At 43.0% G+C, this 288,358-nt stretch overlaps 2 protein-coding genes and 3 pseudogenes across 3 annotated transcripts; 1 reads left to right on the forward strand and 4 right to left on the reverse strand.

The window, feature by feature from the left end:
- Window positions 1–21,683: 21,683 nt before the first annotated feature.
- Window positions 21,684–24,920, reverse strand: LOC147460564 (uncharacterized). The gene is made up of 8 exons (XM_086503340.1): window positions 24,889–24,920; window positions 23,538–24,037; window positions 23,182–23,449; window positions 22,899–23,106; window positions 22,682–22,813; window positions 22,368–22,588; window positions 22,016–22,276; window positions 21,684–21,942 (listed from the first exon to the last, which is right to left on the reverse strand). The coding sequence occupies exons 1-8, from the start codon at window positions 24,918–24,920 to the stop codon at window positions 21,684–21,686; spliced, it is 1,881 nt and encodes a 626-aa protein (XP_086359466.1).
- A 7,010-nt stretch (window positions 24,921–31,930) lies between these two features.
- LOC147460565 (uncharacterized) lies at window positions 31,931–110,393 on the forward strand. 2 transcript variants are annotated; one of them, XM_086508026.1, is made up of 13 exons: window positions 31,931–32,197; window positions 32,838–33,810; window positions 33,924–34,169; window positions 54,578–54,888; window positions 56,009–56,083; window positions 56,195–56,266; window positions 76,098–76,196; window positions 76,272–76,343; window positions 92,342–92,456; window positions 92,521–92,589; window positions 108,441–108,723; window positions 109,307–109,451; window positions 109,525–110,393. In XM_086508026.1, the coding sequence occupies exons 1-13, from the start codon at window positions 32,069–32,071 to the stop codon at window positions 110,038–110,040; spliced, it is 3,105 nt and encodes a 1,034-aa protein (XP_086364152.1). In that variant the 5' UTR covers window positions 31,931–32,068; the 3' UTR covers window positions 110,041–110,393. The 2 variants fall into 2 exon arrangements, with proteins under 2 accessions (XP_086364152.1, XP_086364155.1); XM_086508029.1 differs by having other exon boundaries at window positions 31,932–32,197; window positions 92,533–92,589.
- Window positions 110,394–225,057: 114,664 nt separating this feature from the next.
- LOC147460566 (uncharacterized) lies at window positions 225,058–226,793 on the reverse strand (annotated as a pseudogene).
- Window positions 226,794–234,237: 7,444 nt separating this feature from the next.
- Window positions 234,238–235,661, reverse strand: LOC147460567 (uncharacterized; annotated as a pseudogene).
- Window positions 235,662–273,706: 38,045 nt separating this feature from the next.
- On the reverse strand, window positions 273,707–275,031 carry LOC147460568 (uncharacterized; annotated as a pseudogene).
- Window positions 275,032–288,358: the final 13,327 nt, after the last annotated feature.

The following is a 288,358-nucleotide window of genomic DNA, read 5'->3' on the forward strand; positions in this document are numbered from 1 at the left end:
ATCAGGTTCCGAGCGAGTAGCTCTACCTAATGTTTCCATGAAACGGCTAAACATACTAGTACTAGGCTGTGGAGCTTCGGGAGGTGCATAGCCTTCTCTCTCAGTGTTTTGGGTAGGGTATGCTTCCATGATTTCTGAGTCGGAGGAGGAATCACTAGCGGCTATTTTAGGGTCTTGGGTGGTGCTACCTTGTGTCCCCGCTGAGGGTCTAGAGCTTATCGTGGATGGGTAATGGGTGTCCGTATGAACAGAGGCACCTTCAATATGCTCGTGTTCTAGCACCCGCCCAGAGCGTAAGTGCATGTGCTTCTGATACCCTAAGGTGTCAAAAAGCTGCTCTAGGAGGCCTTGTGACTAGTTTTTAGCGTGTTTTTTGTTTGTTTTTTTGCTAGATTTTGTAGAGTGTGTCGTGGAATGGGCCGTGTGATAGCTCAAAATGAGCGTATCGGTCAGAGGGTCGTGCCGTGCTTTACAGCCCTCCGTTTGGTCACTCTATGCCCTCGGAATCCCTAAAACTGTCAATTTCCAGTAGGGAACTAGGCCCAAACTAGAAAGTCTAAGGGTGCAAGTGGGAAGAGAAAGGAGGAGAGTGGAGGACTTGTCCCACATGCTCTCATTCTCTCTTGAGGGAGTAGGGTATATATATAAGAGTGAGTCTAGTATGTATCATAAGACTGAGGACTGAAGCCTGGGCTTGGGCTTGGGCTAGGGCTTGGGAAAATGATCCCAATCTCGATCTACCTTTTATACAAACCAACCAAACCAACCCGTCCGTTTTAAGAGTCACGTTTTTTATTTTCGAAAAATTTCGCCGCCCCGCTCACTCGCGTTTTTAATTTCCAATTTTTTTTTTATTATTTATTTATTTTAATATTTTTTTTCAGGGTTTTTTTTTTCCAAAAAAAAACCTTTTTTTTTTAATGAAGAAAATACAGAAATTGAAAACGCAGAAATGCAAAAAATTGCAGAAATTGATAATACGCAGACAATAGCAGAAATTGAAACTTGACAGCAAATGCAGAAAACGCAAAAAACAGAAATCTCCACGCACTCCTTCCCTGCCTTTCCTATGATAGAAATTGCACCACAAGGAAGCGTAAAGTGCTAACCGAGCTTAGTGTAGGGCATATCCCCGGCAACGGCGCCAAAAATGTGCGCTCCTTGCCGCACTGTCGAAGCAAGGGACTTGCCAATACACCGTATGCGAGCCACAAACGGCTCCAAGCACACAACAAGCCTAAACTAGCAAGCTCAAGAGAACAAAGGGTGTGTCACTCACCGCTCTACGCTCGCCTTCGTGGTGGATTCCTCGCCGCGATGAAGAAGAAGCTGCAGTCGTGCCGCGCTCAACCGCTTCACCGCCGTCGTGCCTTCGTAATGCTCGATCGCACACACACTCTCCCTCTCTCTCTCTTACACACACACACACACACAAGGAGGTGAAGAAGAAGAAGATGGAGATGGAGCAAGAGCACTCTTCTATTGCACAAATGAGAGAATGAGTAAAAATTAGGTTTAGTTGGCTTTTATAGGAGCTCACCCCATTCACACTTGGGCGCCCATGCTTAGCCAACTAATCCCTTGAATGTCCAAGTTAAAGTGCGCCTCTCATCGACGATAACTCTACCTTTCCCTATTGGACCGACAAGCCCGGTACCTGACTCTACCAAATACATAATACGCGTCCATCGTAGGTGATGGGTGTCCGTGAGCCGTGAGGGTTAACAGGCATTCAAGTTTTCAAGATGGAAAATATTGTAAGGGTTGACACAGCTTTGAAGGGACAACAAGCCTCCATTACTCCCTTGATTGGGAAGTTGAGGCTTCACGTCCAAAGCTATGTCAACAAAGAAGAATTTTTCATCTCTCCTCTCCAACATGAGGATGCTATCCTAGGGGCGCCATGGTTTGATCGCATGGTTGCCAACATGAAGTTGCTTGAAAGGAGAATCTACTTCACCTACAAGGGAAAGAACATGTATATAGATGCTAGTGAGTGTGGTCGTAATATACCACTTGTAAATCCTCCTGCTTTTGATAAATCAATGAAGAGCTCAGTTTCTGCGTACATGATTTTTGTCAAAGAGTCCCTAAAAGATCCTAATGTTTCATCAAATGTAAATGGTAGGAATCAAGAAGAGTTAAACTTGTCTAATTTTCTAAAAGGATTCCAAGATGTGTTCATCGATGATATCCCTATGGACTTACCTCCAAAACGAGGGGATGATGACCATCGCATTGAGCTCCTTCCAGGGAGCTAACCACCTAACAAGCCTCCTTATCGAGTTTCTCAAGCTCAACAAGAGGAGATCATGAGGCAAGTACAAGAATTGGTTGACAAATGGATGGTGAGGCCTAGCTCCTTTCCCATTTGTTCTCCAATCCTTTTAGTGCAAAAGAAAGATGGTACATACCGTATGTGTGTCAACTATCGAGCACTAAACCATATCACTATCAAAAATAGATTTTATGTGCCTCAGGTAGAAGATCTGTTTGATAAGCTACAAGGCTCTACCTACTTCATTAGGATTGACCTTAAAGGTGGCTATCACCAAATAAGGATAGTGGATGAAGATATCCTAAAGACTGCGTTTCGCACAACGTTTGGTCTTTATGAATATCTAGTCATGCATTTTGGCTTGACTAATGCATTGATCATGTTCAATTGTCTAATGGAGAAAATCTTTAGACCCTACCACAAATTCACTGGGTTTTTCTTTGATGATATCATCATCTATTCCAAGTCTTTGGAGGAACATAAGCAACATCTCCATTGAGGGAGAACAAGCTTTTTCTCAACCAAAAAAAGAGAAATTTTCCTTCAAGAGATTCAATACCTAGGTCATATTATCTCTCAAGATGGCATCCGTATGGATCCATCAAAGTTACAGGTAATAAAAGCATGGCATAATCCAAGGAATCTACATGAGCTAAGAAGCTTTATTTGGTATGTGTGTATACTATAGACGCTTCATAGCAAAATTTTCTCAAATAGCAGGACCATTACATGACTTAACAAAGAAGAACGTTAAGTATTTATGGACTGCTAATGAGCAAAATTCTTTTGACAAGCTCAAAGAGAAGCTTACCTCCCAACCAGTCCTCATGCTTCCGGATCTCTCAAAGCCATTTGAGGTCCAATGTGATGCTTGTGGTGATTGCCTTGGAGCAGTCTTGCTTTAAGAAGGGCATGCCATAGCATATGAGAGCCGAAGACTCAATACGGATGAACGAGTCTTGGGCATTTATGAGAAAGAGCTTTAAGCTGTTCCACATGCCCTAGACACATGGAAGCACTACTTATTGGGGACTCCATTCATTCTACGAACAGACCACCAAAGTCTCAAGTACTTCATAATGCATAGGCAATAGAGACAATGTAATTTATGGGAGGCTCCCGATATAGCTTATGGTGTTGCAGCATGAATGCCTCATAAAACTCTCGCTTCAATTTTTTACACTGTACCTTTGGAATTCCTCTTTGGGGCTCTTCAAACACGGTGAGCCACATGCCTTAGGGCACAAAATTGAGCACACAAATCTTCTTAAAACGATGTTAATCCACTATGATAATGAGATTGTGGTTATTTTTGTGATCAAGTTTTATCTTTGCAAAGTGTATTTTTAATCTAAAGATATAAAAGCATCACTTTTTGCATAATGTTCGTGTTTATTTTCAATACACTTATCGTCGCATGTGGGGATCATATGCGAATAATTGAGCAAGAAGTACAGTAAAACGGGCCTTTTACACAACAAAAATTGACCAGTCTCAAATGGAATTTTAGCTCTTCCCAAGAGAACCTTAGGGGCAATGCAAGGTGAGCGGTAGCTTCCCGTGAGCACTACGACCATTGATTGTGAAGAATAGAGCGTTTTGCCGCTTAGAACACGTGTTTGACAAAAAAAAAACATTTGTTGAGCACAAAAGGGACTACTGACAAGGTCAAAAGTGGCAAAAAAGGGGCATGTGTGCCACTACGTGACCGAGAGACTTTTTGGCCATTATGCTCTTTGGCCGAGGATTGTGCCGGCCTGGGGCTTTGGTTGTACACAATTGTGTTGGATGATAGAGTATTCCATCATTGATGTCTCTTGGCATCGATTCCCCCTTCTCTTCTCTGTTTGTGTGCATGTGATTCGAGGTGTGCGTCGGTATGTGCGCCCCCCCCCCCCCCCCCCCCCCCCCCCCCCCCCCGAAGTTTGTCGTGCAAAGAGAGATAGAGAGAGGCTGTCCTGGGGGATTCACTCTGTATACAAAACGGGACGCCACCTGCGAGCGCACAACTTTGATAAAACCTTGTGAAATTGTCAACAAAGGTACAGTTTGTGTCAAAAATGCTAACGGAAATGAATGGAAGCTTTAAGATGTTAGGCATGTTCCTTCTCTTTGTAAAAATTTGATCTCTACAAGACAATTGGACAATGAAGGTCACAGCATTGCATTCGGAAGCAAACGGTGGAAGATCTCAAAGGGATCTTTGGTGGTTGCCAAGGGAGAAAAGGTCAGTACACTTTACATGTGTACTGTTAGCACGCAATCTTCAACTTGTGCAATAGCCACGGAAGTCGAGCGTGCGGTGTGGCACTATCGGCTTGGGCATATGAGTGCCAAAGGAATGCAAATCCTTCAAACAAAGAAGCTTCTACCAGGTTTGAAATAAAGTGGACTTAGAGTTCTATGAAGATTTTGTTTATGGTAAACAAAAGAGGGTAAAATTTCAAAACTCAAGAAATGAAAGAAAAAATAAAAAACTTGAGTTGGTTCATTCTGATGTTTGGGGTCCTGCAAGTACAGCATCACTTGGTGGGTCATTGTACTATGTAACATTCATAGACGATGAGACTAGGAAAACATGGGTTTATATAATGAAGAATAAATCCGATGTGTTTTCCATATTTCAAAGGTGGAAAGCCTTTGTGGAGAATGAAACAGGTACTAAAGTTAAATGCCTCAGATCCGCAGCCAAGCTTTTGAAAGCTTTTGTGCTAGCAATGTTATTCGGAGGAGAAAGACAACCCCAAGGACACCTCAACAAAATAAAGAATAAATCCGATGTGTTTTCCATATTTCAAAGGTGGAAAGCCTTTGTGGAGAATGAAATAGGTACTAAGGTTAAATGCCTCAGATCCACAGCCAAGCTTTTGAAAGCTTTTGTGCTAGCAATGTTATTCGGAGGCAAAAGACAACCCCAAGGACACCTCAACAAAATGCGATTTTGGAAAGGATGAATAGGACAATCATGGAGCGAGCACGAAGCATGCGGCTACATGCAGGCTTATCGCTTGAGCTTTGAGCGGAAGCAGTAAGTACGTCTGTGTATTTAATCAACAGGTCACCCTCAACGACATTGGATGGGGAGTTTTAGAGGAGGCATGGACAGGTTAACCGGTGAATTATTCATTTCTCGAAGTGTTTGGGTGTGAGGCTTTCATGCACATAGATAGAAACCTAAGGTCAAAGCTAGATGCAAAGTCCAAAAAGTGTTTCTTCATTGGCTATGGAGAAGGTGACTTTGGGTATCATCTATGGAATCTTGAAGATGGTAAAATATTTAGAAGTAGGGATGTTATTTTCAAAGAACAAAATATGTACAAAGATTACTTGAAAAGAAAACAAACAAAGGAAACAGGTGATGAGTACATGGAGCTTGAGGACGGTGAAGACTCGAGGAGTGCAAACGGTGACAACGTGCAAGAACGTCAACCAAATGAGGAGCCTCAACCCATTCCCCGAAGATCCACAAGAGTAAGTGGACCTCCAGAAAGATTTGTTCCTTCCTTCAACCATCTCTTGATCTCAGATTCTGGAGAGCCATAATCATATGAAGAAGCTATGCATCACAAATCCAAAGAAGAATGGATGAAGAGCATGCAAGTGGAGATGGACTCATTACATCGCAACCAAACATGGGAGTTGGTTGAGTTGCTTAAAGGTAAGCGGGCACTTCAAAACAAATGGGTGTATAAGCTAAAGGAAGAAGAAGGTGGGAAGAAAAGGTACAAGTCAAGGCTTGTGGTAAAAGGGTTTTCTCAAAAGAAAGGTATCGACTTCAATGAAATATTTTCTCCTGCTGTAAAAATGAACTCAATTAGGCTTGTCTTAAGCCTTGTGGCTTCTAATGATCTAAATCTTGAGCAAATGAATGTAAACATGGAATTCCCTCACGATGACTTAGAGGAGGAAATTTACATGCTTCAACCAAAGGGGTATGAAGTAAAAGGTAAGGAGAAAATGGTTTACAAATTAAAGAAGAGCTTGTATGGTTTAAAGCAAGCATCAAGACAATGGTACTTGATGCTCGATCGATGGATGTTGGATCATGGATTCAGAAGATGCAACTCATATCATTGCGTCTACACGAAGAATTTGGGAGATGGGAACTTCATCATCCTAATGTTGTATGTTGATGACATGATGATTGCAAGTGCTAACATGCAGGACATAAAAGACCTAAAAGAAGAACTGTCTAAATCTTTTTCGCTGAAAGATTTAGGTGCTGCAAAGAGAATACTTGGTATGAAGATATTAAGGGAAAGAACGAAGAAGACAATAAAGCTATCTCAAGAGGATTACATCAAGAAGGTACTAGAAAGGTTTGCAATGCAAAATGAAAAAAACGGTTTCTACACCTGTGGCTGGTCACTTTAAACTAACCAAGGATATGTGTCCAAAGACACAAGAGGAGATAGCCTATATGTCTAAAGTTCCATATGCCGCAACGGTAGGTTCTCTTATGTATGCTATGGTTTGGACAAGGCTAGACATTGCACATGCAATGGGAGTTGTAAGTAGGTTCATGGACAACCCAGGTAAAGAGCACTGGCAATCTATGAAGTGGATACTTAGGTATCTAAAAGGGACAACAACAAATGATTTGTATTTTGGAGGCACTGATATTTTCTTGCAAGGGTATGCTGATGCAGATATGGCAAGTGACAAAGATACTCGAAGGAGCACTACTGGCTATGTCTTCACAATTGGAAGCACAACAGTAAGCTGGGCTACAAAGTTGCAGAAAGTGGTCCCACTTTCTACCACGGAAGCAGAGTATGTAGCAATGACAGAGGCAAGCAAAGAAATTATGTGGCCTCACAGATTCTTAGAAGAGCTTGGATTCAAACAAGACAATTGTGTCTTGTACAGTGATAGCCAAAGCGCTATCCATCTTGTGAAGAATTCAGCCTTTCATTCAAGGACAAAGCACATTGAGGTGAGATATCACTTCATACGCACTCTTTTGGAAGAGGGACCGCTAAAGCTAGGAAAGGTGCATACAAGTGAAAATCATACAGACATGTTTACAAAGGTGGTCAACAAGGAGAAGTTGAGCTTTTGCTCATCTTCAATCAGGATGGAAAGCAGTCACAGGTTTGGTGTGGAGATCAGTCTCCAAGTGGGAGATTGTTAAGTATGGAGCCTGATTTACCCCTTTGTAATTTTATGTATAAAAAATGCACATTTGTAAAGCCCCCGTTATGAGGAGAAGCCATCGTGCATGAATAAAAATCACTCGCCAGAAACCAAAATCACTCGTCAAAAACCCAAATTTTCACGGCCATGCTTCGTCAAAATATTCCTTTTTGCCGGAATATTATGGTCAGATGGTGATCGAAAGTGGTCAAAAAATGATCGGTCATTTGTCGGTGGTCGAAAGTCAATGGCCGGTGGCTGATTTCAAAGAAGGACTTGTCTTCTCAAGGGCGGCCACACATGGGCGGATTGGAGGGTCCGATTTGGACTTATCTACACAAGGGCGGCTACACATGGCTGCCTCTCATGAGAGAGGGCATCCCATTTGGCCTATAAAAGGAGGCCTCTTCTGCACACAAAAACGGATTGTGAAGCATTATGGTGCATTGTGAAGTTGATGTGAGGTGGTGAGAGTGAAGCAAGGCGGAAGCTCCAATTCCCTTTGTAATCTACTTCTTGTTTTGAAGTACTAAAGCCATTGAGTGGCTACTTTCTCGTGTGTACTCTCTCTCTCTCTCTCTCTCTCTCTCTCTCTCTCTACTCTATAATCTCTTGTGTGTGAAAATTATCTCTCTCCATTAAGTAATCTACTCACTTTCTACTTAGCTATGTCATATTTTCTAACACTTCTTACATATACTAAATACAAAAGCATCATTGAACGACTCTCAGTTTCTCTCTCTCTCTCTCTCTCTCTCTCTCTCTCTCTCTCTCTCTCTCTCTCTCTCTCAGTGCAGCCGTTTTTTAACCTAGTAGACAGCAGTCCACTCTTTTGATCATAACTTCTTCATCCGAACTCCGATTTGGGTGATCTATAGCCTCAATCGAAGAGCACAAAGTCCTCTACGCATTGATGTAAAGACAGAAATTTTCAGAGTTATGGAAGGCATTTCTGTAGCAGCATTTCCGAAGTGAACAGGTTCAACAAAATTGATTCTCATCTCCTATTTTACATACAATGTCTTCCGGCACTCGCAAGGGTTCTTCTTCTTCAACAAGGTCCACAACCATTGTGGAAAATGATCCAAAATCTCCTAAGTGTGGAGATAGCAACACAACCACCCAACCAACGACATCGGAAACCATGATCATGGCGTACTTGGTATCATTGCAAGAGACCGTAAACAAACAAGGCGAAGACTTACGAGCACTTGCAATGGAGAATGGCACACTAAGGGTACTTGTGGTTGAGAATGAGAATCTCAAGAGGACACTTGAGATGCAAACAACACGTTTGATGCAACTTGAAGAGGAAGTCAAAGAATGTAAACGCTCTCTTGTGGACTTGAATGCTTTGAAGGAGCGGATGAGCAAAGTGGAGCATGACCATGTATTGAAAGAGGAGAAATTTGACACTATGAGCCGGGATGTATGCGACATGAAAAATGTATGCACAAACAAGTCTTGGGCTGATGTATGTGGTAGCAATGTGGTTTCTAATTCCTCACTCATGCAAGCTATGGTTCAAACAAAGAATGTTGAGAATGTAGATGTGGAGGAGTTGAAGGAACGGGAGCGACGTTCCAAGAACATTGTTATTCATGGAATTCCCGAAGAGAAGTTAGAGACACCTCCTTCTCTTGCCATTGTTATTGAAGATTTCTTCAAAACCCACTTTGGCATGTCCGGAGTTATGGTCTATGGAGCACATAGAGTGGGGAAGCAAGGAGCTCCTCGCTCGTGAGAACGGCCAATTGTATGCACCATGCCGGATGAGACCAAGCGAAAGATTATCCTTGATAATAGTTGGATCTATTTGAGGAATACAAAATGTTTTGTATGTGAAGATCGCACTATTAAGCAACAAAATATGCGTCGCAAGGCATATGAGAAAAAGAATAATAAAAACAAGGAAATCTCTCATGAAGAAAATGTGCCCAAAGAGGAGGCAAGTCTCTCAAGCAAATAGGGATGCGTGACCTATGAGACCGAGTTACAATTGAAAATATGCTTTTGGAATTGTAATGGATACCCATGGAATGCGGGGGTTGGCATTGATGAACTAACAAGCAAAGCCGATGTTGTACTTCTTGTTGAAACTTGGGAGCATGATACACAAAGAATTAACGGCTTGGAGGATTACAATGTACATTCATTGATGTGGTCAAAGAATCTCAAGCAACGAAGAGGACAAGGAGGGTTAGCATGTATGGTTAAGAAAGGATTGGAAGATTTTGTATCAATTGTGAAAGATGACAAGTACAAACGTTATGTATGGCTGAAAATTATGACACCAAAAAGAGCACCCATTTTTGTAGCCGGTTGCTACATTCCTCATCATGATTCTCCCTTTTATGCTTGCATGGATAGAGATCAACCATTTTCTGATTTGGAAGAGGACATTGCTTATTTCAAAGGTGAAGGTGATGTTATTGTATTTGGGGATATGAATGCTCGCACAAAAACATTGCAACATGATACTCAACAATTTGATATGCCATACATTTCAAGGGAGTTGGAGGAAGTTCACTTGTATGATCGTACTTCAATGGATGAGAAAGAGCCGGATCACTATGGAAAGTTACTTTTACACATGTGTAATAGCACGGGTATGCTCATTGCCAATGGTGTATCTTTGTGGAGTGGAACCAATGGATTTACATGTAGAAGACATAATGGGGATAGTGTGATTGACTATATGCTACTCTCTGAAGCCATCATGTATCGCATAAAGAGTTTTATGTTTGGTCAATGGACCCCGGAATCCGACCATCGCACCTTATGTATTGACCTTTCATGTGGAGAAGCAACTAAGCATGATAATCTCAGCCAAAGGAAAGAGAATTTATCACTATGTATGGATTTCAAACGGGCACCAATGTACATTGAAATGGTTGAGCAAAAATTATGGATGACAAAGCTTCAATGTGATGCACCATTGGAAACTAAATGGGAAGCTTTCAAGAAAGCTATTTGTTCTTGTGCGGAAGAATGCTTTGCCATAAAGCATCTCCATGGTATCAACAAAGATAGATCACGCAAAAGGTGGTTTGATAAAGAATGTCAAGATGCTCGAAAGTCCTTGATAAAGCTTGATGCAACTATGGACAAAGACAACTATCAAAGTCATTTGCATACATACAAGGCATTGATTCAAAAGAAGAGAAGAAGATGGGAAGTAAAGCAACAAGAATTTCAAGTCCAAGAAAAGGCACATGCATGTGGAAGATTTTGGAGAAACTTGAGAGGCAAGCGGGTTGAGAATTTTGGTAACTTGAGTCTAGTGGATATGTACACACATTGTAAGCAATTATATGAGAAAGAAAATACTGAAAAAATGCCATTTTATGGTTCACTCCCATGTATGCCGTCTTTTTTTACTATTGAGGATGTATGCGGTGGGCTTGAAAAGTTGGCCACTCGCAAAGCGGGAGATCTTCAAGGTATCAAGCCGGAGATGATCAAATGGACGGGAGATTTTACCCATGAGTGGATGTGTGATATGTTCAACCTTGCACTTCAACATGGTATGCCTTATGATTGGAGTACTAATTGGGTTAAGCCTTTGCATAAAGGAGGGGATGTAAAGAATGTAAGCAACTACCGGACTATAATGATTGGGTCTCTTATGGAAAAGTTATTTGGGTGCATAATGGAGATGAAATTGAGTGATTGGGCTGAAGAGAATGACAAGCGTGCAAAGGGACAAGCGGGTTTTCGTCGATGCCATAGCACCATTGATCATCTTGTCACTCTTCGTGTTCTCATGGAGGAAAGTCGGTTGAAAGGCAAGCGATTGTATTGTTGTTTTGTGGACTTTAAGAAAGCCTTTGATATGATTCCACGTAACAATTTGTGGAGAAGGATGGAAGAACTCCAAGTGCCAAGTGAGTTTATGCTTGCGGTTTCTCGAATCTATGAGAAGGTGATTTGTCGATTGCGCATGGGAAGAGAAATTTCAGAAATTTTTGTAAGCACTATTGGGGTTAAACAAGGATGTCCATTGTCACCAACTCTCTTTGGTCTATGCATCGATCAATTGGAACAAATGGTACTTGACTTTATGCAAGAAGAAGGCATTGAAGAGGTCTCTATTTGCAATGCGGTAATCATGCTTTTGTTGTATGCGGATGATGTAGTGCTTCTAGCACACACTTTAGAAGATGCACAAAAGCTTATGGTTGTCCTTGAGAACTTTTGCTTGCATAGTGAGCTGATTGTAAATGAATCCAAAACAAAGGTTATGCTTGTGAAAACCAACCATAAGGAGAAGCCATGCATTGTGTACAACAACGAGACACTTGAAGTTGTTGAGAGCTTTAAGTACCTTGGCCTTGAGGTTCCATCCAATCACAAGTGGCATGAATGTGCTATGCGTCGTTTGGAAGCGGGAAAGAGAGCATATTATGCATTTGAGAACATGTGTAATGCGGGAAACATCAAGTGTTGGGTTCTCAAGAAGTATCTTTTTGATGCATCGGTGACACCGGTTCTTCTTTATGGAGTTGAAGTGTGGGGTGGGAGCATCTCAAAGTCTACTTGGAAAGCGTTTGAGAATGTCCAAAAGCGTTTTCTTACAAACTTTCTCCAAGTTAAGACACAAACACCATATATGCTCCTACTTCTTGAGTCGGGATCTCTTCCAATTGAGGTTATGGGCATGGAAAGGGTTGTGGAGTACATGATAAAGATGCGTCAAAACCCCTCACATTGACTTCCTACAATTGCATGGGAAGCAAGCAAAAAAGTTCAAAAGACGCATAAAAGCAAGATCTTGAGCATGGGATGGATGCAAGACATAAAGAAGTGGTTTGGGATATGGGATGCATTACACTTGCTACATGATGCTTCAATTGACGCTCAAGTGAATGAAGCTTTTCTACAACGCCAATGTATTACGGCTTGGGAGAAATCCGGTGGGTCACGCTTCATACATTACACCACCTATATTGCCCCCAACTACAAAACCATGTTCTTCGCTGAGAGAGGAAACCGTACTCACACTTACATGCTTGAGCCTATTCCCTTGTCTGCGATACGCACTATCGCAGCAATTCGGCTTAGCTCCCATTTCCTTCGATGCGAGATAGGGCGTTGGGGCAATGGAGAAGAGTCAAATCGATTGTGCACATTATGCTCACTGCAAGTTCGAGAGTCTGAGTACCACACACTACTAGAGTGCTCAGCTTTTGATCACATCCGAACTTGCTTCTCTCACATTTTCAGCCATAACTTAGACCTACACAATTTCCTCTCCCAGCCAAAGTGTGGGCTCTCCATTGCGACTCTCATCACTACAATTTTGGAGCATCGAGAGTCACTCATCAGCCGTACACATACTACATCACATGTAACTTTGGTCCCATAGGTCATATTTGACCTCCGAGGACGATAATAAAATCTATCTATCTATCTCTCTCTCTCTCTCTCTCTCTCTCTCTCTCTCTCTCTCTCTCTCTCTCTCACACACACACACACACACACACACACACACACACATGTCACTTTCATATGTGGCTTATTGTTTTGAGAATGGATACTTGCTGATATTTAACCTACATGGATGTTAGGTATAAGTTAAAAAGGTTTTAAGTATGACATGATAATAACTGATAGATTTGTTGACACATGTAATATGTATCAAAGCTTACAAATCTGTTGTCTTGTTTATATGGATGCAGGTGAGGACTCTATCTTTACTTAGGATCTTTTTGGCTAAGTTGTTGTCCATCACTATCAAACCTGGCCTCTTTCACTTCAGAATAAGTTGTTCTTGACTATCTTATGCACAAAACACTAGAATAAAACCTCATTCCCACTATGATGTACAAAAATGAATCATACTGAGTTGTTTTTGTGCTAATCATTATCTTTTCTTTAAAGCCAGCAGTCTTTTGAACTGTTATGTTCTTTTGTGTTTAAGTATAATTCTAAAAACAGCAACACACACATCCTAAACACAAGATTCTCCAAGAAAACTGGGAAACTGGGACGCTGGCTTTGGAGATTTTTGTCTATAGGCTTTGATGGACCCACCGTCTATAATTCCTTATTAGGTTGATAGGTGTTAGGTGGTGTTTCCTTGTCTATAGATGGGATTCTTGCTCACAGCTATTGTATCTTTGACTCTGCTAGTTTTAGGTTATAAGTTAATCCAAAATTACTTACCCTTGTGTAGTTATTTCAACTCTTATGGTTTTAGGAACATTTTACCTATAAATAAACTACTCTTGGATGGACAGTTCGTTTGAGGACTATCCATAAAAACTAGTTAAACCATGGAAAACTTCTACGACTAACTATGAACGACATCCATACTATCTTCTACTGGCTAACAAACCCTTAAAATTCCAACTGGAGTATAATCATCTTTGTTAACATTGTCACTTCTAGATCCGATGAGACTCATGGATTTTCTGATATGATACAGCTTTTTGGCTTCAGACTTGACTATTCTATTCTCATCAACTTGATGAGGCAGTAGTCCCATACTCAATGGGCCTATTGCCAACTCATTAAGTATGGTGCTTGGGTTAGGGTAGACACCCACACACCCACACACACCCACACACACACATGTCACTTTTATCTATGGCTTACTATTCTGAGAATGGATACTTGCTGATATTTAGCAGTACATGGATGGTAGGTATAAGTTTAAGTAGGACATGGATAACAACTGATAGCTTTTTTGACACTTGTAATACGTATTCAAGGCTAACGTCTTGTCTATATGGATGCAGGTGAGGACTCTATCTTTACTTAGGATCTTTTTGGCTAAGATGTTGTCCATCACTGTCGAACCTGGCCTCTTTCACTTCAGAATAAGTTATTCTTGACTATCTTATGTACAAAACACTAGAAGGATACCTCATTCTCACTATGATGTGCAAAAATGAATCAAAGACTTAGTTGTTTTTGTGCTAATCATTGTCCTTTCTCTAAACCCAACAGTCTTTTGAATTGTTATGTTCTTTTGTGTATAAGTATAATTCTAAAACCAGCAACACATACACTTGGTCACTTCATCTACCTCTGATTGATACATCTAGATACACACACATTTACACTTGAACTACTGATGTAGATGATGACTTTATTGGCTGGTGAGGGTGACTACCTTAGGTCGCTACTTTGCACTTTCCTCAATAGGTAATTCTTGCTTATGATATGCATAATGGAGCTAATATAGTGTCTTCTGGGTGTTCACCATGATTCTAAACCTGTAATCTCCTCAATGAATGTAAGAATAGATAATTACCATAAGTTTTTACCTTGTATTGACCTCTATGGGGAAATATGTCTCTTGCTTTGACTTATTGGAGCCGATGTGATATTGTATTACTACTACTAGTCTTTTCCTAGCACTTCACCCTTTGGGGCCCATCTCTTGGTTGACAACTACCTTGTGGGATTGACCCTTCTCTCGGTGAGTTTTCACATTTAATACTTAGGAGCGTGGCCACTTTAATTTGGCCCAAACTTTTTACTCTTTGACTTGCAGGTACGTGACCTAGTTCTTTGAATCTACTATTGGATGTAGTGTGCTCCCCCCTTTGTCCTAGGTTACACCGCGTGGTTTTGTCCTCTTTTCCTCGATGAGTATGGATTTTACACCTTTCTCAGTGTACCCGATTGCCTTCATTTCCCTTTAATTAGCGAATGGGCTCAACCTCCTAGAGGTGCTTTTCTTCGATCATGCTCCATTGGCTATGGCTTGGTTTATTGATGATGCTACAAAGATTTTTCCTTCTCTTTTTGAAGGTAGGGTAGTGTTTAACTTCCCTTTTCCCTATTGTCTTATTGTGCTACTGCCTACTGTAGGCTTTGCATGATGCCTTCAATATGTCCTATCACTCTTGCTTACACTGAGCCGGTCCCCATTTATTGTCTTGTGCTTTCCAGCCTAATTTTTGCAGGACTATACGTACTTGGGTATTACAGGGTCTTACATTGGTAGTTCCACACCCATGATACCTCAATCATCTTTGACTTTTTCTTTGGGAGTGGAGGCCAGCTTTCATCAACTCTTGCTACTATTTAGGTGAGGTTACCTTACCCTCACTTAGACTTGGTTTTGGTATTTTTCCCTTTTGTCTGCCAAGAAAGAAAGGACGGTTGAAGTTCTACTACATGATGATAATGGAGGGCTTCACTCAATGATACTATCATGGATTGTAGGGAAGGGTCTTTCTTGCAGGTTTTTGTTTAAACTTTTAATTATAGTCTAAGTTCGATCATGGATACTTATTGCTCATTAATTTCTCCACTTTTTTTATCTGTTCCAAGAACTTTTTGTATAAGTTTGGGAAGCATTTAACTACAATTTGATGCTAAATCTAAGTTCCCTTTATGATGTCTTTATGACATACTAGCTGTAAAACTGGAGGTGGACTACCTACCTCAAATTTTTCCCTAAAACCTGCAGTTGACCAGCTTATTGATTGGGGCTCGAGGATTTCTTCTGGCTTTGAAATTTGGTTTTTAGCACTTTGGAAGGGATATATGGTTGGTTGGGTACTTTAACTGGCTGGTTTGATTGACCTAAGTGAATTTCTTTTCTTGATACTCCTGATAATGATGAAATGAGATAAGGGTGGATTCAAGATCATTACCTTGGAATAGAGGGTTACTTCTTAATTGTTTATTTGGATTGAGCTAGAAAGGGCTCTGCCATATTGTCTAAACACATTACTTCTATTGCTTTCTAGTTTTTAGCTTTGGGGATATACAGGTCATATATTTATACATCCAAATGGAAAATATTAAAATATGGGTAATGTACAATGAAATACTTGGTAAAATTCTTATGTGGAGACTTGGAGTATGCTAGGGCTTGGGTCTTGCCTTAGAACACTGATAACAAACTAAGGTTTTTTGAACCCTTTTGGGTGTTGGACTGTAGGCTGAATGGGCTTTTATTCTACGCACATTGCTTATTGCTTATTAGTTGGATCAAACCTTGTTTTTTCTTTGATTGGTTATAATAGTGGGTTACGCTTGTTTTGAATTATCTTAAGATTTGGACTCTAGTAGTTGTTGGGTTATGATATCTTATGATAAGATCTCTTTTAGGTCTGGTTATGATAGGCGACTTTCACTTATTATAGCTCGCTTATCTAATGGTTTGCTACAGTCTGCTTTGATCAAGAATAACTTCCGGGCTTTTTTTTTATACAAACCTGATGGTTCTTCTTACAAGGATATCATTTGGTTAATGATCTATCTCTGATAGTTTTGACATGTCTCAGTTTGGCTTACTTTAAAAGATCCTAATCTAAATGCAATTTTGGTGTTGCTTTTACATCCCCAATTTGATAGGGTTTCGATATCATTTGGATTTTGATACTTCTCTATTTGTATTTTCTTGCTGGATATCTGACAACAGATTGTTGTGCTTGCTAGCTATTGGTTGAATATGCATTGTCTTACTTTGAACCTTTTCTGGTCCTTACAATGTGATGTTTGTTTTTTTATCCTTCTTGAGGACTCCATACCTCCTTTTGGCTCTGGGCTGATGCTTCAGTTCATTCTATGAGTAGTGATGGGAATTTCTTTTAAGATACTTTGAGTAGTTCTAGTGGGTGGGTTGGTTCTTTCCATACTGTTTCAAACTGTATTTTCTTGGACATATGCTTGAAACATACATCAGGCATGCTACTACTAATCTTGGAATGTGTCTGGCCTTGGTATGATTTGCTCAGTTGGTAATTATCTCCTTTCTGATTACTAGGCCAAATGTATCTTAAGCTTCTAAAGATAGGGTTCTAGAATTTTGATACTACAACTTTTTGCCATATATTAAAATTTGGCTTCTTGATAACCTATATTGAGCTAGGTAGGCTCTACATGATGTGCTTTGGGATCTGGCTTTGATTGATGCTTCAATACTAACTCCTGTGTTGATGAAACATTTGGTTAATGTGGGTTTTCTAGTTGATTTTGTATTTGGCATTGAATTTTATTATGGTTAGCTAGATCTGTAGAATTTTTCTTTTTGTACTAGGGACATCAGGTTTGACAAGCTCATTTTAGGGACATTGATTTCTACTATGGTTAGCTGGATCTACGACACTTTTTTTTTTTTTGGATTAGGGATATCAGGTTCGACAAGCTTGTATGTCCTGGCAATTATTTTGGAATACTTTAGAACTAATGCTACCCTACACTTTGCTACAGGGCTGGCATGCTCTGCTTTGTGTGATTTAGGATCTAGCTTTGAATAATGCTTCAATACTAACCCCTATTTTGTCGAAACATTTGGGTAATATGGGATTTCTAGTACTGACCATTGAATTCTACTATGTTTAGTTGGTTTTGCAAAAAATTTCTTCCACTTGGACTAGGGACATCAAGTTTTGACAAACTTGTATTAGGGACATTGATTTCTACTATGATTAGCTGGATCTGCAATACTTTTACTTTTTCCCTTTGGATTAGGAATATCAAGTTCGACAAGCTTGTATGTCCTTGCAATTATTTTGGAATACTCCAGACCTAATGTTACCCTACACTTTGGAATTTTGTATTCAAGTTGTGGATAGCTTAAAGATGATTACAAAGGTTTGAACTTCCCTAATAAAGAAAAAGGGTACTGTAAAGCAATGTTTCCAAAATCATGTGTGTACTACTTTCATATACGGTTTTGGCTTGGACACTACAACTTTGAAAGAAGTGGGAATTACTTAAGTTTTGCTCATACTTTTAAATACTATTTAGGACAATAGCTAGTCTAATAATTTTGAAGTTTGACATGGATAACAACTGATAGGTTTTGAAGCCTACCATACATAGCCAAGTTTAATAGAACTGTTGACTTGTCTATATGAATGCAGATGATAATTCTATCTTGACTTAAATAGGTTTAGTGTGCTGCAGTCCCGACTCTGAAGATCACTGATGATTCAACCGGGATGACCACAATAGCTCTACTACTTTTGTATAAAATCATTAGAATGATGCCTCATTCTTAGTATGTTGTACATAAATGAAACAAAGACTGAGTCATTTCTGTACAAATCTTTGTCCAATTATCTAAAGCAGTTGTCTTTTGAACGTTATGTCCTTTTGTGTATATGTATCTAGTTAATACAATAACACACATACACACACAATTGATGTATTGAATAAAGCTAGCACATATTTGGGACCTATACAATTGACAAGATGATCATGCATGAAGAAACAACCATAGGGGACACAAAACCCACACAAACAACCCTCAAATATGTACACATTATTACTTGATGAGGAATCGCAACATGAGAGAAAGATGACTACCAAATAATGGGGTAATGGTTAGAAGATGGCCACTTTTTTCCACATAGAAAAGAAAACAGAAAAATAATCAAGCTCATTAACAGTGGACTCTAGGTGTACGCGTAGTTCTAAAAGAATGCTACTAGGCTCCGACAAATTGGAAATTTGTGTAATGGAAATGGTATTTGAGAAAGTGTTTAATGGTTATTTGATATATTCTAGTGATTATTTCAATGCGAATTGATTTGTTTAATTATGATCACATGGTATTGATGTTGTGCTAGTAGGTCAATGAGTGGCTAAGTGCATGATATGTTGGCAAGGACTTCAAGTCTAGATGGTATATACTGGCAATATGTCTATTGTAAATAGAGCCATAGGTCGACTACTAATTGTGCCCAAAGCGGAGATTTGCTAAGGTATGCACAATTGTTTTTCTATTGTGCATATATCCACATTTCTTATAGGGACACCACATTTACATCTATAGCATTTGAGACTTGAGGAGTATGAGTGATTGGAGGGGAATTTTGACAAGATGCCTATGATAGGCATGCAGATATACTACCACACGATTGCTCTTGCTCCGAGCTCCTTTTGCCCTAATCATACATAATAGATGAAGTAGTCACAACTTGCACGTAAAAGACATGCAACGATGACACAAAGGCATCCATATGAACCTTCCCATTAGAGATTTAAATAAATAGCTCATTCTAGACAATCAAAAGCTTCACTTTTGGTCAACTTTCATCATACACTAAGCACATAATAGGAAGTAACATTATAGGAAAAAGTACACTCTTCCTTACCCCAATTGTTAAAAAATTGGTAGATGACAAACCTTATAATGTAGTATTGAAGTTACTTTTGCAAAGGCTAGCTTATCAAAGAGTTTAATTTAGTTAGTTTTTTTTTTTTAATAGCAACACTCCCACTCCCACTCACGTGATACAAAGCACGTCCATGAGCACTATCAGGGTCACCTTGTAGGCTAGCCAAGGATAATGGTTGGAGAAGTATATCCTCTTTAGCTAAACTTCTTATCAGAAGCTAAGATGAGCTTTTGTATGGGCACCATGTGACCTTTTGTTGCTAAACTTCTTATCAGAAGTGTTGGCATTCTAAAACAACAAAAGGTCACATGGTGCCCATACAGGGACCCTTTCGCAAACTTGAACAAGAAAAATTCAGCAGGAATTTGCAAGCGTGTCTTGTTTCACATCTAAGGTATGTTTTCACATCCAATGAAAATGTACATTACAATGGATGAAGTTCAAAGCCATATGTGCAACTATTACAAGAGAATGTTTACTCACCAAATGGATTGACACCCAAAAGGGGAATGGGTGAGCGTGTGCTTTACAACCACTTGCCTAGTAAAAAATAGATAAGTGTGAATGTCGTTTACTTCTAGGAAATCCATGATGCCCATCGGCTAGAATGACAACTTTTGGCTGCCCCTACTTAAGGACAACGAAATTGCGTAGAGATTTGTAAGAGCTATGGTGAGAGATTTTGAGCTCAGAATGGTGCAACAGGTGTGTGTAAGAGAGAGGTTTCGAGTAAACTAGGCACTGTCAATTCTGATGCAGCATGCAATTTTTTTGCCGAGATTGCGTATATCCCAAGGCCGAAAGTAACCTTCAAGTGCCGATGGCCGTGGGTGGGTTTTGAACCCTGAATCCCACCAATCGAATAATTCCACATCACATTCTCTAAACCATGTACCCATCGTGCCTTGTTCATCTAGTAGTGGACGGTTTGTTCTACTTCTCAACACTGGGCCTTTTACCCAGTTCCAATCCTACGTGAGCTATGGTGAGAGATTTTGAGCTCGGAATGGTGCAAAAGGTGTGCTATCCCGAGACAAAAAGTAACCTTCAAGTATTACGGCCATACATGAGCCGACGACCGTGGGTGGGTTTTTGAACCCTAAATCCCACCAATCGAATAATTCCACATGTGATTCTCTAAACCATGTACCCAACGTGCCTTCTACATCTAGCAGGGGATGGTGTGTTCTACTTCTCAGCACTGCCCCAATATATTTTGGAGCTTTTACCTACCCATTTCCAAACGAGTCTTACCATACCCCGAGTGACATTTTCCGAGCGAACATAGATCCGAGCAAACAAATTAAGAAAGTGAATCATAATACATGAAAATGAACTCAACAAGTTTTCTTTGTAAAATGAAAAAAAAAATCAAAGTAACCATGGTCCATTGGACACCTCACATGAGGATTTCAAAATATTCACTTTCAAAATCATACAAGGAATGACATGTCCATTTGTCAATACTTAAACTCTAGATCATAAGCACTCGATAATAATTCTAGACTCTATGAAGAGTCGCATCCGTCATTAATGAAAACATTACGTTTATGACGTGTTTCACAGATATGAAAGTCATATCGCAATTGCTTCGCCATCCTTTGAGCCGCTGCCTCTACATAGATCGGCAATACACTTCCACAAACAAGCAAAAGTGAATGTAGTCAATATGCATGCACTCAAAATTCAATCTATGGATCTCATTAATAACATTAAACGTAATTCTTTTGCAAGATACATAAATGCCAAAAAGTGAAACATAACATAAAGACCCAAAACACATAGCAAACAAAATAGGGAAGTGAATCATAATACAAGAAAATGAACTCAACAAGCTACATTTTCACAAACACTATCTTATTTGTTAATAACTAAACCCTACATCACAAACACTTGTCAATAATTCTCTAAATTCTTGAAGGAGTCGCATTCGTCTCATCAATTCACAATGTTATGTATTATCCATAATACAAATTATGTTGTCAAATCATTAATACAAGAGCCTTTCATAAAAAAAATTGGACAAAGCTTCCTTTGTAAAATGAAGAAAATTTAAAACTAACCATGGTCCAATGGACACCTCACATGAGGATTTCAAAATATTCACTTTCAAAATCATAGAAGGAATGATATGTCCATTTGTCAATACTTAAACTCTATATCATAAGCACTCGCTAATAATTAGCAGGTGGTGGTTGTCTCGCCTCTGTTGCTGCATCCCTAAGCATGGTTTCTCCAAGCTCTTTCTCTCTCTCAAGGATGTGACCCTGCACCATATCTAACCACCATGGACATGTATCTTTCTCCCATGTTGTCAAAGTGGGCATGCTAGGGGGGTACATATATGTGTCCTTTGACGCAGTCTGTGCCCACTGTCTCACCACAAATGGGAGAGTTGGCAAGATCCCTTTTGAAACCAAAAGTGACAAAAACCTAACAAGAAACAAAAACATTGAACACATGACTCGATAGTGACATACAAAGCAAGATCAAAATTGTTACAAACCTGTAAGCCAATCGTTGAGCTGCCATTCGAAAAGTATCAACTTTCTTGAGTGCTTGTTTCTCTACATCTTTGCTTTTGGCCTCCAAAGAAACCTCCAAAGGATAGAGAAAAGGCCTAGCTTCAAACTTAATTTCATCAAAGTAGAACCCCAATGTGCATTCATGTGGCAATGGTGCCCCTCCTGGCACATTTGAATTGTCCAAAACAAGTTGTGTTGCTCTCTCATAGACACGAGCAAGGTAGCCCTCTCTACGCAGCCAACTACAAATTTAAAAAAAGCAAAACACCACAACAAATATTATTTCTTAGACAAAGCAAGCCAAACATTAAATAACTAGTAAATCATACTCACTGTCGAAACAAATTATCTCCCTTCTTCAAACCAAAAGCAGTCCTTGTGATCCTATCAGACTCAAGTAATGAAACCCATTGGATTCTATTCTGCATAGGGGCATCATGGAGTGCAATCAAGTTTAGCTTCTCCAAAGTTGCCCAGCTGTCATGTCCCCATTTGAGTGACATAATCTTTGCCAACCAGTCTGTCCCAAGATTGGGATCCAAAATATTAAAGAGCTACCACACAATACAAAGAGCATGAAGTTTTACTTCACATCCATAACAACAATCAACACAATGACTATTGCTTGATTATTTGGTGAAGTGTACCTTTCCAATGCATTCTTGATATTTATGTATTATCTCACGATGAATGCTCTTCTCCTCCTTCTTCACATCCTCTACAGGCATTCCTTGCTTGAGTTGAGTCAATCTAGACTCTTTCTCTTTAGTTATTTGAATCTGAAAAAAAAAAAACCAATTTGTCTAAGAGTTATTCAAATGACTTAAAAGTAATTTGCAAGCAAAAAAAAAAAAAAAAACTCACATCATAAACTAGCATGCCAAGGTAGCGTCGTGTGAGTGGATACCAAGGTTCTGCACCTTTAGCATACTTTCTTCGCACATATGCAATTAGTTTCTGATCTTTGTCGGGGAGAGTTTTTAGGTAGCTTTCATGTTCAGCTGCACATATGTGATTGGTGTTCACAATCTCATCCCGTATGTGAGTGGCCACCAAAGCATGCATGTTCATACTGCAAAAACCCATATTGATTTGTTTCCATAATAAAGTATTCAACAACAAGATATATGCTTTAGTAGATACTCACACATTCATTCGTTGCAAGCTACTTAGCAATGCAATATCAGAAACCTTGGTGGGATCTATGATAGTACAAAGGACCCTACAATGTCTCTCCTTTGAGGTGGAAAACTTCTCTTTGATAGCTTCAGTCCATGCAAGCGTGCGATGGTTGCCCTCCCAAACATAAAACATGTGGTCTGACAGATCTGCAAACCTTGGTTGACTTTTGAGCTCCAACTCATACTCCTCATTGATTTCTATCCAAAGAGGATCCCACTTTTCCTTGATGTCATCTTCAAAACAAGAAACCCAAATTAGTGAATTCAAAAAGAATTTTTAAAATAGAAATTCACTTAACAAATTTAAAAAGCTTCAGCTTACCTGTAGCAATGGTTTTCTCTCTCTTAAATGTCCAAAGTGAAACAATGAAAGCTCCCTTTTCTTGCATATATCCGTCCCTTGCAAAAGCCGTTTTTAATCCACCTAAATCATCTCTTAAACCTCCGACTCTAGCATATGGAATCAACCTACACAATGGTATAGGAGGACAGTCGAAGCAGCTGAACATACGTGTGGTCTGAAGTACATCGGCACCTCTATGCATAAAAATATTTTGCTCCTCATCAATCTCTGCAGCTGCAGTTACCTCATCTCGCATTTCCCAAGGGATAATTTGAAGTTCGTTTTCTTCAGGAGCCAATGTGTCATCAATTTCGTGCATAGACCCTTGGTCAACATCCACAGAGTGAATCTCTTCCTCTTCAATGCCATGACGCTCTGACATTTCTGTTACTAACACTGATGACACCTGTTCACTACTTTCAAGTGGTTGTGTAGACTTTTCATTACGTAGACTTTTCTTTAATCTTCCACGAGATGGACTACAAATAAAATACACAATCAACATCTGAAAAAATTTGTACATTGCCTCTAAACATGAACTTTAACATGCATGTCTATAAGCTCTAAACATGAACGTTAACAATGAAAACATTGCCTTTAAACATGAACGTTAACATGCATGTCTATAAGTAATGTTTCAAACATAATTTAATCTTTACATAGTCAAAAAATAAAGATTGAAGACAAAAAATAAATACTATCTCCAACCAAAAATTGCTTGTAAAGATGCACGATAACATGTAACATATATGACTAGAACCTGTTTTGTGCATAAAAACAAATTCTAGAAACATTGGTTTAAACATGCACGTTGACATGCAGGTCTTTAAGTTGACGTTCAATAAAATACACAATCAATCTTTGAAAATATTTGGATAGCACCTCCTTTGAATGTGGAACAAAATTTCAAAAAATATAATAATCCAATGGACACCTCACATGAGGGTTTCTTAATTTTGAATATAAAAAACAAAAATAATCTCTTTTGAAACATTAATCACTTTTCTCTAAACATGCATGTTAACATGCAGGTTTTTAGACACTAATTGATATTTTAATTAATCTGAAATTTAGCAAGCTTGGATGATTTGAAAGCTTTTTTTCATATGTAAACATCGTCTCTAGGCATTCACGTTAACATGCAGGTCTTTAGACACTAAATAAAATTTAGCAAGCTACAAACATTCTCGTCAACGGGTAGTTCTAGAAGCAACTTGCTTTTGTAAAAATATATACATTATTTTTTATACAATTTGCTTTTAGGCATGCACATCGACGGGCACCTCTACATGTATAATAATGACATCAAAAAAATGGTGAGAAAATGTACCTAACAGGAGGGCGTCCGTTACGTCTCGCCATTGCTCCTCTTCGATTTTTTGGTGATGTTGGCATGTAGATGCAAGCTTTGCGTCGATACTCGGATGACAGATGCTCAGACTTCGTAGGTGCTTTCTCTCCTGCATGTGCAACTCAGACTCATAACCATATTTTGAAAGCCTTAAGAGACCGCACACTCACGGTGAGGCAGAAATAATCTCTCTCTCTCTCTCTCTCTCTCTCTCTCTCTCTCTCTCTCTAAACTGCAGACAAAAATAATCTTTAAAATCTTCAAAGGATTAGACAACCAAAGCCAGCACAAGGGATCGCACTTGACAAAACAAGTGCAAATTCACGCATTTGAATGCACATACAGCCTTGGATTAGGATGAACTCTTTGATGCGACAGAGAGGCAAGATGAACTCTTCTTAGCAAGATGGACTCTCACTGCTCCTTCAATCGTGATGCTCCCATACTTATGTACATTCCGATACTCAGCAACCTCATTGCCTTTTCAATGAAAATTTACGCCTCTTCCTTGCCTTCATCTTCCTTTGACAAATTGAAAAGCTTTCTGATCTTGCTGTTTGAGTCCCTCGTCCTCGGTTTGTTGATGTCTCCTTGGTTCAAAACATATACACTCACAGACTTTCATTCCTACTTTTGTCAAATCCACTTTGTGTGTCCAACACACAAAGTGGAGAGCACCTGTACCAAACATAATGCAAGTGCCACATAGCATATTTCTCATATTATAAATCTTGGCTTTTCATTCTCTACAAATTCAACCTAGCAGAGCAACCCGATATGAGCAAATATCTCAAGGACGACAACCCTGCCAGAGCAGTAGCCAAAATTTGCTGGCAATTCCAGAGGCTCAGCTCCTCTAATGGCTCAGAGCAACCCGATATGAACAAATCTGTCAAGGGCGAAAACCCTGGCAGAGCAGTAGCCCAGAGGCTCAGCTCCTCTAAGGAGACTGGGAATGGACCTGAATAATCAAGTGCTAGTCTGTTGCAAAGAGACAGCTTGTGTAAGTCAGGAAGCGCATGCAAGCCGGGAATTCTCACCTGCACCCAATCATCATCCCAATCAAGAACAACATCATGAGCTCCCACCAAAGTACCACAACCTAGCAGCTAGATTAGTTCGTTTTGTGATGTCAATAACGTCATGTGAGTAATCCTATTCACGTCAACGCTCCAACCATTGCAGCTCCCTTATTTTCCTCCTTATCTCTCTCTCTCTCTCTCTCTCTCTCTCTCTCTCTCTCTCTCTCTCTCTCTCTCTCTCTCTCTCTCTCTCTCTCTCTCTCTCTCTCTCTCTCTCTCTCTCTCTCTCTCTCTCTCTCTCTCTCTCTCTCTCTCTCTCTCTCTCTCTCTCTCTCACACACACACACACACACACACACACAGTACATACAAAGGCTCGCTTTCCACTTGAAGCCGCTGACGCGATTTGCTGAGTCCTGACGCTGACGCGATTTGCCGAGAACTGCGCTGCCGAGACCTACCGACTTGAGCCTGCGTACTCTGCTCCCAAAGACCTGAGTACTCTGCTCCCTTAACGTGCGCTCACTGCTCTGCTTCTCTTTAGTTTTTTGAAAAGAACCTGAGTACCACAGTGTTTATCAAAAACTATTGTAGGAACCTGAGTACCACAGTGTTTACCAAAAACTTTTGTTGGAGAAAAGGAGAGCTTTGAAAATCTACCAAGTTTTAGAGAATTTTAGCCGGTTTTCTGTGAACAGTGCTGAGTAATCTGCTCCCAAAGACCGCTCACTGCTCATTAAAAGCTTTGGTTTTTTGAGAATTGATCCGATTGGGACCTGCACCACTTTGCGTCCAAAGACCTGCTCCCAAAGACTGCACGTTAACGTGCGCTTTGCTTAGAGAGTTGTTGTGACACCCGCTCGCAAAGTGTGTGCGCTCTGCTGCAGATTTGAGACCTGCTTCCAGAACTGCATGTTAATGTGCGCTCACATCAAACTCTCCCAGGAAAGCCAGAGATCTTGAATGGGGTAAGACATTTGTTAGAATAAACCAGAAGAGTGGATTAGTGATTTTGAGTTGGTGGAGTAGTTATTTGTCTTGAACGACATTTGTTGGTGCATTCATGATTTTAATTTTTAATAATTTTCAATCATTAAATGTTCACGCTGTTGATTTTTAAAAAGTTTATATTAAATCTAATTGTATATATATATTTTAAAATATTTTGAAAAGAAAATCGTCACTAATGTGTCTTGAATTGTGGGCAGGATATGGAATAATCATTTGCAACGTGCGATTCTGCATTTATGGCAGAAGGATATGGAATAATTATTTGCATGAGAATCATGAAACGAGAATCATGAAACGCTTTTGTTGCAAAAAAATTTAAAGTTTATATTAAATCATTTTTATTTATTTTTGTAAACATTAAAAAACATATTTAGATTTGTTAAAAAGGGAATCGTCATATTTGAAAGCTATTGTGTCATTCTAGTGGATTGCAGCTACAATGGGTCGTCAGATTACTATCTACGGTCCAGTTCGTGGTCAGAAACTTTTGTTACTTCTTGAAAACAGATTCCATGAATTACCTTTACAGTCAGTGAGAGAAGGTTTTGGCTTGTTTACCAGTTCGTTTACTCTGCACCCATTAACATTGAATGGGGAATGTGTAAAAATGGAATCCTCGAGGTCAGGTTCTGGTGAAGAGGTCTTTTTACTGGATCATGAAGTGTGCCAGTTTTTTAAAGTTCGAATAACAAACACTCATGAACATCAAGGGTTCCCGGGAAGTGAAGCTTCTCCAATAGTTCTGGATATTGGTTCAAGTGATGTCACAAAGAATCAGACCAGTGTCATGGATATAATTCGATCAATGCCCAATAAAAACAATCTTCATTCTGCTTTGAAGAAGACTAATGAAATTGTTCAATGTAAGGAGATTCCTGCTCAATACGATGGATATGTTGCATTTGAATTGCCACCAACAAGCAACGACAATACAATGGTTGGCATGGAGCAGCGTCATGATTGTCATTTGTGGACAGAATATGTCACTTGTAGCAGTGATTGCTTTCCTGGTGCCATTCGCTTCAGTAGGTGTTCAGGTCATCTCCGTTGTGTCAATGATGCATGTCCTTTCTATTTGCGAGCAAGAGTTCATAATGAATCACAATGGCGTGGTCGTCTCTCTAAAGTTATTTCCATTGCAATATTGACACCTGAGCTGGGGACAGTGGTTTGTGTCCATTGCAATCAAATGCCTTTTTGTGTTGCAACATGTCCTGCTGTTATTTATTAATGTTTGCCAACAGATAAGCAAAGAGTTACTCGATGTGATATTCATATGGGAGAGCATAAGCACCCTTGTGTTCAGGGAAAGAATAGGTCTGCTGAGCAAATGATAGATTCGCTTCTGCAAACTAAAGCAAACCAAGATCCTTTCACAACTGCCAAGCAATTAGAACGTGTTGCTACCCAAGACATGATAATAGATAAGCTAGTGATGGAAACTGCTGGCAAAAATGACACTATTGAAGATGGAGAGTTTTCAGAATTTCTTGATACCATTACTCCTCTATCTAACAAGTGAAGAATAGAGAGGAGCTTAGAGATTGCCAAGAGGTCAAAGCATTTCAGTGCAAAAGGTTTGGAAGCTGTCCTAGACCTCAAGAGTAGGTGTAGGTATCATTTCATTCATAGTGTACTTTTTCCTGGACAGCTTGGAGGTTCAGAGCAGCCACATGTGTTCAAAATGTCGATCATAGGTCCAGGGAGTGGAGTTGACTTGGTGAATAAGATGCGTCCAAGAGGAACTTTAGAGAAAATGTGGGTTCACTTTGATCATGTGCACCGTGTTCAAGGGTAGCCAACAATGTCTGCTCATGTCTACGACCCATTTGTGCGTGAATTAATGACAATTGCCACCTATCAATTCATTGTTGAAAATAAATTTTCTCAAATAGAGTTTTGGAAAATGTTAAATAAAGTGGTGCAAGATCAAGGGTATGAAAAGCCAGAATTCAGAGGGTTTATGGCAGATGAAGCAAATGCAAATTGGGTTGCTGTTCGGACTGTTTACTTTGGTGGAGCAAAAACAAAAATACCTTCCAAAGAACGATCATGTGGCTTTCATTGGGAGCAGTCCATGATTCGACATGCAGTGAAATGTATCCGTCCATCTTCACAAGAGGATCACAAAATCTTGTGCCGAAAATGGCGGAGTGCACCATCTGAGAATCAAGCAGACATTTGTAAAGAAGATCTACGCCAATTTTGGAAGGCAGGGCATGTTGTCGATGGAGAGATGGCTTGTTTAGAGACTTGGATGGCTTGGTGGGATGTAAGAGTACAACATTGGGGAGGGAGATTTGTAACACAGGATGAGTCTGGAATTTTTGTGCCCACAACAAACTTGTTTGAGGTTAAGCATGCAAGCATGTGTGCATCTATTGGTTACAAAGAGAAAATTAGCTTGTATGAGGCAGTTGGTGCAGACATGGCAATGGCAGTGCTACAAAGCGTCAAATACAATGCTTATCTAAAAGGTGTTAGGTCTGCTACTGGTCCTGGGATCGATGATTTCGCAAAGCGATTTTTGGGCCGATCACCAACAACGTCAGCTTCCAAATCCCTCATTGACTTGACACACTCTTCAATGTATGAGATGGGTTTTCAAAGCCCTGAAATGAATAGAGCTCCCTTACGAGAGAAGAGTGTTAAGAAGAAGCGACCAACATTTGTTGATGTAGATGAGCTGCTTGATGAAGACAGTCATAGACCAAAATTTGTGACAGTTACAGAGGCTGTTGTAGGGCCAGATGTACATCCAGAGACTAGCTATGGAGTTGGCAAAGATTGGCACGAGGTTAATGTTCCAAAGACACTTTGGGCTATAAGAAGAACTGAGACTGGTCGAAAGATGACTTGCTTTGGGATGGTTGATAATTAGAGTGTTAGATGTGCACGATACATCAATGAAGGGAATGACGATGTCACACGTGGAACTACTGCTCCATGCTTTTGGGGACGCAGAAAGTATCCTGCCTCTGGTTCAAATCCAGGTGGTTTAGTGGAAGGTTTTGTGTGATTTTGCAACTCCAATAGCATGCATACATGGTGGATACATGAAATGATTGTAGGGGCTCCAGGGCCAGCACCAGGTGTTTGGCATGTAGCACAGGGAACACAATTGTTGCTAGTTGAGGTGGAGCACTTGCAAGCAAATGGATTTGTCCTTCAATCGACAACAAAAGCTACCAATTTAGGTAGTGGTTTGCGATCAAGAAATAGTGTTCCCAGTGCCTTCCGTCCTAGGTATAGGGATGGGAAGATTGTTAAGTGGAGATCAAAGCTGACAAAAGATTTTCATACAAGGATTACTTCGGGGAGCACACTTGAAGCAAAATTGGTGAAAGAAGTGATTATTGTGTGCAATGAAACACATGTTTTCTATGTCAGTACAGAGGGGTCCAAGGCAAAGGGGATAACATACTCAGTGACAATCTCTGATTTTCCACGATGCACATGCGAGGACTTCCAAAAGAGAGAATAAAAAAAACAGACCTACGTGCCGTGCAAACACATGCACTATGTGTTTCTTCATATTCTTGGGTTAGACTCACATGCCCATGAGTTCATGCACTAGGCTACTTTATCCAAGGTAGAAATTTTTCAGGCTTTGGGGGGAACTAGGGCAGCTGTGCGTCCTTAGGATACTTACACAACATGATGTTCAAATTATATACTGCACACCGTTGCAGTAGTTTTTTGTGGGCATTTACGTTAACTATCAATCACCATCCTAGGAGTTTTTAGGTTGCAATTTTGAAATTTTTGGGAAATGTCGAATGTAAGGCTTCGAACACATAAACTTTCCATGCATTTAATATATTGTTGTCGTTTTTTGTTGGCATTTGGATTTACTACCAGCTTCTATCCTGGGAGCTGATAATTTTTGCATCTTTTGGCTTTGCCTTGTAAGGAATTGCGTGAGTTCAGTTCCTTAGTATGCTCTCGACTATATTTTGTTAAAAATTATAGGTCGTCAATAGCAATGTGTTTAAATGTCTACACAGTTTTTGCATTCAATACCAACAATCGTGGTAAGGGAGTTCATGGTTTTGAATATATTGGCTTTACCTTGTACGACAACACAGTTCTAAATCATATGGGTTTACCTCGTAAGAGGCACGGTAAACTATTAATTTATTTCCTTGGAAACTATTGGTCATCAATAAATATGTGTCTAAATGTTTTCAATGTCTTTGCTCGATTTAGTGCTCACTCAGATTTGCTCGTTGCAGTAGTTTTTTGTGGGCGTTTACATTAACTATCAACCACCATCTTAGGAGTTTTTAGGTTGCAATTTTGAATTTTTGGGATACGTCGAAAATATAAGGCTTCGAACACATAAACTTTCCATGTATTTAGTATATTGTGGTCGTTTTTTGTTGGCATTCGGATTTACTATCAGCTTCTATCCTAGGAGTTGACAATTTTTGCATCTTTTGGCTTTACCTTGTAAGGAATTGCGTGAGTTCAGTTACTTAGTATGCTCTCGACTATATTTTCTTAAAAATTATAGGTCATCAATAGCACTGTGTTTGAATGTCTACACTGTCTTTGCATTCACTACCAACAACTGTGGTAAGAGAGTTCATGGTTTTGAATATATTGGCTTTACCTTATACGACAACATAGTTCTAAATCATATGGGTTTACTTCATCATAGGCACGATAAACTACCAATTTATTTCCTTGAAAACTATTGGTCATCAACAAATATGTGTCTAAATATTTTCAATGTCTTTGCTTGATTTAGTGCTCACTCGGATTTGCTCGCTATATGAATCCTTTGGGTTTTCCTTGGAAACTATTGGTCATCAACAAATATGTGTCTAAATGTTTTCAATGTCTTTGTATTTGTTTGCTCGGTTTAATGCTCGCTCGGAGATTGGGATTCTTGGTTCCAAACCTTGGGAGGGGAGCGCATTTTTTAGGGAGCCAATGCCCTTTTGCACTTATAGCATGTCTATTCTCCGAATTATATGTGCAAACAATGAAAATAATTTACTTCGCACTAACGAAAGACAAGTAGTAAATCGGAATTTAGACAGGGAGAGTTGCTTCACTTCGATCGTCGTCCTCGCGCGTGCGATGCGGTTGCCGCTCTAGCAGCTGCTCACATCTCCTCCATGGCTGCCCCGGATCTCTTTGATGCCTACTTCAGGCGTGCAGACGTTGATCGCGATGGTCGCATTAGCGGACAGGAGGCTGTCTCTTTCTTCCAGGGAGCTAACCTCCACCGCGAGGTTTTGGCCAAGGTATCTACTATCTCAACTTACCAGGATCTGTTTCTGATCATAATGAATGGGTATCCTTAAGCCATTGGTTGAGAAAAATGGAGCTTGCTGATGCAAGCTTTGCACTCGAGTTATGCGCTCAAAAATGTTGCATGGGCTACATACAGTCCATGGCTGCATGCAATGTGATGGGAATGCGTGATACTCCCCCTCAATCACTGCGATCCTTGACATAACAACAACAATAAATTCCCAATTGGTCACACGATTGCCCATGCTTAAGAAACCTCACATTCCCATTATTTAGTAGCCGCAAGCTTTTGTGATAATGTGGATATTTGTAGCAGAGCATTACAGATTGTGTTAGCTGATCAGAGGTATGGTTTATGTGCTCTCTTTAGTTTTGCCTCATCCATGTCCATTTTAATTTCTTGATTGAATGGAGCCTATGTTGTATCACATCTGAGGATGACTACCATAATTCCATCACTTGCACTTCGCATTGTAGGTAAATTTTTGGACCTCTCTTTTGGCTTTCTAACTGCACAATATTGAGAAAGAAGTAGAAGAGAATGCAAATCTTCTTGCAAAATAAATGTCTTGCTGCTTGGGGTATTTGGAGTTCTCTTGCTTAGAGCTGAAGTTCTCTTCTACTTGGCAGGTTTGGCAATATGCAGACAAAGGGCAAACTGGTTTCCTTTCTAGACTGGAGTTTTATAATGCACTGAAGCTTGTGACAGTGGCGCAGAGTGGAAGGGAGCTCACCCCTGCTCTTGTAAGCAAAGCATTGAGTGAACCGGCTGCATCACAAATTCCTGCTCCACAGATCCAAATGTCATCAATTCCTACGGCAATGAATCCGCAGTTAGTTGGATCTGCAAGACCTGTCCAATCCTCAGTTGTTCCAGGACCAGTTGCTCCAGGACAGCAACAGTATACAGCTGGTCCTTTACCCCAAGGATTTCGACCCACCATGTCCACACAGCTACAGAGAACTTCAACACTGTCGACACCTGCTGCATCAGCAAACATTTCTTCAGATTGGCCAAGTAACAAGTCATCCTCTTGGCCGGGTCCCGGTGCTGTTAGCAACCCCCCTGGTATCCAGCTGTCACAGACAAAGGCAACTCTTCCCACACAAGATTTGTTCCAGGGTACTGCACCTGTAGTGAACGCTGTCACACCTCCTAAGACAACAGTGGAGCCAGATCTTTTTGGAGGGGATGTTTTTACAGCAGTGCCAACTAATCCACAGATTACTACAATTCATGGGCAGTCAAAGGGGTCTGCACAAACTCCACAGCTGAGTTTGACAGTGCCTAATCAGCCACCTCAGCCAAGGGGACCTCAAGTTTCTGGTCAACCGGATATAGCCTCGCTCGAAATTGTTCCTACTTCTTCAACACCAACTTCAGTAGCACCAAGGCAGCTCCAAGCAGTAGCAAGTTCAGCAGGTCGAGCAGAACGGGGATTCGCAGCTCCTTTGCCTGCAGGATCAAAGCCTTGGCCGAAGATGACCGATGCTGTTGTGCGTCGTTATACAAAAATATTTTTTGATGTGGACACAGATAAGGATGGTAAAATAAGTGGGGCTCAAGCCCGTGACCTTTTCCTAAGTTGGCGGCTTCCTCGAGGTATGGTAGTTAGCTTTTTTTTTGTTAGAAGAAACTTGAAAAGCTATTTGCTCAAGTTGTGTACAGTGCAAGGATTGTTACTTCAAGGGTCCCCTTGTACTTGCTATTTCCAGAGGTTTTGAAGCAGGTTTGGGATTTGTCCGATCAAGACCATGACAGTATGCTGTCTCTGAATGAATTTTGTGTCGCACTTTATTTGATGGAACGGCATAGGGAAGGCTGTGCTCTGCCTACAACCATTTCTCCTGCTTTTTATTTCGATGAAAGTGGACTTCAAGCTCTTCGATTGTCAGAAGCTCATGTTGCAGTTCCTCAGAACTCTGCAGGTCACAATGTGCCTGCTTGGCAGCACCATCCAGGTACCAGGCTATCATTTTTTTTTTTCATTTATGTAAAGAGTTATGGGCCTCTCTGAAGGGTGAAAGGGGGATTGCAAGGATATATTTTGGAATAGAAGCATAGGTATAGAAGCTGGGCTATTTAGGGAGATTCGAAGTATGCTTTTTCAGAAATGGAATGAAGTGAGCCTCCTATGTGCTGTCTTCTACAGGAAAATTAATTTTAGTGGTTGCACTTGCATGCTCATGGGTTCAGATGGTGCACTCACATTGACTGTACCTCCTTTGGCAATGGTCCATCGAGCAAGGAGGATAAAATGTAAACAGTTGATACAAAAAACTGAAAGCAAAGCGAAGCTGGATTTCCTCCATGGTCTATTGAATCTCTAAGTAATCTTGATGGATGTTTGAGGAAAGTTCTTTTCGAAGGAAAACAACTTGTTTTAGTACCATAAAAGAAAAAATATCGACAATAATGAGAGATAGATAGATAGATAGATTATCGTCCACGGAGGTCATATATGACCTATGGGACCAAAAACACAACATTACAACGATTCATTCTCAGTGTGGGTTGATACATATCAGTTAAGGACTGAGGGTCCATCAAGAGGGTAGGGTAGGAAAAAGGAGGAAGGAGAAAACAAACAAAAACCTAAGGGTCGGTTGGGGGGAGAGTTGGTTTGGGATTTCGGAATTCCTGGATGATCGCTTTGCCACCTTGATAGACTGCCCATTTGCCTTGCTTACGCGCTTCATGCACCTTCTTAAGCTCGCTCGCTTTACTCTTGAGTTGATTCATAGTCAACTCTTCTGCAATCCAAAGCTTGGTTTCTTTGAGAAGGCGGGATTGACATAGAAACTTCACCCGCTCCTCTTTGGTCTTGAAGGTAAGGACACAATGCTCGGGACGCACATGACGATGTGTATCATTGATCCAAGCAACATCCTCTGACTTGATGTTGACTGGCTCAATAATGTTGTTAAGTTTGATGATTGCCTCTTCAAGGGTGTCCTCAACAGTGCACCACTGCAAAGGGAGCCCACCGATGCGAACCTTGAGGGCATTATCTTCTTGAGATTTTTGTTCGGAGATTTCCTTTGTTACACACGTCTTTACTTGGGCGATGGTTGTTGAGTGAACTTGGCTAACCTTTGCCTCAACCTCCTTTACTTTGTCGGTGGTGCGGTCAGCCATAGACTTGAATTGTTCTTCTAATTTGCTCAAGCGAGATTTGAGTTCAAAGTTTTCCTCCAAGACTCTATCGAGAGAGAGAGAGAGAGAGAGAGAGAGAGAGAGAGAGAGAGAGAGAGAGAGAGAGAGAGATCCTTTTACCTCTATTAGAGGCCCCAGTCGGCCTATGAGACGAATCAAAATGTACATGCGTGTGTCCTCCATCTACAGGGAAAGGACAGAAGTACAAAGTAACAAAATGTGGTCTTGTGGTAATGGGAGGGGGTGATCCATGGGAGGTTGGGATACAAGTTACATGGTATAGTGGGGGGAGGGTGGGAGCTATATCTCTGGGGCACATGGGTGCACATCTATATGCTCAAAGAAGTACAATCCAAGGTGGAAAGGTACGAAGTGTATGGCATGATTAAGGTACGTACGGAATGTATTTCTGTACTGAACCACCTTTTAGGTACACAATAGGTACGTACCATTTGTAAAAAAACCCATATTATATTGAAATTAAGTTCACAAACCTTTCAAAATTTAGATTCATAAACAAATTAACATTACAATGCACACACATGAAGAATGCGAGAGGAGAACAAATGCTCAGAGAGGGCGGGGAGTCGCAGAGAATACGCGCAACATAGGAAGAAAGAGTTGAAGGAGCATACGGGAGAATGGAGCTTACCTTTCTACTCGGGAAAGTCTCAGGTAGAAGCCTCTATGTGACTGTCTGTGAAGGTCTCTGCACAAATCTGCTCTCTAGAAATCGTAATTGGTGCGTTCCAAAGTTTTAAGCCTTGGCGTAAACATTCTATACAGCCTAAACTACACAAAAGGGCTCGCCACAACTGTCCGCCAAAATCCATACGCTCAACGTTAATTTCCCCCAAACTTTTTAAAGCTGGCTGTACAATATCGCACTGTACGGTTGTACATACTGAATGGTTCCGTACGTACATATGGATGCAACCTTGGTACAACCGGATGTAACCTTGGTACAATCATGGAGTGCATCAAGCTGACTGGCTCCATTTTATATCAAATGGGGGTGTAAGATCTGGTACATGGGTGGGTGTGGTGAAAGGGTTGCGCGTATGATCGTGGTTGGGTTAGAGCAAATCTCTGAGCTCCATCGCATGCAGATCCAGGAGATCCAGACGCGCCACCACCAGTAAGCCCAGATGCTCTGAGGTAATAATTGACTCAACCCCACGTCGGAACATAGCAAACACTGTCACTAAAAGCTCCATAGCTAAAGCTGAGAACTCCCCCAAAGATAGGAAGTTGAGAATAAGTACCACTAGAAAGAAATGTGGGACAACCTGGAGAAAAAATGCTTCCTCTGTAACTGAATAACAAAGCCTGAAACTCATTGAACTCGAGACTCAAAGAGAATCACACCATCGGTAAACTCAGACTGCTAAGAATGGGAAGACCTGAAAGTCGTCACCTGAGTATCATGTTTGCCAAAGAAGCCGTCGGGGTCCAACAAGACCTAGCTACTCAATGAAACTTCCTGAGATTAAACCAAATGTCGGCCACCTCTCTGTGTCTGCCAAGATCAACCCTGTAAGTACAATCAAGTACAATATGCCAAATTGCATGCAGACTTGGAAGAGCACATATACTCCTACTATTGTAACTTGTGTCCTTAAAATTTTCATCAAAATTGTCCTTTGTTCTTGTGCTGAAGAGAACATAATGTATCCACAACTGAATTGTGCAATCAATATCCAATACACAACATGACACCAATACTCAAGGAAAGAGTAAAGGAACCAGCTTGGGAAACTGCAACATGCCCACGAAGATCGGAAAGGGATGCCCCAAGGTTGGAGCTCTCCAAAGGGATGTATGGAAGAAGCATCCAAATGTTGCTGACTGCGGGAGTAGGAACTAGATGTCCCCACTAATTGCGGACAATAAGTGCAAACTTGTCATCCGAATGATCTTGACAAATCTGCTGTCGAACATCAAAGCTACTGCCCATAGAAGGTTGCAAACTTGTCCCAAAATTGGTGTTGACAAGCTCACAAGAGATCGTTAAGTGTCCCACAAATGGTAATGAGAAGCTCACAACAGGGCAAAGGAATGACCGGGAAGAAGAGAACATGGAGATAGGAGAAGTCCACACTCCAACAAAACCTCCTCAAACTGTTGTCATTGTTGGCTAAGGGTCTTGCACCACATGCTCCACCTCTAAACCTCATTCAAGGGAGTCGGATGATCAAACAAGAAGTGGTTCTAGCCTGTCAAAACCAACTGCATCTGCATACCGGATGAACAAGAGTCAACTGAAGCCGAAACTGTAGCTTCCATCCTTAGATGGGCAATGAAAATTCAAAGAGCATCCTCTGCTTCAAGAAGCAAAGAGATCTCCCCTTTTTCATCCACGATCCACAATTTGGTACAAAGTACAACTGAATCATCAACCTGCTACCCATCGGATAAGTACCTTTGTTGACAATTCCTAGAAGGACATGCAGTTGCAAAGCCACAACAAATCTGCCAATCCATCTCCTCGAAGTAAACACAGCCATAGAAACCTCCTCGAGAAGTGTTGAAGAAGATCCTATTGCTGTCCAAACACTTCTCTCTAAAGACGAAGCTGGAAATGAATAGTTCCCCCTTTGGATCCAACAACCGCATGCTTGCTCCCCTTGCAGGAAGGCATGGCAACATGACTCCATTTGGGAAAACCAAAGCAATCCAACAGAGTCGTGGACGACGATCCAAGGCCTCCACATACCCAAATCTGCCCCAAACTTGGAGAAAACCAATAAAAAAACAGGAAGCTTCTTCTCTCTCAATCATGTCCAAAACCACACTGAAGCAGCCAAATCCGAGCATCCAAGGTGATCGTATCACCATAGGGCTCTATACCATGTCAAAGGTGGCAACAAAAGATGCAATGAAGACAAGAACTGGCTCGTGATCTGGTGGACACCTCAACTCCGATCTAGAACACCTGCAATGCCACACATGGACAAGGCACACCTGTGGAGAAGAGAGATCACTGAGGTAGAAAGAGACATGACATCTGAGAGAGAGAGAGAGAGAGAGAGAGAGAGAGAGAGAGAGAGAGAGAGAGAGAGAGAGAGAGAGAGAGAGAGAGAGAGAGAGAGAGAGAGAGAGAGAGAGAGAGAGAGAGAGAGAGAGAGAGCATAAGATTGCCACTCCCTTTGGCAATCTCATGCCCTCGGGTGCCCGCACTTTTTGGGAGCCTGCTCTGGGCCTTCATGGACAGAGTTGCAATGTATGCATCTCAGTGGGACCACGTTACTTGGCCTCAGTTCAGCAGCATGGCACCCTTGTCGCTGGCGGAGCAATTTATGTTTCTATCCGGATTCGGGAACTATCATTGGTTTTATGTCAGTCTATGCACCCACTACTCCTCGGGAGAGGGCTACATTTTGGTCCTCTTTGGCTGCTGTTCTACCTGCTGTAGACTCGACTCTTGGGTTGTTGGAGGTGACTTCAACAACGTTGAGAGCGACTCTGATTGGCGAGCCATCACACCTCCGGTTCTATCATCCATCTCTCCCGATGAGCAGCCAACTTGGTATCGATTTCTTCTAGCTATTCAAGGTGTTGACGCCTGGCACATACCCTCTTTTGGTCACCACCCTGCTACACTTCATTACTCTTGGGGGTTTCAGAGACAACAGGGGAGATTATTAGAGCGACTTGATCGTTTTTACATTGGCCCTTGGGCAGCTGCTCTAGGCGGATTCACTACTATATGGAGAGGGACCAGCCTCTCAGATCATTTACCCATCTCATTGTTTATCTCCTTCACTAGATCCTCTGCACAGAGACGAGGCTGCCGCATCCCTGACAGTGTTCTCACCACCCCAGTATTGCAGCAGCAGATTCGTCACTTATGGTCCACGGATGCTTCTTATTGTGGACCCCCTGGAGAGTTTCTTGCTCATTGCATTACTCAGTCTAGTATTTACTGCCGTGATCAGACCGCAATTATTCATCGTCAGTTGAGAGTACGGGAGTCTGATCTTCACATCCCTCTTGGTTCCACTCAGCGCTTGCTTGAGGAGTGGCCTCAGGATGCATACCTCGCTGCTAGACAGACAGAGCTCACAGAGGAGATTTGTCGCGTACAGGATGCTAGGTCTGAGTTCACTCATCATGCTTCAGTATCTTATTGGATAGCTAAAGCTGATCGAATGAATAAAGACTTCGTCGTTGCGGATAAAGAGCGCCCTCCTGGCACCACCCTTAGGACTTTGTGCGATGCTCAGGGGACACTACATATGCATCCTGATGTTATACTTGATATGTCTGCAGATTATTTTGAGACATTGTTCACTGCTGATGTATACACTACTGAGGTTTTACTTGCCCATGAGCAGATCTGGCATCACACGCGACACCGTTGTACAGACACTATGGAAGAGATCTTGTTGGCACCCTTCACACTTGCAGAGCTCCATGCTGCTATAGAGAGTCTTGATCCATCCTCCTGTCCAGGAGAGGATGGCCTCACTAGAGCTTTCTTTTTGACATATTGGGATGTATTGCATATACCACTGCTTCGCGGCTGTCAGGACATCTTTGCATCAGGATATATGCATCCGGATCTTTGTTCAGGTCTCATATCTCTTATTCCGAAGGGGGGTGACACCACTCAACTCCGACAGTGGAGACCTATTACCCTACTCCCTTCGTTCTATAAGATATTAACGTTAATGATCAGCCATCGCTTGCGGCCGTTCTTACCAGATATTATTCATACTTCTCAGACAGGCTTTGTCATGGATCGATGCATCCTGGATAATATCTTCACTTTTTATGAGGTAGTAGAGTGGGCCAGATCATCTTCTGAGCCTCTCGCTTTTTTCATCCTTGACTTCGAGAAAGCATACGATCGTGTTGAGTGGGACTTTCTTGAAGGAACTTTAGCCAGGATGGGTTTCCCTTCGAGATGGATCTCAGGCATTTCTGCTCTCTTCAGGACTGCCAGCAGTGCTATTACTATTGGTGGCCGTGTCAGTCGCAGTTTTGAGCTTTCTCGATCTGTCCGTCAGGGATGTCCTCTAGTAGCATATCTGTATCTGTTTGTAGGAGAGACTATGTCTGACTTTCTTTGTGCTCAGAGTCATGCATTTTGTGGCTTGACCATGCCAGTACCTACAACTCCAGACCTTATCGATCAGGAGTTTACTGATGACACTATGCTCATGTTACGCTATTTGCTAGCTGCTCTTGATGCCATGCGGGAGGCCCTAGAGGTTTTTTGTAGTGCCAATGGCGCACGCATTAACTGGTATAAATCCTATGGGTCACTGGTTGGCAGTGATGACATACCTACTTGGGGGGTAGCTGATGGTTTCACATGGCTTCGACCGGGTCAGACATATAGATATCTGGGCTTCCAGGTTGGATTCGATGTTACCTCACAACAACAGTTTGCACCCGTACTACAGTCTATTCGCAGGAAGCTATGCCATTGGTCTTCACGTCATCTGTCGTTGGCTGGCCGTGCATTGGTCGCCAACCAGGTCATTTTGGCTTCAGTATGGTATACGGCTTCTTGTTGGATGTTACATTCTGGTGTGATAGCTCCGCTCCGCCGCTTAGTGCGGAACTTTTTATGGAGTGGCACAGATGGGACTATTGATATCCGTGCTCGAGTTCCCTGGTCCACGATTATTCGTCCTAGGTCAGAGGGAGGTTGGCATTATTGATCCAGAGTTACAGAGCTGCGCCCTTCTTACCAAACTTATTGTTCGGGGTCTTTTTCCCGGACAAGAACCTTGGAAGATGCTTCTTCAGGCCGCTCTTTGCGCAGTGACTCCACGACTCGGCACTAGAGATGGTCATACTTGGCAGACAGGGTATCGTTTTCTCTTTACTGATGCCCCCTTGTCCACCGCCTCCCTCTCACCCTTCATCCGATCGCTCCTTCAGATTTGGGTTTCCATGCGACGGGCTATCATACGCTCACCTCCCTCATGTCGTGAGGAGATTGAGCGCCAGCCTCTCATTTGGAATGCTGCAGTTCTTGATTCTTCGGTTGATCCACCCGTCAGCTTGGAGAGAGGACTCACATTGATTGGGCTGCCTGGGACACTGGCCTTGCTGCCTCTATGCGGTTGTTTCATGAGACACGTATGCTGGATGCTGATTTTGTGGCAGAACATTATGACATTGGTCGCGGGGTGACAGACAGACTGCTTGAGATTGATTCCGCCGTTCCTTCACAGTGGGATGCAGTCATGAGAGGCACGGTTCAGATGCCCCCCCATTGTGGCTAGGAAGGCCTCTTTGCTCAGAGCACTCTCTTATTAGCTCGTTTAGACACCATGCTATTCTCAGTTGAGACTGACCAGTCTCAGGGGATTCATGCTAGATTGACATATGATGCCACCTCTCCGCACCTTGCCCTTCCCGGAGCTCGATGGGAGGCCATTAGGGTAGTTGGCTCCCGCGGGAAGCGTCGTTGTGTTGACCCCCGTTTCGCTTCCGCTGATGCTGCACTTTGGAGGCTTTGGGTGTGGGAGGGTCGTGCCCTATCGCAGCTTTATTGGGACCCAGACGAGTGGCATTGGCCTCACTCTGACCCCACGGGCGCACCTGTATCCTTCTTTGAGTACACTGTCAAGATTGGACGGTTAGCATTGATGAGACAGCAGCCAGAGCAGCCCACTCGTATGCGTTTCTGGTTACATTCAGGCCTCTCCCATGCCTGTCTGCAGCAGTTTTGGTCCGCCATCTGGGATTTACATGCAGCTCATTGTATTTCTTTTTTCATGTGGATGATTGCACATGCGGGACTTCCAGTCGGGACTTGGCTAGCTACTATGGGTCATGATCTGTTATGTACTCGCTGTCCTTTGCGACTACTTGAGTCACCTGCACACTGTCTTTGGTCATGCTCAGCTTCCCATGTAGTGTGGCTTGCAGTTTGCTTTCTACTTAGCAGAGCAGGTGTTCAGCATGGATTTCTTACTTGGGGATCTGTCTCATGGTGATGCCGATGCCCGGCCCCAATCTTTTCTACGAGGGCTTAGACACAGATCCAGCCTTTATGCTCACCTCGGCTGGCTATCGGCGAGGGACTTTGGCTATGCTACCACAGATTGCTTGGCAGGGGGATTCTCAGACACGTGATGAAGTTTTTTCAATCATCACTAGTATTACACTATGGAATGTTTGGAGAGCTTGTTGTCTCCACGTTCTAAGTGCGGCTCCACAGCTCCTTCAGGATACCCTCACTGCCATTTGGTCGGACATCATTCACACCCTGATTTGGCAGTGGGATTCTTCCTCAGGTACATCTCAAGCAGCCGAGGCTCGCCGATTTGCCTTCCTTCGGCGTTGGGCACGATCCCCACTCTTCTTCACACTTACAGGTGGCCAGATTACGTGGCATTATGCCCCTCCTTGGTGGTTTCTCCTCCACTCGTCACACCGACCACCATGAGATTGTTCTAGTCGAGTTGTCACTATAGTGGCTCTCCTCCTTACATTCAGCTTGTACACCCCACGTGATAGGTTATTTTGGCATCCGCTGGGGATTATATTGTACTCAGTAATATACAGCCCTGACTTTTTCCCAAAAAAGAGAGAGAGAGAGAGAGAGAGAGAGAGAGAGAGGGAGAGAGGGAGGTATGGGAATGTCACGTGACACATCCCAACCCTATGTGTCCGTGGACAAGCTACACCACAATAGAGTTCCATCAGTCAAGTCAGTTTAGATTAGCAGTGATCTGGCACTTTTGTGAGTCTATTCGTAGACCGTGCATGCCCAGTCACTTAGCATATCCTCCGGTTGCACACTGCATGATCATCAGAATTCCCATCAGAATCCATTAGTATCAGTTAGGGGAATTTTCCAGTGCATTTAGCGTATTTTCCTATTTATTGGTATTTTCACTTATTATTTTTAAGTGACTTTCCAACAAAAGCAGGTAGGGCAATTTTGCTAAGTTAAATATATAAGCAAACCAAAGTTCACACTTTCTGGTAGAAGAGGCAGCAGGAGCTTCCCGCTCAACAGGCAACTTCTCAGCAATACCCCCCCCATGACCCCCTAGCGCCATACTTCCCCATCCCTTGGCGTTTCCAAGCATCAGCATCGCCATCGACACAAACCTCCCTTGGCGTTTCTCCCCCACAGCAGACCATCGCTGAGAACCTCTTTCTTGGCGGTTTCCTCACAACAAAACAGCCCAGCATTAGCGTTTTACTAACGCTATACCACCAACATACCTCAGCGTTTTTGGGACAGATTCGCAGCAAGACCTTCAGCTTCTCCAGCGTTTTCAGCCCCATCTACTAACGCTAGGGAATCTGCAGTTCAGCCATTGGAAAACGCAGGTTTTCAGCAGTAAAACAGTAGCCGATCAACCCCCATTCAGTTGCGGAGTACCCCCAAGTTTAGCCAAGAAAACGCAGCCAAAACAGTCATTTTCAGCCACCGAAACAGTCCTCAAATTCAGCGATTAGAAGCCTACAGATTTCAGCCATCAAGTCGTCGTCGTCATCGGTATAGTCCCATTGCATCAGTCCATTGCATACGTATTGTTCACCTTTGTGCAATCAAAGAATAGACCACTCTCGCTGACGAGAGTGGGGCCTTCGGAGGAGGGTTTTACAACCTCTCGGTGTCTATTCTCTCTCCTTCTCTCAGTCTCATTCACTTGCACGCACAATATCCACTCACTTTGTTCGTGACCACAGCACTCTACAAGACGAAAAGCTCTCTCTTTCCCTAGGAACTAAAAGGAACCTTGAGCAATAAAGATCACTAATCGTGAGAAAATACAACATTCATTCCGCTGCACCCCTCCTTTTCAAAGTGAGGTACTGGTACCGAACTGTATGGCGTCGAGGGAGATCGCCAACAGCATCCGGAATCCTGGAAGGGACTCTTCGCCGGCCCACTCTGATGTGTGGGTCGTGCGGTACTTGAACTTCATAAAGGTATGCAACGCTTGCTTCTTTGGGCCGCGTTGAAAGCGACACAATCTTTTGTGGCTCCTTCCTTGCTTCAACTTCGTCTAGAGTCCTGCTTCTTTCGTCTTCAAGAATCTCCATGGCTGAAAATTCCTGAAACCATCTCCAACACAAAAACATGAACATACCCATTCCATGTAAAGTGAAGGAAAAAAATCTTGTCTTCTCCAAAGACTGTGTATGCAATGTAGATGAACATAGAGACAGAGTGACAACCCGTTCATCAAACACATGCAGACAATGAGGTCGAATCTTTTCTATTTGATCGAAATCAATCAACTGTGGCAAATCACAATGGAAATGCCCATACTTGGTGCTCATACTTTCACGTGCTCTTTCGGAAACTGTGTCATGCCAAAACAGAGACATGGAATGCGACTTCCTTACATACAAACTTTTTAGCTTTTCACGAAAAATCCGCATACATTCGTGCTCATCCATGATAGAAACGTGCTCAACATACAATATGTCATGCCTAGTGAAAGGGATCACATAACGATGCTAACTAAAATACAGGAAACCTTCACGAATGAAACACTCGAACAATGCGTGCGTATCAATCATGTGAACACATAATACTTCCTGTGATGGTTCCTTGGACCAAGGCTCGAGAGCCAAGATCGGTTCGTCCTGAATGATCGAATCGTCCTGTGGGGGTTCTTTGGACCTCGACTCGAAAGCCAAGATCGGATCTTCGTGATTGATCGAATCTACAACGAGGTTAGCTTCGCTAGGAAAAGCATCCACTAACACATCATCCTTGTGAACAATCACATCATCTTCATGCAATTCATCATGTTTGTCTTTTTCATCCAAATCATCATATCAATCATTATCATTCAAATCATCATGCTTATCATTGTGCTTCAAATCATCATGCAAGTCATTGTCAATCAAATCATCATCATGCTTCACACAATCATGCAAATCCTGTGTGTCATGCAGTGGAGAAGAAGAGACTGAGAGAGTCTCCGTCTCCTCAATCTCTTGCATTTGCGTCGGCACGGGATACAAGAGTCGCAAGAACTCTTGCATGTGTCGATCGCGCCGTTCTTGGCTTGCCTTTCCTTCGGCTTCTCTTTCTACTTTTTCTTCTGCGTGTCTGCGTTTCATTTCTGCCATTCTTTCCTTAAACATCTGCTGTAACTCCTCCATAGGAGTTAGTGCAATCTTTGTGGTAGATGGGGAAGGGTCGGAAAAACCTCCTGGTGGGGAAAATTCTTCTTCGCCTCTCTCATGCTCATCACCTCCAAGCGAAGTATCTATTCCGCTTCGAGTGATGATCATTCTGAAGTTGTGGGTTCTTGGGGTCTTGGGTTCTTAAGTCCACGAGGAACTTGGGTTCTTGCGGGTCTTGGGTTCTTAAGTTCACGAGGAACTTGGGTTCTTGAGGTTTTCTTTCGCTTGCAAATCGTGTTGGAGAAAGATCTTCTCTTCACCCGAGTTCTACCCTTTTCTGCGGGCGTACCCCTTGGCGGCCTTGCGCTCACACCAAGGTTGCTTTTTCCCACCTCACGTCGATTGGCTGGCCGCTAAGTGCACGGTCCGCTCTCAATGAGTGAAAAGAGACACAAGGGGAGGCTGGACAAGCCCTTCTTTCTTGGGATTCCTGTCACTCTTCAACAAAACACGATTAGGAATCGCCACGCCCAAGTAAACTTGGGTTCGTGCGATCGCAACAAGCAAAAAAAATTCTTGTGGTTCTTGTGGTTCTTTCCTTGAGTAATGCAGAACACTTCCAAAGCTCTGATACCAATGTTAGGTGCAGCGGAAGGAATGTTGTATTTTCTCACGATTAGTGATCTTTATTGCTCAAGGTTCCTTTTAGTTCCTAGGGAAAGAGAGAGCTTTTCGTCTTGTAGAGTGCTGTGGTCACGAACAAAGTGAGTGGATATTGTGCGTGCAAGTGAATGAGACTGAGAGAAGGAGAGAGAAGAGATACGACACCGAGAGGTTGTAAAACCCTCCTCCGAAGGCCCCACTCCCGTCGGCGAGAGTGGTCTATTCTTTGATTGCACAAAGGTGAACAATACGTATGCAATGGACTGATGCAATGGGACTATGCCGATGACGACGACGACTTGATGGCTGAAATCTGTAGGCTTCTAATCGCTGAATTCGAGGACTGTTTCGGTGGCCGAAAATGACTGTTTTGGCTGCGTTTTCTTGGCTAAACTTGGGGGTACTTCTACAACTGAATGGGGGTTGATCGGCTACTATTCTACTGCTGAAAACCTGCGTTTTCCAATGGCTGAACTGCAGATTCCCTAGCGTTAGTAGATGGGGCTGAAAACGCTGGAGAAGCTGAAGGTCTTGCTGCGAATCTGTCCCAAAAACGCTGAGGTATGCTGGTGGTATAGCGTTAGTAAAACGCTAATGCTGGGCTGTTTTGTTGTGAGGAAACCGCTAGGAAAGAGGAAAGAGGTTCTCGGCGATGGTCTGTTGTGGGGGAGAAATGCCAAGGGAGGTTTGTGTCGATGGCGATGCTGATGCTTGGAAACGCCAAGGGATGGGGAAGTATGGCGCTAGGGGGTCATGGGGGGGGTATTGCTGAGAAGTTGCCTGTTGAGCGGGAAGCTCCTGCTGCCTCTTCTGCCAGAAAGTGTGAACTTTGGTTTGCTTATATATTAACTTAGCAAAATTACCCTACCTACTTTTGTTGGAAAGTCACTTAAAAATAATAAGTGAAAATACCAATAAATAGAAAAATACGCTAAATGCACTGGAAAATTCCCCTAACTGATGCCAATGGATTCTGATGGGAATTCTGATGATCATGCTGTGTGCAACCGGAGGATATGCATCTATGCTAAGTGACTGGGCATGCACGGTCTACGAATAGACTCACAAAAGTGCCAGATCACTGCTAATCTAAACTGACTTGATTGACTGAACGTTGCTATGGTGTAGCTTGTCCACGGACACATAGGGTTGGGATGTGTCACGTGACAGGGAAAGGCTTTCTATGCTGATAACAATCTGCCTACTCATACAAGTGACCAAGGGTGTGGTTTGACATAGAACTGGGATGCCAACTGGATAGACCCGAGGTACACACAATTGCGACTGCTATTGACACTGCCAATTGCTCTTGCACACGAGACCACTGAAAGGGCCTCAACATGGGCTGGAAACCCCAACACAGATCCACCTCCTGGCATCAAGGATGAACTGGAGAGAGAAATGAAATGAAATGTTATATTAACGTCTTCAAAAAGGCCAGAATGACCTATGAGACCAAACTGATACAAAAGTGGTGAATCTGTTACAAAGTTTGGGTACCTTAGTACTAAAGTACTAAGTGTGAAAAGTGTGAAAATAAATGTGAAAAACTAAATACAAAGTATTTAATAAACTTCTTAGGAGCATTCTGGGTGTCTGATTGAGAGAGAGAGAGAGAGAGAGAGAGAGAGAGAGAGAGAGAGAGAGAGAGAGAGAGAGAGAGAGAGACAAAATGAAATGAAATGTTATATTAACGTCTTCAAAAGGCCAGAGTGACTTATGAGACCAAAAAGTTACAATGTGGTGGATCTGATACGAAGTCAGAGTAACAAGATGACAAAATGACAAAATAAAATAAAATACTATGGAATCCTAAACTGCTAGGTGTGAACTAAGCAGCTAAACAGCTAGCTGGGATAGCTAGATCACAGGAGATCCAGCATCGGTCATCGGCGGATCTCATTAATCTCCTCCATGGTCAGTAGTCTCACAGGGCGTCGTGCATGTCGAGCCAAAGTGATCCGAATCCTCTGATGCAGCCTCCGTCGATGCTGTGTAGTCCTCCGCAGTCGTGGGCGTCTGGATCTCCCTAGCTCAGTCGCTCGGTCGATCAGTGTGCCTCTGGTGTGAGGCAACGAGCTCTGCTGTGGTAGTAACTCCTCCGGGTGTCCAGTGGTAGCTCTAAAGAAGTCTGTGATCTGTCTCTGAGACTGGCTAGCCCTCCTCTCATCAGGCTCTCGCTGTGTCTGCGCAGCTCGAGCAAAAACAAACCCAGGCATCTCCGATCCTCGTACCGCATGACTCTAGAGAACGGTCCAAAGCCCTCTCTGAACAAGAAATGGAAGCGGCCTCGTATCTCATAGTAGACGGGGCAGTGGCATGTGTAGTGCAACTCTGTCTCAGGTTCGATGTCACACAGGAGGCATGTCCTGGCCTTTGCTAGTACTCTGCTGTATCTCCCAGTCTCGATCCGCAGCTGGTGTGAGGATGTGCGTATCTGGCCAATAGCACATCGTATCCCATGAGACAAGTGGGTGTCCCTGTATCTGGGCCTCGTCACAAAACCATCCTCCGTAAGCTGGAGGAGATGCTCTCTATAGAAAGCCATCTTCGTGCCCAGCTTCTGCGCTGGCTGTATCCATGTCCTCTTGGTGTCTAGTTGAGTCAAGTCCTGGCGAATGAGCTTGGTGATATCTTGGACTGTGTAAGAGTCAGAGAGGGCGCATCCAGTGAGTACTGGAGGGGAGGCAATCTGTCTATGCTGAACCCATGTGCCTGAATCCATGATGTCATCTCCCCATACTAGCATGCTGTATCTCTCTGCATGGCTAACTGTCGAGAGGACTCAAGTGCAAGGCGTGCATATCTGTCTCTAGGAAGTTCCCACATGCGGTGTATGAAGGAGACAGATTTGGTGAGCGCCTCAACCACTAGTGGGGGGGGCAGCTAGCTCTGCTCGTAACATAGCACGTGGTACTGAAGCCTTGGCTCTAATGAGCCTCGAGATCATAGAGACCAGAGACTTCTCCATGTCCCCCCATCCATCACTACGGTCTGTCCTCCCGTGATGATCTAGTGAAGGTCCCCAAATCTCAACTCCATAAAGCAATGCAGAAGCCACCAAAGTGTCAAAGAGCCAGAGCTTCGTCCGAGGCTCCTGAAACTAAACCTGTGAACACATCCTTTCCAATCTACCTAATGCTGCATGGGCTCTGGTCAATCTAGTCTCTGCTGCCGTCCTCAATGAAAATGCTGGCCCACTAAATACCACTCCTGTAAGCATCTGTATACTCCACCTTCTGCTGGCTGTATGTGAATGCTGGCGCTGACCTCCTGATCCACTGTGGGGTGGTATTAAATACCATGACCTTGGTTTTACCAAGGTTGACGGACAAAACACTTTCCTGGGCAAACCTATGCAAAGCATCCAAGTGACGTTGCATCCCCTCCGGAGAGTCGGAGATCAACACAATATCATCAGCATATAACAATAGTGGAATCCATGTCCCTGCCATCTGTGCACCTCTATCACCGTCTCTCTCAATATAATCAGAAACCTCATCCACATACATACCAAATAGAGTAGGAGAGAGCGGGCAGCCCTGCTTCACCCCAATAGTGGAGTAAACCGGTGTGGATAGACCCTCTGGGGTGCGTACATGCCCTACTACTGACCTGTATAATGCCATGACCCCCCAAATGAGCTCTGTGGGTATTCCCATCTGCTGTAATCTGGGCATCAATCTAGCTCTAGGCACTGTGTCAAATGCTTTGCGGAAATCCACAAAGCTACAATAGATCCTTCTCCCACGCGATTTGCCCTCCTCAATGATGGCTCTGAGTGTCAAGATATGGTCAAGAGTAGAAAAACCCCTCATGAAACCTACCTGCCCGGTTGCGCGCACCCCCTCCTTCTCTGCCCATCTACTCAGTTGCTGCTCAAGAATAGATTCGTACAACCGTGCCAATGTGTGTCCAATCATGATAGCGCGATGATTCCCAGGCTCCATAGGGTCTCCCGCCTTGAAGATAGGTACAATAGTAGACAGGCTCCAAGTATCAGGCAAGCCCTCACACATGGCACGGTTCAACATAACTGCTAGAAGCTCTGCTAGTAAATCTCTGGCATGCGTGAAATGCTTAGCCACTAAGCCATCATGATCATATGCTGTCCCAGTCCCCATCCTGTCAATGGCCTTCCTCACCATCGCAGCGATGAAAAAAGCACATGTGTGTGGGCATGGATCGGGGGGGTCGGGAAGGGGGGCTGCTCAGGAACAATGTACAGAGATGATGCATACTGGCCCAGGTCTCTGTAGAAGTGATGGCAGGGGGGGGGGGGGGGGGGGGGGAGTGCTCATGAAAGAGCCGCCATGCCTCACGTGAGTCCTGACTCAAGAATAGCTGGTATAGATCCTGTTCCAGGCGAGCCAAAAATGCCCTCTTCTTCCGCCGCACCAGGCGTCGGAAGTCAATCTGTGACTGTCTGTGAGTGATGTCCCCCAAAAGCACCTCCCTCTGAAGTCTAGCTCTAGTGTCCCGACATTCCTCATCATACCAGCTGTTTTGGGGCATGCTCCCCGAACGGCGTCTGCTCAGGTTGGGTGTGTGGGTATGCCTCTGCTACTGCCTCATGTAGTGTCTGTGTCAGTATAGTAGTAAGCTCCTCTAGAGGTCGTCTTGGCTCCTCTGTGCACAAGCGTATGTAGATCCCATCTATGTATACAGAGTCCGTTTCCCGCGTGAAGGTGTAGCGAGTAGGGGCTGCTGCCCGTAGCTTGTGTGCTACACTAAACTGAAAAGAGATGGTCGACGACACAAGAGCATGGTCCACTGCCACACCAACAGGTCTGGGGCCAACCGTGAGATCCTGGATACTGGAGATGAGGCTCGGTTGTGCCATGACATAATCCACTGTGCTGGCTCTATGTCTGTGTGGAAAGCATGTAAAACCCCCCGCAGCGGGAAATCTATGTAGTCCATTCAAGATGGCCAATCCATGTGCAGTCCCCATGTCTATCAAGTGTCGTCCATACTCAGTGTGTTCTCCATCCTGTGATAGTCTGGATAGGCCCGTCTTTGCAACATCCAACTCTCTCAGCATCTCCTCTGAAGTATCATAAAAAACTGTCTGATGATGGGCAGTCCTAGCATTGAAATCCCCTAGAATGATGATGTCACCATCTCTAGAGAACTCCCATATGTCATCATCCAAAATAGAGAAAGGGGACTGCCCTCTGGGTGTTGCATAAACTGACGTACTCGGGGAAAGTAGCAAATAGCAATGTAAAGATATCTGCCCGTCTCTGCTCTCAATCTCACCCACATGTACCTAGCTTGCTCATCCTTGCGGGCTATATGTATCAATGGCTGCAACTCCTCCTTGAATAACACTGCCACTCCTCCTGAGCCCCGCCCTCTGTGCTCTGATCGTGTCTCCTGTCACAGGTTGTCTCCCATCTATATCCACTAATGTGAGGCATAGATTGCCCTGGGGCCTGATGTGTCTCAGAGTAGAAGACGATGTCTCTTCCCGTAAAACTATCCTCAAAAGCACCCACATCAAGGCGCATAGATCCATTACAATTCCAGGTGGCAACTTTGAGTGTGGTCCCATAGGTCTCGCACCGTCATGTGGAGCGCCGCTCTACAATCACCACCCGGCCATCTCTGTAGAAGGCTATCTTTCCCTTCTCCCTTGCTGCTTGAATCTCTGGCATTACCTCCCTCATATGTGTAAGCTGTGTGAGAGTGAGGTCATCTCCAAGGAATATGCCCGTTTTCTTTAGTGTAGGGCGCTTCTTCAAGAAATCCTTCTTTGCCTCATGGATGGGGAACGGATGATTAAAGCTCTCCCTTTTGAAGTCTCCCCATTGCCTTGTGTCTTCTTCCCTACCCTCCATGCCTTTGTATGAGTAGCCTCACTACCCATCATGCGGAGAAGTTCTTTGACTTCCCCTTCCACATCATCTCGGTCTTTTAGACCGGTTACTCTTATATGCAAGGCTCTAGTTTTCCTTCGCTGCTCTTCTTCTAGAGTCATGTTCTAGAGAGAGAGAGAGAGAGAGAGAGAGAGAGAGAGAGAGAGAGACGCCTCAAGGCTACCGGTATGGCTGCCCTCTAGTGACGGTGGAAATCTGTTAGGTGCAGCGGAATGAATGTTTGCGCTTTGCTCAAGATGAGTGCTCCAAACTGTGCTCAAGGTTCCTTTTGTTCTTATGGAAGGTAGAGCCTTTCGTTCTTAATGAGAGAATGCTATGATCACAACAAAGTGAATGGACACTGTGCGTGCGAGTGTATGAGACTGAGAGAGAGAGAGAGAAGAGAGATACGACACCAGAGACGTTGTAAAACCCTCCTCCGAAGGCCCCACTCGCCGGTGCGGTCTACTTATTGATTGCACAAAGTGGTACAATGCCGATGCGATGGACTGATGCAACCTGGGACACTGTGCGTGCGAGTGTATGAGACTGAGAGAGAGAGAGAGAGAAGAGAGATACGACACCAGAGACGTTGTAAAACCCTCCTCCGAAGGCCCCACTCGCCGGTGCGGTCTACTTATTGATTGCACAAAGTGGTACAATGCCGATGCAATGGACTGATGCAACCTGGGACTATGCCGACGACGACGACGACGACGACGACTTTAGGGCTGAAATTTGTGATCTTCTATCTGCTGAATTTCTGCTAATCTTTGGGCTGTTTCGGGTGGCTGAAAATGACTGTTTTGGCTGCGTTTTCGAGGCTGAAAATTGGGGTTCTTCTGCATCCAACCAGGGCCGAATCTGTTGTCATGTTGAGTGCTGAAAAACGCTGAACATCTGCGGCAATTATGGCTGAAAACCAAAACGCTGGGGGCTGATGGTAGCGTTAGTAAAAACGCTAGCAAGCTGGGATCATGGCGATGATGGGGAGGCTGAAAACGCTTGGGAATCTGGTACTGCTGAAGGTATGCAAAAACGCTATGCAATCTGCTGATGATGGCGATGATGCAAACTGGAAAACACTGGGTATCTGTGGCGAGGATGGAGACCCAAAAACGCCAAGGGTGCTGATGGGGGTTCCTGTTGAGAAGTTTCCTGTTGAGCAGGAAGCTCTTGCTGCTCTTCTACCAGAAAGTGCTAACTTGGGTTTGCTTATATATTAACTTAGCAAAATTGCCCTACGTACTTTGTTGGGAAGTCACTTAAAAATAATAAGTGAAAAATACCAAAAATAGGGAAAATAAGCTAAATGCACTAGAAAATTCCCCTAACTGATTCTAATGGATTCTGATGGGAATACTGATGATCATGCTGTGTGCAACGAGAGGATATGAATCTACACTAAGTGACTGGGCATGCACGGTCTACGAATAGACTCACAAAAGTGCCAGATCACTTCTAATCTAGACTTGACTGGACTGGTTTTTTCAGTCGTATAGCGGACATGCAGACTTCACATTGTGAAGTTTTCGTCCGAGTTACGACCAATTGATATTGTGCTAAATATTTCTATCTTTTGTGGTGCGTATACCCTATCAACTACCTCATTTTGTGCTAATTTTTTCGATTTAATGCTTCTTTTAGTGCTATGCTTCATTATGGCTGAGTCTGCCCTTGATCTCCGGAGTCATGACAGAAACTCAGTACGTTGAACTTTGTGTTGATGTATGCTCATGTGTGTGTGCGTGTGGCGTGTTTGGGAGCATATGTTAGTACCTAGTTCTACACCCACTATTGGGCACTGACGACATTAGTGGGGATGTCGTGGTATTTAGTCAATACTATGCATGATGGAGCTGATGGTTATATTGTCTTGTGGGTGACTACCATGGGTCTATACCTTGCACTTTCCTCTAAGGGTGAATTTGGGCTTATCCTGGATTCATCTAGGTATATCTTTTCTCAGTGCACGTCATATTTGCTCCTCTCGTTGTGTCCGTTGCTCTGGGATTTCTGCATTACTAGAGGTTTTCTCCGTCGCATAGCAGCTTGTATGTGGCTCTGTTTCCCCTCTCTGGTCTTCCACAAAAGGTTTTGGGCTTTACAGCGATTTGCAATCTTCTTTTATGTTGTGGCAGCAACGTAACGGCTACAAGATCCCCTTTCAATTTTTCAAGCTTTCCCTTAGGCAATCTTTACGTTTTGCTTGGGAAGTTGGTGATATCACCTCGGAGATGCATCGGCTTTCCTATGAATGCTTTTAGTCCTCTTTCACAGATGAACACTTCTGTGTTCGTGCTTTTGTATACGATCCTTTCTGTGGGTTTTCCTTGCCTGGAGGTTGTAGGTGGGTGTGCACTGCCACTGTGTGATGTATGTATTTGCTGCTTGTACATCCGTGAAATGATGATGGTTGTGTGTGTGTGTGTGTGTGTGTGTGTGTTGCTATGGGAATTGGGGGCGGGCAGTTGGTGTGCCATGGGGAGGGGGGATTTTTTAGGAACGTCTTCTGGTTGCTGAAATGGCCTATGAGACCAAACTTTTGAACACCATTTGAACTTTGAATTCTCTCCTTGGACTGTTACGGATGGCTAAATGTTCTCTCAATGTTATGTGTACAGGTGTGCTTCAATCTGCAAGTCCAGGTTCGCAACCCCGACCTCTTGGCATACCAGTGGGAAGCGTATCCCAAGCCATGGGCACCAACTTGCCACCTCGACCAGTCCCTCAAGGTGGACAAACTATGGTACGGACTCTTAGGGCAGCACCTGGACAAGAGGGTTCACTTCCTGTGCAGCCAGCACCTGCACAGCCTCCACAGCAGAAGTCAAAAGCCCCGGCATTAGAAATGGATTTAGTAAATCAGCTACCTGCAGACGACCAATTGACTCTTCAAACCAAACATCAGGAAGCAGTGGACGCTGAGAAAAAGGTTTGTAATTGGAGAAGTTTAGAGTTTAAAACGATTTTTTATTCTTACATAGTCTCTTCTGAAGAATGGTTGGCTCTTTTTTTCTACTCCGTTAGCCTGCAAATTTATGTAGGCAATCCATGGCCTGGTCTGAGCCCAAGATGTCCTAGCAAATGTGGCTGAAATGACTAAAATAAATATCTCTAGCTTGAAAATAGCGGTTGGACGTGTTAACCCACGGGGACCCACAGAGCTTAATCTTTGCTTATGAACCATTCCTGATAATGGATTTCTGCTTGCAAGTTGCTCCTACTGGAATGTTTCTGGATTATATATTGTTTGTTCCTCACTGACTATACACTGTAGTGAGTGCCTTCTTTGGCAAAATAGTGACTGATAGAAACACAGAAATATGGAAGGCCTGTTAGATAGCAATGCTCCACTGGTTAGAACTCTCCCAGCTAGACAGCTTTTGGTCTCAACAAAAGATATTAGTGAGAAGGATTCAGAAGCTTAGAAATTGAGTGTTCCTTGAGGGGAGTGCAAGTTTGTGTATAGGAGATGGAGATACTTGGAGGTTGATGGATATTTCGAGGGTTAAGAGGAACATAGGATTCATGATGCATACAAACTGATGGTGATGTAAAAGCTCTGTATTTCTTATGGCATTTATGCTTCTGACCTAAACATGGGCATGCATAAGAAGTGCATAAGCTCATGAATTAGTCAAGGTCAATTCGGAGATCAATACAAGTTTCTGCAATTAGAAATACATATACAGTTCTCTTGTTCTCATCTCAAGTACTATCTAGGTAGGGGTTGCTCCTACTCATGACATGTAAGAATGTCCAGTATTTTGCTGTGGGAAGAGCAAGTGTAATCTGTTCTGCTTGTTTAATTGGTGTATCTTTTTTTCAAGACTCAAAAATCAGAAGCTTTGCTCAGGTTTTCCAAATTTTCACTAGAGATGACAACGAAATCTTACATAGACTGTTTAAGATATGCTGTTGCTTGTTGCAAAAGTGTGATAGAGATATGTTGCCAATGATTACAACTTTTGGCAAGAAACTTGCAACTTTCTTACAAATTGGAGCGATTCAGCTTAAAAATAGGCAAAAAGTGTACATGATGTTCTTGTCAGGTTATTGAACTGGAGAGGCAGATTTTGGATTCAAAAGAGAGGATGGATTTCTACCGTTTGAAGATGCAAGAAATTGTATGTTTTCTTGCTTCACACTGAATGTTGAATGTGTTTTCCTTCTGTACAAAACTGCTCATGAATGCTTTGTGCTTAATGGCTTGTTCTTTGCTGTCTCTTACACTCTAGGTGCTCTTCAAGACGAGGTGTGACAACCGCCTTGCAGAAATCACTGAGAGAATAGGATCTGATAAACGTGAGGTTGGGGACCTAATACTTCATTTCTATACTACTTGAATTCTTTCCCCCCCACAAGGTCTACTGTAGCTGGTCATGCACTGATAATGGGTTCAAAGAGTTTAACTATAGTTTTAAGAGTGTCATTCAAGCATGCACCTTACTAGCTTCACAAATGAATTTTTAAAGTTATCATCTCAAGTGAATTAATGTGATCTTATCTATTTATTTTGTCATTTTTAGGTATTTTACACTTATTTGATATGATGAATGGTGTTAGGCATCTTAGTTGAGGGGTATATAAGAAACCTCATCCTTCATTGTAATAATCATGTAAGGTGCAGCGGAATGAATGTTGTATTTTCTCAAGATTAGTGATCTTTATTTGCTCAAGGTTCCTTTTAGTTCTTAGGGAAGGAGAGAGCCTTCCGTCTGGTAGAGTGCTGTGATCATGAACAAAGTGAGTGGATGTTGTGCGTGCAAGTGAATGAGACTGAGAGAAGGAGAGAGAAGAGATACGACACCGAGAGGTTGTAAAACCCTCCTCTGAAGGCCCCACTCTCGTCGGCGAGAGTGGTCTACTTTAATTGCACAAAGTGTACAATGCGTATGCAATGGACTGATGCAATGGGACTGTGCCGATGACGACGACGGCGACTTAGGCTGAATTCTGTGATCTTCTTGGTGGCTGGAAAATGATTGTTTCTCGCTGGCTTTATGGCTGAAATTGACTGTCCTTGTCGGGGCTGAGATGATGATGAAAAACGCTGGTCTTCCTGCTCTTTATGCTGCATTTTTGGAGAGCGACTCTTGGCTGAAAATCGCTGTGGCAGCAGATGACTTCTTGCTGAAAATGGCAGCTTTCCAAGCGTTAGTAAATCCTTACCCTGCAGTGGTAACTCTGCTTCAATTTGCTGATGAAATCGCTGAACTTGCTGAGGTCTTCCTGGCGTTAGTAATGGCTGAAAAACGCTGAAGTGGTCAGGACAAAAACGCTAGCTTTCAAACTTTGGTGGCGATGTCTGCATGGGAGGGAAAACGCTAGGGCATGCCAGAAGAGGGGGCGATCCCAAGATGATGATGATGTGGGGGAATGGGCCTCACCAAGTTGCTTGGAGAGGGTCTTGCTGAGAGAGGGAGGGAACACCTGTTGCTTGGTAGCCTGCTGTGCTCCTTGGCTCATCTGCTAATTTGTGTTAACTTGGGTTTGCTTATATATTAACTTACCCAATTTGCCCTACTGAGTACCCAACAAAAGTCACTTAATAAATAAGTGAAAAATGTTAAATATAGGGAAAAATAAGCTAAAGTCACTTGAAAAATCCCCAAACTGTCTTTGATGGAATCTGATGGAAATGCTTATGCTTATGCAACCAGAGGATATGCATCTACTCTAAGTGACTGGGCATGCACGGTCTACGAATAGACTCACAAAAGTGCCAGATCACTTCTAATCTAACTTGATTGGACTTGACGGAAACCCTGTTATGGTGTAGCTTGTCCACGGACACATAGGGTTGGGATGTGTCACGTGACATCCCCTCCTTTTTAAAGTGAGGTACTGGTACCGAGCTGCATGGCTTGCTTGTAGTCTGCCAAAAACTCTGGATAATCCTTGAAGAACTCTTCGTCTACGCACACCGCTTCATGGGTTCCTCGATCTTTGAATTTCAAAAAATACTGTCGTACTTGTTTCTTCGAACAATGGCAAAACTGATGCAACAAGACTTGCTCCAGCTCTATGACTTCAGCTTCATCGATGATCTCCGGTTCTTCTTCCGTCGAAACGTCCTTTGGAGGTGTTCCTTGAAACACTTTCAACCAAGAAACATGGAAAACGTTGTGCATTGACCATGAGTTAGCCAACTTCAATTTTATTGAAACTTCTTTAATCTTTTTGATGACTGGAAATGGACCATACATACGAAAAGATAACTTAGGACATTTCTTTCTAACTTGCTTAAGATGCTGTTTCATGATTCGTAGATACACCCAATCTCCTTCATTGGTCGAGACCTCTTGACGATGCTTGTTAGCCTGTCGAGAATAAGATTCCTGAGCCTTGCTTAGCCGAAGCTTCACACTCTCAGAAATCGCATCCAATGACTGACTTTCAGCATTGGCATCAGGCATTTGATTGACCGATCGAGTCAACAGTGACTGGAATCGGCGGCCAAAAGCTGCCTCATATGGAGTTCGACCAATAGCAGAAGAGAAGGAATCATTGAGAATAGCCTGAACCAATGGGAGATGGAGCTTCCATTGAGACTGCTGATCATGAACATAAGATTTTAATACATCAAAAGCCAACTGATTATAAATTTCCGTTTGACCATCTGACTGTGGATGAAAAGCGGATAAAAAATTCAATTTTATGCCAAAATTTTGAAAAAGTGCACGCCAAAAGTTGGCGATAACTTAACATCCCTATCTGAAACAATGGACTTTGGCAAACCACAGAGGGGGTACCAATGCTTTATGAACAATCGTGCAACATCTTGTGCAGTAACTGTGGCCTTACAAGGAATCAACATGCAAAATTTGCTGAAACGATCAACAATCGTTAAACATTGAGTGTTCCTTGAATGCTGACTTGGTGGTAAGTTAGTCACAAAATCCATAGAGATATCTTGAAAAGGTCCCTCGGGAATAGGGAGCGAAAGCAAGAGGCCTTGCTGCTTACCCCCAGGAGCTTTTACTTTTTGACATATAGTGCAATGTATGACATAACTAAACACATCTTTATGCATTTTAGGCCAATAGAAAAATCGTTCAATCTTTTCCAATGTGGTGTTCATACCCCTGTGCCCACCCGTGAGAGAATCATGTGCATCATGCAATATGGCTGGCCTGAGAGAGGGCAACACATGTAGACGTTGACGAAAAAATAACAATCCATTACGAATGAGATAGTTGCTGGGCCCTTGGGAAGCAAGAGCCTGCAACCAATACTTACCAAACTCCGAATCTGCATAGTGATTCTTCATGCTGTCAAAAGACTCACCCTGTATAGAAAATGTGGTTCTTGACTCAAGAGCCAAAATCTGTCCTTTGCGACTCAACGCATCTGCAACAAGGTTAGCTTTTCCAGGCACATACTCAATCAAACCGCCAAATTGCTCAAAAAATTGTGACCACCGCGCTTGGCGATTGCTCCAATGTGCACTAGGCATAGACTGTAGCCACTTGAGGGCTTGATGATCTGTGTGCACTGTGAACTCTCTACCATACAAAAAATGCTTCCAATGCTTAAGAGAGTGAATGATAGACAAAAGTTCTTTATCATAAACTGAATAATTCTTTTCCGCACTATTGAGCTTCCGGCTAAGGAAAGCTACTGGGCGACCATGCTGCTGGAGCACAGTGCCTATGGCGACATTGCTCGCATTCGTCCATAGTACATACCTCAAAGGGATCATCCCAAGAGGCAAGGATAAGACACGGTGCTTCCGTCACCGCAACCTTGAGAGCTGCGAAAGCCTCAATGGCTGCCTCGGACAAGTCTACGCGCTGACGGTGAGTCTTGACCCCTTTCAAAACGTCAGTCATAGGTGCAGCAATGAGTGCAAAATTCTCTATGTGCGAACTATATGCTTGACATAAACCAAGAAAAGAACGCACATCATATGCAGTTTTGGGCAAATCCCAATTACGAACCTGTTTCACCTTCGCGGGGTCTAGCTTGACGCCTTCTGCAGAAATGATATAACCCAGATAAGTGACTTCAGTAAGAAAAAATTCAGACTTCTTTGCTGCAATGTACAACTGACACTCATCCAAACGAGTTAGTACCCTTTCAACATCGAATTCATGTTGCTCCCACGATGCAGAAAAAATGAGAATATCATCTAAAAAGATAAACACACATACGCCTACCATATTGCCGAAACGACCTACCATGAGACGATTGAACGAACCCACGGCTCCTGTCAATCCAAAAGGCATAACAATATACTCCCATTGCCCTCGCTTGGTGCGAAAGGCGGTCTTGAAAATGTCGCCTTTGAATACCCGTACATGATGGTATCCACTTTTGAGATCGACCTTGCTGAAAACCTTTGCCCCATTGAGCCTATCCAAGATATACTCAATGCGAGGCATCGGAAACTTGTTCTTGACGGTCATCTTGTTTAATGCTCTGTAATCAACACACAAACGAGACGAACCATCCTTCTTGCGAACGAACAAAATAGGGGTAGCAAAAGGACTTACACTAGGATGTATGAATCCTCTAGCCACCAACTCTGTGAGTTGTCGCTCTAACTCTTCCTCCTGTGACTTGTTCAAACGGTAGGGAGCCTTACTGACAGGCTGTCCCTCCATAAGCTCGATGCGATGGTCCTCCGGCCGCTCCGGTGGGAGACGAGGGGAAAGATCATCCTGTAAAAAGAGATGTTTAAATTTCGTAAACAACTCCGAATACTTACCGGGAGCCTGAATGCTCTGGGAAACTGGGGCAGCATAAATGAATGCCGCTTGTGCTCCTCGTCGTAATTCACGCTTTACCTGTACATGCGAGATTAGAGGCAAAGAATGCAAGCCCTCCTCAGCACGAATGATGAGGGGGGAATCAGATTTGGCATGTAGAATGAGAGTGTTAGCTTCAAAATCAATGAGAGCGTTGAGTTCACGAAACCATTTAATGCCTAAAATCATATCACATCCTGAGAGAGGAGACACAAGAAATTTCCGACGAAAAGAAGCTTGTTGAACGGTAAACATCACATCAAGGCACTCCTTCGTGATGAGTGAGTCCATACCAGGAGCGAAGCCAGAAACCTCGAGAGGAGATTTCTGACTAACCTCTAGGCGGGCTCTCTCAACAAGAGGGGAACTAATCACATCATGCATACTGCCTGGATCAAACAATATGATAAAACGCTGTCCTTTTACATGACCATAACACCTCAAGAGAGATTCATCAATGTTTGTGTCAGAGTCATGAGAAGATGCAGGTTGTGTTGTGACGGAGTTTGTGGTAGTTGTGGGTGCCTTTGGTTCTTTAGGTGGGACTGTCTTAGGACAGTTCTTCTTAATGCGACCCTTAACGTGACATTGAAAACATCTGCCTTCTTTAGCATAAATCACTTGTTCTTCAGTCGTGATGTATCCTCCTATAATTCCTTGTGAAGCTTTTTCATCAGGGGTTAGCTTAGGTTTTGCAAGTGTCTTAGCTTTACCCTTAGATTCATTGTTAGAGTTCTTTTTCGAGGAATTAGAGGAAGAAGGGCTAGAAGAATTACCATTCTTACCATTCTTTCCGTTCTTACCATTTTGTGTGTTCTGAGAATTCTGCGGGGTTCCTTGAGAAGTTTTGTTTTCCTTAGGCTTTCCTTTGTTGTGCTTCATCTCGTGGGCGAGAGCAATTGCTATCGCTTTGTTGAAATCGATTGGATCGAGTACCTTGACATCATACTTGATATACTCGTCCAATCCGTAAAGAAATGCCTCCTTGCGCTTCGCATCCGATTTGCGTAATTGAGTGCCGAGCTGCAAAACCCGATTAGAGAAAGACATAACCGGCATACCGTTTTGCTTGAGAGCTCGCCAATCGTTCTTCAGTCGTGCAAGGTACTGAGGTGGCATAAACCGCGCCTTGAGCTTGTCTTGGAAATCAGCCCAACTAAAAGAGAGGGGCGTGAAATCGTCGGCTGCCTCTAGGTGCGCGGCTAGCTGTGCCTCTTGCCATGCCTGGTACCAATTTATGGCATCATCGGCAAGGTACATAGCTGCCGTCAAAACTTTGCTATTGCCTGTTTTCTTAGTTGTCGCAAAATAAGCATTAAATTGATGCAACCAAGAATGAATAACAGTAGCATCCATCTTACCGTCATACTTACTGAAAGTCAACTTCTCTGTGACTGGATTGTGTGAATCCGCATTGTGGCTTGCTCCACTTGACGAACTCCCATGATCTTTGGGTGGTTGGTCTTCGAGGCTAGGACTTGGGAAATAAATTCTTGATTACGAATCTCCCTTGAGCTTCTCGCTCGGCGTCCCTTTTTGCTTTGCGTTCTTTCCGTTCAGCGTGCTCGCGTTCGAGAGCAAGTCGTTGTTCTTCTTGTTTTGCGGCAAGAGCAATGCGCTCACGTTCCTGAGCAAGTCGATTTTCTTCTTGTTTTGCAGCAAGTGTGGCGTTTCTTTCATCGCGGTCGAGTTCCTTGGCTTCTTGTGCACGGTCCTTTGCTGCTTGTTCTTCTGCTTTGCTTGCGAGTTTTGCCAATGCAACTCGATTCGTTTCTTGTTGTTGTGCCATCATGTCCAACATCGACTTGACCATCAACTCCATAGGAGTGAGGACAACTCGTGGCGTAGATGGCGAAGGGGGAGGGTTGGAAAAATCTCCTGGTGGGGAGAATCCTTCGTCGCCTCTCTCATGCTCATCACCTGAATGCGAAGTATCCATGCCGCGTCGGGTGACGACCATGCACTAGGATCTTTGGTTCTTAAGTTCACGAGGAACTTGGTTCTTGAGGTTCTTGAGGTTCTTGAGGATCTTGAGGTTCTTGAGGGTTTCTTTTGCTTGCAAATCGCGTTGGAGAAGGATCTTCTCTTCACCTGAGTTCTACCCTTTTCTGCGGGCGCACCCCTTGGCGGCCTTGCGTTCACACCAAGGTTGCTTTTTCCCACCTCACGTCGATTGGCCAGCCGCTAAGTGCCCGGTCCGCTCTCAATGAGTGAAAAGAGACACAAGGGGAGGCTGGACAAGCCCTTCTTTCTTGGGATTCCTGTCACTCTTCAACAAAACACGATTAGGAATCGCCACGCCCAGGTAAACTTGGGTTCGTGCGATCGCAACAAACAAAAAAATTTCTTGTGGTTCTTTTCTTGAGTAATGTAGAACACTTCCAAAGCTCTGATACCAATGTAAGGTGCAGCGGAATGAATGTTGTATTTTCTCAAGATTAGTGATCTTTATTTGCTCAAGGTTCCTTTTAGTTCTTAGGGAAGGAGAGAGCCTTCTGTCTGGTAGAGCGCTGTGATCATGAACAAAGTGAGTGGATGTTGTGCGTGCGAGTGAATGAGACTGAGAGAAGGAGAGAGAAGAGATACGACACCGAGAGGTTGTAAAACCCTCCTCCGAAGGCCCCACTCTTGTCGGCGAGAGTGGTCTACTTTGATTGCACAAAGTGTACAATGCGTATGCAATGGACTGATGCAATGGGACTGTGTCGATGACGACGACGGCGACTTAGGCTGAATTCTGCGATCTTCTTGGTGGCTGAAAATGACTGTTTCTCGCTGGTTTTATGGCTGAAATTGACTGTCCTTGTCGGGGCTGAGATGATGATGAAAAACGCTGGTCTTCCTGCTCTTTATGCTGCGTTTTTGGAGAGAGACTCTTGGCTGAAAAACACTGTGGCAGCAGATGAATTCTTGCTGAAAATGGCAGCTTTCCAAGCGTTAGTAAATCCTTACCCTGCAGTGGTAATTCTGCTGCAATTTGCTGATGAAATCACTGAACTTGCTGAGGTCTTCCTGGCGTTAGTAATGGCTGAAAAACGCTGAAGTGGTCAGGACAAAAACGCTAGCTTTCAAACTTTGCTGGCGATGTCTGCATGGGAGGGAAAACGCTAGGGCATGCCAGAAGAGGGGGCGATCCCAAGATGATGATGATGTGGGGGAATGGGCCTCACCAAGTTGCTTGGAGAGGGTCTTGCTGAGAGAGGAAGGGAACACTTGTTGCTTGGTAGCCTGCTGTGCTCCTTGGCTCATTTGCTAATTTGTGTTAACTTGGGTTTGCTTATATATTAACTTACCCAATATGCCCTAATGAGTACCCAACAAAATTCACTTAATAAATAAGTGAAAAATGTTAAATATAGGGAAAAATAGGCTAAAGTCACTTGAAAAATCTCCAAACTGTCTCTGATGGAATCTGATGGAAATGCTTATGCTTATGCAACCAGAGGATATGCATCTACTCTAAGTGACTGGGCATGCACGGTCTACGAATAGACTCACAAAAGTGCCAGATCACTTCTAATCTAACTTGATTGGACTTGACGGAAACCCTGTTATGGTGTAGCTTGTCCACGGATACATAGAGTTGGGATGTGTCACGTGACAAATCATCTACTTCATTGCCTAGTTTGCTGGTTCGATGAATCTCTCAAAGAAGGCGGTATACATTGATGACAAGACCATCGCATAGGGACTCGCAGCCTATGAGACACATGAGGAGATCCACATTGCGGTTTGGAACTGCAATGGGGATCTATGGACACATCCAGAGAGGCTTGAGGAGGTGATGAGAGGATGGGACCTCATTCTCTTGACAGGGACACATGAGAGCCCAGAGCGGAGTCTACCTAGGATTCATGGCTTTCAGTGGGAGTCCTCACATCTAGGGAATACTTGCTAGCACTCTACACGAGGATCAGGAGGGGTGGCCATACTCTTCAGATAGGGACTCTAGAGTAGGATACAGATTGCTGCACGCAACCCACAGGCCCGTTACCTTTGTATTCGCTTTGAGCTATCACGGGATAGGATCATCGACATTGCCCTCTGCTACTTCCTACCCTCAGGCGGTAGGGCAAATTGACAATTTGCATGTATATGTAACCCCCTCCCTTGTACTTTTGGCATGTTGTGCTCAGTGCAGGTACGAGCGTTTGGGCACACACACACAGGCTACACCCTCTCTCTAGGGTTTTCTGTCACCATCTGTGTGTGTGTACGCGTTGCGATCCCTCTTCCTCTAGCTAGTGCTCCCTCGTGCACATGCCCTCTTCGCTGTATCACTGCGGGTAGATTGTTCCCGCGCCCGTACGGTGGGCGGTTCGTGCTAGGAGCTCGAGTACGAGGAGATCTATCGTGATAGATCCGAAACTGTTGGCTGCCCGGTCCCGAGAGGAGGTTTGCTCGCAGTTGTAGACAAGTTTATCACCCGATTCACCCTTGTCCATTGCACCTTTGACATGGTATCAGAGCCACGGCATGCTCTTGAATCGGATCGGTGATTTGTGCGAGTTTTTGGTGCTGAATTTTTGCGAGGCAAAAAGACGGTTTGCTAGTTTTTCTGCGTTTTTCACTCATTTGGGATTGATTTCGGCTGTAGTGGACAGATTTGTAGATTTTCTCTCTTCTACCTCAACCTAGCCTCGTCATGTGCCTAGATTCTCTATCATGGGGATGCGATCGGCGGTGGTGGTGAACCACCCGTCAATGAGGAGTGAGGAGATTGGTTCCAGTCCTACTCCAGCGTAGGTGATCAACCAATCAAGATACCTACCCTCCCTACCTTTCCCTCAGATCGGCAATTGAATGGAGAGAACTATGTCATTTGGAAAGCAACCAAACTTTCAAAAGCCAAAGGACCCCGCGGGAGCGAAGCTATGTGAGCCTGTTAATACTCGAATTCGGTCTTTCATTATCCTCATCAGTACACCATCAGTCACATCAGTCACATCCGATTGATGAAAGACGCGAAGTTGATTTGAGATCTGCTTTCTTCACTTTATGATCGAGTTTCTCCAATGAAGTGGATAACCTTCGAGGTGCAGTTGAAGACCCTAGATGTGAAGAACTCTTCCATGCGGCATCACATCAACAAGATGTAGGAGCTTCAACAAGAGATACTTCATATGTGGAAGCTTACTAGTTCAAAGGACATGGCCATCCAGCTTTTGGCCCAATTGCCTCCTTGGTATACCAACTTCTATTCTTCATTGATTACAAGTGGCCGGTTGAATAGTATTTCTTGGGACGAGATTGTTCCAATGGTATTGGACCAGAAGGAGTGGTTCAATACAGGGAGAAGTCAGGCTCCGAAGCCTTGACCGGTTCTTCCAACAACAACAAGATGTAGAAGGGTAAGAAGAAAAGCAACAACACCAAAGACAAGAAAAGTGATTCTGAAAGGGAAGCCTTGTAGGTAGAGAGGCATTGCAACAGTTGTGGTGAGAAGGGCCATTATTGGAGGAAGTGCCCAAAGCGAGTTGGAGATGCTTCGACTTCTTCGGTAGCAGTGGTGCTGTCACCAACCTTTGTTCATTTGGAGATTTTACCACTCTCTAGGGACATTAGAGCTTGCGTCGACTCTTGCGGTTTGAGATTATCATGACTGGATTCTAGATAGTGGTGCCTCTCGACACATGACACCTTCGAAGGATCTTTTGTTCAATATGCGACGACACTGTGGTACCATCTTTATTAGCGAGAGATTTGAAACTTCTATTCACAACGAGGGATCTATGGAGTTGATTCTCCACGGCAGAGGGGGTATGCATACCTCCAAGGTACTTTATGCTCTGAATCTGGGATTTCATCTTATGTCTGTGCACGAAGTGTGCAAGTTTTTTACTGAGGATACGGTATCTTGAGAGAATGCTATGATCACAAACAAAGTGAATGGACACTGTGCGTGCAAGTGAATGAGACTGAGAGATAAGAGAGAGAAGAGAGATATGACACCAGAGACGTTGTAAAACCCTCCTCCGAAGGCCCCACTCTTGTCGGCGAGAGTGGTCTACTTATGATTGCACAAAGTGGTACAATGACGATGCAATGGACTGATGCAATCTGGGACGGGACTATGTTGGTGACGACGATGGTGATGACAAAGTCGACCTAATGGCTGAAATCTGCAATCTTTGTACGGCTGTCCAAAAACGCTATGGGCTGAAATCTGCAAATGTTCTATCTGCTGAATTATGACTCTATGTCGGTGACGATGTCGACGACGACGATGCGACGACGACCCGCTGAAAACGCAGATGCTGAAATCTGCGTTTTCCGGGCTGAAACTGTAAACTTCGCGGAAACTGACCGTGCAGAGAGGAACTGCTGCGGGAAGGTGAGATCTGCGAGGTTCGAGACTTGATCTGCGATGTCTGACTGCTGAAAACTGAAAACGCTGATCCTAGGGCTGATTCTGTCGCGATAGATCTGCAAAACGTTGAGGTTGCTAGCAGATGCAAAAACGCTAGGGCTGAAAATGAGGTTTCTGTTGCCGGGATTCTGCAGATGCAACAATGCTAGGCTGATCTGCTGTAATCTTGTCGCCATGGCTCTGCAAATGCAAAACGCTGGCTGATCTGTGTTGTCTTGTCCAAAAACGCTAGCCACGTTGTTGTGGAGCAAAAACGCTAGAAGTTGTTGGGGTCCTGCTGAAAAGGTGCATGTTGAGCGGTGCTCCTGTTGCCTCTTCTGCCAAATAGTGCTAGCTCTAGTTTGCTTATATACAAACTTAGCAAAATTGCCCTACCTACTTTTGTTGGAAAGTCACTTAAAAATAATAAGTGAAAAATACCAAAAATAGGCTAAAGGCACTGGAAAATTCCCCTAACTGATTCTAATGGATTCTGATGGGAATTCTGACGATTATGCTGTGTGCAACCAGAGGATATGCATCTACACTAAGTGACTGGGGATGCACGGTCTACGAATAGACTCACAAAAGTGCCAGATCACTGCTAAATCTAGACTTGACCAAACTGACTGAACCCTGATCATGCTGTAGCTTGTCCACGGACACATAGGGTTGGATGTGTCACGTGTCAAATCCCATCACCAACTACTTGTGAGAATTCACCACCGTTGCTACACTATCACAAGCTTTAAGAGATGCACTTTTAGACCACACAATATTATGAGAAGCTTGCTCTTAATTGGTTTGAAATTTGCACCCTTTTGAAATGCCTTTGAAATCACCTAGGTCCCCTCTGCCCTATGACTACTATTGGCGGACAACGTTCCAAAACGCTAGCGTAGTATAATTGGCAAGCAATTCCCAAACTGGCGTTTTAAAACGCAATCAAAATAAGGACTTTGCTTGCAGTGTGTGTTTCAAAACGCCCTTGGAGGTTAGCATATCAAAACGTAGGCAACTGCGGGCAGGCAGTTAGAGAGTACAACTCCATCTTTAGATTCATCATTGAATACTTAGCTTTAGCACTCCAGATTACACGTCATCGGCTGTGATACCAATGTTAGGCTTAGCCTATGGGGGATGATGGCGAGGTGCCATGGCGAGAGAGAAGGCAGCAGAACGAGCGAGAGAGATTCGACACAATATAAAAAGAAAAACACGCTATGCTTGTTGATTTTTTGTGTGAAACCTTACATATAAAAGAGATTAGCCATGTAAACTTCTAAAAATAAATGAAGTTTTCCTGCATGCCATAAGGGCATGTTCCCACGGGATTAGACCACAGGGCTTGAACCCAACAATGGAGCATCAAGAAATAGCCTCCAGTTGCCTTATCTTCCACAGAGGCAAGGTACAAGATTATTTGCGGTGCTACATGTGAGTCAGTGTGGGTACGGAGGCTAATTTTGGAGATGGGATTTCCATAGCAGACGACCATCATGTACTCTGACAATTAGAGTTGTATAGCCATTGCGAGGTATCCGATTTTCTGTGCCCGGACCAAGCATATAGAGATACAATACCATTTTGTTCGTGAGAAGACTAAGGATGGCTCTATCCGACTAGAGCACATCCGGACATGAGATAACCTTGCTAACATCTTCACAAAATCTCTATTACGACATTATCCTCTCATGCTAGCTTCCTTGGACTTGTTTCCCGTCCAGGAGTTAAGAGGGGGTGTTAGAGTTCAGATGCCTGTCTGGTGGTGGCTACAGTATCTCTTAAGAGCAGATCAGGGAGTGAGGGTTGTTTTGTGGCTGTGCCCGACGATACTTGAGGTGGACGTACCTTTTCTTGGCGATGCACTCCACGGCCTTGCTCACCCGATAGGCTAACATGAGGCAGGACCTCCGTTTCTAGGGTTTCTCGGGGTCAGAGTCTCAAGTGTTCTGCAGTTCTGCTACTAAATATGTGTGTCAGGTCACTTTTAGTGAGTTTATATATTTATTAGCATTTTTAGGGCCATTTATCAGGATCGTGGGGTTTTGCAGTAGGTAGGGCAAATTGGCAATTTGCATGTATATGCAACCCCCTCTCTTGTACTTTTGGCATGTTGTGATCAGTGTTCAGTACCAACGTTTGGGCACACTCTTGCTCTAGCCTTTCCTCTTGATAGCGTTTTTGCTGCGTGCGGCTACACCCTCTAGCGTTTTCTCTCACCATCTGTGTGTGTGTGTGCAACATTTTTACCTTGCGATCCCTCTTCCTCTAGCTAGCCCTCGCTTCCCTCGCTGTGCACACGCCCTCTTTGGCGTGTCACTGCTTGCAGATTGTTCCGGTGCCCGTACGGTGGGCAGTTTGCGCTAGGAGCTCGAGTACGAGGAGATCTCCAAGATCCGTTGGCTGTCCGGTCCCGAGAGGAGGTTTGCTCGCGGTTGCAGACAAGTTCATCACCTGATTCACCCCTTTCTACTGCACCTTTGACATGACTACGGTTTGTTTTTAAGCTCAAGTATTATAAGTTTTCAGTTCTGTTCGTGTGTTTGCTGTGGATTTACGGTCTTGACAGTGCCAAGCCGGTTGCGTGGGTAGTGGGGGTATATTGATGGAAGTGATAATATTTGCGGCCTCTCTGGACACAAGAACATGGTCCACGTTGCCGCCTCCCTCATGCAATGGGGATATACATGCAGGTCTTCCAGCCATTGTGCCATCTTATTATGGATATGGAGACGGTGCCTTGATCCTAGTCAAACTAGATGATTATATGCTATGGGGGTCGTGGTGTCTGGCCATAATGTTGCCTCCCTCTAAGATTGACGGTGGTATACATGCCGGTCCTCCAGAATTGGCCATCTCATTATAGATATCAAGACGGTGCTATGACCCTAGTCGAAGTAGATGCGACCATATGCTATGGGGTTTGTGGTGTCCATGGAGGTTCTCTCCTTTGTTGCCTCGTTGAAGGGTGTAACATCTTAGACTGCTCAAGCCTCATAGTCACATGTTCTGCATTGCTTGCTCTGTGTTCGCCCATTGACGACTCCCATCAAGAAGACTTCCCCTAGGCGGGAGAACTTCATGATCCCTTCAGCTAGGCATGTGTATGGTGAAAGTGTAAATCCCTCCTCCTATCCTCCTCTTCCTTTGGTGCCTCCCTCTAGGTTTTCTCCTCCTATCGTAAATTTTTGATCTTGATGGGGAGAAGCAGCATGTAGCAATGCACATAACTTCATGGGTGAGTGTATTCTTATTCGAGTGTGTCAACCATCGGGTTTCAAGGCCTATTGTCACAAAATTATGACGTGGCACGCCCAACAGACAAGACAAAAACTATCAAGTTGTCCCAACTTATGGGTACCTACCAACAGGGCCCTAGGGACACGAGAGATTTAAAAGAAGCTGGAGGGCTGGTTGTCTCGAAGACCCGGAAATCGTGCTGGCTGTGCTGATGTGGCAGACCGTGTGGAAGTCCGCAAATTACGCTAATGTGCTGACGTGGCACCTGTATGGATTTCCGCAGAACGCACTGGCAGCTTTTGCGCTAGTGCTTTTGGGAGCCAGGTGCTTTTGAGTTGAAGGCTTCTCATGTTACTGCTGTTCCATGGCCAAGGGCCTTTAAATAAGACCCTGGGTCTCTCTTTGGCTCATATGTGCTGACGAGCCCGTGAGCAGAGAGGAACCGTGGGCAAATGTACTTTGCTCAAGCATTAATACAAAAAGAAATACTGAAAGGGGCGGCAGTCTTTGGGGCCAATCTCTTTGGGCACGGAACTACGCCAGGCCGTGTCGACTCAATTGAAGTGTGAATTAAGTGTGAAGTGTTTTAAAGTGATTCTCTCTCGTGTGTCGTGCCAGATTCTCGACTTGGGGTGCCCAAGTCTCCATCAGAATCCTTCAGGGGAATTTTCCAGTGCATTTAGCCTATTTTACCTATTTTTGACATTTTTCACTTATTATTTTAAGTGACTTTTGTTGAGAATTGAGTAGGGCAAATTGGGTAAGATAATATATAAGCAAACCAAGGTTAGCACTAATTGGCAGATGAGCAAGGAGAACAACAGGCTTTGGCGACAGGTTCCCTCTCTCTCAACAAGACTCCCAAGCCCTTGGCGTTTTTCCCAAGCAGCCCTAGCGTTTTCACTTCCAAGCACTAACGCCAGGAGGTCCTGATCCCTAGCGTTTTCAACAGCAAATCGTCATCGACAGGAGATCCCTTGCCTTGGCGTTTTCAGCCCTATTGCAATCACTTGCTCACACCTGTGAAGGTTGACCTCCTGGCCATCCAAGTACAAGGCTGAGTCGTCAGCAAACTTAACGTCCAGTAGCTCATCTCCCCGAATGGGGAGTGCTAAGCCCCGTAAACCAACCTGCTGCGACACCAAAAACCTGCTCATCGCCTCAGCATAGAACAGAAAGAGGAAGGGGGCAAGAGCGCAGCCTTGGCTGACCGAACGTGTGAGCATGAAACGATCACCTCTACCTCCTAACAAAAGTACTTGACTGTATACCCGTTCTGTACAAAGCTGACACTCCTCTGATCCAAGCATCTGAGAATCCCATCCTGCGTAGAGTGCCCTCTAGAAAGTCCCAGTCAACTGTCGTAGGCCTTCTCAAAATCGAGAAGAAGAATCACTAGATCCTCACCACGGAGCCGCGCTAGGACAGAAGCCTCCCAAAAAGTAAAGATGTTGTCAAGGATACTGCGCTCCTTGACAAAACCTGTCCGAGTCCCATTTATAAGGCTCTCTAGAAGTGGCTGGATCCTCAAACTCAGAGCCTTGGCAATAATTTTGTAGGCTGAGTTGAGGATGGTGATGGGGCGCCACTGTCGAATCTCATCCAAGGAGCCATCCTCCTTGGGAATGAGGTAGATCGGACCCTCACTCATGCTGTCAGGCATCTCTCCTGTGTTCAAGATGTACTGGAAAGCACTACAGAGATCTGGGCCAAGCAAGTCCCAGTACTCCAAGAAAAAACTAGGAGTCGAGCCATCCTCACGTGGACAGCTACCACTGGGGAGTGCACTAAGAGCCGTGTGCAACTCCTCAAGCTGAAGTGGCAGCTCAAGCCTCTGACGCATCTCCTTAGTCACAAGGCAAGGCATCTGTGCCCACCCTTGCTCCCTGCATGCATCCTGACGCTCTGACTGAGGCTCTGCAGACAGTAACTCACGGTAAAAGTCAGTAGCAACTACACGCATGTCCTCTGGCTCAGAAGCGACTGACCCATCGGGCCTCCTCAACTGACTGACCTTGGCATGCGTATGCCGAGGTTCCACTACCTCGAAGAAAGCACCAGTCACTCTTGTCACCCACCTGCGTCCACTGAGATGCCTGTCGATGGAAAGCAAACTCATGGTGCCGCTCCTCTGTGCTAACAAGCTCTTGGCGAGCTTGTTGTAACTGCTCCTCCAACCATGGACTGTCTGGATACTGCTCCTGCATCCTCTGCAAGGAAGCAACGCCCCGTTTGAGACGCTGCTGCTCTCCTCTCGCTGCAGCCAGGCGAGCCAAAGACTCCTGGAGAAAGAAACGACTAAGCTGAGCTAGTCCTGAGGCCACTCTGTCAGCAAGAGAATCTTGCATGTCCAAGCTCTTTGTCCAAAGAGCCTCCACTCGCTCTCTGACTGTAGAGTCCAGCAAGACCCTCTCAGGGATGCGAAGCATCGTGCTTCCCCTCCTCTGCCTATCTGCCACTGTGAGGATCACTGGTGCATGGTTCGAGAAGCAAGTCCCTGCCAGAATGCAAACTGTCCCACCCAAGTCACAGAAATGGTCACTAGTGTAGAAGCGATCTATCCGCGATAGATTCACTCCTCCCACTCTGCGGTCCGAGCGAGAGAATGCCAGGCTATCTGGGGGCCTTACGAAGCTAGAGCGCTCCCACACATCCGAAACCCTAAGAGTCATACAAAACCTCTCCCAAGCTGCCAGCTCAACTCCATGCACAGTAGCATGGCTACCAGAGGGGTCCTCCAACATGTTGAAGTCACCCCCTATGCACTCCTGGTCTGCCTGCGGCAGAGACTCAACAATCTGTGACCAAAACTCTTCTCGTGCATTCGCCACATTGGGCGCATATATGTTCAGGAAGCCCACAAGGCAACCTTGAACCATAGTGATCCACTGAGCCCTGCGTGGCACAATAATCCCTCTGCCCACAATGGCCTGCTGCAAGGAATCCGCAATAGTCATGCATACCCCACCCTGGATGCCTCCAGGTCCAAAAGCAGCTGACCAAAAAGTATCATATCGTCCACGCAAGAGCTGACCACATCCTCTAATGCGGCTCTCACACAGGTGATGCTCTTGTAGCATAAGGAGATCAATCTCTCCTCCCACAAGGCAGCGCTGAAGCTCCTGACGCAGACGGCCCCTCTAACGCTGAAACTGGGGCCCACCTAATCCCTGCACGTTCCATGAGACGATCCTCATGGGGAGTGAGAGAGAACAGATGCTGCCGTAGCAGCTAAACGTGCCATCTTCGAGGCTGGCTTGGATGGGGAGTAATCCGCATCCGAGCGTCCTCTAGATAGGCGTGACTACAAAGAGTGCCTGGCCCAAGCCCAAGTAGACCGAGCCGTGCGTAAAGCTACCTCCTCTGTCTAGGAATCCTCATGAATGTGTACATAGCATGGCGGGCACTGTGTATCAGCAAAGAAGTGAACCACAATGTGTCTACATCCTGCTGCATCTGGAGGTGTCACAGTAAACTTGGCCAATGGCCAAAGAGTCTGAAGCATGTCTGTAACTCCTAGGTCCCCCATGTGATGAGAGAACTCTAGGGCCTGTGTCTGAAGACACTCCAAAACTGAGTCGAGAGTCCACTCAGTCTGGTCCCTGCCGCAAAGGGGAAACAAGAAGCTAACCACTGAGTCCAAGGCCTCTATTCCCCTAGCTGCAAGAAACAGAACATGAACCCTGAAGCAGGCTGCCTCAAGGTTTGGTGAGGAGTCGCCGAGAAAGCGCGTAAAGTCGTAGGCAAAGAAGTTCCATTGGCGCCTAATGTCGAAGCTCGTCAGACCACGAGGGACTGTTGCAAAGGGAGATGTCTGTACCTGAAGAGGGGGGCGCAAGAAAGGCTGTCCCTCCCTCGCCAAGCGACTCGTGGCAAAGGCGCTGCTAAGAGATCTCCTAGCAGTCGAGGATGGCCCTGCCCCCTGGGTCGACTGTGGGACTGGAGCGGGGGGGGGCGAGGGAGCAGGGGGAGGCGAAGAGGGGCGAGGGGGATCGGCAAGGGTAGGGGGGCAAGGAGGACAGGCGGAGGGAGTAGGAGGTGGGGGGGAGGCTTGGGGGGGGGGGGGGGGGGGGGGGGGGGGGAGGATGGGCTGTCGAGGGTGAAGCTGAGTTGGAGGCTGGGGCAGGGACCTCGTCCTGCTGAAGAGGACCGAATTGGTTCCCCGTGGGAACCCACTATTGCTGGCAGGCGCCTGAGGACAACTTTGAGTGCCAGGCTGTCGTTGTGGCCCTTGCAATCGTCGACCACGAACTTGCTGCCAATCCTCCTCCGTTGGAACCCAGGCTTGGAGGGTGGCTCTGCCTGTGTTCTGTGTGTCTCTGCCTGCTGCAGCTGGCCAGCCCTTGAAGGCTGGGGCTGGGCCTGAGGTGTAGGTTGGGGCCTCCTCTGTGGATAGGCCTTCGCAAGATGGCCCGTTTGTCGACAAATGAAGCACTGATTCAGGAGGCCCGAATACTCCACGCTCTGTCTAAACCAACCCCCACTCACCCGAGGAAGAAGGATGACCTTCGGGAGAGTGTGGGTGTCCCTAACCAGAACGCGAACTGAGGGAATGCTGGCCGCCTTGGCAGCTACCGAGGTTGCCGTGCGAGGTGTCTCCAAGACAGTCCCAATCACTGAGCCTATCCTGGACAAAAGTGGTAGGTACTCCCTCCGCAAACCAGGAAAGCAGACGGAGATGGGAAGGTCTGCCTCCTCTACCAAAACATCTGAAGCAGGGTCAAAACCATGTCTCCACTGTCGAAAGTGGGCTCGAGCTGCTCGGATGGTCAAAGGGCTCATGGCGATGACCTTGGCCGCCATCTCGGAGGTCTCAAACTCAATCTGATAGTAGCCTCGTCCGAGGAACTGAACGTCCAAGATCTTGCCCACCTCTGCAAGAAGACAGGCCTGAAGAAGGTCACGCAGCTCTCCTCTGCTAGGTCTGGTGCCGAGAATCTTATAGATGACGGAGGTCGCCTGGAGGCGCTCCACCTCTGCTGCGAGGCTCGCTTGCTCTGTCGGTGAAAGAGCAAGTTGGATGGTGGGCTTTGTAGGGTCGGGCGAGGGGACTTTTGAGGAGTCCCTCTGGGGCTGAGCATGAGCCTCCATTTGTGTTTGCTGCCGTGAAGAAGGGCGAAATGGCGATGTCGAGATGTGGCCCTCAATTGGACTAGCACGCCGAAGACACCGAAAATTTTGACGACTTCAGCTGAGCAAGACCCGGGGGGAGGGGGTAGGGGTAGCGAGGCGGAGGAATTGGGGGTGCGAGGCTAGGGCGACTGGGGCTGAGGCTGAGGCTGATTCGGGCGGGCTGGCTGGGGCTGCGCGCTGGTCCGAGTACAGGCAGCGGGCAGGCAGCTGGGCAGCGCGTGCTGGGGGGGAGGGGGGGGAGAGCGATGGCGCGAGAGAGGGGGTGCTGAGCGAGCGCCGGGGGGGGGGGGGAAGAATCTTCTGCAAACAAATTGGAGTGTGAATTAAGTGTGAAGTGTTTTACAGTGATTCTCTCTCGTGTGTCGTGCCAGATTCTTGACTTGGGGTGCCTAAGTCCGTTACACCTATGCATTTTAGTGGCCTTTAGCGCCAAGAACTCTCAAGAATTAATCTATAACATAATATTCAAGAAAGATTGGTTGCTCTGTATGGGCATTCCGCTACATATTATCTACATATTTTCTGTTTGTGGGTTTATAATGATGACTAATGATGCATTGCTTAAGGTCGTCGTCCTCTTTCGCTACAACTTTTTGGCTCCTTTGGGTGACTTTTGTTAAAAAGTGTTTTTTTTTTTCATTGCTCACCTTTCTGTAATTTTAGGTGGAGACTTTTACAAAGCGATACAATGAGAAATTTAAGCAGGCAGGGGACTCTCAATCTCGTCTGTTAGCTGACGAGGCAGCTTTTCGTGATGTCCAGGTTCTCCCTATTTCCACTCGCTATTATGTAAACTTTATGCTAATACAGCACTAAAAAGCATTTTTCTGATGTTAGGAGCGAAGATTGGAACTCTACAATTCTATATTGAGACTTGATCAAGGTGGAGATAGCAATGCCTTGCTGCAGGTAAGCGCTGACTTATATCTGCCGCTTCTGCTTCATATGTGAAGTTCTTTAGGTTGCTTCATTCCATGTGTGCATAGTAGAATCCCGTTTCAGTCTGTAGCGTATCTTAGGGATGAAGAATTTGCTCTTTTATCTGGTGTCTGTTTATTTTAAAGTTTAGGAATCAAGCCTTTGCACTGTTTTATCCTTGATGTGAATGGCTTTAAAGTTGACTTTTTGAACAAAGTCCCGTTCAAGCAAGCTTCTTCATCTCCTTTTTCTAGTAGTTTTCAGTGGCTGTTGTTTAGGTGATTTCTTTAAACAAACAAGATAAATAGTACATTAGTCGTGCTTCATTTTCTTCTTGTGTTTGTGGGTGCACTCGTGTGTTTGGTGCGAGTGTTCTAGCCCCTCTCAAGTCCGTAAGTTCAGACTTTTCTGACCTTGTGAAGGCATATCAACATGCATAGATTCCTTCTGATATTTGAATTGTAGAGGGTAGAAAATAAGTGTTTTTGTCCTGGTTTGATCAGGGTGGGCACTGTACATCTAGTCAAATTCATAGTGCTCTATTAAGTTTTTCTTTTCAAAACAGTAAATTGTGGAAAGCGAGTGTGTTTCTTCCTGCTCTTCTGTGCTCAAACCTGTCAGCAGCAAAGGTTGGTTGCATGCTGGTGTGCCTTGAAGTAACAGCAAACATATGATTATGTGAATGAATTGCAGAGAGAGTATCATGCGAGCAAGAGCTTACTTTTCGAAGCTCATCTGGCATCAACAAGTGTTCAATCTGCATGAAACTTATTGTTTCGTGCTTCAAGAATGCAATGAAAGGACACTGAAACATTCTCTTGCAGTGCCATTCCTTGTTTAGGGTGAGCAAGATCTGTTACTTCTTGCTAAGGTTATTCAGCGGGCTTACCATATTTTTTGATTATATAGCTAAAATTGCAGTATCGTATATATTCATGACGAGTCAGTGATCAGCTCTATAATCCAGTTCGAAATTAAACTGGAATACTTGTTAGCTTGATGGTTTCTTCAAACAGGGAAAAGACGAAGACTCAAAAAAGGAATCGTTTTAGGAGCACAACATAGATCCTTCTATTAGCTAAAAAACCTTCAATGGGCTGCATCAACCCCTGCATGAGAGCATATCTACAAAGAGTGGACTCTCGCATGATAGAAACATCAGATGGAATTTCTACATCACAAAACGGGAGAGGGGAAAAACCAAATAGGTGGCCTGTAATGCAGGTTAAGATGACGCTCCATGGTTCTCCACCGTGAAGAGGGGTCATGGCTGCCAAAGGTGGATGAAGGCCTGGTGCCACCTCAGCCTGATCTGAGCTGCTCTGAAAAGCTCTCAAAATGCGCAGTGAAAAGCCAGTCCTCCCAACCTCCTTTCAAGCAATTATGTGCATCTTTGTTAAAATCCAATGTGTCTCAAGAAGCTAGGGGCTACTCACGGGAACTCTAGCTTGTATCTTGGACAACAGAAGCTCCTTCCAAGGCTCATCAGGGACCTGCGCATAAAATGACTAAATTGGGTGGTGATGTACCACATTGTTGCCAAAAGCACTTGGTTGGCACCACTATCCTTCCGACCAAAAAGTCAAGCTGAGCTCATGTGAACAAGCTTGCTCTGAATTCTCTAAAGGAGAAGTGCAATTTGCTGCTCAAGGTCAAGTCAAGATGTACCTGAAACCCCAAACGTCACTCAAGCATCCAAGAGGCCGCGGGGGGGGGGGGGGGGGGGGGGGGGGGGGGGGGGCGTCAAAAACCATCTTGTGTGGACAATTCAAGGGGTGGTGAGTTACAATCCAACTTGCTCCATTCAATTAGCGCACCCAAAGTTAGGCCTCTTGAATCTCGGGCCCCTTGCAGCCTTTGGTCCCTGCAAATGCAATCTTGTGTCATATGCAAACCTAGCATCGAAGAGCTCGTCGTCTTGATAGGCATAGGCATGTGCCCGCCCCTTGGGTTATTTCGTGAGCTGTGAGATAGCTACATAGTGCCTCGGCCAAAAACACGAATAGAAACGGTACAAAAGGGGACAGCCCTGTCAGAGAGCTCTAGACAATGCAAATTGCTGCCCATGCCAACTCATCTAGGATGGAAGACTTAGGAAAAGCCATCCTTAACATAGTCCCTTTAAAAAGGTCCAACCTATAGGATTGTAAGCTCTTTTAGAGTCAAGAAGTAGCACCAGCGAAGTGCTCATTCCTCATATGAGCTAGCGCAATCGCCTCTGAAAAAATAACTTGGACACTTTGCGAAGAGGAAGCTCTACGGAGGAGCATTACAATAGTAAGACCAAAATTGAAAAGGCTAAACAATAATTTAATTAACTATTTTCCATAGGGTCTAGACCCAATGAAACAAGGCCAGAGGAGAGAAAAACTAGAAAACAAAAACTTTCACATTCCAAGGGAGTACAGAGACCAAGAAACATTGTATACGATCATGTAAAGGCAAAAGTTAGACGGAAACAGGGATTGGGGTGCAAAAGAAGATGTTGTCAAGGATACTACGTTCCTCAACAAATCCAACCTGTGTAGCTGTATTTGATTCCCAAGGGGTGGGTGAACCCTTAAATGCAGAGCCTTTGGAAGAATAGAGCTACTTGCTTGACAAGTCACCCTCTAGAAGCTCAGGTCCAACTTAGGGGAGCCCAAGAGAGAGAGAGAGAGGGCTGAATCTGTCACTTTGTGAGTGGATTTTTAGGTGCAAAGCTTTAATGGAAAGCTTGCCTTCTCCCTTGTCTCATAGAGTGCGATGATTCCGCTCTCATGCATCTGTCTCCCCCTTACACATGGTAATGCCCCACTAGTTGGGCTCCTCAGATGACTGTACAGTCTTGTGGGTTTTATGCGCGTTTGCCAAGGCAAGAGCCTTCTGAACAGGAACCGGATTAGCTAATTGATAATCCTCCACAGGTATGCACAGTTCCATCGTGATAGATTGCAAAACAGGAGAGTTTTCTCACATGAAAACTCGTCTAAATCAAAGGGGAAGTGTCCCATCGCGTGCGGGAGCTCCTGAGACACTTAGAGACGTGTTTGCACTGCTCAAAACAATCCAAAACAGAGAATTACAAATTGCTGCGTTTATTTCCAAGTTTATAGGAGTTTGGGCACGTGTGAGTGACCAAAACAGGAAATCACAGCACGTTGAAATCTACTTGCAGCTCACTGGAAAGCTTATAAAATGCAAGGGAATGCGTCCTAGACTTGTATTTTTGAACTACAGATATTTTCGCACCTTTATGTTACCAAAATTGGGTCAAAAACCTGTAATTTCTGCCCTTGACAGGATTGAACAGCTTGGTGGGAGTTTGGCCTGAGTGTTCGGATTGTCTGTTACCAATTGAGTAAAGAAATATCGGAAGGGGCGCCAGTCTTTGGGGCCTACAAGGTGATGGTCTTCTTGTGCGCTGTGACATTCTAGTTTTCGGACGCATCTGTGTTCTCTCTTCTTCACAATCCTCTTTGTGAAATTAACAGGTGGTTGATTGAGTACCACCCTCTACTATGTACATGCCAGTTACAATGGTTCGCCGCTCCTCTTGGACTACGTGTTGCTCTTCTTCAAATCTGGATCGTCCTTTAAGTGGGGATCTTCATGTCTTCGTTGCTCCCAAGGACTTCTAATGCGAGCCTAACTCAGATTTGTACGTGCAATTCACACAAACACTACATGAGGTTTTCAATACGCCAAATAGCCACGGGACTACTAGAGATTGAGTTACCATTGGAATATTCTCAATACGTATCACACACTGCTGACGTGTCAAGCCATTGAAGAACGGAGCCGACTGCAGATCCCGGCCGAGGGGCCTTAACCCTAACAAGAAGTAGTAGAAGAAGTAGAAGGAACAGAAGAAGTTTTACCAACTTACAAAGTCTTGCCGAGTGGCCTATTTTTAAAGAAGAGTTCCCACCAGCATATGGGACCCCGTCCGATGGGACCCAAGTGACCTAGAGAGATTAAATAAAGCAGGAGTAAAGACTGATGATGTGGTAGAGCTGTATGGAACCCCGCATTTTTTGTTGGCTGTGCTGATGTGGCACTTGTACGAATTTCCGCGTTTTGCGATGATAGGTGCTTACGTGGCAGTGTACGGAATTCCTTATATTGTGCTAACAGCTTTTGGGCAAGATGCTTTTGAGTTTGAAGCTTTTCATGTAATTGCTTTCATAGGCCAAGGGCCTTTAAATATGTTAAGAGGGTTCAGTCTCTGGCACGCTCTTGGGTGAAGGTGCAGAGCACGAGTATTGGCATTGTACTGAGTTCAAGCAATATAAGAAGTACCGAAAGGGGCGCCAACGTTTGGGGCCAGTGCTCTCTCGAGGTGGAACTTGGCCACTCCCCATCTCGTGTCATGCATCTCTTCCAGTTGAGTTGTTATTTGAAGTGCTTAAAGTTGTTCAGTCTATTCTTTTCCATTGGCACGTGGTGCCTGTCCCCATGACAGTGGTATCAGAGCTTTAGGCGTGTGCTTTTCTGAAAGCATACCGGTCCTATCAAAGAGCAGACAGAGCAAGATGGTGCTTCCAAAGCTTAATGGAAATTTTATCAAAGAATCTTTGTGTCCCGACCCTTGACTTATTTGCCACTCCCACCCTTACTCCATTGCGCATTGGGCGCGCTCCCGTCTTCATCGCTCTGTCTTACAGGGCATAAGCCATAAGGAATTCAAGATGACTTGCAGGATAATGATAAATTTTTTTTTGGGCCACTATTTTTTTTTCTCAGAAGTAGTGCCATGCAGTGGTGGATGTCTATAGCTACCAAGCCGCACACTCCAAGGACTTGGTAAGCTTTCAAGAAAATTTTTGCCCGAAGTTACATGCCTTCTGTCATCTTCCTTCGGAGTGCAATTTCTAGCAGAGTGGGGTATTCTGAAATGCTTGCCAAGACAACCCTAACAGATTACAACTTGCAGTCTTGGGACATCTTTCAACAGGTGTCTCTTCGCGAGCTGATAACTTTGGAGGTCCAATGTGATTGCTATATCTTGGGACTACCATCACCGCCACAGGAACACTGTCTATCGAGACGTGTTTCGACTATTCAAGAGCTTATGGACTATGTTGTGGTCGGCTACAACCTTATGGAAGAAACTTAACCCTGATTTTGGTGCAGGTTTCAGGATGGAAATTCAGTCGTCTTTTCGAGCTTGGCTGATGTCAAGGAGGCTTTTTCACTTTGATTTAGTAGTTTTCTGAGTTTTGTTTGAGAAATTGTTTGGTGATCCTGTTTGGAATTTGTTTGAAATGGATAATATCTGTTTTAAACCTGTCTTGGTGCCAATTTGAAGTGTTTGACTCTGGTTTTAATACTGGTTTCATCGATTGGTGATTTTACTCCGGGGTGGAGTAGTGAGAAATGCTATTTTGGTATTGTTAGAACCTCGGAACGACGTAGATGGGATGTTTGGGGAGCTTTTCGTTGTATGCTAGAAAACCTCCGAATGACGCAGACGGGATGTCTGGGGAGCGTTTGGTTGTACCAGTCCTTTGAACTCATGGCCTGGACCTTTTTAGGTTATTTGCGGGGACAGTGACGAAGTAGTCGTTAAGTAGCTTCATACCACAGATCGTCTGTCTCTGGGGAGTACTCAGCGGCGTTGCTCATCGTGTCTTGTAACATGCATATGTGAGCATTTGTGTTGCATTGTGATGTGCGAACCACTGAAAATATTCCTTATAGGATGAGATTTTTCTGGGAAGCCAATGACCCAGGATATCAAGAACTTTAATTTGGAATGAGACTCCTTATTGGATGAGATTTTTCTGGAAAGCCAACGATCCAAGATATCCAGAGCTCCAATCTGGAATGAGAAAACTGATTGTCCCTCGGAATGTTCCTCGGAAAGACCCTCGGAAATTTTTGAGCTAACTTGAGTTGTTTTGCAGATATGTTGTAATCATGAACGATTACTTTCTTTCAAGAAGGGGGAATGTCACAAACTGCTGATGTGTCAAGCCACTAAAGAACGGAGCCAACTTGCAGATCCTGGCCGAGAAACCTAAACCCTAAGAAGGGGCAGAAGAAGTTTTACCAACTTACAAAGTCTTGCCGAGGGCCTATTTTTAAAGAAGAGTTCCCACCAACATATGGGGCCCAAGTGGCCTAGAGAGATTAAATAAAGCAGGACCAGCACACACTCTCTTGCGTAAAGACTGATGACGTGGCAGAGTTGTATGGAATTTTGCATTTTTCGTTGGCTGTGCAGACGTGGCCCTTGTACCGATTTCCACGTTTGGCACTGATAGGTGCTGATGTGGCAGTGTACGGAATTCCTTATTTTGCGTTGGTAGCTTTTGGGCAAGATGCTTTTGAACCGGACGCACTTGTGTTCTCTCTTCTTCTGAATCCTCTATGTAAAGTTAATGGGTAATTAAATTAGTACTGCCCTCTATGGTGTATTGGCCGGTTACATTCCGTGGCAAGTGTTTTCAAGTTTGCCCACTCTGCCCAAAGATGGACTTCAGAGAGGGATATCATGAAACTCTGGTCAAATTTTTTCTTAAAAGCTTGCCAAGTCCTTGGAGTGTGCGGCTTGGTAGCTATAGAACTCCACCACTATATAACATTATCTCTGAGAAAAGTGGTGGCTCGAGATCTTTGATTCTTCAGTGTAGTTCCTCGGGGCATAGATAATGTCAAACTGCTGTAGGAACTGTAAAACTTTATTCTATCTTTCTCTCTTGAGAAGGTGAATTTATTTTTTTGTACAATTTGGAAGCGCCATCTTGTTCTATCTGCTCTTGAATGGACCGGTATGCTTTTAGAAAAGCACGCACTTGAAGCTTAGATACCACTGTAACAAGAGGGCACTACGTGTCACAAGACGGGCACCACGTGCCAATAGAAAAGAACAGACTGAACAGACTTTTAGCAATTCAATAACAACTGAACTGAGAGAGAGAGAGACGACACGCGACACGGAGTGGCGGAATTCCACCATAGAGAGTATTAGCCCCAAACCTTGGCGCCCCTTTCGGTATTTCTTTATATTGCATCAACACAGTACAAGCTGGTACTCCAGACTTTGCACCTTCTCCAGGAAGCATACCAGAGAATGAGCCCTTAGCACATATTTAAAGGCCCTTGGCCTATGAAAAGCCTTCAAAACTCAAAAGCTTCTGGTCCAAAAGCAATGCCAAAAAGCTGCCAGCGTAATTTAGGAAAATCTGTAAAGCTTGCCACGTCATCAACCAACGTAATTTACGAAAATCTGCCACGTCATCAGCAGTTACACAATTTTCTTATGTGTGTGTGTGTGTGGGGGGGGTCCTGCTTTATTTCCTTTATGTCACTTGGGGCCCCATCGGACGGGGTCCCCATAAGTTGGTAGGACTTCTTCTTCTGTTACTCGTTCTTCTTAGGGTTTAGGCCCCTCGGCCGACATCTGTCAGTTGGCTCCATTCTTTAGGCTTTGACACGTCAGCAGTTTGTGACATCTCTTCTTGAAAGAGAGTAATTGTCTACGATTACAACATATCTACAAAACAAGTCAAGTTAGCTCAAAAATTTTCGAGAGTCATTCCGAGGGACATTCAGTTTGCTCTTTTTGTTAAGGAGTTAGCTTCTCCTTTTGTCCAGATCGGAACTCTTGATATTCCGGCGTAGTAAAATTAGCCATCACACCCATACCGTACTGATCTTCTACGGGTGTCTTGATGCACTAAAATTACATACCCAAGCAATCTCATCCAATTAGGAATATAAAGTAGTTGGCACATCACAATGCAACACAAATGCTTACATATGCATGTTACAAGGCATAGAAACATAAAGCCGCCGATGAACACTCCCCCCGCAAATAACCATCTAGGTCCGGGCTATGAGCTGTTCAATGACTCCCTCATCACTCCTCCCGCAAATAACCTAAAAAGGTCCGGGCCATGAGATATAGAGGCCTTTTACAGCCAAACGCCCCCCAGACCGCAGCCTGCGTCGTTTGGAGGTGCTGAGAGTAACCACTACTCAGACTTGTTAATACTCCCCCCCGTAAATAACCATGCAGGTCCGGGCCATGAGTAACAACACTTTTCAATCATTCAATACTTCCCCCGCAAATAACCACAAGGGTTCGGGCCATGAGTAACAAGCATTCTCAAACATCATTTCTCACCCTCCACCCGGGAGTAAAATCACCAATCATTGAAACCAGTATTAAAACCAGTCAAATCGGCACCAAGACAGGTTCAAAACAGATACCATCCATTTCAAACAAAGTTTCAAACAATACTTTCTCAAACAAAGTTCAAAAGTATCTAACTATAAAAGAACTAGAGAGTTCATTCAGGGTTTTGTTCGGACAACCGAACTTTGAGGACGACTGGCTTGCCCTTCTGCATCACGGTGATGGTTCGGTTCCGAACCTGGAGAGTCGCATCATTCTTGTCATGCCAAGGCATGCCTAATAGAACGTCACAATTGCCCAACTTCATGATGTGGAAATCAACTTTTCCATGATAATCTTGAATAGTCACTGGAAGAGCACCAATGAGCGGTACCACTTTCTGAGTTTTCCCCGTGGCTAGCTCAGCTTCAATTTCTCCACCCTTTGCATCATAATCAAAGTGCATTTGCTTGAAGAATCCTGGATGGATGAAGTTCTCTGTAGCTCCGGGGTCAAAGAAAATAAGGGCTTTGAAGCCATTGACTTTGCCATATGCTCGACACAATTCATTTGTACTTTCAAGGCGTATGCCATAGATGTCAGATACTAATCCAATAGCCGGTTTAGCTCGTTTGGTTGGAGATGATTCTGGGTTTCTGTCGACCGTCGACGCAAGAGTCAGTTCCGCGGGTCTGTCAGTGTGTTGGGGACAACCAAAATAGTTATGTCCTGTTTGAAAGCATCCAAAACATCGGCCTTCTTGTAGTAAGGTGTCTCGTTGTTGAGGTGTCAAACGAGGCCTTTGTGGTTGACTTTCACGAGAATTCGTTCTTTGTTGGCGAGAGTTGTGGTCAGTGGCCCGAGATTCTTCTGTGGTAAACTCTAGCTTTCCCTTCATCAGCTTGTAGCCGATGCGGCATGGTCCATAAGTTCTTGCATGGTGGAGATTTGCTTGGATAGACAATATTCCTGCAATGGTGATGGTAGTCCAATGGTGTATGGCTCGCATTGGGCCTCCAAGGGAACAAATCTAAAGGACACCGGAAGGTGCATGTCTAGAAACCTTTGGTTATATTTGTCCATGGTTTCGGTGGCAAGCATTTTCAAGTTGCCCCACTCTGCCAAAATCCGGACTTCAAACATAGAAGTCATGTAACTACGTGAAAAAACTGTCTTGAAAGCTTGCCAGGTCCTTGGAGCATGCGGTTGTGTTGTGATTGAACTCCACCATTGCATAGCATTATCTTTAAGAAATCCTGCTGCTTGAGAAATCTTGGATTCTTCTGTATAGTTCCCTAAAGCATAGATGATGTTGAATTGCTATAGGAACTGCAATGCTTTCTTGCGATCTTTCACCCCGGAAAAAGTGAAAAATTTGATTGTCGTGCCGCCATCTTTGAAATCTTTGGGTTGGTTAGGCGCATATCCCGGGTATGGATAATAAGGGTATCCATATGGGCTCCAACCATTGTAGCCTGGTGGCGGTGGTGGTGGTGGAGTTGGGGGCAATGGCGGTTGTACTGGATCAGGGTCAGATGGCTGTACCATATTTCTGAAAACTCCCCCGATCGGAACAGACGGCTGAGAAGGTTGCCGGTTGGAAGCTCTCGTACTTTCTGATGTCGGAGGAGGAGGTATCACCTGGGGCATCAGAGGGGGTAACATGTAGTTCAAAACTTGTTGAAAACTTTGCAACATCGGAAGATTCTGCTGAGGATGCCGCGAAAGAATGTCGTGAAGTTCATTGAGCAGAAACTGCAAATATTCTGCTGAATCCATGAATTCCAAGTCTTGGGTTCTTTATGGCTTATGCCCTGTAAGACACAACAATGAAGACGGGAGCCCGATGCGCGATGAAGTAAGGGTGGGAGTGTCTAATAAGTCCGGGGTTGGAGGCCAAAGATACCTCAAATAAAATTCCAATAGCTCTGTCTCCTCTTTGGTAGGACTGGTATGCTTTCAAAAAAGCACACGCCTGATACTCTGATACCACTGTCACAAGACGGGCACCACGTGCCAATAGAAAAGAACAGACTGAACAGACTTTTAGCACTTCAATAACAACTGAACTGAGAGAGAGAGAGAGAGAGAGAGAGAGAGAGAGAGAGAGAGAGAGAGAGAGAGAGAGAGAGAGAGAGAGAGAGAGAGAGAGAGAGAGAGAGAGAGAGAGAGAGAGAGAGAGAGAGAGAGAGAGAGAGAGAGAGAGAGAGAGAGAGAGAGAGAGAGAGAGAGAGAGAGACGACACGTGACACGGAGTGGCGGAATTCCACCCCAGAGAGTATTGGCCCCAAACCTTGGCGCCCCTTTCGGTATTTCTTTATATTGCATCAACACAGTACAAGCCGATACTCCAGACTCTGCACCTTCTCCAGGAAGTATACCAAAGAATGAGCCCTTAGCACATATTTAAAGGCCATTGGCCTATGGAAAGCAGTTACAATGAAAAGCCTTCAAAACTCAAAAGCTTCTGGTTCAAAAGCAATGCCAAAAAGTTGCCAACGTAATTTACAGAAATCCGCATAGCCTGCCACGTCATCAACAAGCGTAAGTTACGAAAATCTGCCACATCATCAACAGCTACGCAATTTTCTTACTTGTGTGTGTGGGGGTCCTGCTTTATTTCCTTTCTGTCACTTGGGGCCCCATGGGACGGGACCCCCATAAGTTGGTAGGACTTCTTCTTCTGTTACTTGTTCTTCTTAGGGTTTAGGCCCCTCGGCCGGCATCTGTCAGTTGGCTCCATTCTTTAGGCTTTGACACGTCAGCAGTTTGTGACACCACGTGCCAACTAGAAAGAACAAACTTTTAGCACTTCAAAACAACTGAACAAAAGAGAGAGAATCCACGCAAGAGACACGGACTGGCGGAGTTAGGGTTTTAGGCCCCCTCGGCTGGGAGCTAGAAGTTGGTCAAGGTTAGGATCTTTTAATCCTAACTCCCTTATCTTTAGTTATGGTTTTAGGTCCCTCAGCCATCTTCTGCAAGTTGGGTTCTTTCTTCTGCTTATGGGTTTTAGGCCCCTCAGTTGTCTTCAATACGACGGCTAGAGTTAGGATTCTAGAGTCCTAACCCCTCTTGATCTTCGGCTAGTGCCACGTCACCAATTTTGTGACATCTAGACTTCACAATATTTTTTTGTGGAAACATTTTCTTGGACCCGTGTCGATGTGCAAAGCATTCTTGAGCACATATACACATGGTATCTCCTCTTTGTAGTTTCGCCAGCAAACGTTGGAGCAGCAAACGTTGGAGCACCCATCAGTTAGAAGTAGCCTCAAGCACAGTAAGTAGGTATCGAGAAGAGTTCGGTGGTAACTCACTCTCTAGAAGTGTCCGTGTCTATTTTGACATGCATAGGGTTTTGACTTGATTTTGAGGCCAATAAGTTGAATGGATGTAATACTTCTAGGCATTAAACGGTTTACGAAGTACCATCCCAAAGTTGATTAGCAGAATAACAATATTTTTCTTTGGAGGCATTTTCCTCGACCCGTGGTGAACACACACACACACACACACACACACACATGTTATCTCCTCTTTGTGGTTTCGCCAAATGTTGGAGCACCCATCAGTCGAGCAGTCTCAAGCACAATCGGTACGTATTGTCATGGGGACGGGCACCACGTGCCAATGGAAAAGAACAGATTGAACATCTTTAAGCACTTCAAATAACAACTGAACTGAAAGAGATGCACGACACGAGACGGGGAGTGGCGGAGTTCCACCCCGAGAGAGCACTGGCCCCAAACCTTGGCTCCCCTTTCTGTATCTCTTTCTATTGCTTGAACTCAATACAATGCCGGTACTCCGGCTTTGCACCTTCACCCAGAAGCATGCCAAAGACCGAGCCCTCTCCACATATTTAAAGGCCCTTGGCCTATGAAAAGCAATTACATGAAAAACTTCAAACTCAAAAGCATCTAGAATGTCATTGGGCACGCAAAGACTGACTTCCTGTAGGCCCCCAAAGAGTGCCCCTTTCGGTATTTCCATATTCATTTGAAAGGAAACGACCCAAACACTTAGATCAAACACTCACCAAGCTGTCCAAACCTGTCAAGTGCAGAAATTGCAGGTTTTCCACCGAATTTTGGCAGTCTTAACTACGCCAAAATCTTTGTAGGTCAAAAGTACAAGTCTAGGACGGATTCCCCTTGCATTTTAGAAGCTTTTCGGTGAGCTGTAAGTAGGTTTGAGCGTGCTGCAATTTTCTGTTTTGGTCACGGACAGGTGCCCAAATTCCTGTATAACCACCCGAAGGCTTCCCTGGTGTTGTCTTGCAATTCAGGTACGAAACCCTAAACCTGCAAATAAACGCTGCAAGCTGTAATTCTCCATTTTCGATCATTTTGAGTGGAGCAAACATGTCTATGCATGTCTTAAGAGCTCCCGCACGTTAATGGGACTTTTACTCTTTGATTTGGACGAGTTTTCACGTGAGAAAACTCTCTTGTTTCACAATCTATTGCAATGGAATTGTGCGTTCCTTTGGGGGATTAGCAATTAGCTAATCGGGTTCCTGTTCAGAAGGCTCTTGCCTTGTCAAACGCGCATAAAACCCACAAGATTGTACAAACATTTGAGGAGCCCAACTAGTGGGGCATTACCATATGTGTAAGAGGGAGAGAGATGCACGAGAGCAGAATCATCGCGCTACATGAGACTAAGGGAAGAAGGCAAGCTTTCCGTCAAAGCTTCAAACCTGAAAATCCACTCACAAAACTGAAAATGCAGCCTCCACTCTCATATTTGGGCGCCCTGAGCTGGGAGAGACGTTCTCGAGTGTGTGTTGACGGGTAGGTGGCTCTCCTTCAGCCATGTGTCCACTATGCCCCTTATGGTTCATTTTCCTAACCCCTCCCAACTTAATAAAGTTGTCAGTGACATACAAGTTATCGAGTCGCCTAAATTCCATTTATGTGCATAGAAGCTTCTATACTTATTAGAATTCAGTGCTAACTTACTCGACCGATCCTGGATTGACCGACCTAGATTCTTGATGTGAGAAAGCCGTTTGGTTGTAGCCGTTTCAACCTGGCCATGCAATGTCCACTTGCACCTTTTCAAGGGTTTCGGGAAAAAGAAGGAAAATTAAAATAAATATAAATATATAGTACATATTTAAAGAAGGCAACACCTCCTGTGACACAGAATGTTACAAGCTTTTACACTTCAAGCGATAAATCAATAGCAACACACGAAAAGAAACTTCAAAATATCTGTTTTAAGAGAGAGAGAGAGAGAGAGAGAGAGAGAGAGAGAGAGAGAGAGAGAGAGAGAGAGAGAGAGAGAGAGAGAGAGACGACACGATAGAGTTTCGCGCCCAGAAGCACTGGCCCGAAAGATTGGCGCCCCTTTCGGTATTTCTTTATTATTGATCATTGCAAAGTACAACTCTCGAGGGACCTCTGCTCTCAGACTTTGGGTCCAGGTGCTCTGCAGAGTGAGGCCACAGGGGCACTTTTATTCTTACAAGGGATACCCAAAAGCGGAGCCCCAAAAGCACTAAACCGAAAAGCAGCTGATCCCAAAAGTTCACGCTGGAGACTCTCAAAAGCAACTAGCGTAATTTGCGGAAATTCGTACAGCTTGCCACGTGGGACCTGCAACGCAAATCGCGAAGCGCATTTTACGAAAGTCTCTTTCAAGGTTCAAGCTTCTATCTTTTAGGGTTTCGGGCCCCATGGCCGGTGCTTCATAAGCTCTTCAAGTTAGTCCGTTTAGTTTCTCTTGTCCCCTTGGCCATTTCTCTGCCAGTTGGTCATGCCACATCATCACTTTGTGACATTTTTCCCTCTTGAAAGAATTGTGATCGCCTCGATTACGCCTGTAAAAACAGCCAAATGACATAAACTTTCTTCAATAGACACTGACTCTATGTACTCATGCACTAGACTCCACCAATCCAACACTTCTACAAAGACATCGGTCACTGATCAATCACATTTGTGTCAAGGGTCTGAAATAAAAATCCTGATCATTGTAACCATTTAGCAATCACATCCAGATGTGTCTTTGATCTTTTCACGGATGTCTTGAATCACCGTTACAGGCTTGGACACTCCAAGCGAGAAATCAATAGCAACACACGAAAAGACTTCAAAATCACCGATCTTTAAGAGAGAGAGAGAGAGAGAGAGAGAGAGAGAGCACGACGAAGTTCCTCGCCCAGAAGCACTGGCCCCAAAGATTGGGGCCCCTTTTGTTATTTCATTTATCATTGATCACTGCAAAGTACAACCTCTGCTCTCAGACTCTGTGTCCAAATGCTTTGCAGAGTGAGGCCCCAGGGGCTCTTTTATTCTTACAAGGAATGCCCAAAAACAGAGTCCCAAAAGCAAGCAGGTTCAAAAGCACAGAGCCGAAAAGTAGCTGATCCCAAAAGCTCACGTTGGAGACTCCCAAAAGTAGCGAGTGTAATTTACGAAAATCCGAACAGCCTGCCACTTGGCACTTGCAACGCAAATTGCGAAAACTCCGTACGACCCTGCCACGTCAGCATCCGTACGATTTGCCATGTCAGCATGTCAACGCATTTTACGGGAATCTCTTTCACGGTTCAAGCTTTTGTCTCTTAGGGTTTCGGGCCCCACGACCGGTGCTTCATAAGTTCTTCAAGTTAGTCCATTTAGTTTCTTTTGTCGTTCTTTGCGAGTTGGTCATGCCACGTCATCACTTTGTGACACGGAAACTATGGAAGACTACAACCGAAAGTTTCTAGACATCTATCTTCAGGTGTCTCTCGTCAAACTGATAACCTTGGTGGACTAGTGTGATTACTATACCATTGGATTGCCATCACAACTACAAGAATAATGTTTATCCAGGCAAGTTTGTGCTATGGAAGAGTTTGTGGAACATGTTGAGGCCGGCTACAACCTTATGAAAGGAACCAAACCATAACTTTCGTGTAGAATGGAAAGCCAGTCCTTCTTCGAGTTTGACTAAACCGAGACACATGATTTTAAGTTTGCTTTGTCTTTAGACACTATTAAACCTTGTTTGAGAATACTGTTTGGAATTTGTTCGAAATGGAGTTTATATGTTTTAAACTTGTCTTGGTGTTGATTGAGATTCCTTGATTTTGGTTTTGATACTGGTCTCAATTGTATTTTGGCCTGTGAATAACTCATGACTTGGACATTGGTATGGGAGGAGTATTCAACGGAAAACTGTGACTGAAAGATCTGTGAATAACTCATGGCTTGGGTCTTCATGCTGCTAAACGACATAGGTTACGGTTTGGGGAGCGTTTAGGTGTACATTGAACCTCCGAACGACGTAGGTTGTGGTATGGGGGGTGTTTGATTGTATATGGCCTTTGAATCTCATGGCCCGGACTTCGGTTTTTGGGAGGAGTATTAATGGGGAAGTGTGGCCTTTGAATTTCTCATGGCTTGGGACCTCGGTTTACTCTTAGGGGGAGTATTCATATGTCTTGTGATTGCATCTGTAATCATCTGTGTTGCATTGTGATGTGCCAACTATATATTCCAAATAGGGGTGAGATTGCTTGGGTATGTAATCTTAGTGCATTGAGACACCCCTCTATTTTGGAATGTCTTTGTCTATGACCTACTATGGTTTCTTAAAGACATGTACGGTTTTCTTAACGGAATAGCTTGAGCATGTATTGAACTCCTTATGCAGTATTACTCACTTCTCAAGGACTTTAATTCTATGCGGCTACATATGAGGTGACATTGGTTATTGTGCGATTTTGTTTTTTGCAACTTTTTCTGTAAATACACATACTAGTAAGCCTTTGAGGTGAAGCCTATAGTGAAGTTGTGCCAGAACTGTAAGGTTTGATACTCCAAGTTTTTCCACCAAAATGGCAATTGATTTCTGGCGTGTTGTTGGTTGTGTTTTGTATATTCAGTCTCATGCTGAAAAGTTACAGACGGATTTGGATGCATTGAGAAAGTCTTTAAATTCGAAGTGTAAACAGTTAGGCGTACGAATTAAAGTTACAACACTTGCAGAGCTACCCTACGGTAACCTTCTGTATTTGATGTTCATGTACGTGGTGTACGCAAAGGGTTTTAATTATCGTAATAGGATGGAAACCAGGGGCACAAGAGAATGCAGCAGCATGGGATGATGATTGGGACAAGTTTGAAGATGAAGGTAAGCCTGATTACTTTGCTTCCAATTGATATAAACATTACATGTCTTGTATTGTGCTTTGTCATGTCTTCCTCCTCTTAAGGGATTTGATTGCTGGCCCTTTCATCTACTTGAAAGAAGATGACCTTCTCATAAGGCAAGTCTTGTCAATTGAAAAATGAGGATGCCTTGATAGTGCCAACAATATGGCAGCTCTGCGTTCAATTTTGTCGTTAATGGAATATAAAAGTGGGCTCATGAATCAGTAGGGGTGCATATTAGAGAGCAGTTGATGGTGAGGGTTGAGCCAGTAGAAGAGAGGCAAGCTGTTGGATTGAGGGGGTAGAGAAAGCAAAGAAACACCTCATCCACTTATAATTCTTCAATGACACGTTATATCACGTCATACTGGAATAGGTGCTTCGTTTTTTGATGCATGGGCAAGAGGGTAAAGGTGGGGTCTCATAGGAATTTTTGGCACTTAAAGTAGACGTTATTGCTTAATAACCAAACTAAGAGGGGTGAAAACCTTTTTTTGGGATAGCTTCTCCTCTAGGTGGTGCTCTTTCTGTCACTTGTTGTTGTTGTCTTGTAACCGGGGAGTCATCTGACAAAGAGGCAATTCTCTACAACACTGAACTTGAATGGAAAACAACAAACTTGAACCTAAAATATAATGTAGACAAGAGAGACAGAGTGGTGGAGCTCCACTATCCAAAGCACTAGCCCCTAGCTGAGGGGCCTCAGGGGTACTTTTTCATTTTATTGATCAAGAGTCGAAGTTACAACTGTTGGAAAGCACACACTCTCCCTTTGAGTCATCTGCAGAGTTGCAAGTCAGAGACTAATGGTACGCTGTTCACTTTTGTAGGCATTAGTCCCCAAAAGCCCAAAAGCAACTTCAAAATCAAGGCTTATTTTTTGACAAGTACTAAAAGCACCAAAAATCATCCTTTTAACTTTTAACTAACGCACAAAAGCGACTAAGATTCATATGCTTTCATAAAACTGACAACAGACAATCCTTTCGACGCCAAATCAGCCATGCCAGCTCATTGCGTACGCTGCCACGTCAGCATGTCTTTTCCCTGATTTGCGTTGAGAAACCTGCCGCCATTTGCGGGATGCTGCCGTTAGTTTTGGATCTTTAAGTTCGGTTCTGGCTTGGCCCCTCCCTTTTTGGTTTGGTGCAAGCATGCTACGTCATCACTTTGTGATGTGAAAAAAGACTAATTACCCTAAATTACTCGTGAAAAACAAACATAAAACCAATTGTTTGTAAACACCGACCCCATGCAAACATGCAAATGTGTCAGAATAGGCAGCGGAAAATGCAATGAAGATAGGAACTGGCGTCCGATCTAGAGGACACCTCGACTCCATTCTAGCTCGACTATGATAAGATCCTCTGACACTAGAGAACACCTGCAATGCCACATACATGAACAAGGCAATTGTGTAAAAGAGAAATCATTGAGGTAGAAAGAGACAAGACACCTGAGAGAGAGAGAGAGAGAGAGAGAGAGAGAGAGAGAGAGAGAGAGAGGAAGAAGAAGAAGAAGAAGAAGAGTATTTTAACGTCGTGGGAAACTATCCCAAGAGACCTTAAAGATCTATCCGACGAGGAGAGTTGAACTCAAGACCTGTTATTCAAGAGAGAAAGAGAGAGAATCTGGGAAAGGCTCTCCATGCTGATAACAAATTGCTCATACAAGTGACCAAGGGTGGTTTGGCATAGATCTGACATGCCCCAATGGATAGACATGAGGTGCACACAACTGTGATTGCTATTGCCACCTGCTCCTGCACACGAGACCATGCACTCGGTCTCCACATGGGCTTACCCTAGCCTCATATGAAAGCAAGGCTCTGGTAGGATCTCCTCCTAGCAAGAGAATTGATATAGAGGGAGAGAGACATGTCTCATGGCATGGGTGCCGTCTAGAGAGCATGGAACATCTCCTCCATTGCGTGCACCTCGGATGTGGTGCTTTGCATCTGGATGATCACATCGTCTCTATGTAGATGCCTTGAGAGGAAAAATGCAAGGAGGAATAGCTTGCTGCCCATGACAATTGCCGATGTGTTGCTCATCTGCTGGTGACGAAAAATGCATGGGCTATAGAAAACACAGGGGAAAGGCTACTAAAAAACGCAAGCAATTGCTCCTCCCCTTGCCCATTAGCCAGCTGCCACCCTAGGGCTGCTCAATAGGGGTGCCCTATAGACCAAAGCCTGGGCATACACTACCTCCCAATGGTACCCCTACCTTGCATATGTAGCCTTGGAGCTGTTGGTCAGCCAGCTGTCCACCAACCCCCACAATCTCATAAATGAGGAAAATAGGGAAAAGCAGACATTAGAAGCCATGTGGGCTATAGGGAAAAAACGAGCAAAATACTCCCAGCATGTAGGAACCTAATGGCCATGGAACCAAGCCAAAACCCTGAGCTAAACATGGCTAGACACATCCCGACATGAGAAAACAACCTCACTTTGGTTGGGCACAACCACAAAAGGACCCTCACTCCCTAACACCTGTCCCTGGCACAAACATGGCTAGACACATCCCGATATGAGAAAGTAATCTCTCTCTGGCCGTGCACAACTACAAAAGGACCCTCACTCCCTAACACCTATCCCTGGGAGAAATTGGGACTGATTGGACGAATCCAGAGAGATTCCATAACTCTTAACACCCCCTCTTAGGTCCTGGAAAGGAAGATGGACCAGGAAGCTGAAGTGGGCAATCTGCAAGTATAAAGAGAGGGTTTCGTAGACAAGTGTAATGAGACAGCACCCTGTGCCAATGGAAAAGAACAGAGTGAATAGACTTTAGAGGCTTCAAATAACAACTGAACTGAAAGAGATGCACTACAGGCGAGACGGGGAGTGGCGGAGTTCCACCCCAAGAGAGCACTGGCCTAAAACCTTGGCGCCGCTTTCTGTATTTCTTTATATTGCTTCATCAAAGTACAACTCCCATGGCTCTGCTCTGCATCTCCCGTGGATAGACTGCCAGAGTGAGAGCCCATGGGTCTTATTTAAAGGCCCTTGGCCTCTAAAAGCAATACATGAAAAACATACAATTTTAAAAGTGTGTGGTCTCCGAAAGCTTGTGCAGAGGGCTGTCCGTACAACCTGCCATGTCATCACTTGCTAGCGCAATTCGCGGAAGTCCGTGCAGCCTGCCAAATCATCAATGTAAAACGTGGATGTTCGTACAACTGCCACGTCATCAATTTTTACGCTAGAAAGATAGTGTGTGTGTGTTTGTTTTTTGATCCTGCTTTATTGAAGTGTCTTGTGGCACTAGGGCCCCATCGAACGGGATCCCATAAGTTGGTAAGACTTCTTCTTTTGTTGCTGCTCAGTGCTTCTTAGGGTTTAGGCCCCTCGGTTGGGATCTTCAAGATGGCTTGGGTCTTCAGTGGCTTGACACGTCAGCAATTTGTAACAACAAGGATATTTGCTACAAAACTCCGAGGTCGAACAATACACGGCTGTAGTACCATTCAACTACTACCCCTGAAGACGCTGAAGGAGTAAAATGTGGTCCACTGAAGGTAAATCCAGCTTTATCAAGAATCTCCTCAACTCAACCGACTCACAAGTAGCACAACCAACACCTGCAGAAGGTACTACTGTTGACCGCTCCAAGGGAATGCATCAAAGCTGAGGGTAAAGGCATATGGTTCTAAACATTCGGCTTTGCATGTAATTGCTTTTGAATGGCCATGGGGCTTAAAATACAGACTGTGAGTCTCTTCTTTGGCATTCTAGTGGGAGCAGGAGTAGAGCAAGAGTCACAACGCTTGTATTGTGTTGAAGCATTATAAAGAAATACCGAGAGGGGCGCCATGGTTTGGGGCCATTGCATTGTAGGGTTGGAACTACGCCACTTTGCGTCTCGTGTGGGCTCTCTCTCTTTCAGTTCAGTTGTATTGAAGTGTTTAAAAGTTTGTTCAGTTTGTTCTTTTCCGTTTGCACGTGGTGCCCTCGCGTTACAGTGAATCCCAAGCTGGCTCCATATCCCTCTCTGAAGAGAGAACACCCGAACCATGGATAACTGCCACAACTCTCCAACATTCTCTATCTGTGCAATTGGATCACCCAAGGTAGGTGACTCCGAAAGAAAATATACCTGTGGAACCTAGAACCAAATTTGGGAGAATCGAGAAGAACATCTTTCCACTTTGAAGAATGCCATGGCTAAGTGTAACTCGTTCCTTTTCCAAGAACGACCACTATCCACTTGTAAGAAACAAGATGCGAGTCTAAGGATAAGGGAAGTAGGTGTGTCCTGAATGGTACAGTCTCCAGGGATCAATTTGGAAACAAAGCACACAGGAACTACTACTCGGATACACTGAGAAGAGCAGATATCCCACCACAAATCCGAACGACGAAGCAACCATTAAAGTGGCTCAAGGAGATCATCCGCCAAGATACTAACTGCATTGTGAGCTGAAACATACTATCCAAAGCCACAAGAAACGGACAAGGAAACCAAGGATTTGAAGAGACCATACATGGTACTCCGTTGAATGAAACACCAATAGTCAACGGAAGAAGATAACATGGAAGCCTCCTCTGAAAGAGAAGTATCCTTAAAAGTACACTCCGAGGTAACAACTAGCTCAACCCCACGTTGGAACTGAGCAAACAATGTCATTGAAAGCTCTAGAGCTAAGACCGAGAGCTCCCCTCAGATAGGGATGCCCCTTCTCGCTGAATCCTAGGAAAAGAGAATAATTACCACCACAAAGAAATGTGAGACAACTTGTAGTAAAACTGCATCCTCTGTAATTGAATAGAAAACCTGAATCTCATAGAACTCGAGACCCAAAGAGGATCGCACATTTGGTAAACTTTGTAAAACTGTGACCTCTGTAATTGATTAGAAAACCTGAATCTCATAGAACTCGAGACCTAAAGAGGATCACACCATTAGTAAACTTGAATTGTTGAGAAGCGAAAGAGAGGAAAGGTCGTCACCTGAGGATATGTTTGCGAAAGAACCGTCGGGTTGGACCTAGCTACTCAAGCAAACTCCCATATCAAACCAATTGTGTTACTCCTCTGCATCTGCCAAGGTCAAACCTGTAGGTACAATCAAATGCAATATGCCAAACTCCATACAGACTCGAAAGAGCACATGTACTCGAATTGTGGTAACTTGCTTCCTTAGAATCTTCACTTGTGTTGAAGAAAATAAACCAACCAATGAACTGTGCAATCAATACCCAGCGTCTGCGAATGTCAAATCTAGTCAAACCTCTAGGGACTGCTGCAAAAGGAGAAGTCTGCACCATAAAAGGCGTTCTGAAGTGGGGCTGTCCCTCTCGAGCCACACAGCTCGTAGCAAAAGCACTACCAAAAAATCGCCTCGCTGCAGACTCGTGTCCAGTCCTCTGCATCTGAGGAGGAGTGGTGGAGGGGTCGGGAGATGAGGCTGTGGGCCCCACCAGGGAGAAAGAGGGGACGGGAGGCGGAGGTGCAGGTGGAGGTGGGGGAGTGGAAGGAGGCGGGGGAGGCGGAGCGGTAGCGTCTGAGGAAGGAGGAGGTGGAGGTGGAGGAACTGAAGTGGACGGGGCCTCCTTAGGCGGGTCCTGCTGAAGGGGGTCAAAACGGTTCCATGTCGGAACCCAATGGTGCTGAGCTGTAGAAGGTCGGCCACCAGGGGGAGTAGTGGGGCGAGCCCTCCCCTATCGGCGGCGGCCAAGCACCTGCTGCCAACCGTCAGCTGTCTCATCGCTGGTCTTTGTCAAGGTACCAGCCTGTGTGTCCTGTGTGTCTAGCTGTTGGGCATGCTCAGCCTTGGGAGGCTGCGCCTGCGTTGTGGGTCGAGGTCTCTTGCGAGGACAGGCCTTTGCCAAATGGCCCATCTGTTTGCAAATGAAACACTGATTCGGGAGGCCCGAATACTCCACACTCTGGCGGAACCAATCCCCACTCACCCTAGGTAGTAGGATGACCTTTGGGAGAGTGTGGGTGTTCCGAACTAGAACAAGTACTGTGGGGATGCCGGCCGCCTGGGCAGCTACAGAGGCTGCCGTGCAAGGTGTCTCCAGGACACTCCCAATCTGTGAGCCTATCCTGGACAAGAGTGGCAGGTACTCCCTCCTCAAACCAGGAAAGCAAACGGAGATGGGAAGGTCTGCCTCCTCTACGAGAACATCTGTAGCTAGATCGAAACCATGCCTCCACTGTCGAAAGTGGGCTCGAACTGCTCTGATGGCCAAGGGACTCATCGCGATGACCTTGGACGCCATCTCTGAGGTCTCGAACTCTATCTGATAGTAGCCGCATCTGAGGAACTGAACATCCCGAGAATCTTGCAGATGACGGAAGTTGCTTGCAAGCGTTCCACCTCTGCTGCGAGGCTCGCTTGTCTATCGGCGAAAAAGCAAGTCGGATGGTGGGCTCTGTGGGGTCGGGTGAGGGGGCTTTCTGAGAGTCCCTCTGAGGTGGAGCATGAGCCTCCATCAGTGTCTGTTGCCGTGGAGAAAGGGCGAAATGACGATGACCCTCTGCTAGCCGAGCACGTTGTAAGTGCTGACAAATTCAGCCGAGCAAGACCCGGGGGGGGGGGGGGGGGGGGGGGGGGGGGTTTTGGGCGGGGCGGAAAGAGCGGGAGTGCGAGGCTGGGGCGGGCGGGGGCTGAGGCGCGGCGGGAGGGCGGCTGAGACGTGGCGGGCTGGGGCGGATATGCTGAGGGCTGGCTGCACGCTGGTGCTGATTGCAGGCAGCGGGCAGGCAGGGCAGGGCAGGGCAGCGCGAGGGAGGTTGGCTGTGCGCTGGTGCTGAATGCAGGCGGCGGGCGGGCAGGGCAGGGCAGGGCAGTGCGAGGGAGGTTGGCTGTGCGCTGGTGCTGAATGCAGGCGGCGGGCGGGCAGGGCAGGGCAGGGCAGCATGAGGGAGGTTGGGGGGGGGGTTAGAGCGATGGCGAGAGAGGGGGGGTGCAGAGCGTGCGTAGGGGAGATGGGTGAGGGCAGCAACGAGCGTTCGATATGGTCCGGAAACAGCAAGTGCTTCCACACCTTTGTCAGAAATCTGAATTTTGCGTTGAGTTGCTAACACGGTTTCTTCCTCAATGAGAAAAGAGCTGAGAGCATCAAATTTTTTCCTTGGTTATTTGTATCCGAAGTGTCCTAGACACCGTTTCGTACGCCTCAGGCAACTTCGTGAGTACCAAAGCAGCTAATTGAGTATTGGTCAGTGCACTTTTCATAGCTGATAGTTGATGATGAGTAACTTTAGCCTTCATAAGAAATGATTGCATGGAACTTCCGGGTGGAAACTTGATGGCAAATAACTGTCCAAGAAGGGTGACTGCTCGCATCGTAGAATCCTGATCAAACATTCCAACGAGCTTGAACCACGTATTGTTGGCAGTCTTCAAAGTCTTAATGGCTGGAGAAATTTCCTTTCTAAGAGGTTCCGTAATGGCCGACATTGCCTTCGCATTACTCACATCCCAATCAACACGATTTTTGATACTCGTCATCTTGAAGGCGGGTGTTCTTGTTGTTGGGATCCCTCGTATGACGGTAATCAAGTTTCAATGGGCGTAGTTATTGTGGGGAAGGTGAAGAAGAAGCCTACTTGGTAACTCTTGTGATGGCGATGGAGAATAAGGGTAGAGTGAAGCAGGAGCAGCCCACGAAAGTGGTTTATCAGGAGATAGCGTGGAGAGAGGAGAATTCGTACGATTTGGGAAAAATGCCCAGTGTTGATTTTGGGGCTATCTCTTTATTTTATGAGTAAGTGACCTAAAGGTCCAAGGGCCATTCACATTTGGGCCCTTGGACTCGAGGCTTAAAATGCCTTTATAAACATTATTCCCTAACAACCTCCCACCTAAAGGCAATGTGCCTTGGGAGATAAAAGAATCAGCTAACTATGGTACATCAGCTGACTATACACTTACTCATTTAACCCCCATTATCTGGCGGCAATATGCAAACCTCTCTGTTGGGAGACTCTTGGTCAGAAGATCTGCAGGATTGTCATCTGTATGCACCTTGACAAGGGTGATAGCCTTGTCCTCAAGCACACTCCTGATAAAGTGATACTTCACCTCTATGTGCTTTGCCTTGGCATGAAAAACAGGATTCCTTACGCATGAGCCATAAAGCTTCTTTGCTTGCCTCAGTGGCAGCCACATATTCAGCCTCAGTGGTAGACAAAGCAACACATTTTTGCAGTCTAGAAATCCAAGAAATTGCACCTTTGTGAAAGTAAACACATATCCAGAGGTAGACTTTCTGCAATCTGGATGTCCAGCAAAGTCTGCACCTGTAAAGCCATGCACAGATGTCTCACTCTTCCCAAAACAAATGCCTAAGTCTTTAGTGCCTTTCAAGTATCTCAAGATACATTTCACTGCTTCCCAATGCTTTTTGCCAGGGTTACTCATGTACGTGCTCACCACTCCCACCGCAAATGCAATGTCGGGACATGTGGCAACCAAAGCGTACATTAAACTGCCAACGGCTGATGCATAAGGAATCTTGGCCATTTCAGCCTGCATATCATCTGTCTTTGGGCAATCCTGTGCAGTAAGTTTTACATATGGAGGCAATGGAGTACCAATTGCTTTCCCCCCTTCCATATGAAAACGATGCAACACCTTATCAATGTAATCTCGCTGAGATAGATATAGATGCCTGTTGGGTCTATCTTGAGAGATACGCATGCCCAAAATATGATTAGCATTACCAAGATCCTTCATGTCAAAGCGTTTCCGTAAGCTTTGCTGTAATGCATTCAACTCAGTGACATTTTTGCCCGCAATAAGCATGTCATCAACATACAAAATCAGCAGTAGAAGACTTCCATCACTTCCATCACTGGCCTTTTCGGTATACAAACAGTGATCAAAATTACATCTTCTGTATTCTCTGAGACCTCATGAATGTATCAAACTTGTGATACCATGCACGTGGAGACTGTTTCAAACCATACAGGCTCTTCAAGAGTCTACAAACTTTTTTTTCTTGCCCCTTTGACACAAAACCTTTTGGCTGCATCATATAGATAATCTCAAGCAAATCACCATGCAAAAACGTTGTTTTACATCCATTTGCTTTAATTCCATATCTTGAGAAGCAACCACACCCAAAACAAGTCGTAATGTGGCAAGCTTCACGACAGGAGAGAAAATCTCATCAAAGTCAACACCATGCTTTTGCTTGTACCCTTTAGCAACCAAACGTGCCTTGTACTTAGAAGAAGCATCATATGTGACCTTTGTTTTGTAAACCCATTTACATGGCAAAGCCTTATGCCCTGTAGGCAAATCAACCAAATCCCATGTACGGTTCTTCTCCAAAGAGTGTATTTCCGAAACCATTGCTTTGAACCATTTCTTACTGTCATCATGTTGCAAAGCCTCTTTATAACAAGACGGCTCACCACTATCAGTAAGCATGACATAGTCCAAAGACGGTTCATATCTATGGGGGGGCCTTGTCACCCAAGTAGACCTACGAACCCAATGATCCATAACAGGTGGGTTTTCAGCCTGTAAGTCATCAAAAACAGCAGGCTGTTCAGCTGGTTGCATCACATCAACGGGCTGCCTATGACCAGCAACCTGTTCCCCAACTTGTGGGGCATCAATGGCAATTTCTTGGGGCTGATTTTCAGCACCTATTGGTTGATTTTCAGCACCATTTTCAGCATGCATTTGCTGCGGAACATTGGGCCTTCTTGGCTGTCCATAAGTCACATCTTCACGAAAAACAACCCGCCGCACTTCCTCGACCCGTATGGGTTGTTTATGCATGCAATTTTCATTGAAGATGACATCATTGCTGCGTATGATTTTCCGCAATGTGGGATCCCATAATCTAAACCCCATTTCACCATCCTCACCAGATCCTAGGAAAATACATTTGCTAGACTTGTGTTCAAGTTTGGTGCGCAGTTCACTCCGGATGTGAACATAGGCCTCACAACCAAACACTCGCAAATGTGCATACGAGGGTGGCTTGTCGGACCACACCTCCTCAGGCACCTTTCCACCCAAAGTCTTACTCGGTGAGCGATTAATCAAGTGAATAGCTGTTTGCATAGTTTCTGCCCAAAAACCATGAGGTAATGCAGCATGTGATAGCATACTCCGAACTTTCTCGTGGATAGTCCGGTTTAACCTCTCTGCAACTCCATTCTGGGAGGGATTAAAAGGAGTAGTGAGCTCTCTTTTAATGCCTTTAGCAACACAAAAGTCAATAAATGCTTTTGATACATACTCTCCACCATTATCTGAGCGCAAAGACTTAAGCTTCTTGCGAGTATGATTCTCAACAAACGCAAGAAACTTCTTAAAAGTATCCAAAACATCACTTTTAGCACGTATTGGATACACCCACATCTTACGTGTAGCATCATCGATAAGCGAGACAAAATACTTCTTCCTCCCTAAGGACAACTGGGGCATTTCACATACATCGGAATGGATTAAGTCTAACCTGTCAGACTTCAAAGAAAGAGATCTCTTGTGCGGTGTTTGAGTGTGCTTACCATAAATACAGTGTTCACAATGAGAAAAGTCAGCATACCTCAAACACGACAAATAACCGCAACGAGACAGAGTTTCCATTCCTCTTTTACTCGTGTCCCAACCGGCCATGCCACAAAGAAACACTTGGCTGCTCGGTTACGGCGACAACATGGTCACGCACAATGGATACGTACAAAGGATATAAGGTGTCCACTTTGCAGCCCTTGGCTACAATCCGTGACCCGCCACATGACGCACTTTATGCAAAACAAAGGTCATACCATGTGCAAAAGAGAACTGCACATTGCCAATTCTAGCTATATCACATGCATAATTATCCCCCAAATAGACAGTGCCTTGCACCTCACCTGTGTACTGGGAAAACCAATCCCTGTGAGGTGTCACATGAAAAGAGGCACCTGATCAAGGATCCAAGTATGCATGTCCTCACTAGAACCCATAGTCAGGGTATGTGCATCAAAAGAAGAGGCATTGAGTACATCATTGCTACTGTCACTGTCACAGCTACTTGCAACATTTATTTCCTCAATCAAAACATTGGTCTTCTTTGCATTTCCCTTGTCCTTTGCATCTGTTTTAGCACCTTTGTTTTTCTCTTTCTTCCACTCGAAACATTCGCGTTTATAATGCCCTTTCTTACCGCAATGGCGGCACTCAACATCTTTCCTGCAAGATTTGCTGCGTGCCTTGTCCTTATGGTCAAACTTCTCCCTCTGTTGGGACTTGCCCCTCAAGTGCAATGCATCAGAAGAACCCCCAGTAGTGTTCTTCCTGTTCATCTCTTCCATGAGGAGAGAACTCTCTACATCCGCATATGTAAGTGTTGCACTCGAGCTAGTGAGAGCTGTCCGGAAAATATCCCGACTCTCGGGCAATGTGCATAGCAGAAAAGTGGCTTTGAACTCGTCGGCAATCTCAAATTTCAGACTTGATAGTTGGCTGAAAATTGAGTTGAACTCATTGAGGTGCACCAACATTTGCGTGCCCTGCTTCATACGGAGATCCATAAGCTTCTTGAGCCAGTAAACCTTACTAGCAGCACTCTGTTGTGCATACAAATCGTCCTATCTCTTCCACATGCCCCATGCTGACTTTTCGTTCTCAACATTGAACAATAAGCTGTCAGACACTGAAAGCATAATCGTGGAACGAGCTAAGTCGTCCACTTCCTCCCATTCCTCATCCGACATGTCAATAGGTTTCTGTCCCTGCACTTTAATCGGTTTTGCCTGTTTCTTTTGCAGCATCACGTTATAACATTGCTTCTTCCATATCGCAAAGTTATGGGCCCCTTCAAGCTTCTGAATGTGCAAAAGATTGCCACTTTCACTGCTTGAAGCCATCCCAAGTGAGTGCAAATGCTAAAACCCTGATTTGGCGACTTAAACACGCCCAAATGTGCACAAATAGGCCAAAAACAGCCTGCTGTACCAGAAAAACAGCAACCGATTTTCACTCAAAATCAATCCAAAACGGCTTACATTCACTGCCAAACCCTTACCAAAAGGTTTCCACAAGGTGTAATACATCTATTGCTTGCTGAAATTCATTGTTTCATGGAAAAATTCAGACCTGTAAACACCTGTTTTGCTGAATTTTCAGACCGGTACTAGTGGAAATGCTTGTAAGAATGACCTGTGAGACTGGCCTTGCTGAAATTGTGTCGAATTGACGTCGAAATTGGTCAATTTCAGCGAAAATCGACTGCTGTTTGCCAGTTTTTGAAACCCTAAATTCGCGAAAATGGTCACCATGGGTCTGTTCTACACGATGAGGAGACTCCTTCGCGACAAGTTTGAGGCAAATTGGCAGAAATTCTTGCGCGTAGCAAGCAAAATCAAAATTCTGATCTGTGCCGGCAAGATGGCTCTTCTGGGAAACCCTAGGCTCTGACGACGTTAGTGGGGATGTCGTGGTATTTAGTCAATACTATGCATAATGGAGCTGATGGTTATATTGTCTTGTGGGTGACTACCATGGGTCTATACCTTGCACTTTCCTTTAAGGGTGAATCTGGGCTTATCCTGCATTCATCTAGGTATATATTTGATACCACGTGTGGGGAAGTTGAAGAAGAAGCCTACTTGGTACCTCTTGTGATAGCGATGGAGAAGAAGGGTAGAATGAAGCAGGAGCAGCCCACGAAAGTGGTTTAGCAGGAGAATTTGTATGATTTGGGAAAAACGCCCAAGTGTTGAGTTTGGGGCTATCTCTTTATTATATGAGTAAGTGACCTAAAGGTCCAAGGGCCATTCACATTTGGGCCCTTGAAGTCAAGGCTTAAAAATGCCTTTATAAACATTATTCCCTAACAATTATGGCCCTTCAATTTGTTGCTGGCGCTTGAGTGGGGGGGGGGGGGGGGGGGGGGGGGGGGTGCCATGCTGTAGGTGGCAGGTGCAAGATCTGGAAAAGTCGTCTCTCTTCTTGCACTTTAGAAGGGCCACAAAATTCCACCAAGCCGCTCTGGAGGAAGGGTTTACCAAGGCGTATTCAAAAACACCCCGTCAACAAGTGCTTCAAATTGCCCTAGGCCGGAGCCGATCCGTAGTTCACGGCGCCTTAGTCGTCGTTGAGGTGCACTCACTCAAAGCTAGGAGCCACACTGTCGTCGTTTCAAAATGCTTGGGGAGGTCTCACTTGACAAAGGGCGTTTTGAAATGCTGGCTTGCCAGAGGGGGGAAAGGGCACCATTGCACGGGCGTTTCAAAATGCTGCCTTTTGGGAGGGGTCGTCACAGTCGCCACCAAGGAGCACAACGGCAAGCATATCAAAACGCTAGCGGGATCCATTACATGTGTTGCAGGGCTTTGTTGACGGTTTTTCAAAATGCAAGGCCAAAAAGGGAAAAAAATGTTAGAACTTTCTGCGTTTCAAAACGCTGCCGCTGCCAAGGCACCCAAAAAAAAGTTGCGTTTTAGTGAAGCAACTCAACGATGACCACCTCCTCCACGAGCTAGAGCTCCTTCTTCAGCGCATACTCTTCTCAATGCTTGCTTGTCTCCACCAAGGCTCTGATACCATGTCAAAGTCGACAATGCGGAAGCGTAGAGGCGAAGAAGAGAGAGAGAGAGAGAGAGAGAGAGAGAGAGAGAGAGAGAGAGAGAGAGTCTTGAACCAACAAACCTTGGCACTGAATAACTGATGATTATACAATGGGGGTAATGGGTTACATACCTCCAAGTACATTGCCCTACCTAGACTTTGACAAAAGTAAACTAAATACCTCAAAGCCAAAATAAATAATGGGATCACATCGGGCAGTTCACTTGAGATGCCACAAATTGCGCTGGCTGTTGATGTGGCACTGTTCTACGGATTTCTGCTTTTTACGCTGGCTGATTTTAGCAGTTTTGAGCGCTAGCTTTTTGGAGCAGTTTTTTTTAGGTTCAAGTGCTTTTAGACTTATGCTTTTGGGGCTCTGCTTTTGGCATCCCTTGTACTTAGGCATCTGGATGCAGAGCTGGCAGATCTTGACCCCACGGGAGTTGTACTTTTGCAAGTCGATAATAAAGAAATACCGAAAGGGGGTGCCAATCTTAACGTGTCTTGGCTGGGAACTCCGCCGCGCCGTGTCATCTTCTCCCTCTTTTATTCGAGTGTATGAAGGTTAATGTGTGAAGTTTGCTGTGAACTCAGTGTTTCCGTCCGATCCCTCGCCAGAAATGATTACACTCACATTAACAGATATTTATCCAATTATGATATGTACTTTCTCGAAAAGTTCTACCACATTGCAACTTTTCTGGTTGTAAAAACACGAGTCTCAATCTTTTCAAATACTTGTCTTTTTATAACTAAAAGAGAAAGTTACAAAGAGATTATGCAAATCTTTGAAATCATGTCTGTAGAGGCACATATTCTACTCGTGCCTTCGCTTTCTTGGCTTTTCTGACTTCTACTTCTTTGTCACCCCCCTTGGTAGGACACTGTTCAGAAATATGTCCTTGTTCCCCCCAAGTGAAACACTTCCCTTGCTTGAACCATTCTTCTTAATTCCTTTCTACTCCATTGAGAAAGGCTAGTCTTCTTCTGTGTTCAATTCTTACTCATTTGGTACACACCCCATACATGGGCCCAAAAAAAACACTTAGTCCAAGTCCAAATCTAGGTGACCCCAAAAAAAAATTTAGAAGTCTGTCATTGGCATAATTCTTGACTTAAAGGAGTCTTGGCCTTCTTGACCTTCGCTTGCTTCTTTTGTGGTCAAATAGTTAATTGCGTTTTTGACTAAAGATGGTTGGGCGGTGGTAAATCAATAGGATCTCTAATTGCCGACTGCTTTTCCTTCTTTTGAGAAATTGGTGGTGCCATCACCTCTTTCCAGTGTGGAAAAATCAATTCAATGCTTTCTCGTGCTATAAACTTGACGAAACTGGGATCCTTCAAATAAACTAGCGATCCAAAAGCATATCAACCACCGTTTTTTTGTCTTGCCGTGTCTCTGAAGGTAGATTTGGCTGTGTCTGGAACTGATGTTCGTTAGCATCCTCTTCCACTTCTTACTTTCTTGGACTTCGTCAAAGCCTTCTGTTTTCCCAAACTTTTCGTCCACATACTGATAATCCTCTTCTTTTTGAAGATGAGATGTTGCTTTCATAGTTGATTGCTTTAGTTATGGAGCAAATTATTCTTAAGCCCTAGGGGTATTTGCTTATTTTATCGCGATCAAAGAGTCGAAGTTACAACTATCGGAAAGTACACACTCTCCTTCCGAGTCATCCATGGAGTTGCAAGTTAGAGACTAATGGTACTCAGCCGCACTTTTAGAGGCAGTGGCCCCCAAAAGCCCAAAAGCAACCTAAAAATCACAAGTTATTTTTTGACAAGTGCTAAAAGCACCAAAATCCTCTGATAACTTCAACTGCTGCACGAAAGCGATTAAAATTCATTTGCTTTCATAGAACTGATGTCAAAAAAGGATCTTAGTGCCAAATCAGCCATGTCAGCCGGCCTTCATAAAGCCAATGGATAACATCATGAAGTTTAAGCCCAAAGCAAGCCTTGTCATGATAGCTGCAAGTCCCAATGGACCAAATTCCCCATCAACATGAATACTCAGTGGAGGATCACTCTGAAATAATTTTAACCAAGAAACATGGAACACATTATGCACGGTCTAAGAATGAGGGCAAACATAATTTTCAAGAAAACATTATTTACCATACATATGGAAAGATAACTTAGGACATTTCTTACCAACTTGCTTGAGACACTACTTTGTGCGAGTAGGTCGATCATTTTCTATTCTTTTTCAAACAGGAAGTTTACATTCTTTCAGTGTGACTTTCTCTGTACTCGAAAGGTTTTTGCTAAGATTTTGTTGCTAATTGAATGACAGGATTTACATATGTCCAAGAATTTATGGAAGATGGGACTCCAGGAAGCAATGGAGCCAAACCAAAAACGTTGACTGATTGGGATGAGAATGGACATTATGAAGACGGGTTTGAGATTGCTGATGAAAGATTATCTAATGGAAATGGGGCTCTTGAAGAGGCCAATTACGACTCAGCTGCAAATGGGCACAGTGATCTCAATGTGGACAGTTCTTCATCTAGTCCAATTCAGCCCATGCAAACCAGCATCATTGATGCAGTAGATGCCACAAAGGATACACAAAGGTACACGAGTATGTATTCATCCATGAGTGCACATTGTAGGCTTGTTTTTTGGAAGTTAAAACCTTTTTTTGGTTTGCTGCTTATTTGTGAACACTGATTCAATACAGTAGGGTTGTTTTATTCTATGTGAGCAAACCTCTTTTCTTCCTTTTCAGAGAAGAAGAAACTTTTAGGTTCAAATTAAACCAGATCTAGGATGCCTTTCATGGGTCTGCTGGGTCAAATTTATCTTGGTGGTCTTCATGTTGCTACTTTCTTTGTTGCTTAGAATGAGAGCTTTAATTTTTTTTGGTGGAGTTGCAAAAAGCAAGACTAGGCATACAGGGAGACCATTGAAACACCTAGAAAGGATGAGCTTCTGAGCTCACATAGACATGCCTCCTTGTTCCCTATCTAGGCTGACAAACTCATGATGTGATTTGAAATGCAGAGGTGCTGACCTTCTGCCTGGTTTTCTGTGTGTGACACTGTATTCAAGGTCTGGAGTACAAAATAGCTACTACTAGTCGGGGATATTAGGATACTATTTAGGTCCTTGTGGCAAGTGTGCTGATGGTTTACTAACTGGCTTCTTTCTGGGCAGTCATGGCTTTGACCCATCTTCTTGGCCATCTGACACTGATCCTATCGCTGATGAGGGAGGAGATTGGGCGTCAGCTTTCAGCCATAAAAGTGATGATACAGATTCGACAATTTCCTGGGGAAGAAATGATGCTTCCAGTAACAAGGTTGGTCTGTACTGAATTTAACTTGTTTTTTCTGCCAAAAGAAAGAAACGAACTATTCCACTGTTCTGTGCAGACTTTGGAGGAGCCTAGCTTCATAACAGGAAAATCTGGGACTACCAGCTCGCTTGGTTATAGTGACCCATTTGATATGCTTTCCAGCCCAGTGCATATGAGAGATGCTCAAGATGAAATGCCATCGTTTGGACCTATTCGAACAAAGGAGAATTCTTCCGTGTTTTTTGATAACTCTGTCCCAAGCACTCCTTTATATAACACCACCTCTTTTGGACAGAGTTCGACTGGAGGTTTTTTCGATGAGTCGGTTCCAAGCACGCCTTTTCATAATGTCTCAAAAATCCAGGGGCCCAGCCCAGAGCTTTTCCGATTTGATTCATTCACCAGTAATGCCACCAATGATATTGGTCATACATCTGACAGTTTTGCACGGTTCGATTCTTTCAACAGCAATGCAGGTGGTCCACCTAATCGCTTCACCTCCTTCGATGACTCCGACCCATTTTCAGGCACTGGTCCTTTCGCAGGTCAGGCTTCTAGGCGTAGCTCTGATGCATCCAGTGCTTTTAGGTAGAGTGTCTTTTCAATGGGGCTTTCCTTGCCTTTCTGCTTGTCATGTTGCTGTGATATGCAAGGTGGAGACTATCCTTCTGGTAGTTATTAACAATCTTCAGAGTGAGGTCGTGGGCAGACTAGACCAGGATCATACAGTAATTCCCACTTGTAATATTGAGTTTTTGCTCTCGAATGGGCTGTAGTATTGAGTTTTGGCTCTTGAAACACATTCTTTTGTTGTATGCATATGCTGTGCACTATCTTGTATTTAAGGGACAAAATATCCGATATTCTCGGATGGAGAATAATATGGTCTTGCACCATTGATTCTTCAAAAAATAATCAAAACGTATAGAGTTTGTTGCTTTGGTATTGAAAATTCTCCTCTCTTCTCTCCCACCTACAGGCATGCCCTTGTGAGTGCCCCACCTTGTTTCATTATCCGCTATCTAGCTCATGAACTGAGTGGTGTGAAAAGGCCAAAGGAGTGGCTGTAACTATTACTATTGGAATTCTAACTTTTCCTCATGCTTCTAACCCTCCATAACCTTGAAAAAGATTCGAAGCAACTTTGTACTAGATAGGCCACTGTACAATAGGAGTAAAAAAAATAACTTATTCAGCGTAATGGCGCAAGCATCCTTGCGATGAACTGATCCAGAACCACATCTGCAGTGGTGTCTTGGCAAGGCACACCCTTCACAGACTCTCGCGGTAGGAGGTTGTGGTGAGGGGGCGGATTATAGCGGAAACTTGGCTATGAAGACAGCAAGCAGGAAAGGCAAGGGAAATCCATTTTGTAATTCCTAGATGGACATCGAAGCCTACAATAGATGTCCGAACTGTGGTGGTCAATTCAAAGGATGTACTTTGGTTCTTCGTTGAACACCTCTGCATCGTGGACTCCTTGGGACATTGCTTCATGGAATTTTTATTTTGAGGTAGTAGTGTGGTTGGTTCTGACAGTGGGAGTCATTGGATATGAGTCTGTCATCAAAAAAAGCATCGTGCTTGGGTCTGTGCTTGTAGCTTTGGTCCTTGTCTTTTGCAATGGATGTCAGCTGAAAACTAGCATAAAGTAGATTGTATGTGTTTTCCTAGAAGCGACAAGCTTTATGGACTATGGGGCCAACAATGTGAGTGGCTGGACACTATAAGTCTTTATGTATCTAACTTTGGCTTAACACAATGAATGTTTTCAATGGTCTCTCTCTTGTACATAGCTTCCTCTTCTTCCTTGTTGCTCCTGCTCTGCACTTAAAGTCCTCCATCCCTTGGCTTTCAAGGCTAGGCATGATGTTTTTCTTGTTTGAATTTGGGAGCACAAAGTACACTCCTAGTCACCAACATATGTTGCCACATATAGTTTGCACGAAGTAGTTCATTGGGGAGGAGTTTTAGGGCGTGCCAGCTACAAGAAGAGATCATGTGGATTCTCTAGGATATTGTTAACCCTCATGCACATTCCTATCACCTACGACGGACATTGTATTATTTATTTGGTAGAGTCAAGTACCGGACTTGTCGGTCCAATAGAAAAAGGGTAAGAGTGATCGTCGATGAAAAGCGCACTCTAATTGGAACATTTAAGGGATTAGTTGGTTAAGCATGGGCGTCCAAATGTGAATGGAGCGAGCTCATATAAAAGTCAACTAAACCTAAAAATCATTCATTCTCTCATTTGTGCAATTGAAAAGTGCTTTTGCTCCATTTCCATCTTCTTCTTCATCTCCTTGTGTGTGTGTAAGAGAGAGAGAGAGAGAGAGAGAGAGAGAGAGAGAGAGAGAGAGAGAGAGAGAGAGAGAGAGCATTGCGACGGCACGACGGCGGTGAGGCGGTTGAGCTCGGCATAACGGCGACTCTTTTTTCTTAGCGACAAGGAATCCTCCACGACAGGAAGCGTAGAGCGGGTGACACGCCAACGCCATTTTTGAATTTACTAGTTTAGGTTTGTTGTGTCTTTGGAGCCATTTGTGGCTCACACAGTGTATCGGCAAGTTCTTTGCATTGACATGTGCGACAGACGCACATATTTTTGGCGTCGTTGCCAGGGAATGCAATACACTAAGCTTGATCGGTACTCTGTGTTTTTTTTGTGGTGCAATTTCAATTGTAGGAAGGGTAGGAAGGAGGGTGTGTGTTGAAAAGAAGGATTTTATGTTGCTATTATGTATTTTTTTTTTGTTAATCAAGTTTTGAAAGGTTACTGTGTTTTCTTTGTGTAAGGTGTTAGTATTAAAGTTGTTAGTTTTGTGTAATGTAATGTACAGTAAGTAAGAAGTAGATCTGTGAGAAATAATGAAGTACGTTAGTGTGTAACAGTAGGTGTATTAGTTGTAAGTACGTAGGTAGAGTGTGTGTGCTCTCGCGCAGGCCGCGACGACTTTATCCTTAAAAAAAGAAAATAAAAAATAAAAAAATTTAATGGTAGGACCGGGATCGAGAATATCTCCCAGATCCAAACCCAAGCTCACGTTCAGGCTCAGGCTTAATTCGCCCTTTAAAATTACGTATTTTAACTTTACACGTAGCTAAACATCGATTTTTTTGAGGACCAACGAAGCTTCAGGTGTCGGAACGTGGTGTTGTAAAACACATCGCGACCCTCTGAGTGATACGCTCGTTTCGAGCTATCACACACTTTAATAAAAAAATCGATCATTAAAAAACATTAAAAACATTAAAGAATATATAAAATAAATAAATTTAAGAAAAAAACGAGTGAAAATGTCCGCCTAAAAAAATAAGCGGTTAACCTTCGAGATTATTCGTCGACGTTTGTAAGGTGCCAAAAACACATGCATCTTCACTCTGGTCATGTGCTAGAGACGGAGCAACTAGAGAGAATTTCGACTTACGCGAGTTTTCATTATCCACCTACTTTAGGTTCGGGGCCTTCGGCGGGGACCCAAGGTAGTACAAACTAAGACCTGAACATAGCGGCTAGCGACCCTTCCTCTGACTACGACGTCATGGAGGGTTCTCCAATGCTTAATTTCGATAGCTCAAGGCAAAACATGCATGTCATGGACCTACGGTCCGGGCCGAGCGTGCTTAGCCGCTTGAAGAAAACCTTTAGTAGAGCCATTCGCTTCGAACATGGAGTTAATGATGTAAATGAGGGGGGTAGAAAAGTAAATTCTCCATACATGACCAACGTAAAGTTTATGTCCTTAGAGAATGTGCACGTGAATACTTCATTCACTACACCTCCTGAATCTTCAGAGCTATTCCCCTTCGAGGTTATATTACCCGATGGTAGAAGCTTTGCCGAAGTGCAAGAGGTTGAGCGGTATATCTTTGTAGCGAGGGAAAAGGAAATTGAGAGCTTACGCAAGGCGGAGCAACGAAGAGAGTTAAAATTAAAAGCTCCTATGTCAATATCTTTGCTAGGAGAGCAATGGAGTGCTCATGACTTAGCAACCGCTAAGGGCCAACCCTTAGAAAGCAACATTGCATCTAGTTCAAAGGACACCCCTAGAACCTCAATCCTAGATGGAGCGTTCTTAAATGATAAATGAGAGTACGAACTACAAACGGAAACTCTAACCGACTTATACACATGTCACACTTATCACGTGGGTTGGTTAGATGTCCTAAAATCCACAATAGATGCTAGTAGTGTGGAGGATCAACAACAAAGAATTTGTGAGGTCATCCATAGGGTCATTGAGTTAGAGAGACAGAACAAGGGGATCAACATGCCTCAACGGGTCTCCTGAGAATCTTGGATGCAGGGAAGGCTAAACAACCGACCTTATCGCAAATGGAGGCTCCCTCGATAAGTCCGATGGATTCCCCATATGTTGTTTTGCCAGGGGTCTCGGTGCAATATGAGCCCACAAGTGATAGATTTACCTTTCCAAGTCTAGCTCATCTTTCCCTTGATGACACCACGGCTACCATGCCTACCCCAATGATGGGCATGCCTAGAAACACGCCATGGACCTCATTTGTTAGTAAAGCACCACTACATGGTAGCTCAATGCCTGCAACAGTACCTACAAGTGTGTACCAATCGTATATACCCATGGGTCCTCATACTCATGTAGTCCCTACCCCTCCCATTGTTTCAACTACCTATGCTCCACAACCACAACACCCAAGTTCTTATTTCAATGGGACTATATCGGCTAGCATTAGCATGTCACATGCGACGTTTGCTATGCTACATGGCACAACACCGTACCAAATGTGGAACCCAAGGGCTTCCTATGCGCCAACCCCGATGCCAATACCTACTCCACATGTAGTCTCTGTAGCACCTCCACCCACGGTTTCTACTCACTTAGGTGAATTGGCAACATTTGCTCAAGCTATTGGTCGATCTATTGCTGAGAATATGCGTAACACGCCTGATAGAGAGCCTAAAAGTAAAGCAGTACAAATAGCCAAGCTCACAAAAAAATTTAGTGGAGACGGGATATGAGAAAGCATATCGAAGTGTTTGAAAAAATATGCGATTCTCTAGGAGAACACAATGACCTGCATAAGAGTAATGCTTTAAGCCTAACCTTAAGTGGAAAGGCAGGGGATTGATATAGAACCCTAAGGGTGGAAGAAAAAACGATTTACCCTACTCTTAGGAGACCGTTCTTGAAATAATACATACAAGAAGGAGTGCTTTGGGGAGTAGCCTCTCAACTCCAGAAAGCCCAACGAGAGGAAGGAGAGTTGGTGAGAGATTTTATTAGTCGCTTGAAGCATTTGAATTCTTGTTGTAATCCAAATGAGCGCTTCAATAATAATCAATTGCTTGATAGATTCATTAGGGAATGACGACATGAGGATATCTACAATGGCCTAGTCATTAGAGGTATCACCACTTGGGAAGCAGTCACCACCAATGCGATCCAATTGGAGGATAATTTAATGATTCAAGGAGAAAGAGTGTCTGTTGAGCCTAAATCTTTTAGCTCGCAAGCATCAGGACATCAGCCAATGACCCTCAAGCCTATTGCTAAGGAGCCAAAGATGTCTGAGATGACTTTAGCAGCTCTCACCAAGGCTATTCAAAGAGTCTTAGAGACAATCGTTCTCCGCAAAACAATCATATGTATCCAAGAAGGGAGCAACAATGGTGCTCAGTATGCTATGGACCGCATAGTACCAGTGAATGCCTTACTTTTAGAGTAAAATTCAATGGAAATTGCAATGCTTGTGGAAGGTATGGTCATCAAGCTAAGGATTGCATAGTATTTAAGCACGTGATGGCTAATAGACCAACCTTAGCATGGACAGACACACCTTGAGTGCTTGCATTGATGCCGGCTCCCCCTCTTGAACAAACAACAGAACACATGGTCCCTAGGGCCCAAAATGTTGTTCAAACAACACCCTTACCACCTCCAGTGCTAGGACCGCAACCACCACATGCGAAAACCACTTCTGTGAATCAAGTGGGTTGTGAGTCATCTATTGCTTGTTAGGAAGGCTGTGAGGAAGATATAGATCCTAATATTGCCTATGGGCTGGATGTGCTTGAAGAAAGTCCACAATACTACATGGAGGACTATTGGAGACAAGTCAAACCTGTATATCAAGTAGCTGATCTTGCGGCAAGAGGCCAAAATATCAATTACACTGCTAAGAGACCACCTCTTCAATGCTATGAGTGTGGAGGTCCACATCGTGTAGCCGAGTGTCCTATTAGGCCACAAAAGAATGCCACACTAATGCAAACCAATCAAGCGAGCACGTGTACAATTACGATACTCATGTGTAATCGATGTGGCATAGATCATTTGATTGCCCAAGTGTCCAAATAATCCAAATGCACCAAAGATCACGTCATTAAAATTGATTGAAGTTACCGAGGAGCCATCACAAAGTACACACTAGTAAACGTACTCACACGATCGATGCTCCAAAAACAAAATTATATTCTTGAGGAAGGAGATGGCATCAATTGCCCAATCTCAGAAAAAAAAGAAAACACGAAGAAAGAGATTGCAAAAAGTAGCAAAGTCAGACCCCCATTCAAAGACCAACATAGGGACTGGTGACAACCCTATATATATGAACGACGTTGAAGAGGATTTTGGATTTAGGTGAAACCATAGAGATCAAAATGACCACTAAGATGGAAACCAACAAGAAAGATCTTTGTGAGCCACAATGGCCAAGATCCAAGAAGAAGATAGGAACTTATCCAAACCCTACAGAGGAGATCGAGCGAGTCAAGCAATTAAGGAGTTTGGTAGAAGATACCCAAAGGGAGCTAAAACCAACACCTAGGGAGATCTAGATTATAGACACCGTGTTCCCTACGCAACAACAATCTCACTAAGTCCATAGACCCTTAGCCATACCTAGTGTCATCCAAGAAGAAAGTGACTTAAAGTCATGGAAAAGTGGACGTACTCACTTCTTGATGGAAAGAATGTTTACACAGGGACTGCTTGATCCTATCGAAGAAATGGAGATTCCATCTTCCCCACGTCAAGGGACTCAAGGCCAAAAGGTGCCGTTAAACATTGCCAAATTGATGGATTTCATGTCTTCAAAAGTTAGAACCACCATCATGTCCAAACTATATAAAGACCCCGAGCTAGTCTCAGCTCTTCGAGCCTTCCTCAATGGAGAACTAAAGTTTGGGCTACCACAATTTGCACAGATGGATGGAGCTGGGGAGATGTCAATAGAGGAGGAACACTTAGATACACAACCCAATCTAAATGAGAACCTTGTTATAGAAATACTTGTTAACAAGTTGGGACGATACTTTGAGGGTGATGAATCCAATGCGACCATACCAATCACTACTAAGGGATTAACTGTGAAGGGAATCCTTGATGGTGGCGTTGGGGTTAGCATTGTGACTAAAAATTACTGGGAAACTATGGGAAGACCTCACCTTGCAACCACAATCATAGTAGTGAAGATGGCCAATGGGTTTATTGTTAAACCTATTGGGATGCTAGAAGATCTCAAGATCAAGGTCTTTGGACATAAAATAAAGATTACCTTCATTGTTATGGATTTCTCCAAACACACTATTGCATCGGAGATGATCTTAGGACGTCCTTTCATAAGGGAAGCAAAAATGGTGCACGACTGGTCTAAAAACCATGTCTACTTGCAGTGGATCTTGTGACTGGTCGAGCGCATCCTTTAGGAAACAGGTTTATAATTGATCATAGATATGACACACCAGTTCACTCGGCCCCATTGCAGTATTGTTACACGTGTAAAGAGGACACTGATGTTGGGGAAGATTCTCCTTATATGGATGTACTACATGGGATGACAGAGTCGGACAATGTGGATTGGGTCCACCTAGCAGCAACTATAGACACTTGGGGAAATAGGGGGACGACTTGGGTAACACCTGAGGGGGATGAAATGCCACCATTTGTACCCTTAAATATGCTAGAAGCAATGCATATAGCTTTTGATGACGTACAAGATGAAGGTTTGACTGGCATTGGAACTAGTAGCGCCTCACAAGACTATAACCCACACGATTTGGGGTCAGAATCATCAATTGAAATTGACTATGAGGACGAAGAATCTGAGTTAGATTTTAGTGCAAATGTGGGGACAAACCATTCAGGGCCCAGTGGTACCCCGGACGGCAATCTATCCAAGGGAGCAGAAGACACAAGAAGCGATTCATCTAGTGACTGTTCACTAGAGATCTGTTGTAATCGAAAATTAGACAAGAAGAGTAAGAGATATAAGAGGCGACGATATGAGCAAATGTGCGTGCTAGAATAAATGAAAAGCTATCTACCACAGAATGGCTTAATTATATAGGGGCATGTGATGCTCATCGAAAGTTGGTAGATAACTGGGGTGAATACTTTCAAAGCATTTTGTGGTGTAGTCCACAACCCATTGACATCGCACAACTAGAGGCTACAGAGAAGCCAAAGTTGAGCCGTACTATAAGGAGACGATAAAATTGGGAGTTAGCTCAACAAAAAAAGGACTCGGAAGTGAACTAACAATCCACAGAACAATAGGACCCCACAGACTTACATCCTGCACATGAACATTTCAAATCCTATACCACAGAGGAACGCAAGATTGTGTATACAAAGGCTCAAAGAAACCTATCGATGGGAGCAATGGAGTCTATGACGGTCCAACGATAGTTAAGGAAATAGAGTTAGCAGACCCAAGAGAAGATTCCAAACCTGTTTTCATTGCCCAATATCTGACAGAGACTGAGGAGTGTGTACTTAAAGAACTTCTCAAGGAATTCAGGGATATATTTGCCTGGACATATCATGATATGAAAGGTGTTCCACCTTCTGTGGTGCAACACACAATACCCATGAATAGCATGGCTAAACCAGTTCAACAACGACCCTACCCAATGAATCCTAAATATGCAAAAATCGTTCAAGAAGAGATTGAAAAGCTTGTGGAATGCGGATTCATATACCCTATTGAGCACTCAGAATGGGTGTCTCCAATAGTGATTGTGCCAAAAAGGATGGGAAACTCAGAGTGTGCGTGGATCTCAAGAAGGTCAATGCTGCCACTAGGAGGGACCATTACCCCTTGCCATACTCAGAACACGTGCTTGAAAGAGTTGCATGGAAGGAAGCTTATAGCTTTTTAGATGGGTACTCTGGCCACAATCAAATCACAATTGCGCTGAAGGACCAAGCCAAAACAGCCTTTATAACCGAATTTGGAGTGGTCGCATTTTGTGTTATGGCTTTTGGCTTAACCAATGCCCCTGCTACCTTTCAAAGATTAATAAACACTACTTTTAGAGAATATTTGAGGGAGTTTTGTGAAGCTTTCTTAGATGACCTTTGTGTTTATTCCTCTTGGAAAGAACACCTATCATGCTTACGAATAGCGTTTGAGAAGTGTAGATTGTATCACATCTCCTTAAATCCTTTCAAATACCAATTTTGGGTTAAACATGGAGTCATTTTAGGACATATAGTGTCCAAAAATGGGATTTCCACAGATGAGAGCAAAATTAAAGCCATTGCTGAATTGCCACCACCTACAAACTATAAAGGAGTTCAAAGGTTCATGGGCCATGTTGGTTATTACCGACGGTTTATTTTAAACTTTGCCGAGATAGCTCGTCCTTTGTACAAGCTTCTTATTGAGCTCCAATGGACTGCGGAGTGTGACCATGCTTATGAGTCATTGAAAAAGACCTTGACTAGCGATCTTATTCTATGAGTATCCATTTGGAATGTGATATTTCATGTGCATATTGATGCATCAAACTTTGCTATTGGGTGTGTTCTAGCTCAACCAGGAGAACATAAACTAGACTACCCCATTAGCTTTGCAAGTCGTCAATTGAATGATGCCGAGAGAAACTACATCACTACAGAACGAGAAGATTTAGGTATGATTTACGCAGTGAATAAATTTCGCTACTACCTTCTGGCCAACAAGTTTGTGTTCTATGTTGATCATCAAGCCTTGTTGTATCTAGTAAATAAATCTTGTTCCACGGGAAGAATTACACGATGGTTGTTAATACTCCTTGATTTTGATTTTACCGTTGTGGTGAGACCTGGTAAAACACATGTCATGGCGGATCATTTGTCTCGCATACCCAATGGTGAAGCCCCTATTGGAGTCAATGATGAGTTCCCCCATACTTCTCTATTCCTAGTCGAAACCATACCTAAATGGAGTGAGAAGATTGTGAACTTTCTAGTTAATGGTTTTCCACCCAAAGAGCTTCATAAGGACGTAGCTCAAAAACTGTTAAAAGAATGTGAACCTTACTCTCTCATTGCAGGAACTCTCTACAGGCTAGGGAAGGATGACATTCTTAGACGTTGTGCCCGTGAGGATGAGTATTTATACATACTGCAAGAAGTCCACATAGGTATAGCCGGAGGACATTTCTCAGGGGAACTAACAGCTAGAAAGGTGTTGCAATCAGGCTATTGGTGACCTACCTTATTCAAGGATGCATCACTTTTTGCAAAAGGATGTGATGAATGCCAACATTACAAGATCACACAACGAAAGGATAGGATGCCCTTACATCCTGTTAAGGTGACTCAACCATTTGAAAAATGGGGTTTGGACTTTGTAGGCCCAATTAGTCTGGCAGCTCGTAGGACTCAATCTCGATATATTATCGTTGCCACTAACTATGTGACAAAGTGGGCGGAAGCCAGGGTGACATGTAAGGCCGATGCAAAATCAACTGCCAAGTTTCTCTTTGAGAATATTATTACAAGATTTGGTTGTCCCTTTGAGATTGTTAGTGACAATGGTACTCATTTTACCAATGGAGTAATAAAAGAACTCACTACCAACTTTATGATAGCTCACCATAAGTACACACCTTAATATCCACAAGCAAATGGCCAAGCTGAGAGCATCAACAAGACCTTAATCTCTATCTTAACCAAAATGGTGGAAGCTCATCGCACAGATTGGGATTTAAAGCTTACATCAGCTCTATGGGCTTATCGTACCGCGTACAAAGTTGCAATTAACTGTACACCATTTAAGATGGTGTATGGCCAAGAAGCGGTTATGCCATGAGAGTTTGTCGTTCCTAGTCTTCGAGGAGCTTCTCAAGAAGGTTGGGATAGTAACCCCTTAGTTGAGCGATTATATATCCTTGAAAGGCTAGATGAAGAGAGACAATTAGCTGTGCAAAATGCACTTGTGGAGAAAGATAGGAAGAAGAAATGGTTTGACCGTCATCTAAGGAACAAAGATATCAATGTTGGTGATAAAGTCCTTATGTATGGAGTACGTAACGAAAAGAAAAAGTTGAAATATGCAAGAAAAGGACCATATAGAGTATGTGAGATCACCCCACAAGGAACCATTTGTGTGGAGACTCTTGATGGAGTTGAAACCACTGGATTCCTCAAGAAAATTTAAAAGATACTATAATCCTTTAAGCCAAGAGGAGCTACATGCCATCCATACCAAAAAGGCAGCCAAGGCACAAATAGAATTGAAGAAGATACAAGCTCAAGCTGAGGCTAATGAGCGACAACAATGCATAAGACGAAAACGAGAGGCTAACCTTGGAGTCACACATGAATTCCACGTTGAAATCGACGAGGATTGGTTGGACTCTGACACACCTCTACGATACCCTATTGAGCTAAAAAGCACCTATAAAAAAGCGATATATAACACCTTATTGGATATGGGTGCTAAATATAATCTGCTATCATATGGGATGTGGTGTCAGTTAGGGAAGCCACCTCTATTTGAGAGTATTATCCAAGTCAAGGGTGTCAACAAGAAAAAAACTTCGGTTTTTGGAATCTGGCACACTTTTGTCAGTTATGACAATGGGGTTGTAGCTCAAGACTTTTTGGTCATGCCTGTTGGAACTATGGAGGGTAATATAAACCTAGGACGCACGTGGATCATAGCCACCAAATGCACTATTGATTGGGGGACAGGGGGTGTCACAACACAGAAACCAACTCTTAGCCTTGTCACTCAAGCCATAGTCCCTTAGATATTGCCTCTTCAGAAAATAAAACCCAAAACATTGCATGTCCAAGAGGTTGAACCATATGTCCCCATAGCCCAACTCTCTAGAGCTTCAACTGATGTAGCTAAAATAAAGCTTGAGACACACAAGACCCATCCCAATATAACAAAGAAAACATACAAGTGGGTCCCTAAAGCTTCTTTAGCGACCATAGTCAGTACTAAAAGACAGGAGCCTGGTAAGAGACGTCCCATTCGCCTCAAAAAATGTAAAGAAACGTTGCGTTGGATTTATAAAAATGTTACCATATACATGTGGTAGTGATGTGTGTGAACACACTAGGACCGCCGGGGCATTTTTTCCCTCTTTAGGAGGTTTTTCCCCCCGTGCATTGTATATACGCCCATCACTCTAGGGCTATCTATCTTTCCATTGCACACTAAGTAACACACTCTCTATTGTGTGCCTTGAGCTTCCTTCGTCTTCTCCAAGCTGTGTGTGTTTCTCTGCAACCCTAATTCCAACAATTGGTATCAAAGTAGGTCACGTCCTCCCGGGCTTAGTCGCCAGCTGCTCCAACACACGCCTGCTCACTTTCTCCGATTTCAATGAGCTTTGGCAAGCGTTCGCAGGTCGAAATTTTTTTTAGGAGATCACGAAGAGCTCGGTCTGCTCAGAATTTTGATTTGGGCTCATTTCGGCCTCCGTTTCCACTACAGGCAGTACTGCACAGGCTATTTTGTCATTTTGTGTAGAATTTTTGTCAGTGCCGTTTTCTGCATAACAGGTGCCTTATAGTCTTCTACGGTTTGTGCTATATAGCACAAGTTGTTGCCGCTCTGTTTCTCCTATTTTTGGGCAGTTTTCACATCAGGTGCATCATTTACCATGGCTGACAATAACAACACAGATGTGTTCAAGATGTTTGCTGCTGAGGACAGGTTGGATGGGGACAACTACCCTATGTGGGCGTATATGATGCAACATGTTCTTGTGTCAAAGGGTGTCTGGAACATTGTGCAGGGCATTGATGTACGTTCTGGTTCTGAGGATGTAGGCGATGTTGAGGATGTTGCAGGTCTTGCTGCAAGGATTGCAGCTGTTAGAGTTGTTTTGCCTACGACAGAACAAGCTCGTTGAGATGTTAAGGATGCGCAGGCTCATGCATTGATTGCGTTGTCTGTGAAGCACACCATTGTTCCTCACATCCGTTCAGCAAAATCTGCAAAACAGGCTTGGGATATTTTAGCAGGTCTTTATGCAAGCCGCAATGAGGCTAAAATTGCTTTGCTGCGTAAAGAGCTGGAGTCGAAGATTATGCATGAGGAAGATGATATGGACACTTTCCTTGCTAGTGTCAAGGATATCAATGAGCAGCTTATTTCTGCAGGTGAAGTTATTTCAGACAGTTCCCTTGTGCAGACTGTTCTTGATGCCTTACCAGATTCCTACCAGACTTTTGCTAGTACTTGGAGACTGATGACCCAAGGAAATCCAGAAGCTGTCAAGTTTGATGCATTATGCACATTGCTGTTGCAAGAGTCACTTTCTAGAAAAAACAGGACTAGGCAGCGTGCAGTTGAACAGGCTTTTATTGCTTCTCAAAGAAAGGGTCGTAACAGTAATGCAGCCACTTCTTATGGTTCTGCTGCGAGTGGCAAAAATTATGTTCCTAATGCTTCTGTTGGCAGTACTTCGTCTGGAAATTCTGGTGATAAGGGCAAAAAGAAGATGCGTTGCCATTATTGTAAAGCCAATGATCACTTGATCAAGTTGTGTCCTAAGTTGAAGGCCAAAGAGGCTAAGAAGAAAGAGGGTGGTTCCACTCCAAATGCTGGTTCCACTACAAATGCAGCCATTGTTGAGTCTTCTGTGAAAGGAGACTGTGTTGCTGATGTTGATGCAGAATGGGCTTTTAGCGCAGAGTGCACTTACAATCCTGTTGTCCATGATGCATGCTTGTCAGTTGTTGCAGATTCACATGTGTGGTATTTGGACAGTGGTGCTACAAAGCACATTACCTCACATCGTGAATTGTTTACTTGTCTCAAGTCTGTCCCTCATGGGAATTCTGTCAGTTGTGCCAACAACGCCTCTTATCCAGTTCAGGGAGTTGGAAAGATTGTGCTTACTACTGCTAATGGCAGTTCTTTCACACTTGTTGATGCACTTTATGTACCTGGGATCAAGAAGAATCTCTTGTTTGTATCCGCACTTGCTAGACTTGGACTTGTAGTCAAATTTGTGGATGACAGATATACAGTTCATGATCTCAGTTTTGGTGATGAAATTGTTGCATCTGGGCTTTTGTGCCGTGGGCTATATAAGCTCACTTTGTATGACAAGTGTGGACAAAATTTTGCAAATGTTGTTGCAGATTCAAGGGCTATTTCAGAGGCAAAACTTTGGCATGCACGTTTTGGTCATCTGAATTTTCCCAGTTTGTTGCGTTTGCAGAAATCTGACATGGTTGCTTCTTTGCCACCTCTTGAAGCACCTGTCAAACATGTTTGTGAAGGCTGTATTTTGGGTAAGATGCAGCGTTCTAAGTTTCCAAAGGATGGTTCAGTTCGGGCCACAAGCAGGTTGCAGCTTGTGCATAGTGATGTTTGTGGGCCCATGCAAACTCCGTCCTTGGGCAATTACCTGTACTTCGTGACTTTCATTGATGATTACTCCAGGCATGCATGGGTATTTCCGCTTAAAGCAAAGTCCGAAGTTTTTATGTGCTTCAAACAATTTCTGGCTATGACTGAAAATGTCTCGAAATGTACTATGGACACCCTCCGTTCCGATCGAGGGGGGGAGTATATGTCTCATGAATTTAATGCATTTTTGGCTAGTTGTGGGATAAAACACCAATGTACAGTGCCTTATACACCTCAACAAAATGGTGTTGCTAAGAGGAAAAACAGGTCACTGACGAAAATGGCACGATGTATGGTCAAAAGTCAAGCTTTACCGCATTCTTTTTGGCTTGAGGCCATCATGTGTGCCACTTATGTACTTAACAGGTGTCCTACGAAAGCGTTGCAGTCTATTACTCCATATGAAGCGTGGCATGATAGAAAGCCTTCTATTGAGCACATGCGTGTTTTTGGTTGTTTGGCATATGCTTTGGTGCCACAAGTGCAGCGCAAAAAATTGGATGATAAGGCTGTGAAATGTATTTTTGTTGGTTATAGTGCTGAAAGCAAAGGTTACAGGTTGTATCATCCGCAAACAAAACGTATTCTGGTTTCTCGGGATGTAGTGTTTGTGGAAGATTCTGTTCAGCCCTTACTGTCATGTACTAGAGACAGTAATGTAAGCTCACAAGACATTTATGACACTTTGTTGCCTCTTTTCAGTGGTGGAAATACGAATGTAAGTTCTAATGAGGCAAATGTACAGCCTATGGGGGTTTCTGAAAATGTTTTAGATCAGCCTATTACTAATGCAGATGTACATGATGTACTTGATGAGGAAAGGGCTGAAAATGAGCAGGCTAGAGGTATGCCAAAATGGCTGGTGCACACTTTGCGTGACAGTAAATTGGATGCACCTTTGTCTAGTCGTACTCGTTCAGGCTCTCGCCATGCATCTTATGCATCAGATTGTTATGCTTTGGCTGTGTTTAGCTTACATGATGTTGAGGAGCCTCTGACTTTTGATGAAGCACAGAATTCAGAAAATTGGATGGCTGCCATGCAATCAGAATATGATGCACTTATAGAGAATGACACGTGGACTTTATGTGATATACCTCCTGGCAAAAAGGCCATTGGTACGAAGTGGGTTTACAAGTTGAAACGCAAGCCGGATGGTGAGATTGATCGCCATAAGGCTCGACTTGTTGCAAAGGTGCATAGAAAAAAGGCATAGATTATGAAGAAACTTTTGCTCCCACTTGTCGTATGACTACTGTGCGTTTTCTATGTGCATTGGCAGCTCATTTTGGTTGGGATGTACATCAATCAGACATTGTTACTTCTTTCTTGAATGGTGACATATTTGAAGAAGTTTATGTAACGCAGCCTTGAGGTTTTGTCATAAAAGGACAAGAGGACAAATTGTGCAAATGTAACAAGGCTTTGTATGGGTTGAAGCAATCTCCTCGTGCTTGGTATGAAAAAGCTGACACTCATTTGGTCAAACAAGGCTTTCGTAACAGTCCAACAGAAAGCACATTGTATGTAAAGCGTGAGGGTGATGTATTTCTCATCGTGGTTCTTTATGTCGATGATTTGCTGATCACTGGACTAAATGAGAGACATATTGCTGAATTTAAGGCTGATTTGAATGCTACTTTCAAGATGAAAGATTTGGGGCTGTTGCATCATTACTTGGGTATACAGTTTATGCAGTGTGATGGTGGTATTGCCTTGTGTCAGAAAAGTTACATCGAGACATTGCTATGTAAGTTTGGACTTGAGGATTGCAAACCTATTGCCACTCCCATGGAAACAGGTTTGAAGTTGAGTCTACATGATGCTGGCAATCCTGCTGATGTCACTCTTTACCAAACTGTTGTTGGCTGCCTCATTTATGTATGCAACACAAGGCCGGATATTCAGTTTGCAGTCTCACAGGTCAGCAGATTTATGCATAGCCCAGGGTCTAAGCATTGGCAGGCTGTCAAGAGGATTTTTCGCTACCTTAGTGGCACTTTACATCTTGGCTTGTTTTATCCCAAGGGGGGATCATTGCCGCCAGACTTACATGCTTTTTCGGACTCAGATTGGGCTGGTTGTTTTGACACGAGAGTGTCCACAAGTGGTTTTTGTTTCATGCTTGGCAGTTCATGTATATCATGGTTGAGCAAGAAGCAACCTCCTGTGGCCACTTCGAGTTGTGAGGCTAAATACAGGGCAGTCTTCACAGCTACGGTTGAGTGTGTATGGCTCATATGCCTTATGGCTGATTTGGGTGTTGGACAGGACACTGCCAACACTATCTACACTGACAGTCAAAGCGCATTGGCAGTTGTGAGGAACCCAGTTTTTCATGCTCGCACAAAGCACATTGAGGTGCATTACCACTATGTCAGGGAGAGGCTCTCAGCAGGAGAGATCAGCTTGGCTTATGTGCCAACATAGGACAACCTTGCAGATCTTTTCACAAAGGCATTGTCTCGTGAGAAGCTTGAAGCTTTCCACAAAGCTTTGGGCTTACTCCCCTTTGTGGACTGATCCTGTCCTCAGGGCATGGCACTTCCCTTTACTCATGTGCCAGCTCTCGTTCACCGCATCACTCCAGGGGGGATTTGTTACCATATACATGTGGTGGTGATGTGTGTGAACACACTAGGACCGTCGGGGCATTTTTTCCCTCTTTAGGAGGTTTTTCCCCCCGTGCATTGTATATACGCCTATCACTCTAGGGCTATCTATCTTTCCATTGCACACTAAGTAACACACTCTCTATTGTGTGTCTTGAGCTTCCTTCGTCTTCTCCAAGCTGTGTGTGTTTGTCTGCAACCCTAATTCCAACAAAAAAACTATTGGAAGCCCAATGCTACTATAAAGGAAATGATCAAATCTGGGTGCCAAAATGTAAATTGTGCTCTTACTTGTGACCGGACCCATGTGAGCTGAATCCTGTGGCTCCAAAACAAATTAAAGATCGCGGAAAGGAAAAAATCACGGAATGCTACACACCTGCTCTAGAGTTAGTTTGGGTACCAAAGAAAGGACGATTTTTTCCACCTAGCTCAGGAACAAGGAAATCAAATGAAGCTTTTTGCTCTTCATGGAGTTCCTATACGAAAATAGAAGCTTCGACACAACCTCCACCTACCATTGTACATATCCATACAAGCAAGAAAGAGTTTGCACCTCCCGTTGTAAGTTCACCACCTACAACAATGTTGCAAATAAAATCATGGGAGAGTATCTTACCACCCTTGCAACTAGATAAAATGCATAGGGCGGTCGAAAAATATTGGCTAAAGCCTTCACCATAACAACTTGGAACAATTGGTTTCAAAAGGTGACGACATCATTCCAAAAGGTATGATCTACCCAAAGAAGGGGAGAGTGTTTGATGACATCCATCATTCACTTGCTTCCCTCTCAACCTTCCTCCCTGACCTCTTAATCTCTAATCTTAGGGAATGTATATATAAAGCCTTATACTCACTAAAACAAGATAAAAAAGTAAAAGAGCAAGAGCCATAACACAAAATCATAAAAACACATTATGCACAAGAACACGACCCTTGTAATATTTGCACTCTAACCATAATCTATTTGCGTGTACAGATATGGCTAGTACGTTAGAGTCATCCACTCCTGCCTTGGGTGAGAGGTACCCTGGTTACTTTTCACAAATATTCCACATGATCTTTCCGGTGCTTGCATGTGAATGGGATTTGGCAGTTATGCTAGCATGTGAGAGGAATTTTGAGGAGTTAGAATGGCTGATACGGCTCTTGACCACGACTGTGACCCATACTTAGTAGAGAGCGTTTCTCCCATTGCACAAGCCTACCCTTTTGACCAAGATGACTATAGGCGTCTAGTGACCTTCTTAGTAAACATGGGTACCTATGATGAAGAAGAAGATTTACATGAGTACACGGATGACACATATGGTCTCATGGATGATGACCTTGTTTATCTCGACGACGAGGATAGGGGTTTAGCCTTAAGGTTTTCCCCCAATCTCTACAATATCCTATTCCCTTGACTCTCTAGGGAGAGTGCAAATAATTAGGTTAGGGTTCTTTATGTTTTTTTGTTGTGTTCAATAAGTGTTGGTACCTTTTCCCACTGATGTGCCTCCTAGAGGTATTCTTTGTGTTTCCTAGTGTGTACAGGAGCGTGTTGCTATTGTTAGGATTTGGACCTGCATGGAATCTTTTTCTCGACTTACTCTTCAAATCAAGTGCAATTATCAACGCAAACAGGTGTTTCTTGTCCATTAGCATTGCCCCTTATCTTTTTTACATCCATGTTTGTCTGCTTTGATTGTGATTGATAGCATAATATTCAGTGCCTTTGTTTAGTATCAAACATTAAATTCAATGTAATTTTTGTCATAATCACTTATGTAGGTTTAAAAATCAAGCAGTCCGATTAAGCTAGTTTGACCAAGCTAGGCGTTAGAGATCTTCTCTTAATACCATGGAGAATGCCTTCCTAATAATCAATGGTTACTTAAGTTCTTAATCCGATTTAGGCAGCATTGTGTGAAATGTACTAGGGCTTTTTAGTGGGCTTAGTCCCTATTGACCTTTAGCTTAAGTATTATAAAGAGAGTTTACTAGTGTGATGAGCATGGGGAGGGTAACAGTGTTATATGACCCCCCAAAGTTACAAAATTAAAATGCTGAAAACGAATAAACTAAAAAATAAAAAAACAAAAAAAGTCAAAGTGCCACAATGTAAAATCTTAAGCTGGAAGAGAAATCTTAGCTTGATTTGGTACTTCACTCACATTTATTGCTTATGGTACTAGAGCCCTAGAGGTTCCCAGTGTGGGCGCTTTTCCTTGAAAAGCAAAAAACCCAAGGCATACAAAATAAGCACACACATCAAAATTGAATCACTGTGAAAAGACTTTGGGGGGTCAAAGAAAAAATAATCAGTCAGGCGATGATTTTATGAGAAATTCCTTTTATTGTAGCTTAACTACAAGGTCTTTTAGGTATAGCCTTTAGTCAGTCCTCGAACATGAAATACTTGGCTCTCGCGATTAAACAACTTAATTGACCAGAGAAAATTGAGAAGCTTACCATGGTATTAATAGTCGATCTTTAGTGCCTTTCGACCGTTAAATTAACAATCTCGAACTTGTTCATTTTTTTATCTTTACAGCTGTTTATACGCTTGATTATATTGCAATTTAATGTTTATTGCTGACAAATGGTTTAAAATTCTGTTACTAAAAAAATTGTCTGCCTACAACTGCATATGCTTTTTAATTTCTTATGAGAATACAATTATTGTGTCAATGTTGTTTGATTTTGTAGTGACTGAAGGAGGCTTAGGACATTCATCTCAAAAGCTCTTCCACCTCGACGAACGAGCTTCAACTCAATAGCTTCCGAGGACGGAATCTACATTAGGAAGGGGGACATGTTAACCCTCATGCACATTCCTATCACCTACGGGGACATTGTATTATTTATTTGGTAGAGTCAGGTACCGGGCTTGTCGGTCCAATAGGAAAAGGGTAAGAGTGATCGTCGATGAGAGACGCACTCTAACTGGAACATTCAAGAGATTAGTTGGCTAAGCATGGGCGCCCAAGTGTGAATGGAGCGAGTTCATATAAAAGTCAACTAAACCTAAAAATCACTCATTCTCTCATTTGTGCAATTGAAGAGTGCTCTTGCTCCATTTCCATCTTCTTCTTCTTCATCTCCTTGTGTGTGTGTGTGTATGCCTGAGAGAGAGAGAGAGAGAGAGAGAGAGAGAGAGAGAGAGAGAGAGAGAGAGAGAGTGCGATCGAGCATTGCGGCAGCACGACGACGGTGAGGCGGTTGAGTGCGGCGTAGCGGCATCTCTCTCTTCTTCGCAGCGAGGAATCCTACCAAAGAAAAAAGTACATGTAAGATTTTGAATGTATAAAGGTTGTTATCATATCATCTTCATACAATCATGGCAAGATCCAGGTCCTTGTGGTCCCTTCTTTGTTTCAAGAAAGTTCAATTTACTCTTATCTCTCTTCCATGTGCATGCGTGCATGATCTAACAATCCGATTCTGAGTCATGTGTGAAGAACCACCTCTCCATTCACGATTATTGTACATGTAGCTATGCCTCTAGCTTGACAGGCTATGTATTTGTTAACCTTGTAAATCGACTATGCAATCCAACACAATATACTCTACTAAACAAGATGCAATCTCGTTTCCCATTCTGCAAGAATGCAATGACCATGCAAAATGTAAACCATCAGTTTCCCTTTAAATAATTAACATTAATTTTAAAATTCAACTTTGAAAATTTTATATTCTAAGATGATAGTTTGTTAATCTCTTTACTTCATATGCATTGTGGGCTCTATTGTCCTACGTAATAATTAATTGTGAAAATGACTTCCTCATACAAAGAATTTCCATATTTTATGCGTAAAGGATAAAAATTGTTTAGTCTTCTTGAAAGGGACCTCATAAAAATGAGATTGTTTTAGCTAGCACAATAGCTACTCAAAGGCATGCTTAGTATGGGGATTTAATTTCAACACAAAGGCCTTTGCTAAGGTACCATATTTTGCAGTAGGAACAAAATATCATATATGGGTATTTGAGACGCAAGGAGAATGAACTTGAAAAAGGGTCAATGATATTATATTAGAAATCTTATACAGTCATGAACTCTTAAAGATAAATAATAATTGTGAAGGAGTTTTGATGGAAAGGTGAAGAAGAAGTCTAATTCAAAGATATATATATAGAGAGAGACACACACACACATTTTTTATTTTATTTTGTGAAAGCATCTTGATTAATTACAAGTGGGAAACCTCAAAGCGAGGAAAACCCACAAAATAAAGCCGATACATAAAGAGGAACACCAATGTGTTCAAGAATGAAACGGGATCAGAAACAAAGATAAGAAAGCTGATGGAGTTCAGGAGATAAGTCCCCAGCATCCAGAGCAAATTGCAAGGATTGTTGAAGTGAGAACTTGAAGAAGAGTAAAGGATCTATATCAACTCGATCTAACAAGCAGGTATTTCGTTGATGCCAAATGCTATAATAGACCCAATATCTGACCCATGTGAAAAAAGGAGTAAATGGTCGTGTCGCAAGTGTCAGAATCCCAAAAAGCCAGACTATCTTGCCAAACTTCGCGAAGGGAAAGCGGAGATGCATGAGTGTGGACACTCGAGTGATAAAGGCTCGAGTAACGCGACACTTCTAGAGTAAATGATTTACAGATTTCTCAAAGGCTAAGCAACAAACACACCTCGAAGAAGTGATGTGATGAGCTTGCAGAAAGGAGCCCTCCGGTAAAACACCTAACAAGCAACGCTAGAGAAACAAACGCTCCTTAAGAGGAAAGTGACTCTTCCAGATAGCATTCAGAGCTCTCCACCACCATGAAACAGAACGATGTAATGACCATAGGGCGTTGCAGTGATCCGCAAGCTAAGGATCAGGCAAAAGAACCTTGTAGATCTGACGAGCTGAAATGTCCGCTAAAGATAAGTTCTGTAGATGCCAATCCAAGAAATGATCTTCAGCAGGTAAAGGTGAAATAGGTAAGAAGTCTGAAAGCATGACTTGTACCTGTCTCCAGAATTGCTGATAGTGCATGCCCAGTCCAAAACGACGTGTAGCAAGATCAAAACCAAGTACACTGTGATCTGAATCCACTATATAATTAACCACACGCAGTCCACGATGAGAAAGAAAGTAAGCTTGTCTTGGGAAATTATCCACCATAGTTAGTGTGAAAGCCTTACTCCAATGAATACTCTCCATTCTCAAAGAATTACCTCCTAGCCCCATGCGACCAGTCAAAGACAAATGCACCATGACCTTTTTCCAATCAGATATCAAAGCAGATGTAAAAGGACAACCAAGAATATGTCCGTCTAATTTTCCAAACATAACAGAGATGGCTGCCAATGTCCAAAGACCGAAGTAACCACATGCTTACATAAGGCAGCAACCATCACTGTCCATGGTTGACCTTTCTCGACAAGTGTAGGTAAAAGCAAAGCTTTGCAAGCAAGAGCATGTCTACGCAAATCCAAAATATTAAGGCCCCCTATTTGGACAACAAATTTTCCACATAGGCATCAGGCGCAATCCGTTTGTGAGCCTTAGTGCGCCATAGATGCAAAAGGATAGATGACTGAAGAGAGGTAAGTCAATGATGAGGCCAAGGCAACAAAGGCAAATAAAACTGAACACAAGGAATCAAGATAGACTGTGCTATACGGAGTCGTACATGTAAAGGCCAAGTAGACAATTTCCAGTAATGTAGCTTGATATTAATACGATGCATAACCTAACCAATATGTTGAGAGCTATTGACATGCCAACCAATAGGATATCCCAAATGTCTAGTGACCTCATGCGAAGAAACAATTTTACCTGGCCAGAGAAGCTGATGACAATCCTGAGCATGGAGAGGTAAAAGCTTGGAATTGTAGAAGCTTACTTTGAGACCCGCAGCTAGACCATACAAGTCTAAGGCTTGCATCATTTCACACACATCATTGTGATTATTCCTTGGGCTAAACAAGGAGTCATCAGCATATGCCTGCCCAATGAAATCCTGGACAGAAGGTAATTGCAATCCATGAAGACGACCAATGGAAATCAAGTAATCCATGTGTAAAAGCAAAGGGTGAGTGACAATGGAAAATAATAAGCCGTTGAGCGGGCAACCCTGGCGTACAGAACATTCGAGAGACCAGGAATCAGTTATTTCACTTGCAAGGATTCCTAAGAAGGACGTGCTATGAGCATATAAAAAATATACAATAAGTGCTATCTTAGGACCAAATCCAAGGCAGCTCATAACATCCGCAATGTAATCCCAAAGGATAGTGTCAAAGGCCTTATCAATGTCCACTTGCATCAGAAGCACATCGTGCTCAATATATTTAGCAAATTCCATGCCCACCAAGACATTGGCCAAATTATCCATAATTTGGCGACGAGGAATGAACCCATATTGTGCCTGATGTAGACCTGTGAAAAGGTAATCCTTGATTCTGTGGACTATCACCTTGGCCAAAACCTTATAAATGACATGCATGAGAGTGATAGGCCGCCAATCAGAAAAATGCTCACAGAGTTTTCGCTTAGGTAGCAACACTAGAAGACCTTCTTTCCAAGATGCTGGCAAATTCTGCATATCCCATGTTGCATTCATCATGAAAAGTAAAGATTCCTTAAGAGAATCCCAAAATGAAACGAAACATTCACTTGTGATTCCATCCCAGCTAGGAGATCTCCCTCGACCAAGAGCAAGCAAGGCTGAATGCAACTCTTCCTCAAAGAATAATGCTTCAAGTTTATGAGCATCCTCTGGTGAAAGAATTGGATGCACGTGAGATAAGAGCAATTGCCGTGCCTGATGAACCTCAGTAGATGCAGAAGGAGGAGCAGCAAAGATGTCACTGTAATGAGAAACCATGGCATCAGCTAGCTCTTGTTTCGTAGATGTCCAAGTGCCAGAAGGGAGCATAACCCGCTTTATACCTTGAGATTGTTGAGCATGATGCAAATGTTGAAAAAACTGTTTAGAAGCACAACCTTTATCCATGAATGCCCGTTTACGAGCACGAGTTTGACATTTTTCAATTTTGCGTTGATCATTTTGATGTAAACGCACACACGCCTGACAAAGCGCATCATCTTTCGAGGCAGATAAGGGTCTTCTGTCTGCCAACTCTTGTAAATTTTGACAAACCAACTTTGCATTATAAACAGCCTCACATAGCTAGTGCATATAACGTTTGCCATAATCTTGAATAATATATTGGATACACATGACAAAACGATACCAAGCAATATCTGGATCATGATACATTTGATCACATATCAAGGGAATAACCTCAAGGACCATATCACGAAAGCAATCATGAGCGTGTGCGCACGCGCACACACACACACACACACACAAAAGAAGGGAAAAGGGAAGATTGATTGTTTGTATCATTTTTTTTAAAATAAAAGAAATTTCTCCATAAAATATCTTGCTTGGTGTGTATCGATTGTATTAAAAATGGTGTTTTGGAGTGATTTTTCCAAAATAGAATTCTTTATAGAGTGTCTCGACATATCATGGTTATCATAACCATCATAAAAGAATGCTAAATATGTGTCTATACATACTGCTAGTATATATGGTTACTATTTTTTGAGATGGAAGAGAGCGAGTTCTCGCGTGGCCATCACAAATTTGTTGTTGGAAGACACATTTGAAAATGCATAAGCTCTTAGGTAAAGATCTACGACACCTCAATGATCCTCGTGCATCACTCCTATTCCCCCTCACGACTAAATAACATTGGATATTGAAGGAAGGGTGAGCGATGGGATCGACGCGATGGAAGTGAGATACAAAAATAAAAAAAAACACGCTCAACCATTAGAGTTTATTTTTTAGGTTCTAGTTTACTTTTCAACATTTTTGTTTAGCTTATATATTTCTATTTTTCCCCTTTGGATAACTAAACGCTTGCGTGCACGTGGATAGAGCGTGACCATCTCACCGCAACTTGGGCTCAAGTCCCACTTGCATCCTTGGGGTTGAGTTTTTGACCGCAGTCTGTCGTCCTCTAGATTCCCCCCCTTCAACCTCCCCCCTAGATCCCACTGCTTGGGGCATTTAAGACCCAATGTTACTTAGTCTTGTGGCTATTCCCCAACCTCATCAATGATTTGATGAATTTGTGCTTTCCCGAACGACGATAGGCTTTTGACACCACATACATAGGTCACTTCATCCATTCTCGAGGTTGGAGTGTTTCACGGGCCAATATACGTGGACAAATTATAGTTTTTTCTCACAACACGAAAATGTTGAAGTGAAAGTCCTTCCTTGCTTTCACAAAACAAAAGAATGCAGCTTGCCCAATAGCTACACACAAAACGCAAGGGTAAAGAGAAGCGAGAGAGCTTGAGCAAGCTCATCAGACCGATGCACAGCTAAAGCCCAACTCAAGTGTAGGAGGGGAGCTAGTATTTTTTTCAGAAACCACCACCACCACTCCATCCATAGCACCTGAAGTACACTCACTATACAATGTCGCACTCTATAGCCATGCCCGAGTATGTATCCACCACAAAAAACATTTTCCGTTGGAAGAAGGTAGATGGGATGTCATGAAGCAAGTGCATGTGCATCCTTATACATTCAAGGATGCAATCTATGCTACCGAAGTGTTCAAGATATTGGGGCACGGTCCCATGTCACTCCCAAAAGCCATGGTGGAAGCGACAACCATCAATGTCTAGCATAGGGGAATGATCTCTCGCCATTATAAGTCCCCAGCCCCCGCAGGCACGGATCTCAAAAACTAGAATTTGGAATGCCGTCCATAGAGAGCAGTAGATGCAAACCTGCCAATCACATGTTATCAAGCATCCTATCAAAGAATATCAAAAAGCATGTCAGAACAGTATACGATTTCAAGATCTCATTCTACATATAATCATTGCTTTGTTTTAGATATTGAAGACTCTTCACTACCATGAGTTCTTGCACAAGGACCTCCATCCCCACACTATCATAATACATTTTGGCATCAAAAAGGGTCGACACATGCATCACTGACTAGGGGATTGCCACCATTTTTTCCAACAAGCGAGACGTTTCCCCATTTGGTCAATTTGTCGATGGAGGTAAGAGAACATCAACAAAATAATTTCCATGGGTACCAAACTATAAGAAATTCTTGCTGACAACCAAGTGATGGGTACCAAACTATAAGAAATTCTTGCTGACAATCAAGTGATGATTGAGGAAAGTCAATTGGAAGGTGAGGCAATCAACTAAAAGGAGTGTTTTGTCGTACCATCTTCCAACACAGCGGAAAAGATTCCAATTCAACACTCCCCTTGATCAATGCCATTTGGAACACACAAGATTGGCTAGAGTGTTGGGATTCCATCGACAAGAGAGATGCATGTCCACCAACAAGATACTTTGCCCCACAATGGTATGTGCACTACATACCATTCCATCGACAAGAGAGATGCATGTCCAACAACAAGATACTTTGCCCGACAATGGTATGTGCACTACATATTGGGCAAAAAGGATTGATTGGGAGGACAAGCCCATTATTGCAAGTATTTTCAAAGGTTGTATAGTGGACAAGGTTCATGAAACCACTATCTCCCCAAAAGGGACCAATTATATTCCTTCCCAACTAATACGACTTAATCATGGTAGGGAATAGTAAAGGGGTTGACTTGGCAAGCTAACATAATATATTGATATACCTATGAGCTTACGTACGTGGGTATAAGAATTTGAGAAGCTAGAAATACCTCACTTAGTTGAAAAAAAACTGACAAGATACATTGTCAAACATAGGGCATTTTTAGATGAAGAGAAAGGTGCAGCTCAAGACTTTTTTTTGTGGTGTGTATCCAAGCTCCTCTTCTTTTGACACTAATGAATTTTTCTTATCCAAATTATTTGCTGATTTCACGCAGCAAATAGGATGAGGAGAATCCATTTGTATATCCAAATACATGAGCATGTATTTACATCAATTACTTTATCCAAAGCACCATTTCTAGATTTAAATTTGTGTAATGTAGAAATTAATGTGTGTGTGTGTGTGTGTGTGTGTGTGTGTGTGTGTGTGAGAGAGAGAGAGAGAGAGAGAGAGAGAGAGAGAGAGTTTTGTAACAAAGATTATGAGAGACTTACATTCAAATATCAACCGGCATGGCTAATATTTGGAAGGGATAAGCACCTCCCCATGTGGGCCCACTGGTCTGTTGGAAAAAAAAATGGTGTTGCAGCACGACCAAGTTTCATACATGTTTACAAGGGTGTAAGACATAGGAGACTAAGACGTAGGATCCTCCTCCCTACCGCCCTTTATATAGGTCTAGCTCCTAGCTCTTGCCCTAAGCGGATCCCTAGTCCACACTGGTCCAGTCCAGGCCCTTGGCCTAGGTCCCTGACCCCTTAGGTTGGGCCTTGCCCCGTAGGACCCTTGTCCTGACATTACTCCCCCCTTAAGGAAGAGTTTTAGTCCTCGAAAACTAGAGTGAAAAGCAAAAGTTGTAAAGCAATGGACTTGACTGTAGACTAGTCAAATCATCTTAAAATCGTACCATAAGAATCATATCAAGATTTGTAATGTGCATATGCTATTTAGCATATCCTAAATGTATGCTCTTAGCACCTCTGAATGGTGTTGCCACCTATATTTTATGCTCGTAGCAAGTTTATGCTCTTAGCATGTCTATTGTCCTTTCTTAAGTTGCAGAATATAAACCATTGTTTATAACATGCTCATAACTTAAGTTTCACAAATGATTGATGATTTACTCCTTCCATTCGAAAGAGAGGTTTCATCCTTGAAACAACTGGAGATGTAGTCTCATGCTGCCTTAGACAAAAGAGTGTTAAACGCTAGGGCCCATAACACCTAGTGTGCATGCAATAACAAACCTTTATCCTAGCCTGTAGAATACAAGAATGCATGAATCATCATGGATAGCATTCATTTACTTAGATTAGATCATAACAGAAAACACATGTTTCAGTCTAAAGTGTGTAACTTTTTTCAGTTTCTTTGAAAGTGACTTGCTGACGTAACTCATCGGCCAAGTTTAAGTCCTTGACTTGTTCTCAAATTTCATCAATAAACAACCATAACCAATGTTCAAAGTTGAGAACCTGACTTATACATGAAGAGACTAAACCTAGTCGCAAACATGCTTTAACGGATAGTCAGTAAACTCCAAATAGAGCAATAAATGCCTATTAATTGGAGATGCTTGGTGCTAATGTACACATTTTGCATATTCTTTAGCCCAAGATTACACTTTGTAATCTGCCTATCCCCTTGTGTAGCTGACAGTACTGAGGTGTGTTTCCTTACGGTTTACAGACAGTCATTCCACATGACTGGTAAATGGGAATCACAATATCGTGTAACATTGTTGAGGAGTGAACAATGTCCAGAATAATCATCGTGGTTAACTTGAAAAATCCACAAACACTCAAACCGAGCCATGACCTCTACTGGTGATTAGTAGACCCAAAAGTAATCTCCTAGAGATACTGCACATAGAGTGCAAAATGCTTCATAAGCAATAACTTGAGGAATATGCATGCCGTTCCAAATCAGCCTTTGCTAAACACTAGGGCCCATAACACCTAGTGTGCATGCATTTAGCAAAAAAACAGATCCGAACCTGTATATCCGTGGTAATTTTTGCCAATACTTATGGCAAATGTGCCTAGCATACATTAAGAGCAATGTAAATAGTTCTGAAAAGAAACTAAATACTTTCAGTTGAAATCTTTTGCAAGCTTTGCTGAAACGTCTGAACCATAATAGGAGGTGAAACAAAAGTCACTTCTAGGTGCAAACAATGAAACTTTTTCATTAACAACTCATAGCCTTGCTATATGCTAAAACAACCATCTGTCATGTTGTTTAGTTGCACTTGTATCGTAACAAGTCATGCTAAGTATCCGACAATTTTTGGCCACCGAAATTGCTCCTGATACATCGTGCAAAAAATGTTCTAGAAAACAGATTTGACCAGCACATAGGGACCCTGTCGTGACACATACTTGAAATAGTGGGCGCCAGTGTCAGTTCCAGAGACTCATATTTGCCACATGTGGAATATGTCTCAACTAAGGATGTCTGAGAAAAGAACATCTTCCAAGTACAAGATGTACTTGTGTGTGGAGGTAACTGCAAACACTCTATGACGGGAGTGAGAGGAACCCTCATTAGCCTTGCTCCACACTGGCTAAACCGAACTCCTTGAGTTCCTAGACCATGTTGCACCCCATGTGACAACACGTGCCAAAAAAACCCTACAACCCCATGTGACAACACGTGCCAAAAAAACCCTACAAGTGGGTCTACAACTGCATCATGCAGGAACTTATGTTGGACATTACAGCCCAAACTGCTTGGTTCTTAGATGACCGTGTCATTTCTCGTAAGAACAAAAATGGATGAAAACATAGTTCATGCATTCTACATACAAAACCAAAACAATTGCGTATCTGTAGGTTAAACATTGTGTTCACTTATCCGAAGTAAAAAGCACCTACCCAATTTGTCCTGCCTGCAAAGGCCTAGGAACACGAAGTGAAATGCAATTAATAGTGCACAAATAACCTTGGGATGTCATTTTGCAATCCAAACTCTGTGGTTAAACTTTGTAGGAAAATTTCTCTACTAGCAGCCGGCCCATAGCCTAGTTCCCTGATCCCCCTTGGGTTGGCCGTGGCAGTACATTCCATTGAAAGTCAAAACTTTTTCATTACCCCATGGTAGTCTGTGGACTTCTTTCCTTATAAATACAAGGGTGAAGGGTCCAACCATTGACCATCAACCCTACTAAGTGATTCAGTAATCACGAGCTGGGTCTTACCCCAACACTTTACTCCTATAGGCACTCTTAGTGCTAATAGGAGCTCTACTAAAATTGGAGTTGTATAACTAGAGCTTTTTCGCACCCAAAAATCCTTAATATGAGGTTTTTGTGAGTAGTCGTGCAGTCTAAAATACTGGCTTCATCCATACACCTTGGTAGAGAAGATAAGCCCTTTCGAGTTTAAGGCGTTTAAAAACTGCTACTTGACTATCATACTTAAAGTGTGGCGTGCAAAAATAATGTCCCAAAAAATCACTAATGGCAAGACTCGTGCTTGTCCATTTGCAAAGAGATGGTAAGTGATGGCTCGTAGCCAGTCTTCTAACCGTATTATGTTAGAAAGAGTTTAAAAAAGTCGTGTCTAGTGGGAAGAGATAGAGTGCTGGGCTGAGCCATGTCTGTGTTTTATCCTATACACATACAACTACACATCCTTGCAGATAGAGGTTTAGCTTATCCTATAAGCGTACAACTGTGTACTTGTACCTGTCCCTTGTAGAGATAGGTACCCAAAGTCATATCATGTCCCATGGACCGTGTATGGAACCGTGACTATATTAGGGAACTTTGCATGGGAATAACACAAAAAATGTTTGAAGATATTAGCGACTAACCTTGGCCTTGACAGAGATGTTAGTGTTATGGCGGAAGCAAAATAAGAATGATATGGGTTTATACCAATCTCGTTGGCATGCCATGCACGCAGAGATGTAAACCCTGTGCGACATCGATTTGCTCGATCAATTGATAACTACAGTGCCTTGCACTATCGAGCAAGGATACATCTCAATTTGCCGTTGTCTTAAGTAAATTGTTAAAGCACGCTGCTGTTCGCCATAGGCAAGCATTGCCAGTCTAAAAGAAACTGTAAAAATGTGTATGTTAGTTGCCTAGCTGTGGCAAGTGTATGGGGTTTGGCAAAACTGTTTGAAATGTGGCTCATAGCCATATCTGGTATGAAAAAGATGTCGTTACATGCACCATATACCGGGTCTTGTGATGCAAAAACGTGTTATTTAACATATTTTAAACCTGTGGAAGCCATGTTCCAAAAATATCATAAAGAAGCCATGCTTCACGTTAATGGTCATGTGCTCATATAGTGATGATGCTCTTGTATGCTCCCTTTGACACACATGTGTCCAAGTGGAGAGGAATCGAACGTGGCACAAATTGCTCAAAGAAGCAAGCATGATGTAGTATATCATGAAGGAATATGCGCTAATAAGCAAGGTAGTGTATCATATACAACCAACCAAAAGGGTTATCCGAAAGAGGAGATAACCACTAAAGAGCACGCAAGATATTTATTGACTACTTAGCGGTAAAATCCATCAAAAAGGCCTAAGAATCTAGTACCTAGGGACAATGTTTTTGTTGATGCTGCCCCATACCATTGAAACATAACTTTTGCAATTTGGCTTTCTGAAAGTCTACTGGGGAAAGTCTCCTCTTTGCCACCTTGGTGGAGACTGTTTTGACTACTGCCACATGTGTAGATATGGTAGCCTCTGGGATGCACACGGTGACCTGCTCTGTAAGGTGATCCACTTGGGTAGCCAGTAATTGGACGCGAACCGCCAATTTGCGAAACCGTTCTTTAAATATTTGAAATTCACGTCGTGTAACGTAGTCTTTGTTATCGAGGAGATTGCTAGTATCCTCCAAAATTTCAAGTACACTTTGAGGAGGAGGAGTAGATGCCGGAGAGGGAAGTTCAAAGTCAAAAAGATGATTGTCGACAAGTTCCATATCCAACAAATCAATCGAGGTATCCATGACCATGTTGCTTGGTACTGTGAAGCACCACAAATTAGCCTTGCTAAGTGCGTGTCTTGACAAATAGTAACTAGTTGTGCCAAACTCGTGGCTTAACAAATAGGAATTTGAAGAGGCCAGAAACCGCCACGGCCGCAATCAATTAACTGTGCTAATTGATTCGGTACGTTGGAGGCAAAAAAGGTTGAAAATCTTGTTACCCAGCCACAAGCGAAACAGTTGGAAGGAAAACTTATCTGCCAATGTCGATTTCTTTAATGCAACAGTTGTACGGACATTGTATCCAATCGGCAAAATGTTGAAATGTTCGAATCTATGCAGCGGATTGGTGGTTGCTGAAGATTGCTAAAGAAGGCCCGGCACGATTGTTGCAGAAGCCCGGCCCTTTGCCGATGGGTGGTTGAGTACGCCCTCATAGTGAAAAAATTGCGGCCTCCGTAGGTCCTTACTCTAAAAAATTGAATTGAACATGTCCTAAGGCCTTGGGCGGCCAAGTATGGAAAGGCAAACACCTCCAAGCTTTGGTGAAGGCGGGCAGAGGCGTTGCTTGCTAGAGAAAGAGAGAGGGCGCACGGTCTGAAGCTCCCTGGCTGTTGCGGACATGACAAAATTTGTCCTCCGTCCCCTTGCGCACCCCTTGAGCCCGAGCGCGAGCAATTCTACGGAATTCTCCCCGCTTCTCCCTCCTCGTTAGGGTCGGGTCCCGCGAGCCCAAACGTCCTCCTCTCTCCCTGCTAAGCGGCCATGCCCGCCTGTGAGACTTTTTTGGCCTCCCTTGCTTTGCATGAACATGCCAAAAGAAGATGAGGACCACACCTTGCCCTGAAAAAGGCTGAGGCTCTGATACCAATCTAAGACCTAGGAGACTAAGATGTAGGATCCTCCTCCCTACCGCCCTTTATATAGGCCTAGCTCCTAGCTCTTGCCCTAAGAGGATCCCCAGTCTACACTGGTCCAGTCCAGGCCTTTGGCCTAGGTCCTTGACCCCCTAGGTTGGGCCTTGCCCTGTAGGACCCTTGTCCTCACAAAGGGTTACATCAGGCATCGTCATTGTTTTCAAAAATCAACACCATGTCATCCACTTCCTCCATGTCCAAGCATTTTGCAGATACTTCCCACTCTTACTTGTCATCAATGTTGGTTTTAGCATGGTAGCTCCATGCCTATGAATTGCTTGTAGGTGCATCTATTAGCCTTATGTTGCAAAACACATATACTAGGTCATCTACTTGCTTTGGATGTGGTCTATTTCTTCTCTTTAAATGCACAAAATGTAAGTCAAATCAATTACTTTCACGGCTTCCACTTGAGGTAGCAATTGATAACACTCTGATGACTATGTATTGTTTATCAGAACATTTACCTTCTTGATTGCATCAGTAAGCCATGGATCCTGAAACATACCAAGTCTATTAGCATAATTGAAGTGTTCATGAAATGGGGATTTTCCTCTTCTGAAATGGGTGGATGGATTTTCCAATATATTATACTATAGAAGTTTTAGTAAGTCTAAGCAAGGAAACTACTGAAAACGAGGCATTCGGTATGGTGTTCAATGCCACAAAGTTCATACATTATTTGCTGGAAAAGATATTTCACTTCTATGTAGATCATCAAACTTTACTTTATCAGATTAATAAGGTTGTCATTCAAGGAAGCTTAATCAGATGGACGGGGTTTCTTTTGGAGTTTGAGTTTAAAATCTTTCATAAGTCCGTCAAGACTCATTGTGGTGCAGACTTCCTGTCCATAAGTATTGAAGGTACTGCATCGACATCCTTAAGAGATGAACTAGTGAACACCAAATTGTTTTAAACGATGGCAATGGAGGAGCCAAACGCAGAGTGGAAGACGGCCTGTTGTCACATGTTCTTCCTTGGTTTGTGGTGTTTTTTACATTAGGAAGAGGATGGGGTCTATGAGGGCCTCTTTATATTCCATGAGATTATGTAGATGATTAAAATTTTGACAAATAGATGCATGCAATGTGTGCAAGAATGGTGGATGTGTAAGAGAGGTGTAAGAGTGGTCAAAGGATGCACTTCTCCCCCCAAAAAAGGGGTGGACAACTTTATGATTTTTGGTCTTCCATAACTCCTATATATGATATCCGATTTGAGCAGAGATTATTGATCTTAAATCTAACACCAAGCTCTTTCCATAGATATGTTACATGATATGGTTTTTCTCGTTAGATTTTAAATTTCATTTTGGGTAGAAAATTTAAATTTAAATAAACTAGCTGTTTTACCTGTTTGAATTCAAAAGTTATCCTTTGATGCTTGCTTAATACTAGAGGTTTGACTCCCTTAAACTTCCAAATAAAGAGGCCCTCCTAGACTCCATTCTCTTCTTAATGTCCCTCTCTCCCAATTCTCATCATTGAGGTGGCTTTCTTGGGCAACAATGCCATGTTGCTTAGCCATACTGCCAAATGATCTTTCTGTTGGTCCAATTTTTTGTTCCGTTTCACGTCCGATACCCATGATCATCTCTTGGATCTTTGGTCCACCTCCCTTGGAGTCATCATAACAAAGTTATTGTTTTAACAATCCCTAAAGAGGTGTACGTGAAGCTTTGCAAGACCCTTCTCTCTGATCTTGAAAATATACACGATTGTCAACTGCGCTGGTTTAGCGTGAGATATCCATATCAAATCCATAACATTATTGTCCTCCCAACAGTAGACTCCAAGTCGTGAATTATCAGCAAGTATGCGTTTCATAGGTTTAACATCTACTTGGTCATACCCTTCTAACTCCAACACTAGTGGTCCCTCATATGGTCATGTTTGGGATCAATGTGTCGACTTCCAAACCCATCGGCCCATAATGTCGAGATTCCCAATTTTGAGATATTGCACTTGATTTTGGTCCATATAGAAGGTATCTTGTTTATTGGCTCTAATCTCCTCCTTGAATTCAACTATGTGGTCATTGACTTTCACCACATACTCTTCATTAGGATCAAATAAATCTGAGCCCCATGCTTGTTGGTCTTGTAGAAGGTCTATATGTATTTGAACTTGAGAGAGGTTCCCATCCCCAATTGAGTAGAAAAGGATGACATTTCAAAGTATCAAGCACTTCTTCCACTATGATCTCTAACGGTCCCCCTTGGTTTACGCTCTCCTCAATAGATACTCTACTCTCAATTTCTTGGTTATAATTGTTATTTGCTATGACCTGGCCTAATCTAAGTTACATAAAGACCTAAAATACTCAAGGAAATTGAATACTTGGCCTTTAGAACCAATACCAACCTGTTTTTGTTGTTGCATCTTCAAGATTGCTATTGCTTAAGCTTGATCTTGATCACTCCTACACAATCAAAGGCATATCACTCAATATATTAATCTGCAATCATATACAAGGACTCTTGGCCTTTCACCTTCAATCCTACCAAAGTAGCCAAAGGACCAATTTGCAATTCTCAGTTCCAAAAAACTCAATTTCAAGTAGCAAACAATGTCCAAATGACTTCAAACTTTCTATCTGTATGAGGTGTCTATTAACCTTGGTAGCCAAAAAATGTAAAAAACAAGCTCTCTAGCTAGTAGGAGATAATAATTAAGCTTATTATCTATTGAGTCAGAAAGGCATTATTTTTATCTTTTATTGATCCCCACTTGTTAAGTATGTGTTCAATAAACTCTGAATGAGGTTTCACAAATTTTGAGCAGATTTAACTCCATGTTTCAGCAGTTTCAGTGTCTGGCACTTTCAGATGCAATTCAAATAGTCAGGCTAGTATAAAGTGGTCCAAATTACTTGAAACTTTTCTCAAGTACTCTACTACTGCTCTAGATCCAATCCCCTTTGAAAGAATTTTCCAAAAACGAATTTTTACGGCGAAAGATAATAAGCGGGCTTATTATCCCTTGGGTTAGAATGAAGGAATTTTTCAAATTTTTTGACTTGCACTAGCTGTTCACACTATTAACAAATCACAAATAAGTTTCATAAAGTTTGGTTCAATTTTCACGTTTCAAGGAAAAATTTTGTATATGCAGTCTGATTTCAAAAAATTCTAGGCCTATCTGACAACTTACAAGTCCAAATGATATCAAACTTGATTTAGAGTCTCATTATACTATGTTGAAACTTGTGGAGTTGTAAAATTTTACATTTTCAAGCCACGCCCTCAATTGGTCTCGAATCCTCTCTCTCTCTCTCTCTCTCTCTCTCTCTCTCTCTCGCAATTTCAACACGTGTATGTGATGTATGATTTGAATCTAAGTTAATGCTTACTTTGAAATTTATCATGCTCAAACATGCTCAATGTTACATAGTTGATTAATTTTTTTAATTAATCTACAACTTTTGATGCACTTTGATCCCAATAATCTAATAGGTGATGCTCAATAGAAACGAATCCAAATACTAAAGGACATTCCTTTACAAAACTGATGTGATGTTGTAAAATAAAGAAGCACATGGTGGTTTTAGAAAAAAATCCCATTTTATATTGCTTCAAGTACACACCACTCCTGAAGATAGCATAGTGGGACAAACCGGTCGTTAGGCTAGTCAAGTACACATCGCTCCTGAAGATAACAAAGTGGGACAAACCAGTTGTTAGGCTGGTCACTAGTTTTTTCTTATACCATTTGGAAAGATGAGCTTTTGCATGAGTAAACCTTGGATCTGACTGCAATTTTTGAGAAATATTAGAGAGGTAGCACAAATTGGTGATTGTATGACATTTAGAGATGCTTAATTAATGTAAGCTTTCCTCCTCATGGGCAAGCTGTTGTACCCTGCTCCCAAGGGTCTAAGAAGTTACTTGCGATAGGGGTTCACCTTTTCAAAGACCCTCTTTTCAAAAGCCTGGCCTTGCAATCTATGAGAGCTTTGCAAATATGTGGATTCAGCAAGCCCTAGGGCTTGGGATATCTTCACTAAGAATATTCAAAAAGAAATTAAAATTATTGGGCCTATAAGGAAGAAATACTGTGAGGAGTGCCCGAAGTAGCTTGTTGATGAAGTAGAGTTCTTAACCTCCAAGAAATAGGAAGGGTCGGCCTCTGAAGCTGAGATAAAAAGTGGCAAGAAGCTATAACTGACCTCATTGAACAACAACTAGAGGAGGTGAGAAAGGCGAGAATATTATCTAGAGAATCCTACCTATAGCCAAAGGATGCTAATCAAGGATACTTTTTTAGAGACTTGAAAGTCAAGAGAAATCAGAGCCTTGTCCACTTTCTCATTGATGGGGAAGGACCCTGATGAAATGGCTTAACTGACGCTTGTTCACTTATGATAGATCATAGATTAGCCTAAGACCTGCTTCGCTGAAGTGGATGAAGCTAGAGCTACTCTTCTTGGAGTGTCAAAAAAATGATTTCTTAGTCAGACGTCAACCTGTTATAGAAGGCGTTCACCAAGGAGGAACGCTCTCTCCCGCTACAAGTATTAGGCAAGGAGAAGTCCCTTGGGATGGGACGGATTGACTATTGAGTTTTTTAAATAAGTATGGGATGATCTTAAGTCCCCAATCATGAGAATGGCTAACAAAGGCCTGTATGATGGAGTCCTAGACTTAAGCATAAAAAGGGGCCTCATCAAACCTATCCTTAAAGAAATATGCTACTCCCAACTGAAACATTGGCATCCTATAACTATGATATCAATGGCTTATGACAAAACCATAGCCCTCAATCTCTCTCCCCTCCTGGACAAAGGCATTACCCCCCACCAACATGGACTTATCAAGGGAAGATCAATCTATTAACATTTTCGCAACATGGTCAACATGGATAAACCTTATGCCCGGATCACATGGTTGCTTATTGAAGATGTCATGAAATCGATGGACTTTAGGCCGCGGATGTGTCGCTTGGTCCACACCCTAGGTGTTGGTAGCCAATCTGAGCTTCTATTCATGAGAGAATTGTGGGGGCTTTTGAGGTAAAAAGATCAATAAAGGAGGGCTGCTTGCTGGCCCCTCTGCTATTTGCCATTGGGTTTCATCCTCTAGTTACCTTGTTTGAAGATAGTGCTACAAGAGGGGAGATCCAAGGTATGTCCTTGCCTAACATTGACCAACTTCTTAGTGAAGCTCTTTGTGGGTGATTCCCTTATCTTGCTCAAAGCCTACTCTGAGGTGATTAGGAAGGCTCTGGAGATTGTGTAAACGTATGCCATAGCCTCAACATCGACGTGTAGTATTAAAAAATCAAGATCGATCTCACTCTCAGCAATCAATCCTTTTGATTTGTCGATGTGGACTAGGGATACTATCAAAAGAAAGGTATTCTAACACCTAGGAACCCCTCTGGGGGTGGAGGTACCCACAAGCAAAGATTCCTATGGGTCTTGGATGAGGTAACGAGCAAGATGCAAAGGTGGGAATATGTGCTTCTTCCCTTCTCAAATAGAGTGAAAGTGATGATTTTTTTAATGCTCCAATACGTAGCCTTCAATAGTCCACTCTTGAAGTTAGCCAAATGCAATTGGAAAGAATTCTTGAAACCAATGAAAAGATCTTTATGGAAAAGCAACACAAAAGACTTGATGCCTTGGAAGTGGGCTAGCTAGGAGTCTACTTTTTGCCAGAACAGTGAGCAAGGTGCTATCGCGATTCTTAACCGAAGTACTCATGCGGAAGCCCAATGTGCCAAATTTGTAGCATTTATGAAGCAAGAATAAGTGTGGGTTGTTATGACAAAGACATGATTGTGCGCGTATGTCGCACGTGTCAATGCAAGGAACTTGCCGATACACCGCGTCCGAGCCACAAATGGCTCCAAGCACACAACAAGCCTAAACTAGTAAGCTCAAAGATGACGATGGTGTGTCACTCACCGCTCTATGCTTGCTTCGTGGAGGATTCCTCGCTACGAGGTAGAGGGAGACGCCGCTACGCCGTGCTCAACTGCCTCGCCACCGTCGTGCCGCTGCAATGCTCGATTGCACACACTCTCTCTCTCTCTCTCTCACACACACACACACACACACACACAAGGAGATGAAGAAGAAGAAGATGGAGATGGAGCAAGAGCACTCTTCAATTGCACAAATGAGAGAATGAGTGAACTTTAGGTTTAGTTGACTTTTATATGAGCTTGCCCCATTCACACTTGGGCGCCCACACTTAGCCAATCTTACCCAAACGTTATATATTCCAGTTTTAGAGTGCGCCTCTCATCGACGATCACTCTTACCCTTTTCCTATTGGACCGACAAGCCCGGTACCTGACTCTACCAAATAAATAATACGACGTCCGTTGTAGGTGATAGGAATGTGTGTGAGGGTTAACATGCCCCCCTTCTTGATGTAGATTCCATCCTCGGAAGCTATTGAGTTGAAGCTCGTTCGTTGAGGTGGAAGACCATCTGAGATGAATGTCCTTAGCCTCCTTCAGTCACTGGAAAATAAAAAAACATTGGCACAGTAATTGCATTCTCATAAGCAATTAAAAAGCATATGCATTTGTAGGTAGACAATTTGATTGGTAACAGAATTTTAAACCTTTTGTCATCAATAAACATTAAATTGCAATATAATCAAATGCGTAAACAGCTGTAAAGATAAAAAATTAAACAAGTTTGGGGTCGCTAATTTAACGGTTGAAAGGCACTAAAGATCGATTATTAATACCATGGGTAAGCTTCTTAATTTTCTCTGGTCAATTAAGTTGTTTAATCGCGAGAGCCAAGTATTTCATGTTCGAGGGCTGACTAGAGGCTATACCTAGAAGACCTTGTAGTTAAGCTACGATAAAAGGAATTTCTCAATAAATCATTGCCTGATTGATTACCTTTTCTTTGACCCCCCAAAGTCTTTTCACAGTGATTTAATTTTGATGTGTGTGCTTATTTTGTATGCCTTGGGTTTTTTGCTTTTCAAGGAAAAGCGCCCACACTGGGAACCTCTAGGGCTCTAGTACCATAGGCGTTACATGTGAGTGAAGTACCAAATCAAGCTGAGATTTCTCTTCCAGTTTAAGATTTTACATTGTGGCACTTTGATTTTTTGTTTGTTCGTTTTCAACATTTTAATTTTGTAACTTTGGGGGGTCATATGACACTGTTACACCTCCCAAGGCTCATCACACTAGTAAACTCCCTTTATAATACTTAAACTAAAGGTCAATAGGGACTAAGCCCACTAGAAATCCCTAGTACATTTCACACAATGCTGCCTAAATCAGATTAAGAACCTAAGTAACCATTGATTATTAGTAAGGCATTCCCCATGGTATTAAGAGAAGATCTCTAATGCATAGCTTGGTCAAACTAGCTTAGTCGGACTGCTTAATTTTTAAACCTAGACAAGTGATATGACAAAAAATTACATTGAATTAAATGTTTGATACTAAGAAAATGCGATGAATATTATGCTACCAATCACAATCAAAGCAGACAAACATGGATGCAAAAAAGATAAGGGGCAATGCTAATGGACAAGAAACACCTGTTTGTGTTGATGGTCGCGCTTGATTTGAAGTGTGAACGAGAGAAAGATCCCAAAGAATACCTCTAGGAGGCACATCAGTGAGAAAAGGTACCAACACTTATTGAACACAACAAAAAACATAAAGAACCCTAACCTAATTATTTACACTCCCCCTAGAGAGTCAAGGGAATAGGATATTGTAGATATTGGGGGGAAACCCTAAGGCTAAACCCCTATCCTCATCGTCAAGATAAACAGAGTCATCATCCATGAGACCATATGTGCCATCTGTGTAGTCATGTAAATCTTCTTCTTCATCATAAGTACCCATGTTTACTAAGAAGGTCACTAGACGCCTATAGTCATCTTGGTCAAAAGGGTAGGTTTATGCAATGGGAGATACACTCTCTACTAAGTATGGATCAGTCTTGGTCAAGAGACGTATCAGCCATTCTAACTCCTCAAAATTCCTCTCACATGCTAGCGTACCTACCAAATCCCATTCACAGGCAAGCACCGGAAAGACCATGTGAAACATTTGTGAAAAGTAACGAGGGTACCTTTCACCCAAGGGAGGAGTGGATGACTCTAGCGTACTAGCCATATCTGTACACGCAAATAGATGATGGTTAGAGTGCAAATATTACAAGGGTCGTGTTCTTGTGCATAATGTGTTTTTATGATTTTGTGCTATGTCTCTTTCTCTTTTACTTTTTTTATCTTGTTTTTGTGAGTGTAAGGATTATATATACATTCCCTAAGATTGGAGATTAAGAATTTAGGGAGAAAGGTTGAGAGGGGAGTGAGTGAATGATGACTGTCAGCAAACACTCCCCCCTTCTTTGGGTAGATCATACCGTTTGAAATGATGTCGTCACCCTTTGAAACCAATTGTTCCAAGTTGTTATAGGTGAAGGTTTTAACCAATAGTTTTTGACCGCCCCATGCGTTTCATCCAGTTGCAAGGGTGGTAAGGTACTCTCCCATGATTTTATTTGCAACATTGTTGTAGGTGGTGAACTTACAACAGGAGGTGAAAACTCTTTCTTGCTTGTATGGATATGTACAATGGTAGGCGGAGGTTGTGCAGAAGCTTCTATTTCCATATAGCAACTACATGAAGAGTAAGAAGCTTCATATGATTTCCCTGTTCCTGAGCTAGGTGGAACAAATCGTTCTTTCTTTGGTACCCAAACTAGCTCTGGAGCGGGTGTGTCGCATTCCGTGATTTTTTACTTTCCGTGATCTTCAATTTGTTTTGGAGCCACAGGATTGAGCTCACATGGGCCCGGTGACAAGTAAGAGCACAATTTACATTTTGGCACCCAGATTTGATCATTTCCTTTATAGTAGCCTTGGGCTTCCAATAGTTTTTTAGGAATCCAACGCAACGTTTCTTTACATTTCTTGGGACGAATGGGACGTCTCTTACCAGGATCTTGTCTTTTGGCACTGGCTATGGTTGCTAAAGAAGCTTTAGGGACGCACTTGTATGTTTTCTTTGTTATATTAGGATGGGTCTTGTGTGTCTCAAGCTTTATTTCAGCTACATCAGTTGAAGCTCTAGAGAGTTGGGCTATGGGGACATATGGTTCAACCTCTTGGACATGCAATGTTTTGGGTTTTATTTCCTTAAGATGCAATATCTCAGGGACTATGGCTTGAGTGGCAGGGCTAAGAGTTGGTTTCTGTGTTGTGACACCCCCTGTCCCCCAATCAATAGTGCATTTGGTGGCTATCATCCACGTGTGTCCTAGGTTTATATTACCCTCCATAGTTCCAATAGGCATGACCAAAAAGTCTTGAGCTACAACCCCATTGTCATAACTGACAAAAGTGTGCAAGATTCCAAAAACCGCAGTTTTTTTCTTGTTGACACCCTTGACTTGGATAATACTCTCAGATAGAGGTGGCTTCCCTAATTGACACCACACCCCATATGATAGCAGATTATATTTAGCACCCGTGTCCAATAAGGCGTTATATAGCACTTTTCTATAAGTGCTGTTTAGCTCAATAGGGTATCGTAGAGGTGTGTCAGAGTCCAACCAATCCTCGTCGATTTCAACATGGAATGTATGTGTGACTCCAAGGTTAGCCTCTCGTTTTTGTCTTTTGCGTTGTTGTCGCTCCTTAGCCTTAGCTTGAGCTTGTATCTTCTTCAATTCTGTTTGTGCCTTGGTTGCCTTTTTTGTATGGATGGAACGTAGCTTCTCTTGGCTTAAAGGATCATAGTATCTTTTAAATTTTCTCCCATTGAGGAATCCAATGGTTTCAACTCCATCAAGAGTCTCCACACGAATGGTTCCTTGTGGGGTGATCTCACATACTCTATATGGTCCTTTTCTCGCATATTTCAACTTTTTCTTTTCGTTACGCACTCCATACCTAAGGACTTTATCACCAACATTGATATCTTTGTTCTTTAGATGACAGTCAAACCATTTCTTTCTCCTATCTTTCTCCACAAGTGCATTTTGCACAGCTAATTGCCTCTCTTCATCTCGCCTTTCAAGGATATATAATCACTCAACTAAGGGTTACCATCCCAACCTTCTTGAGAAGCTACTCGAAGACTAGGAACGACAAACACCCATGGCATAACCGCTTCTTGGCCATACACCATCTTGAATGGTGTGCAGTTAATGGCAACTTTGTACGCAATACGATAAGCCCATAGAGCTGATGTAAGCTTTAAATCCCAATCTGTGCGATGAGCTTCCACCGTTTTGGTCAAGATAGAGATTAAGGTCTTGTTGGTGCTCTTAGCTTGGCCATTTGCTTGTGGATAATAAGGTGTGGACTTATGGTGAGCTATCATAAAGTTGGTAGTGAGTTCTTTTATTACTCCATTTATAAAATGAGTACCATTGTCACTCACAATATCAAAGGGACAACCAAATCTTGTAATAATGTTCTCAAAGAGAAACTTGGCAGTTGATTTCGCATCGGCCTTACGTGTCGCCTTGGCTTTCGCCCACTTTGTCACATAGTCAGTGGCAATGATAATATATCAAGATTGAGTGCTACGAGCTGCCGGACTAATTGGGCCTACAAAGTCCAAACCCCATTTTTCAAATGGTTGAGTCACTTTAACAGGATGTAAGGGCATCCTATCCTTTTGTTGTGCGATCTTGTAACGTTGGCATTCATCACATCCTTTTGCAAAAAGTGATGCATCCTTGAATAAGGTAGGGCACCAATAGCCTGATTGTAACACCTTTCTAGCTGTTAGTTCCCTCGAGAAATGTCCACCAGCTATACCCATGTGGGCTTCTTGCAGTATGTATAAATACTCATCCTCACGGGACAACGTCTAAGAATATCATCCTTCCCTAGCCTGTAGAGAGTTACTACAATGAGAGAGTAAGGTTCACATTCTTTTAACAGTTTTCGAGCTATGTCTTTACGAAGCTCTTTGGGGGAAAAACCATTAACTAGAAAGTTCACAATCTTCTCACTCCATTCAGGTATGGTTTCGACTAGGAATAGAGAAGTATGGGGGAACTCATCATTGACTCTAGTAGGGGCTTCACCATTGGGTATGCGAGACAAATGATCCGCCATGACATGTCTTTTACCAGGTCTCACCACAACGGTAAAATCAAACTCAAGGAGAATTAACAACCATCGTGTAATTCTTCCCGTGGAACAAGGTTTATTTACTAGATACAACAAGGCTTGATGATCAACATAGAACACAAACTTGTTGGCCAGAAGGTAGTAGCAAAATTTCTTCACTGCATAAATCATACCTAAACCTTCTTGCTATATAGTGGTGTAGTTTCTCTCACCATCATTCAACTGACGACTTGCAATGCTAATGGGGTAGTCCAGTTTATGTTCTCCTGGTTGAGCTAGAACACACCCAATAGCAAAGTTCGATGCATCAATATGCACATGAAAAATTACATTCCAATCGGGCACTCGTAGAATAGGAGCACTAGTCAAGGTCTTTTTCAATGACTCATAAGCATGGTCACACTCCACAGTCCATTGGAACTCAATAAGAAGCTTGTACAAAGGACGAGCTATCTCGGCAAAGTTTAAAATAAACCGTCGGTAATAACCAACATGGCCCATGAACCTTTGAACTCCTTTATAGTTTGTAGGTGGTGGCAATTCAACAATGGCTTTAATTTTGCCCTCATCTGTGGAAATCCCATTTTTGGACACTATATGCCTAAAAATGACTCCATGTTTAACCCAGAATTGACATTTGAAAGGGTTTAAGGAGATGTGATACAATCTACATTTCTCAAACACGTTTCATAAGCATGATAGATGTTCTTTCCAAGAGGAATAAACACAAAGTTCATCTAAGAAAGCTTCACAAAACTCCCTCAAATATTCTCTGAAAGCAGTGTTTATTAATCTTTGAAAGGTAGCCGGGGCATTGGTTAAGCCAAAAGCCATAACATGAAATGCGAACACTCCAAATTTGGTTATAAAGGCTGTTTTAGCTTGGTCCTCCAGCGCAATTGTGATTTGATTGTAGCCAGAGTACCCATCTAAAAAGCTATAAGCTTCCTTCCCTGCAACTCTTTCAAGCACATGTTTTGAATATGGCAAGGGGTAATGGTCCCTCCTAGTGGCGGCATTGATCTTCTTGAGATCCACACACACTCTGAGTTTCCCATTCTTTTTTGGCACAATCACTATTGGAGACACCCATTTTGAGTGCTCAATAGGGTATATGAATCCGCATTCCACAAGCTTTTCAATCTCTTCTTGAACGATTTTTGTATATTTAAGATTCATTGGGTAGGGTCGTTGCTGAACTGGTTTAGCCATGCTATTCATGGGGATTGTGTGTTGCACCATGGAAGGTAGAACACCTTTCATATCATGATATGTCCAGGAAAATATATCCCTGAATTTCTTGAGAAGTTCTTTAAGTACACACTTCTCAGTCTCGATCAGATCCTGGGCAATGAAAACAGGTTTAGACTCTTCTCCTGGGTCTGCTAACTCTATTTCCTTAACTATCACTGGACCTTCATAGACTCCATTGCTCCCATTGATAGGTTTTCTTTGAGCCTTTGTATACACAACCTTACGTTCCTCTGTGGTATAGGATTTGAAATGTTCAGGTGCAGGGTGTAAGTCTGTGGAGTCCTGTTGTTCTGTGGACTGTGATTTCACTTTTGATTCCTTTTGTTGTTGAGCTAAATCTCGATTTTGTCATCTCCTTACAGTACGGCTCAACTTTGGCTTCTTTGTAGCCTCTAGTTGTGCGATGTCAATGGGTTGTGGACTACACCACATACCGCTTTGAAGGTATTCACCCTAGTCATCTACCAACTTTTGATGAGCATCACATGCCCCTATATAATTAAGCCATTCTGCGGTAGATTTCTTTTCACTTATTCTAGCATGCACATTTGCTCGATATCGTCGCCTCTTATATATCTTACTCTTCTTGTTTAATTCTCGATTACGGCGATCTCTAGTGAAGAGTCACTAGATGAATCACTACTTGTGTCTTCTGCTCCCTTGGATAGATTGTCATCTAGGTTACCACTTGGCCCTGAATGGTTTGTCCCCACATTTGCACTAAGATTTAACTCAGATTCTTTGTCCTCAAAGTCAATTTCAACTGATGATTCTGACCCAAATCGTGTGGACTATAGTCTTGTGAGGCACTATTGGTTTCAATGCCAATCAAACTTTCATCTTGTAGATCATCAGAATCTATATGCATTGCTTCTAGCATATTTAAGGGTACAAGTGGTGGTATTTCATCCCCCTCAGGTGTTACCCAGGTTATCCCCCTATTTTCCCAAGTGTCTATGGTTGCTGCTAGGTGGACCCAATCCACATTGTCCGACTCAGTCATCCCAGGTAGTACATCCATATAAGGAGAATCTTCCCCAACATCAGTGTCCGCTTTACACGTGTAACAATACTGCAATGGGGCCGAGTGAACTGTGGTGTCAGATCTATGATCAATTATAAACTTTTTCCTAGAAGATGTGCTCGACCCGTCACAAGATCCACTCGAATTACAGAATCTTGGAACTGCAGGTAGACATGGTTCTTAGACCAATCATGCACCATTTTTGCTTCCCTCATGAAAGGACGTCCTAAGATCATCTCCGATGCCATAGTGTGTTTGGAGAAATCCATAACAATGAAGGTAATCCTTATTTTATGTCCAAAGACCTTGATCTTGAGATCTTCTAGCATCCCAATAGGTTTAACAATAGACCCATCGGCCATCTTCACTACTATGGTTGTGGTTGCAAGGTGAGGTCTTCCCATAGTTTCCCAACAATTTTTAGTCACAATGCTAACCCCAGCGCCACCATCAAGGATTCCCTTCACAGTTAATCCCTTAGTAGTGATTGGTATGGTTGCATTGGATTCATCACCCTCAAAGTATTGTCCCAACTTGTTAACAAGTATTTCTATAACAAGGTTCTCATCTAGGTTGGGTTGTGGATCTAAGTGTTCCTGCTCTATTGGAATCTCCCTAGCTCCATCCATATGTGCAAATTGTGGTAGCCCAAACTTTAGTTCTCCATTGAGGAAGGCTCGAAGAGCTAGACTAGCTCAGGGTCTTTATATAGTTTGGACATGATGGTGGTTCTAAATTTTGAAGACATGAAATCCATCAACTTGGAAATGTTTAACGGCACCTTTTGGCCTTGAGTCCCTTGACGTGGGGAAGATGGGATCTCCATCTCTTCGATAGGATCAAGTAGTCACTCTGTAAACATTCTTTCCATCAAGAAGTGAGTACGCTCACTTTTCCATGACTTTAAGTCACTTTATTCTTGGATGACACTAGGTATGGCTGAGGGTCTATGGTCTTGGTGAGGTTGTTGTTGCGTAGGGAACACAATGTATGTAATCTGGATCTTCCTAGGTGCTGGTTCTAGATCCCTTTGGGTTTGGGTAAGTTCCTATCTTCTTCTTGGATCCTGACCATTGTGGCTCATAAAGATCTTCCTTGTTGGTTTCTATCTTTGTGGTCGTTTTGGTCTCCATGGTTTCACCTGAATCAGAATCCTCTTCACCGTCATTCATATATACGGGGTCGTCACCAGTCCCTATGTTGGTCTTTGAACTGGGGTCTGACTTCACTGCTTTTTGCGATCTCTTTCTTCGTGTTTTCTTCTTTTTTTGAGATTGGGCAATTGATGTCGTTTCTCTTTCCTCAAGAATATAATTTTGTTTTTGGAGCATCGATCGTGTGAGTACGTTTACTGGTACCACAGGTGTCCTTTGTGATGGCTCCTCGGTAACTTCAATCAAGTTTAATGGCATGATCTTCGATGCATTTGGATTATTTGGACATTGGGCAATCAAATGATCTATGCCACATTGATTACACATGAGTATCAGCATTGTAGACATGCTCGCTTGATTGGTTTGCATTAGTGTGGCATTCTTTTGCAGCCTAATAGGACACTCGGCTACACGATGTGGGCCTCCACACTCATAGCATTGAAGAGGTGGTCTCTTAGCAGTGTAATTGATATTTTGGCCTCTTGCCGCAAGAGCAGCTACTTGATATGTACAGGTTTGACTTGTCCCCAATAGTCCTCCATGTAGTATTGTGGACTTTCTTCAAGCACATCCATCCCATAGGCAATATTAGGATCTATATCTTCCTCACAGCCTTCCAAACAAGAAATAGATGACTCACAACCCACTTGATTCACAGAAGTGATTCTCGGATGTGGTGGTTGCGGTCCTAGCACTGGAGGTGGTAAAGGTGTTGTTTAAACAACATTTTGGGCCCTAGGGACCATGTGTTGTGATGTTTGTTCAAGAGGTGGGGCTAGCATCAATGCAGGCACTCGAGGTGTGTCTGTCCATGCTAAGGTTGGTCTATTGGCCATCACGCGCTTAAATACTATGCAATCCTTAGCTTGATGACCATACCTTCCACATGCATTGCAATTCCCATTGAATTTTACTCTAAAAGTAGGGCATTCACTGGTATTATGCGGTCCATAGCATACTGAGCACCATTGTTGCTCCCTTCTTGGATACATGTGATTGTTCTTCGGAGCATGATTGTCTCTAAGACTCTCTTGAATAGCCTTGGTGAGATCTACTAAAGTCATATCAGATATCTTTGGCTCCTTAGCAATAGGCTTTAGGATCATTGGCTGATGCCCCGATGCTTGTGAGCTAATAGATTTAGACTCAACAGACACTCTTTCTCCTTGAATCATTAAATTATCCTCCAATTGGATCGCATTGGTGGTGACTGCTTCCCAAGTGGTGATACCTCTAATGACTAAGCCATTGTAGATATCCTCATGTCGTAATCCCCTAATGAATCTATGAAGTAATTGGTTATTGTTGAAGCGCTCATTTGGATTACATCGAGAATTCAAATGCTTCAAGCAATCAATAAAGTCTCTCACCGACTCTCCTTCCTCTCGTTGGGCTTTCTGGAGCTGAGAGGCTACACCCCAAAGTACTCCCTCTCGTATGTATTCTTTTAAGAACAGTCTCCTAAGAGTAGGGTAAATTGTTTTTTCTTCCACCCTTAGGGTTCTATACCAATTGCCAGCCTTTCCACTTAAGGTTAGGCTTAAAGCATTGCTCTTATGTAGGTCATTGTGTTCTCCTAGAGAATCGTATATTTGTTCAAACACTTCGATATGCTTTCTCACATCCCCGTCTCCACTAAATTTTTGTGTGAGCTTGGCTATTTGTACTGCCTTACTTCTAGGTTCTCTATCAGGCGCGTTACGCATATTCTCAGCAATAGATCGACCAATAGCTTGAGCAAATGTTGCCAAGTCACCTAAGTGAGCAGACACTGTGGGTGGAGGTGCTCCAAAGACTACATGTGGAGTAGGTATTGGCATAGGGATTGGCGCATAGGAAGCCCTTCGGTTCCACGTTGGGTATGATGTTGTGCCATGTGGTGGTCCAAAGTTCATATGTGTGGCCCTAGGCATAGTAGACGTCAGATGTGACATGCTAATTCTAGCCGGTATAGTCCCATGGAAATAAGAACTTGGGTGTTGTGGTTGTGGAGCATAGGTAGTTGAAACAATGGGAGGGGTAGGGACTACATGAGTATGAGGACCCATGGGTGTATACGATTGGTACACACTTGTAGGTATTGTTGCAGGCATTGAGCTACTATGTAGCGGTGCTTTACTAACAAATGAGGTCCATGGCGTGTTTCTTGGCATGCCCATCATTGGGGTAGGCATGGTAGCCGTGGTGTCATCAAGGGAAAGATGAGCTAGACTTGGAAAGGTGAAGCTATCACTTGTGGGCTCAGATTGCACTGAGACCCCTGGCGAAACAACATATAGAGGATCCATCGGACTTACTGAGGGAGTCTCCATTTGTGATAAGGTTGGTTGTTTAGCCTTTCCTGTATCCAAGAATCTCATGAGACCTGTTGAAGGCATGTTGATCCCCTTGTTCTGTCTCTCTAACTCAATGACCCTATGGATGACCTCACAAACTCTTTGTTGTTGATCCTCCACACTAGTAGCGCCCATTGTGGATTGTAAGACATCTAACCAACCCACGTGATAGGTGTGACCCGTGTATAGGTCAGTCAGAATTTTCGTTTGTAGTTCGTACTCCCGGTTCTCATTTAGGAACACTCCATCTAGGATTGAGGTGCTAGGGGTGTCCTTTGAGCTAGATGCAATGTTGCTTTCTAGGGGTTGGCCCTTAGCGGTTGCTAAGTCAAGAGCACTCGATTGCTCTCTTAGAAAGGATATTGACATAGGGACTTTCGCTTTAACTCTCTTCATTGCTCCACCTTACGTAAGCTCTCGACTTCCTTTTCCCTCGCTGCAAGGATATATCGCTCAACCTCTTGCACTTTGGCAAGGCTTCTACTATCGGGTAATATAACCTCGGAGCGAAATAACTCTGAAGAGTCAGGATGTGCACGTGAATGAAGTATTCACGTGCACATTCTCTAATAGTATAGGGACCATGTTGGTCACGAATGGAGAATTTACTTCCCCACCCCCCTCATTTACATCATTAGCTCCATGTTCGGAGCGAGTGGCTCTATTAAAGGTTTCTTTCAGGCGGCTAAGCATGCTCGGCCTGGACCGCGGGCCCATGGCATGCATGTCTTGGCTTGAGCTATGGGGATTAGGCATTGGGAAACCCTCCATGACGTCGTAGTCAGAGGAAGAGTCACTAGCCGCTATGTTCGGGTCTTAGTTTGTACTACCTTGGGTCCCCGCCGAGGGCCCGGAAGCTAAAGTAGGTGGATATTGAGAACTCGCGTAAGTTGAAAGTCTCTCTAGTTGCTCTGTCTCTAGCACACAACCAGAGTGCAGATGCATGTGCCTTTGGCACCCTACAAGCGTCAGCGAATAACCTCGAAGGTTAACCGCTTACCTTTTTTAACCGTCTGTTTTCACTCGTGTTTTTTACGTTTTTAATGTTTGATTTTTTTAATTAAAGTGTGTGATAGCTCGAATCGAATGTATCAATTAGAGGGTCGCTGTGTGCTTTACAACACAATTTTCGGGCATCTGAAGTTCCGTTGGTCCTCAAAAAATCAATTTTTAGCTACGTGTGAAGCTAAAATTCGTAATTTTAAAACGCGACTAAGGCCTAGGCCTGAGCGTGAGCTTAGGCTTGGGTCTGGGAGATATTCTCGATCCCAGTCCTACCTTTAAATTTTTTTATTTATTTTTAAATTTAAAATTTAAACTTTTTTAAAGGATAAGGTCGCCGCGGCTTGTGCGAGAGCACACACACACACACACACACTCTATCTACCTACTTCTAACTAATACACCTACTGTTACACACTAACACACTCTATTAGCTCTCACAGATCTACTTCCTACTTGCTGTACATTACATTACACAGAAAACTAACAACCTTAATACACAGAGAATAAATACAGTACCTTTGAAAACTCCATTAACAAAGAAAACTAACAACCTTAATCCACAGAGAATAAACACAGTACCTTTGAAAACTCCATTAACAAAAAAAATACACAGTATAACACAAAATCCTTCTTCTCAACACACACACCCTCTTTCCTTACCTCTCCTACAATTGAAATTGCACCACAAAAGAAGCACAGAGTGCCATTCAAGTTTAGTGTATGGCATTCCCTGGTAGAGGCGCTAAAAATGTGCGTGTATGTCGCACGTGTCAATGCAAGGAACTTGCCGATACACCACGTGCGAGCCACAAATGGCTCCAAGCACACAACAAGCCTAAACTAGTAGGCTCAAAGATGACGATGGTGTGTCACTCACTGCTCAACTCTTTCATCTTGAAAGTAGCATTCAAATCAGCCTTAAATTCAGCAATATGTCTCTCATTTCGTCCAGTGATCAGCAAATCATCGACATAAAGAACCACAATGAGAAGTAAATCACCCACACGCTTTACATACAATGTGCTGTCTGTTGGACTGTTACAAAAGGCTCGTTTGACCAAATGAGTGTCATCTTTCTCATACCAAGCACGAGGATATTGCTTCAACCCATACAAAGCCTTCTTACATCTGCACACTTCGTCCTCTTGTCCTTTCTTCACAAAACCGCGAGGGTGCGTTACATAAACTTCCTCAAATACGTCACCATTCAAGAAAGCACTAACAATGTCTGATTGATGTACATCCCAACCAAAATGAGTTGCTAATGCACATAGAAAATGCACAGTAGTCATACGACAAGTGGGAGAAAAAGTCTCTTCATAATCTATGCCTTTTTGTTGTGCATAACTCTTTGCAACAAGTCGAGCCTTATGGCGATCGATCTCACCATCCGGCTTGCGTTTCAACTTGTAAACCCACTTTGTACCAATGGCCTTTTTGCCAGGAGGCAAATCACATAAAGTCCATGTGTCTTTTTCCATAAGTGCATCATATTCTGATTGCATGGCAGCCATCCAATTTTTTGAATTTTGTCCTTCATCAAAAGAGAGAGGTTCCTCAACATCAAGTAGGCTAGACACAGCCAAAGCATAACAATCTGATGCATAAGATGCATGGCAAGAGCCTGAACGAGTACGACTAGACAAAGGTGCATCCAATTTACTGTCACGCAATGTATGCACCAGCCATTTTGGCATACCTCTAGCCTACTCATTTTCAGCCCTTTCCTCATCAAGTACATCATGTACATCTGCATCAGTAATAGGCTGATCTGTAACATTTTCAAAAACCCCCATAGGCTGTACATTTGCCTCATTGGAATTTACATTCAAAATTCCACCAATGAAAAGAGGCAACAAAGTGTCATAAATGTCGTGTGAGCTTACATTACGGTCTCTAGTACATGACAGCAAGGGCTGAACAGAATCTTCCACAAACACTGCATCCTGTGAAACCAGAATATGATTTGTTTGCGGATGATACAGCCTGTAACCTTTGCTTTCAGCACTGTAACCAACAAAAATACATTTGACAGCCTTATCATCCAATTTTCTGTGCTGTGTTTGTGGCACCAAATCATATGCCAAACAACCAAAAACACGCATGCTCAATAGAAGGCTTTCTATCATGCCATGCTTCATATGGAGTAATAGACTCCAAAGCCTTTGTTGGACACCTGTTAGTACATAAGTGGCACACATGATGGCCTCAAGCCAAAAAGAATGCGGCTAAGCTTGACTTTTGACCATACATTGTGCCATTTCCATAAGTGACCTATTTTTCCTCTCAGCAACTCTATTTTGCTGAGGTGTATATGGCACTGTACATTGGTGTTTTATCCCACGACTAGCCAAAAATGCATTAAATTCATGAGACATATACTCCCCCCCTCGATCGGAACGGAGAGTGCCCATAGTACATTTCGAGACATTTTCAGCCATAGCCAAAAATTGTTTGAAGCACATAAAAACTTCGGACTTTGCTTTAAGCGGAAATACCCATGCATGCCTGGAGTAATCATCAATGAAAGTCATGAAGTAAAGGTAATTGCCCAAGGACGGAGTTTGCATGGGCCCACAAACATCACTATGCACAAACATTACTATGCACAAGCTGCAACCTGCATGTGGCCCTAACTGAACCATCCTTTGGAAACTTTGAATGCTGCATCTTACCAAAATACAACCTTCACAAACATGTTTGACAAGTGCTTCAAGAGGCGGCAAAGAAGCAGCCATATCCGATTTTTGCAAACGCAACAAACTGACAATATTCAGATGATGAAAATGTGCATGACAAAGTTTTGCATCTGAAATAGCCCTTGAATTTGCAACTGCATTTGCAAAATTTTGTCCACACTTGTCATACAAAGTTAGCTTATAGAGCCCACGGCACAAAAGCCCAGATGCAACAATTTCATCACCAAAACTGAGATCATGAATTGTACATCTGTCATCCAAAAATTTGACTACAAGTCCAATTCTAGCAAGTGCAGATACAGACAAAAGATTCTTCTTGATCCCAGGTACATAAAGTGCATCAACAAGTGTGAAAGAATTGCCATTTGTAGTAGTAAGCACAATCTTTCCAACTCCTTGAACCGGATAAGAGGCATGGTTGGCACAAGTGACTGAATTCCCATGAGGGACAAACTTGAGAGAGGTGAACAATTCATGATGTGAGGTAATGTGCTTTGTAGCACCACTGTCAAAATACCACAGATGTGAATCTATAGTAACTGACAAGCATGCATCATGGACAACAGGATTGTAAGTGCACTCTATGCTAAAAGCCCATTTTGCATCAACATCAACATCACCGTCTCCTTTCACAGAAGACTCAACAATGGTTGCATTTGTAGTGGATCCACCCTCTTTCTTCTTAGCCTCTTTGGCCTTCAACTTAGGACACTGCTTGATCAAGTGATCATTAGCTTTACAATAATGGCAACGCATCTTCTTTTTGCCCTTATCACCAGAATTGCCAGACGAAGTGCTGCCAGCAGATTCAATGGGAATAGAAGTTTTGTCACTCGCAACAGAACCATAAGAAGTGGTTGCATTGCTATTACCACCCTACCCTTTCTTTGAGAAGCAATAAAAGCGTGTTCAACTGCACGCTGTCTAGTCCTTTGACTCTTGCAACAACAATGTGCATAATACATCAAACTTGACAACTTCAGGATTTCCTTGGGTCATAAGTCTCCAAGTACTAGCAAAAGTCTAGTAAGAATCTGGTAAGGCATCAACAACAGTTTGCACAAGGGAATTGTTTGAAATGACTTCACTTGCAGAAATAAGTTGCTCATTGATATCCTTGATATCAGCAAGAAAAGTGTCCATATCATCTTCCTCATGCATAATCTTTGACTCCAGTTCTTTACGTAGCAAAGAAATTTTAGCCTCATTGCGACTTGCATTAAGACCAGCCAAAATATCCCAAGCCTGTTTTGCAGATTATTTTACTGAACAAATGTGAGAAACAATGGTGCACTTCACAGACAATGCAATCAATGCATGAGCCTGTGCATCCTTTACATCCCAACGAGGTTGTTCTACCGTAGGCAAAACAACTCTAATAGTAGCAATTCTTGCAGGAAGACCTGTAACATCCTCAACATCGCCTGCATCCTCAAAACCAGGACATATATCAATGCCCTGCACAATATTCTAGACACCCTTTGACACAAGAACATGTTGCATCATGTAAGCCCACATAGGGTAATTGTCCCCATCCAATCTGTCCTCAATAGCAAACATCTTGAACACATCTGTGTTGTTGTCAACCATGGTAAATGCTGCACCTGATGTGAAAACTATCCCAAAAGAGGAGAAACAAATCAAGAACAACACGTGCTATATAGCACAAACCGTAGAAGACTGTGAGGCACCTGAATGCAAAAAACGGCACTGTCAAAAATTTTGCAGAGGAAAGATAGAGCAGTTTGACAAGCAACATTTGATCGCTTTTTTCTCTTACTGTACAGATATTGTACAACTAAGTTTGACAGCATTTTGCATTTTGGCCATGTCCACCCCACTAGGAAGGACCATGGCAATCACTACAGCAGCTGCAGGTGCAATGAGTAAGGAAATGCCCGTAGAGCTTCTTCGAGCTAGCCTTTCGCATATGAATGAACACAAGAGAAAGTAATGGCTGGCATTGAATTGACAAGGTGCAAGCTCCACACTATCGATTCTGCTTTGTACAACTTTACTCTTTTCTGGGATTCTATTTTTTTTTTTGCCCCAACACTTGTCTTTGTTTGCACTAGTGGTGCTCAAGCGGCTTGTCTCTTTTTGGCATTGAAAGCTCAAATGATGTTGGAATAGATAGAATAACCTCACAACTGAGGGGAACAAAAACCTTGTTGGATGGTTCTTGGCATTGCTTTTAAAACACATGCTGCTGTGTTTATTATGGATGCCTTCTGTAATGACAGCTCCGTGCCTCTATCTTTCAGTTTGAACTACTGCTTGCATGATTGGAAAGCATTACAAGCTTTCTGGATGATATGTAAAAACAAGGTGAAGATTCACAAAGGCCTACTAAAGATAAGACCCATCATCACCATCACCATCACCATCACGGGAGATTAGAGTTATGGGGAGCGGGTGTGAATGAGTGTTTTTTATTGTCCATTATACACACATAATCACAAATGGCTTATATGTTACGGAGGGTCCCACCAAAACAAAAAATTGAAAGGCTCACATTGGCATTTCTAATACAAAATAAAATGAAAAGGAAGTAAAATAAATAAAGGGACCCATTGCCAAATTAAAACAAAAAGAAGTTAATGTTCTTATAAGAAAATGTAGGCCTAATAGGCATAAGATATAATAAAATTAACAAAATAGGTAATTCTCGCATTTTGTGAAAAATGTATATGTAATTAAAAAAATTAAAGGGGTCCATTGCCAAATTAAACACAAAAAAAGATTTAATGTTTTCATAGAAAAAGGTAGCTCTAATAGGCATAGGATATAATAAAATTAAAGATATTGATGACTCTCACATTTTGTGAAAAATTTATATGTAATAAAAATAATAAAACAAAAAAGATCCATTAAAAATTTAAACAAAAAAATACTTTAATACTTTTTTATAAGGAAAGATAGATTTAATAAGCATAGAAACTAATAAAATAATTTAGTGCCATAATTTTTTTTGAAGTCCTTAACTTAGTAATTCAAGCTCGACACGTTTCAAATAAGCACTACGAAGTGAGTGACCTTGACCTCACGACCTCACCAAGCGAGAGAAATCTTCAAGTTGAGCCACTCCACTTGCAAAATATTCATTGCACACACAAGTGCAAACATATAAAAAAAAGGCAATCTTCTACCTCTGTGACGTAGCCTCTCCTACCAACCCTTAGGTCACTCTTCCCCTCCAACCGGTTGGTTACCCACCATTTTCAACCTCTTTGTGCTTTGCTTGTAATTCAAAGCGACATCTCACTTAAATTCTTACTAAAAGAATCAACCCAAAATCGTATGCACATATTTCTTTTCTTTATTTTCTAAAGTCTTTTCAAGCATGCCAAAAGAGTGAATGTAGTTTTAAGAGAATAGCATTTGAAAGGCTAAGACTTTTAAAGCTATTAGGGTCACTTGTCTATTAAAGAAATTTGAACTACCTTCACTATAGGGGTGGCAAGGCCTTTAGGAGGCCAATCACACCTTTAGGAGGCCAATCACAGTTTCAAGTATTGTTTGTTTCCTAAAAAACGGCAAAGACTTTGTGCAACGTTATGCTTTGCACCAAAAGGTCTTACTTTCGGTTGAAGTGCTTGTATTATGTGAACCGTTAAAAAAAAAAAAAAGGCTAATTGAGCTTGAATTGCCATTAATTAATCACAAAAGTTACAAATTTCCCTCACATATCCTTTGTACAAGGTTCTCAAGAAAAAAAAAACCAAAGGGGTTGCATGTGTATCTCGCAATGCTCCTTTCTTCTACTAAGGAGTTGTCACCAACACGTTTCAAGAGGTTCACACTTCTTTCGAAAGAGACACATTGAGCTGCCAAACTTCTCTCAAAACTGTAGCTCTTATTATGAAATGTCACTCAGGAGATCCTCATTGTCAACACGTCTAGAGCCTATAGCTAGGTCGCGTCTAAAGAAGGGAGTTTCTAGATGTGTGTACACCCACCTGCAAACAATGCCCATGAATACTTTGATTTTTGGACATCTCTAAAAGAGGTGTGTGAGGGTCTCATTAGGGTGTTTGCATTTGACACAAGTGCCATTTCCTAATCCTCCTGCTTTCGCCTTATCACCAGTCGGCATGAATCCAAAAAGGATTTTCCAAAGGAAAACTTTGTCACACTCTTTGTATTTGGCCTTTCAACTACTTGGCTTCATTTTCTTGCATACCACTTTCTGGACCAGATCCTATTGAGGTGCTCGATTTGATCCTATGTAGAGCAAAGCTTTTCATAAATTGTTTTTGTCTTGAACGGACTAAAAAGCCTTTCTTCAGGCCACTTCCAGGCTTTCCAATCCAATGGTGTGGAGCAGGGAAGAAGGGCTAGGTTTGAAACTTTTTCAAGTAATCTTCCGATGAGAATCTAGAATGAAAGATTATTGCACAGCTTTAGATGCTCCAAGGATTTCCAATCCCCTTTTTGCTAATCCCGAAAAGAATCCAAGAGGTGACAAATCTCTTGTTGTTGAGATTCTTGGCTATTTCAATCCAATGGTTTTTAAGGCCCAAGCCCTCCACTATGGGTCCCCAAGGAGACCAATGTCTAATTGTTCCTTTCCAGTTTTTGGTCTCTTCCTTCTACGTTAATGTATCTTTGGCTTTACAATAATTTTCAATAAACTTTCAGTAAATCCACTGAATTGAGCCCTAACAGAGATAGGGGGAGAAGTCTAGTTTGTATGCTGAGGTTGGATCATGAGCCATCTTTAGACCTCATGCGAGCTTTCATAACCATTTCCCTTGCCATACAAGCTTAGCTCTCTTTTGAATTGGCAAGGGTGAAAAAGAATTTTGCACATAACGCAAGATCATAAATGACAGGGTCAAGGATGCCTAATCTACCTTGAGCTCTTGGTTTAGCAAGTTGGTTGTGAGTTTAGAAAGAGCTATAATTGTTATGCATAATCATATCGAATCTTTGTGTTGAGAAGTGAAGAGACATATCTCAAATCAATAGAATTCGGGTGCTTGTGTTACTGCCTCCCAAGTAGTTATTAATTGCCTTGTATTGTTTTTTTAAGGTTAGAATGGCACTTTAAATGTGTTGGTCAATCAAAAATATTTTTTTTTCTTTTATGTCCTAATTATGTCGAGACATCATGGTGCGGCATAGTCTAGTCACGGTTTCATTAGTTGGCCAAATATTGTTCAATTAGTCAGTTTTATTGTATAAATTGAATGGTAAATGGGAGAGTTGACTGTCAAAAGATGTGCCATGTTTTTAGCAAAGTTCCCAAAAGCTCGCAGCTATTCCAAGCAGAAGAGTTAGTAGCTATTCTAGGCAGAAGAGTTAGCACTAGTAGCTAGCTTGAAGATCACTTTGGCTTGCTGCAGTGGATTTGTAGCTGATCCCTTTAGATAGATTATTCTAGTGTTAGAGTTTACAGCTATTGGTGATTCGTTACTTCAATCAGTAGAACTGAAGGAAAAGATAGAAACCGAGCTGGAATAGTTACATGAACTGGAATACAACAATTGAGAAATAGACAAGCTGAATGACTGGAATTAGTGTTCAGATTCAGATTTAGATTCAGAAGGAATGGATACAAAGTATATCTGGCTGAAGTATACTCGACTACTGTATTAGGAATTATAGAGTAAGAGTACAAGTGAGAACAATGTAGCTTGGGAATAGCTTCAGGACTACAACCACACACTAAGAATAGGAAGTCAAAAGATAAAATAGCCCAAAAGTACAGCCAACCCGATTACAATGTAATGGGTCCTATTTATAGCCTCTTGGAGTTACCATGGTAACCACCATGGTAATTACTGACTGGTCCGCTGCCCGACTTTCCAGGAGCTGGTTCCCATGTAGTGAAACTCTCTCCACCATTGAAACTGCCTCCATCACGGTGGGTAGAGCTGTTGCTCGTTGACCTGCAAACTCCTCTCCCAGTTTGAGTTTTCAGCTATAGTAATGGCACCCAAACCTAGTCGTGGCCGGAAACCATCCTACCCCGTTGACCCTATCCCTAAGGAGTGAGACAGAGACTCTGATCCCAAGGATGAACAAGTAACTGACACTGAGGCTCAGGAGGAGCACAGTCATGTTGATCACGCAGAGGACTCTCAGCATTCTAGCCAGTCTACAAGACGCAGGACTGAAAGGGAGAAACGCAAGGGACCACACAGGGAGACAAACGAGCCAAAGGAAGTCTCCATAGTTCTAGTAGAAAAGCCAGGGAGAAAACATCAACAGATACGGAGACAGAAATTAATTGGGATGCAGACACAGACCATTATAAGAAAACTTCCAAACAAAGTCAGGATCCCAAGGTGAGAAGAGGAAGAAATGAGGCTGATAGACATGATTACACATCTTCATTGAAATTTTTTTTTCCAGTGTTCAAAGGGAGAAAAAAGGATGACCCGGATGATCATATCCAAGCCTTTGAGCAATATGCTGAGTTAAAAAATATTGATGAAAATGACTGGGGTGAATACTTTCCGCAAACATTAAAGAGGCAGCAAGGAAATGGTACTATCATTACCCCGCTTGTCAACTCAGATCATATAATAAACTGCTTAAAGCTTTTCGATTGGAATATTGAGACAACAGAGGGGATGAGGATATACTCTGTGAGATGGATAAGATAAGGCATAGAAAATTGTTAGTCAGAAGCTATGTTGAGAAAATCAAGGAACTAACTAGACAACTGCAGGAACCACCATCCAAAAAGCGGATGCGAGCATGGTTTTTGAATGGTTTCGCAGTAAGAAGCTTAGGGAATAGGAGGTGCCAACACCAACCAGAAAATTCAATGATTTGGTGCAGCGAGCCCTGAAGCTAGAACAACAAGCTAAGAAGGAAAAGAGTCATAAGAAGAGGAGGTCCAGTAGTAGTAGTACTTCTACTGAAGATTCTGAGTCCAGTGGAGCCTCCGGTAGTTCTGCAAGTAGCTCAGAAGAAATAACCAAAGACAAGATTAAGAAAGGATCTTGGTCTAGGAAGATTGAAGAGATGACCCGGCAAATTGCTAAAATTAGCCAGACCGGACAGCCGGTAAGAAGAATGGAAACCTGGTGTTCAAAGTGTAAATCTAAAGACCATGTTTCAAACGAATGCCCACAGTGCACTTATTGCAAAGCCTATGGCCATCTATGGAACAACTGTGGTATTCGAATTCATCATTTTAAGAAGGGCAAAGATTTGTCAGTGGTGGCATTCACCAATGCTGAACCAGTAAGAGTGGAAACTACCAGTGCTTCTCAAGAAGAGAAACTAGGTGTAAATGGTACTGGTGCAAGGCGCGGTAGATACCATGCGGGTACCAGCTGAGGCCGAGGTCGTGGTAATCTTCAGAATTGAAGCCTGAATTGCTATACATGTGGTAAGTATGGGCATTTCACGGCTCAGTGTCCAAAAACACCTGGGGTTGCGGATACCGAGGTGAAGGTTCCAGAACCGGTTATTGTACGGGTAGTTACACAAAGTAAAGGGATGGTGATTGAGAAAATTCTAGAGAGTCCAGCAAAACCAGTCACTCCTGAAAGTAGGAAATGGGCTCAACAGAGAGACGTATGGAAGGCCAAGGGTACAGAAAAGGTGGTTGATGAATGGCAGGAGCAAAGAGAACTAGCGACGAAAATCACTGAGGATTTAGCCAAGAAGCTGCCAGAGCAGCCAGAGAGTTCTGATGCCCGGGTCATTCATAAGATACCTACCCAGTTGACTGAGACAGCACAACAAAATCAATCGAAGCCTGGGATGCCTGAGACCATGTTGGCTGCAGTACAAGGGTTGATGGAAGAGTTGGGAACTGCTAAAGGAGCTAAAAGCAGTGAACTAAAGGAATGGTATTGTGAAGATACTACTAGTTCTTCAAGTTCTGACGACAACTCTGATAATGAGAAAGAGAAAATTCATGTCAAAATTTGTGACAGAATTCAAAAACTCACTGTGGAGTTAGAGGACATTAGAAGAACTTTACCTAAAGCAACGAAATTCATCAAGCAGCAAATGAAGGCTGAGGCGGAGGCCAGATCAGTCGACTTGACAGCTGTCAGAGATGATGAAGTGCCGATGATTCAGGTGGACTACAAAGTTTTGAAACAGTGGGAACCACTCTCAAGCGTCATACTAGATGGAGGAGCAGGGGTAAACATTTTGGGAGTACATCTTCAGCAAAGGATGGGAATTACTAACCTGAAACCAGCACCTTTCAAAGTTCAAATGGTGGATCATTGCGTGGTGCAGGCAACTAGAACGGTAGAGAATATGCAGATATGAGTAGGCAAAGAAAAGTTCAAAGCCAGTTTCCTAGTATTAGATGTGCAAGGAGCGTATGGGATGCTACTGGGGTACCCATGGTTGCGAACGGAATAGGCTATTCACGACTATGCTAATCAGACTTTGACAATACAAGGGGTTGGCAGTAGAATCTAGGTTTAGACGAATGACACGAGAAGTTGGAGAAAAGAGCTGAGACCCAAAGAACTTTGTCAGAAGTACAAGGTGAAGAAAATTGAGACAATGTTAGCAGCTATGAATATTTTTCCATTAACAGAGATAGATCTCAATGCAGTTTTAATAAACAAAGATGAAGCTGAAAAATAGAAGAAACAATTTTCAGACTAGTTCACTGAACTGAATTCAGGAGAACGTCCATTTCGGTTAACTGGAAGGCCAGAAGAACGAGTTGACTTCAGCACATCAGTAGAACCGGCATACTTTGGAGGAGCTACTGGAAATCAGAATGGTAATTCAGAGCTCAAAGGATCATCCTGGGATAATGTTGAGGAATCAACCGAGAGAAAGGGTGGAGGGCCTAACTGGTTGCTTCCAGATGATCAGGAGATAGAGGAATGGAATTTAGGGACTGAAGAAAACCCTAGAATGATCAAGGTTATTAAACATGTGAATCCTACAATGAAAGAGAAGGCACGACATATATTTCAGCACTATAAAGATGTGTTCGCATGGGAACATACTGATCTTAAAGGAGTGGATCCAGAGGTCTGTCAACATCAAATAGCACTGAAACTCGATGCAAGGCCAGTACGACTACAACGCTATCGAATGAATCCGAATTATGCCAAGAAGGTCAAAGAAGAGATTGACAACCTTCTAAAAGTTGGGTTCATTACTGAAGTAGCCAGAAGTGATTGGTTGTTTCCTATTGTGGTTGTGCCTAAGAAGAATGGAAAGCTAAGAGTATGTGTAGATTATAGGAAACTGAATGCTCAAATCATCAAGGACCCATTTCCATTACCCTTCACAGATATGTTACTTGATGAAATTGCAGGATATAAGATGTATAGCTTTCTGGGTGGGTATAGTGGTTATAACCAGTTACAAATTGCTCCTGAGGATCGGGGAAAGACCACTTTTATTACAGAGTGGGGAGCATTTATGTATCTGGTAATGACATTTGGCCTTTGCAATGCACCCGCCACTTTTTAAAGATGTATGATGGAAATCTTCAGTGAATTTCTTCATCAATTCCTCGCCATATTCATGGATGAATTCACTGTGTATTCCACAGAGGAAAACCATTTACTATTTCTGGATATGGATTTTAAGCCCTGTCAGGGAAAGCGGATTTGTCTGAATCCATTCAAATCTATTTTCTTAGTTTCGAAAGGACAGCTACTGGGACATGTGGTGTCCAGAAATGGAATAGAAATGGCCAATTACAAGATCCAGTGCGTTCAACATGCCAAGGCGCCTAGGAATGCATTAGAATTAAGTTCTTTTCTAGGATATATTAATTTTTACAAAAGGTTTGTGCACAAGTTTTCTTCTTAAGCATTACCATTGTATGAGCTTACAAAGAAAACCAACAAGTTCAGCTGGACTGTTGAGTGTGAAGAAAGTATTCAGAAATTAAAGAATGCCATCGTCAGTAAACCAGTTCTTCAACAACCGGATTGGGATGTCATTTTCCATGTACATGTGGATGGTTCGGGATTGGCAATGGGAGCAATTCTAGCGTAGTCAGAACGAAGAATTGACTATCCAGTATACTTTGCCAGTCGCAGCTTCAGTCAAGCTGAACAAGGATATACAACTACTGAAACAGAAGCCTTAGGGATGGTTTTCAGTACCACCAAATTTAGACATTATTTGTTGGGCAAGTTGTTTCATTTCTATGTGGATCATCAAGCCTTATTATTTTTGATTAATAAAGTCATTATTCAAGGTAGACTGATACGGTGGATGATGTTTCTCATGGAATTTGAATTTCATCTCTTTTATAAACCTGGCAAAAACCATTGTGCTGCTGATTTCTTGTCTTTAAGAGACGAGCGAGGAGATGCATAACTTTTTCAGCTAGAAGCGATAGAGTTAATTGATCCAGAATTGTATGAAGTATATGAGTTCCTGATTAAGGGAGGGTTCCCAGATGATTGGACTCAGAATCAAAAGAAGGCTCTGGTTCACTATCATTGGCGGCTCACTCTACAGATTAGGTGTCAATGGGATTCTTTGCCGATGTGTGCCTATGGAGGGTAGAAGGCAAGTTATTACAAAGGCACATAATGGGGAATCCGGTGGACATTTTTCTACTGATCTTACTTTCAAGAAGATTTTGCAGGCTGGGTTCTGGTGGCAGACTTTAATATCTGATGTTAGAAGCTTTTTCAAAACCTGTGATATGCCAAAGAATGGGCTAACCCATAGCAACAAACATGACTCCTTTAACACCAGTCCAACCACTAGGTATTTTCATGAAATGGGGTTTGGATTTTATGGGGCCATTCAAAAAGATTACTCCCAGAAAGAATAGATATATATTAATGGCTACCTATTATGTGACTAAGTGGGTTGAGGCTAAGGCTCTTCCCGACAACACAACAAAATCCATGGCTAGGTTCCTATTTCAGAATATTGTCAAGCGATACGAATGTCCTGTGGAGACTGTGTCAGACCAAGGTACACACTTTATAAATGAAACTATGGATATTTTCATGGATATGCTTTCAGTGAAGCATCGAAAATCAACACCTTATTATCCTAGATGCAATGGGAAAGAGAAAAGCAGTAACAAGACTATCAAGACTATCCTTACCAAGATCGTGCAGAAAAAGCCAGAGCAGTGGGACTTGAAACTTCAAACTGCTCTATGGGCATATAGAACAATTTATAAGGTCACTACCGGGTTAATACCATTTAGAATGGTGTATGGCACTGAAGCTCTTGTACCAATGGAATTTGTCATACCCAGTCTCAGAATGGCCGTCGAGCATGGCTTGGATTTTAATCACAATCTAAAAAAGAGACTAGAAGAGCTAACATAGCTAGATGAGTTGACAAAGGACTATGATGGAACAAGAAATTATTCAGCAAAGAAGAAAACACTGGCATGACAGACGAATTAAGGTTAGAGAATTTCAGAAAGGCGATCTAGTTCTCTTATATCAGTCAAAATTAGGCCCTAAGAAACCAAACTTAAAGATAGCTTGGGCAAGACCATTTGAAGTCGATTGGGTGTTCTCAAATGGCACGGTAAGGCTGAAAGATCTATCTGGATTGTTGCCAGGGGTATATAATGGAGCTAGAATCAAGCTCTATTATTCAGAAGCTAGGAAAACAGGTATTGATGGTCTAGGAATTGAAGACCAGGAAAATCCAGAATCAACTATTTTAGATCTTTTCCATGTACAACCAGTTTCAGAGCCAATCAAAAAGCCAGAGCACTACCAGTGCGACCAAACCTTGTCCAGACTAGAACCAGAAAAGTATGGGGACCAATATCAGTTCTTAGGGAAACAACGACTGGAAGGACTATCAGTGGTAATCATTTCAAAGACAAGAGAAAGTCTTGTCCAATGCATGTCTGCCACGTCACTTGTGTTGCACAGAACTCTAGGAACGGTAAGTGGTGGAGCTTTTGTGGCACGAACGCGTATAAGAGTAAGGCAAGTAAGCGTTTTTTCTCGCAAGTCTCCTGCACAATGCTTGCAAACTGTTGTTCATTCACCATCGCAAACCTCTTCATCCGAGGAGACTGTAGACTGCTGTTTATCCTTGCCAGCCACACCAGGATACGGGTTTGACCAGTCAAGTAAGTCATCTTCTTCTTCGTATACTGATTCATCGTCTTCACGGTGTATGGGTAGGAAGAAAATGTTGGAGAAGATACAGGACACTATAGACAAAACCCAAGCCCTTATTGCTGTTGCAAAAGCGATGCTTATTCCTCACAACAAAATACAGAGATATGTGTTTACTGAGCAAGCAGAGGCCTTACTGAGGCTATGGGATTTGCATGTGGTTGTGCAATCAACAAGGATAGAGTTCGACACAACAATTATAAGGCAAGTTTTGGATTCTTTCAATGCTGAAGACAAAAGTGCTATGGTCTATGGTAGAAAGATAGCAGTCACGAGAGAACATTGCTTTTGTATTCCGAATTCCAAATGGGCCAAGGCCATCTGTGGCAACTGCAGAGCAAATCAGTGCAGCTTTGAAAGAAGATGATGCTGCCAAAAAGAAACAAAAAGCCAGTGCACAAGGAGTGCTAGTAGTAGCAGGTCTGGACATTCCTGATGCCTACCGCTTTGTGGTTGAAGCTACGAGTCTTACAAATAATCCTACTTATGTGTCAGAGAAGCTATTTACTATGCTCTTAGCAAAATATTGGACTCTATAGTTTCTATCAATCTCTATCAGATATTATCACACAATGTGCTTCAGTAGACTGCCAAGTTGAAGTCCCAGAGTGTCTTCAAAGCTTGTGTGTTTGGCCATTTATTTACTGGGAATTTGCTCCAGACGTCCATTCCCAGGTAAGATTGGCTTGGATCCAGAAGCCATTTCCAGTGCCTAGCAATGTTGAAGTATCTTCAGATGAAGAGTCTCTAGAAAACCAGTTAGTTATCACTGGACAAAAGAGAAAGGCCACACAAGAGGAGGCTGGCAGTTCTAAAAGACCAAAGTTGACATTGACTAAAAGCACTGCTCTTCTTAAGCAGTTAGAAAGTCAGATTCAAACAATGTCCACTAAAAAGACTCCGGCCAGTCAGATTGAAGAACCGCTCAATCAGACCACTGGTGGAGTTACCCAGTCAACATGGCAGATTTTAGCAACTACTAGTACGGGACATGACCAGTCAGATAGGGCCAGTGCTGAGCAGCCAGGAGATTAGACTGATAAGGGAAAAGGGCCAGCACCTTCAAGTCCACTGGGAAAGGTTTCCATTCCTTATAGTGAAGCGGCTTTATGATTAACAAAGAAAGACAGGTTACAACAGTTGCAGACTCATCCACTCACATGACATCTAATTCTGCAAAAATATGATTATTCTACACTACCATATATATGGCTCCTGTCACGGTTTATGAGCCAACTGCCTATGACCCAACCACAGTGCAGGATGGCTATTCTGTACTAATTCAGTCCTCTTGGAACACTATTGTGAATGCCATAGGACAAATGCTGGATACTTCAGTGTCAGATGATGAATTAACCAAGGCAAAAACTGAATTGAAGGAAGCTGAGCAGCAGATTGAAAAGATGGAGCAAGAGAGGGCCGCCCAGACCCTGCATCACAATATCATTGAAGCTCACTCGCGTAGGACCATTCAACAATTAGAAAATAGGTTATCCAAGGTGGAATCTGAGGTACGGACTTTGAGGGAAGAAAAGGTAGAAGCTGAAAGGGCTGCGCACAGATTTGAAACTCTGCTGAGAATGAAGCGAGTTGATTTCAACTCCTTGCTAAATACCCACACTGCTCTAAAAGCCACCTTAACAGAAAGATACATCTGTAATAATCTTGTTGAGATATTAAATCCAAAAGGGAGTGTTGTTTTCAATATAGACAATTTGAGGACTCTCATGGAGACAATGCAGAGTGACTTGCAAGACAAACTCTCTGAATATAACAGTGCTCTGGCAAATCAAGCTATCCTTGATTATATTGAGCAGTAGAATAACCTTGAGGAAGATGATGATAAGGCAGAAGCTGATGAAGAAGAGAAGGGGGAGGAATCTGTAGAGGGGCATGGTGATGATGGGCATGGTAATGATGACTCTCCTCCATCTCCACCTTCAGGAGCTGGTAATGGTGGAGCAAGGCTACAAGAGGGAGTCAGTCAGAGTCAGACCAATCAGAACAGCCTGAAGGACAGCAGTCGGGTGACCAGCAAGGGGGAGATCAACAAACCAGCAAAGCTGGAAATTCACCAGCACACCAGTCACATCACCAATCATAACACGATACAAATAATAAAGGTAAAGGCAAAGCTGTGACTGAGATTCCAACAAGTGATGAGAAACATTCATTACAGCTCATCACGCTGAACAAGAGATTATGACATCAGCAAGCTCCTATATAACCAGGATGTATCTGGAGGATGATGATCTTATCACTGATTTGGAGCGATTTCAACGACTATATGTCAGCTCTAGGGAAATGGTTCAACATTGGACATCAGCTGCTTTCCATGATCAGGAGGTGTGCCATTTGCCTGAGCATCCTAGTACAATACAACTGCTAGAGAGAGTGCCTGAATGGATATTAACTGCTGATGATAAAGTAGCTAATCCACATTGGCAGAGGCATTCTACTACAGATTTCCATTCCCTTTCTATGGAATTAGAACTCCCGCTTGGGAATAAGCTGACATATAGATGTATGAAAGATGTCAGGAGTCAGTTAAAAGAGGTCTTAGTGCAAATGCAGATTGCTAGGGGAGTTCTGGATTAGAGGGTGAGAGCTATTCTTGAAGACCAGACTAACACAAGCAGAGTACCTCAAACTCAAATGATAGTAGGAGAACGGGCAACTGCTCTCCAGAGATTATTTCAACTGGTTAAAGTTACCAGGAAGATGATGCAGCAAGAGAATCAGGCTGTCCTTAATTTTCTAGAGTTTTTCATAGACTCCTCAAATCTCCTGTATGCTTTACCAACAAGAGAAGCAGAGCTGTCGAGGTTTTCCAGCACTATACCCTCAACATACTGAACCAATAGGCTTACATACTTTAAGATTACTCATGATCTTCAGGATTGGTATAAGCGATCAACTGTGGAGTGAAAAACCTGGCAAACTCTATTCAATGATGCTCTTCAGATAAATAATTTCCATGATTTAAAAGATGAGGTACAAAGGATCAAGCTCTGTATGGGATAATGGAAGATTTAGATTAGAGGCCTCACTAAGATCACAAACAAGTTGCTACAACTCATTGTTGAGTCCTCTAAAGTTCCTGAAAAGCACATTACGGCTAAACCCGGCCTAGGACTCCAGTACAGAGAAATGGCGGAGGCAGTCTCCCTGATGGAGGCAGTTTCACTAGGTGGGAACCAACTCCTGGAAAGCCGCGGGCAGCGGACCAGTCAGTAATTACCATGGCGGTTAACATGGTAACTCCAAGAGGCTATAAATAGGACCCATTACATTGTAATCGGGTTGGTTGTACTTTTGGGCTGTTTTATATTTTGACTTCCTACTCTTAGTGTGTGGTTGTAGTCCTTAAGTTGTTCCCAAGCTACATTATTTGCACTTGTACTCTTACTCTGTAATTCCTAATACACTAGTCAAGTATACTTCAGCCAGATATACTTTGTATCCATTCCTTCTGAATCTGAATCTCAATCTGCACTGAATCTGAACACTAATTCTAGTCATTCAGCTGCAGTAATGGCACCTAGTTTGAGTTTTCATCTATAGTAATGGCACCCAAACCCAGTCGTGGCTAGAAACCATCCTATCGCGTTGACCCTATCCCTAGAAGTCAGACTCCTCTCCTAGTTTGAGTTTTCAGCTGCAGTAATGGCACCCAAACCCAGTTGTGGCTGGAAACCATCCTACTGCGTTGACCCTATCCCTAGAAGTCAGACAAAGACTCTAATCCCAAGGATGAACAAGTAACTGACACTGAGGCTCAAAAGGAGCACAATCATGCTGATGAGGGACAGGACTCTCAGCATTCTAGCCAGTCCAGAAGACGCAGGGCTGAAAGGGAGGAATGCAAGGCCAAGAGTTCTCGGACCACACAGGGAGACAAAGGAGCCAAAGGCAGTCGCCATAGTTCCAGTAGAAAAGACATGGAGGAAACATCAACGGAGACGGAGGCAGAAATTAATTGGGATGCAGATACAGACCATTATAAGAAAACTTCCAAACAAAGTCACGATCCCAAGGTGAGAAGAGGAAGAAATGAGGCTGATAGACATGATTACACATTGACGAAGGAAATTTGGAATGGCGGCCTCTACACCAAAACAAACTCCATTGCGCCACAAGGGAAATGAGATAAGGGCACCACCTAGTCTTGGAAGCGTGGGCTAGGACCGCTACACAAAGAGAGAGAGAGAGAGAGAGAGAGAGAGAGAGAGAGAGAGAGAGAGAGAGAGATCACTATGAATGAAGCATTAACCTTAGTGTGTGTACAAGGAATGGATGACTTCAAACACTCCCAACACAAATAGCATGTAGATTACCAAACAACCACTCAAGGATTAGCCAAGATCACATCAAGCACTCTCACACATATATACAAGATTTCTCTTAATTAACATAAGTAAGAGAAGGAGAGATTACTAGCATGAAACAATTTGCACTCTAGAATGTGCAAGAATAGAGTGAATGAATGAGCTTATGGGCTCATGGTGAGTGATACAAAGACTCAATGGGGCTGAGGGAGGCTTGAAATTACAAAGGGGAAGGCCTCTTTATATAGGAAAGAGAGTGATTAGGAGTGAGGTTAAGATCCAAGTGTAATTTGTACAAATGAAGCTTTAGGGACATTCAACCAATGGAGAAGCTCCTTCCAAGTGATTTGTTGACCAATTAGCTCCATCATCACTTGTGTTGTCTTCACTCCTTCCTCCATAGCTTGAGTCCAAGAGCTTCCTTATTTTAAAATGTAAAGAATCTACATAAAATCAATACATATCTAGTAATAATAGAAAGGGGTTGAATGAGAACTTATGAATTACAACAAGATTAAGCATGACTTGAGAGGTGATTAGAAGAGGAATTTTGATGGGTTTTTGAGCTTGAGAGAGAGAAGGAAGGAGAGGAGGGTGAGAAGACTAATGGCTGATTTTTAGAGAAGGTCTCAATGTGGAAAAGGAAGGGTGTGTGTGTGTAAAGGTAGAGGGGGTGGTCTCCATCACAGTTGAAAAAATGGCATCCGCCATTTTGGCCATATCTCCTAGACCGTAGATGCAAAAATTATTAAAAAAATATGGCCAGAATCTCCAGCTCATCAGCTACAACTTTGATGAGGACAACTTTTCTTGGATCGGAGTGGAAGTATTTTTTAAAAATTCAGCAAAATCATGTGTCTGGTTCCTTCCTTTACCAAGTCTTCCACTTGGGTCCCATTTTTTTGAATCATCATATGGCTCCAAAGCCATGATGATATGAGCCACTCATGACCCTTGAATCATGGGTGCATGGCTCCACAACCACATCATATCTTTTCTTTTCACATTTACATATTTTCCCTTCCCTTTACCACTAGGTTCTCCCTCTACCTTTCACCTCCGGTGAACTAGTCAAGAAAAAATTCCTATGAAATCTTTTTTTTTTAAATTTTTCCAAGAGGTTGTTCTCACTCTTTCTTTTATTGTAAACCTCTAGAAGCAAGGAAAATCAACAAAATATAATAAACAAAAATTTGTGATAGGCTTGGATCATAGCCCCCCCAAACCTGGCTAGGGGTATTTATGCCTCTAGCCTACTTTCTTTGATCTTGAGCTGACCTTATCCTGATGTGATAAGGCTTTAGACGCCATCCATTTGTCCTAGTCTTGTGCACTTTACCATCAATGTCTTGAAGTCTGTAAGAGCCATTTTTGAACTTTTTGGTGACCAAGAACGGGCCTTCCCATCGGAAAAGAAACTTTCCATCCTTACGAGTGTCGAAGCGATTGTCATATCGAAGCACCAGAGATCCCTTTTTGATGTCTTTGGATGCTAGCTTTTTGTTGAACTTTTCTCTGCGCTTCTCTGCTTCTTGAGAATAGTGGTTGATGGCTTCTTCACGATCCAATTGCAACCTCTCTAAATCCATGATCCTTTGATGTACTTTCTCCTTTTGAGAGCCTACCTGGCTACCCAATATTCGAAGACTTGTTAACTTCACTTCAATGGGCAAAAGCGCCTCCTTTCCATAAACCAAATGAAAGGGTGTGTACCCTAATGTGGTTTTGAAGGAGGTTCTATAGGCCCATAGAGCTCCATTCAGGTGTTTGTCCCAATCTTGGCGCCTGGCATGTACCTGTTTGGTGAGAATTTTGCAAATGATTCCATTTACCTTTTCCACCAAACCATTGCACTGAGGGTAGTAAGGAGTAGAGTGTTGATGCTGAATATTTAGCTTCTTCATGAGTTCTCCTACCAAGTCTGCTCTAAACCCTGGTCCTCTATCAGATAGTATTTCAAGAGGGGTGCCAAACCGGCAACAGATGTGGTCAAAGATAAACTGACTCACATCCTTAACAGTAATTCTATTGGTCGGCATAGCCTCAACCCATCTAGTCATGTAGTCTACTCCCATGATGATGTACTCTTTACCTGACTGAGTGCGTGGTAGAGGCCCTATGGCATCAATTCCCCACTTCTCAAAGGGCCCATATACCTTTATTGGGTTTTGAGGTTCAGCTATGAGCCGTCGTGGTCCTACATTTTGACATTCATCACATGTTTGACACCAGTATTTGACATCACGATGAAGACTTGGCCAAGTAAACCCAGCTTGTAGAACTTTTCTACTAGTGATGTTGTGTGCAAAGTGTCCTCCGCACATATCATCGTGACAAGCTTTTAAAATCTCTTCAATTTCACTCTTCAAAGGCACTCTCCTAAGCACAGCATCCTTACCAAGACAATACAAGTCATCATTTACTATGCGATACCTGGTAGCCTTCCTAGCTAACCATCGCCTTTCCCCTTCATTCAAGTGTTTAGGAGCCTCTCCTTGCTCCAGAATGTGCATAATATCTTCCAAGTCCTCCTTGCCTTGCTGAAGTGGAAGTTTGATGGCCACTGCTCCCACTATTGACTCATTTAACTTTGATGATGCTAGGTGGTCTGCATCCTTGTTCTGGTCTCTTGGCACATGATGTACTTGTGCCTCCCTAAATCTCCTCATAAGAGCTTTGGCTTCTCTCATTTTAGTAGAGAGACGGGCATTTTTGCAAGCCCATGTACCTTGCATTTGCCTTACCAAAAGCATGGAGTCACCAAAAGCGTTTAATCTCTTAATTGAATTATCGAGGCACCAACAAAGGCCATGAATTAGAGCATGATATTCTGCTTCATTTTTGGAGTGGACATCTTCTAGAGTGATCCCTTCACCATGGATCCTCTCTCCCAATGGAGATAAGACCACGATGCCTGCAACTGCCTTATCCTTGGTTCTCTTGTATGCTCCATCAAAGTAGAGGCTATAAGCATTGACCAAAGCCTCTGGAGCTGGAGGTGGTGGAAGTTCCTTTCTCTTCAAATGGAAAACTTTTTCATAGCACTTGTTTGTTAAAATGTCGGCTAAGCATGCTCGAGTTGTTCTTTCAACCTGTATTGTATAATCAAACTCTTGAAGTCGCACCACCCACTTTGCTATTTTGTCAGAGATTTCCATATGTTGTAGTGCATAGGGAAACATATCCTCCACAGTGATAATTACAAACCTCTTCGGCAGCAAGTATGGCCGAAATTTGGTTACCGCAAACATGAGAGCTAACACTAGCTGTTCCATCAGGGTGTAGGCCTTCTCTGTGTTTTCCATGAGGCGGCTAGCAAAATACACAGGCCTCATAAAGGATGTTTTTGGATCTTTTTGTAGGAGGGCAACACCAATGGCCTCTTCTCCCACACTAGGGTTTACAAAGAATGTTTCTTCCCAACAAGGTTGGAGGATTACAGGGAGTGACCCTAACATTTTTTTAATCTCTCTAAAATGCCCATCACTTTCTTCACTCCAAACAAGCGTCTCTTGACGAGTCAGCTGTTGTAGAGGAAATATCACTTGGGAGAGTAAGTGTATGAATCTACTCAAATATCTTAGCTTTTGCAAGAAAGAGATTAATTGTTTGATGGAAGTTGGGGAAGTTAGATTTAGCAATGTTTCTATCTTTTCAGGATCTACCTCGATTCCATCAATGGACACTACATGCCCTAATAGTGTAACCTTGCTTTCCCCAATGTGACATTTGTCCTTGTTTAGTTGTCCACCCAGCTTAGCTAAACGAGTAAATCCTTCATCAATCTTGCCGAGATGCATACTTTTGGAGCTGTAAATACAAAAGTCATCTATGAAAACCCTTATGGACTTACCAAAGTAAGGTTGGAAGACCATGTTCATGAATCGTTGAAAGGTGGCTGGAGCGTTGGTGAGACCAAAAGGCATGACTCGAAATGCAAAACATCCCCATGGTGTGATGAAAGTAGTCTTTTTCTGGTCCTCCTCTGCAATGCGTATTTGAAAGTAGCCAGAGTAGCCATCACACACTGTGTATCTCTCATGGCCTGCTACTTCATTTAGAATCTCATCTTGAAATGGGAGAGGGAAGTGGTCCCTCTTTGTTGCAGCATTTAGTGGCTTGTAATCCACGCACACTCGCCATTTACCATTCTTCTTTGGCCTCACCACTACTGGGGAGACCCATTTTGAATCTTCTACTGGGTATATGAATCCTGCTTCTAAGAGTCTCTTCACCTCAGACAACAGTGCATTTTGTTGCACAAATCCTAATCTTCTTAGTTTTTGTACTACTGGCTTGCTCCCTTCTTTTAGATGGATATGATGCTTCACTGCAGTGACACCTGTAATGTGAGTGTAATCAGAAATAAACAATGATGCATGCTTCTTGAGAACATTTACATAACCCTCCTTTTCTTCTTCCTTTATATCCTTGGATAACATCTCCTCTAGGCTGGCATCCCACACATTCTCCATTTGGATCCTTGGGTTGTCTTCTGATGAGGTAGTTTCCTTTATGGTGACGCCCATGACTTCAAGAGTGCTATCACTCTCTTCACTTGAACTATCTTCCTCGTCCATGGATGAGGAGCATCCACTTGAGCTCCACTCATCAGCTGACGTCTCTAGTTCAAGGTTCTCTTGTACCCCATTCTTTAGGTTATAAACCACCTTCCGACTATGGCCACCCATGCGAGGCCTCAACTCCAAGTCTCCTGTTGCCCAATCTTGCCTAGCTCCTATACCCATGAGCCAAGGTCATCCTAAAATAAGGGGGTATCCTTCTCCCTTTACTGGCATCACATAAGCATCAACCTCTGTAGTGATTCCAAAAACAGAAACTCTCAAAGCTTTCACTACACCCACACAAGTGACAGAGACATTATTGGCCATTTTTGCCCTAAAGTTTGATGATTCCATTACCTCTAAACCCAATTGATGCATTAGCTTTTCTGTCATGACACAAACCTCTGCTCCACTGTCAATGTAAGTTTTTGGAATCCGTTGTCCCTTGATTTGAGCCTCCACCAAAGGCACTATATCCTTGAGACCATATGCTTTGATTACACTTACTTCGCTTTGCCCTCGTGCTCACCATTTTTGACCATTGTCGTCGAAGCTTTGGGGAGATATGAAGTAGTTGTGGCCAAGTAATCTTTGGTCCTTGAGAACTCACATCAGCTGTCAAGTCATAAGGCTGTGTCCGAGATCCCATAGGGAAATCAGAGATGTCAATTTGAGACCTAGTACGGGTCTTTCTCTTCTTGGCTTCATCTTTAGTTGCCCGAGATGTACTTGCTTCATTGCTTGCATCCTTGCTTGTTTCCTTACCTACTTCATCTTGGACACGCACACGTTTGATAGGCATTGTAGCCACTTCATCTATCTTCATCTTCCCTTTAGCTATTTCTTCCTGGTTGCTTCTGCCCTTGAGGACCTCCTCCATCCTTATGATGCTCACATTTGGTTGAGTAGCAGGGGCTTGAGCTTGAGCACGAGGTGGCTGCAAAATTTGAGGTTGCGGTTGCTCTTGTGCTTGAGATCTAGCACGGGGAGGACTTACTTGTTGTCGAGGACCTTTGACAGGGTAGTCATATCTTCTGGGATGAGGGAAATTATACATGCCGTGGCCATTTTCCCCACAATTGTAACACAACATTTCCCTTGCTTGACGTCGCATTGGTGGCCGATTCCCACCATTTCCCTCAATAGGCATTCTTGCACCCTGCACAAGATTTACTCTCAACCCCTCTAGCTGGTTTGTGAGATTGTTTATTTGTTGGAGCATATCTTCTTGTTGACCTCTATTGAGGTCTGGTGCATTAGGCACATTTGGAGGTATGTGAGAAGCCTCCATAGTTGTGATATTGCCTCCCAAAGCTAGCTGGCCAGCTTGGGCTTGATAGAGAATCTTTCTATTCTTTTCCCTAGCAATTCTTAAGGCATCTTCAAAAGCATTTGGAAATTTGCTCTTTACCTTCTCCCTTAGCAAGGGGTACAAACCTGAGATAAATCGATCCTTTTGGAGGCAATTGGGAGCTCGCTCACCAGGGTTTAGTGAGTCTGACCATTGCCCCCAAAGTTTCAGAAAGCCTTCCTCATAGGTTGCATAACCATGAGGGTCAACTTGATGAAGGGCCAGAAGCCGTTGCCATAGTTATTCTGCCGAATTGGCTCGTTGAAATCTTCGTAGGAAAGCCGCCTTTAATCCCTCCCAATCAATTCTTTGGGTTGGATCTAGAGCCTGGAACCATACCCTAGCTTCTTCTTTGAGCACCAAAGGAAAAGCTCTCAATTTCAATGCTTCGTCATCCCTCCCAGAGACAAGGAAAGCCATCTCCAAGTTATCCAAAAAATCCCCAGCATTTTCCCCACTACGCCCAAAAAAATTTGGGAAAGCCATCATAAAAATGGGTTGCCTTCCTCTCAATACAACACAAAGATGAAAATGTCTAGGCTCAAATCATATCTTATTAACGGTAGAATAAATGGATTGATAGATGCATTAATCTCAGCTAGACGACGAGGGCCTAGTAAGTTCCTTATGATGTTTTGGAACCTAAGATTTGTGCTAGCTATTATATGCACAGTTTGTCTAGCAAGAGGTTGGAAAGGTCCATATAAATCCCTATGATTCATGGAGTATGCTTAAAGCAAGATGAAGATGTGAACATCAAAAGATACATTATACTCCAAAATAGGAAATATTATAGGGTCAGGGGACAACAATATCTCTCTCAACCTCTCAGCTCCAAAATAGAAGACCAATCTTTGTTGGAAAAAAATCTTTCTATCAATGCGCACATTCACCCTAACATTCTGAACTGATTGAAAGTTGTAGAAAATGGGATTATTCATTGGTGCATTAATTACAAACTTCCATGAAGCACTTCATTGAAGTTGAGCTCTCTTGGATCCCACCATTTGAGAGATGCGAAGAATTTGCTCACCAGTGATTAGCTTAGCTTTGGTGTGACCATCTTCAGCTTTGTAGAGTTCATAGGGTTCGATGGCTACCCTCTTAACCACCTTGAGCCTTCTTGCTAGTAGTAGTTGGAGTGCATCACCATATGTAGCCTCTTGCCAATACTGCACCCCATTGATGTGTAGCTCCCCCTCCAAAAACTTGTTAATACCCGAGTTTGAGAGTGCTTTCACCACCTGAAGTCGAGGCTTCAAAGGAAGTGTCTTCACACTAGCCACAAAGCACTCAACACAATTTTTTGACCTAGGGACTTGATGACTACAAGATTTTCCTTGAAGCAAAGAAGGGTGTGTGTAGTTAACTCTCTTTACCCGCATACGTGCCGTTCATCGATAAAGACGCTTCTTTTCTCGAGCTTCTTGGGGAGACCATAGTGGAAGTCTCGGAGAATTTGATGGATCTTCCTTCATAGGATTGATAGAGCGCTGCTTGAGAACTCCTCCGCGGGGGCACCAATTTATGACGAAGGAAATTTGGAATGGCGGTCTCTACACCAAAACAAACTCCATTGCGCCACAAGGGAAATGAGATAAGGGCACCACCTAGTCTTGGAAGCGTGGGCTAGGACCGCTACACAAAGAGAGAGAGAGAGAGAGAGAGAGAGAGAGAGAGAGAGAGAGAGAGAGAGAAGAGAGAGAGAGAGAGAAAGAGAGAGAGAGAGAGAGAGAGAGAGAGAGAGAGAGAGAGAGAGAGAGAGAGAGAGAGAGAGAGAGATCACTATGAATGAAGCATTAACCTTAGTGTGTGTACAAGGAATGGATGACTTCAAACACTCCCAACACAAATAGCATGTAGATTACCAAACAACCACTCAAGGATTAGCCAAGATCACATCAAGCACTCTCACACATATATACAAGATTTCTCTTAATTAACATAAGTAAGAGAAGGAGAGATTACTAGCATGAAACAATTTGCACTCTAGAATGTGCAAGAATAGAGTGAATGAATGAGCTTATGGGCTCATGGTGAGTGATACAAAGACTCAATGGGGCTGAGGGAGGCTTGAAATTACAAAGGGGAAGGCCTCTTTATATAGGAAAGAGAGTGATTAGGAGTGAGGTTAAGATCCAAGTGTAATTTGTACAAATGAAGCTTTAGGGACATTCAACCAATGGAGAAGCTCCTTCCAAGTGATTTGTTGACCAATTAGCTCCATCATCACTTGTGTTGTCTTCACTCCTTCCTCCATAGCTTGAGTCCAAGAGCTTCCTTATTTTAAAATGTAAAGAATCTACATAAAATCAATACATATCTAGTAATAATAGAAAGGGGTTGAATGAGAACTTATGAATTACAACAAGATTAAGCATGACTTGAGAGGTGATTAGAAGAGGAATTTTGATGGGTTTTTGAGCTTGAGAGAGAGAAGGAAGGAGAGGAGGGTGAGAAGACTAATGGCTGATTTTTAGAGAAGGTCTCAATGTGGAAAAGGAAGGGTGTGTGTGTGTAAAGGTAGAGGGGGTGGTCTCCACCACAGTTGAAAAACTGGCGTCCGCCATTTTGGCCATATCTCCTAGACCGTAGATGCAAAAATTATAAAAAAAATATGGCCAAAATCTCTAGCTCATCAGCTATAACTTTGATGAAGACAACTTTTCTTGGATCAGAGTGGAAGTATTTTTTAAAAATTCAGCAAAATCATGTGTCTGGTTCCTTCCTTTACCAAGTCTTCCACTTGGGTCCCATTTTTTTGAATCATCATATGGCTCCAAAGCCATGATGATATGAGCCACTCATGACCCTTGAATCATGGGTGCATGGCTCCACAACCACATCATATCTTTTCTTTTCACATTTACATATTTTCCCTTCCCTTTACCACTAGATTCTCCCTCTACCTTTCACCTCCGGTGAACTAGTCAAGAAAAAATTCCTATGAAATCTTTTTTTTTTAAATTTTTCCAAGAGGTTGTTCTCACTCTTTCTTTTATTGTAAACCTCTAGAAGCAAGGAAAACCAACAAAATATAATAAACAAAAATTTGTGATAGGCTCGGATCAACATCTTCATTGAAAATTTCTTTTCCCGTGTTCAAAGGGAGAAAGAAGGATGACCCGGATGATCATATCCAAGCCTTTGTGCAGTATGCTGAGTTAAAAAATATTGATAAAGATGACTGGGGTGAATACTTTCCGCAAACATTAAAGGAGGCAGCAAGGAAATGGTACTACCATTACCTGGCTTGTCAACTGAGATCATATAATAAACTGCTTAAAGCTTTCCGACTGGAATATTCAGACAATAGAGGGGATGAGGATATACTCTGTGAGCTGGATAAGATAAGGCAGAGAAAATTGTCAGTCAGAAGCTATGTTGAGAAAATCAAGGAACTAACTAGACAACTGCAGAAACCACCATCCGAAAAGCGACTGCGAGCATGTTTTTTGAATGATTTTTGCAGTAAGAAGCTTAGGGAACAGGAGGTGCCGGCACAAACCAAGATACTCAATGATTTGGTGCAGCGAGCCCTGAAGCTAGAACAACAAGCTAAGAAGGAAAAGAGTCATAAGAAGAGGAGGTCCAGTAGTAGCAGTAATTCTACTATTGATTCTTAGTCCAGTGGAGCCTCCAGTAGTTCTGCAAGTATCTCATAAGAAATAACCACAGACAAGATTAAGAAAGGATCTTGGTCTAGGAAGATTGAAGAGATGGCCCGGCAAATTGCTAAAATTAGCCAGACCGGACAGCCGGTAAGAAGAATGGAAACCTGGTGTTCAAAGTGTAAATCTAAAGACCATGTTTCAAACGAATGCCCACAGTGCACTTATTGCAAAGCCTATGGCCATCTATGGAACAACTCTGGTAGACGAATTTATCATTTTAAGAAGGGAAAAGATTTGTAAATTGTGGCATTCACCAATGTTGAACCAGTAAGAGTAGAAACTACTAATGCTTCTTAAGAAGAGAAACCAGGTGTAAGGGATATTGGTAAAGGCGCGGTAGATACCAAGCGGGTACCAGCCCGGGCCGAGGTTGTGGTAATTTTCAGAATCGAAGCCTGAATTGCTATACATGTGGTAAGTATGGGCATTTTGCAGCTTAGTGTCCAGAAACACCTGGGGTTGCGGATACCAAGGTGAAGATTCCAAAACCTGTTCTTGTACGAGCAGCTACACAAAGTAAAGGGGTGGTGATTGATGAAATTCCAGAAAGTCTAGCGAAACCAGTCACTCCTGAAAGTAGCAAATGGGCTCAGTAGAGAGAGGTATGGAAGGCCCAGGTTAAAGAAAAGGTGGTTGATGACTAGCAGGAGCAAAGAGAACTAGTGGTGAAAATCATTGAGGATTTAGCTAAGAAGCTACCAGAGCAGCCAGAGAGTTCTGTTACCCGGGTTATTCATAACATACCTACCCAGTTGTCTGACATTAGGGGAATTTTGAGGTCATTTTTGTGCCTTTTAGCGTGTAGAGAGAGAGAGTGGTCTCAACAAATGGTTGAAGAGCTTCCGTTAAGGAACCTCTATTTTTGAAAACTCACAAAAAAAGAAAATATTCTATCTTTACCGCAACTTTGAGCTGGTAAATAGCAATGTAAACAAGTAAAAGTGCAAAGGCATTCAATAGTTGTCACTTTTAGAAAGACGTACTTCTCATATTATATTGTTTTCATTTTGCATGTAGCCATCATAAAACAACGTTTGGATTCTATCTCATGATCTTTTCCAGTTTTGAACCGTTTTTTGCACATTCTGCTTATTCTTCTCTTGAACTCAGACTAGACTTTTCTGCTCATTTCTTTTTTCACCATGGAATCTTCATCACGATCAAAACGACCAAGCACTTCCATTGAAGCCATTGTCACTTACAACATGACTGATCAAAATGGACAATGGATTCCAATAACTATACACAAAGGAACGTGGATACTGATGCAACAGAACAAGAGAATAAAGTCTTCCACCAAAAACTCTTTCTTGGCGGGTTGGAAGGGTATTGTTAAAGATTTCAGCTTTGGCGACAACAAAAAATCAATCAAAGAGGTGCTAGTGCAGCATGTGTACATGCATAAAGATCTGCATATTGACTCAGAGAGTTCTGCTTTGCCATTACATAGACGAAACTGTAAGTCTCTTAACTTAAATCCTTATTTGTAATGCATGTTGTATAAGGTTATTTGTTGTACAGATTTGTATCCTTCAAACATTATGGAATGGCAGCCTTCAGAATGCGTTCGATTTGGGTTTTGAGGAGCTTCTTGGGCTTGTATAGGGCGCTATGTGCAAGTCCCTAGGCGCATACTAGCCATTGGGCACACACTTTGAGGCGGCAACCGCTTGGCACACCCCCCGAGGCGGCGTTTTTGGCCATATAAACAACTTACCCAACCCGCTTTTCCGCTTATTGTGCTTCACAAGGCTTAGAAATAAAGCCTCCAACCCTCCAAGCGACACCCCGCAACACCCCGTGCGCGATTTCTGAAGCTGTTGACCTCTTCCTAGCACAAGGATTTCGCGTACCAAGTGTCACCAAGGAAAACATTTCTTCTGTCATGCCGTGCGCGAATTTATTGAGTGCCAACTTTCTCCTAACTCTCACAGCTTGCGTAGCAAGTGACACAACTTAGCAAGTGACACAATTTGATGTAATTCTTTCTTGCTTGCTTAGATTTACAACTTGCATACTTGTTTATAAACCATTATTAATTTTTTGCATTATTAAGGAAGGGTAGTTTATTTATATATTTTAGTCATAGAAGAAATTTACACACCATGTCTTGTCTATTTCTTAATGTCTTGATGGACTTCTCTTTTCTCTTTCTCAGACATTTGTGGATTGTCATAATGGATACAGAGGAGCGCTGATGACAGGCTGATGTCTTTTCTTTACAAAGTTAATGAACTTACAAGATTTCAAAGTGTCAAAGAGATTTTTAATGCATTGCCTTTGATCTTCAAGTACTTGTGGATGGCTTCTCCACACAAATTAGTGACTTGATAGAGATATATACAACATTGACCAGAGATCACAGGCTTGACAATCTTGTTCATTTTGTTGATATATGCAAAGCAGGTAGCTTGTCAAGGACAGGTATTGCAAAGAAGTGGTCAAGCCTTCATCCAGACTGGCAAAAGATCATAAAGCCTTGCAAATTTCATGGTAATATGCATTGCCAGTTGGTAGAGTATGACCTTGGACTTATCATTTTCTTCAATGTACTCCCAACACCAGAGGGCAAACAGATTCCAAAGCAGATTTCTCAGGCTGAGGAGGACCAGGAGGAAGAGGAGATAGAGATGGAGTTCCATGAAGAGGAAGAGAAACTACAAACCACTGAGATGCTGGACATTGCAAAATCTAAAGCAGAAAACATCACTAAAGTGGAGAATGTTGACATTGAGGATGAAGATGTTGATCCTTTTCATTGCACAACAACATTTCCCACATACAAAGTTAACAAAAAGGAATAGTTTTGCTGAATGACATTCAAAATCTTTTTGATCTAAGGGAAGATTATGCTTTGGCAGTTTTGGCTGAGTGGGGATCTAATGACATAGGATTTATTGATTACTCACCTTGTCCCTTAGCAGTCTTGGACAGATAGGCAAAAAATTTTATTGACAGCTCAAGTGTTGGAAAGCATGTGCAGGACATTGTTCTGAGATATGAGCAACAGGGTGTACCTTCTGAAGAGGAGTTCAATGAGATCCAAAAAAGGCTTAAAATAGAGCATATGGGAGAGGAAAAGACCAGAGATTATGAAGTAAGGCCAACTAGATCCATTGATATATGGGAACCTGCCTTGTTTGAGGAGGATGAGTCTCCTAAGGTATGTTTATGACAATTTTGCTTTGTCTAATTAATGTGCTGAACAATTAACCAAGACATATTTTTGCAGATTGAAATATTGGACACAGACAAATTCCTTGGCAGGGGGAAGGGTTCCAGACCCTTAAATTTAGGAAGGAACCAGAGCTTGGGACACTTTATTGGGAAGCTCAACAAAGAGACTGTCATTATATTCCATAACAAGTTTACAAGAGAACCATTGCTGCCAATGCTTGCAATTAAAGCACTTGCAAAGGTTGTTGGTTCATATCAGCTTCCTCCAGGGTTAGAGAAGGTAATATTGGTGGAAAAGGAGGAAGCCATAAGAATTTTTGGATTCTTCCCTGGCCTTACTGGTTCTAGAGCTGGTTATTTTTCCACAATGGCATCCTATGTGCTTGCCCACTCTGGGGACCTCAAGAGACAAATGATAGGCTACAATAAGCAGAAGTTTCTGAAGACGTTTAGGGGTGAAGTTGATGTACCTTCATCAGAAGGCTGACTTTGCTCAAACCTGTACTTTGGCCCACTTTCTACCTTGTCTCTCTCTTGTAGCTAGCCATTGTAAGAATTTTTCATTTGCAGATGAACTATTATATGAATTTTGTCTTTTCTGCTTGTTCCTATGTAAGGCATTTGCTAAATCTGAGTTCAGTAGTGCTTTATTTGTCATTTTTGATCTGGTTCTATGCCATATTTGTCTATAGAACCATTGGAAAACCTCAAGCAAGCTGTTTGCCTTCACTGCACCTCCCCCATGTCTTGTATGCTTGAAAAACTTGGTTCTTTCTTGATAATGGGATTTCTCCATGCCTTGTGTAGACCATATGGACAGGGAGCCCCATATCTTTACAAACCAGGGAGTGTGATTGTAAATTATATGCTGGCAAAGTAAAAGTGTGTCAATAATTAGTAAGTATGAGATTAATCATATGCTGCCAAACTAAAAGTATGTACATATTAAAAAGGTAAGAAAAACTTACCATGTAATGTGTGAATTCCTGATCCCAAGCATCTTTCATTGCACTTCTGAAGTTATTGAGCATTTTCTTGAAATTTGGCAGATCATTTTTGCCCCAGGATGTCTTATCACAGTAGGAAAATACTTTGTCTAGTGATTCCCATACCTCTGCTTTTTTATTTCTTGATGTACCTTCAAGACCATGATCTTTGATGTCATTGTGGAGAGCTTTCCATTGGTTATACTTCACATTGGATGAACCCTTCTTGGCATTTACCTTTCCTAGTTTGCCATGAAACCCTAGGAAAGCTCTGACCTTCACACCACCAACAAAGACCTTTCTAGGCACATTGTTTCCATTTGAAGACCTCTTCAGGTCTGTTTCAATCTTAACCTTACCATTGTGAAGGCCAATTTCTGATAAAACCCTTTCGATACATTTGATTGCAGCATCTCTAGCTGCTTTTGGCTGTAACTTCCAGGCAAACCCCACATGCAGATGTACAATTTTCTCCACAATTCTGCAAAGAGCATGCAGAGTGCATATGTGGACATTAGCAAGTGGAATATTTAAAACTGCTTTGAAGTTTGGATCTTGAGTATGCCTATTGGGTGCTTTGTTCCAATTTGCAGGATTACATTCTTTTGCTGATGCCATACAATACAGACAAGGGCTCTTTGCCATAGCTCCTTTGGAGACATTGTACATACATTTAAGGGTTTTAAGGTCTCCTCCCATGTGCCATTCCACCCTGTAACTTCCAAACCCTTCAACTTCAAGCTCTTCCCTAATTCTTGTGCATTAATGACTTCGGGTATTGTTGTTTGATGGAAAACCCAATACAGAACATCAAAGTCTTCACTCTCTACTTCAAAAGAACCTACATTCTTCTCCAATTGCACGCTGAAGTACTTGGTATCCTTCGGTTTCAATGCTCTGTTCATTAAAGTTATGGAAATCCTCTCAATTTTTCTGTTCTTAACAATCTCGCATTCATCAAGCTTTATCACAAAACTGACAACACCATTTGCTTCTGTATGCTCCAGCTCATAGAATCTAATCATTTCCTTTTGAAGTGTCTTCAAGTCAAGGAAAATATTATTGAACTCGTCAAATTGAAGATCCCTCTTTTTACCATGATAGGTACCCTGAATGTGGTGAGGCTCACCCAACATCTCCATTATCCTCTCATTGATCTTTTTCCTTGCCTGCTGCACAATGGATGGCTTTGGAAGCAAAGAGGACCCGACTTTACATCGCTTTAACCTTGACTTCATATTTTTGAACAGCTTGCTATAACCATCTCTGCTAATGCCTACCTTATCCATAGTATATTGCACATCCTCCTTGTCCAAGAAAGAGCTTTGCAAAAATCCCTCAATGCACTGCTCCTTTGCCTTTTTAAACTTCTTCTTTGTGAAAATGTTTTTGGCAACCTTGGGAGGTAAAACATCACAATAATGTTTAGCTGCCATTTCCATGTTTGATGCAGAGTTTGGTTGTAGCAAAGTCCTAAATCAAAAGGTACAAAATTAACTGATTATTGATCTTGTCCAAATGACACCAACAAAATAAACAAACAGTGATCAACTAAATTAAAGTTAATTGAATATTAATCATTTAATAAAGAACAATAGCAATAGGGTCATAATAACAACCTAACAAAAAGATTAAAAACCTAACATAAGCATAATAATGTGGAGCAGAATCATAATACAACTTAACAAAGAAAAGTAACCTAAGCATATTAACAAAGAATAGTAGCAACTTAACAATATACCTTGCTGCTCTGATTCTCCTACTGCAACCTCCTCCACCACGTCTCAAGGCTTCAATGTTCTTTAACTTCTTTTCTCTTTGTCTGTTTCCTAACATTGTATTCTTTCTTCTAGCTTGTTTGAGCTGAGTTTGTAGCTTTTCGTTGCTCTCTTTACATTCCTCAAGCTGTTGTTTAAGAGTATTTATCATTTTTTTGGCCAAATGATCTTCTAACTTAAGAATATCTCTCTCTGCCGCCGCAAGACTCTGTGTATAACCCAGCAACCCTCTTTGACCATCACCCACAAATTTTATCAAAGATGAACAATTTGAGAATGGGGGAGTGCTCTTTGTCATTGGGTCCACTGGATACAATCTTCCATCAGTCCAGAGATCAATGTGTTTTTTTTAATCTTGCCGCATTGCTTCAAATATGGATGAGGACACCTCTGCACATTTGTTTCTCTTGCGCACTGGACAATATTCTTCATTTAGCTCAATGTGTAGATGGTGTAATCTCCTCTCTCCATGGAAGTCTGTTAACAGTATTTGTCAGAGATAGTACTATAGGGAAAAGCTCTGCAGATACGAGGAAAAAGACGACACAAAAAAGGTTTGTTTTAGCTTTTGGAATTTTGAATTTTGGGCCAGAACTGACATTTTCGTAAGTTTTGGAGGGAGTATTTTTTAGAATACTAAAGATCCTAGAAAGATTTGACAATGACATGTTTTGGCGGAGGTAAAAAGGACGCAAACTCACCTTTTTACAAACATTTCACTATTTTTTAAATAAAGTATATACTCTCTCTCTACATATTCTTACAAGGCACAAAAGTGACCTCAAAATTCCCCTAATGGACATCACAACCAAATCACTCAAAGCCTGTGATGCCTGAGACCATGTTGGCTGCAGTACAAGGGTTGATGGAAGAGTTGGAAACTGCTAAAGGAGCTGAAATCACTAAACTAAAGGAATGGTATTGTGAAGATACTACCAGTTCTTCAAGTTCTGACGACAACTCTGATCATGAGGAAGAGGAAATTCATGTCAAAATTTGTGACAAAATTCAGAAACTCACTATGGAGTTAGAGGACTTTAGAAGAACTTTACCTGAAGCAACAAAATTCATCAGACAGTGAATGAAGGCTGAGGCGGAGGACACATCAGTCGACGTGACAGCTGTCAAAGATGATGAAGTGCCGGTGATTCAATTGGACTACAAAGTTCGAAAATAGTGGGAACCACTCTCAAGCGTCATACTAGATGGACGAGCAGGGGTAAACATTTTGGGAGTACATCTTCAGCAAAGGATGCAGGATGGGAATTACTAACTTGAAACCAGCACCTTTCAAAGTTTGAATGGCGGATCATCGAGTGGTGCATGCAACTGGAATAGTAGAGAATATGCAGACACGAGTAGGCAAAGAAAAGTTCAAAGCCAGTTTCCTAGTACTGGATGTGCAAGGAGCGTATGGGATGCTACTGGGATGCCCATTGCTGCGAACGACACAGGTTGTTCATGACTATGCTAATCAGACTTTGACAATACAAGGGGACGGTAGCAGAATCCAGATTCAGACGAATAACACCAGAAGGTGGAGAAAAGAACTGAGACCCAAAGAGCTTTGTCAGAAGTACAAGGTGAAGAAAATTGAGAGAATGTTAGCAACTATGAATATTTTTCCATTAACAGAGATAGATCTCAATGCAGTTTTAATAAACAAAGATGAAGCTAAAAAACAAAAGAAACAATTTCCAGACCAGTTCACTGAACTGAATTCAGGAGAACGTCCAGTTCGGTTAACTGGAAGGCCAGAAGAACCAGTTGAGTTCAGCACATCAGTAGAACCGGCATACTCTGGAGGAGCTACTGGAAATCAGAATGTAATTCAGATCTCAGAGGATCGTCCTGGGATTATGCTGATGAGTCAACCAAGAGAAGGGTGGAGGGCCTAACTGGTTGCTTCCAGATGATCAAGAAATAGGGGAATGGAATTTAGTGTATGAAGAAAATCCTAAAATGATCAAGGTTAATAAACATTTGAATCCTACACTATAAAGATGTGTTCGCATGGGAACATACTGATCTCAAAGGAGTGGATCTAGAGGTCTGTTACCATCGAATACCACTGAAACCCGGTGCCAGGCCAGTACGGCTACAACGCTATCGAATGAATCCTAATTATGCTAAGAAGGTCAAAGAAGAGATTGAAAACCTTCTAAAAGCTGGGTTCATTACTGAAGTAGCCAGTAGTGATTGGTTGTTTCCTATTGTGGTTGTGCCTAAGAAGAATGGGAAGTTGAGAGTATGTGTAGATAATAGGAAACTGAATGCTCAAACCTTCAAGGACCCATTTCCATTACCCTTCACAGATATATTACTTGATGGAATTGCATGATATGAGATGTATAGCTTTATGGATGGGTATAGTGGTTATAACCAGTTACAAATTTTTCCTGAGGATCGGGGAAAGACCACTTTTATTACGGAGTGGGCAGAATTTATGTATCTGGTAATGCCATTTGGCCTTTGCAATGCACAGGTCAGATGCATGATGGAAATCTACAGTGAATTTCTTCATCAATTCCTCGCCATATTCATGGATGACCTCACTGTATATTCCATAGAGGAAAAGCATTTACTATTTCTAGAGATGGTTTTTAAGCGCTGTCAGGAAAAGCGATTTGTTTGAATCCATTCAAATCTGTTTTTTTAGTCTAGAAAGGACAGCTACTGGGACATGTGGTGTCCAGAAATGGAATAGAAATGGCCAATGACAAGATCCAGTGCGTTCAACAGGCCAAGGCATCTAGGAATGCATCAGAATTAAGTTTTTTTCTGGAATATGTTAATTTTTACAGAAGGTTTGTGCACAAGTTTTCTTCTCAAGCATTACCATTGTATGAGCTTACAAAGAAAACCAGCAAGTTCGGTTGGACTACTGAGTGTGAAGAAAGTTTTCAAAAATTAAAGGATGCCATCGTCAGTTAGCCAATTCTTCGACAACCGGATTGGGATGTCATTTTCCATGTACACGTGGATGCTTCGGGACTGGCAATGGGAGCAATTCTAGCTCAGCCAGAAGGAAGAACTGACTATCCAGTATACTTTGCCAGCCGTAGCTTCAGTCAAGCTGAACAAGGATATACAACTACTAAAAGAGAAGCCTTAGGGATGGTTTTCAGTGTCACCAAATTCAGACATTATTTGCCGGGCAAGTTGTTTCATTTCTATGTGGATCATCAAGCCTTATTATTTCTGATTAATAAAGTCATTATTCAGGGCAAGCTGATACGGCGGATGATGTTCCTCATGGAATTTGAATTTCGTATTTTTCATAGACCTGGAAAATACCATTATGGTGCTTATTTCTTATCCAGGAGTACAGAAGGCTACTCTAAGGAGTCTTTAAGAGACGAGCCAGTAGATGCATAACATTTTTCATCTAGAAGCGGCAAAGTCAATTGATCGAGAATTGTATGAAGTATATCAGTTCCTGATTAAGGGAGGGTTCCCAGATGATTGGACTCAGAATGAGAAGCCTAGGCTCTGGTTATTAAAAGCCTTAAGTTCACTATCATTGGAAGCTCACTCTACAGATTTGGTGTCGATGGGATTCTTTGCCGATGTGTGCCTATGGAGGGTAGAAGGCAAGTTATTGCAGAGGCACATAATGGGAAATCTGGTGGACATTTTTCTACTGATATTAATTTCAAGAAGATTCTGCACGCTGAGTTATGGTGGCATACTTTAATATCTAATGTCAGAAGCTTTTGCAAAACCTATGATATATGCCAAAGAATGGGTAGACCCACAACAACAGACATGACTCCTTTAACACCAATCTAGCCACTGGGTGTTTTGATGAAATGGGGTTTGGATTTTATGGGGCCATTCAAAAAGATTACTCCCAGAAAGAATAGATATATAGTAATGGCTACTTGTTATGTGACTAAGTGGCTTGAGGCTAAGGCTCTTCCCAACAACACAACAAAATCCACGGCTAGGTTCCTATTTCAGAATATTGTCTGCCGATACGGATGTCTTGTGGAGATTGTGTCAGACCAAGGTATACACTTTATAAATGACACTATGGATATTCTCATGGATATGTTTTCAGTCAAGCATCGAAAATCAACACCTTATTATCCTAGATGCAATGGGCAAGCGAAAAGCAGTAACAAGACTGTCAAGACTATCCTTACCAAGATCGTGTAGAAAAAGCCAGAGCAGTGGGACTTGAAACTTCAAACTGCTCTATGGGCATATAGAACAGCTTATAAGGTCACTACCAGGTTAACACCATTTAGAATGGTGTATGGCACTGAAGCTGTTGTACCAATGGAATTTGCCATACCTAGTCTCAGAATGGCTGTCGAGCATGGCCTGGATTTTAATCACAATCTAAAAAGGAGTCTGGAAGAGCTAACACAAATAGATGAGCTGAGATAGAGGGCTATGCTAGAACAAGAAATTGTTCGACAAAGAAGGAAACACTGGCATGACATATGAATTAAGGTCATAGAGTTTCAGAAAGGCGATCTGGTTCTCTTATATCAGTCAAAATTAGGCCCTAAGAAACCAAACTTAAAGATAGCCTAGGCAGGACCATTTGAAGTCGATTGGGTGTTCTCAAATGGCACGGTAAGGCTGAAAGATCTGTCTGGATTATTGTTGCGAGGGGTATATAATGGAGCTAAAATCAAGCTCTATTATTCAGAAGCCAAGAAAACGGGTATTGATGGTCTGGGAACCGAAGACCAAGAAAATCTAGAATCAGCTATTTTAGGTCTTTTCCATGTACAACCAGTTCGAGAGCTAGTCAAAAAGCCACAACAGTACCAGTGTGACCAAACCCTATCCAGACCAGAACCATAAAAGTATGGGAAGCAATGTCAGTTCTTAGGGAAACAACGGTCGGAATGACTATCATTGGTAATCATTTCAAAGACAAGAGAAAGTCTTGCCCAATGCATGTATGCCATGTCACTTGTGGTGCACAAAACTCTAGGAACGGTAAGTGGTGGAGCTTTTATGGCACGAACGCGTATAACAGTAAGGCGAGTAAGCGTTTTTCCTCGCAAGTCTCCTGCACGACGCCTGCAAATTGTTGTTCATTCGCCATCGCCGAGCTCTGAAGTTTCTTTGCTACAGCCGCAAACCTCTTCATCCAAGGAGACTGTAGACTGCAGTTTATCCTTGCCAGCCACACCAGGATACGAATTCGACAAGTCAAGTAAGTCATCTTCTTCTTCGTATACTGATTCATCGTCTTCACGGTGTATGGGTAGGAAGAAAATGTCGGAGAAGATGCAGGAAACTATAGAGGAAACCCAAGCTCTTAGCTGTTGCAAAAGCGACGCTTATTCCTCACAACAAAATATAGAGATATGTGTTTACTGAGCAAGCAGAGGCCTTACTGAGGCTGTTGGATTTGCATGTGGTTGTGCAAGCAAGAAGGATAGAGTTCGACACCGCAATTATAAGGCAAGTTTTGGATTCTTTCAATGCCGAAGACGGAAGTGCTATGGTCTATGGTAGAAAGGTAGCAGTCACTCTAGAGAAAGGTCAAAAGGTAGCATCCAAAGGTCAAAAGCCTAGGAAAATTGGATGCTTTGTGTGTGCTCAAAAAGTCTTCATGTATCCCTACATAGGAGGGGGCGAGCCCTAGAAGTAGGAGATGAGAGAGAAACACACACACACACACACACACACACACACACACACACACACAAGCTCCTTTACACAAAAGGGAAAGAGGGACACATGTTAGCTCCCTAGCCCAGATGCCCACAAGGTGTACTCAAATCCTATTGGATGACCATGGAGGTGGACCAATGAGAATTAGGCTAGAGTAAATCTAATTTAAGAACACTTAATAAAAGAACCAATAAGAATTAAGCTCTCTAGAAGACTATTGGACAGTCTCCCAAGGGGTCCAATGAGCATTCAGCAGCCCAATGGCTTGCTTGATTCCTATGGCCAGGAGACAAAGGGGTCCAACGAGAGTTTAGTTGCATTAATTAATTACCTAAAGCTCTCACAAAAGGGGAAAGGGGGACACATGTCAGAAGGCTATCACTTATGCTGCTTAAATTTCATTGGCGAAGCCTGGCATGGGCCAATAGGGTGTGAGCATGAGCAAATAGCAAGAGGGGTCGACCAAGAGAGAGAGGGGGCTGATTTTTCAAAGACATTATTGCATACAAACTCACACTAGTCCATGTGTGGAGTAAGAAGACTCTCTCTCCTCCTTCTCAAGCTTTAATGGAAAGCTTATCACCTACTTCAAGCTTGCGAGAAGGGAGGCCTACACCAACAACTCTTGGCTTTGTGATGCAAATCCAACCAAGAGCCAAGCTTCAATGCATGCTAATCTCCTCTACCATGCTAATTACTAAGCTAAGCTATGCAATATGAGTGATTATGTGAGGAGATGTACATCTTTCTCGTAAGGCTACTCCTTCTTCCTCTCACTCTACTCTCATACCCTGCTAGCTCTCACCATCTTCAAAGGTGTGTGAGGTCTTGGGTCTGAGACCGTGAGGGAATTGATGTTGTGTTTTATAAGTGTTTTTCTTAGTGCTTGAAGCTTCCATCTTCATTGCACTAGCTAGTATTGAAGGAACACAAAGAATTGTATTGTAAAATGTCTCTCTTGATGGGAGAAACCATACTACAAAGGGGACCGTCTCCATGTAAATCCGGTCCTCAAATGTTGTCAATAGCTTAATTTCTCTCTCTTTTGAAGTATTGTTCATGCTATCTAACTAGGTGTTATACTTTTTGTTGCTCTCTCCACCCAAGCACTCTTGTTATTCTCATTAGGAATCTATTATAATGAAACGCTCACTATGTTCATGCTATTTTTCGCTACACACAAGTTACTAGGCCATTAAATGTTACAGTAACCATCTGGCCCTCAAGGCTCAACATGAGCTTGAAGCTGATTTGTATTTTTTTTTGGTGGCATTCTAATATAATCAGTCACAATTATGAGTTTTGCAAAAGAAAAGGATTTTTCAATGCTAGCAACAAAGGCAACAATGATGTTCTAAGGCAACGTTCACATTGTGCATGCTCATCATGGATTTGCATATTTGGACCAATGAAAAAGGATCGACATGGCCTCACCATTTAAACTACAAAGTTACCACTCGCCAAGCAGTCGAGCTAGTGTACTGACTCGGGCCCTCTAGTGCACTTGAGTTACTCGGTGACGCTCTGCCCAGCCTGCCATCCATGGGTCGAATACCCAACCTACAACCAATCAGCATGTGGGAGCACATGAGTGCTACAAAGAAAAAGAGCACGCCATCCACAACGAGTGTGAACCATAGATTGCAACAATCTCGCGCTTGTGTCAAGCTCCAACGGAAAAGGGAAGTGGAAGGTAGTCTCATGGCATGTGCAGTCTGAATAGGGCCTAAGTTGGGATGAGTATTAGCTCAAATTATGAATCTATCATCCAAAAGGATTGTACCCAACTTAAATTGGGATTTTCATCTTATGAGATCATAATATGCGCTCCCATTGACCAAATGCATTCTTATGGTTAAAAACCTTGGAAGCTACCTAACTTGGGTGTGAGGAAGCCAATTGGCATACCACTAATCGTTGCGCAAAACGGATAGTGGAGAAGGTTTTAGGTAGCCACGACTCCTTGCTCAGGGGTAAAGCTCTTGCCAGTGCATCTATAAGGTGCCATCGAACCATGCTGAGGACGAAAATAAAGGGTGAAGGAGGGAGGGGGAGCCACGCCACTATTTGACACCTATTTTTTGGAGGGCACTTAGATTGTTGTTAATCATGAAATGTTCGATCCATTTGGGTTCATCCTCATGACCTCCCCATCATGATTCAAATGTCTTATCAGTACATTGGAGCACGCATTTTGTTATGCAAGAAAAATGGTAGAATCTCATTGTTTAACCATAGATCCCCTCTAAAATTGTGGTGCTATTTAGTGTTTTTGGGGGGGGCGGGGGCGGGGCGGGGGAAGGTAGGCCTTGCAACAGGCTGCCAGCTCACATGAAGTTGATTCACCCCTTCTCTCTATGGGTCAGTGTGCTCTCTTCTTTGCACTCTCTTTAGGAGGTGTCTTGCCTCTTGGTAGATTCCTCCTAAAGGAAAAGGTCTTAGAGTTCAAGGACCCTGTCAGATAGATCTTAGGCTGGGTTCACAAAAGATGGTGAAAGGCAAAGCAAGTACGCCTCAAACCAATAACCTTGCGCATGTGACTTGCTCACTTCACATCGCCGGGAGAAAATGTTCGAAAAGGTTGCCAGCTTGCGGAAGAGATTGCAAGCCCCCCCCCCCCCCCCCCCCCCCCGGGCAAAACAATCCACGTCTGCTGAAAATTGCTTGCTGGCAAAACTTTTTCATTTTTTAAAATTTTAATAACCTTCAAACCTTCTAAAAAAAACCTTTTTGTGTTGCTACTGCCGGCCTCCAGTGTTCACAACGAGCAGTGGATGACACTTTCGAAATCGGTTTTTCCACCCCTGTGTGAACCGATGGGCGGTGGAAGAGTGCATCCCAAAGCTCTTCAGTTGGAAATGCATCTTTTGGGGTGTGTTTGCCGCTGCATTAGTGTGAACCAACCTTACAAGTCTTTTGGGATTGTATGTACTACGTTAAAAGCCTCCCACCCTCTCTTTTTGCTCTTCCTCTGCCTTCCCCATGTTCCTGCGCATGCCGCAACCCTCCCCCCCGCCCCCACCCACCCACCCACCCACCCCAAAACAGCCCCCCGTCTCTCTCTCTCTCTCTCTCTCTCTCTCTCTCTCTCTCTTTTCTGTCGCATACTTGCGCTCATGCCCCCTTACTCCTCTTACGCTGCTCAAGGAAGCCGGGTCATCTCCTGCTCATTCAAGTGTAAGCCCTCCTAACTTTAGCTCACGTATGGATTAAGGGGATTCATTCTAAAAAAAAATCACTCTTTACAAATGAAGATTTAGAGGCTCCATTGCTCTCTCCACAATATTGACAGTAGAAAGAGTTGTCTGCTAGTCATGAGTTGCAAGAAATGCATGCAATTATTTATTTTGTTGTAACATAGGTTTGAAGCTTGTAGAGACAAGAGTCATTCTCCACAAGAGCTATTGTGGATGCTCTCCCCATGCATGGTTGAACATAGAGATGTAGGCTTACTTCCAACTAAAACTTCTTTGCAAAAAGAAAATAACTTAATCTATGTTGGTTTGTCGAAGGAGAATAGAAAATTTGTTGGTTTCCCGAGGAGATTCTCCCTAAAAGAAATGGAAAAAACGTTTGAACGACCTGCCTCGCTCTTCTCTCATCTATTAGCAGGAATCTTAAAAAGATTCTTTGGTCTTGTGTTTCTGAGGCCTCAACAACCTTCCGATTGTAGTGTGCTCATACGCGCTCCCACGCGTATCATTAGATTCACACAGACGCCTCAAGCCTCCTGCTCCCCCATCATTGCATCCCACTCGCGAGCATCATAGGCTTGTGCCTGCACATCACTGCATCCCAGCCTCCCTTGTCTTGCGCCCAAGAGAGCCTCGCCTCTGGCGGTTTCTTTGTGGCCTACAAAAAGCCTCTGCCCTCCATCTAGTTGGTATCCAACAATTTGCTTTACATGCCTGGCATCGTGCAAGGCCTCCTTTGGCAGCAACCCGCATAAGAAGGAACACATTCCTTTCATCCCTTGGCCCATGACATGTGCCCATCCTCCCTCCGCTGCCCATTGTGTACTCCCCCTCCCATTGTGTCATGGTTCCATCCAAACACATAACCATAGGCTCGCGCTCTCAGCACATGCTAGTCCATACTCCCATGGTATCGCATTGCACAGAGAGAGAGAGAGAGAGAGAGAGTCTATGAGGTGTGCGTCCATCTCCCATCCGTGTTGGCCTCAGCTAGAGCTTCTGTGGCCTTGTGGCACATCACTTTCTGCAACGGGAAGACCCCCTCCTTCACAACACAAAGCTCGCCCCTGCCTTGCGTTGTTCTTCATGCGAGGCTCTCGTTGCCAGTCCACAGAGAGAGAGAGAGAGAGAGAGAGAGAGAGAGAGAGAGCATACACCCGTACAGACAAGCAGCCTAAAATCTCCCCAAAGAAAATCCTCCTCGATGCTATCTTTCCCCTCCATGCTCTGTGGTTCTGTGGCATTGCTCAAAGCACGCAGACAAAAAACAATTTCAGTCCCTTGATTTGCGTGACACATATTATCTCTCCTCTTTTTGGCTTTCTAAAAGAAGCCTTAGTGCTGAGTTGGGTTACACATACTTTCATTGTTTTCAGTGCTTGATGGAGAGTTACCTTAAATGTTATTTCCATTTTAAAATATTGAATGAATATTTTTATTTCACATTTCATTTCACATCCTTACAGAGCTTGACTTCACTTGCATTCTATTATTTTAGAATGCTAAAGTGAAGCTTCACCTTGTATAATTCTAGTAAATTCTATACAATTACACACACACACACACATACATACATACATATATATATATATATATATACACACACACACACACACACACACACGCACACTAAATGAGAAAACCATGGTAAAGGGAAGAAAAAATGGTGAAATATGTGAGAACTTAGTTCAAAATTCTTGCGAATTGAAAAATTCAACTATTATTTCCGGTTTGCTTCTTTGCAAGGAGAAAACTTGGTCCCTTAATAAAAGAGATATTCTTGAACAATGCTTTACCTTATATAATTGTAGTAAACTCAACCTAATGATTTTATCATTTTCTTATTGTTTTAGATGCCACAATGACCCTTTCACTTGTTTATCACCCAAGCGTGGTTGATTGGTTATGCCATTTCCCACTTGAATAATAGGTCCTGAGTTCAACTCCTCGTCGGCTAGATCTTTAAGGTCTATTGGGATAGTTTCCTAGGATGTTAAAACTCTCTTCTTCTCGGGTGTGTGTGTGTGGGTGTGTGTGTGTGAGTGCGCTAATAAAAAGAAGAAAATGGTATAACTTTTTTATCACCTCAGTGTGATAGATTGGTTATGCCATTTCCCTCTTGAATAACAGGTCTTGAGTTCAACTCCTTGTCGGCTAGATCTTTAAGGTCTCTTGGGATAGTTTCTTACAACGTTAAAACTCTCTTCTTCTCGTGTGTGTGTGTGTGTGTGTGGGTGTGCCCTAATAAAAAGAAGAAAATGGTATAACTTCTTTTATCACCCAAGTGTGGTAGATTGGTTATGCCATTTCTCTCTTGAATAACAAGTCTTGAGTTCAACTCCTCCTCGGCTAGATCTTTAAGGTCTCTTGGGATAGTTTCCTACGACGTTCAAACTCTCTTCTTCTCGGGTGTGTTTGTGGGTGTGTGTGTGTGCGCGCACTAATAAAAAGAGGAAAATGGTATAACTTTTTTATCACCCAAGTGTGGTAGATTGGTTATGCCATTTTCCTCTTGAATAACAGGTCTTGAGTTCAACTCCTCATCGGCTAGATCTTTAAGGTCTCTTGAGATAGTTTCCTACGCCGTTAAAACTCTCTTCTTCTTGGGTGTGTGTGTCTGGGTGTGTGTGTATGTGCGCACTAAAAAATAGGAAAATGGTATAACTTTTTTATCACCCAAGTGTGGTAGATTGGTTATGCCATTTCCCTCTTGAATAACAGGTCTTGAGTTCAACTCCTCGTCGGCTAGATCTTTAAGGTCTCTTGGGATAGTTTCCTATGCCGTTCAAACTCCCTTCTTCTCGTGTGTGTGTGTGTGTGGGTGTGTGTGTGTGCGCGCTAATAAAAAGAGAAAAATGGTATAACTTTTTTATCACCCAAGTGTGGTAGATTGGTTATGCCATTTCCCTCTTGAATAATAGGTCTTGAGTTCAACTCCTCGTCGGCTAGATCTTTAAGGTCTCTTGGGATAGTTTCCTACGACGTTAAAACTCTCTTTTTCTCGGGTGTGTGTGTGCGAGTGCATGCTAATAAAAAGAGAAAAATGGTATAACTTTTTTATCACCCAAGTGTGGTAGATTGGTTATACCATTTCCCTCTTGAGTAACAGGTCTTGAGCTCAACTCCTCATTGGCTAGATCTTTAAGGTCTCTTGGGATAGTTTCCTACGACGTTAAAACTCTCTTCTTCTTCTCCCCCCCCCCCCTCTCTCTCTCTCTCTCTCTCTCTCTCTCTCTTTCCACGTGCCATCTGCATAGAGCGCTCCTCTTTTGACTTTCCTATTCAAAGTAGCTTTACTTTATTCCAAACTTGTGAAATTGAAGTGGTATCTTGGTAGATTCTAGTTAATCAAAACGGGGTACCACCCTACTGCGTGGCAAAGTTTGTCAAATCTCTTCAAGATTTTCAAAGCTGCCTAGTATTTCAACCCTTTGGGAATATACAGAAGTTCAGTTTTCTATTTTTATCTTTGATGGTTACAATAAATGCTTGATATCAACAATTTTATATATGCCACAATAGAGCTACATGGAAATGTTGTCGCTAAAAAAATTAGATGCTATGCTTCACTTGTAGTGTGGAGAATAAGAGATAAGCCCCAAATAAGCTCCACATGTGCAAAAGCACAAAATGAGCACTTAACAACAAAGAGACTTGAATCGGTAAAGGATTAAATAGCTAGAACAAACGTGGATATGGAAATGATCAAATTGCTAGGGAAGAGGTGGGTAGAAGGTTGTACCGTTGCTTTGGAGAGATAGGATGAAAGGTTGTCTTGTTGCTTTGCAAAGCTAGAGAACTAGAATAGCATCATGATCCACATCCACTTCTCTCGCTTTGCAAAATAATAGGGCAATCTTCCATCACATATTTGTGAAGTAGCAGTGTTTACCCACTTACTTTCCTAGAGGTCCAACCACTTAATCTATCTAGGTTGATTCTGAGCTATCTGATCCTCTATTTATTCAAGGCCCTATGCATTTATTTTTGTGCTTCTATATGTGTGGATGCATATGTTGCTATGGTGAAATTGGCTATTCAAATTTCTTTCTTATTCAAATGTTCAATTTTTGCTATTGCATCTTGTGTGTGTGCCTGTAATTATGCTTTAGGCACGTAGCGTCATTCTTTGAGAGCTTTCTGCACCTTCTGCAATTGTATAACTCTCTATCATACACATGTTGATATTACAACATGCACCTGTATGAGTATTTGTAGAACTTCCTCCATCTTGAATGGTCCTCAAGGTAGGCTTGTGTTTGATCTTCATCTATAAGAATTTTTTCCATCTCATTATGTGAGCTTTTCTCCCTCAAGATAATCAACCTTTGAACAAGTTCATGCTTCCCCCTCTGTGAATCCATGGATGATGATTATAGAGACTTTATTGTCTACCATCTCATGTCCAACACTTACTTTTGTTGATGTAGATCTTGTTACCATATACATGTGGTAGTGATGTGTGTGAACACACTAGGACCGCCGAGGCATTTTTTTCCTCTTTAGGAGGTTTTTTCCCCCAAGCATTGTATATACGCCCATCACTCTAGGGCTATCCATCTTTCCATTGCACACTAAGTAACACACTCTCTATTGTGTGCCTTGAGCTTCTTTCGTCCTCTCCAAGCTGTGTGCATTTCTCTGCAACCCTAATACCAACAATTGGTATCAGAGGAGGTTGCGTCCTCCCGGGCTTAGTCGCCAGCTGCTCCAGCACACGCCTGCTCACTTTCTCCGATTTCAGTGAGCTCAGATTTTTGATTCAGGCTCATTTCGGCCTCCATTTCCACTACAAGTAGTGCTGCACAAGCTATTTCGTCATTTTGTGCAAGTTTTTGTCAGTGCCGTTTTTTGCATAACAGGTGCCTTGCAGTCTTCTACGGTTTGTGCTATATAGCACGTGTTGTTCCCGCTCTATTTCTCCTATTTTTGAGCAGTTTTCACATCAGGTGCAACATTTACCATGGCTGACAACAACACAGATGTCTTCAAGATGTTTGCTGCTGAGGACAGGTTGGATGGGGACAATTACCCTATGTGGGATTATATGATGCAACACGTTCTTGTGTCAAAGGGTGTCTGGAATATTGTGCAGGGCATTGATGTACGTCCTGGTTCTGAGGATGTAGGCGATGTTGAGGATGTTGCAGGTCTTGCTGCAAGGATTGCTGCTATTAGAGTTGCTTTGCCTACGGTAGAACAAGGTCGTTGGGATGTAAAGGATGCGCAGACTCATGCATTGATTGTGTTGTCTGTGAAGTGCACCATTGGTTCTCACATCCGTTCAACAAAATCTGCAAAACAGGCTTCGGATATATTGGCTGGTCTTTATGCAAGACGCAATGAGGCTAAAATTGCTTTGCTGCGTAAAGATCTAGAGTCGAAGATTATGCATGAGGAAGATGATATGGACACTTTCCTTGCTAGTGTCAAGGATATCAATGAGAAACTTATTTCTGCAGGTGAAGTCATTTCAGACAGTTCCCTTGTACAGATTGTTCTTGATGCCTTACCAGATTCTTACCAGACTTTTGCTAGTACTTGGAGACTTACGACCCAAGGAAATCCAGAAGTTGTCAAGTTTGATGCATTATGCACATTGTTGTTGCAAGAGTCACTTTCTAGAAAAAATAGGACTAGACAGCGTGCAGTTGAACAGGCTTTTATTGCTTCTCAAAGAAAGGGTGGTAACAGCAATGCAGCCATTTCTTATGGTTCTACTGCGAGTGGCAAAAATTTTGTTCCTAATGCTTCTGCTGGCAGCACTTCGTCTGGCAATTCTAGTGATAAGGGCAAAAAGAAGATGCGTTGCCATTATTGTAAAGCTAATGATCACTTGATCAAGCAATGTCCTAAATTGAAGGCCAAAGAGGCTAAGAAGAAAGAGGGTGGCTCCACTGCAAATGCTGGTTCGACTACAAATGTAGCCATTGTTGAGTCTTCTATGAAAGGAGACTGTGATGCTGATGTCGATGCAGAATGGGCTTTTAGTGCAGAGTATACTTACAATCCTGCTGTCCATTATGCATGCTTGTCAGTTGCTTCAGATTCACATGTGTGGTATTTCAATAGTGATGCTACAAAGCACATTACCTCACATCGTGAATTGTTCACCTCTCTCGAGTCTGTCCCTCATGGGAATTCAGTCACTTGTGCCAACGATGCCTCTTATCCGGTTCAAGGAGTTGGAAAGATTGTGCTTACTGCTGCTAATGGCAGTTCTTTCACACTTGTTGATGCACTTTATGTACCTGAGATCAAGAAGAATTTTTGTTTGTATGCGCACTCGCTAGACTTAGTCTTGTAGTCAAATTTGTGGATGACAGATGTACAATTCATGATCTCATTTTTGGTGATGAAATCGTTGCATCTGGCCTTTTGTGCCGTGGGCTGTATAAGCTCACTTTGTATGACAAGTGTGGACAGAATTTTGCAAATGCTGTTGCAGATTCAAGGGCTATTTCAGATGCAAAACTTTGGCATGCACGTTTTGGTCATCTGAACTTTGCTAGTTTGCTATGTTTGCAAAAATCTGATATGGTTGCTTCTTTGCCGCCTCTTGAAGCACCTGTCAAACATGTTTGTGAAGGTTGTATTTTTGGTAAGATGCAGCGTTCTAAGTTTCCAAAGGATGGTTTAGTTTGGGCCACATGCAGGTTGTAGGTTGTGCATAGTGATGTTTGTGGGCCCATGCAAACTCCGTCCTTGGGTAATTACCTTTACTTCGTGACTTTTATTGATGATTACTCTAGGCATGCATGGGTATTTCCGCTTAAATCGAAGTCCGAAGTTTTTATGTGCTTCAAACAATTTCTGGCTATGGCTGAAAATGTCTCGAAATGTACTATGGGCACCCTCGTTCCGATCGAGGGGGGGAGTATATGTCTCATGAATTTAATGCGTTTCTGGCTAGTCGTGGGATAAAACACCAATGTACAGTGCCTTATACACCTCAAAAAAATGGTGTTGCTGAGAGGAAAAACAGGTCACTTACGGAAATGGCACGATGTATGGTCAAAAGTCAAGCTTTGCCGCATTCTTTTTGGCTTGAGGCCATCATGTGTGCCACTTATGTACTAAACAGGTGTCCTATGAATGCTTCGCAGTCTATTACTCCATATGAAGCATGGCATGATGGAAAGCCTTCTATTGAGCACATGCGTGTTTTTAGCTGTTTGGCATATGCTTTGGTGCCACAAACACAACGCAGAAAATTGGATGATAAGGCTCTCAAATGTATATTTGTTGGTTATAGTGCTGAAAGCAAAGGTTACAGGTTGTATCATCCACAAACAAAATGTATTCTGGTTTCAGAGAATGTAGTTTGTGGAAGATTCTATTCAGCCCTTGCTGTCATGTACTAGAGACAATAATGTAAGCTCTCAGGACATTTATGACACTTTGTTGCCTCTTTTCAGTAGTGGAAATAGGAATGTAAGTTCCAATGAGGCAAATGTACAGCCTATGGGGGTTTCTGAAAATGTTACAGATCAGCCTATTACTGATGCAGATGTACATGATGTACTTGATGAGGAAAGGGCAGAAAATGAGCAGTCTAGAGGTATGCCAAAATGGCTGGTGCACACTTTGCGTGACAGTAAATTGGATGCAGCTTTGACTAGTCATACTCGTTCAGGCTTTCGCCATGCATCTTATGCATCAGATTTTTATGCTTTGGCTGTGTCTAGCTTACATGATGTTGATGAGCCTCTGTCTTTTGATGAATCACAGAATTCAAAAAATTGGATGGCTACCATGCAATCAGAATATGATGCACTCATAGAAAATGACAAATGGCCATTGGTACGAAGTGGGTTTACAAGTTGAAACGCAAGCCGGATGGTGAGATCGATCGCCATAAGGCTCGAGTTGTTGCAAAGGGTTATGCACAACAAAAAGGCATAGATTATGAAGAGACTTTTGCTCCCACTTGTCGTATGACTACTGTGCATTTTCTACGTGCATTGGCAGCTCATTTTGGTTGGGATGTACATCAATCAGACATTGTTACTGCTTTCTTGAATGGTGACATATTTGAGGAAGTTTATGTAATGCAGCCTCGCGGTTTTGTCATAAAAGGACAACAGGACAAAGTGTGCAGATGTAAGAAGGCTTTGTATGGGTTGAAGCAATCTCCTCGTGCTTGGTATGAGAAAGATGACACTCATTTGGTCAAACGAGGCTTTCGTAACAGTCCAACACAAAGCACATTGTATGTAAAGCGTGAGGGTGATGTACTTCTCATTGTGGTTCTTTATGTCGATGATTTGCTGATCACTGGACCAAATGAGAGACGTATTGCTGAATTTATGGCTGATTTAAATGCTACTTTCAAGATGAAAGATTTGGCGCTGTTGCATTATTATTTGGGCATACAGTTTAAGCAGTGTAATGGTGGTATTGCCTCGTGTCAGAAAAGTTACATAGAGATATTGTTATGTATGTTTGGACTTGAGGATTGCAAACCTATTGCCAATCCCATGGAAACAGGTTTGAAGTTAAGTCTACATGATGCTGGCGATCCTGCTGATGTCACTCTTTATCAAACTGCTGTTGACTGCCTCATTTATGTATGCAACACGAGGCCGGATATTCAGTTTGCAGTCTCACAGGTCAACAAATTTATGCATAGCCCAGGGTCTATGCATTGGCAGGCTGTCAAGAGGATTTTCCGCTACCTTAGTGGCACTTTACATCTTGGCTTGTTTTATCCCAAGGGGGATCATTGCTGCCAAACTTACATGATTTTTCGGACTCAGATTGGGCTGGTTGTTTTGACACGAGAGTGTCCACAAGTGGTTTTTGTTTCATGCTTGGCAGTTCATGTATATCATGGTTGAGCAAGAAGCAACCTACTATGGCCACTTTGAGTTGTGAGGCTGAGTACAGGAAAATATTCACAGCTACGATTGAGTGTGTATGACTCATACGCCTTCTGGTTGATTTGGGTGTTGGACAGGACACTGCCAACACTATCTACACTGATAGTCAGAGCGCATTGGCAGTTACAAGGAACCCAGTTTTTCATGGTCGCACAAAGCACATTGAGGTGCATTACCACTATGTCAGGGAGAGGCTCTCAGCAGGAGAGATTAGCTTGGCTTATGTGCCAACCTAGGACAACCTTGTAGATCTTTTCACAAAGGCATTGTCTCGTGAGAAGCTTGAATCTTTCCAGAGATCTTTGGGCTTACTCCCATTTGTGGACTGATCATGTCCTCAGGGCATGGCACTTCCCTTTACTCATGTGCCGGCTCTCGTTCACCGCATCACTCCAGGGGGGATTTGTTACCATATACATGTGGTAGTGATGTGTGTGAACACACTAGGATCGCGGGGGCATTTTTTCCCTCTTTAGGAGGTTTTTTCCCCTGAGCATTGTATATACGCCCATCACTCTAGGGCTATTCATCTTTCCATTGCACACTAAGTAACACACTCTCTATTGTGTGCCTTGAGCTTCCTTCGTCTTCTCCAAGCTGTGTGAATTTCTCTACAACCCTAATTCCAACAGATCTTTGACTCTTTAATTATGTCTAGAGTGTTTTCCTCTTACTTCCTCCTTAGTTCTGCAAGGTCAACCTCTTGGAAAATGTAGGTAGATAGTGGGAATAAGCCTTAGTCGAATGCCAGTACAGTCAATAGGAAGTGGCAGTTACTTGATAAATTTACCACCGTAATTGTATAGTGTATAGTCATTTGGAGCCTAGTTCAGGTACTTATCAATATGACCCATTATTTCATTTTGTGAGTTAGTCATTTTGGACTCTAGAGTTACTCTTTTTTAATCGTTGAGCATTTGCTCTAAGCATCAATTAGCTCTTTCATAGCTTTATCTGGTGCCAATTATACACTTTCTAGGATCTTAATACTAATCAGTTCTAATCTCTTGTTTTCATAATTCCATTTCAATCTTTGTCTAATTTGTCTGCTTTCTAAATTTTGAACCTGGAGTTTGAACATCTGATCTGATCTAACTAACTCCAAGTCTCTAACCTAGAATAGCTATCCAAAGTGACCAACTTATTCCATGTTGGCACGATCATGATGGTGAGCTAACGCTCTTCACAAAAAAATGTCTCCTAGTTGGAGTTTGGGGTTAGTTGCAGTTCAGCAATGCTGCCTAAAAGAGCTGGACACAGAAGGAGGTCGACCATAAAGTCCATGGAGGAGCAAAATCATGTCATCACAGTGGCTGAAGAGTCAGAGCGAGGCTAGAACCATGTCATCACAGTGGCTGAACTTGACCTAAAAAATTACACGGATGTACACCTCAACCAGAGGGAGGCTAAGAAACTTAGGGATTCCCAACATTCAAATCACTCAAGGAGATGGCATTTAGAGAGATCAGGAGATGGTCTTGATGGCATGGATCTTAGAGGACAGATACAGATCAGACTAAGGGAACTAATGGGAGTTGACGAAGTCACATATTATCACACACAAGAAATTGGAGAAGAAGCATGAAACGAACACGATTGCTAAAATCGAGGATCACAATAATGATAAGTGGGATGCATACATTGAGCATTACATCAAACATCGGCCTAGAGAGTGGAAGTCAAATTTGAAAGATACATGCAGACATGGGGATCATGACACACATCATTGTTGAACCAGATACACTGAGCATTCCACTGATTGGAAGATTTTATTTTCAATATTCAAGGGCAGGAAGAAGGATGATCCCAACATTCAGATCCAAACATTCAAGCAATACGCCAAACTAAAGGAGATGAGTGGGGAAAATATTTTCCACAAACCTTGAAGGATGCGACAGGGAAATGGTATTATTACTACCCAACTTGCAAGCTCAAAACATATAGCAAGCTTATCAAGGCATTTTATCAAAAATATACTGATAATAGAGGTGATGAGGACATCCTGTGTGAGCTCTATAAAATCAAACAAGGAATGCTTTCAGGTAGAATCTACATTGAGAAGATCAAGAAACTGACTAGACAATTGAATGAGCCTTCCTCAGAGAAAAGAATGTAGGCCTTGTTCCTTAGTGGTGTTAAAATCAAGAACCTTAGGGAACAAGAGATTTTATCATCGACGAAGAAGTTCAATAGCTTGGCCTAGAGAGCATTGAAGCTAGAGAAATAGACAATGAAAGAAATGTGCCACAAGGGACGAAGAGACTCTAGTGACAATGAGATGTCGATTGAGAGTTGGAGTCTAGCTCCATATCCAATTCATATGATAGTGACTTAGATGATCGAGTCAAAGGGATGAAAAGAATCCTAGATAAGGAAGATTGAGACAATGTCAAAGCAGATTGTGAGAATATCTAAGATTAGACCTTTAGTCAACAAGGTAGAGACCTTATGTTTAGAATGCAGATCCAAAGATCATAGGTCTGATGGGTGCTCTTAATGTACATATTGTAGAGAAATAAATACAAAATAAGGATACACGTTTCAAAAAGGGAAAAGATCTATCTGTGATTGCATTAACAAACCCACATGTGTAAAAGACACATGAGGCATGGCTGTAGAGAAAATGAGTTTAGTACTAGTATTGGGCCTGGAAGAAGACGATATTAGGTTACCAATGGCCAAGGCGAGGTAGAGTTTATTTTTGATTAGCTGCTACACTTGTGGGAAGTATGGTCATTTTGCAGCTAAATGTCTTGCTAGTGTGAATCCAAAAAAAGTTGAAGCAAAGCGAGCAAAATCAGTTCTAGTGCAACTCATTACCAAAATCATTCGAGTGGTAATCAAGGATCTACCAGATGATCTTGAACTAGAAACAAAGCAGACTGAAGAGTCTTAGACATGTATGGGAAAGGCAAAGGTGGTTGATGATTAGCAAGACTAGAGAACTTTGTCAGCCAAGATCGTAGAGGATCTGGCTAAGAAGATGACAAAGCAACTTGAGTGCTCTGAGGCTAGAACCATCCAAAGGCTACTACCACAATATTCAGTAGCTTAGGAAAGCAAGTCCATAGGAGGGTGGTAAGGGAGTGGATGGCTGGATGATGGCCCCTAGCAGAGGAAGTAGAGCAAGTTAGAAAAAGACTTGATTGAGGGTGAGAACACACGCTTGACGAAAAAAATTTCTCAAAGGCAATTCAAATCCTCACCCAAGGATTAATCAGCCTCCAGATGCAGGAGGCCAGTTGAGTGGCACTGCGAGGACAACCAAGTTGGAAGAAAGGTCTTTGAGTTCAAACAACAATTCTTATATTGAGCAAGATTAAATGTATCTCAAGGTTTGTGAGCGCATTTAGAAGATAATGGTCGAGTTAAAAGTTATCAAGAAGACTTTACCAGAGGCTATGAAATTTATTAGAAAGAAGAGAAAGCAAGTAGCAGAAGCAATGTCCATGGACCTATCTGCCATCAAAGATGATGAGTTGTAAGTCATCCAAGTAGATTATAAGATCAAGAAGTCATGGGAGCCTTTATCAACTGCTATACTAGATGGCGGTATAGGAGTGATTATCTTAGGAGAGCATTTTGATAGAAATTTGATATTTAGGAGATGAAACTAGCACCATCCAGGATACAAATGGCTAATCAACTAGTTGTCCAGGCCACTTGGTTGGTGGAAAATTTTTAGATCTAAGTAGGGAAAGAAAAGTCTAAAACCAGCTTTCTAGTGTGATGGACGTTTGTTTGTATTTTTTATGTCCTTTTTGCAAAGAGTGAATCTCATGGTAGTGGGAAGATAGGACCATTAAAAAATTTCACTAAAAATATAAATGCAAAAAGAAACTATAGATTGAGGAGGAGCAACTGCAAGAAGGATTGGATAATTTGTTATGCCAATACAATTAGTTATTGTAAAATTTCATGTAGATATCACCTATGTAGTGTGTTACGTTGTGATTCGGCTCGTTGTTACTTTCAACATGTAAAGATGCCTAGATAGAAGATACATCCCTAAAGGCCTAGTGAGTGACCAAACATTTCATAAGTATATAAAGCAATTGTCAAAGTGTGAAGCCCAAGTCACCAATGCAATCCTCATTGTGTAAAATTACCTCTTATGAAAACTAACTAGGTTTATGGATATGGCTACGTAGTCCTTGAGATTCTCTAGGCTCTTTTGATTATGATCTATTGCAATGATCACTAACATTTTCAAAATTTCCCTCTCATACTCTATTGATGTGTGAATCACTCCTTAATTTCTTATGGTTTTTCTCTTTTCCCAAGTATGTCCATGTGTGTTCTTGTTGAGGTTAATGTCCATGGATTTATTGGTTTGTAGCACTAGTCCCTTGATTGATTTCATTTGTGTGGCTTTAATTGCTTGTTTCCACTCATCAGAGTTCTTGCTTTTTCCAGTAGCTACATTCAATTCCTTGCTTTTGTGGATAACCTCTTTGAAGCTAGTAGCTACATTCAATTCCTTGCTTTTGTGGATAACCTCTTTGAAGCTAGCTGATGAGAGGTTGTCTTCTTGGTTCTTCACAATATTTCCTCCTAGGAATAGGCCATTCTTGAAGTACAAAATCTTCTAGGTCTTCTATATCCATTTATAATTTTTACCTGCAAGGCCGCTTGTAGTTGGGTAGTCCTTGAAAAAATTAAGGGGGGTGTGGGGTGTTCACTGGTGGCTTTGCATGCTTAGCATCTATTAGACCTTATCCCTTTGGCTAGTATCTTAACCCCGGTTGGAATAGCCCCTCAAAGTACCTTCCACAAAAATATCTTCATTGCAATTAGAAACATTTGTTGGAGATTCTAAAAAATACCAAAATTGATAATAAAAAAATGTAAAAATTTATTGGTTTGCAATGCGTGCTTTCAAATGACTGTTCATATGATAAAAATTCTATGTTTGTTATTTTTAAATTAAAAATATCAATTTTAAGCAATAAATTACATGGAGCCACTCAAGGTCCAAAATGTTACTTGCTACCAACTCGCACCTAGTGTCTAGCCATTGCTTCTACCACTGTTTATTATTGAGGGAGGAGAACATCGTAGACTTCCTTGGTTTTTGAATTATTGTTCTTGGGCCAATGCCAAGATTTTCAATCGCATTTAGTCTCACTAATTGGCATCAAAACATTGCCAAGCCTTATGATGTCTCAAATTTTAGTGTAGAAATTTGAGGGGAATTTTTGGCTCGTTTCAAATTTTATTACCTCGGAATCTCCAAGGATTCTTCTGCGTCCTTGCCTTCTGTACAATGAGATGTAAAACCACTAGTGAAGAGGTGGATTTGAACTCTGACAGCTACATACAAAACGCTGATCCTTGTACTAGCCAACTCACTCCTCAGCCAATCATGCTTCGCACTGGTAGTGCAATTAATAAAAAAAACTTGTTTCTCGCCCTGCTCCATGCGGCACTGCCGCTGCCTCTCAAGTGTGCTATTTTCCCGTAGCCGGTCGAACCACCTGCCACCTTTCTTTCTGTGCTCATCCCCCAACACCTTTCTTTCTCTGCTCGTCGCCCACTACCTGCGAGCTCCATTTCTCGCTAATTAATCCTAAAGGCTTGCGTGCGACCCTTGTACCCTGTAGCTTCTTGGTGATCTGCACCCTGCTGCCGGCTCGCCCCAAGCCTCGTTGACGCCTTTTGAGCACCGTCATCACTGCCTCGCTCTTCGCTTGGAGACGGATCAGCTCAGATTCGCTTTTTTTTAAACCTTTTTCATCATTGGGTACCCCATACTCATGAAACTACAAAATAGTTTTGGAAAAAGAGCGTTAGGAATGTCAAACATGATGTGATACTTACTTAGTTGCTGCATAAAAGGAAATAGAAATGCTCAACTCAGTGTTCTGGAAAAATCTTTTTGATAACCAAACACAATTCCTTTTCGTCAATTTTCCAAGAAGGAAATTTTGAAAATCAAAGGTAATTTTAACCAATTTAACACTATTTTTCTCAAAATCTAGGAAGGATTTTTTCGTCTTTCCTTGAACCGGTATTTTTGAATTTCAAAGCGTCACGACTGTTAGCTAAGACACTTAACCTTGTTTAATGGCATCTCTGTGGATTCCTTTAGTTTACACGTCGAGAGACATCTCCACTCACAACTTCATTTTTATAGGAGTTTTAAAGAATCCAAACAAAATTTCTATGGAGCCAAATTGAATGATCCCTTATATGGCTAAATAGGTTGTGATGATTCTGGAATGGCTTTTCTAAAGGGAACCTCATCATACTCCCTTGGCTTTTCTAAAAAGAATCTCATCAGATTCCCTTGAGTTTTAGTGAAAAACAAGTGTAAGATAAATGTCACGGGGCAATATGGATGTGAGGATAGGCTGGGGCCGAGGAAAGGAATAGCTAGTGAGGTGGCACGTCGTGGGTGAAAAGGACAACAAGAGGTGAAACAACAGGCGCGAACCGCCCAAGGCATGACTCAGTTGGTCATGTGACAAATCATGCGATGAAAGGGAAACACCAGGTAGCACACCTCATGTGCAAAAAGGGCAACATGAGGTGGCACACCATGCAAGGACCTCGCAAGCCTACTTTTTTATATGTATGTTCTTGCTTTAAGAGGAGCAAGCTAGCTAGGCTAGACTGTTATAGGTCAATTGTCACTTTGTAATCTCAATGTCACAAGTTTGATTTGCGCTCCTTGTGGAGGATGAGGAAAACATTTCAGTGGCTAGTAGGTGACACATTATTTTAAAATAAAAAGAAGAGGAGAATCAACACAAATTCTCTTGGAGTCTGTATGGCTCAAATAGATTCCCTTCACTAATACATCCTTGGCCTCTGGAGTCTGCATGGCTCAAATTGCTCTTTCAAATGAGTTTTCCTTGTGTGTGTGTGTGTGTGTGTGTGTGTGTGTGTGTGTAGAGCAGGTGGGAGTTTACGAAGGGCATTTACCAAGCGTTAATGCACAAGGATGTTTGGTTCGTCCCCTTGAACAAACAGTGGCCAGATTTTCGATGGGATGAGATCACAAAGAACGTTTGAAATCCACAATGGCCGTATTTTATGAAGGTATTTTTGTGGAAGGTGTTGTGGGGGGCTTTGCCGACAGACGTCAAGATTCGGGCAAGTGGTATTGAATGTGATAGATGTTCACGGTGAAGCAACTAGCGAAGACCTCGCCCACCTTTTCATAGAATTCCCTGCATTTAGAGGCCTGGCAGGGAAGGCGTGCAAATGGGTACAAAGAACGTGGAAGATAAGGTTTTTCAAGAAGGATATGTGCCTTTTGGGGGGGGGGGGGGGCAGAGTCCCATATTTCAAAGTGTGCCGGTGGGAAATAGTTTCAAAGCCCTACACTTCTAATCTGCACGCAAATTGTCATATATTGTTTCTTCAATAATATCTGGAAGGCCAAGAATTGTTGTGTTTTTTATAGTGTACTCTCTATGGCTAGCTTCGAGGATATGCTGTGGAAGCCTGGAATGGTTGGCGAGTCTCTTGTAGGCAGAGGATGTCGGAGGCCATTAGGCTTTTGTCGTGGATGATATCGTTTGCATGCTTTCCAAGGGAGACGACGTTTAGTGATTGCACAATGTAATGTGTATCTTGGTGGAGATGCAGCTGCTTCTGGATGGGGGAATAAGCTGCCTCTGTTCTCAACCTGTGGAGTTCTTTGAGGACAAATGCATCGGTGTGAATGTTGCAGGGCAGCAAGCTCTCTATCAAATATAGATTTGCAGTGTCATGAATTCGTGTGAGAGCAGTGTATTCGAGGCCGTGAGACCTAATTCCTTTGGGGTTGAAAGCCAGTGTGTTGAGTGTAAGCCCTTGTGATTGGTGAATTGTGCGGGCTACGGCAGGCTGAACTGGGAATTTCTTGCATATGAGGGTGTTGAAGTAGTTCTTGCCAATTTGGAATTCGCGTTCGATGCACAGAATTGGCGTCCAACTAGACATTGTGAGTGGGTTGCGAGATGACGGTGGTCATACCTTTGTTTTTGCCCTATGCCAGGGTTGGTGAAATGAATCCAGAGGCATGTCGTGTCGGAGAATGTAGTGCAGAGCTTGTAGACGCCTTCTGCACCATTGACGAGGCCGTCGAGAATGTCCAGATTTCCAGCGCATAGCTCGACCACTAGGCCTGCCTTCAGACACAATGTTGCTTGGAGACCCGCAGTTTGTCTGGCATCCAATGGAATTGCTATTGTTCTGCTACATGAAGCGGCACGCTTGTCAATCGCTTTGAATATGTGTGGCTCACCGGGCAATTGTGCGAAGACCTTTTCATTGTGTTCATCCTTTGCCTTGTTAGAGTAGAATAGGTGTGATATGGTTATGTCAACTCTTTGTGGAAGGAGCTGTTAATGTAATCAAGGTCCCTGCTGGTGTGTGAGCCAATTCTCATTCGGTTGAGCACTTCTATAAACTGTGTATTGATTTGTCTCATTTTCGTCGTTAGTTCGTAGCACTTAGGGAATTCATGCCAGTACGAAGGTGCAACCGCCTCTAGAAGAGGGTGATTGCCACAGAGTATGACATCAAGGCCACCAAAAGGCTGGTCATGTTTTCTCTTGATGGCACGAAGATGTGAGTCAGCCAATGAGAAGACACTTGATCCTATCAAGGAGACTTCATCAAACACTACAAGCTCCAAATCTTGATAAAGTAAGGACAATGCATCTAGCTTTTCTGCTCCGAGACTTGTGTGTGTCGTAGTTATCAAAGGCAAATGTAAAGCTGAGTGTATAGTCGTGCCACCAATGTTGAATGCTGCCTTGCCTGTATATGCCATTAGGAGTGCCTTAGGAAAGTCAGGATTGTGGCCTGACTTATGTGTGTAGAAACGAATGATGGATTTGACTAGCAAGAGCAACGTGAATGTTTTTCCAGTGCCCGCTCCACCTGTGAGGAAGAGATGTATCTATTCTGACGGTGCTATGCGTTTTTTGAGCATGACATCATCGAGGATGAGTCGCTGTTGTGGGTTTAGCTTCTTTATTGATGCGTGGAAATCCTCATTGGTCATGCCAATATGTTTGGAAAAATGCAAAGAAAATGGTTTCTTCGCTGGTTGCTTTGATGGGGTGTTGATCATCACGTTGGCATTGTCGGAATCGTTCAAGGAGCTTACACTTCTCGTGTTGCGTGAGGTTGTGATGGCTATTGCGAGCCTGTCTAGTGGAGCTGTTTCGACAACGAACTATGATTCATTGTTTTTCACTGTCTCAATGTTCGAAGTGTAGACATCGATCCAAGACGAACCTTCGATCAGGTGCTCATTCTCATTGTTTGCCCATGGCAAGAACATAAGGCATTGTTCTCTATAGTGGTTGTCAAGGTCTTTGGCTTTATTGTATCTAACATACCGTATGATGCGTGCCCTCTGCAGCAACGTGTCTGGCTTGGAGGGATTTTTGGTTGTGGAAGCGAACTGGGCCAAGCACATGGGAAAGAATGAGTGTGGTCTGGAGACATATTTGTCGATGATGGAGGCAGAGAAGATATCTGTCGTCTCAAGATGCATTTTTTGCAAGGTGTTCTTTTTTTTGAGAACGAGCGCACGTTCTTTAGGTGGATTAGTATTTATGTATATGAATTATCTAGAGGAGCTATGCAACGGAAGCGAGAGACATATGTAAGCAGCTTGTTGTGAACTAATTTGCTGTGTGTTAAGGATTGTGCTACCAACTTTTCGTAGTCTCTCCAATGTTGTTGCATTGTTTGCGACACAGTGATCAAGCTGTGCCTTGATTGCTCCTATTAATGTATTGTCCATTTTTGTCATGTATGAGGTGTAGTAGCTCGCAACTCCATGTGCATTTAGCACGAATTGTATATCTGTGTTTGCATTCCAAAGTGAAGCCATTGACTTATTAAAGTTGTTCGTGAATATATCGCTTGGTTTGCGCTTGAGGAAAATAATGGGTCCCTAGATAGTTGCTTGCAATGCAAGCAAGTACTGTTCCATGGAGAGTTGTACTTGTTCTAGCCATTCTTCGAATGTAGGTGCATTTTGTAAATCAATTTGGTTGAGTTGTCCTCCAACTTGTTGCAAGTAAACCTTACATTGTCTAGCTATGTTCACCTCAAGTATTCCTTGCCGCATAATAGTTGTGAATGGAATGGGAAAACGTGGAAATCCAAAACGGCAACTTTTGCTCTTCTTTTGGCAAGTCTTATGGTGCTTGTTCTTGTAAGCTTTAGAAAGGTCATTGGGCAAGATGGATCCATTTGTGCTAATGTGGGTATCTATGAACATTACAATATCTTGATCTGAGTGCGTTGTGAGTGATGGAGCATTTTCTAGCCACAACAAACCATGATCATGTTGGCTACCGCGACTTTGGAACTCCGTGATGAAAAAGAAATCTCATATTTTGCCACATTTAGAGGAATCAGTATGCAACAACCGTTTCATTGTGTTGAACCTATTGACGTAGAAACGAGCAGTTGTAATGGGATCGGCATGAATGAGGCGACATTGGTATGAGCTCAGACTCTCCTCGGGCTCTTGGCTCAGCAGGACTAAGTTCTCTAGTGCAGCAAGAAGCTCTTTCCATCTTCGCTCTGCGGAGGAGAACGTGACAAAAAATGTGGGCGGTCCAAGTTGTTGGATCATTGCGAAGATATTTTTTTTCATCTTTTCCTTGTAGTCGGGGGATGTGCGTAGTGCCTCGAAGTCTCTGAAGCCTAATCTTGAGTTGAGAAGGCTCTCTATGTTTGTGTCTTGTACAACTTGCCTTGCAGTCAGAGTTGTACCTGCTAGCTTTCCCTTGCGCATTCGCACCCAAACAGAGGAAGCAAGTTGTTGTGACATGATTTTGATAGACTTGAAAAATAAGTTTTCGATGTCCAGGGCAAATCTTCTGTCAACGTTCATGAGCTCCCACTTTGCAATCGTTTGATAATCTTTGCTTGCGACCTCTCTATATCTTCTAGGGGACCCAAAGAAAAGAGTTGGGAAGCTCAAATCTTCGCAATACTCATCCGTGAAGATGCTCAATGGTGAACTGCCCTCGCAAGGTACAACATGAAGAATCTTGCCACTGTAATCGACAACCTCTGCCGCACTTGTGACCCCATGAAGCATGACATCAGTCTGTTCATCCTCAAGCTCAACATCATGTGCATTGGCGTCAACGGTATTCGTAGGAGGCATACTTAGACTAGAAAGGTGTGCAAGCCACTTGTCGTTGATCATGACACCTTCTCTCATGTAGAGTGGTGTGGACAATAGCGTAGTGGTTGCACGCATTGTGAGCAGGGGTCGCACAACACCGCTTAGGTAACATGTATCGTATTCAAGCTTCTGTTTGATGCCCACAAGGACAGAAGCCTCATCCTCAATGAAGCGAGGCAGGACAGCCTGGCTCTTCTCCAAGTTGGCAAGCACATTGACAACGCTACGTCTAAGCCCATACTGACCTTCGTATGTCAGTTCACGTATCTTGGCGAAGGGGATACGAATGGAGACCAAGCGTGCCTCTACAGGCTTTAGATCTGACACAAAGGGAAGCGCTGGATTGAGCCCTGTCTCTTGCAAGCTCCATAGGTGATTGCTATTGCTTGTTGAGTGTTTCTTGCACTGGCTATAGACATACACATCCCCATAGCGTTTTCGATTTCTTGAAGTGGATTCCGCAACTGGAGGTAGAAGCTGACGTGTTACCTGGAGGCAGAATAGCAAGCGTACACATTTTTCGTAGGGTGTAATGGGCTTCTCCTTGATGCTTTTGTTATATTTCTTAATCGGCTTGCTCAACCTGGCATGGGTGCGTCGTATTTGAGCACCAGTGACCAGGCCCCTCTCGTTCTTCAGGCGTGAAAGCTTGCATTTGACGGACTGGGTTGTGTGCAACGTGTGTGTGAGCTTGGCTTGGAACATGCGGACCGCCTCAACATCAGGAAAATCCTCATGCAACAAGCATAGCCTATGCAAAGTGGCCACCCCATCTTCTTTCTATCCAACATGTGCACGGCTTGAGCACGTTGTGAAGGTTGGAAGGTATGGGATGCCATTGCTTGTTTTAAAAAGCAGAATGTCCTTTACAAGAAATGGTTTTGATGCCATCCCCAAGATGATTCTTCCCACGCTTCCATTTCTTTTCAAATACACTTTTAACCTACAAGTCATAAAGCGAGCAAAGGCCGTTAACACATCGAGGCTAAGAGCAAGTGAGTTGGCACATGTTGAATACAAAGATGAGAATTTTGTGACCGTTATTGTGCTAGTGGCCCCGTCAGTACGGAAGAAGAGGCAAGCACCCGGGACAGAATGTCTTTCAAGCAAGAAGCTCTCAAACAAGTCGTTGAGAAAATTTGATCTAAGGTCATGCGGTGCGCCTGTTGAGTTTTGGAGATGGTGTAGCGCGAGGAAGATGTCTGAATTATTCGGAAATTGTGCCGCAAAAACGGTATCAGCATCATGTTCGGCCAATTGATTCATTGGAAATACATGCAAAGATTGTGAATATTAAGTCACCTTGTGTGTTTGTTTGTGTGTGTGTGTTAGAGAGAGAGAGAGAGAGAGTGAGAGAGTGAGAGATGGAGAGACACCATGGCAACAAGGCTCAAAAGCAAGATAAGATTTTCTTACGAAATGCGATATACAATGGACAAGCCAAAATTTAGTTCATCGATTGTAGAGGGGTCTAGGTAAGGAAGCATAGTTATTCGTAGTGAAAGGCCAAAAGCTATGGAAATCCATGCTCTCAAAGTATCTAGGTTTCCAACAGAGGAGTGAAAGATATCATAGACCCATTTGTGCCAATTTTGAACACACCCTCGACAACAGATGTCGATAAAATATCCCTCGCCTTTGGAATGCTCTCCATGTACACCTCCTTGAAGCTCGTTGGCAAGCCCAGAAGACGATCCACCATAGACCCTGACACTTGAACCGCCACAACACGTCTGTCAATGCTGCTTCGGATCTGTGCCTCCAACCTGAGAGTCGTATTGATGACGTGATCTTTATTGCAAAGAGAACAACAAAATCGGCCTTCAACCTTCTTCACCTTCGGCGAGTCACAAACTGAGCACTGGGAGTGCAAGAGAGCTCTATTGAAGTTCACAAAGCGCAAAGTCCACACAACCTACAAAAGAAACAAACGTGTGAAGACCACTAAAGATGTCTTTATGCAGTTGAGTGCAAACCATGCAAAGTCACCTCTCTATTGTAGCTGGGAATCTCACACTGTCTATGAAATGCTGTGGTCAACTCTTCCTTCAAGCGTGATCCTCACACGGGGGCCAAGGTTGTGATGTCCAGAACAGACAATGTGTGCACCTTGCCAACAAAGAGGCCAATATTCCTAGCCACAAACATAACAATGTCCTCCCTAGCCATCTGGGCCATGACCTGATCATAGTCATGCTTTCGAGATTTTACAAAGCTGACCTACATATGGCAAAAGGTTTGTCAATATCGAAAGAAAGAAACGCTGAAGCCAATGCTTCTGATACGTACAACTGCTTTGTCGTCTGGGGTCGGGCCATCAGCAACAACCAAATCCCCAAATGTAGTGCCAATTATCTGATGGAAATTATGACTTTGCAAGACAACAAACGCCAGTGTCGCCAAGGCTGGACATGGGCTAGTAGTCTCAGAAATTGCAGCGTCAGCAAGAAATGTGCTTATCTTGGTCTCAGGATAGAAAGCTAAAGCAACAGGGAATGGGTCACAAGGTCGAATGGTTGTCGACGCACCGACATGCAAGGAGAAAAAAACTAACCCAGCATCATTATGGTTTTTAGCCCTCACAAGAGGACAGTCAATCCTTATGAACAAGCCAATCTTGAGCTCCTTGGTGTAGGTCTCAATGAAGGGATCCACAAGGACGACCGTGATCGTGTCAATGCAATCGGCATCGACGATGTCGAACTTGAAGTAACGTGCATTTTTCTTTTGCCCAGGGGAGATAGAACGGTATGTGCCATACCAATTCAAGATTTTCCCCTCTATGGAGAAAGCTTTACTATCCTCATGTATATTGCTAATCATGAATAGCGGCAAGGTTTCCTTGACTAACAAGCTTTGCCCTTTGTCCAGTAGCTTGCCGGTTTCCACGACATTCTGAGCGGCTGAAGATTGGCCAACTTCAGAAAATGAGGCTGCAACTTTGCCCAATTCATGAGCTGGCCAAGGAAGTTCTTGTTGAGACGAAGACGGTGCTTGTGTGCACTCCTTCCCTGGTGGAGAGTATCCTTTTCCTGCAAAAAAATAAAGCACCATCTTAACGCAACTCAACAATCAAGAATGCGTTGTAGCAAAGAACATCGTAGACACGTCAAGACTATTCTAGAAAGAATGAATGTGCACACCGTCGATACCTGCACTGCCAACGGGATCGCTAGCAGGGATTCCTTGAAGCAAGGCACGCCTACACCTCTTCCCAGCTTCGATTTCCTCGAAGCCTGGATTTGGCGGCAACCCTTTAGAGCTGGACACTACCATGTGCGATGAACATTTCCCTGTAGGGCATGGAGGAGACTCAACGAACCTGCGCAGCTCTGTAAGAGGAAAAGAAAAGGAAGCAGTAGCACACTCGTAAAAGGAAAGGGATAACGAGGCACGGAAACGAACTTCTTGAAAGGATGCGAACAAGCTTGCGCCAAATATGATTTCTTTTTGGATGAGCAAGCAAACAAGTTATTTAATCTTGGAAAATGTCACGTTTCAAATCCCTCGCTAGGTTCATACACAAGAAGATTTAGAAATTTTCTCATACAGGAAAACGGAGTCTCTCAATGTTTTCCATACAATGCATAACATCATGAGCTTCTGCACGAGAGGCAACGTATATGGAGGCCTCCGAGCCAGGTGGCAAGATTGTGAGCTACTCAAGTGAGGATGATCATAAGAGCGTCAGGTCGAGCCTGTTGATTCACTCCCCTTAGCCGATGGGGAAATGTGAGCATACGTAGACATGCATAAGCTAAAAGCTAATGAAGGACTGATGCCCAAGGCTGGGCTTACTGAGCTTTGTGAGATGTTGGAAGTAGAGGCGGCTCAGAAAAGATATAACCAGAACATAAAAAGATCGGGCATGTGGGATACGAGACAACCGTTGCGTGTGCATGATGCTAGTGCTATCTGAAGGAGTACGAACGGAAGTGCGACGTGAGAGAGAGTGCGAGAAGAAGAGCACGACAATATGGTGAACTACCTCTACTGTAATGTGTAGAGCATAGTGAGTTCTTATTAGGTTTTTACAAAAGAATATGTGTACATACCTGGCGGCCCGCCCACTTACCTGGGCGACCACATTGGTCTTTATACCCCAACAACCTCCCACTTAAAGTCCAATGTGGTACTTTAAGTGTGAGAGAAGCTACTATACAAGCTAATATATAAGAGATGTAGAGAAGTGATGTACTACCCTAGACCTAACTGCTTGCGAAAATGCGCAAAGCTCTCTGAGGGAAGTCCTTTTGTAAGTAGATCAACAGGATTTTCTGTGGTGTGAACTTTGACAAGCTGAAGTTGCTTATCCTCGAGCATTTCCCTGATGAAATGATACTTCACATCCACATGCTTTGTCTTTGAGTGATAAACTGGATTGCGAGCCAATTGAATAGTACTTTTACTATCACAATATAACACAGGCATCTCTTCTTTGATTCCCAAATCTGTTACTAGTCGATTAAGCCAAATTGATTCTTTGCATGCCTCGGATGCTGCAACATATTCAGCCTCTGTAGTAGACTGAGTAACAATATCTTGTAATCTAGAACGCCATGATACTGCTCCACCAGCCAATGTAAAGACATACCCTGACGTAGACCTTCGGTTGTCTAAGTCACCTGCATAATCTGAGTCTGTAAAACCCTTTACACTTAGCTCCTGACTCCCATAGCATATACGCATACTCTTTGTAGCTTTCAGGTATCTCAATATTCCTTTCACTGCCTCCCAATGTTTCTTGCCTGGGTTTGACATGTATCGACTTACTACTCTCACTGCAAATGCAATGTCTGCGCGAGTAGCAATCATTGCATACATCAAACTACCCACTGCATACTCATATGGAATCTTATCCATTTCAGCCTATTCTTCCTCAGACACAGGACAATCTTGTTTTCTAAGTTTCACATATGGTGGCAATGGAACACTCAGTGCCTTTCCCTTCTCCATATTGAAACGTTGCAAAACCTTGTCAATATACTCTGTTTGAGATAACCAAATCAACTTCTTTGATCTGCCTCTCTCAATGCGCATACCAAGTATATGACTTGCCTCACCCATGTCTTTCATGTCAAACGATTTTTCCATCTTTGACTTCAAAGCTGAAATTTCTTCCAAGTGGTTGCCAGCAATCAACATGTCATCCACATACAAAATAAGGATCAACCAACTACCATCCTTAGCCTTCTTTGTATATAGACAGTGATCGAACTCACTACGTTTGTAGCCTTGAGAAAGCATAAACTTGTGGAATTTATGGTACGATGGCCTCGGTGATTGTTTTAAGCCATAAAGACTCTTTAAAAACTGGCATACCCAATCTTCCTTGCCTTTCTCAACAAACCCTTCTGGTTGCTGCATGTAAATTTCCACATCTAAATCACCATGCAAGAACGCTGCCTTGACATCCATTTGGTGTAACACCAAATCTAATATGGCAACCAATGCAAGAAAGCATCTCAATGTAGTCATCTGGACCACCGGAGAGAAGACTTCATCAAAGTCAATGCCTTGTTCTTGCTTAAAGCCCTTGGCAACAAGCCTTGCTTTGTACTTTGGCTGACTATCATGAGCGGTGATCTTATACCTGTAAACCCATTTACAAGGTAGAGCCTTTTTGCCCTGTGGTAATTTAACTAGCTTCCATGTCTTGCTTTTATGCAGAGCTGTCTCTGACTGCATGGCCAATTGCCAATTCCCGGAGTCCTTCATTTGCACTGCTTCCTTGTAACATGAAGGCTCATTGCAATTAGTCAACATGACATAGTTCATAGATGGAAAAAACCTATCAGGAGGTTGCGTGACACGTCTAGTTCTACGCACAATAGGTGGCTCAGGCTCAGCCACAACTTGTGGTTCCACTCTATCCTGTCCTTGCTCCTCTTGAGCCCTAACATTTTGTCTTGCATGTGCAGGTCCATCTTCTTGGAAGACAAATCTTCTAATCTCCTCAACCCTCTCTGGTTTAGAATGATATTTGGATTCATTAAAGTGAACATCATTGCTGCTGACAACCTTTCTGGATTCGGGATCCCAAAGTCTATACCCCATCTCACCAGAATTACCATAGCCTAGAAAGATGCACTTTCTACTCTTTCGCTCAAGTTTGTTCCTAAATTTCTTTGGAACGTGAGTATATGCCTCACAACCAAAGACTCTGAGATGCTTCTATGAGGGCATTTTGCCTGACCATACCATCTCTGGCACTGAATCCTTTTGCAAAACCTTGCTAGGAGATCTATTTACAAGATGGACAGCTGTTGATACAGCTTCAGTCCAAAACCCATTTGGCAGCTGTGCATTAGACAACATACTTCTGACCTTCTCTTGTATGGTCCTATTCATCCTCTCAGCAACACCATTTTGAGGAGGATTGTAAGGAGCAGTAAGTTCATGTATACCTTTTGACTCACAAAAGTCCTGAAAGGCCTTTGAAACATACTCTCCACCATTGAGCATTTAAGCTTCTTGCCACTCTGATTCTCCACAAGTGTCACAAACGTTTTGAAAACACTAAACGCTTCATCCTTGTGCTTGAGAAAGTAAACCCATACTTTCCTCGAGTAATCATCCATAAATGTGATAAAGTAAGAAGCTCCCCCTAGAGATAGGTTAGGCATAGGTCCACACAAATCACTATGAACAAGTGCCAACTGTGTATCTCTTCTACTGCTTCTATGCTTATGTGGCTGATGTGTTTGCTTACCATACAGACAATGTTCACAGAATTCAAAATCATTAAATGAAAATCCAGAAAAATAACCAGAATGAGACAAGATTTCCATTCCCTTCTTGGACATATGTCCTAACCGGCTATGCCACAAAGAAACGTTCGGCTGCGCGGTTACGTTGATTACATTTTTAGAGACATTTGATACATAAATCATGTAAAGTCCTCCAGACTTTACTCCATGTGCTACTGTCATAGAACCCTTGGATATCTTCCACATGTTCTGTCCAAAAGTGGTGACGTAATCATCAAGTAAACCTGTGCTGATCAAGCTCTTTGTAATTGCGGGAACATGTCTCACATTCTTCAGCGTGCAAGAAGAGCCATTCTGAAACTTCAATTGAACATCTCCAACACCTAAGATCTCACATGTCTTCCCATTGCCTAGCCGAACATGATCTTTAGTGGGTCACATAAGAGGTAAACCACTCCTTGTTTGGAGACACATGAAGTGATGCCCCCGAGTCTATAATCCAGTCACTCAGTGCATGTCCATCAGATGCTGTAAGAAGAGTTGAGTCCATTGTATTCTTCAAGAAGTAGATGTCTCCTGACACTAGACTGTCATCCTCTGCAACAGTGTTTGTCACATTTATTTCTTGAATCTTCACTGAGGACTTGTTCTTCTCACAATGGTCTTCAGCTTTCTCTTTGCCTTTTTCTGCTTTTTATTCTCTGCAGTCTCTTTTCATGTGGCCCTTCTTGCCACAATGGTAGCATTCTATGTCACTCTTGCCTTTAGCACTGCGGGACTTGCTACGAGACTGATTCCTCTTTCCACCTTTGTACTTTTCTTTGGTCCTTCCCCTGATAACTAAGGCTGTTCCTTTGCCTTTGTCCATTGTCTTTCTATTGGTTTCTTCAGTAAGCAGACTTCCTTCTACACCTGCTATGTTCAAACCATCTGGAGGTACAGAATTACTTAAAGCTGTGCGAAAAGTGTCCCAACTTTCCGGCAATGTGATCAACAGGAACATAGCTCGAACAGGTTCATCAAACTTGACACCTTGAGCTGACAACTGACTATAGATTGTGTTGAATTCATTCAGATGATTGGACATAGGTGTCCCTTCTTTCATCTTCAAGTCAACAAGCTTCTTAAGCCAATATACCTGTGAAGCTGCACTTTGCTTCTCATAAAGATCACTCAGCTTTAACCATGCTTGATAAGCCGACATCTTGTTTGCTACATTGAAGTAAACGCTTTCTGCCAAAGTCAGCATAATGGTAGAAAGTGCCAATTCATCCATTTCGCTCCATTCATCTTCGTCCATATCTTGTGGTTTTATCCCCTTGAGCTTTATAGGTTTTATCTGCTTCTTTTGTACCAACACGTGCCAAATATTCTTCTTCCACAATGGGAAATTGGTTCCATCCAGCTTCTTGATATTGTAAAGAGTAGTGTCCTGTGATCCAGCCATAGCTACGCTTCACAGTAGTTTACTTTCCTGGGAAAAATTCGGTAGAGTTTCCCCTGTAAACTGACCTCTGAACCAATATCAACCTGTCAAATGAACCAAGAAAGCTTCAGATTCTGTAGAAATGTTGGCAGAGTCTCCTTTGTAAAATGGCTCTGATGTACTAAAAACATACCAAAAAATAGCTCAAAACACCACTGTCTCTCTAACATTGTAAGCTGTGGGTAAACCTGTCCTCCACCTGTACTGTCTCTGACTGTCCTGTCATTGTCCTGTAAGCATAGACTACGACAATGCCTCAATGGCAGTAAAGCAAAGATGCAATCCCAATTGTCTAACTCACAGTCAATACATCCTAGCTGCCTATCTAAGGGTGCTTGAGGGATCGATCCAAGACCTGTATCACCGAAAGGATCTCAACATTCGAGAATCCCCCAGCTCAATAAAACTTCACTCGACCCTCCACAAAGGCTGCAGTAAATCTGACAGTACATAGACTTCCCACAAAGTCATACATCGACAAATTTCCCACTGTATGCTGTAATCGCTGCGGCGGTTGTTTGCTGCGTGACTCACAGCCAACAAACCCTTAACAAACATACATCATCTCTGACAATACATCCCATGTGGAAGTACCTGCAATGTCAGGATGAAATCTGGAATATCAAGCAGCAAACACAAGCTACCTGATGAACTAGTGGATGTCGCCTACAGTCTGTGTGTAGATGCGCCTGTGTCGTATGTGACACGCCTCCAAGAACTGTGAGCCGTCCTTCGATGTGTAGACAACCACAAATCAACACTCTAGGAGTGTCGATATCCTCAGCATCTGCAGTCGTAAGCCAAAAACCCCAAATTTGCAGAGTCGAATCTGCACTCGCTGAGACCACGAAGTCGAAAATGGCCTGCGCAGAACTTTGTCGAAGCCGAACGGTGACTGAGATGACCTCAGAATGAAATTCTGAGCACACCAAGACCTAGGGGCTGTCCTACAAGATTTGGGGCTGTGTCTTTGCCTGTCAAATTTCACTCCAATCCGAGCTGGTGACTCTAGCCTCCTGCAGTGCTGCCCCGAGCCTCGATCTGAGCTCTGATACCAGTTGAAGGAGTACGAGCGGAAGTGCGACGCGAGAGAGAGTGTGAGAAGAAGAGCACGACGATATGGTGAACTCGCTCTACTGTAATGTGTAGAGCATAGTGAGTTCTTATTAGGTTTTTACAAAAGAATATGTGTACATACCTGGCAGCCCGCCCACTTATCTGGGCGACCACATTGGGCTTTATACCCCAACACTATCATTGGCAAAGACAGAGGGTCGTCGAGTGGGGTGTATGAAAAGTTAAAGAAACTAGAGGCAACACCTTTCGGGTTGTTCTCAACGGACATGCACCTTGGCAAGAAGGGGCAGATTATGGCGAGTGTGGAATTGCACTTCGATGAAGATGTAATGAACCACCAGTTTCCGGATTTGGCACTCGAGATGAGGTGCCTGTTTGTCAAGTATTCACAAATCCTGGCCATCAAGAGCTGGACTTTCCAAACCTAGTTCGATAGATCAGGTATGGTGCGGTTGGAGGAGTCAAACTCCCCTCGACTAAGGCGGCCCGTGAACCAGTGGACGGCCAAGCATGTTGCCGTGATGGTTTGGGCAGATGAGCAGCCGTTAGTAAGAACTGGTGTCCTAGTCACAATCATTGTACTCACTCGATACACGGGAGAACTATCCATTCAATGACAAGCATGGAGAAAAGTTTGGACTGAATTTTTTTAAGGACATTGAGCCCCCAGAGCTGTCTTGACTAGCCAGACATGATGCAAGCAAAGGGCTGGCTGTGCCTTTACCTGAGCCGTCCTGCACTACAGTGGACGATCTGGTTGATGGTCAAGATGGCACGGACGAGTGGACCTGAGCTGGAGAGGCAGACAAAATGCAAGGAGGTAACATGGTACGAGCCAAGTTTGGTTTCAAACATGACAGTAAATGAGCGTCTTGGGAGGTCAAGGCCAGATTTGATGTGATGCTCGTGTTATTATATTGCGGCCTTATGCTCACGAGGAGCAACGTTGAATTCACCAACATCGAAGTCATGGATGGCAATTAGGAATACCTAAGTTTCTTGATAAGGAGCCCCCTAGCGAGGTACTCGATGGGATTGAGCAGAGCTTGCTGAAGGTGAAGACACATTACCGGCCCTGGTTTGATACAACGGAGAACCCACAATACTCCAACAATGACCAACACACGAGAGCTTCTCGAACCCGAGAGACACAGTATGGCCGGGTCTACAGTAGTAGCCGGCAACACCTGAATGATAGCCAAGTACCAAAATAGAGAGAGGAATCTAGAATCCCTTGAACCTCGGACCCAACTCCGGGTCTCAAAGCATAAGCCAAACACATCCAGCAGATGTCTAGCTCAACACAGCTCCACAACCAGATTACATAGCAAAAGAAGGAGACAAGCCCTCAGTCAAAAAGGGCTGCTGCCTATGTGCACAAACTCAACGAGACTTAATCACCCTGGCCCTGCACAGTCCAGGCGATTGAGCAAAATAGCCCCTGACCTGGGCGCAATGGTATAGTACCAGAGCCCACTGCAAGCCTGTGAAATAGATGGACAAAACCCGTATGCGGGCGCTGAGGCACACAACTGAATAAAGCTCAGGCTGCTCTCAGCTCCTGGATGAGCAACTCCGTGATGGCTGCTCGCGGCTCCACGCAGGGCAGCTCGCGGCCTGATGCCAATCCCACACTTGGGCAATGAGGGTCCAGCCCCTTGTAGCATGACCTGTCGATAATGTCAGCAAGGGCCCATGCACCCGCAACCCTACTCTTGCGCTTTTCTGGACCCAAACACGTGACCACCATCACGAGCACATCGCTTGCAAGCGCAACAAAAAGCAAGCAGCAAGATCAGGAGAACAACACTAGCGCAACAAACTTTTCCAATTGCAACGCTCGCAAGCACGAACAAACCAAGACCAACAACGTAACACAACATGAGCGCACGAGTCAGAAAAGAAAACCTCCAGAGAAGTCCATGCTCTCACCGTTGTTGGGCGAGGCATTGCTTGCACTCCCTTCACCGCCACCGACAACGCCATCATCAGATGCCATGATAAAGATGACTTGCAAAGAAATGTCGTTCCAAGTACTTTGAGACGCAAGAAACAAACCCTCAAACCAATCTACAGCGGACTTTCAAATGCTCGACTGATTTAAATTTGCGATTATAGCATATAAGCAGATACAAATTGAATAGTGACAGATGGGTGAAAGCTCAAACATGAACAGAGAATCTTGCACTAGATAATGTAGCTCAAAAGCTCATACATCAAAACAAATTCTCAGAATTGCTGCCATGACACAGTATAATGATAACACCCGAAGCAAGAACTGAAAAGAAAAACAGAGAGAGAATCTTCCACTAGGTAATGTAGCTCAAAAGCTTGTACAAAGCAGGACAAACAGAGAATGTTGCACTGGATAATGTAGCTCAAAAGCTCACACATCAAAACAAATTCTCAGACTTGCTGCCATGACACAGTATAATGATAGCACCCGAAGCAAGAACATATTACAAAGCATTTTGCTGCCCTTTTTGGCCTGTCATATAGGCTACAACAACCACATGGAAATTACATGTCCTCATTGTCCTGTGCTCCATTCAGCACGTGCACTGAACCACAAAGACCAACACGAGCAATCCTCGTAATCTCAGGCTGCACGGTCGCCTTCAAAGACCTTGAGAAGCCCGCCTGTGGCATTAAACGAGCAGAACAACGCATGGAAAAGCTTTCGTTGCCACGTCCTCGCCGCCTCAGCCTGTAGAGCAACCCCCTTCATTGCAGTCACCTTCCAGAGCCTTGAAAACGCCCCGCCATTAAACAACAAAGCTGCGTATGGAACAACTAGGTCCTGTGGTAGGACAATACCTGCTGTGCAACAGTCTTCTCGCAAGGACATCACCCACTGCATGTGCGCCACATCCTCTGGCAGGAGTAGAGCAGAAAGGACCGAGGCCCGCCAGGAGCAGCACAAAAAGGAATTGCACATGGGTCAAATGACCCTGATAAAACAACCCTAAAGGCCTTGCTACACGTGGCAGCCATCCAACAAACCATCGGACGGCCTACAGTTTGGGCCTACAGTTTGCAACAAACTTGCATCTAAAACCCTATGCCCTTCTGCACCTCCAACCGCACCATACCTGATCTACCAAACGAGGTTTGGAAATCCCAGCTCTTGATGGCCAGGATTTGTGAATACTTGACGAACGGGCACCTCATCTCGAGTGCCAAATCCGAAAACTGGTGGTTCATTACATCTTCATCGAAGTGCAATTGCACACTCGCCATAATCTGCCCCTGCTTGCCAAGGCGCATGTCCGTTGAGAACAACCCGAAAGGTGCTGCCTCTAGTTTCTTTAACTTTGCATACACCCCACTCGACGACCCTCTGCCTTTGCCAATGACAGCACTAGCATCATGCACATGCAACGGCTGTCTCGTATCCCACAACCCCAATCCTTTTATGTTATGGTTATATCTTTTTTGAGCCACCTCTACTTCCAACATCTCACAAATCTCAGTAAGCCCAGCCTTGGGCATCAGGTCCTTCATTAGCTTTTGGCTTATGCATGGCTACATATGCTCACATTTCCCCATCGGCTGAGGGGAGTGAATCAACAGGCTCGACCTGACGCTCTTTATGATCATACTCGCTTGAGTAGCTCACAATCTTGCCACCTGGCTCGGAGGCCTCCATATACGTTGTCTCTCGTGTAGAAGCTCATGATGTTATGCATTGTATGGAAAACATTGAGAGACTCCGTTTTCCTGCATGAGAAAATTTCTAAATCTTCTTGTGTATGTAACCTGGCGAGGGATTTGAAACGTGACATTTTCCAAGATTAAATAACTTGTTTGCTTGCTCATCCAAAAAGAAATCATATTTGGCGCAAGCTTGTTCGCATCCTTCCAAGAAGTTCGTTTTCGCACCTCGTTCTCCCTTTCGTTTTATGAGTGTGCTGCTTCCAGGATGTTTTTTACGCCCTCTTTGCTTTGCTCAACTAGTCAATGCTATGGTTAATTGGATGCTTCCTTTTCTTTTCCTCTTGCAGAGCTGCGTAGGTTCGATGACTCTCCTCCATGCCCTGCAGGGAAACATTCATCGCACATGGTAGTGTCCAGCTCTGCCGGGTCGCCGCCAAATTTAGGCTTCGAGGAAATCACAGCTGGGAAGAGGTGTAGGCTTGCCTTGCTTCAAGGAAGCTCTATTAGCGATCCCGTTGGCAGTACAGGTATGGCCGGTGTGCACAATCATTCTCTCTGGAACAATCTTGACATGTCTACGATGTTCTTCGCTACAACGCATTCTTGATTGTTGAGTGGCGTTAAGATGGTGCTTTATTTTTTTTTGCAGGAAAAGGATACTCTCCACCAGGGAAGGAGTGCGCACAAGCACCGTCTTCGTCTCTACAATAAGTTCCTTGGCCAGCTCATGAATTGGGCAAAGCTACAGCCTCATTTTCTGAAGTTGGCCAATCTTCAGCCGCTCAGAATGTCGTGGACACCGGCAAGCTAGTGGACAAAGGGAAAAGCTTCTTAGTCAAGGAAACCTTGCCACTATTCATGATTAGCGATATAGATGAGGATAGTAAAGCTTTCTCCATAGAGGGGAAAATCCTGAATTGGTATGGCACATACCGGTCTATCTCCCTTGGGCAAAAGAAAAATGCACGTTACTTCAAGTTCGACATCGTCGATGCCGATTGCATTGACACGATCACGGTCGTCCTTGTGGATCCCTTCATTGAGACCTACAACAAGGAGCTCAAGATCGGCTTGTTCGTAAGGATTGACTGTCCTCTTGTGAGGGCTAAAAACCATAATGATGCTGGGTCAGCTTTGTTCTCCTTGCATGTCGGTGTGTCGACAACCATTCGACCTTGTGACCCATTCCCTGTTGCTTTTGCTTTCTATCCTGAGACCAAGATAAACACATTTCTTGCTGACACTGCAATTTCTGAGACTACTAGCCCACGTCCGCCCTTGGTGACACTGGCGTTTGTTGTCTTGCAAAGTCGTAATTTCCATCAGAAGAATTGGCACTACATTTGGGGATTTGGTTGTTGCTGAGGGCCCGGCCCCAGACGACAAAGCAGTTGTACGTATGAGAAGCATTGGCTTCAGCATGGCTATTATCGGGTCATGGCCCAAATGGCTAGGGAGGACATTGTTATGTTTGTGGCTAGGAATATTGGCCTCTTTGTTGGCAACGTGCACACATTGTCTGTTCTGGACGTCACAACTTTGGCCCCCGTGCAAGGATCACGCTTGAAGTAAGAGTTGACCACAACATTTCATAGACAGTGTGAGATTCTCTGCTACAATAGAGAGGTGACTTTGCATGGTTTTCACTGAACCGCATAAAGACATCTTTAGTGGTCTTCACACGTTTGTTTCTTTTGTAGGTTGTGGGGACTTTGCGCTTTGTGAACTTCAATAGAGCTCTCTTGCATTCCCAGTGCTCAGTTTGTGACTCGCCCAAGGTGAAGAAGATTGAAGGCCGATTGTGTTGTTCTATTTGCGATAAAGATCACGTCATCAACACGACTATCAGGCTGGAGGCACAGATCCGAAGCAGCATTGATAGACGTGTTGTGGTGGTTCAAGTGTCAGGGTCTATTGTGGATCGTCTTCTGGGCTTGCCAATGAGCTTCAAGGAGGTGTACATGGAGAGCTTCCAGAGGCGAGGGATATTTTATCTACATCTGTTGTCGAGGGTGTGTTCAAAATTGGCACAAATTGGTCTATGATATCTTTCACTCCTCTGTTGGAAACCTAGTGATAGCCGTTTTTCGGCTTTCGATAATTGCCATAGTAAGCTACCTCATCCTATCAAATCACTCAAAAATTTTGGTTATCCCTACCATTTCACTGTATATAGGTGTGTGTGAGTTAGGGGACTTTTCCCATATATTCTTAAAAACCCTTAATTAGCTAGTCATCACTGGGCTAGTTGAGCCAAAAAAAATAAAATATAAAAAATATAAGTATATTATGGCCCATTTGTGTGTAAATATTTAATTGTATATAGGGCCTAAATAAAAGGATTTTTCATAATTATTTTGGTATTTATTTAAATATTTCTTCCTATGGTGTGTTATTTATGCTATGTACATTGACTCAACATTACCATATTTTTTCTTACCATTTGCATACTCTTTATTCCATATAAAAATAATTTCATGCAAGCTTCTCTTATTTTTGGTGTAACTCCATCCCAATAAAAATCCAAAAAAACTAGTTCTATTTATGTGTATATTTTTTCACTATTGTAATTTTTTCCTTCCTACATCTATTCTCTATTACTCTCATAAATTAGACCACCAAAAATATTCATCTTTTTATGGTAGACTTATAATGAGAGAGATTTATTTTGACTCCTTTATATTTTTTCCACCTATATTATTTATATTTGACATGTACATATTTTTTTGACCCCTCAATATTTGAGTTTCTTAGTTGTACTATTCACTTATATCATGATCTCAGTAATATCTTCAATTATAGACCTACCAAATAAGGTCAAGGGTATGTGGCATGCATGCATGCACCATGGGGAGCTCACTCTTGGAGGTATTCAAAAGAATCATCCAAAGAAGGACCTCACAAGGACTTTGTGCAGTGGAAAAAACAATCGGTTTTGCTGAATTTTTAAAGATCACATGCTACCCGAATTTGAAAAGGTGATACAAACAAAAGTTTTAGCTCCTGAGCTGAAATTTTACCTCAAAGTTTTTCATATTTTTTTGAGCTACGAGCTGTGAGCTATGATTTTATTGGTGGACCACAGTTTGCCCATGCTATGCAGCCACACCCCTCTTCCACTTTATCATTTTCCTCTTTCACACACACTTCTCCACTCATCATCCCCACCTCTCTCACCACTCCTCTCTGCACCCTACTCACCTTCTTCTCAACCTTGAAGAATAAGAGAAACCATGGTGAACTCATGTCTCCTACACATACTTCCATTCCAAAATTGACCACCTAGTATCATTTTTTCTCATCCATATTACCCATATCTATCAAAAAAACCACAAAATTCAGCCTCTTCTCTTGAAAGACAGCATCATAGTGATTGATTACTCATGTTCACTTACCTTGGCTCCCAAGGAAGGTCAAGAGTGGAAAAAATGTACCGTCAAAGCTAGTGGACCGTCAACAAGCGTCAAAATTGACCCTACTCAAGACACTTGGAGCATCAACATTGTAAGAAATCCATATTTTCTTACCTATTTAGAGTTTTTTCTTCCTTATTGGTATCCTACTTGGATACTCCCATTGTAAATATCCAGTTCCATTTGTAAATCAATTAAAATACTAACTCTACTAATTTACTAACACTAACCCACTATGAAAAGTCCTATCACCTCCATTTCTCTCCTCTCTTTTTCCCCACCAACTTCTTGATAATTCCAAGCAAAATAAATTCTAACCCAACCATGGTTAGAGGAGTAACCCTAGCCCTCAAAGTTGCTATAAAAGGAGGGTGTAGCTAGCACAAAAATGGGGGGAGCCATAAGCAAGAGCACTATGCTATATCTTGAGAATTCAAGCTCAACCTCTCTAGAAGGAGCTCTTGAGTGGAAGCTCATTGTCTTATGCATATGCATGTGTTGTATTAGGGGTGATTAGCAAGGGAACTTTATGCCATTGTAAGAGAGAGTGATCATTCAATTGAGAGTAGGAAATCTATCATTTCTGCTACTAGTGTAAGCCCAACATTTGCTGAATCAAGGAGGATGGATTTGGAGTAAGCTTGGATACTTTGTCTCTCTTCCAACGTGAAGTAATGGACAACAATGATGTGTAAGTGTCTTGGTGTTTTCTTTAAAGTTCTTGATAGCTTGTCTCTGGGTGTTGTCATCAATTTAGCCATAAATCCCACATACTGTAAGAGGGCGACATGGTGGAGAGGACTCCCCTGGCTTTAAGACAGTAATTGGGGTGGCTTTTCTTGTGATGTGTTGTGGTGTAATTTACTCAAGCTATGTTGAACAAATACTAATCTCACTTTCATTGGTCATGACAGATTTGTAAGAAGGTATTAGTGCAACAATCACCCCCTCCCCCTGCCCTCTCTTTCTTACATATATAATTGTGTTTGCTTGATCACAACCGATACATTTCAAAGCAGCCCGAGCTCTCTCTCTCTCTCTCTCTCTCTCTCTCTCTCTCTCTCTCTCTCTCTCTACGCGTCCTAGTTCGCATCCAAAACTAGGTGGTGCCCCAAATTTGTGTAGGGTTAGGTTGCGGATTTGTGTGTGTGTTTGCTGTTTTTTTTCAACCCCAACCCAATTGAGCAGCACGGGAACCTAGAAAAGTGCTTAGAGGCCACTCTTCTTGTTGCCCGCCCCAGACCGCCTCACTAGATACTTTGAGAGCATCGATTTTGATAGCTTTTGGCCTTTCACTACGAAAAAATATGCTTCCTTACCTAGACCCCTCTACAATCGATGAACTAAATTTTGGCTTGTCCATTGTATATCGCGTTTCGTAAGAAAATCGTATCTTGCTTTTGAGCCTTGTTTCCGTGGTGTCTCTCCATAACTCGCTCTCTATTCTTCCTTCTTCTCCATGTTTTCAACCTTCCAAAGCACAGACTCTCTCACTCTCTCTCTCTCTCTCTCTCTCTCTCTCTCTCTCTCTCTCTCTCTCTCTCTCTCTCTCTCTCTCTCTCTCTCTCTCGCTCTCGCTCTAACACACACTCACAAACAAACACACAAGGTGACTTAATATTTACAACCTTTGCATGTCTTTCCAATGACTCACTTGGCCGAACACGATGCCGATACCATTTTGCGGCACAATTTCCAAATAATTCAGACATCCTCCTCGCGCTACACCATCTCCAAAACTCAATAGGCGCACTGCATGACCTTAGATCAAATTTGCTCAACGACTTGTTTGAGAGCTTCTTGCTTGAAAGACATGCTGTCCTGAGTGCTTGTCTCTTCTCCGTACTGATGGGGCCACTAGCACAATGACGGTCACAAAATTCTCATCTTTGTATTCAACATGCGCCAACCTACTTGCTCTTAGCCTCGACGTGTTAACAGCCTTTGCTCGCTTTACGACTTGTAGGTTAAAAGTGTATTTGAAAAGAAATGGAAGCATGAGAAGAATCATCTTGAGGATGGCATCGAAACCATTTCTTGTAAAGAGCATTCTGATTTTTGAAACAAGCAATGGCATCACATACCTTCCCACCTTCACAATGTGCTCAAGCCGTGCACGTGTTGGATGAAAAGAAGATGAGGTGGACACTTTGCATAGGCTATGCTTGTTGCATGAGGATTTTCCTGATGTTGAGGTGGTCCACATGTTCCAAGCCAAGCTCACACACATGTTGCACACAACCTAGGCCGTCAAATGCAAGCTTTCATGCCTGAAGAACGAGAGGGCCTGGTGAGTGGTGGTCATATACGACGCACCCATGCTAGGTTGAGCAAGCTGATTAAGAAATACAACAAAAGCATCAAGGAGAAGCCCATTACACCCTGTGGAAAATGTGGACGCTTGCTATTCCGCCGCTTGATAACACGTCAGTTTCTACCTCCAGTTGCGGAATCCACTTCAAGAAAGCGAAGACGCTATGGGGATGTGTATGTCTGTAGCTAGTGCAAGAAACACTCGAGAAGCGATAGAAATCACCTGTGGAGCTTGCAAGAGACAGGGATCAATCCAACGCTTTCTTTTGTGTCAGATCTAAACCCCGTAGAGGCACGCTTGGTCTCCATTCGTATTCCCTTTGCCAAGGTACGTGAACTGACATACGAAGGTCAGTATGGGCTTAGAGGTAGCGTTGCCAATGTGCTTGCCAACTTGGAGAAGAGCCAGGTTGTCCTCCCTCGCTTCATTGAGGATGAGGCTTCTGTCCTTGTGGACATCAAATAGAAGCTCAAATACGATAGATGTTACCTAAGCGGTGTTGTGCGACCCCTGCTCACAATGCGTGCAACTACTACGCTATTGTCCACACCACTCTACACGAGAGAAGGTGTCACGATCAACGAAAAGTGGCTTGCACAGCTTTCTAGTCTAAGTATGCCTCCTACGAATATCGTTGATGCCAATGCGCATGATGTTGAGCTTGAGGATGAACAGACTGATGTCATGCTTCATGGGGTCACAAGTGCGGCAGAGGTTGTCGATTACAGTGGCAAGATTCTTCATGTTGCACCTTGTGAGGGAAATTCACCATTGAGCATCTTCACGGATGAGTATTGCAAAGAGTTGAGCTTCCCAACTCTTTTCTTTGGGTCCCCTAGAAGATATAGAGAGGCTGCAAGAAAAGATTATCAAACGATTGCAAAGTGGGAGCTCCTGAATGTTGACAGAAGATTCTCCCTGGACATCGAAAATTTATGTTTCAAGTCTATCAAAATCATGTCACAACAAGTTGCTTCCTCTGTTTGGGTGCGAATGTGCAAGGGAAAGCTAGCAGGTACAACTCTGACTGCAAGGCAAGTTGTACAAGACACAAACATAGAGAGCCTTCTCAACTCAAGATTAGGCTTCAGAGACTTCGAGGCACTACGCACATCCCCCGACTACAAGGAAAAGATGAAAAAAAATGTCTTCGCAATGATCCGACAACTTGGACCGCCCACATTTTTTGTCACGTTCTCCTCCACAGAACGAAGATGGAAAGAGCTTCTTGCTGCACTAGAGAAGTTAGTCCCGCTGAGCCAAGAGCCCGAGGAGAGTTTGAGGTGATACCAACGTCGCCTCATTCGTGCCGATCCCATTACAACTGCTCGTTTCTATGGCAACAGGCTCAACACAATGAAACGGTTGTTGCGGACTGATTACTCTATATGTGGCAAAATATAAGATTTATTTTTCATCACCGAGTTCCAAAGTCGCGGTAGCCAACATGATCATGGTTTGTTGTGGCTAGAAAATGCCCCATCACTCACAATGCACTCAGATCAAGATATTGTAATGTTTATAGATACCCACATAGCCCAGATGGATCCATCTTGCCCAATGACCTTTCTGAAGCTTACAAGCACAAGCACCATAAGACTTGCCAAAATCAGAGCAAAAGTTGTCGTTTTGGATTTCCACGTTTTCCCATGCCATTCACAACTATTATCCGGCAAGGAATACTTGAGGTGAACATAGCTAGACAAGGTAAGGTTTACTACAACAAGTTGGAAGACAACTCAGCCAAATTGATTTACAAAATGCGCCCACATCGAAGAATGGCTAGAACAAGTACAACTCTCCATGGAACAGTACTTGCTTGCATTGCAAGCAACTATCTCGGGACCCACTCTTTTCCTCAAGCGCAAACCAAGCGATATATTCAGGAACAACTTTAATAATTCAATAGATTCACTTTGGAATGCAAACACAGATATACAATTCGTGCTAAACGCACATGGAGCTGCGAGCTACTGCACCTCATACGTGACAAATATGGACAATACATTAATAGGAGCAATCAAGGCACAGCCTAGTGATCACTGTGTCCCAAACAATGCAACAACATTGGAGAGACTACGAAAATATGGTAGCACAATCCTTAACACACAGCAAATTAGTTCACAACAACCTGCTTACATATGTCTCTCGCTTCTGTTGCATAGCTCCTCTAGAGAATTCATATACATAAATACTAATCCACCTGAATAACGTGCTCTCATTCTAAAAAAAAAGAACACCTTGCAGAAAATGCACCTCGACACGACAGATATCTTCTCTGCCTCCATCACCGATAAATATGCCTCCAGACCACACTCATTCTTTCCCATGTGCTTGGCCCACTTTGCTTCCACAACCAAAAATCCCTCCAAGCCTGACACGTTGCTGCGGAGGGTATGCATCATACGGTACGTTAGATACAATAAAGCCAAAGACCCTGACAACCACTACAGAGAACAATGCCTTCTGTTCTTGCCATGGGAAAGCATTGAGAATGAGCACCTGCTCGAAGGTTCGTCTTGTATCGATGTCTACACTTGGAACATTAATATAGTGAAAAACAATGAATCACAGTTTGTTGTCGAAACAGCTCCACTAGACAGGCTCGCAACAACCATCACAACCTCATGCAACACGAGAAGTGTAATCTCCTTGAACGATCCCGACAATGCCAATGTGATGATCAACACCCCATCAAAGCAACCAGCGAAGAAAACATTTGCTTTGCATTTTTCCAAACATATTGGCATGACCAATGAGGATTTCCACGCATCAATAAAGAAGCTAAACCCACAACAGTGACTCATCCTCGATGATGTCATGCTCAAAAACCGCATAGCACCGTCATAAAAGATACATCTCTTCCTCATAGGTGGAGTAGGCACTGGAAAAACATTCACGTTGCTCTTGCTAGTCGAAGCCCTCATTCGTTTCTACACACATAAGTCAGGCCACAATCCTGACTTTCCTAAGGCACTCCTAATGGCATATACAGGCAAGGCAGCATTCAACATTGGTGGCATGACTATACACTCAACTTTACATTTGCCTTTGATAACTACGACACACACAAGTCTTGGAGCAGAAAAGCTAGATGCTTTGTCCTTACTTTATCAACATTTGTAGCTTGTAGTGTTTGATGAAGTCTCCTTGATAGGATCAAGTGTCTTCTCATTGGCTGACTCACATCTTCGTGCCATCAAGAGAAAACATGACCAGCCTTTTGGTGGCCTTGATGTCATACTCTTTGGTGACCTCTGCCAAGCTAGCCCAGTCAAAGACTCCTGGATATTCACAAGCAAGCAACCTCTTCTAGAGGCGGTTGCACCTTCGTACTGGCATGAATTCCCTAAGTGCTACGAACTAACGCGACGAAAATGAGACAAATGCCTCTGGATTCATTTCACCAACCCTAGCATAGGGCAAAAACAAAGGTATGACCACCGTCATCTTCGCAACCCACTCACAATGCCTAATTGGACGCCAATTCTGCGCATCGCACGCGAATTCCAAATTGGCAAGAACTACTTCAACACCCTCATATGCAAGCAAATTCCAGTTCAGCCTGTCGCGCAGCCCGCACAATTCACCGATCACAAGGGCTTACACTCAACACACTGGCTTTCAACCCCAAAGGAATTAGGTCTCACGGCCTCGCATACACTGCTCTAACACGAATTCATGACACTGCAAATCTATATTTGATAGAGAGCTTGCTGCCTTGCAATATTCACACCGATGCATCTATCCTCAAAGAACTCCACAGGTTGAGAACAGAAGCAGCTTGTTCCCCCATCCAGAAGCAGCTGCATCTCCACCAAGATACACATTACATTGTGCAATCACTAAACGCCGTCTTCCTTGGAAAGCATGCAAACGATATCATCCACGAAAAAAGCCTAATGGCCTCCGACATCCTCTGCCTACAAGAGACTCGACAACATACGACAACCATTCTAGGCTTCCACAGCATATCCTCAGTACAACTACACGGCATCCCCATTATCCATAAAAACAACCTAATACCTACACAAATACGCATCTGCATAAATCAAACACTTGAAACGATCCATGCAACTTTCCAATGCACCAACAAGTGCCTAGCGACAATCATTTCACTCAACAGGGCATCGACATCATCGCTCCCATGCTTCCTGCATAGCATCTCCAATCTTCTTGACTCAGCCCGCACCATGCGACCACTAATCATAATGGGAGATTTCAACATTGACACACTTCAGGAAATTAGCACATATAGAACCCTTTCCAACCTCGTTCTCTAGCACGGACTCCACCAATTGATACACCATCCAACCACAATACAAAACTCTATACTAGACCATGTATGGGTTAGCAATGACCTACCAAAAACCATATCTGGCACTAACTATAACTACTGGTCCAACCACTCCACTACATACCTCCTCATCACCAAAAAATAACCTTCCCTTGCTTTCTACAGGCCATTGTGAGTCCTCACCTTGTTTTAAGCACTTCAAATAAACAAACACAAAACACAAGAAGAAGTCAAGGAAGCTTTAAATGAAAGTACCAAATTACAATGATGGAAAGACACATTTAGAATTTAAAAAGAAGATATAATGTTTACAATACTTTCCTTTTTGAGACAAGAGGACACATATCCATCATTAACAACCTCTGTTGGGGTATAAAGCCCAATGTGGTCGCCCAGGTAAGTGGGCGGGCCGCCAGGTATGTACACATATTCTTTTGGTAAAACCTAATAAGAACTCACTATGCTCTACACATTACAGTAGAGTGAGTTCACCATATAATCGTGCTCTTCTTCTCGCATTCTCTCTCGCGTCACACTTCCGCTCGTACTCCTTCAACTGGTATCAGAGCTCAGATCGAGGCTCGGGGCAGTATTTGCAAGGTAGCCAGAGTCACCTGCTCAGATTGGAGTGAGATTCGACAGGCGAAGACACGGCCCCAAATCCTGTGGGCAAGCCCAAAGGAGTCGGTGTTCTCAGAATTTCATTCTGAGGTCATCTCGGCCACCATTCGACTTCAACAAAGCTCTGCGTAGGCCATTTTCGACTACGTGATCTTGGCGGGTGCAGATCCGACTTTGCAAATTTGGGGTTTCGGCCTACGACTGCAGGTGCTGAGGATATTGGCACTCCCAGAGTGTTGATTTGTGGCTGTCTACACATCGAAGGACGGCTCATAGTTCTTGGAGGCGTGTCACATACGACACGAGCGCATCTACACACAGACTGTAGGTGACATCCACTAGTTCATCAGGTAGCTTGTGTTTGCTGCTTGATATTCCAGATTTCATCCTGACATTGCAGGTACTTCCACATGGGATGTATTGTCAGAGATGATGTATGTCTGTTGAGGGTTTGTTGGTTGTGAGTCACGCAGCAAACAACCGCCGCAACGATTCCAACATATAGTGGGAAATTTGTGAATGTATGACTTTGTGGGAAGTCTATGTATTGTCAGATTTATTGCAGCCTTTGTTGAGGGTCGAGTGAGGTTTTATTGAGCTGGGGGATTCTCGAATGTTGAGATCCTTTCGGTGATACAGGTCTTGGAGCGATCCCTCGAGAACCCTTAGATAGGCAGCTAGGATGTATTGACTGTGAGTTATACAGTTGGGATTGCATCTTTGCTTTACTGCCGTTGAGGCATTGTCGCAGTCTATGCTTACAGGATAGTGACATGACAGTACAATGCAGGACAATGACATGATAGTACAAGACAGTGACATGACAGTGAGAGATAGTACAAGTGTAGGACTGGTTTACCCACAGCTTACAGTGTTAGAGAGACAATGGCTTTTTGAGCTATTTTTGGTCTGTTTTTTGAGTACACCAAAGCCATTTTACAAAGGAGACTCTGCCGAAATTTTTGCAGAATGTGAAGCTTTCTTGGTTCATTTGACAGGTTGATATTGGTTCAGAGGTCTGTTTATAGGGGAAAACTACTGTGAAGCGTAGTTATGGATGGATCACAGGACACCGCTCTTTACAATATCAAGAAGCTGGATGGAACCAATTTCCAATTATGGAAGAAGAATATTTGGCACGTGTTGGTACAAAAGAAGCAGATAAAACCTATAAATCTCAAGGGGATAAAACCACAAGATATGGACGAAGATGAATGGAGCAAATAGGATGAATTGGCACTTTCTACCATTATGCTGACTTTGGCAGAAAGCGTTTACTTCAATGTAGCAGACGAGATGTCGGCTTATGAAGCATGGACAAAGCTGAGTGATCTTTATGAGAAGCAGAGTGCAGCTTCATAGGTATACTGGCTTAAGAAGCTTGTTGACTTGAAGATGAAAGAAGGGACACCTATGTCCAATCATCTGAATGAATTCAACACCATCTACAGTCAGTTGTCAGCTCAAGGTGTCAAGTTTGATGAACCTGTTAGAGCTATGTTCCTGTTGATCACATTTTCGAAAAGTTGGGACACTTTTCGCACAGCTCTGAGTAATTCTGCACCTCCAGATGGATTGACCATAGCAGGTGTAGAAGGCATTTTGCTTACTGAAGAAACCAACAGAAAGACAATGGACAAAGGCAAAGGAACAACCTTAGTTCTCAGGGGAAGGATCAAAGAAAAGTACAAAGGTGGAAAGAGGAACCAGTCTCGTAGCAAGTCCCGCAGTGCTAAAGGCAAGAGTGACATAGAATTCTACCATTGTGGCAAGAAGGGTCACATGAAAAGAGACTGCAGAGAATGGAAAGCAAAAAAAGGCAAAGAGAAAGCTAAAGACCATGGTGAGAAGAACAAGTCCTCAGTGAAGATTCAAGAAATAAATGTGACAAACATTGTTGCAGAGGATGACAGTCTAGTGTTAGGAGACATCTACTTCTTGAAGAATACAATGGACTCAGCTCTTCTTACAACATCTGATGGAAATGCGCTGAGTGACTGGATTATAGACTCAGGGGCATCACTTCATGTGTCTCCAAACAAGGAGTGGTTTACCTCTTATGTGACCACTAAAGATCATGTTCGGCTAGGAAATGGGAAGACATGTGAGATCTTAGGTGTTGGAGATGTTCAATTGAAGTTTTAGAATGGCTCTTCTTTCACGTTGAAGAATGTGAGACATGTTCCCATAATTACAAAGAGCTTGATCAGCACAGGTTTACTTGATGATGCTGGCTATGTCACCACTTTTGGACAGAACATGTGGAGGATATCCAAGGGTTCTATGATAGTAGCACATGGAGTAAATTCTGGAGGAATTTACATGATTTATGTATCAAATGTCTCTAAAAATGTAATCAATGTAACCGAGCAGTCGAACGTTTCTTTGTGGCATAGCCGGTTAGGACATATGTCCAAGAAGGGAATGGAAATCTTGTCTCGTTCTGGTTATTTTCATGGATTTTCATTTAATGATTTTGAATTCTGTGAACATTGTATGTATGGTAAGCAAACACAGGAACCACATAAGTATAGAAGCAGTAGAAGAGATACATAGTTGGCACTTGTTCATAGTGATTTGTGTGGACCTATGCCTAACCTATCTCTAGGGGGAGCTTCTTACTTTATGACATTTATAGATAATTACTCGAGGAAAGTATGGGTTTACTTTCTCAAGCACAAGGATGAAGAGTTTAGTGTTTTCAAAACGTTTGTGACACTTGTGGAGAATCAGAGTGGCCAAAAGCTGAAATGCTTATGCACTGACAATGGTGGAGAGTATGTTTCAAAGGCCTTTCAGGACTTTTGTGAGTCAAAAGGTATACATGAACTTACTGCTCCTTACAATCCTCCTCAAAATGGTGTTGCTGAGAGGATGAATAGGACCATACAAGAGAAGGTCAGAAGTATGTTGTCTAATGCACAGCTGCCAAATGGGTTTTGGGCTGAAGCTGTATCAACAGCTGTTCATCTTGTAAATAGATCTCCTAGCAAGGTTTTGCAGAAGGATTCAGTGGCAGAGATGGTATGGTCAGGAAAAATTCCCTCATACAAGCATCTCAGAGTCTTTGGCTGTGAGGCATATACTCATGTTCCAAAGGAATTTAGGAACAAACTTGAGACAAGGAGTAGAAAGTGCATCTTTCTAGGCTATGGTAATTCTGGCGAGATGGGGTACAGACTTTGGGATCCTGAATCTAGAAAGGTTATCCGCAGCAATGATGTTCACTTTAACGAAGCCAAATATCATTCTAAACCAGAGAGGGTTGAGGAGATTAGAAGAGTTGTCTTCCAAGAAGATGGATCTGCACTTGCAAGACAAAATGTCTGGGCTCAAGAGAGCAAGGACAGGATAGAGTGGAACCACCGGTTGTGGTTGAGCCTGAGCCACCTATTTTGTGTAGATCTGGATGTATCATGTGACCTCCTGATAGGTTTGTTCCATCTATGAACTATGTCATGTTGACTGATTGTAATGAGGCTTCATGTTACAAGGAAACAATGAAAATGAAGGACTCCGAGAATTGGCAATTGGCCATGCAGTCAGAGATGACAGCTCTCCATAAAAACCAGACATGGAAGCTAGTTAAATTACCACAGGGCAAAAAGGCTCTACCTTGTAAATGGGTTTACAGGTATAAGATCACCGCTCATGATAGTCAGCCAAAGTACAAAGCAAGGCTTGTTGCCAAGGGCTTTAAGCAAGAACAAGGCATTGACTTTGATGAAGTCTTCTCTCTGGTGGTCAGGATGACTGCAGCCAGAAGGGTTTGTTGAGAAAGGCAAGGAAGATTTGGTATGCCAGTTGTTAAAGAGTCTTTATGGCTTAAAACAATCACCGAGGGCATGGTACCATAAGTTCCACAAGTTTATGCTTTCTCAAGGCTACAAACATAGTGAGTTCGATCATTTTCTATATACAAAGAAGGCTAAGTATGGCAATTGGCTGATCCTTATTTTGTATGTGGATGACATGTTGATTGTTGCTGGCAAGCACTTGGAAGAAATTTCAGCTTCGAAGTCAAAGATGGCAAAATCGTTTGACATGAAAGACATGGGTGAGGCAAGTCATATACTTGGTATGCGCATTGAGAGAGATAGATCAAAGAAGGTGATTTGGTTATCTCAAACAGAGTATATTGACAAGGTTTTGCAACGTTTCAATATGGAGAAGGGAAAGGCATTGGGTGTTCCATTGCCACCATATGTGAAACTTAGCAAACAAGAATAGGCTGAAATGGATAAGATTCCATATGCGTCTATAGTGGGTAGTTTGATGTATGCAATGATTTCTACTCGCCGAGACATTGCATTTGCAGTGGGAGTAGTAAGTTGATACATGTCAAACCCATGTAAGAAACATTGGGAGGCAGTGAAAGGAATATTGAGATACATGAAAGCTACAAAGAGTACGCGTATATGCTATGGGAGTTAGGAGCTAAGTGTAAAGGGTTTTACAGACTCAGATTATGCAGGTGACTTAGACAACAGAAGGTCTACTTCAGGGTATGTCTTTACATTGGCTGGTAGAGCAGTATCATGGCGTTCTAGATTACAAAATTGTGTTACTCAGTCTACTATAGAGGCTGAATATGTTGCAGCATCAGAGGCATGCAAAGAATCAATTTGGCTTAATCGACTAGTAACAGATTTGGGAATCAAAGAAGAAAAGCCTGTGTTATATTGTGATAGTCAGAGTGCTATAAAATTGGCTCGCAATCCAATTTATCACTCAAAGACAAAGCATGTGGATGTGAAGTATCATTTCATCAGGGAAATGCTTTGGAAGGCTGTGAGGAAGATATAGATCCTAATATTGCCTATGGGATGGATGTGATTGAAGAAAGTCCACAATACTACATGGAGGACTATTGGGGAAAAGTCAAACCTGTATATCAAGTAGTTGCTCTTGCGGCAAGAGGCCAAAATATCAATTACACTACTAAGAGACCACCTCTTCAATGCTATGAGTGTGGAGGTCCACATCGTGTAGCCGAGTGTCCTATTAGGCTATAAAAGAACGCCATACTTATGCAAACCAATCGACCGAGCACATCTACAATGCCGATACTCATGTGTAATCAATGTGGCATAGATCATTTGATTGCCCAATGTCCAAATAATCCAAATGCATCAAAGATTACGCCATTAAACTTGATTGAAGTTACCGAGGAGCCATCACCAAGTACACATGTGGTACCAGTAAACGTGCTCACACGATCGATGCTCCAAAAACAAAATTATATTCTTGAGGAAAGAGACACGGCATCAATTGCCCAATCTCAGAAAAAGAAGAAAACACGAAGGAAGAGATTGCAAAAAGTAGCGAAGTCAGACCCCAGCTCAAAGACCAAGATAGGGACTGGTGATGACCCCGTATATATGAATGACACTGAAGAAGATTCTGATTCAGGATAAACCATGGAGACCAAAACAACCACTAAGATAGAAACCAACAAGGAAGACCTTCATGAGCCACAATGGCAGGGATCCAAGAAGAAGATAGGAACTTATCCAAACCCTACAGAGGAAATTGAGCGAGTCAAGCAATTAAGGAGTTTGGTAGAAGATACCCAAAGTGATCTAGAACAAGCACCTAGGAAGATCCAGATTACAGACACCGTGCTCCCTACGCAACATCAACCTCACCAAGTCCATAGACCCTTAGCCATACCTAGTGTCATCCAAGAAGCAAGTGACTTAAAGTCATGGGAAAGTGGGCGTACTCACTTCTTGATGGAAAGAATGTTTATAGAGGGACTACTTGATCCTATCGAAGAAATGGATATCCCATCTTCCCCACGTCAAGGGACTGAAGTCCAAAAGGTGCCGTTAAACATTGCCAAATTGATGGATTTCATCTCTTCAGAAGATAGAACCACCATCATGTCCAAACTATATAAAGACCCTGAGCTAGTCTCAGCTCTTCGAGCCTTCCTCAATGGAGCACTGAAGTTTGGGCTACCACAATTTTCCCAGATGGATGGAGCTGGGGAGATGCCAACAGAGGAGGAACACTTAGATCCACAACCCAACCTAGATGAGAACCTTGTTATAGAAATACCTGTTAACGAGTTGGGAAAATACTTTGAGGGTGATGAATCCAATGCGAGCATACCAATCACTACTAAGGGCTTAACTGTGAAGGGAATCCTTGATGGTGGCGTTGGGGTTAGCATTGTGACTAAAAATTGCTGGGAAACTATGGGAAGACCTCACCTTGCAACCACAACCACAGTAGTGAAGATGGCCAATGGGTCTATTGTTAAACCTATTGGGATGCTAGAAGATCTCAAGATCAAGGTCTTTGGACATAAAATAAGGATTACCTTCATTGTTATGGATTTCTCCAAACACACTATGGAATCGGAGATGATCTTAGGACGTTCTTTCATGAGGGAAGCAAAAATGGTGCATGACTGGTCTAAAAACCATGTCTACCTGCAGTTCCAAGATTCTGTCATTCGAGTGGATCTTGTGACGGGTCGAGCACATCCTCTAGGAAACAGATTTATAATTGATTATAGATCTGACACCACAGTTCACTCAGCCCCATTGCAGTATTGTTACACGTGCAAAGCGGACACTGATGTTGGGGAAGATTCTCCTTATACGGATGTACTACCTGGGATGAATGAGTCGGACAATGTGGATTGGGTCCACCTAGCAGCAACCATAGACACTTGGGGAAATAGGGGGACAACCTGGGTAACACCTGAGGGGGATGAAATACCACCACTTGTACCCTTAAATATGCTAGAAGCAATGCATATGGCTTCTGATGATCTACAAGATGAAAGTTTGACTGGCATTGGAACCAGTAGCGCCTCACAAGACTATAGTCCACACGATTTGGGGTCAGAATCATCAGTTGAAATTGACTTTGAGGACGAAGAATCTGAGTTAAATCTTAGTGCAAATGTGGGGACAAACCATTCAGGGCCGAGTGGTAACCTAGATGACAATCTATCCAAGGGAGCAGAAGACACAAGTAGTGATTCGTCTAGTGAATCTTCACTAGAGATCGGCCATAATTGAGAATTAAACAAGAAGAGTAAGAGATATAAGAGGCGAAGATATCGAGCAAATGTGCGTGCTAGAATAAGTGAAAAGAAATCTACCGCAGAATGGCTTAATTATATAGGGGCATGTGATGCTCATTGGAAGCTGGTAGATAACTGGGCCAGTGGGGTGAATACCTTCAAAGCATTATGTGGTGTAGTCCACAACCCATTGACATCGCACAACTAGAGGCTACAGAGAAGCAAAAGTTGAGCCGTACTGTAAGGAGACGACAAAATCGAGAGTTAGCTCAACAACAAAAGGAATCAAAAGTGAAATCACAGTCCACAGAATAACAAGACTCCACAGACTTACACCCTGCACAACCTGAACATTTCAAATCCTATACCATAGAGGAACGTATGGTTGTGTATACAAAGGCTCAAAGAAAACCTATCAATGGGAGCAATGGAGTCTATGACGGTCCAGCGATAGTTAAGGAAATAGAGTTAGCAGACCCAGGAGAAGAGTCTAAACCTGTTTTCATTGCCCAAGATCTGATCGAGACTGAGGAGTGTGTACTTAAAGAACTTCTCAAGGAATTTAGGGATATATTTTCCTGGACATATCATGATATGAAAGGTGTTCCACCTTTTGTGGTGCAACACACAATCCCCATGAATAGCATGGCTAAACCAGTTCAACGACCCTACCCAATGAATCCTAAATATGCAAAAATCGTTCAAGAAGAGATTGAAAAGCTTGTGGAATGCAGATTCATATGCCCTATTGAGCACTCAGAATGGGTGTCGCCAATAGTGATTGTGCCAAAAAAGAATGGGAAACTCAGAGTATGCGTGGATCTCAAGAAGGTCAATGCCGCCACTAGGATGGACCATTACCCCTTTCCATATTCAGAACATGTGCTTGAAAGAGTTGCAGGGAAGGAATCTTATAGATTTTCAGATGGGTACTTTGGCTACAATCAGATCACAATTGCACTGGAGGACCAAGATCAAACATCCTTTATAACCGAATTTGGAGTGTTCGCATTTCGTGTTATGGCTTTTGGCTTAACCAATGCCCCTGCTACCTTTCAAAGATTAATAAACACTGCTTTTAAAGAATATTTGAGGGAGTTTTGTGAAGATTTCTTAGATGACCTTTGTGTTTATTCCTCTTGGAAAGAACATCTATCATGCTTACGAAAAGTGTAAATTGTATCGCATCTCCTTAAACCCTTTCAAATGCCAATTTTGGGTTAAACATGGAGTCATTTTAGGGCATATAGTGTCCAAAAATGGGATTTCCACAAATGAGGAAAAAATGAAAGCCATTGCTGAATTGCCACCACCTACAAATCATAAAGGAGTTCAAAGGTTCATGGGCCATGTTGGTTATTACCGAAGGTTCCTTTTAAACTTTTCCGAGATAGCTCGTCCTTTGTACAAGCTTCTTATTGAGTTCCAATGGACTGCGGAGTGTGACCAACATTTATGAGTCATTGAAAAAGACCTTGACTAGTGCTCCTATTCTACGAGTGCCCGATTGGAATGTAATTTTTCATGTGCATATTGATGCATCGAACTTTGCTATTGGGTGTGTTCTAGCTCAACCAGGAGAACATAAACTGGACTACCCCATTAGCTTTGGAAGTTGTCAGTTAAATGATGTTGAGAGAAACTACACCACTGCAGAGCGAGAAGGTTTAGGTATGATTTATGCAGTGAAGAAATTTCGCTACTACCTTTTGGCCAACAAGTTTGTGTTCTATGTTGATCATCAAGCCTTGTTGTATCTAGTAAATAAACCATGTTGCACGGGAAGAATTACACGATGGTTGTTAATTCTCCTTGAGTTTGATTTTACCGTTGTGGTGAGACCTGGTAAAAGACATGTCATGGTGGATCATTTGTCTTGCATACCCAATGGTGAAGCCCCTACTGGAGTCGATGATGAGTTGCCCGATACTTCTCTATTCTTAGTCAAAACCATACCTGAATGGAGTTAGAAGATTGTGAACTTTCTAGTTAATGGTTTTCCCCCGAAAGAGCTTCGTAAAGACATAGCTTGAAAATTGTTAAAAGAATGTGAACCTTACTCTCTCATGGCAAGAACTCTCTACAGGCTAGGGAAGGATGATATTCTTAGACGTTGTGCCCGTTGTTGAGATGTGGAGCTCTACACCTTGAGCTGGCATCCACTACAGGTCTTGGCCGCTTACGGCATTTACTCACTGGCGCGTTAGGTGACCGACACGGAGGATCTCTGCCAGTGATTCTACAGCTGGACTACACATATAGTGCCAGCCTAGTACGCTTCTAGCGAGTTCACACTTAGTGACCGCATGTACATATGTTCTTCCTTTTAGCTTTAGCACTTAGTCATTTTGTACTCTCTTTTCTGAGAAGAAGAAGAAGAAGCTTTCCATCTCTGTGTGCTTTGTGCTTGTCTTGTGTATCCCTCTTGCATCCTCATTCTTTACATGGTATCAGAGCCTGGTGCAGGCAAGAGAGGCTAAGAGAGCAAGAGCATCACAATCCCTTCGTTTGCAATCCACGACCAGATGCCACGAGTTTTAGGGATTTTTTGCACAAGTTTCTGAACAGGTCTCCAAGGTGCAGTATACAGAGATTTACTGTACAAGTACAGTGGTTGTATGTACGCTTGATTGTGGACACTCGTTGAGTGTAGAAAGCGTTACAGGTACCACGATAGCAGGTTCAACAGATTTGCAGGTTTTTGCAGATTGCAGCTATTTTGTCTTAGTGCTTCAAGATGTCTGACGGTTTCAATCAGATTGTCACTGAGAAGCTTGAGAAAAATAACTACCCTGCATGGAAGTTCAGAATAACAAATTTCCTAAAAGGAAAAGGTTATTGGGACTATGTAGAAGGAGACAATGTAAAGGAACCAGAGATTCCCGAGGCAAATGCTACAACAGAACAAAGGAAAGCTTTGAGGGACTGGCAACAAGGCCAGAGAAAAGTGATGTATTGGCTTCCTATGAGCATCACAGATGGCATGATGGGCTATCTACAGGATGCTGAAACCCCCGCCATTGCATGGAGAAACTTAGGCAGAGTGTTCGAGGTGAACACCAAGGCCAGGAAGCTTCAACTAAAGTCGGAGCTAAATCAGGTTAAGAGGAACAACCTCTCAATCAATGATTATGCCTTGAAGATCAAGAGTATCATTGAGGCTCTTGGATCTATTAAAGTCTCAGTGGAAGACGATGACATTGTCCGTGCATGCTTGGATGGTCTAGGAGATGAGTATGTACATTTTAGGTCTTCCATGAATACAAGAGACGACATCCCCGTGTTCCAAGATTTGATTTCTATGCTTATTCTTGAGGAGAAGAACCTTGACACATCTTCTTCTCATGGCAGAAATAATTCTGAACAGGCCTTCTATTCTAACTCCAAAAGAGGTAGAGGTAGAGGTCGTGGTCGAGGCCCAAGGGGTTGCAGGGGCCAATTTCTGGAAGGCCAATCAAATCAAAACAATACAGGTGGCAGGGGAAACATCTTCTTCTCATGGCAGAAATAATTCTGAACAGGCCTTCTATTCTAACTCCAACAGAGGTAGAGGTAGAGGTCGTGGTCGAGGCCCAAGGGGTTGCAGGGGCCAATTTCTGGAAGGCCAATCAAATCAAAACAATACAGGTGGCAGGGGAAACCAGTCTCAAGGCAGGGGGAGTCAAAGAGGACGTGGTGTATGATCAAGCAGGAAGCAACATACTCCAGATAGCAGAGAATGTTGGACTTGTGGTAAAAGAGGTCACATGTCACGTGACTGTCCAAAGGGAAGAGCAAGTGGAAAGAGAGAACAGGGCAACTATGCATCTACTAGCAGAGATGCGGATGATAGCAAAAACGAGCGCATGTTTGTTATGCAGCATGTAATGAATACAATGACTGTAGAGAATTCCACCCAAGATGATGTTTGGTATGTGGATTCAGGTGCCTCTAATCACATGACGTCTCGTGGAGAGTGGTTTAGAGATATGAGCAAACCAGATGTGTCAGGCTATGTGCAGACAGGAGATGACACAACTCACCCCATTGCTCATGTAGGGGACATACCTCTAAATACCAAGAGTGGGAAATCAAAGTACTTAGCAGATGTACTTCATGTCCCAAACATTACAAAGAATCTTGTTTCTGTTGGACAAATGGTTGAGCAGGGTTTATAGGTTCGCTTCAATCCAAATGGCTGTTATGTAGAAGATTTCCAGAATGGCTATAAGCTGATCACAGAGGGCAAATGTGTGGGCATAATGTTTACGCTGAATGTAGACATGCCTGAGGTAAAAGCTGCATTATTTGCACAGGGCACAGGTGTTGTGGCTGATGTTGAAATTTGGAACAAACGCATTGGCCATGTCAATGAGCAGAGATTGTGCAGCATGCAATCAAAACAGATTGTAAAAGGTTTGCCCAAATTCAAGGTGGATGGTATGCATAAAGTGTGTGCAGCATGCCAGTTTGGAAAATAGTCAAAGGCCTCATTTCCACATGAGCGCAATGTATGTAAAAAGCCACTTGAGGTGGTGCACACAGATGTTTGGGGTCCAACCGATACTGCAAGTATACATGGTTGCAGGTATTATGTCTCTTTCATTGATGACCATACAAGGAAAGTATGGGTCTACTTCATGCGTAACAAAAGTGAAGTGTTTGGTCACTTTCAAGACTTCAAAGTCATGATTGAGAAGGAGACAGATATGCAAATCAAGACATTGAGGTCAGATGGAGGGGGAGAGTACTTCTCCAATGATTTTTCAAATTTTCTGCGAATGCATGGTATACGCATGCAGTTTACATGCAGATATACTCCACAATTGAATGGGGTCGCAGAAAGGAAAAATAGGCACATTGCAGAGGTTGCACGTGCATTGATGAATGAGAAGAACATGCCTCATCATTTCTGGGCTGAAGCCATAAATACATCTGTGTACATTATGAATAGGACACCTACAGCTACGGTGCATGATGTAACACCTGAGGAAAAGTTTACAGGTACAAAGCCTGATTTGGCACACTTGAAAGTGTTTGGCTGCATAGCTTACGTGCATGTACCAGATGAGTTGCGTAGGAAATTGGATCCTAAAGCAAAGAAATGTATTCTTGTGGGATATTCCCTTGAACAAAAGGGGTACAGGTGCTACAATCCTACTACACGAGAATTACGAGTGAGCAGAGATGTAGTCTTTGATGAGATGAGCAGCTGGTACAGTAATGCACATGGCACTATTGGGGCTGATGTAAAAGATGATGTGGTTGTACAAAATGTGAGGCCACAGTCACAGGTTTTGAGTGGACCACAAGAGTCCTCTTCTCGTGGCTCTGTTGAGAAACCATGGAATGGTAGACTACGTACGCAGGTTACTCCACCAACAGGTACAGAGAATGTATCACGAAAAGGAAAGGAAAAGGTTGATGAACCTCCCTTTATGGCTGATGCATCATTAGGTTTTTCACATGTAGACATGGATTCAGATGGTTCTGAACAAAGTCTTGATGAGGAATTTGGAATTCCAGCTGTCAGGACACCTGGTGTAAGGAAAGTACAAGAAGATGCTAGAGGGCAAAGGAGTGACCCAGGACCGCGCAGATCTAATAGAGTCAGAAATCCAGTTCAGAAATTGACTTATGATGGGTATCTAGTGCATCACCAAGCCTACATGGCTAAGGTGATACAGGATGTGGAGCCCACATGTTTTGAGGATGCAGTTGGAAATGTGCATTGGGATGATGCAATGAATGAAGAGATGGCTGCATTGGAAGCAAACGACACATGGGAGTTGGTGCCATTGCCAAGTGGCAAGAAAGCTATTGGCTGTAAATGGGTGTATAAAACCAAGCATAAGGCTGATGGTAACATTGAGCGTCACAAGGCAAGGCTGGTCGCAAAGGGTTATGCACAGACGTATGGCATAGACTATGAGGAGACCTTTGCTCCAGTGGCAAAGATGACGACTGTGAGAGCTGTCATAGCAGTGGCTGCATCTAGAGGATGGATTATGCATCAAATGGATGTAAAGAATGCCTTCTTGAATGGTGAGTTGCAAGAGGAAGTGTATATGGATCAGCCACCTGGTTATGTCGATCCAGGTTACCCAGATTATGTATGCAAACTTCTCAAAGCTTTGTATGGTTTGAAGCAGGGCTCTAGAGCATGGTATGACAGGATTGCCAAGTATCTTGTCAGTATTGGTTTTAGGAGAGCTCATGTTGATCATTCACTCTATGTACGTGAGAGTGATGTGGGGATTGTGGTCATTACCATTTATGTAGATGACCTTATTATTGTTGGTGACAATGCTATGGAGATTGACCATGTGAAGGGTCTTCTCAAATAGGAGTTTGAAATGAAAGATTTAGGCGAGTTGCGCTACTTTCTTGGCATTGAGGTGATCAGGACTCCAGAGGGTGTATGGCTATCACAGAGATAGTATGCTTTGGACATGTTGTCAAAGTATGGTATGGCTGATTGTAAGCCAATTTCTATTCCCTTGGATGTGAATGCAAAGATGAGTGCAGAGAAGGGTGATGTTGTTGAGGATGTCAACATGTACAGGAAGATTGTGGGTAGTCTAATCTACTTGACTATCACGAGGCCAGACTTGAGCTTCACAGTAGGCTTGGAGAGTTAGTTCATGCAGCTTCCGAGGAAGCCACATTTGGATGGAGTACGACGCACACTTAGGTATGTGCAAGGTACTCTTGACTACACATTGTTCTATGCAGCAGATGCAGCATTAGCATTGTATGGGTATACAGATGCAGATTGGGCAGGTAGCATTGTTGATAGGAGATCTACGAGTGGCTTCATGTTCTCTTTTGGGAGTGCTGCTGTTACTTGGAGCAGCAAAAAGCAGCCTACGGTTGCTTTATCGAGCATAGAGGCCGAGTACAGAGGTGCAGCAGTTGCGGCGTGCGAGGTAGCTTGGCTATGCACATTACTTGAGGACTTGGGAGTGCAGGTGGACCAGCAGATTGTCATCCATTGTGACAACCTCAGCAGCATGCAGTTGGCTAGGAACCCAGTGTTCCATGCCTGGACCAAACACATAGAGGTCCATTACCACTACGTACGAGAGCGAGTGTTGGCGGGCGACATCGACTTGGTCTACGTCAGCACAGAGGAGCAGATAGCGGATATCTTTACCAAGGCCCTCGGAGCTGAGAAGCTTCGACGTTTCCGGACTATGCTTGGACTCTACGACATGCAGAGCTCGAGGGGGAGTGTTGAGATGTCGAGCTCTACACCTTGAGCTGGTATCCACTACGGGTCTTGGCCGCTTATGGCATTTACTCACTGGTGCATTAGGTGACCGACACGGAGGATCTCTGCCAGTAATTCTACAGCTGGACTACACATATAGTGCCAGCCTAGTACGCTTCTAGCGAGTTCACACTTAGTGACCGCATGTACATATGTGCTACTTTTCAGCTTTAGCACTTAGTCATTTTGTACTCTCTTTTCTGAGAAGAAGAAGAAGAAGCTTTCCATCTCTGTGTGCTTTGTGCTTGTCTTGTGTATCTCTCTTGCATCCTCATTCTTTACACCCGTGAGGATGAGTATTTCTACATACTACAATAAGCCCACATGGGTGTAGCCGGAGGACATTTCTCAGGGGAACTTAGAGCTAGAAAGGTGTTGCAATCAGGCTATTGGTGGCCTACCTTATTCAAGGATGCATCGCTTTTTGCAAAAGGATGTGATGAATGCCAACGTTACAAGATTACACAACAAAAGGATAGGATGCCCTTACATCCTGTTAAAGTGACTCAACCATTTGAAAAATGGGGTTTGGACTTTGTAGGCCCAATTAGTACGGCAGCTCGTAGCACTCAATCTTGATATATTATCGTTGCCTTTGACTATGTGACAAAGTGGGCGGAAGCCACGGCGACACGTAAGGGCGATGCAAAATCAACTGCCAAGTTTCTCTTTGAGAACATTATTACAAGATTTGGTTGTCCCTTTGAGATTGTGAGTGACAATGGTACTCATTTTATGAATGGAGTAATAAAAGAACTCACTACCAACTTTATGATAGCTCACCATAAGTCCACACCTTATTATCCACAAGAAAATGGCCAAAGTGAGAGCACCAACAAGACCTTAATCTCTATCTTGACCAAAACGGTGGAAGCTCATCGTATAGATGGGGATTTAAAGCTTACATAAGCTCTATGAGCTTATCGTACTGCGTACAAAGTTGCCATTAACTGCACACCATTCAAGATGGTGTATGGCTAAGAAGCGGTTATGCCATGGGAGTTTGTAGTTCCTAGTCTTTGAGTAGCTTCTCAAGAAGGTTGGGATGGTAACCCCTTAGTTGAGCGATTATATATCCTTGAAAGGCTAGATGAAGAGAGGCAATTACCTGTGCAAAATGCACTTGTGGAGAAAGATAGGAGGAAGAAATGGTTTGACCGTCATCTAAAGAACAAAGATATCAATGTTGGTGATAAAGTCCTTATGTATGGAGTGCGTAACGAAAAGAAAAAGTTGAAATATGCGGGAAAAGGACCATATAGAGTATGTGAGATCACCCCACAAGGAACCATTCGTGTGGAGACTCTTGATGGAGTTGAAACCATTGGATTCCTCATTGGGAGTAAATTTAAAAGATACTATGATCCTTTAAGCCAAGAGGAGCTACGTGCCATCCATACGAAAAAGGAAGCCAAGGTACAAACAGAATTGAAGAAGATACAAGCTCAAGCTGAGGCTAAGGAGCGACAACAATGCATGAGACAAAAACAAGAGGCTAACCTTGGAGTCACACATGCATTCCATGTTGAAACCGATGAGGATTGGTCGGCCTCTGACACACCTCTATGATACCCTATTGAGCTAAACAACACCTATGGAAAAGTGATATATAACACCTTATTGGACACGGGTGCTAAATATAATCTGCTATCATATGGGGTGTGGTGTCAATTAGGGAAGCCACCTCTATCTGAGAGTATTATCCAAGTCAAGGGTGTCAACAAGAAAAAAACTTCGATTTTTTGAATCTGACACACTTTTGTCAATTATGACAATGGGGTTGTAGCTCAAGACTTTCTGGTCATGCCTGTTGGAACTATGGAGGGTAATATAAATATAGGACGCACGTGGATGATAGACACCAAATGCACTATTGATTGGGGGACAGGGGGTGTCACAACACAAAAACCAACTCTTAGCCCTGCCACTCAAGCCATACTTCCTAAGATATTGCCTCTTAAGGAAATAAAACCCAAAACATTGCATGTCCAAGGAGTTGAACCATATGTCCCCATAGCCCAAGTCTCTAGAGCTTCAACTGATGTAGCTGAAATAAAACTTGAGACACACAAGACCCATCCCAATATAACAAAGAAAACATACAAGTGGATCCCTAAAGCTTCTTTAGCGACCATAGCTAGTGCTAAAAAACAGAGGCCTTGTAAGAAACGTCCCACTCGCTTAAAGAAAAGTAAAGAAACGTGGCGTTGGATTCCTAAACGACTATTGGAAGCCCAAGGCTACTATCGAGGAAATGATCAAACTTGGGTGCCAAAATGTAGATTTTGTTCTTACCTGTCACCTCACCCATTTGCGCCCAATCCCATAGCTCCAAAACGAATTGAAGATCGTGGAAAGGAAAAAATCATGGAATGTTACACACCTGCTCCAGAGCTAGTTTGGGTATCAAAGAAAGAACGATTTGTTCCACCTAGCTCAGGAAAGGGAAATCAAATGAAGCTTCTTGCTCTTCATGTAGTTTCTATACGGAAATAGAAGCTTTGACACAACCTCCACCTACCATTGTACATATCCATACGAGCAAGAAAGAGTTTACACCTCCCGTTGTAAGTTCACCACCTACAACAATGTTTCAAATAAAATCATGGGAGAGTACCTTACCACCCTTGCAACTAGATGAAATGCATAGAGCGGTCGAAAACTATTGGTTAAAGCCTTCACCTATAACAACTTGGAACAACTGGTTTCAAAGGGTGACGACATCATTTACAACGGTATGATCTACCCAAGAAAGGGGGGAGTGTTTGTTGACATCCATCATTCACTTGCTTCCCTCTCAACCTTTCTCCCTGACCTCTTAATCTCCAATCTTAGGGAATGTATATATAAAGCCTTACACTCACAAAAACAAGATAAAAAAGTAAAAGAGCAAGATCCATAACACAAAATCATAAAAACACATTATGCACATGAACACGACCCTTGTAATATTTTCACTCTAACCATCATCTATTTGTGTGTACAGATATGGCTAGTACGATAGAGTCATCCACTCCTGCCTTGGGTGAGAGGTACCCTCGTTACTTTTCACAAATGTTTCACATGGTCTTTCCGGTGCTTGCATGTGAATGGGATTTGGTAGGTATGCTAGCATCTGAGAGGAATTTCGAGGAGTTAGAATGGCTGGTACGTCTCTTGACCACGTCTGATCCATACTTAGTAGAGAGTGTTTCTCCCATTGCACAATCCTACCCTTTTGACCAAGATGACTATAGGCGTCTAGTGACCTTCTTACTAAACATGGGTACCTATGATGAAGAAGAAGATTTACATGACTACACGGATGGCACATATGGTCTCATGGATGATGACTTTGTTTATCTCGACGACGAGGATAGGGGTTTAGCCTTAGGGTTTCTCCCCAATCTCTATAATATCCTATTCCCTTGACTCTCTAGGGGGAGTACAAATAATTAGGTTAGGGTTCCTTATGTTTTTTTTTTTTGTGTTCAATAAGTGTTGGTACCTTTTTCCACTGATGTGCCTCGTGGAGCTATTCCTTGTGTTTCCTAGTGTGTACAGGAGCGTGTTGCTGTTGTTAGGATTTGGACCTTCATGGAATCTTTATCTCGACTCACTCTTCAAATCAAGCGCAACCATCAACACAAACAGGTGTTTCTTGTCCCATTAGCATTGCCCCTTATCTTTTTTGCATCTATGATTGTCTGCTTTGATTGTGATTGGTAGCATAATATCCATCACATTTTCTTAGTATCAAACATTTAATTCAATGTCATTTTTTGTCATAATCACTTGTCTAGGTTTAAACTTCAAGCAAGTCCGACTAAGCTAGTTTGACCAAGTTAGGTGTTATAGATCTTCTCTTAATACCATGGGGAATGACTTCCTAATTATCAATGGTTACTTAGGTTCTTAATCCGATTTAGGCAGTATTGTGTGCAATGTACTAGGGATTTCTAGTGGGCTTGACCCTATTGACCTTTAGCTTAAGTATTATAAAGGGAGTTTACTAGTGTGATGAGCCTGGGGAGGTGTAACATCGTTATATGACCCCCCAAAGTTACAAAATTAAAATGTTGAAAATGAACCAAAAATAAAATTAAAAAAATCAAAGTGCCACAATGTAAAATCTTAAGTTGGAAGAGAAATCTCAGCTTGATTTGGTACTTCACTCACATGTATCGCCTATGGTACTAGAGCCCTAGAGGTTCCCAATGTGGGTGCTTTTCCTTGAAAAGCAAAAAACCCAAGGCATACAAAATAAGCACACACATCAAAATTGAATCACTGTGAAAAGACTTTGGGGGGTCAAAGAAAAGGTAATCAGTCAGGCGATGATTTCATGAGAAATTCCTTTTATCATAGCTTAACTACAAGGTCTTCTAGGTATAGCCTCTAGTCAGCCCTCGAACATGAAATACTTGGCTCTCGCGATTAAGCAACTTAGTTGACCAGAGAAAATTAAGAAGCTTACCCATGCTATTAATAGTCGATCTCTAGTGCCTTTTGAATTTTTTACCTTTACAGATGTTTATGCATTTGATTATATTGCAATTTAATGTTTATTGCTGACAAATGGTTTATTACCAATCACATTGTCTGCCTACAAATGCATATGCTTTTTAATTCTATATGAGAAAGCAATTACTATGCCAATGTTGTTTGATTTTGCAGTGGCTAAAGAAGGCTAAGGACATTCATCTCAAATGCTCTTCCACCTCGACGAACGCGCTGCAACTCAATAGCTTCCGAGGATGGAATCTACATTAGGAAGGGAGGCATCTTAACCCTCATGGCTCACGGACACCCTATCACCTACGACGGATGTTGTATTATTTACTTGGTAGAGTCAGGTACCGGGCTTGTCGGTCCAATAGGAAAAGGGTAAGAGTGATCGCCGATGAGAGGCGCACTCTAACTGGAACATTCAAGGATTAGTTGGCTAAGCATGGGCTCCCAAGTGTGAATGGGGTGAGCTCATATAAAAGTCAACTAAACCTAAAATTCACTCATTCTCTCATTTGTGCAATTGAAGAGTGCTCTTGCTCCATCTCCATCTTCTTCTTCTTCATGTCTTTGTGTGTGTGTGTATGTGTGTGTGTGTGTGTGTGTGTGTGTGTGTGTGTGTGTGTGTGTGTGTGTGAGAGAGAGAGAGAGAGAGAGAGAGAGAGAGAGAGAGAGAGAGAGAGAGAGAGAGAGAGCATTACGATGGCACGACGGCGGCGAGGCAGTTGAGCGCGGCATAGCGGCGTCTCCCTCTTCTTCGCGGCGGCGAGGAATCCTCCACGAAAGGAAGCGTAGAGCAGTGAGTGACACACCAACGCCATCTTTGAGCCTGCTAGTTTAGGCCTGTTGTGTGCTTGGAGCCATTTGTGGCTCGCACGCGGTGTATCGGCAAGTTCCTTGCATTGACACGTGCGACATACGCACACACCCCTCCCGTAGTACAACTACATATAGAAGCAAACATTGACGAAGCTCTGCAACGACCACTACAATACTTTCTCAAAAAACGCCAAGTATCCACAGGCATTGATGATGTTGATAATGATTTTTTTAATCTTTAACTTTCCTTCATTTTATTTTTGTACCTAGGCATTGGATTAGATCCACAATGATTGTAGTTTTGGCCTTTTGAAGAATGTTAATATAACATTTCTTTTCATTTCTCTTTCTCTTTCACCCCTCTCCCCCTTACCTTTGGATCGATGGTCAATGGCATGGAAGAATGCTCGGTGATCACCTCCATAATCTCATGGTAAATAAAGAGGCCCTCCTAGACCCCATCCTCTTCCTAATGCTTTAGGAAAATATTTGCATTTTCTTTGATGCATTGAGTTTTATTGCAAACTTATTTACCAGTATCTTCCATTCTTTCATTATTTCATTATTTCATACATCGTCTTTAGCAAGGCAAGTCCTCCATGTGCTATTAAACTCACTATGTAGTCTTGAATTTCTTGTATACTAATATCGCTTTGAAGATTACATGACACTGCTACTCCATTTCATTTCTTTTTGGATGTATACTGATTTCCATCTCACACTAGGGCATATTGTTTTTCTCCCTACATTGGTACATTCTAACATCACTACATACACTTTGGTGCAAGTTACTAACTGCACATCTCTTTACCTCATATATGAATGTTGTTTGCAAAGACCCTTTGGTTCAACTTGTGTTTCTTTCCATTATCACTCTCCACACACACACACACAGGTACGTACATCTTTAGATGCAAAATATCCTTCAAGTATGTACACAGGTACGTACATTTTTAGATGCAAAATATCCTTCAAGTATGTACATCAAATACGTCACTCCTCTTTCTCTGCATTGTCTTCTAAGCTAAATACTCAACCACTGCTAAGGTCATGGCTTCCAATATTGAAAGAAATATTTGTTGATATAATTTGTCATTAAGCTTTGTAGCAACTCAAATGAGCCAAGGTGCTCTAGGATAGTGAACAACTATTTGTAAGTATTTTGCTACTCAAACATACTCCAATTTGGTAGCATGTAAATGTTTTGTAATCTTTATGTCTTGTCTAGTCCATTGGTCACATGCACACAGATTGCCGATTTAGGCAGTTTATAAATACTCATCCTGGTGTAGATTCATCGATTTAGGAAACACCAATTGTGTGTGTAGATTTGTCGATTTAGGCAGCACATTGATGAATAAGACATCTACTATTTCCAGCAATATTAAGTGCAGATCTAGATTTAGGTAGCACAAGTGCCAATTTGCCAATTTAGGCAACACCAATTACAAATTCATGCTGCACAGGTTGGCCACCATTGTCCTTGGTATGAGTTTTTAATCCCGGTATATGTTGACATACATTTGGATTTGGATTTGGAGTTGTTATATGATGATTTTTTGTCGTGCCAGTATTTATGGAATTGAGATTGAGATTGATGAGAATTGATTTATTAAATGATGAGTGTGACCAATGATATCCTGATTCATCAGGGTATGGCATATACTGCTTATTCTAGTGGCATAGGCCACTAGAATAGGTAGTATGTGGATGACGGCACACATAAGCAATGTTGTTTAGTTTCATAATTTTTTCTTTTGCTATGTAATATTTTTGACATAGAATTCTAATCACTGTTTCTTAGACTGAGGATAGTTGCTTTCTAACGGAGAGGTATGTAATGGAATTGATATTTTATTATTTAATGTAGCTGACATGTGGAAAAAGCCAACCAAGCTATGGACTATGGCACAAGATATATATTTTATGTACATTTTTTATTATTCAAGTGTTATTTATGAGCTTTGGCCATTTATGACCGGTCACCCAGTTTGTACTCATTTTGAGCATTCAATAAATCTATAAGGGTGGATGCATGAATAGGTGGACTTACTACCTGTGTCCCGGACACACTAGCACGCTGGTAGCTACCTCGCAAATCTAAAGGTGGAGGGAAACTTTTGAGTGAATTTAATAATGATATTTTAAAAAACATGACAGAGACCACGATCGAAGTTTGTTACGCCTTTTTGTTACTCTCTCTCTCTCTCTCTTAGAGTAGCTTGCCTTCCTTGATTACTTCTCTCTCTCTCTCTCTCTCTCTCTCTCTCTCACACACACACACACACACACATTGTATGCGAATCCCTAGCTGGTGTTTAGGGCTTAGCTTTGGACAGGGTACCCACTTTGGCATCCTCTTTCCACCTCTCAAAGACTCACAAGATGGTGGAAATCATTCTAGTTGAGGATTTTGTGAGTTTAACAAGTAGCACATGCGTTTGTTGTGACTCAGTCAAGTGAAGCTCATGCAAATAGAGTGTAATCAAGGATTATGAAGCAAACCAAAAGCGCGCATATCGTGAGAGAATCAAAGAAAGGGAATCTGGAATTAAACAGGTCGATATTAATGAATTTCTGCACCGCAAAATTAGTGCACAAGTGATCAAGTTTTTCAAGTACTGCACAGAGGGTCTGGACAACAAGGCAAAGGAGTAAATCATCAGGAGAATTCTCAACCATCGAGCATTGAGAGACCTGAAAATTCAATCTACAGGAGGTGAGGTTTCAAATGATGAGCAGAGGGTATTGATTAACGGAATGCACAACACTCTCAAGGTAATCGAGAGACCAAAAAGCTCGACACAATTGTTTTATTAAAAGGGCGAGTATCATGATGGTTATGAATTCCACAAGAATAAAACCAAATATAGCAACTGCATCGAGGCTTCTTGGTATCCATCGAAGGAACTTCTATGCAGCTAGATCTTGATTGAAACATAATCATACAGAACTACCATTGCATTTGTGTGGGCGACAACCATACACAAATAATGTAATTACAGAGGAAGTGAAGGCCACAGTGGTGAGCTTCTAGACTCACAATACTCCCGTATCACCCAACAAAAAGGATGTGTGTCGAAAGTGTATTGCACACAAAGTATTCGATAAACACCCAATGCATCTTCTTGAGCAACCCCAGGTTTGTTTTGAATTCTTGAGTAACTACAAGCTTATTTTCATTGACAATTATGGACTTGGTTTGGTTGTACTTCAGTTGATTGTTGTACAATTTTCTTATTGTTGCACATTGCTTTAGACCTAGTAACTACCACTTCAAATAGGTTGCTTACTATACATGACTGGTAGCTACCACTGTGCTCCTTATACTTACCACTGTCAGACTTTGGTAGCGTCCATGTTGTCCTTGGTAAAGGTAGCTACTAGTTTGATAGGGGTTGCTACCAATCTGCCATGGTTTTCTTGGTAAATTTGCTGGCTACCACGTTCAACCTACTAGTTTACAATCTCATAGTCATGATAAGGTATCCACCAGTCTGATAGTGCTTTCTACTAGATTTCCATGGTAGTATTGGTGTACTGGTAGCTATTATTATCAACTTGGTAGCTATCAGTATCCTAGTGCTAGCTGGAGCTATCACTCTGAGAGTAATAGCTTCCAGTCTACCATGAAATCCTGGTGGAAGCTACCAGTTTTCCATGGCAATCTTGGTGAAAGCTACCAGTTTGCCATGGCAATCCTGGTGGATTGGTAGCTATCACTGTCAACATGGTATCTATCAATGTCAACCTGGTAGCTACCCTTAGGTAGTCTGATAACAACCAGCCTTACAGTGCTACTCATGGTAAAGGTAGCCACAAGTCCTAGAGTGCTTCCTACTATTAGACTCAGGCTCTTGTAACTTTTCTCCTTCCACTCATCACAAAATATTAGTTACCATTTTGAGAGTAATAGCTTCCACTCTGCCATGAAATCCTGGTGGAAGCTACTAGTCTACCATGGAAATCTTGGTGGAAGCTACCAGTTTTCCATGGCAATCTTGGTGGATTGGTAGCTATCTTTGTGAACCTGGTAGCTGTCATTGTCAACCTGGTAGCTACCACTATTAACCTGGCAGCTACCCTTAGGTAGTCTGATAACAACGAGGTCTTAGAGTGATTTCTAGTATTAGACTCAGTCTCTTGTAACTTTTTTCTTTCCACTAATCACAAAAGTATTAGTTACCATTCTTATACTAGATCCCACCAGATTGATCTCAGTTTTGCATGTCAACAATAAGTGATGATTTTGCCAATAAGTGTATTGAACATCATTATTTAATGCAGGTAGAATTCTTTCTTGCCTTCAAATAGAGTCACCCAGAGGTACAAATTCACCAAAGGACATTTGAAAAGCTGAAACCTTATTTTGTACGCAAGCTTTGAGATCGCTACAGCTGCTGTTGCATCACTCATATTCAAAGGTCATTCTTGAGGGATGATGTAAACCATATAAGGCAGATTTCTTATGGTGTGCAATGTGATATTTGTGGTGTAGATTTGAAATGTAGTGCTCTGAAAAATCAGTGCCCTAGCCTTACAAAGCTTTGGGAGTCAGTTTTATGCTCGAAGGCTAGCGGGTCAAATTTTTTCGCACTGAAGTGTTTGATTGGCGAATGCTCTTCGTGTGGGACTTCAAAGAAGCTACCAATTTTCCCGATTGCAGAGTTAAATGGTGCACACATGATAACAGTTAAGATTTTTGAAGACCTTGAAGTTGGCGAAACAGATTTAGGGAAAAAGAAGAAAATAAAAGTTCTTTCTCACAAGGAGATGTAGTGCGGGCAGCTTTTCATACCATTCAAGGATCATCTGAGTAAGTTTATAAAGCACCTTTTTGTTTACAGATGGCAGGCCGAGCAGTTTAAAGATTGTCTATGTATCTTCCCTGAAGATGTGGTAGTGTCAGTGGTGGATTCCGCTGAAAATTACACTTTCAAAGAACAGAACGAGATCCAATCGATGCATTGGTTTTCTAGCCAGGTGACAATCTTTGTTCACATTACATATGTGAGGATTGCAGGTAGTGTCCAAAATACTATCATTTCTATATATCTGATGATAAAAGCCATGATACTCTTTTTTTCCAGCATTGCTTTATGCTCCATTATGGTTGGTTGAAAGAGCTAGGCATATTGCTCAAAGAACATTGGGTCTGGTCAGATGGAGCAGCCTCACAGTTCAAAGCAAAGAGGCCTTTTTATTTTGTTACTCGATATGGAACTCTGATAAGTTTGAAAATGACACATCACTTTTCAGGTTCAGGTCATGGGAAGGGCGAACATGATGGTGCAGGTGTTGTTATTAAGAGGCATCTCACTCAGGAGCAGCTAAAGCCAGAATGTGTGAAATTACAATGTGCAGCAAATGTGGTGCCATTTTTGAGAGAAACCATGTCCAATGGTGCTACAACCACGTATTCTTCGCAGGTACGACCAGTTACTTGACTGTTCTGGGAGGTCAAAGTATGTGATGTGGATAGAAGGCAACGTCGGGATTGTAAATTTGTGCCTAATGCACATGGGTTACATTGTGTTAGCGGAGGCTACTCCTTAACAAATGGAAAACTTCTTAGGTATCAGCAATTCTCATGCTTTTGTAGTGCTGTTTGCAAGGCAGTTGGAGGAGGTGTTCAAACAAATCACACGTTTCTGCATGGAATTATGTTACCCTTGAATCTATAGATGATGTCAAAGACGATGATGAGATTGAAGAGTTTGCATATGAAGGACACCATGATGCGTTGAGTGATGCACTTCATGTTGGTGACAATTTTGCTATTATAGCTCCTCATGACAATAAGGAGCTTGTGGATTTCTATGTCTTGAAATGTACAGCAGAAAAGACTCAAACTAAAGCTTTGCTAAGAAATGCATGGGGGAATGTTTGCAATGCCAGCTCATTTGTTGTCAAATGAGTTTGGTACTAAAAAGCAAAAGAACATCCCTATGGGTTCAAGCTATTAAATTCTGAGCTTGAAGCCACCTTGCAATCCCACCTTTTAGCACTCCTTTGGATGTATAGCATTCCTAGTTCTAATCTAAGCTGATGTTGATGGCCCTTCAGTATCTTTTCTTTTTTTTTTCTTTGGGGGAATCTCCGTAATCTCTGTGCTGAGCATCACCCTGTTTTTCAATTGCTTGAATCGTGTTTAAAATGCCTATGTGATATCCTGAGGTAGATAGCATGAACACTCTGTCAAAAGCCTTTCCCTAAAAACGGAGATGATGGCAACTCCATATGAGACTCACACATGCAGCTGGCCATTCAAGGGTTCGATGCCCCTGACCAGACAGCCAACCGATGACGGATCTCACACATGCACAGTAGGCGGTTGCTCAATGGTTGTGTTGACAGAGGATAAGGTTAACTTTTGCAGGCCCGCAGCAGCAGGTTTTAGCAGTTTATGCAGGCTCCTGCTTCTCTCCCGCCTTCGCCATCGGCACCGTTGGGGGTCATCACATTGGGGGCGATAAGGATCCATTCAGAATAAGCAAAGGGACGTGCAAACGTGGCAGCACTTTTCGAACGTTCGAGGCTGCATGTGTGAGTCCTAAGAGACAATGGACATGTGACTCTGGTAAATGCTGAATACATCTAATGCATGAATGATCATGACCACTAGAACCAACCCAAGTGCCCACCAGTACTCCCGCGTGTACATTAAGCCATAAGAAATAAATCATCTCCACAATAGACATAGAAAAATTAAGCAAGTGTAGCTAAGTAGGTGCAAGGGTAGCTACTATGCAGACTGGTAGCTGCCCTTAACATTTCCTGGTATCGGAAGCTGTGTTAAGTACTTGTAATTGTGCAATTGTGGAGGTGCAGTGATGAACAACGTGAAAATGTAAACAAGTGTACAAGTTAACAAAAGCTGCTTTACTACATTGAGCATTGGAAGCTGCTTTACTACATTGTGTCATCATTACAAGTGAGCAAAATACTACATAAGTCAATAAATGGTTGATTGTTTACATTGATTATCATGGTTACATGTCAGGATAATATATCTAGCCATAATAATCTAGACGCCACTGCTTTGAGATCCTAATGCTCAGGTTATCGATCGGTCTCGACAGTGCACAGTCCTCGGCATACTTGAGGCGATCTTCTGCACAAAGCCAGCAGTGAGCCAAGATCTTACAGTTGTTGTAAGATATCCTTGAATCTCAGTGGGATTCTGATTTTCCATATTCTTCACAATGCAAAAGTGTCTGGAGGATTCCACAACAGCTTGTACTGTGTTTCATCCACTAGAATTGTGGACGTAGCAGTGTACTGACCTCTTTTCTCCCAGAAGTCACTTAGCTTCTTATAAAATACAGGCTTTCCACCAGTTATCTTAATTCTAGCATCTCTTACACAATCCTGTTGTGCAAGAATTTCCTTGAATTGTGGAAAGTGATCAGGAAAGCAAGAACTCAACAGGTTTTTTGCTTTAGTCTTCATGCAACAAGTCCACACAAATACATCAAAGTGCACAAGGCACCAGTCCAAGAATGCAGGTGCATCCCTTTTATACCCAGCAGAAACCTCTCTTATGTCTACAATTTCTAGATCATTCCAGTAGGCAAGCTTCCGTGAACGGTCCTTCTTGTCTAATGAAGTCAGCAGACACCATTAATATCAAGGATTAGAGATGGCTTACTCTCAAACACTATGTTCCCAGGATCCTCCCATGGACGAGACACCGTCCCATCATTGTTCCTAACATAATCTGCAACACCACCTGCACCTCCTCCATCCTCCCTTTGCCGAGACACTATCCCATCATCGTGCCTTACATATTCTGTACCACCTGTACCAACTGCACCAGCTGCACAACCTGCATCACCACCTGCATCCACAGATGCATCACCATCTTCTTGAGGTGGTTCAGACTTTTCATTGGTAATCTCCGTGTCCTTACCTGCACCAACTACCCCACCTGCACAACTTGCTTCACCACCTGCATCCACAGATGCATCACCATCTTCCCAAGGTGATTCAGAATTTTCAATGATAATGTCTGTGTCTTCACCTGCATTGCGTGCACCAACTGCACCACCTGCATCCATAGATGCGTCACCATCTTCCCGAGGTGGTTCAGACTTATCAATTGTAATCTCCATGTCATCACCTGCACCACCTGCACAACTTACATCACCACCTGCATCCACAAATGCATCACCATTTTCCCTTCCTGGTTCATACTTTTTAATGATATCTCCGTGTCCTCACCTGCACTGAGGACAAAAAACTCCGTGTTTTTATCCTCTTGTTCATCAATGCTGCTAGCACATGGGACTTGGCCCTCAACTCTAAATGAACCATCTACATCAGGAGGGTCTTCCATAGTAGACTGTGCTATCATACTTATTATGTGATCAAGATTGTCAATGTTGCTAGTGGCAGCATCTCAACATAAAAACAATAATGAGATAAACAACAATGATGGACATGACAAGAAAATTTGATTTTGGCTTTCTTAATTCATAGGAAATGGAGAATTGTTACAAAGCCAAAAACGGCGCGACAGGATTTAGGAAAAGAGCCAAAAATGGGGATAGGCTACAAAGCCAAAATATCGAGACTATGTTTGGAGTCTTTTTCTGATTTTGGTAGTTGTAGCACCTTTTCTTCCAGATTCCATGTTATTATTTTCTCCAGTCTCTATGGCTAATTGGTCCTTTGATGTCTTTGGTTGCCCTTCTGCATCCTCTGTAGGCTTTTTGGTAGATCCATCTTCAAGAGAGAAGAAACAATCGACAAGAATGAACCTTAAACAATATTATCTACCTTTAGGAGAAAACAAAACCATAAATAACACCTGTCATCTTGCTCTTTCTTTCCCTTTGCATGATTTGTATGGTTTGTAGGATGGAGGGAATGGTGTCTCTGGTTGACACTTCATTGTCCTTCATTGATGAAGGAGCATTTTCTGCTTGATCTCCATTGAAGGGACTGGTGTCTTTGGCTGACACTTCATTGTCCTTCATTGATGAAGGAGCATTTTATGCTTGATCTCCATTCTCAGGACTATACTTCTCTAACACACCTTCCTTCTCAATTGTAGTATCTGGCTCAGCCTCTGCAGTCTCTAGCTCAGCCTCTACAGTCATGAAAAGTATTAAGGAATTAAGAACTTGTTGTTTCAAGTTACATGTAGCTACAAGATGATAGTGGAAGCTACCAGACAAGCACTCATAACTACCAGCACTATCCTGGTAGCTATTAATGCTATCCTGGTAGCTGGCTGATAGAGAGCTACCAAGATGACATAGGGGCCACCAATGCTATCCTAGTAGTAAGCAATCTAACATTGGTGGTTAACAAAATAAAATCCTGGCAACAACCTTTATCTAAAACATCTTCCTTCTCAGCATGTACCAACACCTTGAATTTTGTTCTTCACAACAATAAGAAATTAAGAACAAGTTTTCAAGTTACATGTAGGGTCAGCATGACAATAGAAGCTACCAAGAAAGCACTAATAAGCTACCAGTACTACCAAATGCTATCCTAGTAACTACCTTGCCCCCTTCCATCATGATAGCTATAGATGCTATCATGGTAGCTACCAATGTTATCCTGGAAGCTACCTCGTCACTTGCAGGACTTCCTTGGAAAAATGGCAGTTACCAATGCAATCCTGGTAGCCACCTTGTCACTTGTAGGACTTCCTTGGTAGAATGGTAGATCATGGCAGAATGGCAGCTACCAATGCAATCCTGGTAACCACCTTGTAAATTGCAGGACTTCCTTGGCAGAATGGAAGCTCATGGAAGAATGGTAGCTACCACTATTATACTGGTAGCTACTAGGGTCGACAATGAGAACTTCCTTGTCACCAACACGAGTTCCATGGTAAAACAGTAGCTAATGGAAGAATGGTAGCTACCTTTCCACCAACAAGACTTCCATGGGAGAATAGTAGCTCATGGAAGAATGGTAGCCACAACCATACTAGTAGCTAGCTGTACTAGGATTAGCATGACAACTGCCACTATGAGAGTGGTAGCTGCCAGTATTGTACTAGTAGCTATCAGTCTTGTATTAGTATCTACAATTGGCAGGGTTTCCTTAATAACAGAAACACTAAAAAATAGATAAATTTAAGCTCAATGCTACAAGGTGCAGCAGGGTGTATACCATGGTCCATGCTTAAGGGCACTGATGAGGGTTTAGTGTCTGATTGCACTCCTTGGAAATTGGCATTTGTACTGTCGAGGATCACCAAAGACCACATGGTATGAAAAATTGGTTGCATGCATCCCATTTCCATGCATGTTTCTTTGCTTGCAACAAGATGGCCAAAACAGTACATGTGAAAGGCATGATTGCAGGGTAGCAAAAGCATGCCAAGTGCATCGTCGTCGTACATCGTCAACCCATAAGCACTACAAAACTTTTCCAAAGGCAAGGTGCCCATATCCACAGGTGGAACTTTCGGCGGAGGTGTAGACAAAAAAACTGTACTTATTTTGACCTGCATGGTCTTCACAAAATCCATCCGCGCCTGTGCACACTCCTGCACTTCCTATGTAAAATCTCTCTCCTTTAGAGCACTATCCACAGCATCAAGTGGTGCCTTCTCCTTAACTACCACTTGCAATGCTTGGAGTGTTAGCGACAACCTTCCGACAATATTTTTAAGCTGCTCCACCTTCATTGCATCCACAGCATCGTCGCTACCTTCTGCCTTTAGTAATGCAGCCTCTGCATCTTTCAACTAGCCTCTGAGCTTTTCCACTAGGAGGTTGGCACCTTCATTTTGGTGCACATCAGCCTGAAGCAATTCCAGCTTCTTAAAAGCTTCACTATACTCTAACAATGAAAAAGAATTCTTTCTTACAACCATGTTGTAAACAGTATCTAACTCTGTAAGAGACGGTGGACCAAATAAATTCTTTTTTTTCACATCATCCACTGTATCGATCGGAGTTTCCTGGGGTGCCTCCAAATGATCTGGAGTCCTCGTCATTCACCACGAACAGTTAGGGGCAAAGGAGGAATGGAAAGCTGCCCATCGCTGCTTCTTTGCATGTAATTTTCCTGGATCCATGCTTGTGACAATACTTTTTGAAAACAAGGCCCAGTCAACTTGTCCCTTTAACTGCTCATATAGAAAGCCTCTAGCAAATCCTTTAGTCACCTCCACACCATAATTGCCAGGAGGTTCTTGATACACGGATGTGAACAATACATAAAACCTGTTCCAGAGCTGTGGCTTCACATCTCTACATTTTACTTTGATGCCCCTCTTCGGCACCTCCTTAAAGCATTTCAACCAATCTTTGTTGGTGAAGTCTACCTCAGTGGTTGAGCATCCACTCCAGAGTTGGGGAGGTCGTATACTTCATGTGCTTGACGCTTTGTCATGCAAAAAACTATCTTCCTTTCAAATTGCACATATGGAGTGTAGCAATGGCCTTTTCTCTGTAAAATACAAGGAAAAACATAAGACCATAGTTGTTTCCATGCGGCAAACACATACGGGTATGGAAGTATGATTGGAGTATGGTTCAACACTTAAGCTTGAAACATACACGGCCATAAATTTATTGAAAACTTAGATAACTTATGCATGGTGATCATTTATAATATCACAATTTTACAAAATTTTTCACATTAAACATCAATTGTTGCATTGAACAGGAGCAGAAGCAGGCTGGGCATGTGCATGAATAGGTGTGGTACAACTACCTGTGTCCCAAACAGATAGCTACCATGTAACTACCACCTTGGTATTTCTTTTCTAAATGAACTTTTTGATTGGTAGTAGTTGGCTAACATAATGCTACTGATGGGGGCTTTTCACAAGCCAAGCTCCCATACCCCTCTTCTCTCGTCCCCACCCGATGAAAACCCCCTCTTAGGGAGGGAGTGATAAAAGGCATTGGAAAAAGTAAGAAAAAAATAAAGTATGATTATGTAAATATATAAGAAAGGTAAAATAGGCCACCTCATGCCTGCGGGGTAGCCCATCCCCACCTTGCCTCCTTTTTATTCACTGTTGCCCAGCCGTGTGTCCCTTTTCCTCTCCTCCACTCAAAAGGTCAACCCCCTCTCTCTTCCCCTTGTCCTTTCTCCTTTCTCTCTCCCCTCAAGCTACCCCACATCTCACCAATAATGCATTATAACTCACCAATAATGCACCCTAACTCACATGCAACTTACCCCATCTTCCAAAATAGTATACCCCACCCCCACTTTCTCTCTCCTATCATATCCCATGACCCAAATACCCCCCCCTCTCTCTAAAGGGTGCCATGTCTCTTGTCTTGTAGCTAAATAACCTCCCCCACACTCACACACACTCAGTTTCACTGAAAAGGTGCCCACAGACCCATCCCCACCCGGTGGTTACCTGATTTTTCTTGTGTTCACACACATCTGCACACAGATTCACCTCTGAACACACTTCCCTCTTGTAATTACTTTATTCTCCATGTCACCTCTCACTTTTTTTCATCAACCCATCTCTCTCTCTTAGTCTCTCTCTCATGAGACTGCTGTTCTAGCACATATACACACAGCCAGACAAGTGGGGCCCACAGTCACATGGCCTATGTAGATAATGATTTCTTCATTTCTAAATTCTAGAATTTCTCCCCCCCCCCCCCCTTCCCCTATATAAAGAGGGGTCACCATCACACAAAAACACAGAACATCACCAAAGAACACACTATGCACTGTGTGTGCCTAGTGCACACACACACACCCACACCATCACCATCACCGCAATCACCATGCTTGTCTTGAGCATGACCTCTACACCCTTGGCTATGGAAGATGAAGGGCAACTAAATGAACGATGATGGCCATAATCCTCGTGCGAGTCTTCGCCATCAACTCCCACCTATCCGCCATGTGCTCTACCACTCTCTCCCTTCTCATTCCCCTACCCTATGCTGCCCATTTCATCGCCTAATTCTCTAAATAAAGCTTGAGGTTTTGTGAGTATGTTTTCTTGCAATGTTTTGCCCATGTGAGGTGTGCGGAATCGCCACCTAGTCTTGTGTTTTGGAGTGAGCTTGTGTATGTGTGAAGGGTGTGCGGATTCGCCATCCTTTTGTGATGCCTAAGTACTAAGCCGCTATACCCCCTCCGTCACTCTCTCTCTCTCTCTCTCTCTCTCTCTCTCTCACTTGATCTCATTCCCTTTCCTTTTCATTATTACTCCCAAGCATCCATCTCTCTTGGATGAAAACTTTGTTATGGTGGTGTGTTGTTTGCATCCTAGCCGCTGAAGCTAGGTGGTGCCCCCTGTTTGCTTTACCATGACAGGCTCGAGGCGCACCATTCGGTCCCCGGTGTTTTAGAGGCCGTCGGGGGTTCGGGGTTCGCTTTGCTCCCGTCATTTGGTGCCCCCACTGAGGATCTTTTCATGAAATCCTTCAGTTTACAAGACTGAAATCCCTAAACTATTGTGAATGTATGAATGGCTAGCACGATTTGCTAATTGGACGACAGAAGAAGAAGAGCTCCAAGCACAACTAGACGAACTCCGCATCTCCATCGAAGCTCGAGTGCCAGGCGTAACGGTAATCGATTTGCAGTGGGAGAGTCAACCAACACGCCAAACCCAATGGATATACATAGGCCAAGTGCCAATAAGAAGAAGGAGAAGGTCGAAACCATGTCCGCAACCTACAACCAACCCACAACAACAAAATGGAAGGAGCTCTACACAATAGAGAATCAACACTATTCTACTTTGAGAATCGGGTAACTCAAGTCACCGAGGTAATTATCATAGTCAGTTTTCAAGTCGCACCTGATGCTGCAGCACAGATAACGGAATCATTGGCTCACACTCTCACTAGAGAAACTAGGGATCTACTGAGTTTGTTTCAGGAAAGAACACCACCCTCTCCCACAAGCTTGGACAGTGACTAAGCACCTCTAAGCTTCACATGAATCAGTACAACCTACCTCAAGACAGATCACACATACCAACACGTGTACGCTCAATCAAGGTAATACTGGATTTGAAGGCTCACTACCAACACGTCATTGACACCATGCTGGGTGGGGAGCGATTTTTTGAGGTTCTGGCATCAGATCAACCATTTGTCTTACCTTTGGTACAAGGCAATGTACCGTTTGAAGTTTTAATCTATGTCCTAGTATAAGAGGGTATACACGCCTCCTTGTAAAGAAGAAAAAAACTTTTGCAAGTTAAGCAGTGTGTCTTTCTAGCTCTCTCTTAGTAATCATGGCAAGTGTAGCATTTCCAACATTTAAAGGAAAGAAGGGGGAGGATCTGGTAACAGACTTCCCAGATGACTTTGAAGTAGCATGTGTAGTGAGCAACAAAGATACGGATGAGTCCCGGGTTAGAATCTTTAAGCATCTCATGAAGCTAGAAGCTAGATCATGGTACAATGCACTTCCACAAGCAACCAAGGATGACTGGGAACCCTTAAAAACCGCTTTTAAGAGGCGCTTTGGGGGAGGTACCACTTCAGAAAAGTTGTGGGACAAGTTGAGGGACTTGAAGCAGGAGGGTCTTTTAGAATATGCCACCTATGAGTCCAAATTTGTGGATTTGTGGGAACGGTGGGTTGAGTCACTGGCAAGGGAGGAAGCCGCACCCGATTTCCTAAAAAAAGATCGGTTCACGCATGGCTTATGGCCGCTTCTCAAGGAGAAGGTGAAAGGTAGATTCCCGGCTACGTACGAGTTAGCCGTTGAGATTGCTCGCCTTAAGGACAAGAAGCTGCGAATGAAAGCCAAAGAAACCGAGTCAACAGAAGCAGGAACATCACGTCGACCAGCAACTATGACAACCACCATACCACCACCACCGGCTCTTGGGGTAAGAGATGACCAACAAGATATGTTGGCCCATATTACTGACCAACTGCAGAATTTGTCTGTCCACTTAATACAACAAGGGAGGAGTCAAGAAAGAGATCAAGACCCTGGAAGAGCGCGACGACAAAACAGGGAGTATCATTGCTACAACTGCGGAGAAGATGGTCACGGTATGTACTACTGTCCCAAACCACGACAAAACTATAATAGAGGAGGTAGGAGAAACCAATTGTCACCCCCTAGAGAAAGAACACCCCCACCCCGAGCACCACCCCCACCAACACAAATTCTACGTCCACCCCAGACACCACTACAAGCATCCATCCCACCTCTTCCACCAGCCCCACCACCTGATCGCCCTGTAAACATCATAAGGCTAGAAGAGAAAGGAAAAGCCGTAGTAGTGGATCCACCCAGAGCAAAGGAGAGGGACAAGGGTAAGGAGAAGGTAACCTTTTAAGAACCACTTGAAGCCATGACTGTGAAAAGAGCTAGGCGGGAGAAAGCTACACAATTAGATGATGAGAGAAGCATGAGAGGAGAAACTAGCAAGAGGCCATCCAGGCCACGACGGAAATTGGGCATCACCGACTTCCAGCTAGGGGAAATTTCTAAGCCCTATGATCTAACATTGGATGTGGCAGAGCAAGGACCGAAGATTACATGGCCACAACTGCTACATCTTGCACCAAAAGTAAGGCGAAAATGGTCTAAAATGGTAAGTACAAGACGCTCCAGAACAAAGGTAGCCGGAGCAATTTCGGGATGCAACATGGATGACATCCTTCCAATTGTCGACGTAAACATAAAAGGAAAGAGGGTTGGAAACACCTACATTGATGGAGGTGCACAAATCTGTGTAATGAGCGAAGCTATGATGCTTTGATTAGGGCTCGAGGTTGACAGGCCTTCTCCATGCAAGGCAAAGATGGCAAACAACGCAAAAGTAAAGTGTGTGGGTGTGGTAAGTGCCGTGAAAATCAAAGCTTTCAACACTGAGGTAGAGGTAGATGTTTTTGTAATGCCTACTAAGGGGGAGGGCTATCCACTAATTTTGGGAAGGCCATGGTTGATGGCCATGAAGGCAAAACAAGACTGGGGTACTGGCCTTCTATGCATGACCGGTAAGAAAGGGGAGACAATCTACTATGATGATGAGGATTGGCAAGCAGAAGCAAATGAATCTGGAAACATCGGCAGTTGAAACCACTAGCGAATCTTCCAGTTCTGAGGAGGAGACCACATCCACCGACGAAAGTGACAGTTTCATTGATGTGATGGGTATCATTATGAAGGATCCACAAAGGGTAAGCACAACTGGTGATCCATCACCAAAAGGGAAACCCAATGAAGAGGAGAGAAAATCACCTGGCCTAGGAGGAAGTAGGTTGAAGGGTATGTTGTCTACGGAATTAACACTTGAGGAGAAAGATAGTTTTTTGCAAATGTTGATGGGATTTCCTAACCTGTTCATTGACAACTATGAAAGAATCACAGGCATTACAGTGGTGGAACATCATATTAAACTGAAGGAAGGGATAAAACCAGTTGTGCAAAAGCTACGACGACTGGGGGTCATACAAGAAAAGGCACTCTTGGCCGAGATAAGGAAACTGCTGGAGGCGGGATTCATCTATCCTGTAGAAAACTCAGAATGGGTGTCACCCGTAGTGGTGACGCCTAAAAAGAATGGTAAGTGGAGGGTCTGTGTTGAATACAAACCACTACAAAGAGAGACCACTTTCCTCTCCCTTTCTTGGATGAAATTCTGAATGAAGTAGCGGGTTTTGAATGCTATACCGTCTGTGATGGTTATTCAGGATACTTTCAAATACGCATAGCCTTGGAAGATCAGCTAAAAACCACTTTTATCACGCCATGGGGTTGTTTTTCATACAGGGTTACGCCATTTGGTCTCACAAATGCACCTGCCACATTCCAAAGATATGTCACATATGTTTTTCAACTGTTCTTTGGAACATCCATAAGAGTGTTCATTGATGATTTTTGTATATATAGCTCCCGTATTTCACATTTAGAAAAGGTAACTGAAGGTTTGGCTAGGTTGCAAAGCCTAGGTGGGCAATTAAATGTGGATAAATGCCACATTGGGGAGAGTAAAGTCATTCTACTAGGCCATGAAATTTCAGCAAGAGGTATCAACGCCGACCCAAGTAAGGTGTCCGCACTCATAGCCCTACCTTCACCAACGACCGCACGTCAACTAGTCTCTTTTCTACAGAAGGTGAGGTACTTAAGTAGATTCATACATCTACTATCACAACTTGTTCTACCACTACAACAACTCACTCAAAGATCAACTTTCACTTGGGACGAGGAAAGTGAACATCACTACAACAAGGTAAAGGAGGTCTTAGCCACTCTGCCAACTATCTCACCACCTAAGTGGGATGAAAAATTCTATGTCACCTCAAGTGTTGGTGATGACTCATTGGGGGCTGTGCCACTCCAAAAGGATACGACGACATCTTTCATGAGGCCAATCTACTTCTCGAGTCGAATGATGACAGCAGGAGAGAAAGGTTTCACCCATGTGGAACACTTAGTCCTAGCTCTTAGATTTGCAACTACAAAGTTTAGGTCATTTTTGCTGCCTAAGCAATTTGTGATTCTAACCATGGATGAAATATTTCCCTATGTTGTACAACACATGGATGTGTCTGCTAGCATTACTAAATGGCTAGTTCGTCTGCAAGAGTTTGACTACACGGTACAGGTAGAAAGCACGACAAGGGCAAGTTTGGGGGGACTCATGACCTACCAAGTCTTTGAAAGGAAGGAGAAGCAATCTAAGGAAGGAGAAGTACGATTACCTCCAGTACCACCGATGGTAGAAGGAGCATACTCTCTCTACTTTGATGGAGCCTACAAGCGAGCGTCGGACAAAGCAGTTGCAGGCATAGTGGTCTTTGATGACAAAGGGACAAAGGTATTTTCGTTGGGCCAATTGTTAGATTCACATTCTAACAATGAAGCTGAGTATGCAGCACTAACCAAGGGTCTACAATGGTGCGTCTCGCAAGGTGTACAACACCTTAATGTATTTGGGGATGCTCTACTTCTGGTAAGGAAAGTAAATGGAGCATGGACATGCAAGAATCCTAGTTTAAGGACTCACTTAAGTGGTGTAAAAACCTTGTTGGGTAAGTTTGAATAAGTTCAAATACACCATATCCCAAGGGCTCAAAACCAAGAAGCAGATGCCCTAGCAAGTGAAAGACTACAGGAAGTGGTGGTTGGAGCAATAAAACTAAAGCTCCCTCTATTTCAAGGAAGTGATGCCTTGCCTGACATCATGCATTTTTTGGAAACAGGGGAATGCCCATCAGATTTAACAAAGGGACAGAAGCAATGGCTGACGCGGAAGGCCACAAGGTATCGACTCATCAATGACGGTTTGTACTATAAGGGTAAGGACCAAATACTCAGGAAGGTCCCTCTCTCTCAAGAAATCACGGGAGTAATTGCTAGCTGTCACGACGCGGTTTGTGGTGGTCACTTTGCCCTAGACATAACAAGTAGGAAAATCTTGCAGGCAGGCTTCATATGGCCTAGCCTCAACCGTGATGTACACCATTGGTGCAAAACATGTAAGTTGTGTCAAAAGGCCGGCACTAGGTCACTTATGCCTGAACCACAGACACCTATTCTCTCATATGGCCCATTTGAAAAATGGGGTATCGATGCCATTGGGACATTACCTAGGGCCAACTCAGGAAAATTCTACATTATCATGGGGGTCGACTACATGACTAGATGGGCAGAGGTTACAACCACCACTAGAATCACAGCGGTAGAGGTAGCTAAATTTATCTACGAGCACATATGCTGTAGGTTTGGCACACCTTTAGAGATCATCTCTGATAGAGGGCCAGGTTTCAGAGCAGACTTGGTAGGAGAATTAATGCAGAAACTGGGCATTACAAGGAGGCACTCTTTACCATATTACCCTCAATGTAATGGCCTAGTTGAAAAGGTAAATGGAATGGTTTCTAAAATTATTACCAAGCAGGTAAACAATCATCCTGGAGATTGGGATAAGTATCTACTACCAACTTTATGGGCCTACAGAACTTCATTTCGTACATCCTTGGGATTCACACCATATCATCTAGTATTTGGTAAGGAAGCAATCTTGCCCATTGAAGTGCAACTACAAAGTCTCAGAGTAATGGCAAGCCAGCTTCAACAGCCCAACATGCATTTGAGAGACCACATCATCAACTTGGAAAGACTGCAGCTGGACAGAGAAGAAGCAATAAATTATTATGCAGCACAAGCAGAGCATAGACGGCTTAGCTTTAACGAGCATCTCCGGAAAAAAGAATTGAAGAAAGGAATGTTGGTGCTCCGCTACGACAATCGCTTCGACACGCGCAAGGATAAGAAATTCCTACTCCGATGGGAAGGTCCTTTCATCGTCAGGAAAAAGTATGCCAATGGAAGCTACCAGCTTATGGAGGCTGATGGAAAACTTCATAAAACCAGGGTAAATGGTTGGCGACTTAAACCTTATTTTCTTCAATTTGACCAGGCTCCACCAATTGACATTCCAGATGAGGACACACCATCAGCCGCCACCTCCGACGATAATGATGAAACAGATGAGCTAGAGACATGAATGCCTCTAGCCAAAAGGGGAGGGCTAATGATGGGGGCTTTTCACAAGCCAAGCTCCCATACCCCTCTTCTCTCGTCCCCACCCCATGAAAACCCCCTCTTAGGGAGGGAGTGATAAAAGGAATTGGAAAAAGTAAGAAAAAAATAAAGTATGATTATGTAAATATATAAGAAAGGTAAAATAGGCCACCTCATGCCTGCGGGGTAGCCCATCCCCACCTTGCCTCCTTTTTCTTCACTGTTGCCCCGTCGTGTGTCCCTTTTCCTCTCCTCCACTCAAAAGGTCAACCCCCTCTCTCTTCCCCTTGTCCTTTCTCCTTTCTCTCTCCCCTCAAGCTACCCCACATCTCACCAATAATGCATTATAACTCACCAATAATGCACCCTAACTCACATGCAACTTACCCTATCTTCCAAAATAGTATACCCCACCCCCTCTTTCTCTCTCCTATCATATCCCATGACCCAAATACCCCCCCCCTCTCTCTAAAGGGTGCCATGTCTCTTGTCTTGTAGCTAAATAACCTCCCCCACACTCACACACACTCAGTTTCACTGAAAAAGGTGCCCACAGACCCATCCCCACCCGGTGGTTACCTGATTTTTCTTGTGTTCACACACATCTGCACACAGATTCACCTCTGAACACACTCCCCTCTTGTAATTACTTTATTCTCCATGTCACCTCTCACTTTTTTTCATCAACCCATCTCTCTCTCTTAGTCTCTCTCTCATGAGACTGCTGTTCTGGCACATATACACACAGCCAGACAAGTGGGGCCCACAGTCACATGGCCTATGTAGATAATGATTTCTTCATTTCTAAATTCTAGAATTTCTCCCCCCCCCTCCTCCCCTATATAAAGAGGGGTCATCATCACACAAAAACACAGAACATCACCAAAGAACACACTATGCACTGTGTGTGCCTAGTGCACACACACACACCCACACCATCACCATCACCGCAATCACCATGCTTGTCTTGAGCATGACCTCTACACCCTTGGCTATGGAAGATGAAGGGCAACTAAATGAAGGATGATGGCCATAATCCTCGTGCGAGTCTTCGCCATCAACTCCCACCTATCCGCCATGTGCTCTACCACTCTCTCCCTTCTCATTCCCCTGCCCTATGCTCCCCATTTCATCGCCTAATTCTCTAAATAAAGCTTGAGGTTTTGTGAGTATGTTTTCTTGCAATGTTTTGCCCATGTGAGGTGTGCGGAATCACCACCTAGTCTTGTGTTTTGGAGTGAGCTTGTGTATGTGTGAAGGGTGTGCGGATTCGCCATCCTTCTGTGATGCCTAAGTACTAAGACGCTATACCCCCTCCCTCACTCTCTCTCTCTCTCTCTCTCTCTCTCTCTCTCACTTGATCTCATTCCCTTTCCTTTTCATTATTACTCCGAAGCATTCATCTCTCTTGGATGAAAACTTTGTTATGGTGGTGTGTTGTTTGCGTCCTAGCCGTTGAAGCTAGGTGGTGCCCTCTGTTTGCTTTACCATGACAGGCTCGACGCGCGCCATTCGGTCCCCGGTGTTTTAGAGGCCGTCGGGGTTCAGGGTTCTCTTTGCTCCCGTCACTACCAACTTGTTATGTTTTTTGTAAAATGTTGAATGCTACAATCTTGATGATCTCTGATGCACTTTTCCTATATTAAATGAGTGTTGCAGGTGGTAGCTACCACATTGATACAATATCACTAATTCATGCTTCTTCATAGAACTATGATTTGCAATCCATACGAGTATGGTCCGAACTATGCACAAGACATGAATGCATGTGCAGCCAGCCAATTGAAGTTCAGTAAAAAATGCAACGTGCACAAATATATCTGCTTGAATGCATGCATGCATGCATGCCTCTACACAAGTTTTCAATGCAAGCTTGAATGCATGCATGCATGCCTCTACACAGGTTTTCAATGCAAGCTTGAATGCATGCACATTAGCTTATGGGGCTTGAATGCATCTACAAACATCTAGCCTCTAACTTAGGTTTGCTTCAAAGCAAGATTAAGAGAGCTTACATTGAGCTTGGAAACAAGTTACAACAATAAATTGTGCAGAGATAGCCAGCAACACTACCTCAGTGTTGGGGGTTACAACATCTGCCATTTTTTAATGTTTCTTTGCTATAGGAGTGTAGGGCTTTGGTGAAGGAGTCAAGACCTTCTTCTTCCTCTTTCCAGCAGGGGAGTCCTAGGGTGGATCAG

Source organism: Adiantum capillus-veneris, chromosome 3 (genome assembly GCF_014529385.1).
Source record: "Adiantum capillus-veneris isolate H3 chromosome 3, ASM1452938v2, whole genome shotgun sequence".
In the NCBI taxonomy this organism is placed as follows: Eukaryota; Viridiplantae; Streptophyta; class Polypodiopsida; order Polypodiales; family Pteridaceae; genus Adiantum; species Adiantum capillus-veneris.

Bases quoted from the DNA above. Each gene is read 5' to 3' on its own strand.
- LOC147460564 (XM_086503340.1), bottom strand. From the start codon at position 24,920: ATGGCGAGACGTAACGGACGCCCTCCTGTTAG. The intron at 23,107-23,181 runs GTGAGTATCTAC...GGGTTTTTGCAG, and splicing joins AGCTTGCAACGAATGAATGT to TATGAACATGCATGCTTTGG. The intron at 22,277-22,367 runs GTGAGTATGATT...TTAAATTTGTAG, and splicing joins GGAGATAATTTGTTTCGACA to TTGGCTGCGTAGAGAGGGCT.
- LOC147460565 (XM_086508026.1), top strand. From the start codon at position 32,069: ATGGCTGCCCCGGATCTCTTTGATGCCTACTTCAGGCGTGCAGACGTT. The intron at 54,889-56,008 runs GTTTGTAATTGG...TGTTCTTGTCAG, and splicing joins CAGTGGACGCTGAGAAAAAG to GTTATTGAACTGGAGAGGCA. The intron at 109,452-109,524 runs GTTGGTCTGTAC...TGTTCTGTGCAG, and splicing joins ATGATGCTTCCAGTAACAAG to ACTTTGGAGGAGCCTAGCTT.